General features: G+C 35.7%; 1 pseudogene; it reads right to left on the bottom strand.

Annotated features, from left to right (window-relative positions):
* Positions 1-261,694: 261,694 nt before the first annotated feature.
* LOC107526349 (large ribosomal subunit protein uL11 pseudogene) lies at positions 261,695-263,998 on the bottom strand (annotated as a pseudogene).
* Between the last annotated feature and the right edge of the window lie 24,360 nt (positions 263,999-288,358).

The following is a 288,358-nucleotide window of genomic DNA, read 5'->3' on the forward strand; positions in this document are numbered from 1 at the left end:
CAAATGAACAAAAAGTGTATAAATCTATAAATCTTCATGTTAATTAAGCTAAAGGCTGACTCTGACATCTTCTAGCAAATGAGGGAGGAAACAGAAAATATGGATTAGCAAGTAATTAGTGTTGGTGAAGATTCTTTGACAATTTGAAGCACAGCCTGGGAGGACTGACCAACAATTATATAAACAGAAGCTGGGAAACTATGACCTGAGGCATGGAGAACGGAAAATGAGTTGCTAGCACAGAATACCGAGAAAGGGTCCCTTCTGGATCTGTGCTACATGGACCCATTCGCCCTGATTCAGTTAAGGCCCCATATGCAAGAACACATATGCTGAGCTACATTTGAAGCATTAAGGGATATTTCAAGGTTCTTAAAAATATAATCAGCTCAATATATTGACAGCCATTTTCACTCATAAAAATCTGTAAGAAAAGAATCAAGAGCTATATATAAGAATGCTTATCAAACATTATTCATAATAGCAATTAATATTTATGAAATAAATATCAATGTATGTAGAGTTAAATAAAATAATGTGGATATGATTATCATAGCTCATACCATGGTATTTGGGGACTGTACATATATATTTGTAAAATTAGATTTTCTATGACATATTAGAATAAAATCACAAAAATATTAAGTAACCATTGACAGTAGATAAAATTATTAATAATTTTTATATTCTTGAACTTTGAAAAAAATTTGAAATTTCACATACTTCATGATTATCTATTACTTCTCTATTTGGAATAAAACAATAAACCCTTTAGAAATTGTTGGTCAATTACCCAACTGGTGGATTTAATAATAGGTTTCCTTTTGGTTATTATGGGGTTCATTCTAATCAAGTGTAATGATATTCTAGAATATGTGCATTCAATATATTTTAAGACGTATGTCAATTCAGTGGGTGCTCAGTATCCAGTCTTCAGTTTCTTCACTTACTACATTTGCCCAACAATGTACTTCTGAGTGTATTTTTTGTGCATACTCTATGTACTATATGCTGAGCCACCACTACCACAGGTGAATTTACTGTCTTTTTTGAAAAGCTGAAATGTTAAATTTACAGAACAATCACAAGAAAAACAAATGTAAAGACAAACTTTACAGTACTGTTTTATTTTGGGAGAAAGAATGGACCTTGAGAAGCATACGAGGTTTTAAATAATTAACAAGTTACAATATTGCTGACCTTTCAATTCAACAGAATATAATTCCTACTACTCTACAGTTTTGAAAATCATTCAAAAGTCTGAAAATATTTGTGGGCAACAAATTTCTTCCCTTTGTCTCTCAGGTACATTCTGGAGATATCTTACCATTTCATCTAAAAACAACTATCTCTGCTAACCAAAATTCTCATAAGAGAAGTGGCACTATGTTTAGCTTCCTTCCTACTGTCCTATAAATTTAACATTTCATCTTTTCATAAAATAGTAAACTCACTGGTACTTGTGGTGGTAGTTGTGGTGTGGTGGTGGTGATGGCCTATGTTTATAACAACCCTTTAAAATAAATAAAGGAATTAAAACTTTTTTAAACTTCAACATTTTAAAATAGGAACTTATACTTAGTGACTTTCTTTAAATTCATGTGTAAGCAGAAAATAACTACATTATTTATCCTGTCATACTTAACTATTACTGAACAATCAGTGCCTCATCTATACCTTTCCACACAAATAAACATTACTATCAAACAGCTTTGTTTTATTGCCTCAGCGGAGTTAAGTTTTCTGCCAATCAGTTTTCTTCCTCTTACCATTCAGTGAAAATTTTCTCCCTCCTGTCTACCTACATCCCACCATCCTCACCTCAGGACAGAAAATAATATCTGAACAATTTTACGTTATTTTGCATGGCAGTGCTTGTTCTTTAAATTACCCTGAGCAACAAAAACAACAATAATAAAAGCCCCTAAATAATTGCAAATTACGCACAAGCTGTAATAAGTGCAATTAAACACAATTCACTATGACCATTAGGTCACTATCTTTTCAGTAAGTAACATTCAGGGCAGAGGGATGACTGGAATTCATTTAACATAATCAAGGAAGGCTAACATAAATCACACTTAGAAAATGCCCTCGAATAGAGGCTTCACCGGGGTTAGACAGGGCAAATGCCCTTATGCCCAATACTTGCACAGAGAGAAAGAACTCAAAATGCTTTCCCTGGGAGTGTGGCAAAGACCAAGGCTCTTGCTGGGCATTTTCCATTATTCTGGAATAACTCACTACCAAGCATTACTAGTTGGCAGTATCACAGATATGCATTAGACTAAATTATTTCTCTCCTTCTAGTTCATAAATGAAATCCATTTAGTCAGTAACTCCTGCAAAAGGGAACTGCCACTTTTAAAAATAGCGTGTTATTCACTAGGTTTAATGAAATTTAGTCAGAGGTAAATTAACGGCATGCCTTCCAAAGCCAGGTACTTTAAAAAGGTATCAGGACTTTTACCTGCAAAGAGTAACTATTGCTTATTATGCTTGTTATGTACTATTTAAATTATGTCAAATATATTAATACATTTAATACTCCCAAAAAGTTAAGTGCTATTATTATTGCTTTTTTGTAGACTTAAAAAACTGAAACAGAAAAATTAAAACAATCCAAGGTCACACAGCTCGAAAGTAGCATGAGGAGATTTGGTGTAAAAATTATCAAACTGAGAAAACAAGTCTATGATAAAATAGATTTTTGTCCAACAACATACCTTTATGTTTTAAATTCAATCATAGAACTTAGTAAGAATGATGAGTTGAGGTATTAAATTATTTTTGCCAAATAGCAATTATTAAAATACCAACAGTATAATATTTACTCTCTCCTAGGCACAAAGTGCTTTTTATGATATATCAAGTCTCAAAATCACCCTATGTTATGAGAACTGTTATTATTTCTACAGATAAGACAAGGAAGATTCAGGGACACACAAAATCTGGCCACCCCAACTAAGTGGTTTATGATATTCAAACACACACACACACACACACACACACACACACACACACACAAAGGTCATTAAAAAAAAAAAAGACAAATGTGATAAAGAACATTTAGAAAGAAGAGGTGATGGTCCCCAGAGCTGGAGGTGGGATCTAAGTTGCATGTCACGCTTCCTGTCTGTATTAGTCAGTTTGGGCACCCATAAAAAATATTATAACAAAATACCATGTTGTGCTTACACAACAGAAATTGATTTTCTCACAGTTCTGGAGGCTAGAAGTCCCAGGTCAAGGTAACAGCCAATTCCGTTACTGGTGAAACCTCTTGCTGGCTGTGGACAGTTGCCTTCTTCTGTGTCTTTACATGGCCTTTCTGTGTGCTGTGGAGAGAGGAGAGAGACAGAGAGAGGGGAAGAGAGAGAAAGAGATCTGGTGCCTCTTCTTTTTTTTTTTTTTTTATATATCTTTATTGACTTCAGGGAGAGGAAAGGAGAGGGAGAGAGAGATAGAAACATCAATGATGAGAGAGTCATTGATCGGCTGCAGCCCCGCAACCCGGGCATGTGCCCTGACCGGGAATCGAACCCTGATCGCCTGGATCCTAGGTCGACGCTCAACCGCTGAGCCACGCCCAGCCGGGCTGGCGCCTCTTCTTATAAGGACACCAGCCTTACTAGATTTGCCTCCTCTGCCCCATTATGATCTCATTGAACTTTACCTCTCTAAAGGCCAAATCTCCAAATATAGTCACATTGGGAGTTAGGGCTTCAAACATATGAATTGTTGCTGGTGGCTGGGGGGAGACATAATTCAGGCCAAAGCACTATCCAATCACCTAAGTTATAAGGGTACCGGGACATGTGTGTGATCCTTGTCTGGCAAAGAAAACCTGCAAGCTCCTCTGGAAAAATGGCAATTTTTATAGGCATTGAAGGGCTATGTCGTGGGTAGGTTCACAGAGCAATACAATGGACTATTTCTTTGACTATAGATTTGTTGACTATACGAAAATATTCTTCACAGGGCCAATTCTTATACTATCCATCAGAAGTTACCATTCTAAGAGTCCAAGCAATTATGATTCAGATATGGAAAGATCTATAACTTCTCTACCATATCTTGAGAGTTATAAGAAACATTTTTTAATCATCATGCAAACAGGGTGTAATGTAGCTAAATTTCATTAAGTACATTTATGGATAAATGACTATGTTATGTTGTAGCACTAGAGGAAAACTAAGAACATTCATTGAAAATATTAATGCTATGTCAGCTCTATTTTTAAAGTATTTTCATCTCCTTTTGCTCTTTAAAGCTCATACCATACATCTGAGAAAACAAAACTCTGAAGGCTGAAGTTAATATTATCAACTTAATAATGCAAAAGTAATTATTTCCTGAAAGATAATTATTCTTTATATATTAATTTTAAAAAACTAGTACCTGTTATATGTCAGACACTGCCTGGGATATTGATTTAGATCTTGTCTAATTGATTCAACAAATGTTAACCAACTACAATATAGTAGGCTTATACACTCACATACATATTCTCTCCTGTTATGTACTTGGCTTTTGTTGAATAAAATGATACTTTTGGTTTCCCATATTTGCATCTTAGGGGGGGAAAATCACATTTATTAAGCATGTATTTTGTGCTAGGTGCAAGCGTTTTTTAACATACAGTATTTCAATTTAGCTTGATGAAAAAAAGTTTTATAAAGTTAATTATGGCCCTGACCAGGTAACTCAGTTGGTTAGAGTGTCATTGCAATATGCCAAGGTTGAGGGTCTGATCTCCAGTCAGGACACATATAAGAGTCAACCAATGAATGCATAAATCAGTGGAAAAACAAGTCATTGTCTCTCTCTCTCTCTCTCTCCCTTTCTATTTCTCTCTCCCCCTCTCTCTCTCTCTATACCTATCTATATCTAAAATGAATTTTAAAAGTTAGTTTTATTATTTTATAGATGCAAAAGTTGTGCCTTAAAGAAATCAAATAACTTGCCTTGAAAACTCCTTTAGTAAGGTTTTAAACATAATATTTCTGTTCAGTAGTCCAAGTTCTTTACCACTGTGCATTACAATGGCTGAAGTTTTAAAAATTATAGTAGTGAGCTGAGTCATATTTATAGTTGCTTCTGAGCTGTTATTGTCATTTTGGTTGGGAATGAACCTTTATTTCAAATGTTACTTATCATCAGAAACATAAGAGAAAAATTCAAGGTTTTTCCCCCACCTTGCACAAACAACCATTATAATTATATATGTAAGCATATTACCTTTATGGAATTACAGAAAAAAATTAAGTGAATAGTGGGAAAAATTTATTAATTTGTATTGGTTTATGGACTGTTTGTATGGAGTTCCGACCAACCATTATCTACAGGCTATATATTAGATGGGCAGAGAACCACTGAATTTACATATATATCTGAAAGTATTGCCACAATGCCTTCTTCACAATATGCACTTCATCAGTGTTCAGTGGTGTGAGGGATGGTGATTATGAAGATGACCTGAGAAGCAGCAGTCCTGGCCAGGGGTCTGGTAAGTGTTAGAACATTAGTAGAAGAGCTCCTAGGAATTTACCATACCCTCAAGGAGGTGCTCAACCAGTCAGTCACCTGGTATTGCTCAACATCTTCAATGAAATGTCATTTTTCTGATCAACTTAAACCATGCAGCTAACAAAGGTATCTCTTTGAGTCTAAAACATAGAAGCAAGTGCTGAGATACACATTAACCTGGTCATGATGCCACACACCTATACTCTGCAGATGTCAGTTATTCTGAAAAATGTAATCATAAGAAAGACTATTATTATTATTATTATTATTATTATTATTTATTGGACAAGAAATTAGACTAAATAGTATAGGTAGTATATCCAGAAAAGGAAGTGCAACCCCTGAGGTTAGTGATCCCATGATTACATGGTGCTGAGATTTGGAACAGAACCACGTGCTTTCAACCTTACCGAGGTCCAGCAGGTCAAGTGCTGAGTTGAAACCACTCAAAGTAAAGCTAGCAGGGAACACAAAGAAAGACTCAGCAATAAATTGTGTAGCATGGAAACATACAGAAACCCAGGGAAGGCAGAGTAAGGACCCTAAATACAACATTCTGTGCAACAAAAGGTTGCTGGTTCAATTCCTGGTCAGAGCACGTGGCTGGGTTGCAGGTTCCATCCCCAGGCAGGGCACATATGGAAGGCAGCTAATCGATGTTTCTCGAATATATGTTTCTCTCTCTCTTTCTCTCTCTAAGCATGTACTTGGGTGAGGATTTTTAAAATATATCTAAGATATCTACATTGGTCATACCTAAATACATGACCGCCTTGGTGCCTAGAAGGTAACCAACCTTCAAAACAGTGTGTAGGAGTAAGTCATAGACATGTTTATATAAGTAACTACTCTGAATTTGAATGCCAGTCCATGCCTGCAGGACGGCATCAATTTTGCCAACCATAATTTCTCCCATGCCTAGTAGAGAAAGTGCTATTCAAAAATTTATATATTAAATGACCTAGACTGAGAAAATGACAATCACATGTTCTGTGTGGATGAGTTAGGCATTACACATTCACAAGTACATGCATTTTAACCATAAATCCACAGTAATATAATGTGAGGCCAAAGGTGAATACTGCTATAGGCATTGTAAGAACATTATTAAATTAATGATATAAACCCTCTGAATACATCAACCATGTCACCATGTTTAGAAGCTAATCTAAAACTTATAAATTATGATGGTTTATTTTATGCTTCAACTTGACTGAGCTACGGTGCCCAGTTGTTTGGTCAAACACTGAAAAATACTTTTTTCTAGAAAGTCTAGATCTTTAGGGAAAGTTATTTTTTTAATGTGATTAATATTTACATCAATAGACTTTGAGTAGATTACCCTCTATCATATGAATATGCCTCATCCAATCAATTGAAAGCCTTAAGAGCAAAGACTGAGGTTTCCCAAAGGAGAAGCAATTCTGGAGACTGCAACATAGAATCCTTGCCTGAGATCCCAGTCTGCTGCCAGATTCAAGACTACAACATAAACTCTTGTCTAAATTTTGAGCTTGCCAACAAGCCCTACAGGTTTTGCATTTGCCAGCTCCCACAATCATGTGAGCCAATTCTTTAAAGTAAGTATCTATCTATCATCATCTATCTGTGATCTATCATCTGTCAACTATCTATCTATCTATCTATCTATCTATCTATCTATCTATCTATCTATCTATCTATCTATCTATCTATCATCTATCTATCTATCTATCTATCTATCTATCTATCTAATCTATCTATCTATCATCTATCATCTATCTATCTATCTATCTATCTATCATCTATCTATCATCTATCTATCTATCTATCATCTATCTATCATCTATCTATCTATCTATCATCTATCTATCTATCTATCTATCATCTATCTATCTATCTATCTATCTATCTATCTATCTATCTATCTATCTAATCTATCTATCATCTATCTATCTATCATCTATCTATATCTATCATCTATCTATCTATCTATCATCTATCTCTATCTATCATCTATCTATCTATCATCTATCTATCTATCTATCATCTAATCTATCTATCATCTATCTATCTATCATCTATCTATCTATCTATCTATCTATCTATCTATCTATCATCTATCTATCTATCTATCATCTATCTATATCTATCATCTATCTATCTATCTATCTATCTATCTATCTATCTATCTATCTATCTATCTATCTATCTATCTATCTATCATCTATCATCTATCTATCTATCTATCTATCTATCTATCTATCTATCATCTATCTATCTATCATCTATCTATCTCTATCTATCTATCATCTATCTATCTATCATCTATCTATCTATCTATCTATCTATCTATCTATCTATCTATCTATCTATCTATCTATCATCTATCATCTATCTATCTATCATCTATCTATCTATCTATCTATCTATCTATCTATCTATCTATCTATCTATCATCTATCTATCTATCTATCATCATCTATCATCTATCTATCTATCTATCTATCTATCATCTATCATCTATCTATCATCTATCTATCATCTGTCATCTATCTATTTATCATCTATCATCTATCATCTATCTAATTATTTATCTACCTATCTAATTATCTCCTGGTTGTGTTTCTCTGGAGAATTCTGACAATTTTACATTCTCAGTTAACTTTCATCACCAAAACACATCAGTTTCGATCCTGGACCTACCCATGTAAAGTTGATAATCTTGTTTCTGTATACAAATTAGTAATAATAAGTACTATATTTTCCAATCAATAGAGATAATAAAAATTAGTACTCTAACATCAATAAGATGTTATCAAGATAAATGTGAAAATATTAGAAATTTGTTCTGCAATCTCCAGGGCAAAGTGATTATATATAAATAGAGAGTATCATCACCTTATTAGATCAAGTACATATACATGATCTAATATTTCATATTAAATAAAAATTAAGTATTCCCATAGTATTAGTACATTACAAATTACATTAGTTAAAAAAAAAAAAAAAAAAAAAAGCAAGCTTAGAACCTAAATATCCTGATTTTTTTCATTTGTAATATTTAAATGACTTGATAAAGGAATATGACTTAGTAACTTTATTTGTTCTCTGTGTCTTAAAAAGAACCTTAAAAAGTAGTATAAATAAAAAAGTAAAGGGAAAATGATGTTTGTAAATGTTCATTAAGGCACTTTAGAGTTGAGATGTTACTCACTTAATTTTTAGCAGTAATTGTTCCCCATGTAATTTGGAGATAGAATTTACTCTATTGATTAACTCAGGTCAATATCAGGACATTTTTTATTCTGAAAATGAGTGCTAGTCACCCAATACATTATGTTCTCATCTTTCTAGTCTTCTGTTGAGGACATGGAACTGAACCACTCAAAATTCTTCAAACTTATGAACCTATAATTGCATACATGCCGCATATAAATAACACACACACTCATACACACACCTAACTTAATGAATGCATATAGGAGACTTTTCTTATGTAGAAACAAGTGTATTGTAATAAAAAATTAACATAAAATGTTCCCATTTTTTCTGACAATTGTAGATACACAAAATGGTAAAAAGACATTTGGCATAGCTCTATTAATCTATTAGAAAGTTGAAAAAACAAATATGTAATAAGTGGAATACCTACAAACAAAATATTTTCACTAGTGGTTAGGGTAGAAAAAAGAACAGGCAAATTTTAAGTGCATAATTATAAAAATGTTTAAAGTATCAGAAATGACCTGAGTTTATTTTCCAAAGCAAAGGTGTTGAGAAATACTGGATTTCTATTAGAATGCACAATGAGAATTATTGATAAATCAGCATTGGACTTCATGAAAAACCAACAATTATTTTGGACTGAAATGTCAATAGGAGAGATGTGTTATTTTGAGATTAAATGAATATTAAATAGTTGATGCTAAAGCAAGAAACATACATGAAACCACAAGGGTAAATTAAATGTCTAAAACTATGGGAGTTTGTTGAGTACAGGGCAGGGCCCTAGGGGCAAATTATGCTCAGTAAATGTGAGTTGATAGTAATGTTGGAAATAGTCTGTCCCTTCCAAGATAGAGTCATTTTAGAGATGGGCCAAGTGAAGCCAAGAGTATTAAAGAAGGAAATAACATTTACACCAAACCCATCTTCAAAGTTGTCAATACAGATACTAAAATCACCTAAGATTAATGGGCTATGTGGTTCGAAAGAGAGTTGAGAAAGAAAAATCTATAAATTCATTAAGAAAACTTGTGGTTTCTCAAAGAGGTCTGTAAATTAAAAGTATAGCTAAGGTTGTATGCTAAGAGCAGATAGATACATAGAGAAAAAATTGAGATGTTTTGATTTTATAGCAGAATACATTTTAAAAAGATTGAACCCTAACCTTTACAGCCTAAAATAAATTTTCAGTATGTAAGTTAGGGATATAATAAGACTTATGAAGCCCAAAACAAGGTTTTTAATTGCATAGTAGTCTTATCTAGATAAAAATCTAAGCTATTTTTAGAATGTGGAAATTACAGCTCGGGAGCTTGGTAGTAATTATTCAATCGTTGTAATATGTCATTATATTATATTACAAAGAACTCAATCTACAAAATACAATTCAATATACAAAAATTTTTGTAATTTATGTATTTATGTATTTTGGATTATACTCTAATGTACAAATACATGTAATTATCAAATATAAGTAATTATGCATTTTAAGAAATGGTTTATCTTTCTTTTTTTGTTAATACATTTTAAAATGTCATCTCCTTATCTATAATTTTCTTTAATTAATATATTGGAACACTCTGGCAAGAACACAGAAAATGGGCAATTCTAAACCCCATCATCTTACAATTAAACTAAGGCTCAAATATATAAAATAAATTTACTCAAATTCTCATGAATTTTTAGTTCATAAAGTTTTAGATCACAGATCCACAGAATTTCATTACAGTATAATTTTTTTTAGTTTTAAAAATGCTGTCACTCGAAGTGACAATTCTGCTTGTCTTAAGATCTAGCCCATATACTGACTAGCTGTGTGATAGTGAGTGAGTACTTTACTTCTCCATAGCTGAATTATTTATCTGTAAAATCAAGTGACCACAGCACTTAACCCAGGCGGCTGTTCTAAGTGCTTCAGCAAGCCCTGAGACCATGCTCCATCCATGTTAAATGCTCATTGTCTTCCAGGCCTTATCATCATCATTATCATCATTGTTATTATCATCAACACCTCCTGGCAAATAGCCACACAACAAATATTTGTTAACTCTTGAGAGTTTTTCCTGGTAGAATGACTCCTGTAAAAAGTCTTTGCCCCATTTTAGGGGAAGATCTAATTTAACAGTTCCGATGGTAGTACAGATTACTTTGCATCATGGACTAGAGATAATCCAGGGAGTCTGCATCTGAAGTAAATTTCTGAATGGTTTATCCCACTTGCCTGGTTGAAACACTGGATGTGAGGTCCAGTGGGGAAATAAACGAATGTAAACATAACCAGCAGATATTTTAATGTCACACATTTAAAGAAATAAAAATAAGCTTTTCTAGAAAAATTATTCATGAAGTCAAGAAGTAGCTAGGGATTCTTTCTTCACATTTTGTTCAGTTATACATGGATGTTTTTGGAAAAGCACACTTTTTTTGTATATTTTAAAAATTCTCTTCTTTTCATTCAAGTATTTTTAGATTTATTATCAAAATCACTCTCATTCATTTTATTTTCTTCTGTAATAAAATAGAATATAAATCCGTAATGTATAAAGGGAGAGATAAGTACACAAGATATTAAAAATGCACGATGTATGTTTTAATTGATTCCCTATTTGTTTTCCTATTTTCACTTTTTTATCTATTTTTCTTTTTCTCCCTAATTTCTTTCTCATTCTTTTCTTTTCAAGCTAGAGGTGAAAAGACAGTCTCCAGAGGAAGAGAAAGTGGAGATAGAGGCAAGGCCTCACACCAAACATGTACTTACACATACCTAGAGTCCATTTTTATACTCAACCCAACCCATCCAATCCTGGTCCATTGATTTTGTAGAACTAGCCACAGCACAGTTCCCAGTCGAGTTCAAAGAGTGTGAGTTTAGTCACAAAGAGAAACAAGCACAGCCGCTAGAAAACTCATCGACTCTGCTGGAGTGCCAATGCCAAGGACATGGGAGTCAATAATTCTGGCTGTAGATGGAAATAACAACATAGATTCAACATAGAGCACTGACATTAAAGATACTGGACACAAGCTTTTCCTTAATGAGAGACTCAGTTCCAGGAGGAAAGTCATTGTGGTGGGAAGGACTCCTGTTAAGATTTTGGAGTTCTGGCCTTGGCTCTATTCCTGTTCTGTCACTGACCAGTAATATAAAGTGAGCCCATGAAATTATCATCTCCAACTGCAGCTGCCTCATTTTCCAATGAGAGGTAATGTGATGTTCTCTAACATCTAAGATTCTGGGAGATATTTATGGAAAAAGAAAACTAAGTTGGTGTTTATATCTATAAGTATGTAAGTATGGTAAAAGAGGCCACAAGAGCAACTCGGAATAAAATTTCCTCTACCAACCATGATAGTAAAAAAGATAAAAATAAACATTACTACATTTGAAATAAAAAATTTGGCTAGTCCATGAACACACACACGAACACATGAGAAAACAAAAACAAAATGCCCTGTGGACACAGATTTAATTCTAAATAATTTTAGAAATAAAATCACATTTTCTGCACCTGGGTCCATAATTTTACTGAGGATAATATTTACTTTACATAAAGTCAGACCCACTGTGGTACTAAAAGAAGCAACCAATGACAAAACAATCATCAAATACATTTTAAAAAATATGCTATGAACTTTTTCCACATGCCCTCTAGCGAAGCATACTTCCAATTTTCATAAAAGTAAACAATTACACCAGAATTACAATTATTCTTATCTACTCTAAGATCAATATGGCAAAGTATAAAGAAACTTATCACTGTTTATTGTAGACTCAGAATTTATTGAAAATATTTAAAAATTTTAAATATCACAAGGGAGTTTAGGCTTAAAAGTTTTAAAGATCATAAATTGAACAAAAATCACTGCATTCTAGTCTATGTGGGAGATTTTGCCAGACTTTAGTTCTGGTTCTGAATAATTTTCCTGAAGTATCATATTTTTCTTTCAATAAAAAGACTACTCAAGTGGCATATAATCATAACATTTTAGCCACTTTATAAATAGTACCAGCATATAAATATTTTTTTATTAAATTTTGAATTTGGTTGTCTAGATCACAAAGTTCATACACTTACTAAGGGAACTAATAAATATAACCATTCAAATTCATCATGGCAACAACTGAATGCATTTGTTTCTTCACTAAAATGAAAGTTTCTTAAAATCAAACTATGAAAAAAATGAATTAAATTTTTATTCCTTCTAAAATATTATAATTAATCACAGTTTCAACACAGAGTACAGTGTTTGGAACATTTCAGACATTCAAATAGCAACTAGTACTTGTGGGCTTATAGCTTTTAAGAGTGAATTATGCTGTATATGTTTAGAGAATTCAAAGATTCATTACAAAAATAGCCTCTCAGCTAGCCTGAGGCCCAGCTAACCTATAAGAAAGCAAGAATATTTATTTTCACTAAGTAGTTAGGTATTTGCCTATTAAACATTAAGAAAATTAGAAAACATTTACTATCTTTTTGTTCTACCATCATCAAAGCATCATTTATTCTATCACATAGAATTGGTATATGTCCAAACTAAAAATGAGAGAAGAAAACAAGAACACTGGACCTTCAAGGGAACAAACACATACGAAAATTGTAAATGTAATTTAGGTTATTATTTGTATATAAGCAAAACTTTAAATAAAAGATTTGGTTGTGAATCAAGAAGCTTTTTCTTTGGTTATAATTTCATGGAGTGCCAAATTCTGAGAAAGGGATAACTGACATCCCATAACCTCAAGTCCTAATAGTATTTAGTTAACACATAAAATAAACATTAGGTTTTTGCCATTCCTTAAGTTTTAAATTATATACTCTAAGAACTTTAAATAGTGAATGCCTTAGAGCAATAGTAAATATTGTTTAACCTCAACAAAATATTTCAGACCTCAGCATCTGGTAAGACATAATGATAGACATTTATTATTAATTTTAAAATAATTTTGCTGGTATCATTTTCTTTTCTTCCAGAAAGATTATACAGCTATGTGTATTTAGGTAGATTGCTTGTATCCTTACATTTAGTAATAAAGTGTGTTTTACTTTTCTCTGTGAAACATCAAAGGCACAAATGAATAATCTCTGACTCTTCTAATAACATTCCCATTACTAATAACAGTTGCTAAATAGGTACTATATTCATAGTTTAACATTTACTTAAAAAATATATATATTTGAGCTTGAGAGATGTGGAGGATTAGAGGAAGATTTTTTCATGTGCTTTGGAAAATAAACAAACAAACTTTCCTCCACTAGTTTCAAAAATCTTACATGTTAACAATTGAAGCATGGTTCCTCAATAATCATCTAGAGTTAGAGAAACAGTGGCAGAACTGATGCTATTAGGGAAAATGACTCAATTTGGAGAATGCTGAGTGGATAACACTCCAAGATCTGCTTGATAGATGTGAATTGGATGAAAGTAAAATGTGAAATAGTGTGTCGTCCACTGCCCTCAACTTATCTTGTCCACTTCTGATAATCACAGCTAATTGGAATTCATTGCACCTGTCAAAACACCTCAGCATTAAGATGACAAGTGATGGAAGTAGAAACAGGGACAATGATAGTCGTAGATGAATGCATTGAGAGGAGCTGAGTGGGCTCCAGTATGTCATAAGAGAGGGATCAAGAGGTCCAAACAGAGAGAACTGATAGACATCTAAGTCGTAATTTCCTGCTACTTTTACACAGCAGACAGATTGCAAGGAGTGGAAGTGGCAGGCCACTGTTCTCTTAGAGAACCTGTGAATGCAGAAAACGTAAAGGATTCACTCAGCTGTCTCGAGAGGGGCCAAAGTGAGTTAACAAGGCAACAGGAGAGAGGAACATCACCAGTGTGTATCACTCCGGTAGAGTGTTCCAAGTCTTGGCTGGGATGAATTTCAATGTCTGAGGTCTATACTCCAATTATTGCCTCCAAACTATAATCCAACTGTCATTTCCTTAAGGAGACAATGCCCTTAGAAACAATTAGAAGAGAAAATGTCTTTCATTCAGAAAGAATTTTTTTGGTTTTCTGTTCTCAGGGTAATAACTCTGTCTTTTGTCCATTAAGAGACAAGGGAAATGTAGAACTAGATGAGAGAGAACTTTAGTTCATAATTTCAAAGTCATTTGCATGAACCTTCAGTTCGCCCCCTTTTCCATTTCTCTTTGACAATCAATAGTGTTTAGAATAGTGATTATTCTTAAATTCATATCTGATCATTTTGATAAACAAAATACAATAGTAAACTTTCTGCCCTGGAACTCTTTTACAAATGAAGAAGCATAGAAGAAAGAAAATGTAATCGGTGAGATGGAGATTTTCTACTTAAAAACCAAAGCATGCTTGTAACTGCATCTTCGGGTATATGTGCATCAGCCTCATTTAGCTTTACCTATCTGTCATACAATGCTATTTCTTCAATTCTAAGAGATTTACCCAAATTCACTATGGGTACCACTTCTTCTAAATTAGGTACTGCTATAGAGGGTAGTTCAAGAGTACTTGGCTTAACTTTAGATCGTGTCCTTTTAAATTTATATTCTGATTCAAATTCAGATCAAGCTAACAGACATTTCGTCTGATAGGAGGAAGCTTGGAAAGTACTTAGTTATCGGGGCATTTACATGATATACAGTATGTGGAAGCACTTGATAGTCTTGTTTTTTCCCCATTTTCATGCACAATAACAATATCTGACAAGATTTAGACTGGCACAAGTATATTGTCTGTCAAAGGTGCTTCAGGATTTATTTGGCTCTTAGTCAACTCACATTATTACAAGCTCTTCGATACCCAGAGCACAAAAGCAGCTTAACACTGTTGCTATTAGTGTTCAAGCCACACTGAAAACACTTCATTAAACAGCCTACTACAGTGTAATTGTTTAATAATATTTTGATTAGGTTGTTTAGTAGACAATCCATGCTGTAAAACATTCTCTTGCTGTCAAGTGAATCACTGGTAAAGAGGCTACAGCCAAATACTTAAGTGAGTCTCTTAGAAAAGAAATCAAAGTAAGAAAAAAAAAAAAGAAAGAAACCTAAGTCAGTCTGCTCCTATTATCCACTGTATTAGTCTCCTATGGCTCCTGTAACAAATTACACAGACTCAGCGGCTTAAAACTACACAAATTTATTATCTTACAGTGCTGGAGTTCAGAAGTCGGACACGGATCTCCCTGGGCTGAAATCAGTGTCAGCAGGCTGTGTCCCTTTCTGGAGGCTCTAAAGGAGGATCCATTCACTTGTGTTTTCCAGCTTCCGAGGGCTTCCATATTCTTTGGCTCATGGCTCTCTTCCTTCTTCTCCAAAGCCAGCAATTGTCAGTTAAGCATTTCTCCCATCTCATCACCCTGACACTGACTTCTCACTAGTAAGGACCTTTGGGTCCATCCAAATAATCAAGGATAATCTATTTTAGGGCCATCTATTTGACAACAACCTTAATTCCTCCTTGCATTAACATGCATAACCCCAGGTTCCTGGAATTGGAATATAAAAATCTATTTTTTTTGGGGGGGGGGGGTGTATTCTGCCTACCACACTCATTATGTTCCCTCATGAAAGTTATACAAAACTTTTATTTCACACAGAAACATACTTCTTTGGGTGAGTAGAGTGAGAATATTAAAAGGAATGTTGTATTACATACACACACACACACACACACACACACACAGGTGGGCAAAAGTAGGTTTAGAGTTGTGTGTATGCAAAACAGAAAGTTTATTCTTGTATAATTACTTATGAATTATTGTATTATTTATTTGTATTACAAGTGTAAACCTACTTCTGCCTACCTCTATATATATTCATTCCTTGGTCATCTTCATTTCAGCACAGAATCTAATTTCAAGGGTTAATATCAAAAGTATACATGTTCTGTACTCTTTTATTTAAAAAATCCTAATTAGGTCCTTAATGTGTGGGAGATACGATTCTATGAGCCTTAGTTACAATAGTGAGAAGGACTTCTGGTGCTCAGGAGAAAATACTGCCCCCAATGGGTGGCCTCATTCATTCTCCATACTGTGTGCAAATAAGCTGTAGCTTCAAGAATGAGGACATGGACTTACATCACTCTCATCAGCGCCTTCATGGCAATGATAACATTTGGGCCTTTTGTGATTAGGGGTTTTGTTAACTCTGATTTAGGCAGGCTTCAAAGAGTAGTAATCTTTAGTGTCATACATAATGCTCATTACCTTTCCAAATATTTCTCAAAGGCAAATGCATGTTTACTGAAAAAGTCTGAATAATTCTGTTAAGTTAGTAAAGTTTGATGCCATTTTACTAAATAAACAATGAAAAAGTTTCTTCATTTTTTGAAATGGCAAGTAAAAATATATAAATTTTGAAATCTAATAAAATGTTTTCATTGTAGTATCATAAACTTCATAATAATAAAATGCTTTAAATTTTATGTACAATAACTTCCTAACCTCACCAACTGTGTCCCAAACTCTGGTTTTGAATATTTTCCAAGGTGGAGGAACCCAATATTTCTGAAAACGTGTTCCATCTTCTTTAAGTCCCGAATAGTAAAAACATCTTTTTTATATCAAAGCCAGTTCTTCCACTTTGCAAGGTATTTTAAATCTGTTTGTTGAAGTCCAGCTTTTTTTTTTTTAATAGGTTTAATCTTTATTGTTGAAAGTATTACAGATGCCCCTATTTTTCCCCCCTGTTGGCCCCCTCCACCCTATTCCTGCCCCTACCCCACCCTTCCCCAAGCTATCGTTTGTCCATGGGCTATGCATTTATGGATGCAAATTCTTTGATTAATCTCTTCCCCACCTCCATCCCCCACTTCCCTCTAAAACACATCAGTCTGTTGCATGTTTCAATGTCTCTGGCTCTGTTTTGTTCATCAGTTTATTTTGTTCATTAGGTTCCACATATAAGGGAGATCATGTGATACTTGATCTTTCTCCGACTGGCTTCTTGATAGTTACATAGAACAATTGTACTTTGTGTCACCCCTATAGATATTTTAAAAACCTGAAATCTGTGTGTCCTGTGATAGAATAATCATCTCTAATCCTTGTTATAATTTGGTGTCAGATCCCTTCATTGCCTGGTCACATACATTTAGAGTCCAGTTTATATCAGTATTTCTCTTAGTCTTTTTCCTGGAAGTGAATACTCTGGGTGTACTTTGATCAGATTCTCTGCTGAGATACTAAATTTCCATTGATGTAGACAAAGGTCGTGTTGGTGCTATAAACCATTACAATTCATTTTTATTTTTATAGTATATTTTAATGAAAACTGCTGGTGTTTTAATTTTGTTTTTTACTTCCTTTAGCTTGTTTTAGCAGTGCTGTGGTAGACTTTTTCATCCTCTATTGGTACTATTAGTTTTTCTTATTAATCTGTTTTAATCTTCTATTTTTAATTTGAAAATAAAAACTTTAAATATTGCTTCATTTAACTTCACCGTATTTGATATAGTCCAAGCTGACTGAGAGCTGCTGAGATATTGATTCAACAACTCAAACCTACGCAGTTCCCTTCCTTGGGTCATGTCAGCTGCACAGTTGGTTAGTTGCCCTGGGTATCTTCATTAAAGTCATAGATAAAAGTTGAATGAGATTAGTCCAAAGAATACCAGCAAGGGTGTCTGCACTGCATGGAGCAACACGCTTCAGGCAAAGGCCTTCTCTCTCACCTGACTGGAATATTGGCTATTGCAGTAATTTCTAAACATCAATTTATTTTTTTGCTTAAGGCCTTTAGCACATTTTACATAAAACTGAATGCATAATACTGGTGTGTGGAACAAATGAAAATGGCACTCCTCTGGTTGAAGCTAAGCTTGCATCCCAGACCTCACTGCCCAGTTTCTGCTTTACTGGGGAATCCCTCTGTTGAACTCAAGAGCCTCGGGCCTGAAAACAGCCAGATTAAAATTGTCAGTTTTGTAAAACAACAACAGAAACCTTAGTTTAAGCTCCATTAAACATATGCTGTGAATCAGTCAGCTTCACAATCAGGTCCACTCCTTTTTATAGTTAATTTCCATGTGTCCTTTCAAAATGTCAACTGCTAGTATATACTTAATTGTTACTTGCTGTCAAATTTCACACTGGGAAGTGAAACTATGACATTATCATTGTATATTAAGCAAAATCTCTAACCCTTAGTCTAATTGAGCATTACAACCAGAGAACACAAAATTTAGAATTAGATGATTATTTCAGCCAGAAGAGATTTTAGAAATTGTTGAGTATGATTTTACAGATCTCATTTTACAGATGAGAAAACTATGGCCCAGGGAGATTAGTGAACATTGTTAATGACAAACAGCTAGAAATTAACAGAACAAAATGCTCATTTTGAATCCAGTGATCTTTCTCACGTTTTTCAGACTAACGCTGTGGGGTGTTTTTGTTGTTGTTTTTTAAACTTATCTTTATTGTTGAAAGTATTACAAATGTCCCCTTTTTTTCTCAATTCATCCCCTCCACGCCACGTCTATCCCACCCCCAGGCCTTCCTCATACCAATATCTGTGTCCAAGGGTTATACTTATAAACATATAAGTTCTTTAATTAATTTCTCACCACCCACTCTGTCACCCTCACCTTGCCTCTGAGATCCCTCAGTCTGTTCCATGCTTCTATGTTTCTGGATCTATTTTGTTCATCAGTTTATTTTGTTTAGTACATTCCACATATGAGTGAGATCATGCGGTACTTGTCTTTCTCTGACTGGCTTATTTCTCTAAGCATATACTCTCCAGTTCCCTCCATGCTGTCCCAAAGGATAAAAGATCCTTCTTTTTTACAGCTGCATAGTATTCCATGGTGTAAATGTACCACAGCTTTTTTATCCACTCATCTACTGATGTGCACTTGAGAAGAATGTATATTCTGCAGCTTTGGGATGGAATGTTCTGTAAATATCAACGAAATCCATCTGATCTAGTGTGTCATTTAGGGTCACAGTTTCCTTGATTCTTTTGTCTGCAAGACTTATCCAGTGAACTCCGCGGGGTGTTAAAGTCTCCTAGTATGACTGTATTGCTGTCAATCTCTCTCTTAAAGTATTCTAGAAGTTTTTTTTATAAATTTAGGTGCTTCTATATTGGGTACATATATGTTTATTAGGGTTATAGCTTCTTGTTGGATTGATCCCTTTAGTATTATGTAATGACCTTTCTTATCTCTCATTATGGTCTTCATTTTGAAGTCTATTTTGTCTGATATGAGTATTGCTACCTTACCTTTTTTTTCATTTCAATTTGCATGGAAATTTTTTTTCCATTCCTTTACTCTTATCCTGTGTAAGTCTTTTGTTTTAGGTGGGTCTCTTGTAGACAGCATATATTTGGGTCATGTTTTTTTATCCATTCAGCCACCCTATGTCTTTTTATTAAAGCATTTAATCAATTTATATTTAAGGTTATTATTGAAAGATACGTATCTACTACCATTTTATTTCTGTATGCCTATGTTTTTCATTCTCTTTATTTCTACTTCTAATTATAGCTGTCCCTTTAACATTTCCTGTAATGCTGGTTTTGTAGTGATAAACTCTAGACTTTTTCTGTCTGGGAAGCTCTTTATTTCACCATCTATCTTGTTTGATAATCTTGCTGGATAGAGGAGTTTTGGTTTCAGATCCTTGTTTTGAATTACCTTGAATACTTCATGCCATTCCCTTCTGGCCTAAAGAGTATCTGATGAGAAGTCAGTTGACAGCCTTATGGGGGTTCTTTGGTAGGTAACACATTGCTTTCCTCTAGCTGTCCTTAAGATTCTCCATTTGTCTTGAATCCTTGGCATTTTAATTATATGTCTGGGCATGGGCCTCTTTGGGTTCTTCTTGCTTAGGACTCTGTGACTCCTGAACTTGTGTGCCTTTTTTCTTCACTGGGTTAGGGAAGTTTTCTGCCATTATTTCTTCAAACAAATTCTCTACCCCTTGCTTTTTCTCTTCCCCTTCTGGCTTTCCTATAATGCCAGTATTGTAATGTTTCATGTTGTCCCACAGCTTCCTTAAACTCTCCTCCTGTTTTATAATTTTTTTTTCTTTTTGGATCTCTGATTGAGTGATTTTTTCTACCTTGTCTTCTAATTTGCTGATCCAATCTTCAGCTTCCTCTAATCTATTGTTTATTCCTACCAATGTATTCTTTATTTCTGTTATGTCATTCTTAATTTCTTTCATAGTTTCCATATTCTTTTTCATGATGTTGAGCAGCCTTACAATCAGTATTCTGAACTCTATATCTGATAGATTGCTTATCTTCTTTTCATTTAGCTCTTTTTATAGAGACTTCTCTTGTCCTTTTATTTGGGGCTTGTTTTCTTGTCTCCCCATTTTGGCTGCCTGTTTTTGTATATTAGGTAGATCTTCTAGTATTCTCAGTCTTTTTGGAGGGTCTCTGGTGCAGGCCAAGGTCAGATGCAGTTTCTGACTGGCCCTGAGTACCCTGTTTGAAGCTATCAACAACCTTGGGCTTGAGGTCTCCCCTGTTGGGGCTGGGTGGGTTGGACAAGACCAAGATGCACGCCAAAGTCAGTTTTTCCAAGGCCTGGGTCCAGAAGCAGATCAGGCAAAGACTCAAAGCACACTGCTGTCTACCTCTGCCTGCAGGCTGATCAATCTGATTCTCTTAATGAGCCTCAGGCTATAGAAACACCACAGGGTGGGGAAAATGACTGCTATTAGTCTCTTAACAAGTTTCAGGCTGTAGAAACTCCTCTGGGTAGGGTGAGAGATTTTCCAGCAGGGTAGGGCAATTGCTTCCTCCCCTCCCCAGGCAAAAGTAGCAAAATGTCTGCCTGAGAAAGATGTGCTCTGCAGTATGGGGGAACAACTTGGCACAGGAATACAAAGGGATGCCTTTTGATCTCTGTCTCTGGATCCCATAACCCTAGATTCTCCAGTCCACTCTGCCTTCCCTCTGCTGGAGCCCAAGGTAAGTGGCTACACAGGAAACTTTGTGCTTTGACTCTTTAAGAGGGTGCCTGCATTTCCAGGCTTTCTCTCCCTGGCAGACAGAAACTCAGCTGCTTTTCACAGCCAAATGTTATGTGGGCACCTTTCTCAGTTCTGATGCTCTAAGCTGGGAAGCCCAACCTGGGATTTAGGCCCCAGAGTCCTCAGTGGGAACCCTCTCCCCAAGCTGAGATATCCCCCCAGACCTTCAGCTGCTGCCTGTGGGAGCTCAGCCACCCCTCTCGAACCTCTGCTCTTCCTACCAGTCTCCATGTGGTCTCCACTTTTCTTCCTTGGTTATGAGGGTGCTCTCCAGCTCGTGTCCAGTTGCAGTTGGCTATTTAGGATGGTTTTTCTATGTTTTAGTTGTAATTCCAGTTTCGCCCCCGGAGAGTGTCAATGTAGCTTCCACTCAGTCTGCTGCCATCTTTAATCTCTGTGTCTTTTGTTTGTTTGTTTGTTTTTAAAAGGAGATGTACTAGATACATGAAGAAGGTAAAACCTAAGTACATTTGAGTGCAGCCACTTCTCCCTGTTGCCTTATAAATCATATATGAATGTTAGTTTCCATACTGTCAGGAAATTATAAATTTCAACAATGAATTTTTTAAAGGCTTATTAGAATTTGTGACTGTTTCAACTAATACTGCATTGTCCCTATATAGTTTGAATTTTGATGTAAAATGTTTCTGAGGAAAGTAAGAGAGACAAAAGGAAGAGTTGCTATAAGTTTATAGGAAAATTTACCAGTTTCTTAGGAGGGATCAAGATTTTACCTGTCATTGAGCTGTGCCATGAGCTGAATATTTTTAAAAGATTTAAACTACAAAACCACTTACTGACTTTCATATAATGACATTCATTTACGTATGCACATATTAACATATCTTCATGTGACAAAGGGACAAAAGGCCATTTAAAGGCACAGTTCAGTTAGTAATCTTGAGCCCAAACACATTTTGTGCCAACACCCTTTGTACCTATTGAGCAAAAATTATTAGAGCTCTTAAATGTACCTGTTTAAGTATGTAATGATTAGTTATTGAAATGAAAAAGAGATGGTCTATCTAATAGAATAATATCTTCAATCTTGGGTAACAATAGTTTAATGACAAAAGCAATTTTTTCTATCCTTTAATGTTTCTATCTTGTTTCAAAATGCTGGGCTCTATTATCCAAAGAGGATCTTCTAACCAAAAGAACTGCATTGACTTTCTTGCTTTACCAATATCTTTAGTATGTTCTGCACACTCAGAAGAAGAAAGGTATGTAGGTCAAATGAGGAAAGTCCTGTTACTGAAAACAACCTAAGGTTTAGAATTTTAAGTTAGGAGAGTCTGCTTTGCTTATGAGAAAGGTTTAAATGTAACTTTTTTCTGGGAATTTAAGAGAACAGACTAAGGTATAAGAAACATCACTGCACTCAGAGTCATCATAATTACACTCCTCACTAAAACTTAATTATTCATATCCTAATTGATTTAGGAATATTTTAATGTTGGACGTATTTGTGTAAAAGGGATCTACTAGTTATACATTATTTTTGGAAGATGAACTAATTAATGAACTTGACTTAATATACACACATACATATGTATAACATACAATTCTAAAAGATTTAAAATATTTATTTTTTGAGTATATTGTCTTCTTTTCTCTGACATTATTATCACCAAGTATCATGTCCTATAGGTAAACAAAAACAATCTAATTCTTCTGTTACCATGGATAAATATCTTGCATAAGAAACTTGAAGAATTAAATGATTATTCAAGTCATTGCCTGAATAAAAAAAATTGATGAATGATATAGAAAAATTTTAAACTAACACAGTTCCAGCATCACAAATTAGCCCAAGATCTGCAATCATCCTTATATCCTCATGAGCTAAGCATTAACTGCAACAGCTCCCAATTGGGCGTCTTTAAATGATCCTGGCTCTTATTTACAATAGAATCAAAATGATACAACATTTTTTGTTGTTCCTGTATCTTAAACTAGTATGACAAAATATGCTGCAGTGTCTTTTTGTTTTTGTTTACTTATCAGTTAGCAGTTAATCATTTTTATTTCTTTATTATTATTTTTTAAATATATCTTTATTGATTTCAGAGAGAGGAAAGGAGAGGGGGAGAGAGAGATAGAAACATCAATGATTAGAGAGTCATTGATCAAGCCCACAACCGGGGCATGTGCCCTGACCGGGAATTGAAACCCTATCGCCTGGATCCTAGGTCAATGCTCAACGGCTGAGCCATGCCCGGCCGGGGAGCAGTTAATCATTTTTAAAAATCATCATATCTTATAGTGCTTCACAGAATATATTCAGTCGAAATCTAAATCCAGTTACAATAGTTCATCTAACCAAAATAGACTAAGGGAAAGGTCGTTGAGTTAATATCACTCCAGTGGTAAACACATGAATGACTAATGCATATTTTAATTAGCCGCTCTGAACATTATTTAACACATATAACAAATCACACATAACTCTTAAGATGGGACAAGCTTAATCAAGCTTTGAAAACCTCTCAGAAGATAAGTCCTATAGGCAATTTGGCATGTTCTTATTGGAGAGAAGAACTTTAATTTTTAATGAAATTATTAGAAGTCAGTTTGTCTCTTAGTTCATTAAATTTATATTCTCATCTAAAAATCATATAATACAATACTAAAGAAAAAACAAAACAAAAACAACTATGCTTTTATCATTATTTTGCTCCTGTAGAAGTTGTTTCAAAACATCTATTTTAAAAATTTTTAAGAAACAAATAAAATTTAGCATAATCTAAAACATCACTGCAGCTAGAACTAAAAAATTGGACTGCATATTAAAGAATTTGTAGTATTTTCCAGGAAAAATATTTAAATCGTTAGCCACTGAATAGCTTTTGGCTACAATCATAAAGATTCAGTGTAAATTTCTTTTATACCAATTTCCATTTTCACAACCCAAATATTGCTGGAGGATTGTAGTGATGCAAAGTTAGCAACTAACATAAAAATGGCCATTTCTTGTAACACATTTTGCATTTACTTTTAACATCTGTATCCAAATTAATCTTTTTCCCCTAAAATAGGTGCTCTCAACACTTCTCCATACCCATCCTCCCAATGATACGTGACAATATTAAGCAAAGCTATACCTACTGGGGCTAATTTCAAATTCAATCTACTGAAAGTGAAATTTAATCCTGATTCACCTGCAAAACTAGGGGGTTAAAACAAGAAAGGAAAAAAGTATTTAAAAAGCAGAATTTTAAGTATGCTAGTATCTGTATCAACAATTAAAATGTTTTGTTAATTCAGTGTGCATAGAGACAGAAGAAAAATGGTTCCTAGATCAAATGCTCTTTAAGGATAAATGATTTGAACTTGTAAGAAATGGAAGGAGTAGTTAAAGGAAAGGTTGCCAACAGAGATGGGCTTGCACTTCCCCAAGGGCCCCAAAGAAAAAGAGCTTCAAATAATTCTAGATACCACAGAGGGTCCTTCATTGTCCAGCTCAGAATTCAATTTACTTCTTTGTTTTTCAGTTGGGTTAAGTCAGAAAAAAAAAAGACAAATAGATGTGTCTTCAGGGTTGATATGATACATTTACCTGATCTAAGGGAAATTTCAAAATTGATTTTCACCATGCTTTTGAAGTCAGATACATTTTCCACATTCTAGAATTCATAAAGAGGTTAAGTCATTGAATCCTGTTAAAATTAAACAGGTCAATAGTCTGTTTGAGAGATTAAAACAAATACATTTTTCTTTCCAACCGTGACCTAACTGTGCTTCTTATGTATCCAGTCTTTTGGTTTGAGATCACTGGAAAATTATAAGTTTAAACTTAATGATCTCCATCATCTATTATTTATCATGGATATGTAAAAGATAAGATAAATTGAGCTTACTTTGAAAGTACCAGCAAAGGCATTCTTATGCTCCATTAATTGATTTAATCCAGTCCTTACCAATATTTTTTAAAAGATACCTAAAAATAAATATTCCAAGTTTGTATATAGTAGTTCCCCCTTATCCACAGTAGATACTTTCTAAGAACCCAATAGATACCTGAATTAACAGATAGTACGAAACCTATGTATACGGTTTTTTTTTTTCTTTTCCTGTGCTTACATTCATATAATAAAGTTTAATTATAAATTAGGCACAGTAACAGATAAACAATAATAAATTTATGGCTTTTTTTGACATATCTAAATCACCATCATCACTACTCTTGCACTTTGGGGCCATTATTAAGTAAAATAAGGGTTACTTGAACACCAGCACTGATATACCTCAGCAATCTATCTGATAATCAAGATAGTTACTAAGTGACTAATGAGCAGGTAGTTTAGATGCCTCATGGATAGGCTGGACAAAGGGATAGCTCACATACCAGACAGGATGGAGCAGGTGGCAAGAGATTTCCTCATGCTACTCAGTACCTAGCTGGATTTAAAATTTATGAATTGCTTATTTCTGGAATTTTCCATTAAATAATTTTGGACCCAAGTTGATCACAGGTAACTGAAACCACAGAAAGCAAAGTTATGTATAAGGAGAGACTACTGCATTGTCATTTCAAGACTTTAAATTTTCCTTTCCTTAGATTGAGTCACTTTTGAAGGTATAATTACCTCATGTAGACACCTAGAGCACAACTGATTATGTTAAAATGCTATACTCCACTGCCAAGTTCAGTACGATTTCATTGACCTAAGTTGCCATGATGCTTCTTATTGTCAGAAGCAATTTATGCATGAGAGATAAAAGTCATGGATCAATGAAATGAGTTTTTAAGGAAATAACTATTTAAAAGATACAAATATGTTTTTACTCTTTTAAAAAATTAGAGTTACTAAATGCTAAGTTGATAAAAAATATTTAAATGTATGTGTGTGTGTGTGCTTGTGTGTGTAGCTACATTATCAAATGCCATAGAATGCTATTGACCCATCACTCAGTTTAAGGGAAAAAAAATGCAAAAAAAAACCCCACTACTATTACCTTTTAAAAGGCTCCTGTATCCCTCCCCAAACTGATATCCATACTCCAGCCTCTAAGTATGCACGTTCTTGAGTTTGTGTAAATCATTTCTGTGCTTTTCTTTATAGTTGTACCATCTGTATTTGTATTTCTTAATATATATTTTTCACTTGTGCATAGTTATTTACGCCATGTGAATGGAATCATACTGCTTATAGTATTCAGTGACTGACTTTTTATGTTCAACATTTTGATCTAAAGTTTCATCCAATAGGAGTGGAATTGCTGGATCACATGGTAGTTTTGCTTTTAATTTATTGCAGAACCTCCATAGTATTTTCCATAGCAGGATACTTACTGCTAAATTTCTTGGTTCTCTACTGCTATTTAATTTGTAAATAATCCCATTCCAAACCTCATTTTGAGGGCCTGGCTTTTAGGGTCATTTCTGTTACAAACGATCTCACTCTGAATTTCCCAAATAACAGAGCCTTAGATAAAGCTAGATGTATGAGTAGTTGATATAAAACTATGATTCCAGGGAACAGGAAGAATGGGAGAAGTGAGTGAAGCATAAAATAAAGGATGTATTATCCATTTGGCAATAGCAACAGGCTATGAGACAATTGAAAAGCCTTTTGAAGCACTTCTGGATAATCTCTCAGAGAAGAAAAGAGGAAAGCATTTGTTCATTCATGCCTATCATCTACTGGTGATGAGATTATGAATTCCAAGGTAGTAGAGAAAGGTTTTTATCTCTTTTAAACCTTGTTATATACCCAGTACTGTAGTAGACAATGAATAAATAGTTATGGCATAAATTAATTTCTTCATAATTATAATCCATTATCAACTCAGATATTGTTTCTGCCCCATTCTCCCTTCCCTTTGACCATAGAAATTTAATTAAACATAAGTTAAACCTTTTAATTCTATATTCTGTCTTTTAATAACGCTTTTAAATTTACCACATTTCACCCCCACTACATAAAGAAAAATTTCTTCAGATGTATCTTTTAGTTCACTCATGCACTTGCAGCTATATTATAACTGAATTTTTGTTTTCAATGATATTTTATTAATAAAATCTATGTAATTTTTCCTCAAATCTAATTAGTTATTTTACCTGTTTTTAACTGATATTTTCAATTTGTTTATATCTTTACACTTATCCAATTATATTCTGTATCTACTACTTCTAATACTAGTTGTCATTTCTGAGTCTTCTATTTTTTCTGCAGACTAGACCTTGTGGTACCTTATTTCCTTGTGCATTTGTTATTTCACTATGAGCTTCTATTTCATGTAACACCATCAGTGAAAATAATTTTAGAATTTTTAAGGCATATTTCTGCAAAGAATATTTGCATTTGCTTCTGTTAAGTCCACTGGTAGCATCAGTCAGTAGGAACAACTAGCTCTAAATTAAAAGACTTGTAATTGGAGTCATATAAATACAGGCTACAGTACATATTAGGGTCCTCTCAGTTTGGCATTCATAGGAGAGATCTCTTTTTCATTTCAATTCATTGCAATAATTTTTTTATGCTTTTGGGAAGTAAATTTGTTAGATTTACTCTTATATTGATGGTGATGCCATTTTGGCTCTCAGGCTGGTCTTTTTTTTTTTTTTTTTTTTTTTAAGTATGTCTTTAGTGATTTCAGAGAGAGGAAGGGAGAGGGAGAGAGAGATAAAAACATCTATGATGAGAGAGTCATTGATAGGCTGATTACCGCACACCCCCGGCCAGGGACGGGTCCACAACCCGGGCATGTGCCCTGACCAGGAATCCTAGGTTGATGCTCAACCACTGAGCCACATCCAGCTGGGCTCAGGCTGGTCTTTAATTAGATTTCATAGCTTCAGCCAATTTTGGACTTTGAATTCTATACCCCATTTTCTGTATATGACCAGAAAAAATAAAAGCTCAAGTTCACCTGTTTGACTCTTAACATGAGACCCAGATTCAGTGTTAGCTCACCACTTAGGATACTAGTTTAACTAAATTCATTGGCTTCTCAATGATCCACCTGATAAAAGGTTAATATCCAAAATTTATAAAAAACTTATACAGCTCAACATCAAAAAATAAACAATCCAATTAAAAAATGGGCAAAGGACCTGAATAGACAGTTATCCAAAGAAGACATACAGATGGCCAATAGACATATAAAAAATGCTCAGTGTCACTAATTATCAGAGAAATGTAAATTAAAACCACAAGGAAATATCACTTCACACCTGTCAGAATGGCTACCATCAATAAATCAACAAACAAAAAGTGTCGGTGAGGATGTGGAGAAAAGGGAACCCTCGTGCATTGTTGGTGGGAATGCAGACTGGTTCAGCCACTGGGGAAAGCAGTATGGAGTCACCTCAAAAATTAAAAAAGGAGCTGCCTTATGACCCAGAGATTCCACTTCTGGGAATATATCCAAAGAAACCTGAAACACTAATTTGAAAGAATATATGCACCCCTATGTTCATTACAGTGTTATTAGCTATAGGCAAGACTTAGAAGCAGCCCATGTGTCCATCAGCAGATGAGCCAATAAAAAAGTTGTGGTACATTTACACCATGGAATGCCACTCAGCCATAAAAAACAAGGAAATCTTACCCTTTGCAACAGCATGGATGTAGAGAGTATCATATTAAGTGAAATAAGCCTGTCTGAGAAAGACAAGTAACATATGATTTTACATATATGTGGAATCTAATGAACAAAATAATCTAACAAACAGAATAAAAACAGACTCACAGATACAAAAAACAGACTGACAGCCTTCAGAGGGGAGGGAGGTATGGGAATTGGGTGAAAAAGCTGAAGGGATTAAGGAAAAAAACTCAGACAGACAACAGTATGATGATTACCAGGGGGAAAGAGGGGCCAGAGGAGGTAGAAGAGGGTAGAGGGGAGATAAATGGTGATGGAAGGAGAGTTGACTTGGGATGGTGAACACACAATACAATATACAGATGGTGTATTATAGAATTGTACACCTGAAACCTGTACAATATTATTAACCATTGTCACCACAATAAACTCAATAAAAATAAATAAATATTTTGAAGGTGCTTCTCAATATTCTTTGTTTTCTGGTCAGCTCATTGATACACCTAAAAATAATTAAAATTTTAATCAATAATTTTAGGTATTTCAAAGAAGAGATTTTAGTAATGATGTTTAGTCTGTCTTAAGCTAGGGAAAAAAAAGATTAATATACAACTCTTGCTCAGGTGCATGGCTCAGTGGTTGAGCATTGACCTATGATCCAGGAGATCGCAGTTTGATTCCTGGTCAGGGGGCAGGCAGGAGGCAGCTAGTCAATGACTCTCTCATCCTTGATGTTTCTATCTCCCGTCCTCTCTCCGAAATCAGTAAAAACATATTTTTTAAAAAATATGCAACTCTATATGACCTAAAACTAATGAAAATAAATAATAAAATTATTACAATAAAGTGTTAATTTATTTGTTTTTATTTTATTTGTTCGTTCTTGTAGTCCCAATTGTTAATTTTTTTCTTTAGTTTCCCTTGTCCAAGAAGATATATAAGAAAAAATATTACTAAGAGGAATACCCAAGATTGTACTGCCTATGTTTTCTTCTGGGATTTTTTTGATTTTGAGCCTAACATTTAAGTCTTTAATCCATTTTGAGTTTATTCTTGTGTATGATGTAAGAAAGTGGTCTAATTTAATTTTTTTGCATGTATCATCCAATTTTCCCAACACTGTATACTGAATAGACTATCTTTACCTTATTGTATGTTCTTGCCTCCTTTGTCAAATATTAATTGACTATAAAGGCATGAATTTATTTCTGGCCTCTCTATTCTGTTCCTTTGACCTATATGTCTATTTTTATGCCAGTACCATGCTGTTTTGATTATCATGGTCCTGCAGTATAGTTTGATAAAAGGTAGCATGATTCTTCCAACTTTGTTCTTCTTTCTCAGGATTGCTGTGACTATTCTTTTGTGGTTCCATATAAAATTTTCAAGTATAAATTTATTGAATATATCCTATATACCTGCTCTATATATACCATTTCAATTAATTGCATTGCCAACATTAGAAGACAGGTATTTATGGGGATTCTCAGCTCAGAAAAGTATATAACGAAACGCTGCATATCACACAGACTGGAAATAAAGTCTGCATTTAATAGAAGCTTGACTTCAAAAAAATGGAACTATAGCTGAAGATTTATTTTTAAAAAATAATTTATTCTTTCAAGAATACTCATATATATTCTAGGAAATATAAATTTATTTATAGGCATCAAGGAAGTACATTAAACCAGTTTTAGATGGACAATGAGTGCATTTCACTTTGATGCTGCTGTCCAATTGTCTAAATCACTACTAGAAATTTATGGCCCCAGAAATCCAATCACATATCATTTTGCATTAGTCAACATGACAAGTCTATTATACCCTGGCAAGTAACTCCTCAATCCTTGTTGCCCAAACCAAGTTGTAGTAAACATGTGTTCATCAGTGATACCAATCTATTATATAATTCAAGGAAAAGTAATTACAAAGTGGTGTTGCAAAAAAATAAAAACAAAGTGTAAAACAAATAAAAATAAAATTTATAATCAGTTTTTTAAAAGGTTTTTTTCAAATATCAAAGCAAAATTCTGTATACTTGTCAATAGTTGATATCATCATTTATAAAAATAAATTACCTGACTTCATATAAGTCATTTAATTTATATTCATTACTTATCTTAAATACAATGCCAACAGAAAAGGGAATTTAACAAAATAATAGCCCCTTCATAAAATGCTTTTGAGGTACTATTTTATAAAAGATTTATATGTCCTGCCCAGCCAGCATAGCCCAGTGGTTTAGCATAGACCTGTGACCCAGGAGATCAAGGTTCGATTCCTGGTCAGGGCACATGCCAAGGTTGCAGGCTCGATGTCCAGCAGAAGGCAGCTGATTAATGACTCTCTCTCATCACTGATGTTTCTATCTCTCTCTCCCTCTTCCTTCCTCTCTTTGAAATCAATAAAAACATATTTTTTTTAAAAAGACTTATATGTTCTTAATTCAGAAGTTAAACTTATTTTTAAACATTGTTCTATTAACATTTTCTCTAATTTCTTAGCTTATAGTCAAGTAAAACTTGAAAATATCCACTGAGTCACTGAAGCATAAAGCGGTGACATATTTTGAAAAACAATAAGCAGGTAATATTTAAAAATCAGATACAAAAATCAGTGAATTTTAAGGAAGGAACAAAACACTTTACTGTTCCTTGAATATATTAGTAAAATAATAAATGTTTAATATCACACTTTAAATCACTAAGAATACTTTTTAAATAAAGATTTATAAATGATTAAGTTTAATTTAAATAAAAAATTCACAAGGAATTTTTTTATTGATTTTGGTAAATTAAAACATTATTCATGGCACTGTTGATCTTCTTCAATTATAGTATATGCGAGTTAAATACTTAGATTGAAACTATCAGTCAGTTAATCTGAAAATATTCTCTTTTATTTTATTTATTCAGCATGTCTGCATTTTTTAGAAAAAGCATAACATTTTATCTGACTACTGCTTCCTTCTAGCACTCCAAATGTAATCACTGGCTTATATGCTTCAACCCGCATAAAGTCAATTCTTCAGTAGGATCATCTGACTTTAAATTAGTTAATAACATTCTTTCTTTGATTTTTGAACTTGGGTCTAAAGAAAGTATTAAGTGTATCCTTGTCAATCATAAACAAAAGTTGACTGTTATTTTATTACCAAAAAGAATTTATTCAGGAAAAAGAAAGGACTGCAATCAGGTACGTGCAGACAGGAGGAGCCACTGCTGAAGACAGCAAGCAGCAGCAGGAAGCCCCTTTTCAGAGGGAGAGGGAATTAAAATTGCAGAGGAGGGACTGTTAAAACCACAGAGCTCTTTGTAACCACCGCATTCTTCCCGTAAGGCTTGTGCCACACACAGGGCATGAGAGCTTCTCCCACACGCCCTCTAGATTTCTGCCTAGGGTAGGGCCTTTGTCACAAATTCTGGTGCCCTCTTTCCAGATGGTGGAAATATGATGGAAGATTTGGGCACTTTCAATGGCCATGTTTTCTATCCTGAAGGAAGCCAATTGTTGGTAAGGGGGGAATTTAATAATAGGAGGTCAGCAGATCTTTGATAAATGATGAGTCATAAATTTCCTCCTCCATCTTATGTTTTTTTGTCATTTGTTAGTGTTTGTTTTACATTCTGTAAACTCTTTATTGCGGTGTGAAAATGCTCTGCAATGCTTTTGCATGTGGCTTTTTAATACCATGTCCTATAAAGTAATAATGCCATATAAAACCAAAATAACCTCTTGAAGACTGCTGGAAGCAATGCCAGCAAGAAGCAGAGAGCAGTAAAATCAATATCATGAGACTTTCTATTAAGCATGTTGAATTGTCCACATGCTGTAAACGCCTTTCTTCTCAAGGCCTTAGTAAAAAGAGAATAAATAAAAAAATTTAAAGCTACATATACCTAAAAACAAAGAGAAAATGAGGGAAGATATTGGTAGACAATAGAATTTCACTATCTTTGAAGTAATTAATCAGCAGAGACTATTTCTCATAACATAAGGTTACACAAGTTTCCAGATTGAAAGGTTCCATCAAATGCTAAGTATAATGAATGAAACACACACACAATCACACACCAAAATATACTTTATGATATTTCAAAGCATTAGAACAAAGAGAATGCCCAAAAATATAAACAAAATATCCAAAATTATTCAAAGATTAGGGACTATGGATAAGAGCAGCTTCCCACCAGCAACACTGAATATTAGAAAGCAATAGTGCAACATCTTTCAAAAGCCAAAGGATCATAATTTCATCACAAATCCGATATCAGGCCAACAATCCATCAAATCTGAGCGCTTCTCTCCACAGCTTCCAGTTTCTTACGATTCTTTGTCATTCATGCTATTGCAATTTCTTCCTAATTTGTCTCCCTGCACCCTTTTTGGTTCCTGTCCAGTTTGTCTATCACAAAGGAACTGGAGTGGTTTCTTTTCAGAGTGACATTTTTGACATACAAACCTAAACCTTCCCTGCTGAACATACTCTGATGGCTTTTAGTGTCAAATCGAAAAGATAATTGCCAACACCAACATCAAGGAGCTTACCTCTGTTTTTTTTTCTAGGAGTATTACAGTTTCAGGTCTTACATTCAAGGTTTAACGTATTTTGAGTTGATTTTGTGTATGATGTAAGATAGGGATCCAATGTCAATCTTTTGCATGTGTCATCCACTGTCAAAAAAATCTAAGATGTGGAAAATATTACTATTGTTTCAGATGGAGAGAAAGTAAATAGAAATAGAAAACAAACAAACACGTCTCAGCTACTCAATATAGTCATTGTGGCACTTAATGTGATTACTTGACAGCTGTGGCTTCCAGGTTGCAAAGAATCTTAATATAAAATCAGTATATTTTCTGTAAACAAAGTATATTGGTTGACATAGGCTAAATACTATAACAAAGAACGCCTTAAAGTTTTTTTTCGTACTCATATCTCAGTCCAAATATAGTATCTGGCAACAAGGTTAAAACACAGTGATTCAGAGGCAGGGTTTCCTTCCATATAGAGTGAGTCTGCTATCCAGTAAGGCCTCCTAATCTCCCTGTCAATTTTGCTGTTAGGAGATGTGGGGAAAGAGACCAAACTGGGGACTGTATGAGGACTTTAAGGAGCCCAGTCTAGAAATGCCATATGTCATTTCCACTTACATTTCAGTGGCCAGAAAGTAGTTGTCTGATTTTACCCAATCTTGAGAGAGTCTGGAGCTATCTCCATTTCAAGAGAAGACAACTTTATCTAGCCCGATAGCATAATTTCTACTACTTAAGATAAATAATTTTCACTTTGGTGTGTGTTTCAGTAAAGATCTTCTGTGACTTTAAATTGTCCTCTCCCCTTAAATATACCTTACAGCAAGATAGTTTCTAGAAAAGCAAAATAATTTACTGGTAGGACTGTATTAATTTTTCAGTAACATATAGGCCATTTTGCCTGGCCGGGCGTGGCTCAGTGGTTGAGTGTCGACCTAGGATCCAGGCGATCGGGGTTCGATTCCCGATCAGGGCACATGCTCGTGTTGTGGGCTGCAGCCGATCAATGACTCTCTCATCATTGATGTTTCTATCTCCCTCTCTCTCTCTCCTTTCCTCTCTCTGAAATCAATAAAGATATATTTAAAAAACAAAAAAACAACAACATATAGGCCATTTTGTTTAAATATTTTCTCTCTAAAAAGAGATATCACTTATCTTTTTTGCAAATTTATACAATAGAATGAGCAGAACAGTACATCGGATTTGAAACATGTCTACTTTCCCCAGCCTATCTGGGAAATACTGGAGAATAAATTAAACCCCTTTAAAAACAACATGGATCAAGTTTTTAAATTGTATCAAATAGTATTTTTTACATTTTTAAACAAGTTGAAAAGACTTTATCCATGCACACAAATATAGAAAAAAAATGTATCAAACAACTACTGGCCTCTTTTTTGAAAGGAGATAAGTCACAAATAATAAAATGATTTGGTTAAATAATGATTTGCAGGGCTTGGGGGCTACTATTTACTATGACCAATTATTATTTTTAGCAGAAGTTAATATGCTGGAGGCAGTTTCTTATAACTGTATATAAACCAAACAAAATGAATAATTTTTCTTTTATGCAGAAAATTTCATTTGAAAATTTCATGTACAATGTGGTTATTCTAATTACAAAAATATAGATATATTTTCTAGAATTTAGCATAATCTTCCAAGAGGCCTAAAATATTCAGGTATTTGTTTCAACTCTCAAATTCCTTCGTGTATACAACTGTAGACTCCCTAGAATATCAAACTCTGAAGAATTACATCAACTATACCCACAGAATAATTTATGAAATTACCATCCCTTTTGGGCCGGGTGTATAAGCAGTAAAATGATCTTCCCACTCCTTTTTCCTCTAGGCTGTTTCCTAAGGTGGCAGAATGGCTCTATTATTGTTTTACTATAGCTATTAAAAAAAACAAACCTAGGCCCTTAGGATCTCATTCAAACTTTTGTTTCCATGTACTTTAGATGAAATCAAATATCATGAAATATTTACAGTTTGTACTCAAGCTTTGAAAAAACACTTTGGGAGGGGAATAGGGAAATAAAAACTGAAGATAAGAGCGCATAGAATTGTAACCACCATTCTAAAATGTTTAGGCTCTGCTTGGTAGGAATTGTCAGCATAGCTTAGATACTTGCTTTTGGCAGTTTCTGTTTAATGTCATCCTCTTTTGTAGGACCTGATTGCCAATGGCTGAGTGGAAAATTCCTGGTGCCAGTAGGCATTTCTGCTGTTGTTTCTGTTTGGAGGACAATTTAGGAAAAGAGAGTTGATAATAAACAGAACAAGGCCTCTTGAATTGGAGCTGATACTTGTTATGTTTGTGACTCCCTTCGGAAATGCTGATATTGAAATATTCTATGTAGAGGAAGAAAATGAGAATAGTTTATTTACTCTGTTCTCACGAAATGGTGAGCTCACTACTGCATTTCAGATTCTAAGAGAGTACAAATTGAAATTACTGCAACCAACAAAGTACTTAGACATGATTGAACAATATATATATAATTTATGAGGAGTGAGAGGCCATGTTTACATGCATGAAAGATTTGGGCATATAATGTGTCCTCAAAAGAACCCTGTTAGAGGTTTAAAATCTTGAATGCTCATTATTAGTGATCAAACTAAGTTTCTGTCCAGTTCCCAAACTAAGATTCTGTGCAAGTTTTATTTCAGTACATTATTAATCAGGCTTATACAACAGAAATATAATGTGAGCTACAAATCCTAACCAAACATATAACTTTAAAAATTTTAGTAGCCACATTAAGGAAAGTGAAAATAAAAAGATGAAAATAATTTTAATAATATATATTTCTTAACCTAATAGATCCAAAGAATCATTTCAACATATAATGAATATTTTAAAGTATTAGTGAGATAGTTTATAGTCTTTTTTTAACACCTACTCTTGAAAACTCCATATTTTACCCTGAGAATACATCACAACTCACGTAGCTACATTCCAAGAGTTCAATAACCACATGTGTCTGTTGACTGCTACATTAGCCTAGCTATAAACCTTCTTGAGATCTATAGTTTTGAAAGAAATGAAAATATCCTATTATATCATTTTATAGCCCTATGAATGAATCAGGAACATCTAATCTGGCAGTTTCCTTCACACAGATTTCGGTGCTCTCACAATTTCATCAGTAACATTTTAATATATTTTAGGAGCACACATTATATGCATATCACAACTGATCATTTCTTTTTCTTGTATTATGAATATTTTGTTTAGTACCCTGGGTGTTTATAGGTGTGCATCACTACCCCCAAATGGTGTTTTTGTTTTTTTTTTCTCTTTGGAATATCAACACTTCCAACATGAAAGCTTTGATGCATTCAACATTTAACTAGCTTATATCACAAGTTATGAATGTTGATGGAAAATAACATAAAATATGATCTAATAAAACTAATATTTAAAATTATCTCTGTAGAAGGAGACAGTGGATTTCCTTTTTCTTTACAACTGATATTTACCAAGAATAAGAGGAGGGAGAAGTAAAGAGGGGGGAAGATTAAAAGGAAAAATTAGAAGGGAGGGGGAGGAAGAAGATGGAAAGGAAGACAAAGGAGGAGAAGAGCAGTGACAGCCAGGAGGACAACCATAACAACACTCAACAGCAACAAAAGGGGGAGGAACAGGTGGGGAGGGGCGGGAGCAGGAGCAGCAGGGGACGAGTCAACCATCCAGACCATATGTAACGCGCTTGGCATCCTTCGCTGACACTGGTTCTTTCTGAAGGCGCTCCGTTTCTTTAATTCAGCCAACGGGTGCTGCACATGTAGCATCCTGGAGAAGGCATGGCTCTTGCTGAGAGCAACTGCCGACAAAAGAACAGGTAGCTAGAGCTGAAAAAAGACTTTACATACTTTACACACTGAAAAAAGATTCGTCCATACGGGGGGAAATTCCCTCTGCTGAGTCCTGACAGATGTTACCTGCTTAAATACTTCCAATAAACAAGGATGGGCTACCTCTGAGGCAGCACATTTTATTTGTAGACCCTTGCGTTCAGTTTCAATTGCCCTGGTGAAGCCGCAGTAGATCATTCGGGTGCTCATTGTGCTATTCTGGCCTCTGGAGACAGCATAAATCTGTCTGTCTATAAGAGAATCCTTAAAATATTTGAAAACACTTTTCTTATCGGCGTACTTTTATTTCTTTCTTTCTCATAAATTATAATTTTAGCCACTTTGCCATGCTAATCTTTGAACTTTACATGTGTATTTGGTGAATTCTATTTTTAAATATTTTGCTCAAACTAAATCTAGAAACAGCTTGGTAAATTTATTGGATCATAATTTTTCATGATAAGGGCATTATAAATCTATTAAAGTGGCCTAGGAATGTGCTTACCTTTTTGTTAGCCACATCATAAATTCAGCTCATTCATTACAGATATTTATCGAGAATCTACCATGTACTGGACTAAGTGCTGTGGTTACAAAACTAAATAAAACATAGTCTCTTCCTCAAATAGCTTGTGGTCCAATAAGACATACAGCAACTACTATAGATACCTGTCAGGGTGCTCTAGGTGTAGAGGAGAAGGGTCCAGCCAAGTCTGGAATAATATTGATCATCCATTAATTGATCAACTAAAATCATCATACTTTTTCACCTGTAATGCCACCAAGCTGGATTACTCCCAGTTTATAATTTGAACAAAGAGTTTACTGAATCTACATGAAGAAATTTTCATTTATTCTAATTAAAGTCAACCCTTTTTAAAATTTATTTCCAAGAGAGTTTGGAATGTGAATTTTGTCAGACATCTTTTAACTTTCTCTGCAAAGTAGGTACTACGTGTTTCACCCAAGTCATCGACACAACTCATGAAAAGGATTGGGAAATGGAACACTACTAGCGCCTTCTCTTTAGACAGAAACCAAACTGCTAATTACCACTTATTAAACCGGTTGTTCGCACTTCTGTAAATTCACATCATAGGTCTCTCTTCCAGGTCACCCTTTGCTATCTTATCCACAAAGATGGGCTAGAATCCTGCCTCCAAATATTTCCTAAAATAACATAATACTCATGTCATTCCTCTGTGCACCAAGCAACCATACATAAAACAGGACTGCATTTGGTTTGACATGATTTTTTCAAGTGAATCTTTACCACATTCTTATGAATGACTGGCAGAAATGATGTTGCCTAGCTATGAAGCTCTGAAGGTTAACTCACAGAGGGGACTACATTCTGTTGTCTTTTTTATATAAATTTAAATGTGTAAGTAATCAAGAAATTAATATATAATAGACATAATATGTACCATAAGTATTATGCTAAGTGAAATAAACCAGTCAGAGAAAGACAAGTATCACACGATCTTACTCATATGTGGAATCTAATGAACAAAATAAACCAATGAACAAAATAGATCCAGAGACATAGAAGCATGGAACAGACTGAGGGATCTCAGAGGGAAGGTGGGGAGGGGGGAATGGGTGAGGGGTGGGGAGAGTTAAGCTTATATGCATATATGCATAACCCATAGACACAGAAAATAGTGTAGTGAAGGCCTGGGGGAGGGGGAGGGGATCAATGGAGGAAAAAAGGACCTTTGTAATACTTTCAGCAATAAAAATTAAAAATAATACAATAAGCAATCTATCAAAAATACAATAATATAATACAATAATTTACTTCAGTTCCCAAATAGTGACTCTCAGCTATGGGAATCATATCCATGGTCAAAACAAATATATATATGTTTTAATGTCTAAAGTAGGGTATTAGGAGTAATTTTACTATCAAAAATTGTTATATAATGGTCAGATATATTCAGCATGGTTCAGCTAACACAATATTTTAGGAACATGATAGGTTAAAAGACTTTTCAGAGCTGGTTAGGGAGTTTCACTACAATTTATAGCATTATTTCAAAGAGAAAATGGGTTCTAAGGTCCCAATAATGGATTTTTTAAAATAACTCTTTTAAACACAATCCAATTACAGGTTTAAATTGCCTGTGTGTAGTTTCACAGTTTCATGAGAATCTAAATGTATGTGTAGGTGTGTATTATGAATATTTGCTTGCTTCATATATATTTCTATAAAACACAAAAATCAGTAAACTCTATATACTGATAAATGTAAAATCAAAAAATTTAGTATTTTAACCAAAATTTACACATTTTGGTTTTATTTTAATCTTATCCCCAAAGTGAAATATTATCAACCATAGGCAACTTTACAAATAATAGTTGTGCTTTTTCCTATAATTATTAATAACATCATTTATTTAATATTTCTGTATGCCTGACTCAGTATAAAGTTGTACATACTTTGGGTAAGTATGATTATTCCCATTTTGCAGCTGAGAAACTGTGACTTGGAGAAATAAAACATTTTTCCAAGATTGCATAACTAAAAGGAACAGAGTGAGGATTTGATTGGCCTTGATTTCAAAGCCTTTGCACTTAATCACAATGATACATTATCTTTTAAAAAGAAAAGTTGATGAGACAGGAGGAATTTCATTATAGTGGTTATGATAATTATTTGATTGTTACTATGACATGTAGCTACACTATTAGAAAGGGTGTTTGTCACTTCTTTAGCACTAGGCACTTAGCATCTGATTGCTGGGGTCAAGAGGCATTTCACAGATAGAAGCTATAATCACTTAATGATGGGATCCATAGAGGACAATTATTTTGACCACTTCCCTTAGCCAATGACCGTTGTTCCCTTGCTCAGTTCTTTCTCTTTTTCTAACCCCTCTGACAGGCACTTGCCTGTCACTAATTCCCAGTAGGAGCACTAGTGGCATTGCAGTTTTTCAAGACTGTTCAAGTCTCCTGGATTCTAGGCATGACATATGGTTTCAGTGGGGAGCTACTGATTGCGTGGTGAAGCCTGTTATTTCTTCCACTTTTCACTGCTCAGCTCATGGCGTGCTGGCAGCTGAGCTGCGAGTAGGATTTTAAGGTTCAGCATGAGATCCAGGAGCCCTGAAACAACAACAGTAATAAAAGTGGGCTCTGGTTTTGTGCTGGAGGCAAGTTCTGCTTTCTGTATTCAGAACTTTTTGAAGGGGGCACTGGAAGTCAAAGAGACAGGAAATGAAAATGCTACCCAGACTCCTGCTTACCACAAGGAAAACTCTTGCTCCTTTGAAATTTCATTTTTTTCTAGGTACTGCTGTAAGCAAACTACAATACAGCTTTATTTCCTTTTCTGTGATGTGAAATGCCACCATCCCAGCCAAAGTTTTAAGAAATGCCATGACACACATAAAAACACTCAATTATGTTGCTGAAATAATCCAGGCACATTTTTCTCTCCAAAAACACTCTGCTATATTTTACATGAAAAATTACTACAAATACATGTGTCAAAAGTCCTCCCCAGTGCGAACCCTGGGTCTTGTGACATCGATGGATTAACACTTGTAACCTTCAGTTCTAATTGGAATAAAGTCAATGTCTGCTTTACGAAAAGTGATCTCAAGAAAATCAATGTGCTTTTAACAACAAAGGCCAAATTCTTTATTGTTACATGGACACAAGAAAGTTTATTTAGGTCTCTGTTTTTGTTGGCTGTATGAAATGATGTTACTCATCTGTTCAAGGTACAACACTGGCACTTAGAAACAGCCCAAACAATCAAAAGCAGTAAATTCTTGATGGCTGGGACTATAGCTAATGTAGAAACAATTTCTGACTCCTGAATATATACTACGTAATTGAAAAGGAGACTAGGGCCAGGCTACTAGCATCTTCATTAGCAATGAGCAGTGAGGAGCGAGGAGCATGATCACCTGAGAAGGCCTGGCGTCACCGGACATGAGGTCACGTTATGTCTTTGCTATTTACAGATTATTTGATATGGGACTTGTTTAAATTTTCTAAAGTATAGTTTCTTTACCTCAATACCGGGCTTAAAATTATGTATCTCGTTTTGGGAACTAATTCTCCGTGGGCTTCTCATACTGCTCTCCATCTTTTGAGCAAAAGCACTGGCGGCTGTTGCTCTGGATTCCTTTTCGTGACTGTTTGTACACCATGTAGCTAACAGCACTGGAAGTTAAAAGGTAGTGCTTCTCTGTGGGCAAAAGGGAAGATTTGTTTGCTCTGCAGAATAATAAAGATAATGTCTCCCTCTGGAGCAAAGGTTGGACAGTTTTGCTAGTGACTTCTTAATAATAAAAGTTTGTTGTTTCTGTAATTTGGTTTGTCTTTTTGTTTGTTTTTTCTTTTCTTCCCCCTGTAATGCAAACCAGTGAGTGTGTAGATCTTACCTGGCCCTTGTTGCATTGCCTGTAAAAGACTGGGCTCAAGCAATTGGCACACTGATGTTACTTTGGCAACTGCTATTGTTTTGACTAATATACTGTCCTTTGTCTCTGAGAATGTCGTATTTATGGCCAGTATCCATTAAATATGGAAGGCTAACTTGTTAGCTTGTAAGTAGAAAAAAATCTCAAACCCTTCATAGTTTTTGATAGTCATAAAGTTTCTGTGAAAATTAAAATAAAATTGTTTGGAAAGACTTAATGAAGTGTGTTACAAAATAGGAAGTGTTTTATAAATCTTGGTTATCATTATCACTATCAATATGGTGATAATAGTGATTTCTATTTTGAGTAACCTGTTACTGTGGAAAACAAAGGAAATAACATACATGGATAACTAATCACTTTATAAATATTCTAGAAAAATAGGTTGAGTTGCATTTTAAAATCAAGAAACATTTATTAAACATCTATGATGTAAGTTACTATATAAAGGCAATGTGAGCAATTGACAACCTACGGAATGGTAGAAAATAATTGCAAACCATCTATTTGATAAGTAGTTAATATCCAAAATATATAAGAAAGGCACACAACACAATAGCAAAAAACACTCAATCTGATTTAAAAGTAGATAGAGGATTTTAATAGACATTTCAGTAGAATGGAGTAGACATGCATATGGCCAACAGGTATATGTAAAGATGCTTAACATCACTAATTATCAGGGAAATGCAAATCAAAACTATAATGATATCATCTCACACCTGTTACAATGGGTGTGTATTATCAAATAGATGAGAGACAACTGTTGGTGAGACTGTGGAGAAACAGGAATCCTTGTGCACTGTTAGTGGGAATGTAACTTTGTACAGCCACTATGGAAAACAGTATGGGGGTTCCTTTAAAATTTTTTAAATAGAATTACCATATAATCCAGCAATTTCACTTCTGGGTGTATATCTAAAGGAATCAAAATCACTATCTCAAAGAGATTCCTGTGCCTCCATGTTCATGACAACATTCTTCACAGTAGCTAAGACATAGAAACAACGTAAGTGTCCATCAATCGATAAATGAATAAAAAAAAAGTGGTATATGTATAAGATGAAATATTATTCAACCATAAAGAAGAAGTAAATCCTGCCTTTTGGGACAACACGAATGGACCTTGAGGGCATTATGCTGAGTGAAATAAGTCAGAGAAAGACAAACACTGTATGATCTCATTTATATGTGCAATATAAAGATGCTGAACAAATAGAAATAGAGTAGAAACAGGGTTGGTTGTCAGGAGCTGAAAGATGGGGAAAGTGGGGAGATGTTGATCAAAAGGTATAAATTTCTAAGTATAAGATGAATTAAGTTCTGGAATCTAATATACAACATGTTGACTTAAAAATTTAATTCAAAAAGCATATATATATAATTTTAAAATTCCCTTCCTTCAAGGATCCCATTTTCTGATTTGAGAGACAGACCTAAAATGAAGTAATAATAAAAAATTTATCCAGAATGAAGAGTTGAAATCATAAAACAAATTGTTATTCATTTGTCTAATAAGTAATATATATAGTAACTGTTTTGGAATGTAGAGAAAAGTCCGAATGCTTTCAATTCCCAACATCCCTCCTTATGGTAGATATTTTCTTATATCAGTCATTTCACTCATTATCACAAATTCATTACCTTGATCATGGATATTTTAAAAACTAGATTACAGGGGTGGGGAGGAAGGTGGGTGGGTGGAGGTAGAAAAAGGCATAGAAGGGAAAAATGGTGATGCAAAAAATAAATAAGTAAAAAAAATTAAAAAGAAAAGCTAGGTACTTGATTCAAAGTCTTACAGGGCCTAGGACGGTACCCCCAATTACCATATTATTGATGGTGATTTATGAATTCAATCAAATCTCTCTCAGGGAGCTTTATTGTGATATATATAGAGAGAGTCAGATTATAAAACAGTGCCACAAAATAGAAAAGGTACATAAAAGAAGAAATAGTGAGTCATAAAATCCAGGGATGAGAGGAATGATGTTGAAAAAAAGAGTAAAAAAGAAGCAGAGGTAGGACAACAGTGGAGCTTTAATTAGGGATACCCGCTTCCCGGGGAGCCGAACACTAAAGCCGCTGCATTGTTTTATGAGCTCCTTCCAGGCTAGGAGTTGCTGCTGTTACATCTCCGAAGTCTCAGGTATCAATGAATTCCGGTTCCGAATCTGCAGGTGTTCCTCCCTGTCTCCTTTACGTGCCCATGCACTCTTGTAAAAGTCCTCATTAGTAAAATAGTCTGAATTACCGGTCTAGAGCCATCAGAAAAATCCTAACACGTGGGTACTGAGAATAGCAAAGTCCTCAAAACGACTTCCCAGGCAGGACCTTGACATAAGCCCTCAATAAGCCAAAACATGCAGAGAGGACCTTGAAGAGACCCATTCCTCGGGGGCAGCGCTTCAGAGAGGGGGGAAGAGAGGGCCCTGTGCCAGATGATGGCCAGCCTCCAGAGCAAACCTAAGGATTCTGAATATTATTCACTTCATAGTTGAGCAGGAGAGATGTTCTGTTTGTCACACAGAAAGAAGGAAGAGATCCAAGACTGCTCCTCAATGGGAAAGGGGATGGTGCAAGCACTAACCCCGCACAGGCGCAGGGGCCAAAGGGCTGACACTGACAGCTGCTCTGGCGCTGGAGGCAGAGGAGCGGCCCAGGTCCACCCCCGGCCGCAAGCCTTGTCTCAGGACTTCTCCCCCTCTCCATTTCCCCTTCTCCGAGGCTGACATCTGCTTGTGTCTCCCCTCATCCACTCCCACCCTCAAATGTATGAAAGAAGACACTTCTGATTTCATTTCCCTACTAGTCGTTTATATAATGTTGAACCTTTTCTATTTCTTTCTTTTTAATCGATTTAAATTGAGTTACTTTTTAATTCTATGTGTCCTTGGCTCAAAGCTTCTGCTCTGAAAGTTTCTCCGGTTTCCCCAGGCTTACCTGAGCAATCTTCAATTTGTAAAGCGACCTCCATACTTTCATCATTACTTTGCTTTAAGAATAATTTCCCCCATCTGTCTCATCTGCTAATCTATAAACTGTTTTAGGCTAAAATTGGTTTTTAATCATATATATGTTTCTAGTGCCTGGCACAGTGCCTGCTGTATTATACGTACTAAATAATTTTTGAATAAATGAACTGACTCTTTCTCCTCTAGCATAAAATTTAAGATATTCACATGTAATAGTCTGTATGAGGCTATGTAATTTGCCAGAATCAATAATCATCATTTTTTGTTTCTGTTACATTAAATAAAATTACACTTTCTAGTGCTGTTCCCTCTTGATTTATATCTTCCCACATGTCATTGTCTCACAGCAGCTAGACCAGTGCAAGAGATTTATGTCTCTTCCAAAGGCATAAAAATTAATCTGATTTTTAATTATTTTCCCAATAGCATATACGCTTCAATTTAGTTTCTACTTAAGATCAATATTGATTTAATTTACTTTAGTAGTTTCACCTTTTTAAAAAGAAACCATGTTATAGCCAACCTTGTAAAATTATAGCCTAGTGCTCATTAATATTAATCACAAACATTAAATTTGGTTTTCTCTTTGGGGTTTGGGAAGGTACAGGAATAGTCAGAGAAAACAAGTGCTTTTTCCCTGAATTAAATTGAGATCACTACCTAGTGGACAGTACTAGTCGATTCAACGCACTTCCAATTGCATTACTAACAAACAAGTTCCTTGGGTGCTTGGTCTTGTTCGATGCCTTATATAAATATTTGGAAGGGGTAGAGTGGTTTCAGCACAGGAATAAGTACAACTTGCTATCTTTTTATATGGAGAACCAGCCTGACTCACAGTTTTCAACTTGGCATGTAGAAGATGTAGAAGAATTAGGTCTATTCATGAGGTGGACAAGGCAGTTCCTAGGACTACGGCCGGCAAAGTTGTAGCATTCAAGCCACCATTCCTCTTTTCTGTATCTATGACCAAAGTCCTCTTTTTTCCTCAGCCTAGACTCCCCTCAGAACCCTGCACAAACAATAAGTCCTGGCACTATGACTAGTCACCAGAATTAAAACAAGTATGTAAACCTCTTTACATACCTGCCCTATAGCATCATACATGCAAAATCTCACTCAACAAAGATTAAGTCTCACTGTAACACCAGGGATAGATAATTTGCTGTGATATTTCATTGTAGGTCTATTTTGAAATACATAGTGTCAATTTTAAGAAAATAAGCTTTATTATAATTAACCAGTTATATTCAGTAGCACTATGATGATTTATAGTCTTATTTGTCTCTGACAGACATTATAACTTAACAACTAAATCATAGTAGAAATTGATGTGGCACAATTCCATCAACACAAATCAAAATAAAAAATAGCTCATTGTTTAACATATAATAAAATAATAGTATTATCTTAGGTAATGCATTTGAAAGAATACAACAAAGTGTGCAAGCTAGGTTAGATATGCTATAAAAACATCCTGCATCAGAACACTTAGAAACTCTAAATAAAGCATTACAAAATATTATTGCAAATGGATACTTGTGCTCACAAAACAGAAAGAAAAATCCACAGGAATTAAAAATATAAACTTCACAGCAGAGTAATAAACAGTCTGACAAGTCACAGTGACCTGTGGTGCCTGCTGATATCAGAAATTTAGAGCTTTGACTTTCATGGCTGCTTGGGGTCAAGAGATAAACCCTTGATCCCCATAATTTGAGGAGTTGTGACAGATACTTCTGCATAAAGCCAGGATTCTTTAAAACGATACACCTTAGGAAAAGAGAATATTGAATAAAGTATCATTCATCGGAAAAGGGAAATTTATTTTCTCTATCTGAGAAAGCCTCCTGTGAAAATTTATTACCCCAGGCTTGCTTTCTAACAGATACTAACTTCTAATATATTCTACCATAACATTGGTCTTCAACACCTCAAGGGGAACATTAAATTAAATTAATTGATCTTGGATTGGTAGAGTTTTTGTTTACCATATGAAAGAAACTCAAATTTTTCTTGAAGGGATATACCCTCAAAACAAGCCTTAATATTCCCAAAAATGAACTTGACTGAACTTGAATTCACAATCCAAAATTACAAAATACCTTAGCAAACAAGTCACCGTAAAGAAGAATTTGGAAAAACAATTGAATAAAAGCACATGTCCGCGCCTCATGACTGCAGATATTAGAATTCCTGGATCTTGAATATAAAATCATATATTTAATATGTTTAACAAAAAATACATTTCAAATGAGCAGGACAACAGATACCACTAAAACAAACAAAGTAGGGACATTTCAAAAGAACTAAATATATATGCTATAAATTAAATATATGTGTAGTAAAATTTAGTGGATCAGATAAATATTTAAACTAAAGATAAAGATAATTTGTGCTCTGGAAATGAGACCTGAAGAGATCAACAGGTACAACATAGAAAGACTAAGAGGTAAAAAAAAGGCATTAATAAATGAATAGGATAAAATGAGATGTAACAAAAATCAAATAGGAATTAAAAATAATTGAGTAGAAAAATAAAGGGGCTGTATGTTCAGCTTTCCATAGCTCTGGGTTCTACATTCATGGATTCAACCAATCACAGATCAAAAATGTTTGGGGAGCCCAGCAGGTCGTGGCTCAGCAGTTGAGCATCAACCTAGGATCCAGGTAATCAGGGTTCGATTCCCGGTCAGGGCACATGCCCTGGTTGCGGGCTGCAGCCGATCAATGACTCTCTCATCATTGATGTTTATCTCTCTCTCTCCCTGTCCCTTCCTCTCTCTGAAATCAATAAAGATATATTTAAAAAAAAAAAGTTTGGGGAAAAAAGTTACATTGATGTGCACTATGTGGTTAAGCCTATGATAAATGCATTTTTACTAAACACCTACACACTTTTCTTATTATTATTATTCCCTAAACAATACAATATAACAACTATTTACATAGCATTTACACTTTATTGGGTATTATAAGTAAACTAGAGATAATTTAAAGTATACAGGGAGATGTTCATAGATTATATTCAAATATTACGCTATTTTCTATAAGGGACTTGAAAATCTGTGAATTTTGTTATCTTTTGGGGGAGGAGGAGTCCTGGAACCAATTCCTCAGAGATACCAAGGGACAACTATACACTTAATGTGATAATACCTCAAGCTTTTAACACTTGGTGAAAGATGAATACTTAGAGTCAGGACATATAAAAGTATGAAAGTTAAGAAGAATAGGGAAAAATAGAAACTTATAATGAAACCTATCATAGTAATACTTACTATGGGACACCACAGACAAAAGGAAGAGCTTAAAACTTCTAATAAGAAGAAAAAAGTTCCCTTCGATGACAATGAAAATTATTTTCAAAGTGTTGAGAGGAAATGACCATCAACCAACTATTTTTTATTAACATTAAAGGATAAGTGGCTAAGTATATAATTTCAAAAACAGTTGGTATTTTTATCACCACCATATGATCAATAAAAGCTATTTCAAATAATAGTGGAAGGAATGTCTAAGGGTAGAAAGACATGTTAAGCAAATAAATTGGAGCATCAAAACAACTATCATTAATATGTATAATAAGGATAATATGTACTTTGTGATGTTAAAACATGGATAAAACTACTATTCTGAATTACAGTGTAAGATAAAAATATACCTAATACGAGAGAAGTCCTTTCATGTCTTTGAATCATTCAAGAGGAAGGACATGTCATTGATTTACTTTAAGTCTGATTCAAGTAGGATTTGTGTATTAATATTTTTCAGGTAATTATCCTAGAAAAACAGTGCATGTAATTCTACACCAGTGTATGAGTAAGGTGACTAAAAATTCAGTTTACCTGTAAAGAGGAAGAACAGCAGAAATACAATAGAAAAAGCAGCTCAAATAGAAAATAGAAATGAATTCACACATACCAAGACTGCAATAAATAAAAGGGCTTGAATAAAAGAGACACACCCAAGACAAATGAATATGGGATGGTAGAATGTAAAGTGATGAAAGTAGATTTAAAAGAAAAACTCACAAGAAAAATAATTTTACTATATTATCATATAAATATACTTTAAGGAAAAAAGCATTATTAATTCCAAGGAGGATAAGTATGTAATGATAAAACTTGAGTCAGTAGAAGAAAAGATATTGTAACATTAATTCATGTAATAATAACTGAAATATATATAAATTAAAAATTGACATAATTATAAGATGAAATAGAAAGTTTACCACATAGAATGAAAATTCAACTCTGTCAGGCAATTTATAGGACAACCAGAAAACAATTTTATAAGGCTAAAGAGTTAAATCACACTGAGAGTAAAGTTAATTAATAAATATGTGTGTAACTCCAAATCTAACAATTATTCCATTTTTAAACACAAATGGAGCATTTTTTAAATGACCATATACCCTAGATCTATGCTTTCCAACATGATAGCTACTAGCCATATGTGGCTAATTATACTTAAATCTTAATTAAAACTAAGGAAAAGAAAAAAAATAATTTCTTCAGTCACAATTAGTCACATTTCAAGTGCTAGATATCCACACATAGCTATTGACTACTACATTGGGCAGCAAACATACTGAACATTGACATCACTGCAGACAGTTTTCCTGTACAACATTGCTCTGGGAAAAACTATAAAGACGTTTCTGCAATGCTCACCATAAAAGAAATTACTACAGGTTTAAAGAAATATCAACTTTGAAGGAGCAAACATCCCTTTAAATCCATGCCATTTAAAAAGAAAAAGATCTCTACAGTGTAAAAAGTTATTTCATGGGTTTCAAATAAAACAGAAAAATAAATGGTGAATTACACACTTAAAAATCTGTTAAAAGTGTTTTATTACAATAAAAATAATAATAATTTAAAAAATACTACAGACAACTCAGATACTCAGTGAACTCAGTGGATCTTAAACTAATGCTGATTCCAGCTCTATTGATGGCCACAAATTGTGTTCCTGCTCATAGGCTGAACACACACCTAGGAGATAGCTCATCCAGCTCTTCATCTCGCTCACTCCTGAACTCCTCTTTCGGGTCTCAGGGGAAAATACTTCACTGCATCCCAAGTTACCTGAACAGAGCCTACCATAGAGTAGGGTACAGGAAAATAATGGTTAGACGTAGAAAGGGATAGATGAATGGGTAAACATCTTCTAATTCTAACATTTTATAATTCCATGTTCTATTTTCAGTATCAATGTGTAAGAGGTTATAGGAGTGATGGGAGAAGGTGAGTAAATTTTGAGAGAGAACCAACCTTGGAATTAACTCCTATTGAACTGGAGAAATTTCAGCTGCATACACAATATAACCATGATGTTTTTCAACAGAAATCTACATCCTGTTTTTAAACAAGAAAGATAGTTGCCTATTGAAAACCTCCTTTCCCTATTCACAGAAGAAATCATCAGTGGAAATTTGCTTCCTACCAAGATTAGTTGGGACTCTAATTAATCATAAGTGAGACAAATACCAAAATGTGAATATATTTATAGATATTCAGGTCTAATGCATGAAGTAATGTATAAGAAATGCAGTTGCAGAAATGTAGTTTTTAACAGGGTTTCCAGGACCATCAGAGTTGCATTTCCTTTTGCATCTCTGCTCCATTCCCCATGTCTTGGTTTCCATCACATGGTCACCAAGAAGAGAAATTGCCAGCTTCAGTTATGTGCACTACCCCAACCTTGGTGAATTGCCAATGCCTGCACCAATTAACTGTGCTCAAAAGTGTAGGAGTAATTTACAAAGAAAAATAAGCTCCTCTGCAGCTATGTTGAATGGGAGGATGAGTTTGCCTAGAAACCCTTCAAGACAAAACAGTGCTCAGATAAAAACAATAGTGCCTGATGCACTGCTTTAATAGGTTAGCTGACTATTGTTCTGGGTTCATTAATATAGAAACCAGCTGGGACTGAATAAAACAGTCCATAAGCATCTTGCATTCTTTCTTCACATTGAAAACAATAAAACAAGGCATTATGCAACATGCATTAAAAACCATTTGTTTTTGCAACTTATATTTGAATGTTCCACATGTCCAGTTTCTCTGTTTTTAGCTGCTTCAGCATCTTTGCTTTTGACAGCCATGCTAGGCCACAGAATATTCTCTGTATTTTTACTAGGTTCCTAAAATCCATTTATCCAGCATTAATATCATGAGCCTCAACCTTCAACATTGTCCCAAAACTTCTGCTTTAAATCTCCATAAAGCTATAAGAAAAGGAGATGGAGTTACTTAACTGTAGTAATAAGAGACTACTACCACAACTGGGTTCCTATCAAGTAACTGTGCATAAATAATAAAATAAATACAGATAAGTTGAAAAAATAATAAATTCAATAAATAAAGTATGTGTGGGCCAGCATAATACTGAGGTCATTGTGAAGAACACTTTAACATTGTGGCTCTGGCATGCAAAAAGAATCTGATCTGTCTGAATTTTTTTTTTCCTATTAGGATGAAGTAACACTCAGCAAGTGCTTGTTTACTCACTCGATATGTTTTGCACGAATCCAGTAGAGCAACATTTAAAGAACATTTCTTTCCGGATATAATGTGCCAAGAAATGCTTGCATAGAAACATGTCCCTAGTGACCTGAGGATATTTATTTACTTCAAAAATAAATTAACCACAGCAAGGAATAGGTCCCAAATTATTCAATAAAAAAGAAATTATCCTCACTAAATTCTTCCGATCAGTATACACCTTTTGCTGTTTCCTCATTACAATGCTGTCAATAGTCAGAAAGAAAAGATCAACACAAAACAAACTGCAGGATCTGCAGCTTCCGGGAGATCTTTGCCATGTGAAGACATTGCCTTGCTCATAGCAGATTGGTGTTTCCCTCTAGTGGTTAAAAGGCATTTAACTTCATCAACCAAGTCACCTTTGAGAAACAAAGCAGGAATTGAGAACAAGGCATCACTGAGTGAGGCAGAAATTAGCATCGGTCTTAAATTAAATGATTTGCAAGTAGGATCAAGCTGGCTATTATGGAGAAACTAATTCATAGTTTAAATACCTGATCAATTTCCCTGGGATGAACAAGGACAGAAAGCGTTTTAAACTCTGGGTGAGGAGAGATGCTGATGATGAATAAGGAAATGAGAATCAGAAGGGGAAACAATTAAAATACTTTCTAAAACCAATTCATTTTAATGTGTTCTGAAATTAGTAATGAAGCAAGGTTAGCAATTTTTAATACTATGTTGCAATACTTATCTAAAAATCCCTTATTAAAAAAAATTTCATTTTTGAAAAAAGATAATTCCTGGACTGGCTTCATTCCAGTGATGACTGACTGCATTTCTCCTGTGACCCTGCAGCCTCGCGATGGGCAGTGTTATACCTCACAAGGAGGAAATGCAGTGACACTCTAATCACAGCAGTCGTTTGCCGAAATACATCACCAGGTCTAAAATATTTCATTAGAGGAGGTGAGGTAGTTTATTTGTGACACTAGTTGCATTTAACTCTTTAAAATGCAAGACGATTACATAAAAGACTCTCTCTTTTTCTAAATACCATGAGTGTGTTAGGATATTGACAATCAACTCAACAGCAAAATGCGACACCAGCTCCAAATATGCACACTGGGGGTTTCTTGAGCAATCAAACTTGCTGAAATTAAGGGTCAAAAGATCAACACTGTAACTTTAGGCAACCCAGGGGAAGACAACAATCTTCCACCTTTGTTGTACGCTGTGAACTGGCCATGATCACAGAAAGTGAAAAACAGCTATCAGATCACAGGATCATTTCTGTGCCAGAAAGCACCTGCAGTTATTATGTACAAAAGAAGCTTACAATGCCAGGCTTTCAGAAGCGCATAAAGCTAGCTGTCCTTCCAATTTCTCATAGGGAAATATGTGCATGATATAAAGCAAAGAAAATGCCCATGATGCAGACACACACACCCAAATCCTTCCTCAACTCTACTATTCAGTTTGGTCTACACCATGAATTATTGAATGGGCATGAAAAGAGAAGAGTTAAAAACAGAAGCTTGAAATTATCAGTTCATCACCCATAATGAGGCTATAGATCCTCAAGGAGGAAGGCTGACCAAAAAGAAACAATTATTCTACAACTCCTCTTTGTGTTTAACAAGTTATAAACAATGTGGTCAATAAATTAATCTTGCCTTTCTAAGGCAAATAAACAAATGGAAATAGAACTGCATTCAATTATTGATCATTTACTTCACTTATTTATTCATTGTCCACAATAAACTGTAGTCAAACTACAAGTGGTTCTAGCTTTCTAGAAAAAAAGAATAAAAATGACAGATAGGCAAATATGCCATTTAAATTTATATTTTGTTTATACTTAGTAGAAACTATACAAAACTACAAAAGATTAAGCAGAGGTTTCATGGTATTTTTTTAGAAAACTTAGAAAAGTCTATCAATTGTGAAATCCTAACTATGAAAACTCAAACTACACATTTTTTCATATTTTGGTCAGCTACAATAGATTAGTCACAAAATATGTTAATTCCTGAATCATGTCAGAACAAAACAAAGATGCATATAAGAGCTTAATTAAATCTTATAACAAAGACAATTTGTAAAAGTCTCTAACCAGTAATAGAGCACCTTAACAATCTGAAGTTCTTTGATCTTATTTTGATTTTTTTTCTAATTTTCCATCCAAATGAAGAAAACTGATAATATCTGAAACTTTTTTTCTTACCTCTTTGGCAAAGATAGGTTATAGGATAGGGAGAATTTCGTGTAATGTGTCCTGATATCTATTTAATAAGCTATTTCAGTGATCATTTGGCCTTACTAGATGCAATGACATTAAAAATGAAACTTATTTTTTGGCATGCAAGATGCCTAATTTAGTCACCTCACTTGCATAGAATTTGATACGTATATATAAACACAAGTTACCACTGTGTATGTCATAATTATCCTGGGAGAAATCCTATACTATGCTTGAAAAATCGATCTTTTAATCTAGGAGTTCCCTCTTTTGATTGTCATATTGAGCCAAGCCAGACCTGGAGCTTAAGTTTCTTTTTTTTTCTTTTTTTTTTAAATATATCTTTATTGATTTCAGAGAGAGGAAAGGAAAGGGAGAGAGAGACAGAAACATCAATGATGAGAGAGTCATTGATCAAGCCCGCAACCCGGGCATGTGCCCTGACCGGGAATCTAACCCCAATTCCCTGGATCCTAGGTTGACGCTCAACCGCTGAGCCATGCCTCGCCAGGCGAGCTTAAGTTTCTTGACAGAATCCTGTTCAAATGAAAAAATAAGGAGATCTTGGCAAAATGTTATTTCACTGGAAGACAGAAGATGGCTGATGAGAAAGGAGGAAGCTGTAGGAAAGGGAGTATACAGATGAAAGAAATAGAAGACCAGCAAATGAATGAGAAATGGAAAATGGATGGCAGACTGAAAGCCTAGAATATCTTTCATGAAAAGAAAGGACCAATTGTCAAGAACACATGTTAGAACTATATCATGTGTGTTTTTTCTCCCACAGTATACTAATTTCATTATTAGAATCATGTGGGAGGGCCTTTCTCTCTCTTCACCTTCTATAAACTACTTTACACTCAGTGCTTACTGATAGACAATGACACACAAAGAAACAGGGACATTAGTAATTCCCAGGATGCACACAGGATTCCTGACAGAGGTAATAAGTGCCCTGGCCAGGAGCCAGGATGACAAGCTCCAGACACAAAGCAGTGAGACAACCACACAGACAAATGCAGAGACCAAGCAATTATTTTTGCTAAACAGAAATATCTGTGCCACAGTAGCCAGTTAGCTCACTGTCCCCTGTGCTATGAGGGGCAATTCTCTAAACTGGGGCATTGAAATATGGTCTATCATAAAATGTAAAAATGGGATTAAAGGTTTTAAGTGCTTGGGTATAAAACCAGCAAGAGAAGGCACAAGAGCCATCCTTTCTAATTATAACAAGATGCTGCCTCTTGCCCCCCGCCTTTTTGTGCTGAGACTGGAAGAACTCTAAAGAGTCAGAAAGATTTTTCAGTATGCCAAATGTACCTCTAAATTTCCCCCCAGCACTGTTGGCACTGATTAATTCTTAAAAAGTGCCACTAAATAGCATGATGACTATGAAAGTGAGAAAGCACTTACTCAATTATCTCTGTGACTTTCAATGGAGCTTAGTTTGTGGATTATTGTATTGTTTAATAATACATCTATTTTAAGATATTAGCCAATCTTCCCATCAGTATATATTTTTCTTTCATATATTCTAAAGCACTCTCTCTCTTTCTCCATCACTCTGACATAGCAGCACAGATAAGAAACAGAATGCCATATAGACTAAGCAGATGATAATCCAGCAATGAACTTCCCCCGGGTGACAGCAGGTGGGCACGCTCATGCTTTACTTACACGTTCATTATCAAAACTGAAGAATTAAGTAAATTGGAAAAATTCTTTTGAAAGCTTACAAAGAAAATATATTCCTTATAGTTTACAGGATTTGTTTACAATATCTGCATATTAATTATGTAGTTCTCTTAATTGGCAATGCAGACCTCAACTATTCTAAATGTAATTTAGAGAAATTCATTTCTACAGAATTTTACTGATGAATCCTGAAGACTCCCCCATACATAGTTTCTTCTCTCATAAATTTTATAAGCACTATGGGCGTTGCCTACACACTCAATACAGTATAACCGTATTTTACTACAAGTCTGAGAGAGCAGCATGAAAAGATAAACAGCACTTGCTAGAAAACCTAATTGGGCCAGAGGTCAATCTCCTGACAAAAAGATAAAGGGACATAGAGAATGAATAAAAGCCAGTTGACTATTTTCTAAGTACAGGGATTAATACTACATTCTACCTGCCCCCAACCCCACCTTCTTCCTAAACCATTGCAGAAGGCAGAAATTCCTAATGATTCTACTGACCGCAGGACTCTCATGGTTGGGTGTAAAGCATGCACGACAGGCTACTTTTCGAACGGAGCAGGTTTTCCAAGGTTATGAAGAGATCACAGACTGATGTTACCTGGGAGACAGAACCAGCATTATTAGCTGAGTATGTAAATAACGGTGGCATATCAATTCAAGAAAAACGAAACGGGAAATTCCAGTCTCTTCCAAGATTCTACATGGGCAGTTAACATTCTAGAAAGGTCAAGAGCTCTGAACCCTAAAGTCTCCTGTATCCATGCAGGAAAACGAACGAAGTACACAGTGCCATAAGAGAAGTCAGTAGGTGAGGCTGAGTACCGCCCCTGTGGAGTTCTCAGTGTCTGTATGCTGTCTACATTCTTAACGTTGGATTATGCATGTTATATATTTTCTGTGAATGAAACATCTTAGCATAACTTTCCAGCAGAACTATATGTCCTACCTATAATTCACGTATTTTTCAGAGTGCTGCGAAGTAGCAAGAGTTGAACGTGCCACCCAGCAATATTCCAGGAAACTAATTACCGGGAGAATTCATGAAAGATTGCACAGATTACTGTGCCTCAACAATACTGTAATGAGACTGGTTTCCACAGGCATGCATAAAAACCGCATCTTTCCTGTGTGTATTGATTAATGCACACATTTTAGAAGATTTATGCAAATCTTACCTGGCTCAATTCTTTTCTCTTTACAAAACCTTCCCTACCAATCGAGCTGAACATATATTTCTCTCTTTTTGACTTATTTTGCAAACCACACATTTAGAATCTAGTAGTTATGCAGCTATTGGTAGCTGTCTTGTTATGTGTGTGTATATTACCATTCAAAACTGCCTTTCCAATAATATGGAAAGCATATTATTTATCTATGGTTGCATAACAAATGACCCCAAAACTTAGCAGCTTAAAACATCATTTTTTTATCTCACCCACTTTTTGAGGGTTGAGAGGAAGCAGTGGCTTAGCGGGGCGGCTAGCTCAGTGTGTCTTGTGGGGTTTCAGTCCAGTTATCAGTCTGAGCTCTTGTCATCTGAATATATTGCCTGAACTGTAGGATACTCTTGATTTAGTTCCTCTATGGTCAGAGGCCTCAATTCTTCAGCATGTGGGCCTCTAACATAGGGCTGCTCATCACTTGCTAGAAAAGCTAATTGGGCTAGAGATCAATCTTCTGATGGAAAGATAAAGGGACATAGAGAATAAATAAAAACAAAATGGCTATTTCCAAGTAAAGGGATTAATACTGCCATCTTTCTGGACCATTGCAGAAGGCAGAAATTCCTAATGATTTTCCTGACCATAGGACTCTCAGAGTTTGGGTATAAAGCATGCGAGACAGGCTATGTTTAGAGCTGAGCAGGTTTTCCCAAGCTGTGAAGAGATCACAGACTGAGATGTTACCTGGGAGACAGAACCGACATTATTAACTGAGTATGTAAAGATGGCATTTCAATGTAAGAAAATTCTGGAGAAACTTCAAGAAAGTGTTGGAGGCCTCAATCCTTCAACATATGGGCATAGGGCCTCCCCCAGTACAAGTTGGAAAGAGAGAGCAAGAGGGAGAGAGAGGAAGTGGGAGAGGGAGAGGGGCACACAACCAAGACAAAAGTATCTTTTATAACATAATCTCAGAAATTACATTATTATCATTTCTACCATATTCTGTTGTTCACACAGACCCTATGGGAAAGGACTGCACCGTGGTGTGAATGCGGGAGGCAGGATCACGGGGAAGCATCTTAGCAATCAAGCACCACAAAAGCCCTACTTTGTGTCTTTAACATTTTTCCTTTTGAAGATCCAACATGATCCATTGTTTGGCAAAAGGAATGAACAAATATTTCTTAAATTTATTATTGTTCCCCACATCCTTAAAATATATTATTTAATTACTCTTTTATTCTTCACCAATTGTCACTGTATTTAAACACATTGATAATATAGCATAATAATATCACTCTTTGTTTATTAACAATGAGATGAACAATGTGTTACCTGACCCTCTGCAGTGGTTTCAACAGTAACTATCTCCAAAAGAGAGAACAGACTAGAATTGAAATATTAGGTGCACTTCTACCATAAACAAACACACGTGACTTATTTTTAAACCATTCAGTCACATTTTGGCTTTATTATGAATATTTATTTATTCAAGAAATATTTATTGACCATTTACTACCTGCCAAGGACACAAAACTACAATATGCTTTGATGACTATTATGGAAAGGGAAATAAAGAATCATGTGGAATCATGAATCCGAGAATACTTTTCTCTATAACATTTAGCCAAATTTAAAGATATGAAATGTAAGCTAGAAAACAAGTCTATAAATATACTAGCATATCAAGGAAAAATTAAATTATGTTTCCACAATGTTGTGATAGTGTTGATGGTAGTGACAATGATAACAATCGGATGTGAAATTGAATCTCCTAGTAGAAACATAGATATGAGTTCCCGTGTATACTATTATAAAAGCAGGGAACAACATGAGTATATAGTGTCATTTGGAAGCTATTGGCAGATACTGTTGCTAGCATACCTATCCTCTAACTATTCATTTTATTTTCTTTCTTAAGAGACCCAATATTGTTCAGATTTTTACCTCTTCCTACACTATTCAGTGCCACAAGGACTGTACCGATAAGTCCTACTTAAGTGATTAGTTCGAATCATTATTTTTTCATTTACCTGGAAAATGTCACGGGTGTAGTGGCAACGTTGGCTTTTTTAAAAATTGGAATCAAACGTAGTGTGTGTTACCGGACCCTCTGCAGTGGGTTGAACAGTATCTATCTCCAAAAGAGAGAACAGTATTTATCTCTGTCTGAATCCCTGGAACCTGTAGATGGGACATTATTTGGAAAAAGTTCATGCAGATGTAATCATTAAGTTAAAGATATCAAGATGAGATCTTCCTAGATTATTGGGCCCCAAATCCAGTGACGAGTGTGCTTATAAGAGGCACAAAGAAGAGAACACAGAAAAAGGAGACGGGTGTGAAGTAGGCAGAGATTGAAGATACGAAGCCATGGAAGTTAAGAAACTCATGGAACCACCAGAAGCTGGAAGAGGCAGGATGGATTCTCTCCTGGAGCCTTCAGAGGAGTACACAGCTCTGCCAATAACAAAACACAAATCTGCCAGTTGCAGACGTCTAGCTTCCAGGACGGTGGAGAACAAATCTCTGTGTTCTGAACCACACAGCTTGTGGTACTTGTTACAGCAGCCCTAGGAAATTAATACACCCTCAAAGCTAAATGGTATCGCAACTCTAATTCACATGTTCTTTTTCTCAGTAGGCTTAGCCTGTCCCACAGCCAACACCAGTAAATGCCAACCTGCAGTACTCAGGGTTCTCCAATGGGGTGAGCCAGTTCATCAAGAAACTAATTAAAACTGTTAGCTAAAGGCTACATTAATTTATTCATTACTATATTACCCTTTTCAGATGTCATAATTATAAATGGGACCTTTCTGATGGCTATTTTCATTATACTTAGAGTCAGACTATTGGAGCAGGTCAATGTTTAATAAACTCAGCTCTCATTGCTTAATAACCTTCCATTCTATACATGGACTTAGTTCTGGTGTTGAATATGGGGTAAATTGCAGACGACAAATGAGAGAAATAGTTCAGTAATATTTTTTATTATTGTGAAAAAATTATGACAAGAGTAGAAAATGAAACAATAAGGCAGATGCTGATTGGAAGCTTGCAAAGTAATGTTTCCCAGAATGTTTAAAGAATAAAAGTTCCAGAAAAAGGTCTCTAGGAAAAGTGTTGTCTTGTCAAACAAGATACTATGTAATCCTCTATTTTGGAGCTAAACAGGCACAAGCATTTAAAAATGTTAAATTGTTTAAAAATCAGAGAAAAAAACAAAGAGAGAATCTCAGTGATCATCCCAGTATATATACTAGTTTTGGCTACGGTATCCAGGTAGAACTTTGGAGTAAGGCAGACAAACCTGTTTCTAATACACTATGCACTAACTAAGTAATCTTTACAAAATACTTGGCAGTCTTAGTTTCTTCATAAGTAAATAGGGAAATGACACCCATTAAATTATCTTGTGTTCTTGTTACAATTCACGTAAAATACCGATACCTTATCTGCAATGTTTCTTATAGTCATAAGTTCTCAATAAATGGTTTATTTGGTTATATTATATTTGGCTATTTTTGTGGTTATTAAGGTGGTAACCAACATCCTCACTGTTGCCCATTCCATCCACAGAAATGCAATTATCTGAGAGATTAAAGTTTTGGAATAACAATAATTAGTCCCTGCAGAGATGGCAAAATAGAGGGAGCTATTAGTTCAGCAGGGGAAACTCATAAGAACCTGGAGGAATTTATTAGCATGACTGAAGAAAGCGTCAACCTATCAAACAGGGCATGAGACAGCCTGGGAAGCCTGGAAAGGAGAAACGGAAAGAAAAACTTGTCACTGATAGTAAAGAAGAACCTCAGGCAAGGTTCTCAAGTATTCCGGTGCTTGAGGCAAAGTCAACCAGATGGTAGAAATAACCGTGGAGTCATAGCCACTTGATTTAAAATGCCTTTGTCCTTTGTACAAAAGAGTCCTGAGCTGTAAATGTTTGTATCAAGCTACCAACCTAGCATATCCTGTGCCATTAAATACTGGATTTATCTAATTTTTTGTACCAAGTTGAATTGTATGCCCCCAAAATTCATATTCACCAGCAACCTGTGAATATGATCTCGTATGAAAATTGGGTCTTTTTTTTCTTTATTGTTCAAAATGAAAATTGGGTCTTTAAACACGTAACCAAGTTCACATGAGGGCATGCTGGATTAGTATGGGCCCTCACTTCAATATACTGGTGTCCTTATGATATTATTTGTAATTAACCCAGTTGTTAATTAATTAACAGGAAAAAAGCGAAGGGAATGCAAGATAATATAGGCATGACATTTATGCGAGAAAACTGAAGGACCTTCTGGTCTGTTCCCTAGAGATCCTGGAGGAAGGGACTGAGCAGAGAAAGAATAGACGCATGCCCAGTAAAGCCTAGGTGTCATAGAGGAGGGTGATTACCTGTCATTCACACCTGGGAGCAGGTCATTGGCCAGAATAGGCATGTCCCCTGCAAGGGCACAAAATCTGAGATACATAAGCTCATAAACAAAGGGAGTTCCCTGTCTTGGTCCTCTTGCACTCCTGGCTCTACTGTCGCAGAGGGTGTGCTCTCACACTTCCCATTTGCCCACATGGCCCACTGCCCTGTGGACCCCACACAGTGGACTAACGGACTGTGAGTAGCTTGATGCTGTGCCAAACTCAACTCCTCTCAAATTGTTAAAGGTTTCTAAACACTCATTCTCAACTTCTGTATGTATCTCAGCATAGGTCAGCTATAAACAGTTCACAGACAAACCCCTGTCCTTGGATTTCACATTCAACACCTTCACGTCTTTATTTCTTACTGTGCTCCTCTATTCTGGAGGCTTCCACTAAGACCAGCAGATCTTCTCCCACTGGGGGAAATTCTTATTTTTTCTCTTCCCTTCTTACTCATCATAGCCCTTCACCAATGGATTTTCTCCTGACCTCCACAAATGTCTCAGTCAAGGCTGGAAATGAAGACATGGGGATGAGTCATTAAAATCAAGGTACTAGCAAAACTCTCTGGAAGGTGGAAGAAGGACAGCATCAGGTTCTAATTTTTCTGGGGCACGGCTAGAGTAGGAAGCTGAATGGAAAAACAGTGAAAGAGAAAGACATGAAAAAATAGTTATCATTATTACCACTATCACCAAATTGATTAATAACCAGGTAATAACAATAGCATTTGGATATCAAAGGAAAACAGAATTTCAGAGAAGAGAGATCTGTGGTTATAGGAATCAAAGAAATCCAAAGGAGGAAATCTGAGAACACTTTCCTTTCTATGATTTATCTCTCCGTGCAGTAACTTAGCTTGTACTTGAAAACACTAAAGCTCACATTGAAAAATGAACTGGGGCCCCTGTTTTACAAAGCAGTCACATTTATTTCCTCTTACTAAAACAAGTACACTATAAAATGTGCACAAAAATAAGCAACAAAATAAATTACCTATCTGGTCTCTAAATAAGTGTTTATGAACCTACTATTTTAAAGCCTTCTTTAATTTTTCCCTTAAAAAGGAGAGAGAGGAAAGGCCATGCTAGAAAATCGATATGAAGTTAGAATGTCAGCCTCGGGGGCACAGTGGCAAAGAAAGCAGCTGATTGGAGCCTCCTGGTTAAGTGCACACTGATTATGATTGAATATTTTAAAGAGGAATAGATAAATCGTTTTTAAAGTTGCCTACTCTACCCTACACATTCTAAAAAATGAAGGCCCTAACAGCTTATTGCTAATCCCTTTTTCTGGTGGTGGCTTATAATGGGAACTGAGATTTTTATTTTATTTTTAATTGAATTTATTGGGGTGACATAGGTTAATAAAATTATATAGCTTTCAGGGGTACAATCTATAATACAGCACCTGTATATTGTATTGTGTTCACCACCCCAAATCACGTCTCCTTCCATCACCATTTATCCCCCCTTTACCTTCTTCTACCTCTCCCCACCCCCCCTTTTTTCAATGGTAATCACAATACTGTTATGTGTCTATGAGTTGTTTACTTTTTTTTGCTTAATCTCTTCACCTTTTTCACCCAGCTCCCCAACCACTTTCCCTCTGACAGCTGTCAGTCTGTTCTCTGTATCTATGAGTCTATTTCTATTTTGTTTGTTTATTTTGTTCATTAGATTCCACATATAAGTGAAATCATGATACTTATCTTTCTCTGACTGACTTATTTCACTTAGCATAATACTCTCCAGTCCACCCATGCTGTCTCAAAGGGTAAGATTTCCCTTTTTTTTTTTTTCTTTCTTCCTTTTTACAGCTGAGTAATATTTCGTTGTGTAAATGTCCCACAGCTTTTTTATCCACTCATCTACTGATGGGCACTTGAGCTACTTCCAAAACTTGACTATTGTAAATAATGCTGCAATGAACATAAGGGTGCATATATTCTTCTGAATTAGTGTTTTGAATTTCCAAAATCTTTGCAACAGTTAACAGTGACTACCAATGTCTATGCTAATGCTCTAGCACCTGATATTAAGAATGCAGATATCTATGCTGGAGTGTGGTCTCATGTTACTGCCGAAGTTACCATCATAAATGCTGCTGACCTCTTGTACTTCAGTATGCCGCAGAGATCATTGTGAAACAGCCCTTCAGGTTCACTCACATTTTTATTGTACTGTTTTTACGCTAGGACTCAGCATGAATCCATGGGGGCTGGTCCAATAAATAATCTGAGTTATAGAATGACAGACAGAAATAATGCTATTTTCATAATCATTTATATTGATTTATCCTGGCCCATTGTCCTTAAGCCACACTTCTGTGCCATGACTTTCATTTTCCTTGGATTAAAAGCTTTTCAAAGAGGTTCCAAGTCCATGATATAAAGAGAGCCTAGAATATGAATTCCACCAGGCCTTCAGACTTGTCCAGATAAGACTGAAACCAAGAAGCCACCATGCTCAGATTCTAGTGAATTAAGACTAGAGGCATTTATTGTTGTTGTTGTTTTTAATCAGTGTATAAAACCTCTTCTCTCCCCACCTTCATTTGCTAACAACTACATTTTCCCTCAGGGAAACTGGCCTTCCCCCTTTCCAATTAGTTGTGGTTGGATTGTCAATTATAGTACATCACTCCATCCTGGCCTGAAGAGATGGAATCATGATACTGTTTTGGTCAATCATAGCAAGTATTTCATGTCTTTAGGAAAAGAATGAGTATTGGACTCAAGGTAGGGCAATCAGAGTACTTCTCAGAGGCTGGTTTTTTCAGGAAGAGACCATCTTTCTTGAAGAATAGAATAAAAAGTTGTCATCTTGGGCTCCAAGTGGAAAATACTTGGAGGAGATAATGAAGCCTAGAAGAATTAGATGAGAGATGAATGATGCATGCAAAAGAGAGTGAGTCCTGGTTGTGTCAAGTTTGAAGTTTCTCTTCCTGAGAGACCTGAAGTTACCTGCTCTCTCCAGAAATTCCATCGGTTCTATAACAGGCTCCATTCTTCTTACATTAATTCTCATGTTTTACTTAGCTAGTTTGGGTTGTATGTCTGTCAATTACAATAAAAAATGCTGGCTATCACAAGTACAAGCAACAGTATAAAAATATATTTTCTTGTTGTTAATTTACCTTCAATTCATTTATATTCATAATAAGAAAATGACTTAAAGTAAAAAGAGCTGAATTTGCAGTATATTTAAAGAGTTATCTAATAAGAAATCAATGTTCTATATATAACTTGCAGTTATTGTGATCTAATGAGTTTAACAAATTGTTCAAAGGAAATCTGATTTTCAAAGTTTTTTATGATAGAAAAGATTTATGAAATGTATGCTTTGGTGGGATAAATTGACAATTTTAAACTTGTCTCAGCTTTCTAAATTTCTCTTGTTTGAAAATTTAGATTAAAAAATGAATATGTCTATGATTTTGTCATCCACAAAAGAAAAGGTAATAATACAATATGAAGTAATAAAACTCTTGGAGAGTTGTTTACTATTGAACAATACTGTGTTCTGGATTTAATAAAGTTTTTTATTGGTTTTTAGAGTGAAACATTGACAAAGAAAAGAAATTAAAAATAAACTTTTTTAAATAAGAAAGATCTTTACACGAATTTATAATTATTTAAACAAGTTAAGTAATATAGTGTAACCTGAGATAAGTTTAAAATGAAAAGAAAAATAACTATTTTTCTACTACTTACTGAGTTTTTCTTGGGTATGCATTTTGGGAAGTAGGATCTGGAGGGAGAAGAATACTTGTCCATAATAGAAAAAAAGTTTATCAAGGGGGCTATACAAGGAAAGGGGGTGAAATGTAGTGAAGGAAGGAGGAAGAGTGACACTATTCCTAGGGGGAGACTGGAAGTCATATGTGATACTCCTCACTCCAAATAGTCATAAGCTCTAGTGAAATTCATAAAATATTTGGTATGACTAATTTCTTATGAAAACTCCTAAGGGAGTTAACATGTCTTGAGTGATTTGAAGTAATATAAAGATGGTATAGGGTGTACAAAATAAAGACAGGAGTGAAAAGGAACCACACACATAAAAATAAACACATTTCCAAAAACATATTGCCATTAGAATCAGCATAGATCTTGAATCATGGGTGAGGGTATAGGACTTCCACAAGCCATAGAATTGCAGATGGAGAATTGTTTGAAGCAATTTTGCCCAGATAGATCATATGGGGTAGAGAGACCTCAAGTAACATCTTCTTATAAAGTTAATGGAGGGAATAACGTGCACCTTCTTGCCAATCATGCCACCAACTATGAGAGTATAAGACATGTAACATTCAGAATTCAAGCACTAGATATTTTCTTACTTTTATTCTACCAACCGGACATGGTAAACTTTAAAATCATATAAATTTCCCATGAGCAATCCCTAATCCTTTTTTCAGCAACCTCTTGCATTATGCCAACAGCCAAAAAGAAATCTAATTTTCCTATAGTCAGCCTAAACATTCAAGGACTCTGCTTTTTCTAAATATGCCTTACATACTCCTTTTCTTTCTCAATGACATCACTAAAAATATAATTTCACCGAAGATGTTAATGCTTTGATTTTTAAGAATGCCTTATTATATTTCTTATCTATAAGTTAGACTATTTAATTCACAAATAATGGAGGCAGTAATACCAGATAAATGAGAATTTTAACTGAGGCATTCCAGGGTCCATCGTTGAAGGCAAAGTTAATATCTGATGAGAATATCAGAGGTCTATGCGTGTGTGTGCACATGTGTTTGAGGATACTCTGTGGTTCTCACAAAAAAAATACATGTCATTCTTCTCAATCAGGAAAATTCCAGCATTATGGGACAAGGAAATGCCAAAACATATCAACTCCTGTTGTTCATTCAAATGTAAAAATAATAAAAACAGAATCCCCCACAAGATCATGTTAGCTTCCCTTTTTTCTCCACTGTGAACCTTGCTCAAGCCCCATCAGATGAACTTGAGCACCCCACTCTTCCACCAGCGACATGTGTAATGGCACCTTGAGCAGTTCTGTCCAACACAGCTTTCCAAGTTTGATCCTTTCGCCTTCTTGAAGTGCTCCAGAATCCTTGGACTGGCACATATAGCTTTTAGTCATCCTGTGGACAGGGAGACCTAGACCCCATGCCTAATTATATTTGTCCTTAGAGCAGGCAAGTTTGTGGTACAACAGTAAAGAGAGACTGAGGACTTGGAGGGAGACAGCAGCTCTGAGCCCATAAGCAAATCTTTGTATTTGCTTCTAGTTGTAAATAGCATGTGAGGGACATATGATTCAACCAAAGAAATTTGTTTTCAACTCTTCCAATGCCTTATAAAGCATAGCAAGATCATTATTACTGACACCATCAATTTGGGGGACTCCTATTTTATCAGTCACATTGCTTTCTGTCTGGGCCCATGGGGTTTGACTGATTTAGGCTTGACTTGCACAGTGACAACCTTTTTTTAGGAGTCTATCTTAACCTCTTGCATCTGCTATCATTACAAGAATAATATCTCTTAAGTTTTCACTCAGGAAGAGTGACTTTTATTATATTTCTTTTTATAAAATTCTTTTATCCCTTTGGAAGTCTGGTCTTGCAATATTTGCATGATTTCTTTTTGTTTCCTTGCACTATTTCAATACTGTATCTCTGTCACCATTACCCACTACACTTACATTGGGGCTATCTCTACTCTAGGAAGTTTTCCAAGACAGCAAATCTGATTGAATTAGTTTATCTATATTCCTTTGGGTCTGATTTTGTTGTTGTTTTGTTGTTGTTTTCTGGTGGGTCACCTTTATCAGCATTATAAAACCTATCAGGGTAGTAAGAGCCAAAACATTAGCCAATGCCTAATCTACACTTTCTCATAGAAGTTTCTCTCAGATTTCTCCCTGAGAGTGCCAAAGCTCCCTTACAGCAGCCATGACCCAACTATAAGATGGCACAACTGTTACCATTCTGCTTAACAAACTGTACGTACCCAGCATTCTCACCTCCCAAGCAAAGCAGCTAATATTCTAATAATTTTCTAAGTTTCTGCAAGGGAGGCTATGAATATCCCTTGTTTCACCTGTGTGGTGCATGTCTCTGTAACTGTTTTCTTAAGAGGGTCAAAAACATTAACTCAACCCTTAAACTAATCTTAGTACCATTTGTTACAATGGTGAGTACTTGAGGCTGACTGCCAGATTAGTGAGGAAGTCCTCCCCTACTCCAGACTAGAGAACAGTTAGCAAAACCCAGATAGTGTTTGAGCAGAACATTTATTGCCCATACAATTTTGTCAACATGTCACTGCTGATTCCCATGGATTATGCTCAAATCCCATTAATTAGCCTACAAGGTCCTCATTTTTCCTCTTCCAGAAAGTCATGTATCCGTAAGCATATCACCTATGTTGTCAAAAACCATAAACAAAAATCTGAAAGGTCAGAATTAACCTGCCAAACTTCGTGGATGCTGGCAGATGTCACAAAACTCCAGGGGCAGAGTAAAGGTTGGTTCATTGCAATAGCATTGCCAAAATGTCAGCATTTATAGCATTTTCCTGAGCCCCAATTCTTAGCAGGTGACATGAATTAGGCCAGATGGTACCTGCCTTGTGTTACAGGAGAGGGATCCTGACCTTAGGGAACCTGAATATTTTATACTGGACAGTGAGCATGCCTGCCAAATTTTCCTCCAGATGGGGACAACCATGTCTATCTTCAAGGACTGTAAGCAAACTCATTACTTGCTTCACAGGGACATGCTGACTCTACTCTCCGAGCCTATTCTCTATAAAAATACCCTTTATAACCTATTCTGGAACAAAAGGCAGTCAGTGCCACTGCTTACAAGATGTATACAAGCAAAAGAGGCCCATGGAGAATTGTCTCCCAACATATCACAAGTTAAAGAAGAGAATTTCAGGAACAAATTGATTTACCCACTTAATATTTGCCACCAGAGAGCTATTTCACCATACTCTTTCTGTTAGGATTATTTGGTGTACACTAAATCACATGCACACAAATGTAGAAAGCATTGTGCAAATATATTTTTCATATTTTTTTCAAAAAGAAACTTGAAGCCACTTTTGAAACTAAGGTTTTTCAGAGGTGGATATATAGTATATATTCCAAATCAAATATTAAAAAAGGAAAGGATGAAGAAATTATAAAAATAGTATAATGAAATAACTGCAAGCAAAAATGTAAAAGGATACAGAGACAAGAATGATGGAAGAAAATGAACACTTGATTAAATCAGCACAATAGAGTGAGAACCAGAAGTACATGGAGCAAGAATATGTTTTGGCTTTGCAGCTAAAGTAGATTTGGGCAAAATTAGATTTATTACTCTGAATTGTTCCTGTCTTTCAAAAATAAATATTGAAGATGATTCTATAATGCTGAATGGTATAAAGGAAATAAAACAAATTTTGAAAAAGTAGAGATGGCTCAATTTTAAGTTTAGGAAATAAGAGAGACATTATTAAAACAAAACAAGAAAAACGAAAGGATACATGTAAATATTGTAAGGCAAGTCTTCAGGGGGCAAAAGAATACTTATATAAAAAGAGATTTAAAAAACTAAAAAACTTTCTGTGACTAAAATTAATTCAACAAAGACACTCATATACTTAAAATTTGAGTGAATTTAGACTAATCTGGCAGCTTCAGATTCAGAAAAGTATTAAGGGTCATCAGTCTGGCTGCATTCTAATCTCCATATCTGATTTCTGAGTAATGCAAATTGAGAAAGCGACACAGACAGAAGAAAGAAGCAGAGGTAGAGGAAAGGAGGGGGGGAGAGGAAGGAAGAGAAAAAGAAAACTGTCAGCATAAAGGATTGAAAGTAGGACAAAAGGAAAGAGGAATGAGAAGAGAGACAGGGAGAAAGACAGAGAGAGAGGAGTGAGACCTCATTTAGCGCCCAAAAACGTAACGTATAATGGTGTTTCAGTTAATTGAGTGGGATAAAATAATTCAAGTGTTGGGGTACATTTTTTATGCTCTAGAACACAAATATATGATGTTTGGTTGCTTTTACTATAAAAAAATCAAATCAGCCAGCAACTGTACCAATAGCACAGAAACAAAGGCAAGTTAAAAGCCAGCTGTGATTACAGTAAATGTCCAAATCCACTTACTCCGAGTGCTTTTCCATCCAACCTCAGCACATACTCCTCAGACTGGCACAGCAGGTAGAGGGTTGTCAATATTAGTACTGAATCCTGTTTTCAGGCTTCTTAAAAGATAAATAATTACAAGGTTGGGATCAAATGAATAACTGAAATACATATCAATGTTTTATGGGCTATATTGGATATTTTCAAGAATTGTAGCAAATTTATTTAAATGCATTTATTTATTTTTTAAATTGTTTTATTGTTACCCTCTCTTCTGGGGAGGAAGATTGTAAGATGGGTATTGAATATCAGTTGCTTCCATAAAAATAAATTAGAAAACAGCTTTTTTATCAGTGTTGTTAGAATATTAAAATATTTACTTATAGAGGTTAAGTTTATGTCAATATTTGTCTTCCCTTTATCTATGTTATAAAAACAAACAATGTATTCTGAGAAAGCCTGGGTTAATGTTAATATCAGAATCAGGCTGAAAGTTGGATTGTATTGCATTTGATATTCCCCTTTACCGACTACACCCTTGAATTTTATAGTGCTATACAAATGATATTAAACCGTTTGACATAAAATCCCTTCGATAACTTAGAGTCTGTCAAAATCCAGACATTTTGTGAACCACCTGCTATTCAAAGGAAAATTGTTTGCCGCATTTTGGTGTATTGATTTGTCTTTTCTGTTGTTTCCTGGAGATATTCTACTATTGAACTGAAAGAAATAATCAGCAGTCACTTTGCTCTATTCTCAATAAGAAGTAAGTTTTTAAATATGATTTGAAATGGAAAACTGAAGTAAAATCTGCCATGTCTTTCTTGTTCTGCTCCAGGCATGTTTTTAATTGAAACTATCACCTAAGAAATTACAAACAAAACACCAAATACCCAAGAACTTCAAAGTTGCAGGGGCCTTCATTTTCCATTCTAAAATTAGCAATTTTTATACAATATGTCATGACAAACTTGACCTACACTTGAGTACTGTAGTGCTCCTTATAAAATTTTCTTCCCCACGATTCAATAAACCAAAAGTGATAATTTTAAGGTTGTTTCTTTTGTATCCCACTGGATGTTTCTGACATTTCTCTTTACTAATATTTACACAGCCTAATATAAAAGCGGAAAGGAAGAAGAAATAGAAATGTCTTTTCAAGGGCCACGAAGGGCTTGTCACCTCTGAAATAGATCGGTGGGATACAGGCTGCTCAGTCCCCTCATCTTCCCATCAATCTAGTGAGCACCGTGCAGTGGCCGTTCACCCCCAGGAAAGAAGGAAGTCCCCCACAGATGCTTGTTCAGTGTGTCATCCAGTGCTCCCAGTGTCAGCCGCGAGAGCTTTCATCCTTCAGTGTTTTCTCGGCCTGGCAGAAAAATGGATAATGGATGGTGATGTGGATGACAAAGTGCATGGACTCTGAAACTGATGGAGAGGAGAGAGAATCTGATAAGAAAAGCACTTCTGGGCCTTAGCATTATGAAAAATCTCAAATAAACACACATGCTCGCTTCTCTCGTGCTCATGCCATCTTATCTCTTTGCTTTCACACAGTAGTAAAAAAATGCAGACACACACAGCATGTTAATAATAAGCATTATTATTATTTTTTGTTATTATTGTCATTTCTCCAGTAACTGTTTAAGGTAGATTTATAAACCCTTGCTTTTTAATTTTCAATGTTTTTCAATCTTTTAGATCACTTTGGGAAACTGTGACTATCAACAATAATTCTTAATCTGTACATAAAACCAAACCTGGATCAGGAGTAACTTAAACTTAAATGTGCCAACATTCTGGTAAGTTATCATGACAGGATGGATTACACATTCACCTATTAATGAGAACAGCATAAAATCTTTTAGATGGTGAATTGTGTAATGTGATGAACCCTGGATAAGTAATCAGGAGAAATAGAAAAATGTGAGGGGAGGATGGGGTGTCAAGGAAGCAAAAGGAGCAATATATGTTTAGTTAATGAAGTTAAAAATATTTCCTTCATCTGTCAGTTGTTCTCACTCTTTCTCTGTAATTCTTCCCTGCACCGCTCTTTCCCCCACCTTCTCTTTCTCAATTGTTTTAGGCATTGTTATCTGTGCACCTTTCCCAAATATCACTGACCTGGAGTACGTGTTTAGTATTTTGATTTTTGGAATGAATGATTTGTTTTCTTGCCTCTACCCTGCATTCATCCTATTTTCTTTGATCTCTTACTGAGCACCTGTGATGTACCTGGCCCTGTGCTAAGAGGACAACACACAACAGACACAGTCCTGTGTACATTATAACACACCCTGTGCCCCATCAGGGGTACACTAAAGACTCGCTTTGCTCATATCCTCCTTTGATTTCCATTCAAACAATTCCTATTGTCTTTCTCAATTTTGCCTGGTGAAGTTTGTTAAAGTTTCACTTCTCAGTTTAAACACCATTTTCTCCAAAGGGGACCTCTCAAACCTCTGAAGTAGGTTAGATATTTGCTCCCTTAAAACCTTCTCTGCACCAGCTTTGTCTTATAGTAAGCTATATTTCTGGTACCTAATAATTTTTCCAGGTAATTGGTGTTCAATATATATTTATTGTTTTAATGGAATTCAACAAATATGAATTGAAATATAGTAAAGGTCATTTTTATCATAGCTTTATTTTCATATTTCAAAGAAAGCATTAAACACACTTTAGAGCTAAGAAGCACAAGTACATACTTAAAAAGGAGGTCAAGATCTTGTTAAATACATTATATTAAACCATCATTCATCCCTCCCCCATTTTTGGCTCATCAAATAAGTAACCAAATTGCAGAAATTTAAAAATATATATATATTATAGTATCTTTTTTCACTTTGTTGGAACATACATATAAAAGTAACCCAGTTGCTAAGGCTCAAAATTGTATATGTAACCAAGGGGAGCAAAGTATGTATTGATTTTACTTAACAAGTTGGTAAAGCAGCATTCTCCAACCTGAGAGCTTTGAATTATTGCAAAAGCTTCATAAATCCCATGACACTGAGCTCTGTGTTTAACCCAGGTAACCATCTGGTTTTCCCCAGCCATCCAACACAAAGCAGATTTCAAACTTTGCTAACTCACTCGACAGAATCAAAGGCCAAGCTGGCGACTAGAACCTTGAATAAGAGACACAGCTTCTGTGTTTAATGGTTATAATATTAATGTTACTTAACGGAAAATTTTGTGCCCGGGAGAATATTTCTAATTATTATTCCTGCTTTTTCTGATCCTCAAAACAGTGATGTGTGCTTACTAATTGGAATAGATATTCCATCTCTCTCTCCTTCAAATAATGCTTAGAGTTTATTTATAGTCATTTTTTGTTTTAGATCATGTTTCGAGGCAGAAAGAAGCATAAAGGCAAATAACCCCCTTGTCATTTGTCCAACACGACTGCTAGTATGAAAGGGAAGAAAAAGAAAATACTAATTTAATTTTTTACTCTGTCTTCTGAGATAAAAGATTTATAAAATAAAGCACAAACAATATAATAATATTTCTCCTACAATTAATAACAATAATACAATGTGAGATTAAATCACTTATTTTTTCCAAGTCAAATGAATGATATATGGTGCTCATGTACAGCAACGTAAAGCATCTGTTTTTGGAGCCATAATACTTTTAAAAACTGACTACTTCACTTTTAACCTGAGATATAGCCTTTTAGCTATATATGATAAGCAGGCATTACTGAAAGAAAAAATAATTCTAATTTTCAATAAACGTTTTTTGTATTATACTCATTTCCTATGAATATAAAGAAATATTACTCTGGATATGATTGTAAAGAAAAAAGATTAGTTTTCTTATGTGAATCACTAAAATAACCAAATTATTCTGTAATTGTAATTTCTCTATGCTTTAGTGCTCATAGATTTTAATTAAATCAATGTTCAAGATAATTTTCTAATGCATGGGTTTCTTGGTTTTCAAAAATGTCTAATGAGAACTTCAGTCTAAACAAAATGAAGATATGTGGGTGGTATGTTCGTCTTCAGCTACGGCTTTAATTCCTTTCTCTTGGGGCCTCTTCAGTTTTCATATCCGTCAAAGGAGATTTCAGTAGTCGGCCGCCATGTGCAACTTAAGTATTTTTTAAGCATTGTTTTGTACTTTAGTATAAAGTGTACTTAGTAAGTGAGAAAATGTTATCAACTTGGCCAAAAGTTTTTCTTAAATTATTTTATAAAAGAGCCTTTTACTTAATACAGGTACTTTAAAATTTTGATTAAAATGTTGCATTTTGAAAATAAAGTAAAAAATATATATTTCATATTCTTCTATGTTTTATAAACTTATGACTCACTTCCCCCAAAATAAGATACATGATAATTAAAAGGGTTTACTTCAACAGCATGCCCAAGATCTTTATATATATATATTATATATATGTGTATATGTGTGTGTGTATATATATATATAATATATATATAATATATATGATGAAAAAGAAGAAAAAGAAAGGAAAGAAAGGGAGAAAGAAAGGGAAGAGAAAGAGAAAGAAAGAAGAAAAAAAGAAAGAAAGAAAGAAAGAAAGAAAGAAAGAAAGAAAGAAAGAAAGGAAGGAAGGAAGGAAGGAAGGAAGGAAGGAAGGAAGGAAGGAAGGAAGGAAGGAAGGAAGGAAGGAAGAAAGAAAGAAAGAAAGAAAGAAAGAAAGAAAGAAAGAAAGAAAGAAAGAAAGAAAGAAAGAAAGAAAGAAAGAAAGAAAGAAAAATAAATCTTTATTGATTTCAGAGAGAGGAAGGGAGAGGGGAGAGAGAGAGAAACATCAGTGATGAGCGAGTCATTGATCATCTGCTTCCTGCAGGACCCACACTGGGGATCGAGCCCGCAGCCCCGACATGTGCCCTGACTGGGAACTGAACTCGATCTCCTGGATCCTAGGTCAATGCTCAACCGCTGAGCCACGCCCGGCAGGGCCATACCCCAAAGCTTAATCACTGGAGGGGGTGGAAACGTCATTCAATAGTGATTCAAAAAAATTATTTTTATGTTTCAGGAAGCATTATGTTTCACAACTACAACTTTTGTCATAAGATGACACTTCAAATTAATTTAAGGCAATACACAGAGGGTCACAGATGAAAGGAAATATAATACTGACAGAGGGCTGACATCCTTATGTTTCTGTCCTGCCAAGATCTTTAATCAGAAAAGGATATGGAATGTTATTTACCTCATCATACAAAATCAGGAACAAGCGGAGCTGTAGCATCAGTGCAAAACTTGCACGGAAATGCTACTTGTGCATAACATGTGTACAGCTGACATTATTTCTGTTAACAGAGACTAAGCAAAACCTGTGATCGCCATAGAACTAAAATGTTAAAAACAAAAAAAGTGAGGGCATTGTTTCACTGTTGCTAGTGTTGGCAAAATGAAATGTTACTTCCACAGCATAAAATTGACAGTGTTTTCCTTCTAAAAGTGCAGGCTCTTATTAACATTTTGTGTATAAAATGTGCAAAATTTAAGAGTGCTTTAAAATTTTATATCTATAGATAGGTAAGTTATAAATGATTGCAAATTGCACAAATTGCATAATAGACAATATAGTTCTGGCAACCTTTGTCATTTATTTCTATGTATTGTTGTCAGTCAAGTGGAGGGTCCGCCTGTGGAAATGTGGAGATCCCCTCCCCCTCTGGGTGCCGGTGGTTGCGTTCTTATGATATCTTGAGAAAAGAGAATTTTCTGAGACTCATGGGACAATGAGTGATTTTTATTTGCATGGAGTTATATCCCTGGGTTTGTAAAGTCCTATTTTCCTTAAACCAGTCCTGGAAAAGGAGCAGCTGGGGATCCAGCAGAGCTAAAAGCAAAGCCAGTGTCCAGAGTTTTGGTTCCATGGTGGAGCTGGGTCCGGCACAGCGTCAGACTATCACCAGCCCACTCGTCCATCGTGTATGGAGTCCGCATGGCTGTGGGCCATGTGGGTGAGTGCAGAGGGTGAGAGCTCTGCAAGCCAGGAGTGAGGCACAAACAGCAGGAGAGAGAGAGCAAGAGAGAAGATCCCTTTGGAGCTTAAATATCAAATTTTCCCAAGCTTGCAGTCGCCACGCCTACAAGACTACTCTGACCAATGCCCTATTCCCATGTATAACTAACAGGCAAGCACCCTCTCTATGTCATTTAGACTTCATTGAGTATGTGTCTATTCTATCTTTGTCCAGTCTCTTCCTTCAGGATCTTTGGGGAACAAATCTGGAGAGTGTTAAACTGCAGCTTCCTGGCACAGATGGCTTGGCTATGTTATCTGGCTTTCCCTTTGCTCCTTTCCTATTAATTAATTAATAACTGGGTTAATTATAATGGTATCACTATGACTACCTCAAAAGTGAGTGAAAGATTTATACGTATTTCCTTTGTCTGACTTTTCCATTTCTCTCTCATGTTCTCATCTAGGATTATAATCTTCCCTATTCTGAATGACAAGTGCCAATTAAAAAAAAAATTCAGGTGATTTTTGTTTACTTTTCTAATGGAACGTAGGATAAATTATAATTAATCCTGGAACTAGATTATAGATTTTAGTACAATTTTAAAATGTTTCTAAACAACTTATTTGGACCAAGTCTTCAAAGGTCATTCTGTTTTTACCCAAAGCTGGTCTAGAGTCTTCCAAGTAGAGAAATTTTGTGGTCACTCTGGTCTAGACACTTATCCTTTGTGGCTAAAGCATTCAACATGGGGGGGGGCGGGGGGAGGATACTTTCAAGTCATAGTCACATGAAGACAGTCATTTTCTAAGGATTAAAAGGGAAATGAAAACTTAAAACATTGGTATTTTCTTAGTGGATAGCATATTTAAGAATATGTTGAACATAATAGTCCAATTTAAAGGGAAATGCTATCACTACAGATGTAAGACAGTAGTCTTTTAATCTTAACTACATACTAATCTCAAAGAATACAAAGCAAAGCATTTCCAACTACTAAACCTTAATATTAGAGTCTTTTCTTATTAAGCTATCTTTCCTTTCCTTTGACCCTCTTGCATGCTGAAAAGACCCCCTAAGGAGTTGAGAATCTTTAGGATTATAACGGGCCATTAGAAACAGTCTGAATACATGTACTTTAGTAAATAGATGGAATCGCAAAATGTAACTATCAACATTTATTTTAAATCTCTAAATAAATCACCTTTCTCGTTGTTAGCCAACAGTGAAGAAAAAGAAAAAAGGTTAGATTCTCTACCAACTTTCCTTTCCACTACAAGGCCAATAGATGTAGGTGGGAAGCTATTTTGGCTTTTCAGTTGCCTGATTGCTCTAGATATATCAACTATTCACCTTCATGTTAGTGACTTCATTAAATTCTGATTTAGAAACTAATTTGAAAAAAGCTTGACCTTTGAAATACAAATGGCGAGAAGAGGGCAAAGGAAAGGGGTGTAGAAGATACTGCTGAGCAGATCTAGAATCATATTCATGTTTTAAAAGCTACCTTATGAGCCATTCACCACTCACAATTTAGCTTTTTAATCCAAATTTTAACTTGAAAATAGCCCCTGCTGACTCAAAAGTGTTATAACATTCAGTGGCCAGGTGGGGGAGAAGCGCTGCCTTATCCCTTTGAAGCTTGGCTGCCCAGGATCAATAGGAGCTCACAAGTGGCCACACTTCAAAGAGAAGGCATCAGGTCTCCGTTTCCGTCCAGCTCCTGTAACAGTTCTTTTCACCCCCAGTGGCTTGGAATTGGCTTTCATGTTATACTTGCACTAAAGAAAGTAAATGAAGAGCATTAGAGGCAGGTCTTGATTAAAATAAAAATTTTTAAAGCAACGTCTTGAGAGGACCAGCTACCTTTTAAAAGCACCTATTAACGCAATTGCTGGGTAGAAGGAAAGGTATGCCTGCGGGAGAGATTTTTAAAAGCAACCCACTTACAGGGTTGCATCTGACATTTTAGCAACGAAGCTACATCCCTTCCTTGAGCTACAGTGGTTGTAAGTAAATTTTTATTTAACATTTTGTAGCAGGGTGTCTAATTTGTGGTGCAGTTAGGTTGAAAAAAATACCCAAAGCTGCTGAATCCAGGAGGAAAGGAGTCAGTGATGTTAGTTGAAAAATAGCAATGACCAACTTTTAGCCATTAAAAGTGTTCCTGTACAACCAACACACAAGAAGGTAGTTCTTGAGAACATTTACACGTGGCATTTGTTGAAACATATATTTTCTACTAATTTTTATCCTTATATATAATATATTTAAGTAGATCTTATATATGTCATTGTATATAAACAAGAATCTGATATAATGAATAATGTTTCTCTTGTTATGGATAAATCATGTGAATCACAATTAAAAAAAAATAATAATACAAAAATCATAGGAATTCTTTATAATCCAGAAAAATGTTTTTCCAGCTTGGCCACATGTTGAAATCGTTTGGCATGCTTTAAGGGAAAAAAAGAGATGACTGGACACCACTCAGAGATTTTTCGTTTAATCAGCCTCAAGTAGGCCTGGGCATAAGAATTTGAAAAGCTCCCCAGGTGACACTCACGTGCACTTAGAATGAAACACTCTGACCTTGAACAGAGCCTCTCAAACTCCAGCATGTATATAACCACCTGGGGATCTTGTTAAACTGAATACTATTCTGTTTCACTGGGTTCAGGGTGGGGTATGAGATTGTACATGTGTAACTGGCTCCCAGGTGATGCCAATCTGCTGGTTCCTAACCCATTCTTTGTGAAACAATTCTTTAGTGTTTCACAACTCAGGAAAGGGGAATAGGTTGGAATCATTAAGGTATTTGGGCTGAAACTACCTATATTCTCATAACCTCCAATCTAACTAGACACCCACTACCCCACTTGCCCCCAATTACCTGAACTTCATCTACCACCACTTCTTACCTTTCGGGGTAGACTTGTTGTAGAAGGTCATTAAATCTGGTTTCTGGAATAATCTCTGGAAGGCCATGCAGGAGCTTTAAAATGCAGTCACTAATAGACATTGCATATTGGGATATTTTAAACGAAGAAACTGCTTACCAGGTAAGCAGTTTACTGCTACAAGAGCAGCTCTGCATTGTTAAACTTCTTCTGTTGGTATGTAGATCTTGACGTCAGCAAGAATGCTAAGTGGGACCATTAGTAAGATTGGGCCATATTCATTACATCTATTCAAGGAGAGGACAAGCTGAGTGAAAGAGTTCTCTCCAAGGGGAGAAGCAGCTGTTCACACTGGCAGGGCTCAGGCAGTTCTGTGTGCACTGCAGGGAAGTTTTCACTATGACATGCAGTACATACCTCCCATGGGGCCTGTGTGGGTCCCAGGTTGGTGCCTGCAGGGTGCTCTAGCCCTGCTATGAAAGTTTCAAGTTTCTGACACTGGGCATCAATCTCACCTTTGAACTTATCTCCCCTGACCCACAGATCTTCAAAATAAACCACAGTATTTGAAAAGTCGAAGCCAGAGTTCTATATGGTATCCCTCAAATCTTCTTGTGTTCTAAGACAATGGGATGTTTTAGAAAGGCCATGAGCTTTCCAATATGAAAAACTTGAGTGTGAGAAAGGCTGTCTGTGCTTCCCTTTTGGATGTGCTGTATGAGGTGAAGCATGAAGAACGAACAGGAGAAGACCAAAGAGCTAAGGGAGGGGCTTCACAGGCAAAGACTACAAGAGCAAAGGGCCTTCGCTGACATGAGGCAGCATCTGAACACCAGAAAGCAGCCCAGTGAGGGAAGGGCAAACAGAATGGGGTCAGGGGGGTGCATGGGCCAGATCATACAGAGACTCAAAGGGCATTATAAAAAGTTTAAACTTGGTATCCCGGTTGTGTGAAGCTATTGAAGGGTTTAAAAAGAGCATGATCTAATTTTTGTCTTTAAAAAAATTGTGTTTGTGGCTGCAATGTGGAGACTAGGCTATAGGAAGGCAAGTTGAGAAATAGGAAGGCCAGTCATCAGACTACTGGGGGAGTCTGCATGAAAGATGATGGAGCTTGGATGCTTTCAGAGGCATCACTACACAAAAGTAAGTGCTTAATAAATGGCAGCAATTACTATTATAATTAGTCCAAGGAAGATCTCTATGACCCCTCTACAATGTTCTTCTCAGGACCTTGTTAGGAACCACAGCCACTGCCTTACCTAACTCCTTGTTGTGGTCCTCACATTCCTAAACAGCAAGAAACATTTCTCCAACTAACACCAGATTGTCCAGAACTATGATTTTTCTGAAAAAGCACTTAGTGCATTGCTGAATCTCATTATTTGATACTAACCATAGCATATAAAATATTCTAAAATTAGCAAAAATTGTGAAGTGTTTGGAGTTGGGAATCCTTCCACAATTGACATGCACAACAAAGGGAATAGTGTCTCTTTTTTCCTGAAAAATTGTTATTAAATAGGGAACATATCTTTCAATTAATATATTCTTGAAATTATGAAGAGTATTTTAAAATAATAAATATATGAATAAGAAAAAAACAAAACAAAAAACCTTCATAATCACCACACATTGTTAGTAAATGAGACAGCTTTCTCAACAAGTGAGCAATATTGAACATGACTTATCACTTTGCAACATATAATGAATATAAAAGATAAAAGTTGTGTATTGTAGAATTTCACAATATTGAAATGTATAGCTATAATGAAAGTATGCTAGTCCTATGTAAATATACTTTTCATATAATTTAGGAAGAAAACTTCAGGTTTTGAATTTAAACTATGGTCTCAATAAAGACATCACAGAGGCAGAATGTTGTCCAAATTTGGTAAGACAATAAAGAGAATGAGTGTAACAGAATGTTGAAATAGTGTGATTAACCTCTGGTTTAGAAAGAGACTCTCAGGAGGACTGTATCGTTGCCGAGATTTCTCTTAGTGTAATGCTCATGAACAGGTACTTCTTCTAAACTGCTATCATATCCTTTAGGGATTAAGAGTTAAACTAGTGGGTAGAGCAAATTAAATAGTACATTTTATTCTGCTTTACAGTAAAGAACTAGAATATAGTATAATGAAGCTCTAGGAAAGAACATAGGTAAACTTTGGCCCTGTTTTTAATAAAATCTAAAAGGAAGAGGACTGCCAATACATAATGATTACATAAAAATATTAAACAATTATAAAGGGATGAATGCATCATGTTTTGCCCATTAAATGTTTCTAAATGTTGACCTATAAAAATCATTGAAAAAGATGGACATTTCTACACTGACCTCTGTAATATCAGACATATAGTATTTTTTCCCATTACTTTAGTTATCTCCTGTCACTTTAGCTTAGTTTCTTTGCTGTCTAGTCACTTTTAAACAGTTAAGTGTATATATACATATTTAACCTGAAGTACTTATCACAATTTTTTTTTAATACAAATAGGTACCACTAATTAAATTTCTTGAGTCACTTCTAATATTCAAAGTCACTCTTAAATTAGCTAACTAATATATGTGATATCTGGAGGTAGAGAGCCTCCTTTAACAAAATGATTTAAATTGTATGTGGCAAATGAGAGCAGTTCTTGCTCCATATAGTCAACATTCTTGCTATAAACAGGAATCACAAAAATTACCCCATTAGTGTCAAAGATTGAAAAATTATGTTCCCTCTACATATTTGTATGGAGCACTGAACGTTATTCAGAAATCATGCCTAACTGTAAACTCATTCTTTTCACCTGAGAGGTATTGCACATGATTGACTTTATTTCCCTCCCCAATTCTATAGTTTAATGTAAGCAATCAATTCGTTACATGGTATGTTTCATAAAATATATACAGCTTTTACATTTTCACTCATGTCCCATTATGTCCATGACGTGTTTTAGAATTCACCATATAGAGCAAAAATTAATGACCTTTTCTGCTATTTTCTTTATTCTAGGTTAGAGTATTCCTTTCATTTCCCCTAGAGAAATTCAGGAAATGTAAAATAGAATTCTGATTCCTAGGATAACGGCCGTCCTGGTTTAATTCAGTCAATAAATCAGTGCTTTCCCTACAAAACAATGTGTTTCCTTAGAGAAGATAAATGGGCTCATTCTCTATGCCGAGCTGGGTAGGAACATAATAGAGAACCTTTTGACATGGTGTATGGCTGCTGGTGGAAATTCCAACAGAAGCTTTAAGGGCATGAGAACAGAAAGCAAAAGGGGGATAAGTGAACAGATGAAGGGAGCAAAGTGATAAGCTATCGCAGAAACATGGGGAGCCAAAAGCTGTTTGCAGATAGGATAGGAAACTATATAGTTCAAGACACAACTTGGCTTTCTTTTGTTCCTCTTAACCTTACTCCACTCATTCAGTCAGACAGATCCAGACTTGTACCTATCTCCAAATCCCACTTTTCTCTTTATTTATTATTATTTTTTTAATATCTGTGGGTAAATCACCATCATCTCCTAGCTGGTCATCTTTCCTCCACTCTGGCCCTGAAGTGGCCCTAACAACACTATCCTCAAACCCAAACACAGCCAGTTATATTCACTTACCTGGATCTTTTTATCTCCTCTGTATTAAGTCATTTAATGGTTACTAATGCTGTTAGAATAAAATCTAAATTCTTTACCAATTTTTCAATCCCAGTATAGTCTGTGCCCATATTCCTCTGTTTTCATCCCCCACCCTTCCCAGCCACACCTGGCTTTTCTTCTCTTAAAAACTTGTTTTCCATCCAGGTTTTTTCACTGGCTGTTTCTTCCCTCAGATATGCTTCCTGATTTTGGTGTCCCCTGAATGCTCTTCCTTCAGCTTCTTCTTGCCATTAGAGTTTAACTTAATCTTCACCTTCTGGTAAAGAATTTCCCTGATCTCCTGATTTTAAGTAGCCCTCTTTTTCAACCCAATGCATTACCTTATTTAATTTCCCTGCATAACACTCATTGCAAAATATATATTCTTCCTGACTTCCTGTTTTCTGTTCAAGTATCACCCGCTTCCCTTCATCCATGAGCTGGATTGTAAGCTTCATGAGAACAGGAGCTTTGCCTGGTTTGCACATTGCTCTACCTCCAAGCCTAGAATAACTTATGTAAAGTGCTCAATGACTATTTCCTGAATAAATGAATAGTGCACTCTTACTTCTGGTTTCTACCTCATTAAATTAGGGTTGTCTGTGATCTGCCAGAATTTCCCCTCGTTAACTCTTTTGGAACTTCATTGCTTCATCATTCCTGGATGGGGATGCTGGATGGGCTCGTAGAATATTTATGATTTCTACTTTGACCATTGCTATTTGTATTAATTTATAGCAATTCAAATTTACTAAATATAGAAACATTAAATATATAATATGAACAAAAAACAACTTCAAATTCATGTGTAATTTGAAAAATCTAAACAAATTGAATAAAGATTTACTCCACGTACTTGGGAATCATTGATGTTGGCTAAATAATCTTCTTCTTTGTTAATTTATCACTATAGCTTGTCCCTTATATATCTCTGTATATTTGTTATCCAGTAATAAAAAGTGAAACATTTTGGATTATATTTATATGCATATTTAGTGTCATAACTAGAAATTACCAAAAATATGCCTTATTTACTTTTCTTGTATAAATATTCCACACAAGTACATATTGGATAAGACTGCCTATTTGGAATTCTTGTTTCTAAAAATTAAATTTAGTGGAGAACATTGATTAATAGCATTATATATGTGGTTGGGACAGCTGCTGTCAACAGGATAAGAAACACCAGGTGTTGGGGAAGATGTGGAAGAAATGGGACCCTCCCTCTTACCTTTCCAACACCTTGGGGAAACTGGCCAGAAGCATGCAAAAAATGTGGACTAGACCACCAACTTACAGCATACACAAGAATAAATTCAAACTGGATAAAAGACTGCAATGTAAGTCATGAAACCATAAAAACCTTAGAAGAAAACATAGGCAACAAAATCTCAGACATCTCACTTAGCAGAATTTTGGCAGATACATCACCCAGAGCAAGAGAAACAAATGAGAAAATAATCAAGTGGGACGACATCAACATAAAAAGCTTTGCACAGCAAAGGAAACCATCCACAAAACAAAAAGGGAGCCCACTGTATGGGAGACACATTTGCCAATGAAACATCTAATAAGGGGTTAATTTCCAAAATATATAAAGTACTCATACAACTCAACAAAAGGAAGACAAACAATCCAATTGAAAAATGGACAGAAGACCTGAATAGACACTTCTCCAAAGAGGACATACAGATGGCCAAGAAACATACGAAAAAATGCTCAATGTCATTAATCATCAGAAATATGCAAATTAAAACCACAATGAGGTATCACCCCACACCTGCCAGAATGGCTCCATCAACAAATCAGCAATCAACAAGTGCTGGCGAGGGTGTGAGGAAAGGGGAGCCCTGGTGCACTGCTGGTGGGAATGCAGACTGGGGCAGCCACTGTGGAAAACAGTATGGAGGCTCCTCAAAAAATAAAAAATGGAGCTTCCACTCAACCAGTGATCCTACTGCTAGGCATATATCCTAAGAAGCCTGAAACACCAATCAGAAAAAAATGTATATATGCCTATGTTCATAGCCGTGTTATTTACAATAGTAAGATCTGGAAGCAGCTCAAACGCCCATCCATACATGAATGAATTAAAAAACTGGTACATTTACACAATGGAATACTACAAGGTTGTTAAAAAGAAGGATCCAGTACCCTTTGGGACAGTATGAATGGACCTGGAAAGCGTTATGCTAAATGAAATAAGCCAGGAAGAGAAAGACAAGTATCACATGATCTCACTTATATGTGGAATTTAATGAACAAAAATAAACTGACAAACAAAATAGACCCAGAGACACTGAAGCTTGCAACAGATTGATGAATTTCAGAGGGAAGGGAGAGAGGGGCAGGAAGAGATTAACCGAAGAATTTATATGCTTATATGCATAACCCATGGACACAGACAATAGTGTGGTGAGAGTCTGGGGAGGGAGTGGGAGCGGGGTGGAGGGGGCCAATGGGGGAGAAAAAGAGACATCTCTAATACTTTCAACAATAAAAATAAATTTCAAAAAAGTTTCAACACCTGACTTTAGCAGTCTGACAAACTATTATTTTATCTCCTATAGAGGGTATAGAGATAGACTGACATATAAGTATCTAAAATCTCTCCAAACACCCACCAAATATTTATGTGCTGCTGTCCACACTCTTACCAAACATTGCTACAATCAGTCCTCTAAAAGGGAGATTTTATATATTTCAGGCAAACTTGACACCTGAAAAATTACACACAAGATAAATAAGAGCATGGTTGGTTATATGGCAAATAGTTCCAAACAAAAGAGAACATCAGAATTTTGCCTGGAAGTTTCCCATAGAAATTATTTAGTTTAACAATCTTATTATATAGTTTAAGAACCAGAAAACCAAAAAGAAAAAGTAGATTTGGGAAAAGTAATAGAAGAGTATTCCAAATCTAGGACACTTGATGTTCATTTTCCAGACCCAGGAACTATCCAACGGCTTGGCACGTAATATATACTCAATAAATATTTGTTGAGTTACTGTTAAAGAATTATCTTGTCCTTTTTTTTCCTCTGTTAAAAAATCAAAAGTGCATATCAGATAAAGAAATCCTTGACTGTTTATAGTTTTGCATTATAACATTGACATTTATTTAAAAACTATTTCTGAGTTAAGCATGCTGGGGTTCCAATCCTGATCTGCCAATGTCACATCTTGAACATGCCAAGACTCTGTAATTTTAGGTTAGGTGCCCAGTATTAACAGTTAACAATTTCCTTTTCAAAGGAATGATCATAGGTGTGCTTGAGGCTTGGCTGAACTGACCAACAGGGATATATTATCCTTGAGTTCAGAGTTATAGCTGTTCTCTGCAGAACCTGGCACAGTTTGCATCTCTGCCTTTTTGAATCATGGTCAATGCCTTTGCTCATAAAGAACCAACCCCTTTCTGGTCACTCAATGCCAGAATGCTCCTGCTGCTATTGTCTCTCAGCAGGCCAAAGCTATGTAGCATTCTTTAGCACAGAGGGGTTTGTCGACATTGTCAGCCCTCCATATTTATGAAGCATTGCATTTGTGGGGATAAAACACAGCCAAGTCTATGTCGTTTCCAGCCTGCCTTCCCCATAACTGTCATTTCTTTGGCTTGAAGTGGGTAACGATTCCTTTCCAGGGAGCATATTTAGCTTCTTTCAGAGTGGCATCTGGGAGGGATTTACATTCTCACATGAAACAGAATTCTTATTCTAAAAGTATCAAAAATCAAGAGAATCAAAAGAAATAAAAAAAGGGGAAGAGATGCTAAAAAGTCCAAAAACATATTTGAGCCTTTGAAAACACAGTGGAATTGAAAGCTTTCAGACATTAATGTACATATATGACATTTGCCATATTTGAAGTCAATTAAAAAATACTTGCTTTAGTACATAAATATGTCATCAGTTCAGCTCTGCAAATGTTATGATATTCAGAAGCATACATAGTTTTGCACAACATGGAATTAAGAACTACCTGCAGTGTGATAAAGGGACTGCATAAAACTATAAGAAATGCAATCCAAAAATGTAAATTCAGCAGCCTGGAGCAGGAGCATTACAGATCTTAAAACCTACACCCATTATTAATTTCTGGCAGTAAATTCTACCTAAGTAACTATCACAGAGAAAATCTTTATCTTAAGATAACATTCCAACAATGCTAAATCACAATAAAGCCAGGAACAGATGTAAGGATAAAACACACAACTGATAGTTTTCTTTTGAGGTTAATCAGGAGTAAAACAAGTGGCAGAAAGCTAACAACCATAACTTTATGAATCAAACTCCATTTACCATTGATTCAAAATATTTTTTTTTAATTTTAATAACAGAACACTATTGAGGAGGAATAATTAGCTATTTATTAAGGACACTGTTATTAATACTTAATGGACTATATCATTGGCTTCATAAGAAAATAAAGTATTGCAGATTGAATTTGAAGTCCGGTTATTTAGTGAGATAAAATATGAAGTAAGTTTCTGTTATTCCAAAGAAAAAAATTCCAGCAATTCAAACAGTGTCTTTAAACCTAAATTAAGTAAAAATTAAACTGTTTTAGGGGTGACCTGCTTGTTATATAAGGAGTATTCAGGTACTGTTTTATTGTTCTAGAGTAATTTTTCTTTGAGGTGTTCTACTTTTCATTTTAAACATCAAGGCAGTTTTTATTCACACACACAAAAAAGCTAAAAACATACAGATGATGTAGGACAGTAAGAATGCAAACATTATAAGAGCATTAATCATGTAAACAGTTCAGCAAATATCCGTACCATCGCAGTCCATTTGCTCTTTTTTGTTGTGTTTTATATCACTGTATTATGATGAACTATGGTTCACATCATTCATCAGCAATTGGATTATAGCTGTATTGCAATTTGCTTAATTGGTATCAAAGCAAAAATTATGCTGTACTGGGCAGGTTGTTAAGAGAATGTTACAAAGGGAGAAAATGTCATCTCCAGCAATCTGAACATCACAATATGATGCTACTCCTACCAAGGCAAGTGGATTGGTTTTAAATGTCATGATGAATAATTAGGAACTGGGAGCATGATCTGTGATCATCCAGAAAGTATTCTATTAAAATACTGTATACTTCTGGCTGGCAACTTTGAATTTTTAAATCATATATCAAGAAAAAAATGCTAAAAAAAGAGATAATGTTGTATCATCAAAAGTAGAAAGTTAAGTTTTCCTGTCCTGGGAGCAAAAATGTATTTTTTTTTTTTAACTGAAGCACTAAAAATGAATATACTTATCCCAGGATGAACAAGAGCTGCATTTTTCATCATCGGAATTCAAATTTCTACCCATTCTGAAATGTAAATTGAAAAACTAGTAGCTAATTTACAAATGGCCATATTCTAGTTGGAGTCTTAACCCTTTTGTGCATCAAATAATTGTGAAAAGAATCCTTAAAATTCATTAATTGAGCAAAGTCACAGACTTCCAAAGGTCTGTTCTGTTTTATTTACACACACACACACACCCCTATACCTATAGCTCTCTATTCATGTTCATGTAAATATAGGTATTAAACCCAACTTTCTAAAATCTACTTGAAAATGGAATATCAAATTTGAAAATAAAATAATAAATTTCTCATGCATAAATATAATTATTTATAATAAGCTTTACTTGCCGAATTATATTTCAAAGCCTTATTTTAAAAGCAAACACATTCTTCATCATATACTGATAGCAGAGAAAGAAGATGTAGCAATCAACTTAGTGACAACTGAAAATCAACTTGCATCTAAAAAAGAAAAGGTAATTTATAAAACGATGCTTCTCATGAAAGACCGATAAAATTGTGAGGTGCATTATATACCTCATTACATATGCTTTTACATACACATTCTGCGTTAGTATCTATCTGTGTACAAGTAGACAAATAAAAGCATGTGGAAGCAAGAGTAAACACCCTATTCTTTTCACTAAGTAACAGATGAGTATTGCTAATACGGTTCTATGCTATTCCATCGGACAAGTTCAAAAAGGACATCATAGATTCATTGAACATGTCGGCCAAAAGGGAATTCTGAGGACTTTCAGTACAAACTCATCATGCAGTTTAAAATGTCAATCAAAATATATTTAAATACATTATAGATGAATATTTTCATCATGCCGGTCTTATGATAACGTACATACACATTAAGACAGACATTAGTCATTCTCAATCTTCACTGCATGTTACAATCATCTGTGAATTTTTAAAAAGTACCCATACCTTGGGCTCCCTATCCCCAGAGAGCTTATTTAATTTGGTGAAGTCTGGTCATCATTGTGTTCTAAAACTCACCATCAGGATATTTCTAAAGCACATGCTAATGTGCAGCCAGGGTTGAAAACCACTGACCCGCATGAATCCTATAAGGAGTCACTGTTAGGAGGAGATAACAAAATTCAAATGCAAAATGTCAGAAATAAGCAAAGTCTATTTCCAAGTTAAAACAAATTGTTAATATTGCAAACCAGATTCATACATGTAAATTCATTTAAACAGTTCTTTCGGTGTTTATTTAATGAATCATTATGCATACATATTTTTAAATTTTAAATTAAGGCTATTTTACATTTCTATGACATTGAAGTTGTTAAAAAGCACTTTACAAACATTAATTGTGCTTCACAATATTTCTATAAGCTACATATTATTATTTCTGTTTTACAAATGGGAAAACACAGGCATGAAGAGGCTAAACTAATTGCCCACAGTCATGCAAATAATGAATGTTACAGCTGGGAAAATAAGGGGGGATTGTACTACTTAATTTCCTTATCTAATAAAGTTTTCCATAGGGGCAGAGAAGGGATGAAACCTTGCAAAAAATGTTTTCAATTTTGTGCATTTTCTTTTAGAAGATACACTGTCATTATCTGCAAGCATTTATTATGTAGTTTCTATGGCTAGGGTAGCATGCTAGGCACAGTGAAGGCGAAACAGCACAGGACCAAGAATCTCCATTTCATCATGTACTGAATCAAAAACCTTTATTTTGTAACCGTGCAAAAACTTCGTTTCTTTAATAAGACCTTTTCTCCTTTCTTTTCTTTTGATTCAAACTAGCCTCATCCAGCACGCTGACCCACCTGCCTCCTTCTCCTTTGCAAGTCCACTCCTTTAATCATTAAGCCCTTGGGACAATGAGGTTCTGGTCAGCATCAAAGAACCTTATCAACAAAGTATCATGTCTGTTGACCACAGAGACAGAGTGTCAGTCAAACTAGAGGTAACACTAGAGGCCTCAGTTGTGTTTCAGTTCCAAACCCAGAAAAGCTGAACCACCCCACCAACCACACCCTTGACATCAGGACCAAATGCAATGGTCACCTACCACGGGAAGGAGAGCTTGGCTGCTTTCTAAACAGTTCTATCTGTCTGCATTGTTGAGCTAGCATGAAAACATGGAGTGATCCCTTGCTCTGGATTTTCTGGGGGGAAAAACACCTCAATGTATAAAACACCGGTCATTTGTTTTTCTATTAAAATGTGCCTTATTAACAGTGAGTTAAAAAAATGCAGATCAATAAATAAAGATCACGACCCCAACCCCAACCCTAACCCTAATGCCCTTAGTCCCCAAAAACCACCTCCTAGGAGCCATCAAGGAGCCAGATTTTAGAACACTGGTTCATTTGGGCCTCTGGGATTGGCAACCTTTCCTTAAAAACAAACTTTTACTTTCTTTGCTACAAACATCTGTTGCTGTCTTACTGGGCTTTTATATGCACAGACAAGTGAACCCCTTTAGTTTGGTAACAATTTCATGTACAGGACCAAGAACCTCCTTTCTAAATATAAGACCAAGAAATTATGAGGTGAGCATCTATGAAGAAAATAACCATACAAACATCACATATGCTAAGAGCCAAATCTGTGGTGAAGAAAGAACTATATGGATTCACAGGTAATTTTTGGAAAAGTTTGAAATCAAACTGTTATAAAGATATGAAATAATTCAAAGAAAAAAATACGTACAAAATGTTCGGGAACAATTAGTTCCTTCATTTCCTTTGATGTCAGTATCCTTGGAGGAGAGTGTAGATGATAAAGTTGGGAAATGTGATCAGGGCCAAGTGTGAAAAGACTTGAATAGCAGTCTAAGAAGTTCGGATATTACCCTACAGGCAAAAGACAAAACTATTGATAATTTTTAGTAGAGGGTATCAAGGGCAAATTACTACATAGGAATATTAATCAAAACATAATTTGTAGGAAAGATTCAAATGGGAGAAACTAGAGAAGAAGAGACTAATTAGGACACAAATTGTTGGGTGAGGTGGAGAAAGGCCTGGTCAAGAAGAGCAACTGTGAGAATAGAAAAAATCTGAATTAGTCAGGTCTTGGGATAAAAAAAAACAACATTAAAAGATTTGGTATATAACTGAGGATAGAAGAGATGAATTTAAAGGTAATAAGATTGGTTAGCATATGAATATTCTACATATCACTTAGCTGGGTCTTAAATACATATTGTGATGTAAAGCTCCCTTTTACATGTGGTAGCTCATTTCATATTAGGATGGCCCTAATTACTAGAAAGCTTGTTTCATTTGGCAAAAACTTTCACCTAATGTAACTTTTATTCATTGGTTCCAGTTTTACACTTACATCACTCTAGCTCACAAACACAAATTATTATTATTTTCTCTAAAGGGTCAGATAGTAAATAGTTTAGGCCTTGGAGGGCATATGGTCCCTGTCACAATTACTCAGCTCTGCTGCTGTAGGGAGAAAGTAGCCATAGACAATCCACAACATGAATAAATGTGGCTCTGTTCCAATAAAACTTTGTTTACACAAACAGATGGTAGGCCAGTTTGGGCCCAACGGCTATAGCCCGCTGGCCCTTGCTGCAGCTCACAACTACCTGCAACATATTTTAAGGCACATTTTATCCTTCAAACTTCCTGCGGAATCCTCTTCTCCAGCCTGAACACAGCCAGGTCATTTGACTGTTCTGATATGACAGCATTTTAAATCACACTTCTATGCTTCTCAGCAGTGCACCAGTATATTTGTTAGACTGTGGCCCTCATAATTTAATAAATGCCTCTCAAAATGGTCAAACAATAGAGCGGTGTTATTGATTCCTTTTTTGTGGACACTGTAGTCTGTGAACAAATTCTATGGCTGAATAAACTATTCATGACAGCTATATTTTTATGTTGATTCATGCATCAGGCTAAGACACCTCTTTATACTTTGAGGAAATGGGCTACTGTTGAGGCTGCTATCCCTGCTGTCCAAGACTCTAACTTGCTAACTATGCACTGTAAGGACAAGGTTAGTACAAGCTGATGTGTGCTGGAAATTCTAGAAAAGCAGATGCAACCACTCAATCCCTGATGAACTGTCTCCTTTCCTCCAAAAGCCTAGACCAAGCTATGCCTTCTCTGTTTCAGATTTTAGATTATTCCCAGTTCTGGTGATTTCCTCACTGTCCTGTGAGCTGGGAAGGATCTGCAGAGTAATGATCATGCAGCCTGAACTCAGGTTAATTCGCACTGGACTGTGTTCATACTGGCCACAGGTAGAAGAGACGTTTGCTGAGACAAGAATACCATTCCCAAGCCCTGGAGATGGTGAACTTCCGGGAGATTTAATTCACTGATGTCTGCTATTGCATCTGTATTCTTTGATCAAAGAGTACAGTTAAAAACTATCAATGATTCTTTATTATACATGCTTTTGTAAAACTTGAGCTTTAGCTAAGAGCATCTGAAAAACTGGTTCTGTTGCTTATCACCAGCCACGTTATGAAGTCACCCTTTGTAATTGTCTTAATGAAACTTATCGTTAGGGAAAACTATTTTTCCTTCCTTCCTTCTTCCTCTCTACCTCCTTCCATCCTTCCCTTCTCTCTCTCTGTCTCTGTCTCTCTTTCCCCTCCCTCCTCCCTCCCTCCCTCCCTCCCTTCCTTCCTTCCTTCCTTCCTTCCTTCCTTCCTTCCTTCCTTCCTTCCTTCCTTCCTTCCTTCCTTCCTTCCTTCCTTCCTTCAATTATTTCTCTGTCAGTAGAGTGCAAGCCTCCTAAGAGCAAAGACTTCTTTGGTAATGTAGCTGCAGTGGTCCAGGAACTGTTCAGTGCTATAGGATCAGTGGTGAAGAAGATCTAGGCTTTACCCTCAAGAATCAAGCTTTGATTGAGAAGGCAAGAAAAGTATGAATAAATTATAATACATAATTATTCCTAACATGCTTGACACTATTGTAATGCCCTTATGGTTTTATTTTTTTGCATGAGCTACTATACAATAACTTCTCTGTTTTTTTAATTAATAAACTTAACTCTTCAAGACTATTCTAGTTATCTGATGCTATGTTACAAACATCTTAAAACTTGAATTGAAACAACATGCATTTTGCTCCTGAATCTATAATTTGGACAAGCTTCTGCTTCTGCCCCTTTTGGTATCAGCTGGGATAGCTAAGACTGGAATTAAATGAAGGCCTATACTCACACCCATCTGGGGATTGACTTGGACCTAGGCTGGTGCTGTTGGCCAAAATGCATAAATGTGGCCTCTCTATGTGGCCTCACTTGCCTCATGACACATGACACATGACACAGAGACTAATTTTAAGGAGGAGCATCCCCAGAGGGAACTTAGCAGGAACTGTAGTACCTTTTCTAACCTAGCCTCTTAATCATTTGTGTCAATGGCACCATCTTCCACTTATCAAAAGGAAAAGTCATTAAGGCCAGACACTATTTCAGGGGAGAGGTAACAGTCTCCATTTTTTTAATGGGAAGAGTGTAGACATATTTTAAAGCCACTGTAGTCCTTCTCCTGTGTGTCTTAAATTACTTATATTTATTCAACAAGAAAAATACCTCATGTCTTCAGAAGACCTCCCAAAAGGCCCTAAAGCATTGGACTTAAGCTTGAGTTCCTGGATTTCATCACCCCTCTTAAGTCAAGGTGACTTGAGGCTCTTGTAGTACAGTCACTTGACTACAGTTCCTCAAGTAGTTTCTCTTAATCTGAAGAACTTTAACTCATTAAAAGTTACCTGCTACCCCATACACCTAGCAAATAATGGTGGCACAGGCAAAGAATAACCACTAGAGACACACCCATTTTTTAAAAAGTAGAAGAATTGGACACATATAGCCTCAGTGGCTATAGCAATGTCAAATTCTAGCCAAGCACATGTTGCTAGTCCTGATTTCTAGAAATAGTTATCAAAATGTCTTAGTGCTGCTCTCTGGGCTCTTGGCTCCACCCTTTGAGTCACCCTTTCTTTTACATGAAACATGACTAGTGTCTGTAGCAGATTATTTTCTTTAGTCTTCTTACTGCCCATAATAGTCCCAGAGCCAAAAGGACTCTTTTCACTTTGTAATGTCTCTACCTCCTTTAGTTCAAGCTGATACAATTTTAAAAAAAGAATTCTTAGATAAAGCAACCAAACCCTTCAAAAAATATCCTCAAGATTAGCCCTGCTCTACTTTAGGTTCCCTGGAATGCTACTACAGACAATTCTCTAGAGATTCTTATAGGGCCTTTTGCCTATTTGAAAGGGTCTATATAGTACCCTCTTAAAACCTTCTGTGGTCTTAAGAAAGGTTTTTAGTTACATCCTTGGTTTTATCTTTATACCATCTTTTTTTCTGAGAGTGCCCTAGATTTTACCTTTGCCTAGAAGCTGTTATTTAATTATAGTATCTTTTGCAATCAGTAGAGTCTAGGAATAAAAAAAAAACACACCACATTTTATTTTTGAACCTGGCAAGCCCAGTACCCTTTCTATTTAACTTCCTTCCTTCCTTCCTTCCTTCCTTCCTTCCTTCCTTCCTTCCTTCCTTCCTTCCTTCCTTCCTCCCTTCCTTCCTCCCTCCCTCCCTCCCTCCCTCCCTCCCTCCCTCCCTCCCTCCCTTCCTCCCTCCTTCCCTTTCTTTCTTTCTTTCTTTCTTTCTTTCTTTCTTTCTTTCTTTCTTTCTTTCTTTCTTTCTTTCTTTCTTTCTTTCTTTCTTTCTTTCTTTCTTTCTTTCTTTTTTTTCTCTGTCCTGTCACATTTCACTATTAAACAACTTGAAGAATCTGGGTGGCACCTTAAGCATTTCTGCTTGGAAATCTCCTCAGTTAGATCACCCAGTTCCTTGGGTAATATTTTCCATTTTCCACCTTTTGATATGAGGAGGTTTAAAGAAGTTATAAGCATCTGTTAAAACTACCACAGTATCCAAATGCATAACAAACGTGATGTTAAAGAAAGATTACAGAACCATGATTCTAAATATATTTTAACTCCAACTTTATCATTAACTAGTAACATCTTATTCACATTAAAATTTAGAAAAGCGTTTATAATAAATACAGGCATTTATGATTATATTCAGAAAAATTAGGAATCACTATCAGGCAAATAATTTTAATGAGTGGAAAAACAGAACAAGGTATAGTCTGATACACCTTTTATATCAAAGTCATGATGACTTCTGTCAATATTTCTATTTTATAAAATATTCCCCAAACATCCAATTACAAGTATACCAGGAATAAACACAAAGCTACCCCTTTTAAAATTGTGAGCAATTGACCATTTATGGTTTTCCAGTAACTCTCCAGAGTTCCAGTGTGCCTCAGATGATAGAGATAACAGCTCAATAGTCTTAATGTAAGCTCCACAACAGCTAAATTGGAACCTTTTATGTATAGTAAGATTGAAGTTATGTGAAGTAGCTAAAACTTCAATTATCATTTCACCATCAATCCTGATCCTCAATTCTATTCCAGAGAGATGAAATTATATAATTTTAGCACTAGGAAAAAAGACCATTGTGGTTATCTAGACCAATGACATGTCAGTACTAAAGACACATAAACTAGGAGGCAAGACAATGAAATCATGAAGACCTGTGAAAGAGAAAGTAAAGGGGATTTTCAGGCATTAGACAATGGAAAATGGAAGAATTTTAAGCATAGAAGAATTGAGGATAAAATGAGTGGGCAATATATGAGCATTAAATGATAGAAACAACAGTGTTATGTTTATCAAATATTTAATAGGGTTAAAGTAAATATAAAATTAGCTTTATATAATTTAAAATATTATCAAAGACAAGCCTATAATAATAGTACCTATATAGTTGGTTTAAAAAAAATGTAAGAATCTGTGTCTTGGGTGAAAATCCTTAAAGATTCTTTATATCATGTATGGTCTCAACTTTGCCAAAAAGATAAAGTATTTTAGGATCTGCTAAAAGAAGAGGAATTTTGCTAAAATACATACCAAATTTAACCCAGTAATCACTCCTGGTGAATCTATTGGAAAGACTGACCAAACGCTATTAAAGCTGTTGGATGTAGTGTACCAGCAATGAGAAAGACTAAAAGACTAAAGAATAGATGATCCTCTTAAGAGCCAATCAGGGCCTTTGAGAGGTAATGAAATTGATTTTGAATTTACGTTAATAGGCTAGAGGTTGGGGTATGATCTGTTGCTTGCTATTAGCAGTGTTAACAAAGACAAGAAAAGAGAGTTAAGAATGACTATTTTACTTGTAAAGAATTTAAAAATGATTATTTTTTTCTAAATTAAAACAAAGTATATGTGAAATACATAACAAAAGTGACGTTCTAAAATATATATATGATATTAGGACCAGAAAATAAAAGCATTTGCATGACTATAAAGACAAAGATTCACAAGCAAGTTAAGTCCAAAACTAATTTCTGAAGGGCTATTTTCTGTCCATTATTTATATAGTATAATTTTTCTCAAGGGATATTGGAATACAATTAGACATTAATTTTGGTGTTCTTTATAATATCCAAGCATTAGGGCATTAAAAAAAAGAAAAGAAATAACAAGTGGAGCTAAATACTGTAATAAAGTGTTGAAAACTATCCTATATGTGACTACAATGTTTGTGTATGGTAATATTTTCTGTGTTAATAATTTTAACATAATATGTAAAATTCATGGTTCATTTCTGAATTCCAGTTGCTATAATGTCAGCTGATTAAAGTTTTTTCTAATTCAATTAAAGAAAAACACTAAAAACTTATAAGAAAGCTAACGTAATTTGATGTTACTAATAATCAAACACAAATCATACCAAGTCTTTTCATAACAACAAATAATCTTAATGGAGTAAATATATACTAATTTTTTAAGTCTATATATGTTTGTTATATTGTTAATTCAAAAGTTGTTGAACCTTCAACAGAATATCCAGACATGCACAATAATAATAGAATTCAGTCATGTTGGATATTTTGCCATTGTCATTTATCTTTGATATTTTTGCTAAATTTCACTAATTTAAAAACTGTGGCTTTACATACTTTTACATTTTATTGTTATTATGAAGGTATGTTTGTCAAAATAGTAGGGCAAAAGATATTATATTTAACAATATCTTAGTTTGATTTGCGCTCGTACCCGCGCGCTGCGCGCACACACACACACACACACACACATACACAGCATGTGGGCCTCGGTTCTTCCCTCTGGCTTTGCAAATTTTCAGGTAGAACATTTTATTTTTTCCAATCTGGACTTTTTTTTTGCAGCTCCAGCTCCTAGAGTCCTATATGACATTTCTAAACCTGAGCGTTTCACATATACTTCAAACTTAACATTTCAAATATAAAATTCTTAATATCACCCAAAGTGTACATGTACCCCTTATTTATATCTCGGTATAAAGCACCTCTAGTCACTGGTTATCAATGTCATTTGAAAATCAACCTCAATTTACCAAATCCCTCATTTACATGGATTCTATATTCAATATATATTTTATTTTATTTATTTTCTAAAATATATCTTTATTGACTTCAGAGAGAGGAAAGGAGAGGGAGAGAGAGAGATAGAAATATCAATGATGAGAGAGTCGTCATTGATTGGCTTCCTAGCCTGCAACCCGGGCATGTGCCCTGACCGAGAATCGAACCCCGATCGCCTGGATCCTAGGTCGACGCTCAACTGCTGAGCCATGCCCGGCAGGGCTCAATATATATTTTAAAACTCTATTTCTGCTACCAATACTTAAGACAAACCATGATCATATTTTAAAATATATGTTTTAACTTATAATTCTGTAAATATTAATATGCATCGATATGCATAATATGCATAACATAACAAAAGCTCTTTGGGATCCTCAATATTTAAAACCAAAACATTTGACTGCTTGCATTAGACTGGAAATTCCCTAAGTGTGGACATCATCTGTTTTTCTCACTGCTGTATACCAGCAGTTAGCATAGTGTCTGGCACTAGGTATTTTTTGAATGAATAAATGCACAGTTGATGAATTTGGGATGAGAACCAGCTTGCTAGAAGTGAGATAAAGAGTGACTAAACAGGAAATGTCATCAGCCTGGATAAACAACTTCTTCCAGAGGTTTCTCAGCAAATTAAATGAGATAACCAGGAAGGGTGTTAAAGAAGGAGGCAAGGCCACAGGATTGTTTCAAGATGCAGGATTTGGCCCTGTTTAATCTGCATGTCCTTATGGTCATGTGTGCAAGATTGTGTTCTCGATGAATACTGTTTGGTTCATGTGTCACAAGGGGTGTGTGCTGAGTTTGGGATCCTGTGGTAGTCCATTTCCAGATGCCTCCCCTTCCACACTTTTGATATAAGCTCCTAACATGTGGACTAAAGCATTTTGTAAGTCTGATTGCCTTTGGGATGTCTTCAAAGCACAGAGTGTGCTTCTGGCTCCCTGTGTATCATGGCTACAAAGAAAAGATGTACCAGTTGGACAAGTTGAAATTTCAAGCACCGTTTTATGATAGTCATAAATGAAAGAAATTTTTTCCCCCTCCAGTTTGCAATGGGGAAGCAATGGCAATTACTTATATCACTGCCCTAGAAAACACCAATGAGGAATGGAGCACAGTGTAAGAAGCAAATTCTGCCAAGCAAATGTGTGCAAAGCTGAGAAGGAAGCAATCTGGGTGAGCAGTTTCAAGAGTGCAGTGCCATTCACTCTAGAGTAAACCTGTGTGTTTAAACATGTTTTTCCCTAGATATTTTTTTATCTGAATCTCTCTCTCTCCCTCTCTTAAATCTGATTTTGAATTCCCAGTTTCTATATTTTTATGTGACTTTGTTGCTGCCTTAATTCTCTTTAAAGTCAGTCCTGCCTGGCCATTTAGAGCACATGTGACAACCTCTCTGATGGCTCCCACTTGCCAGTTTAGAATTAGGATTGTTCCTTTTGAAGCAGAGAAAAAGAAAAAAGACTTAAGGATGAAAAGTAAAATCCATGGTATAAATTTAATAAGGACACTGACTGTAAAAGAAATGATGCACATAAAAATGGCTACATGGATATTATTTTAGTGTGATAAGGACTGCAATTTTCCACCTAACAAAATGTATGCCTTTTTCATCAGCATAATTTAATTAACAAGATGTTGTGGGCCAAATGGTGGCTCCCAGGAAGATATGTTCATGCTTTAATCCCACCTGTGAATATTACCTTATATGACAAAAGAGTAAATATTACCTTATATGATAAATGATATGATTATGTAAGGAGTTTATCTTGGATTATCCTGGTGGGCTCTAAATGCAATCACATGCATTCTCATAAAGGGAGTTTTGAGACAGATACACACAGAAGAGACAAGAGGAAACAGCAATGTGACTACAGAGTCAGAGATTGGAGTGATGTGACCACAAGCCAAGGAATGCCTGTAGCTATCAACGGCTGTAGAGGGCAAGGAACAAATTCTCTCCTAGAGCTTCATGAGGGAACATTGTCCTGTCGACATCTTGATATCAGACTTCTGACCTCCACAACTATGAGAGAATACTTTTCTGTTCTTTTAAGCCTCCCAGTTTGTGGTAATTTGTAATGGTTGCCCTAGGAAAGCAATATAGAAGGTAAACATTAGAGTCAGATTGCTTTTGCTTTCTTCAGTTTCAATTTTTATATGTCTGTATGTATGCGTGTATGTATATAATGATGCATCTAATAATTGGTACTCTCTCACTAGGCTAATAGAAAATTAAATTTGAAAAATCCAAAGCCCAAATTATATGGCAGCTAAGAGTAAGGACTGAGCAATGAATATGTGCTACATCTCTCTCCTATAGACACACACATCTGTAGTATGAGATGCTGAAATTAGCAACAAGTGAGCATTTCTAATGTTGAGGGAACTGTTGATTACACTCATGTAGACATTAAAACTCCTTTCACAAACTAAATATCCCTTTGGAGCAGAAGGCACCAGCACTGAATGAATGTATAAGTAGAATGTGATCACAATCATTGTACTGTAAACATCTGTTTGCATTTCCCAGGATCTTGCCATGATTCCTACATTTTGCCTAATTTGTCACTACACCATCTGTTTGAAGATAGATTGATCACTAGTGGTTGGATTATTGGGTAAGTAGTGCTTATGTTTATTATCCCGTGCATAACAATACCTTAAAATTCTATTTAATGTAAATTAATTTTTAGGTGACAGTGGATGTCCTGGAGGCCCCAATTGTTTACAAGCAGTGGGAACCTCAGTAGAACAGGGATGCAGTTGTATAATCAGCTATTTACAAACATCCTCAGAAATGAGATTTCAGATTTGATCTTAAGCCTTTTTAAATATAAGAAGACTCAATGATACCTTTGATAGGACACAACACACAAGACTTGCAACCTTTATCTGACAATGGCAGAGTAAATAAGTTGCTGGCTGAGAAAGTATCCATCTGAACTATGGCAGAACCATGGGCAAACTCAAGGTTCAGGTTTCTCAAGTCCTGAGTTTGCTGACAAGTTACCATTGTCAATAGGAACCAGTCTTGGATCTATAGATTACAGATACAACAGACAAGAATCATGAGTGCTACCTCGATTTGAGCAGTCTTCCAGTCTTTGGAAGTATATATTTTAAATTAAGAAATTTTTTAATGTTTTATCCTTATGCTTAAATATCAAGTTATTTAAATTCAAACATAAAATTTTATTTAATGACCAAACTAGTTTTAATGAGACTAAGACTCCTATGCTATTGTGTAACTTGCTATCATGATCTGCTTAAAGTCTTAAGAATCTGTGCATCCTTTAATCTTATAGTCTGAAAGGCTGTATGTCTTCATGGACATAATTAAAAATTTATTTAAAATAAATTAATTTTCAATAATATCTATTTTAATATGTAAATATGATAACATTTGAAACTAAGATTCTACGTGCTGCTGTACCACATAATTTATTTATGGGGAGATGTTGTTAAAACTGACACACATTAAAACCAAATCAAAAGTATACAGAGACACATTTGAGCATGATACCAAATGATTATACTTAGCTATTGATTTGCCTCAGGTTACAATACCTTCTTGCAACCAGCATTAAATCCCACACCCCTAAATATTCCTCAGAATGTCAAGTGACAGAAATACTTTTCACACATTATAATAAAGCAAAAAGAGATGGTTATGAGCAAACATAGAACACATTCATTTAAAACACTGTTGAACTGAGTAATAGTAGGTGACTTTTTAGCTCCTCACAAAAATTTATAACCAGGCCTTATTTCTTATTCTGCATTCTTTTCCATTAGTAGCAATATCAAAATGACATTTTCCTTGAAAATGCTATGACTAAATTCTATGATTTTAACTGCCTTTCTCTACCACTACCCAACTACCACCAACATAGCCCCTTGAATTCTGTAAGGGTTTGTTCTGATGGCCAGGATTCCCATGACCTCTCAGAACTATGGCCAAACTCATCCAATCCCAGCTCTTCTTATCAGCCCAGCCAAGTACACTCTCTTCTTTCCTCTCCAAAGAGTGTTTTATCTTAGGTCTAAGACTTAGCTAAATCATGATATAAAGATATTCTTGATGAAAAAAAGTGAGATCAAGCCTCTGAGAAATAATAAGGGAAAATCCATTTATTCTCTCCAACCCTGCTCTGCCCCAGGGTGAGAGGGTCTGACACAGAATTGTCTCTCTGTGAACGCCTGGTGAGGCAGAATCTTCATGAGCTCTTTCTCACCAGGAATTGAGGAACAAGGATCAGATATTTGAGATCAGATTGTATCTGTAGACTAACTAAATCGTTCTCAGCCATTCAATGGAGAAGACTACAAATTCCTTTCCAGAAAAGAAAGAGGGGTGTAACTTAAAGGAAGAGGAAGGTAGACATGTACCAGATTTTTGTGTAGAGGATGCCAGTTCCTGAGAAAGAACCCATTAGGTCCATCACAGCACGGTGGCACCAGATTATAGAAGTTGGGACAAAGAAGGACATTTTTTTTGCACCTAAAGGTCACAAGTAGCACCACCTTGTGAAGGAAAAGAAGTGTTTCTTGGGGATGTTTTATTGATTCTCTGGGTAGAGACAAACCCTAAGGAATTAGTCCTCCAGGGCATCCTGGACATTGTCACTTGAGGAAAGTTGCTGCAATGTAAGTTTAGGAGTGAGGTGTCCCCCAGTGTTAAAAGCATTCGGGAGGCAGTATGTCCAGATTTTCATCCCAGTTCCTACAACAGTCTGCTGGATGATGTGGGTAAGTCATTCCTCTTATTGCTTCAGTATCCTTAGTAGTAAATAGGGAGCTGATGATAGTGTCAGAATTTACCTTCTACAGGTGTTGTAAAGGTTCACTGAGATTTTATATGTGCCAAATATTTAGCACAGTGCCTGACACAGATGAAGCACATAATAATTGTTAAATAATAATTTTATTTTTATTATTGTGTTATATTTAAGTATGACAAAAAGTTGGGAGATATTACAGGTTAGTAATTGGATTAAGGCTCTTCATGGTGTTACATGGAATTATTTATTTTGTTGTGAGGTGGAGAGGATTTTAATTCTGTTCTATTCTCCCAATAGTTGGGATGAACTCTGAATGAAGTTAGACCAAGTTTTCTGTCAGTGCCTGTTTATCTGGGACTCATTACTGAACTATTTTGAGAGTCCATTAACTCTTCTGTTAATTAGGTATGTTATGTAAGTGCCAAACACATAGTAGGGATTCAGTGTTTTTTTCTCTCAACTTTGTACTTATAATAAAAATTTAAAAAAGGAACAGCAAGTGACAGAAACCACAACAAGAGACCTTAGAAATAGAAATATGCTTGTGCTAGGACCAATCTACATGCTAAATAACTTCTCTTTAGCCTCTGAGTAAATTGTAGGTCCTGGGGGATCCCCTAGGCTACTTAAGGTTAATCACTGGTGCTTAAAGTTAAGTGTTATCAATCCCTTTGTCAAAGCTTGTTCTGTGGGAGTTTTCCATACATAACAATCAGTTCCAATAACAGCACCAGGCCAGAGAGGATTTCTTATTATAGTCTTCCCCATAACCAGCCATCCAAATACATATATCAAACTGTAAAAATGAACCTCATATCATCACACTTGTCATCTAGGTATATATGTAGTTTTTCAATTATTTTCTTTTACATTGAATTTATTGGGGGTAATATTAGTTAATAAAATTATATAGGTTCCAGGTGTACAATTCTATAATACATCATCTGTATATTGTATTGTGTGTTTAACACCCGGTTGATCACCATTTATCCCCCTTTACTGTCTTCTACCTCCCCCCACTGCCTTTTCCCTCTGGTAATCACCATACTGTTGTGTGTGTCTAAAAATTGTGGGGATTTTGCTCACTTTTTTAACCCATCACCCTGCCCCAGTCCTTCCCCTCTGACAGTTGTCTGTCTATTCTCTCTATGAGTCTGTTTCTATTTTATTTATTCATTTATTTTGTTCATAGATTCCACATATGAGTGAAATCCTATGGTACTTGCTGTCACAAAGGGTAAGATTTCTTTCTTTTTTACAGCCAAGTAGTATTCCGTTGTGTAAATGTACCATAGCTTTTTTATCCACTCATCCACTGATGGGACTTGGGCTGCTTCAAAATCTTGGCTATTGTAAATAACTCTGCAATGTAGTTTTTCAAATTTGAGAGTGCATCAGAATCCTTGGAGAGCTTGTTAAACACAGATTACTGGGCCTCCACCTCAAAGTTTCTGATTCTTCAAGTCCAGGGTGGAGCCAGAGAACATGCATTTCTCACAAGTTTCCAGGTGCTGCTGATGCTACTGGTTCTAGAAAAGCAAACTAAGCCTGGCCGGCGTGGCTCAGCGGTTGAGCTTCGACCTATGATCCAGGAGATCGAGGTTTGATTCCCAGTCGGGGAACATGCCTGGGTTTTGGGCTCGATTCTCAGCAGGGGGCATGTAGGAGGCAGCTGATCAATGACTTTTTCTCATCATTGATGTTTCTATCTCTCTCTCTCTCTCTCTTTCTGTCTCTGAAATCAATAAAAATATATTTTCTAAAAAAACTAAGTTTTTAAACTCTTTGGGACATTTGTAAGGAAGAAAGTCTGATGAGCAAATTTTATTCTGAGAGAATTTAACTTGACTACATTTCACAACCCCTCAAGTCCTCACCAAGCCTTTGCTGGCCGCACACATTCCTACTCACAACCCAGTCTCACCTACAACCCTTTTATCACTTTCTCCTTTTTTTTTTTTTTTCTTTTTACATGTATTTTTATTAAATTCAGAGAGGGAGGAAGGGAGAGGGAGAGATAGAAACATCAATGATGAGAAAAAGTCATTGATCAGCTGCCTCCTACATGCTCCCAGCTGGGGATCGAGCCTGCAACCCAGGCAGGTATCCTGACTGGGAATCAAACCAGGATCTCCTGGATCCTAGGTCGATGCTCAACCACTGAGCCACCCCAGCTGGGCACACTTTCCCCTTTTCCACATCACCTCTGAGGGTGCTTCTTTGCTCATCAAAGAAGATGGAGACTATGAAGCTCAAATCATCTCCAAAGCAGAGAGATCTCCAGCAGCTCTCTTCTGTCCTGGACAACTCATTGTCAGAGAGTTTTGTAGGGGTGGGAAAATGTTCCCTTCTTCCCTTGAAGGTTCTGTTGACAGGCCTAATAATTAAATTGTCATAAGAGAGATTAACAGGAGCAAAACAAATTTAATAACATATGTATGAGAGCTCCACAAAGACATGAGACTCAAAGGCAGTCAGGCAATTTGGGCTTAAATATAGGGTGTCCCCCAAAATGTATATGCACACTTTGAATAATTATAAAAGCAGTGTTTATTAAAATACATTTCATTTTCAAAAATTAGCTGTCAGCTTTTAAACTGTATATATTTTAAGGAGACATCTGTACATACCACCCAGGGCTAAGAAGGTAGGGGCCTGGGGCTCCAAAGTGGAGGAAGGCTATTCGTGGGAAGATAAGAAGAGCAAATGTTTGGTAAACAAATGTTTACCCTGCCACACAGATATCTTCCTGGTATGCAAAGTTGTCTCTGGTAATAGCTCTCTTCCTAGTACAAGCCTGCATCTAAATTCTTTTAGGCAGTTAAGGGGAAAGTATAAAGCTCTTCCTGAGTCTGCTGGGTCTTGATTGCCTTTAGCTCAAAATAATTTACATCCCAAAGTGGCACATTTTGGGGTGGCGTGTTCTGCTCCCGTTCAGTTTTATGAGCCCCTCTGCTTTCCCCTGCACCATTAAATGTTGGTGGCCACAGAGACTCTTACCCATGGGCCTGCAGCTTTAAGTAGGGATGCATTTATTTAGATAGTGAGGAGTGACTAAAGTGGCTTTAAGTTCCTCTTGACTAAACTTGGGACAGGGTTCTTTCTGAGTATAGGCTTCTAAGCTCCCTTTTCTCAGAACATTTACTTTAGAAAATGTACAATTGTTTCTAGACTTGCACCACGATCTTCGTGTCTCCATCCTAGGTAGTGAACAGGGAGGCAGGTTCAATAGCACATTGTGACATTTGGAGACGCAGCACTCGCCTCCTGGTGGCATAAGAAAATTGTAAACTCTTTCTCTGCCCCTTTGAGATGTAAATCTTATACAAACCAAAAATGTTGTTCTCAAGGACCTGGGAGCCATTGAACTGTAATTATTAAGAAAAATTGTGCCCCAGTCCCTCAGTCATTGTGGGAGGGCAGACGCCTAACTTTGATAAAAGACAACTGGCAAACAGACAGCCTAATCGCATTGATCATGCTTCCTCTTAAATTCTCTCAGGGACTTTTTCCATTAGATCACCTCAGAGTTTAATACTCCCCACTTTTTGTTTCAGTGGAGTTGAGTTCAATCTCTTCCTCCTATTTCAATAGTCTTGAATAAAGTCTTCCTTGCCTGTTAATTCCACCTGGTGTCTTTTCCTTTGACAAAAAGAAGACTCTCCCTACTTGACTCAAGTAAGTGCATCCCTGCATCTGACTTGTCTAACGTGCCCGTTTCCTGCTCTCAATCCCCTACCACCTTCCTATACAATTGTTTCTAGACTTTCACCATGATCTTCATGTTTCCGTCCTAGGTAGTGAACAGGGAGGCAGGTTCAATAGCACATTGTGACGTTTGGAGACGCAGCACTCGCCTCCTGGTGGCATAAGAAAATCAAGGCATTTCTCATAAATATAATATACTTTCCTGGCACCTAGTGCTTGGCTCTTGTGACATAAAGACAAATAATGTATGGCCCCTGTGCCTGACTGTCAAACGTATTTCCCTGAGCAGAAGAGATGAATACGGTATCCAAATGCCACATCCAGGTACACAAGCTATTTGTAAGAGACAGGTGACTACTCAGATTTCTCTGATAAACAGAAAGCAAAGGGCACCCTGAGGATGCCCTGAGGATAGTGGCTCAATACCATTTATCCAGAGAGGGAGAGTGACTCAAGATCAAGAGTCAGGCTTCAGTAACAACCAGTCGTTGATTCCACATGGAGTTTTCTACTTATTCCTTAATACTAAAGTGACCTTTTAATTTATTAACCAATCATGACACTTTTGAGTGATAGGCATGCTATACTAAACACACTGGGACAAAATGTATAACCAGGACCATTTTTGGCAAACTGGGATTTTAGGTCACCCTATGTAATGCCAATCATGAGGCTATTTGTAATAATTAGAGATCAGAGGGCAAAAGTTTAGTTTCTATCTTCACCAGTGAACCTAACACACACACACACACACACACATACACACAGAGGCATGAAGAGTATAAAAGTAGGTCTTATTTCAGGATCAAATTGGCATCAGGAGGGCACCTTGTACCAGCACCTCTTGGAGACCCATAGCCTCAGTCCTTCAGCAAACAAAATTCCTCCTGGACCTACTTCCTCCTGTGCCCACCTTTCCCCCTCCCCTTCAATCACAGCCCATCTGACCTATGCTTTTTTAATGCTGAAGGAGGAGTGGAGCCAAGTTAGGAAAAGTAGCCTAGCACCAGGAAAATATATAAAAGAGTGAAGAGAAAAGTCTAAAAGAATGGCCATCTTGCATTGCTGGGTTGTATTTCCTGCTAGCTTATCTGTGAGCATTACTTAAATGGAGTCTGCTTTTCTGAACCTGTGTTAGAAAGAAAAAATCCTTCTTCTATTACCTCTCAGCTTAGAAGGACCCTAACCTGGAGGAGAGAAAAGGTGTTACGAACACTCCCTTTTCACTTGGGTCTGGAATCTCCCTTGACGCTCCAGAAAGGTCAAAGCAGTAGGGTCCCAGCTCTATCTTGTCCCAGGGTTCGCACAAATACAAATTCACTAATTCTGTCTTCACCCATGCCGAATTGTGAATGCAGCTGATTATATGGTGTGGTGGTCTTTTTGATGCCATCTTGCCTAACACAGATCACCAGACGTGGATGGCACTTCAGCCATTTCCCCAGCTCCTGAGAATCAGGACCTCTGTACAAAAGGCCGATGTCCTTTTCTAGAAAGCTAATGGGACCCCCCTCAGTCAGTCATGGCTTCATAAGTCCCAGAAGGCACTAAGCACAGGTGCTAATGTCACTAAATCATGAAAAGGTGCCTGAGTTTAGAGCAGAGTTGGAAGCAGCTCTCAATACTCAGAGCAGCAAGCCAGGTAACCTAAAGGCCACAGAATTATAAACATGTGTTTAGTAGGCATGCAAGCAGTTCAGAAGGAATGCCGGAGGCCCAGATGTTCTGCGTAGTTAACTATATAGGGGCCTGTGCCCAAACCGTGAAGATGACCTGCTGCTTTTAAATGACCAGAGACCAAGCAAAACACATTGCCTGCTAAAAATCCTTGAGCATTTTCCCACTTCTTTTCTTCAGTATAAAGTCCACACCTTACCCCAGCACTCAAGTCCAAAATGTCCTAACTTACCAAACTTTATTCATTCAGTACTCTGGGAATGTTGATCTACTCATAAGTTTTGAAAATATCATTTTTATTGCCCTATGACTTGCCTATATAAATCCATAGTTATTTTTCACTGATCAGAAAGCTTTGCAACAGCTAATGAACTATTCTATTTCTAAACCCAAAATCTGTTTGGGTTTCACATATAGACGGTGCTTGATAAAATTAACTGACTGAATTGATGAATGTTACTGTTTCTTCCTGCCTTGCGTATACTCGATATCTCCTTCCTGAAGCTTGAATGGTCAAGTCTATGCACACTTCTTTGATGAGGACCTCTGTTATAGATTCCATCCCATAAACCATGATCACTACCTCCATGGCTATCTGCCTTCCTGGACCTGGGAGATTTTGAATGGTAGGGAAAATGGTTACTCGGTAATCCAGGCAGGAAGCACATAACTAGTACATAGAAGATTTTCCATCAATATTCATACACAATAGTAATGTGAGTCCATATTGCCTAAAAAAAAATGAAAATATAAACCAAACATAATATAAAGTGGAAGGTACAAACATATTTTAAAAATTCAAAGTATAAATAAATTTTAAATATATAAACAAAACTTATAAGAATAAAAATATTCTAAATAAGAGAGTCATAAATTATAAAAGTATCATTTTGTTATTTTTAAATGAGGAGTCCATCTTTGCCTAAGACTGGCTATAGAAATAAAGGACCATAAATGTAGAGTCAAGGCAAAAGTGAGCAATAATTTAACATAAAATTCCTGAGAGAAAGCCTTCTGTATTAGGAATTGTTGTTAGAATTAAGTAAACACAAGTTCAAATTGTGTCTCCAAAATGCATTAGCTGTATTTAAAGACCATTTACTTATATTTTTTGAGCTTCACTGTCTTTGGCTATAAAATGTAATTAGTACTATTTGCACTGATGGATTATTATAAAAATTAAAAATATAAGGAGTCTACAGAATCTGATATATAGGTGCCCAACAAATTTTAGACCCTGTTTATATATCTGATACTGAAACTAAGACATCTATAAAGATGATGACAGTTTTAATAAAAAATATTAAACAATAAAGAGTGATGAAAATATAAAACTGATGCTAAACAGCCAATGTTGAAAATTACCATATACTAATTAAAGAAACAGTTTTTGTCCCCAAACTGGATTCTAAATAGTTGATTTCTATTCACAATTCACAGATTTATTTTGTTTTTAAAACAAAGCATACCTCTTTCTCCTTATTTTTTTCTTTTGGGAAATAATCATCATCAATATCTACAAGTAAACACTCTAAGTTTTAAATTTACCAGCACATTACAGATCATAGCAAAAGAGCAGTGTTTTAACTTCTATTTTTACACCATTAAAAAGACAACATGAGACTTTTAAGAAAAGCAGACCAGGAGCCCTAAATATTTGGACATCTTGCTTTGTTCATTGGGGACAAGCTTTTCAAGGACTTGCCCCTTTTGCCCTCCTTTGAAACAACTACGTTGGCTGCAGCTCCTTGTTTTGCATTCCTGCCTTTCTGCTGTGCATACCCGCCCTAAAGGAGTGAACATTAGATGCAACATCTCGCCTAGAAAAGGCTGGAAATGTAGCATAGATAATTATCTTTCCCTTAGAGAGAGAGGAATTCTGATCCTTCTTCTAGGTCGCATGTAAATATGACATTTGAGATTTTTTTATAAACAGAAGCAATGATTCCGAAACTATGTAAAAATAAAGCATAAGAAGCAGAAGCTGGTGGTGAGAAACCAAAAGGAATTATTATTGTGATTATTTAGTGAACTGAATTTAGACTAGGATTGACACTCAAGATATACCCATTACCATATTTTCCATGAGCTACATGCCATCCTAAGCAATATCACACTGCTATTCCTTTGCTAATTTTAGCTTGAATAACATAAGTTCCTTTACTGTTCAATTTACTTATTTGATACGACAATTTAAAAGAAAAGTATACCTCTGAACTGAGAAGAAAAATGGTGTACAATATGCCTATTACTGGCAAAAGCAAGGGTCTGTTTCAATCCTCCCTGTCAACTCTGTGGTAGTTGTAACAGTTATTGGTTTCCCAGGTTTTGCATTTTGTTTCTTGTTTAAATCCGTGCTGTTTTTAAAAAAAATTCCATTTATTCTGCAGTGTTTAAAATCTGTGGAAATTAGGGTTCCTGTTAAGAAAAAAAATTGTTTTGAAAAATGCTGACGTTACAAAATATATTAAATACCAGCTGTAATTGATGTGACTATCTTCTGGTGGGTAATTTTAGTACTCTGGTAAACATTTTTATTTTAGGCTAAAAAGAAATGTCCACTTTTCAGATAGGGATTGAATTCCAAAGCAACAAATTATTGAGATATTGATTTAAATGTTCTGTGAGTCTTTGGGTAAAGAAGATTATATTTATTAGAAGCATAACTTTGGAAAAAAAGATGTCACTGTTTTTAATATGTGAACTGAAGGACAATTCAACAACCTTGAACAAGCCAAGCCTCCTTGGTAAATAAGCAGGGCTTGATGAGAGGGAGAAATTTTGCCGGATAGCATTTATCCTGTGGTGTTATAAATATGGTCCTAATAATGTTGTCACTATTTTAAAATCTCAATTTTCAAAACATTATATAAAAAAGAATGTTCTTTCATATAAATTAACATTTAGGTTCAGCTTAAAAGGAACATGCCTACAGTTAAATTTTATTTAGGGAAGAAACGTTTATGGTTTACCTTCTTTAAAAATGTAAAACCAATGACAGAGGTGGCATATTCCTTTAACATCAGCTCGAAACCAAAATTATTTGTTTGGGGAACAGTTCACAAAGTCATAGTAGTTTATATTGAAAACCATATTCAATTATAGTGGGTTTTATAGATACTGTAAAATAGCTCTTTGAAAAAAAATATGTTGTTGAACTTTAGGTCTTAAAAAAGTCCCAAGATCTTAAATTGTACCTTATATTTTATAATATTTAATAGCATTTCCCCTTCTTTGACCCATAAAGGTTGAAATTCCTTTAAATGTGTTCAAGAAGAAAGCATTATGTACTGGAGATTCCCTGAAACATGAATAAAGGTCTTTAAAATGAATGCTTAAGAACAAGCAATTCGATGAAAATGAATGCCTTATAATTGAAAGTCTGTATACAACTCCATGAAATAGAATTTTAAATTCATTTATTTAAAACTTTTAAATAAAAGAAAAATGTCTTCAACATTCTCTCTGAATGAACACAAATGAAAGTAAAACTTCAGTTTATTAAAACAAAATTAGCATTTAAAATATTAATAACAACTATGTTCATAGCCTAATTAGGAGAATATTAAGTAGAGTCAATAAATTCAAAAGACTTGTCTTGTATTTTCTATAGCCATTTTTTATTATCAGAATAATGATACATTTTGTCCATAGACTAAGACTAGATACTATTCATAGAACAAGGCTGGATTCTAAACATATTCTCCTAGGGAGCTTGCACTAGATCTCAACACTTTTTTTATTATAAATAGTGAAAGCAGTGTCTACTGCATGTCTCCAAAGAGAAGGCCAGGATGACATGTTGATCAAGCAAAGCGTAGTTTTTTAACTCACTGCAGCAAGGAGAACACCATCTTCACTAAGGTTTAGTGGTATCTTGGAAGAGGGGTTTGAGGCTTATATTTTAAAGGTTTTGGGTCTTGTCAATGGTTTAAGGCAATTCTTTCGATGTGGGGTTGTATTAGTGGTATTGGTCAAGTTCTTAATTTAATAGTTTAGGATTGGGAGGCAGAGGGAAGCAAGGAGTGCATCTTGGTGAATAAATAGTTATCTTCTACACAAGTGGTTTTGACCAGTTGAGTGATCTATTGTCCTGAGAAGGGAGCTGGTGGGCCCCTTCATTGGTTAGATAAGTGGCTTTTTGTGAAATTACAGAAGGAAACAATGACGTTATACATTGTTTTACACCTTGTCTATCTGGGTAAGAATTTTCTGGAGCAAATTTTGAAGACTTATATGTGGGCTTAGATCTGAGATTTAAATTCTGGGACTCCAGGGTATCAGTTCTCAGTACTTTGGGATGATAAAAAAAAAAAAAATTACTGGATACACATACTAGAAGCAGAACAAAGAAAAAAAAGAGATACTCTCATGAAAATGTAAAAACGACCTTATATTCTGAGGCTATAAAAATATAACAAAGGCAGGTCAGTTGCTAGGTAAGCACATTTCAGACACAATCCCAAAAGCAGTCCACCTGGTAAAAAGTACATGAACCACTTGAACAATCCCCATCAAATGTATACCTCAAATTATTTTTCCTTTCTGAATTTTTGAAGAGAGGCATTTTAATGATGAATAATGCCATTTATATTGGGCATTACATATCTGGTTCTCACTTTGTTAAACTTTATATTTGATGAAAGTAAAATACTTACCTATGAACTCTTAAGACATTCCCAAGTACTCAAATGTGTCCCAGTGGAACATCTGAGCATTACTGCAACGGCAAGATCACACGGGGCCTGCGTCAAAGAATCAGCCGGGTGTCAAAATAAGTAGCCATGCAGCTAGCTTATTTTAAAATCCAGTGTCTGTACATAAGCAATACAAGTACATGACATAAAATAGCATTTGGCCTCCTAACACTGTGTTTCAAGTTATTTTCTTTAGAGTAACCTTTACGTTAAGAAACATGTTGCTATATAAATATATTCTCTCCTCCTTTCTGTCCTTCCTTTCCTCTTCGCTTTCTTCTCTCCTTCCCTTCATTTTCTGAGTTCCCTTCCTGCCCTTCCAGTTATGTCTCCAGCTCTCACTAGCCCTTGTACCAGTGCTGTGGAAGGACTGGAATCAGAACTACGTATATAAACTCACAGCTGTCTTTTAAATAATGTATCTAGAGTTATATTTTACTAAATGTAGTACTGAGTGCAGCACCTGTAATCATCAAATATTGTACCTTTTAGGTGAGTATTTATGACACGTGTCCAAAGGGACCACATGCACTTACTTATGAAATATTACAAACAGTTTTTTTCCATGATTTCTCCTATTTCAGGAGATCTTTGGAATTATTTCAAACTTATCTACCCATTTATCTATGTAAATTATCTCTGCTTCTTGCCATTACAAGGCTCTTTTTGATAACTAATACCATCTAAGTGATAAAGTTCTTATCAAAACCTTCAGGAATAAGGGCAATCTACTATATAAATGTGTACTTTACATCTCTTGAATAAAGTGGTAGCATTATTTTAATGCTTTTCATTTGGGCTTTGTTTTATTTCTGGGTTGAGATAAAAATTAATCAAAAATGAATGCAAAAGGCATATAGAAAAGGGAAAGTTAAAATGTGCAACTGATTTGAGGCCCTTTTCCTAATCATGACTTTATGTATCATTTATAATTCAAATGAAGCAACTTAAACATTGGTCTATTTTTCTTGTTTATTTTAGTGCTATTGCTACTGTTACCAAATGAGAAATTAGCTCTTGTCATCTAAGCTGAGGTTTGCTAGTTACTTGGGGGAGGAGGGTTGTAATAGTTCACTGGATGTTAAATGCTAAATTACGTGTGGCTCAAACACAGCAATAATCACACATCATCTGTAAACAAGGGTTGAGATTCCTATATTAAAGTATATTATTCTGGAAATTCTGCATGCCTTTGTGAAGGGAAGCACTTCACTATGATGAATTAATGTATTTACATGTCATTTTTTAAATTTCAGAAATGAATGCATTAAAGACATTAAATTTATTCAAATAAATACCTCTATATTAGTGTTCCTATTTTTTAAATGAGGAATTCTAGCCATCTATAATGCAGCCACCCAAACATTTTGGTGTGTTTTATATTTTCTATGTTAAGCTTATATATGTGTGTGTGTGGGGGTGTGTGTGTGGGGGGGTGGGTTTGTTTTTACAAATTAGGGTCAGGTATTTTTTTTCCCCTTTCTTTCATTTTTTCTTCCTTCCTTTCTCTCTCTCTCTTTTCTTTCTTTCTTTCTTTCTTTCTTTCTTTCTTTCTTTCTTTCTTTCTTTCTTTCTTTCTTTCTTTCTTTCTTTCTTTCTTTCTTTTTTTCTTTCTTTCTTTCTTCTTCTTCTTTCTCTTCTTTCTTTCTTTCTTTTCTTCTTCCTTTCTTGTTGTTATTTTTAGCCTTGTTCTTGTCTGTCCATAATTTTTTCTCCCTTCATCTGTCCTGTTTTTTGTCTCTGCCCAAACCCTTCATCTACTTCAGGAAATTAGCTTTTAGTGAATAAGTAATTTAGTTATACAGCAAATTGGCTTTTTTCAAGTATGCTCTTTGGCAAGCATAATTCTTTTGTGCTCTTAAGTTCCGCTCATGTCTTCTGGTTCTTAGATAAGGCAATTGGTTTACTACTCTCCCAGGATGATGCTTTGACAATCATGTGGGGCCCTGATATATGGTACGAATCAACAGCACAGTGTCCGAAGCAACCAAGTGATATATAAAATTGTTTAAAAGAGTAGACTAAAAAAGTGGAAGGCATATTGGAGTTTTATGGTCATGTCAACTTGAACAAATTGCAATCAGTTTTGGGTAAAAATAAAGTTAATAGCATATTCCCTTCCTTTCCACTTCACAGATGCCAGGAAATAAAAAGTAAGTGCCTTAGAAAAAGGCACTTTATAAAACACAGGCTATCATTATGTTTTAAAATAAATAAAAATCATATTTTCAAAAATAGAGTAAATGTCTATGTGTGTGTGTGTGTATATATATATATATATATATATATATATATATATATGCATAGCCAAACTTCAAACATCTGTGGTCTACCTATATAATCAAGGAAAGCAATCAGGAAAATGAATATTCCTAGTGGTTCAAGGAAATCACTTTCAAATATGCTATACTTAACAGTATCAAATGAAACACAGGTCAAGATTCAAGAACCATGGGGATGCTTACATCTTTTGTTAGGTGATCATGAATATTACAGGAATGTAATATTATTGAAAGAAGTAAGAATTACAAATATTGAACAGAGTTTCCATTTGACATTCTTAAAATTTATACCATTCAGCTGTTTTTTAAAAGACAACTAGGATCACATTTTTATCTACAAGGCAATAAAATTAAAATATAATAATATAAAATTTATGTTTGAAAATTCTAATCAATTTTAGCAGCTTACTAAAAGTATTCCATTTTGAAAACAAAAAAAAAAAACATATATAATGGGATTTGAAAACTATTTGCTTGAGCGAAAGGAAAAATAAGTATCAAGTTAGCAGGCATTCACTACCTAAAGCAAAACATCTGTAGCAGTGGAATTTCAGGCATGTTGAGAGTGGTCAAAACAAAATATTTCAGGGTGGACATTTTTTCCAGTATTCTCTTCACACCTTGTATGTGATAACCTTATCTTCTTATGGACATGTGATGGTTTGGCCAAAGGCCACAGGTCTTACTTTATTTTTACAGAGTAGTGCCTACCTTTATTGCAACCAACAAGAGCAGGTAAAAGATAATTTTCTCATGGGGAACTGTTCATTTTTGGTTGGAGAAAGACCAGCATATTCCAGAGGCATCACTCTATGACCAGTTTAACATTTTTCTTTGGGATGCTTTAGTTATGTCAGATGGAGCTAGAAATACCAATCTTCCTATGATTTATATTCATTTACCTTCTAAACTAGGTTTCATGATATAAATTCAGGATATACCAGACATTAAAATTACCATTAAATCAATGGACCCATAACCAGATAATATGAGTAATTAAATGAATACTTACTGAGTTTCTGCCACAATCTACACTATGTGTGTGCTTGGTGCTAGGAATGCATTAACGAAGACATCATCCCTGTGTTCCCATTGTTCCAAGACTGGTAAGCACTCTGTTTTATGAACTACATCTGTCTTCCTACCCCAGGGATTAGTGATCCGAACAACATGAGTGGTGAGACCCCGCCTCTTCACTTCTTTTAATACTTACAGTAGCTCAAGGAAGAATCCCATCTGTTCTAACTTGCTCCTCTGGTCTCTATCATTCCACTATAAAGAAGAAAGGGGCAAAAAGAGAAGCCGTTTCCCTAAAACCCTAAAGAAAAGATAGTTTATACCACCTCTTACCTTGACATTGTTTTATGCTCCTAATATTGGGGGAGGAGGGGTTCTCCCAAGCAAGAAGCAGCTTTATTCCCATCATGGAGCTTCATCTTCAAAAGCGAGAAGCCAGTACAGGAAAAGCAGCTGGCCGTAAGGAAGAACACAGTTTGTACATCCTATATTTATTCTATTGTTTTTTATATAATTTTGTTCCTTTCACCAAACTTTGACCACTATTGTCCATGTCTCCAGTTTGCCCCTGGTATACATCAGGTCCCAGCAGAGGGAAATGAGAGCAGAAGGGAAGGAGCAGGCCAGGCAGTGGCCCGTCGCAGGAACCTGGGGCCCCCCTCTGGCTAACGGCGACCCCACGTGGGCCACGGGGTGTAGCCTGCTCTGGAGGCGGCCTGGAAAACCATGCAGTCAGCTTAAGAAAAGGCTCCAGGAAAGTGATGAAGTTATTTTCCTTCCGTTGTATTCTAGACAGCATATTATTCAGGCTGTTGCGGGCACCAAAGGATGAATTAGACTGAATATTCTGTGCTGAACAGAAGTGATAATAGCAAACTGAGTTATACAGCATTCTGACCGGAAGGCACTAAGGCATGCGAGAGGCCAAATCAATTCCAAAGTTAAGCTTAAGAAAAAGCCCTCTGCTCTCAGTTGTGTGTTTGCATGGTGTAGCCTTTGTCTGTTCCAGAGTAAGGCAAAGTGAGGACAGCTACATTAGAACCACCTGCATCTCAGTGAGCTCCATCACGCGACAAATTATTGAATAGTGTGGTTTAGGGGAGGGGTAAAATAACATGACAGGAAGCACGTGGCTGGCTGATGAATTCATTCATAACGATTGCTGCTTTCTTAATATTTGTTGAACAAAGAAATAATCATATTGTTGAGATACTTTAAGTGTCAACTAAATAGTCTACAGCTATGAATCAGTAGTCATTTCGATAAATAAATAAGGTTTTTCTGTTGAGAGTCTCAGTTTTCTTTACTCTGACACAAAATATAACTGATACGAAAACGGATCATCAAGATGTTCTCATTAATTCTAAGTAGTTGTCTACATTTTTGGTTATTACTTTAATTCAAAAAGGATTGGTTATGCTTAGGTGTGTTTGTGTGTTTATGAAAACTGTACTAAACCCTCATTAAAACTAGATCTTCAATTCATTTTACACATAGGCAGCGTTCTGTGTTTTATAATAATGTCAGCCTCAAAATTGGTAATCATTATTCTTAAGAAACAAAATAACAGAAAAACCTAAAGCAAAGTGAAAAGGCACATTTTGTGGGCATCGGCTTCTGAACACTTAAACTTGCTTTCATCTCTAATGGGAACATACTGACAGGACAGAGAAGGTGGTTTTGTGTAGCTGCTTTTGGGTAGCAAATTATAAACACAGGATCTTCAGAAGTCAGAAGAAAAGGCAAAATAAGGAGAGAAAAGTTGATTGGTAATTTTTTTTTTAAATTGTCATTGAATTTATTGGGGTGACATTGGTTAATAAAATTATATAGGTTTCAGGTGTACAGTTCCATAATCCATCATCTGTATATTGTACTGTGTGTTCACCACCCCAAGTCAAGGCTCCTTCTCTCCCCCTTTACCCTCTTCTGTCTCCCCACTTACCTTTCCCTCTGGCAATTACCATACTGTTCTCTGTGTCAATGAGTTGTAAGGCTTTTTGCTTAATTTCTTCACTTTCTCACCCAGCCCCTCAACCCCTCTCACCTCTGACAGTTGTCAGTCTGTTCTCCGTATGTATGTCCGTTTCTCTTTTGCTTGTTAGTTCATTTTGTTCATTTGGTTCCACATATAAGTGAAATCATATGGTATTTGTCTTTCTTTGACTGGAGTATTTCACTTAGCACAGTACTCTCCGGACCCATCCATGCTGTCCAAAGAAGTAAGATTTCCTTCTCTTTTAAGGCTGAGTAGCAGTCCATTGTGTAAATGTACCATAGCTTTTTTAATTCATTCATCTACTGATGGACACTTGGGTTGCATCAATAAATCAACAAACAAGTGTTGCCAAGGTGTGGAGAAAAGGGAACCCTGGTACACTGCTGATAGGAATGCAGAGTGGTGCAGCCACTATGAAAAACAGTATGGAGGTTCCTCAGAAAATTAAAAATGGAATGGCCTTATGACCCAATAATTCCACATCTGGGAATATATGCAAAGAAACCCAAAATACTAATTTAAAGGAATTCATGCACCCTTATGATCATTGCAGCATTATTGACAATAACCAAGATCTGGAAACCCAGTACTCTTGAATGAAATGTAACATTCTTATTAGATCCTTCCTCACACAGCCACACCTTCATCCCTCAACACCCTTATGCTCACACTGCAAGGCATCTACACTGCTAAGCTTCCAGGTCTTTAATTGCACTACGAGACAATTGACAGGATTTGTTTTGTATGTCTATTATTTTTAATAGTTTGTCACTTAAAATGTTCTAAATTTATATTGTGGTTAAATTGGAAGAACCTGATGTACGCATGCTGAGAAAAACTCTTTTCTATAATGGCCACTTTGCTTCAACTTTACATGTAACTTCCACATGAGCCTGTAGCCTATTTGGATCAGCCTCACTGTGGAATTATTAAATTCAAAAGAATCATAGGGTGTGAATCAAAAATAAAAGTAATTCCATTGTCGCTCTGTACTTTCAGAGGACATTTACAGGAGATCCAGTCTATGACCACTAATTCTACCCTCTTTCTTCTTCCCACTGCAGAAAAACCTGCAAGCACAACGCTAATATTCCCTGGCTCCTGCACTGCGTCAGTAAGCCTGACCTCGCTGGGCTCCTTTTAGTTTCCATTTATCCTCTTTAAAGTTGTATGGCCCAGGATTAGATGGAGCAAGCAGTTAGGGTGGGACTAGGGAAAATGACGACCCATCCATTACGGACTTTTCTCCACTGCACATTTATAGTTTAGCCTCTACTAGGCAAGTATCACAACATTTCAGCGGTGCAGTCACAATTATCCCCATAGGAATACATCAAGGAGCAGTTTAAAATTTCAGTGGAGCCTAAGGGGAACTGACTGAAACTTCACCTTGCTAAAAAAATGTGAGCCACAAAGTGGAAGAAGGAGTTGACAAATACAAAACAGGGGCACCCAACTGAAAAGAGGTTACACAGGCGATTCAATCTCTGGCTGAGTTGAGGCCTACCTTAATGCTAAGGGGACTAGCAAGCATTTCTAGTATAAAATGTTTCCCCTCCCTCGGCTTAAGAATATGCTTGCGCATTGCATTGTAGCTGATGTGACAGACAGACTAACTCCGGATCCGTTCCATTCTCCTCTTGTGTGCCTTCCTGTGCTGCAGAAGCTGGGAAAATAAAATCCGCATTTCCTCGGTGCTGTTGCAGCTCCGTCTCAGGATGTGATTTAGGTTCTGCTGATCAGGCACTTTCACGTGAAACTTGAATGTGGAAGAGAGGACAAGTGTGCATATCATCGTGTTATTTTTTAAAGCCTAATCTGGTTGCCTGCTTTGTTCCTAGTCCTAGTTACATTTATTCCTTTGCTCTTATTCTTATTTATACCATCTTTTATTTAGGTATTTTGGAAGTTGCATTAAGAACTCTCTAGAATGACCAATATTGAGGTTACACTTTTATAGAATTTTGAATATTGTTTTGTTCAATAACATTAAATAGCTATCTCCTATAGATTATAAATTATTTTTAAATCTTGGCTAGTCTTAGTCTTAACAAAAGACATTTTGTTTTAATTTGTATCTACTTATTTGTTCTTGGAGATGTTAAATATTTTTATATGTTTTTAAGCCATTTATGGATCTTCATTGGAAAATTGCCATTCATCTCTTTTGCTTATTTATCTATTAGAACTTTGTTTATACTTTTAAGCATATTGTCATTTTTTGGAAGATATTATCTATTACTTTATTTATCACATACATTATTTTTCATTTTTTATTTGTGTTTGTTTTTTTAATGTTTTTATTGATTTTTAGAGAAAGGAAAGGAGAGGGATAGAAGAGATAGAAACATCGATGAGAAAGAAACATTTTCAATCAGCTGCCTCCTGCATGCTCCCTACTGGGAATTGAGCCAGCAACCCAGGCAAGTGCCCTCATTGGGAATGAAACCGGTGACCTCTTGGTTCCTAGTTTGACTCTCAACCATTGAGCAACACTGGCCAGGCAATAGTGTCTCTTTTTTAAACTAGTATTCAAAGGATTTATAGCCAGGGCAATCAAAAGAAGACATATTGTTAAACTCTGCAATGAAAACGCATAGGGTGAAACTGCTCAACACTTAATACATTATTTAGAATAGTTCTTCTTTGAAAGACAGAATGAACACTGAAAATGGTAAATTCAAGCCTTAAAAAAATGAGGAAGAAAGCTTGTAACAATATAGGTAACCATTTTAAATGAACACAATTTAAATTTCCCAAATGTTAAAAGTCTTAAATCAGGTATTACCACATAACAGGTATTAGTATATTTTAAGGAACATGAAGAAAAAAAGAGAAACAACAAATATCTAAAAACGAGAAAATACTGCTCCCAATTGAGAGAAGCAGAAAATACTGTATGTGAAAACTCGACAGTGAGCTCATGCTCCTGGAAAAATCCAAGCCTTGATAACTGATAGATGATTTATAAATATTTAAGAAGGGTTATCTGTAAAAAACATGACAGTTTTAAATTAGCATATTTTCTTTTACACTCAGATAACAAACTAGCAATCAGGAAATTCCACCTTCTTAGGATTAACTGAATATTTGGCAAGTCTCTCATATATCATTGTTTTCAGGAAAAGTAAGTATAGATTTCTGGGAAAATTCATGTCTGCCTGAATAATATTTCTCATAGAGCTTTAATCATTTAGTTGAGAGAAGTTTCTTAAACTGGTGTTCATCAAACTTTTTTGGTTGGAATATAAAAAATAATATAGAAAACAAATTTGAGTATATCTATATTTATTCACATGTAATAATTACTTAGGTGTGAATAAGTATTTACCCACTCAAAAGGTCAACTTTACAAGGATGAGATAAAGATTGAGCAAATGACATTTGATTCATCAACATAAAAATTTGCTCTACCTAAAAAATATATTATTAATAACACTCTGAATGTTTTTAAAAATGTCTTTCTCTTAGCAATACTTTCATTTAATTATTAAGTAACATCCTGAGACACAAAGTACATTTATTATTGTGTTTATCCCCAACAATTGAGGATATTTGAAGTGATCTTGAAAATTTGGAAGCTGACCTTGCCAAATATGCTTAGATTCTCATGGGTGTAATGTGTCTGATTATGAGGTTACACTGGAGGTGAACATCTGTCTGCCATTTTCTTCTTTTTTGCTTATATTTGCAAAACAAAATTATTTTCTTTTTTGTGGTTATTACTTTTTTTTTTAATTGAATCTATTGGGTGACATTGGTTAATAAACTTATATAGATTTCAGGGATACAATTCTGTAATACATCATTTGTATATTTTATTGTGTGCTTACCACCCCAAGGCAAATCTCCTTGCATCAGCACTTACCCCCCACTTACCCTTTCCTCCCTCCCCCCACCCACCTTCCCCTCTGGTAATCACCATGCTATTGCCTATGAGTTTTTGTGGGGGGGTTTGGCCCTACCTCCCTTCCTCTTCCCCTCTGACAGCTGTCCGTCTGCTCTCTATGAGTGTGTTTCTATTTTGTTAAAAGAATGTTATTTTCTTTTGTAATTTCTTAACTGAAATTTTTAAGCTAATTGTACATTTAAATAACCAGGAAATTCACTTAAAACACACAAACTGCAACATGTAGCAATATGCAAAATATGAACATACTCTTAAGATTGTTATCATCAAACCCTCTGTGTTAAACTACTCTCATTCTTTCTTACATCAAAACCCAGTTGGAATATGAGTCCATTAATATTAAAAATATTAGCAAAAATTAATACAGCCTAAGCATATAGATAAAAAATACATAAAAGTCATCTAATATTGTCTATCTCAATGGCTCAAATCATCTTGTGAAATCCCAGGGATGAGAACACCTCACTTTATAGATCATCATTTTTATATTAATGACTTGACTGAGACATATGAAACATGATAATTAAATTTTCAGCTGACACAAAATAGGAGGGATAATTAACATGCTAGATGAGGTCTTAATTAAATCCAAGCACAATATCTCTTAAGAATGGGAATGAAAATGGTAATGGAAGGGTACAAGTGGAATCTGCCAGCGATTGGTGGATCAGTCTTCATGACATTGAAAATGGGTAAAGGAAAGATAAATCTCAGAAAGGAATTTATCGGGGATGTTGGGTGACAGGCCAAATTGGTAAATACCTATAATGGTGGACATTTTTATTGATATTGAGATATTAAGGAGGTGGATATTAAGGTAATGTGGATTGAGAGAAGTCTAGTTCATTTCACTATGAATAGGAGCCATTCACATTGGCTTTGTAAACCTAAGCATGTTTACAAAATGATGGAGGCTTATGATGCAATTAAATTGCCTTGAGATAATCAGGTCTTTTACTCACAGGCATGAAGCTTCTTTCTCTAGATACAACTTTTCCTGATTTCTTCTTAATACTTATATTGAAATAAAAAGAGCTGATGCTGTTTTTGCTGGACAAAAAAAAAGGGGGGGAAATACACAATAGTCTTAAAATATATGAAGAACTGTAGAGCAGAAATGGGATTATGCATTATTTAGAAATGTCTAAGGGGTAGAACTAAAATCAATGAGTTAACATTATGCTTTAAGTAAATATAAGAGGGGAAGTATTTTTTATATATTTATCAAGCTACACAAAAGAAGTAGTGTTCTGTCCTGTAAGGTAGAGATAAGTGTTAAAGCAGAAAGAATGGTCACTCAGTCATACAATTTATATAATAATAATTTACTCCATGGTATTTTGAAAGAATTTACCCATCTTTAAAATATTTTTCTGCTGTAAGATTCTATGATTCTACAAACCATTTTATACTACAGAACAACATTGTTTAGTCTTTGTTTGGCCTTCTGAAAGTTCTCATTAACTTTTAAGTGTTTAAAAGATACACAAAAAGAATTTTCAAATTATATTGCCATATGTGTTAATTAAATATTTTATTTAATAGCATGTGCACAACTCAAAGCAAAATTTTTATTTTGCTGGTTCAAAGACTACATCTTCCCTGCAACCTGAATTGATTTCGCCCTTGTTTTTGTGTGTATGTTTTTTGAGAAAGAAGAACAAAGTCAGAGGGATCACAATACTGGATATTAAATTATACTACAAAGCCACTGTAATCAAAACAGCCTGGTACTGACACAAAACAGGCATATAGATCAATGGAACAGAACAGAGAACCCAGAAATCAACCCATGCTTTTATGACCAATTAATATTTGACAAAGGAGGCAAAAGCATACAATGAAGTAAAAATTGTCTTTTTAATAAATGGTGTTGGGAAGATTGGACAAGTACATGCAAAAAAAATGAAACAAGACCACTAACTCACACCATATAGAAGAATAAATTTAAAATGTATAAAAAACTCAACTGTAAGTCCCCAAACCATAAAAATTCTATTAGGAAACATAGGCAGTAAAATATTAAACATCTTTTAGAGCAATATTTTTGCCAGGAAGTCTCCAAAAGCAAGGGAAACAGGAAAAAATTAAATAAACAAATGAGACTACATCAAACTAAAAAGCTTCTGAACAGCAAAAGAAACTATCAGCAAAGCAAAAAGGCAACCCACCATAGGGGAGAACATATTCGCCAATGGTTTATTTGATAAGGGTTTAATATTCAAAATTTATAAAACTAATACAAATCAACACCAGGAAGACAAAGAATCCAATTAAAAAATGGGCAAAAAATCTGAGTAAACACTTCTCCAAAGAGGACATACAGATGGCCAAGAGACATATGGAAAAATGCTCAAGGTCACTAATCATCAGGGAGATGCAAATTAAAACTACAATGAGGTATCACTTCACACCTGCCAGAATGGGTACTATCAATAAATCAACAAACAACAAGTGCTGGTGCTCTTTTGGTGGGAATGCAGACTGGTGCAGCCACTGTGGAAAACAGTATGGAGTTGCCTCAAAAAATTAAAAATGGAACTGTCTTTTGACCCAGGGATCCCATTTCTAGGCATATGTCCTAAGAATCCTGATACACCAATCAGAAAGAACTTATGCACCCCTATGTTCATAGCAGCATTATTTACAATAACCAAGATCTGGAAACAGCCCAAGTGCCCATCAGTAGATGAGTGGATAAAAAACTTTGCTATATTTACACATTGGAATACTATGAGGCTATAAAAAAGAAGGAGCTCACCCTTTGCAACAGCATGGATGGGCCTGGAGTTCATCATGCTAAGCAAAATAAACCAGTCAGAGAAAGACAAATACCATATGAGCTCATTAATATGTGGAATCGAATTTACAAAATAAACTGACGAACAAAATAGAACCAGAGGAATGGATACATGCAACAGACTGACACATGTCAGAGGGGAGGTGAGTGGGAAGAACTGGATGAAGGAAGGTGAAAAGATTAGCTAAAGAGCATATATGCATAGCCCATGGACACAGAGAATAGTGTGGGAAGGGCTAAGGGAAAGGGAGTGGGGCCTGGTGGAGGTCGGCAAGGGGCAGAGGGACATCTGCAATAGTGTCAACAATAAAAAAATTTAAATTAAAAAAAAATTTCTTTAAAAACAAAACAAAAAAGCCTCTTTAAAAAAAAATATCCTCAGCAATAAGATACAACATTACTATGTTTAAGGTTTCTATTTCAGTGGAAATCTACAAAGTGTACATTAAATTTATAATTGTTTGAGAAGTGACTTAACATTTGTTTTTTTAACAAACTTTTTTCTTCCTGAGAATTAATCACTGGATAATCTAAAGAAGACTTTACCTTGACCAAATTTTTCAGAATCTGCTCTCTTCAATTCATGAAATGACCTTTAAAAAGTAATTTATTACATGTATATAGTTCATTGCCCTCCAGTGAATTCTATTTTCTGCTAAATATGGAGAATGTAGCCTGACCCCTTAAGATAGCATCATTAGAATCGACTAATAAGGACAACACTGAAAATATTGAAGCTTTTGATATATTTCCTTTTATTCACTGTAAATAAGGAACATGTTTTTCAGCAGCATAGTACTGTTCTTATTTTAAGGTGTTGTTCTAGATGTTTGCTTGGTCTCAGGTTTCTTTTTCTTATTGAAATAACCCTATTGAATGCTTGAACCCAAAGCTTTTTTGTTTTGTCAATTTTTTTAATTGGATAAATTCAAATTCAATAATTAAATTTGAGATTCACATTGGCAATTTTTATTTCAATCATAGTAACACCTTTTGTCTTCACTTTTAATTTTTCTTGTCATGAAAAAATAAAGTTTCAGAATCAAATTCATTATTTTTCATGGCAATCATTAATTTGCCAGTCCACAGTACTTTGCTAAATAACTAGCTTTATTATTAATAAGTTTTATCTTAAATAAGAAGTCTATTGACCTTAATGATAAGTTGCTCATTCTTCAGGAAATCAAAGTAAAACTTTAAAAAAAAAAAAGATATAAGAAAGCTGACCAAAACAAAAACAAAAACCAGCAACCTCCCCCCTTCGCAAAATAACCCCCACAACTTGACATTCAGATTAAAATTTTAAAAACTTGAACTCAATTTTACAGTAATACTGTAAATTCTGATTAATATTTTGGAAACTTTTTAAAATGGAAAATATAAAATGAAGTTCTGTATTTATTGTGTCTATAGGGGAAAAAAATCAGTAAATTCAAGGTTAAAAATTATAGCCAGTTCATGCAATGTTTTTGCTCAAGACAGTAAGAGAGACCTCTCTCCTCAAGGTGAGAGAAAAGAATTTCAAGATCTGAAGGACTAGGCTATTGCAAAACAGGGGAATTTTTGCCGTTAAGGGTGCACTGACACTGGAATTTTTAGTAAGCCCTAATCAATCATAACTCTTGAAAGCAGCAATTATAATTTGATATGAAAGTCATACTGTGTGGCATGAACTTGCCAAAAACCAGTGCTGACAGCAGCCCTCTCTAAGGGCACTCATTTTATTCCCCTTTGTTTGAAAAAGAAGCACAAGAATGTGAACTATTCCAAAAATGAGACTTTTGCATATTAAATAATTTGAATGTGTAGGATCAGTATTTTATAAACAAGAATATTTGCAAACTGATTTAATGAACTTTAAAAAGACACAAGATAAGGACAAACATGGACACAGAAAAAATAATTAGCATGGCTCTTTTAAAGACATTCACCTAGACTAATTTTAGCATTAAATATATGGTAATGAATGAAATTTTGAGAATCAGGTATAACAGAATTCACTGATATAGGATCAATTTAAAAGTAGTGGAACTAGGATGGATATACAGAATACTTTTGCACTTTGTATTTCTTGTCATTAATGAAGGAAGATGATCGTACTGTTTACATAAAATTTGGAGAATGGAGATGGTAGAGACATATATTTATATGTGACAATAAATAACCAGCTGGAAAGGAAGAACAGAATTCTAGCAGGCCATCCTTATAAATGAGCAAGTGGCTCAGTAAAATTGTCTGCAAATAGTAAATCTCAAAAACAGAAGATATTTTTCTTTGGACAGTTGTATTAAGGGAACCAATGGTTTGTTTCCTGATTTCCACTGTTGTTTTTTTTAAATATGTCTTTATTGATTTCAGAGAGAGGAAAGGAGAGGGAGAGAGAGAGATAGAAACATCAATGATGAGAGTCATTGATTGAGCCCGCAACCCGGGCATGTGCCCTGACCGGGAATCGAGCCCCGATCGCCTGGATCCCAGGTCGATGCTCAACAGCTGAGCCACGCCCAGCCGGGCTCCACTCTCCTTTTCTCCATCCCCTTTCATTCTGCCTGTTCACACACATAGGTGGGCAGGAGGCAGATAAGATAAATGGGTTTTAAAGGGTTCAGAATATGCCATCCCAAAATATGCCACTTTGGCAAAAGGGTTGTTTTGAGCTGAAGGCAGTTGAGAAACAGCCAACACAAGATGTGCTCTCTGTCCTTCCCCTTTGGACTAAAGACTACATGCTAAAAGCAGGGCATATATTTCCCTTCGTAAAGGTGACATAAATTTCCATTTGTAAAGGTGTCTCCTTCTCCTAGACCAGGAAGGAGAAAACAGCTTTGGGGAACAGTCATACCAATGACTTGAGTCTGCGTGACAACCCTTACTGAACAACCCTTGTCTACCATACATTTGCTATTAAACGTCCCACAATTTATTGACCCTAGAAGCCCAAACTTTCCTTTCCTTATCTAGTCACTTTCCCACAATTTATTGCCCTTTGATAAAATGGTATGAAACCCCCTAATCTAACAGCTTCTTTGGATTTTCACTTCTTTTCTGGGATGCCCCTGCGCACCTAAAAATGTTTATAAAATTTGTGTGTGCCTTAAGTCCGAGTTTACCTGTGAAATTCAAGGGTTTTTCTGCATGAGCTCTAAGAGTCTCTCTAGCTCTAATATGTCTATGATTAATTCACTGAAAGGGTTGACGATTGATTCACTAAAATCAATCAGCATGACTTGAATCTGAATCAGAGGTTAGCAACTGAAACTCCAGTTTTTTGTATTGTGGGGCATCTGAACTACTGGGGCATCTTTCCTGCTTTTCCTTTTCTCCAAAACACAATTGTTGTCTCTCATTTACCACACAAGAGCTTTCATCACACTCACCAAAACTGATTGTTAACGAGATAAATTTTTCACATTCCACAAAATGTGGAAGTTCACTATTTTAAGTGAGACTTACAGAGGGTAAACATGATTGTCAGAACATCTCACAGTAGTAAACCAAATGATTTTTCTCCAAATGCTGATGCAATTAAACGAAATTTTGTGTTAGACGAGAATTATAGAAATAAGCATTCTATTTCTAGACATGTGTTCTATGTTTTAAAAAATCTGTAAGCAAGAGTTCATCAGCTGTTGTTTATCTGGAATAATTAATTATAAAGACTTTTTTTCCAAATAGACACTATGCAAAAACTACAAGGTCTTGCCTATTTTTTGTGACAATATTATTTTCAACATCATAAATATTTTTGTATAGATATCTTCTTTGATTCTAGTAATAAAAATATTAGAGCCTAGTAACGTTTTTCCTTTTATTAGTAAAACCTACACAATTACATAGGGATTGCTTACCCTGGAAATACTAAAATCTGAAAACAAGATTCAAATGGGCTTTTCCTGTTTGAACAGAGAAATCCTTACAACCAAAGAAATAGCCACATAACAGGGTTTTTTCAGCAAAGATCAACTCAGTTCTCTATAATCATACCAATATGTTACAAATTGAGTACTCTTCCTGCCCCAGTGAAACAAACCACAAAATATATAAAGGCCTCTATGCTGATGACATTTTTGTTTAAATTATTTTCTTTTGTAGACCATGTGTGTTCCTTCTCTTGACAGACTACAGATCCCATGAAGGCAATTATGTCTTTAGATTTGTCCTCTTTGGGGTCAGTGGTATAATAGTGAGTTTGCACAGCTAAGTTGGTAAATGGTATATTTATTTAATTGTTTACCACTTGAATTTGAGCCAGCTTTAGCAGAACAAAAGCCTGAGATGAGTGTTCAGTCAGATCCATCATAATTTATGGTTGACTGGATTTGCTGCAGCCAAATCGCCTTGCAGAACCAGAACCCTGCCGCAGGGACCCAGGAATGTCCAGCTCTTGGTATGTGCCTCGGTCGTTTTACTCGGTCCTTACATACGAAGCTTGCCACTCCATGGACCTCTCAGCATTGGTTTCCCACATGTACAATTGAATTATTCTAGTCATCATGTTTTGTATAAACCTCAGAAATGTTATTTAATTATGAAAAATCAAATATTAAGTATATATACCGTTATCTCCGAATTAAGTAATATTTAGAGTGCATATGTGAATAAGGACCGCCTTTTAAAGCAGAGTTTGGGACTGTAGCAAGCATTCTACAATGCTGATTTTTTTTCTTTTTCTTGTTTCTTTTTCTGTTTGTTTTTTCTTCTTTGGCTGATTTATTCATAAAGCTTGTTAGATTTTTCCTCTCTTCCTCAGACTCTTTAAATATATAAACATTTATTGAGCTTCTGTTTGGGGCACAGATCCATGGTAGATGTTAAAGGAACTATAACAATAAACCAACAGTTGATTATCCTGTCATTGTGCCAAGGACAAAAACTGTGTCAAACCTCTTAGTCCCTAGCACGGTGTAGGTGATCTGTAAATATTTTCTTTCAATCTATCTATAATCTGTCTTTCTGCCTATCTATCTATCATCTATCTATCTATCTATCTATCTATCTATCTATCTATCTATCTATCTATCTATCATCTATCTATCATCTATCTATCTATCTATCTATCTATCTATCTATCTATCTATCTATCATCTATCTATCTATCTATCTATCTATCTATCATCTATCTATCATCTATCTATCTATCTATCTATCTATCTATCTATCTATCTATCATCTATCATCATCTATCTATCATCTATCTATCTATCATCTATCTATCTATCTATCATCTATCTATCATCTATCTATCTATCTATCTATCATCTATCTGTCTGTCTATCTATCTATCTATCTATCTATCTATCTATCTATCTATCATCATCTATCATCTATCATCTATCTATCTATCATCTATCTATCTATCTATCTATCATCTATCTATCTATCATCTATCTATCTATCTATCTATCTATCTATCTATCATCTATCTATCTATCTATCTATCTATCTATCTATCTATCTATCTATCTATCATCTATCATCTATCATCATCTATCATCTATCTATCTATCTCTATCTATCATCTATCTATCTATATCTATCATCTATCATCTATCTATATCTATCATCTATCTATCTATCTATATCTATCATCTATCATCTAATCTATCATCTAATCTATCATCTATCCATCTATATCTATCATCTATCATCATCATTTATCTATCATCTATAGTACATAAATAAATCATTGCCGAATGAATGAATTCCCTTAGTACAGATTGCCAGTTTTAAATGGTCATAAACAGAACAATTATTTTCTTGGGATGTAGCTCAACTTTAAGAATGTTAAGCATGATAAACAGCTATAATGACAGTTAACTACAAGATTACTTAAATTAGATTATTTTGATTGCTTGATAAAATTCAATACTTTAAAATGAGTAAAAGTAAAAGGGATTCACAAATAAAGAGGCAGGTGGAATCTTGAGGTTATATAAAAATATCATTAAACTTTAAGATTTTTTTTTTTTAGTCTGATTAGGATTTGAAAACAAGAGGCTTTTGGAGGTGATTTTGTAAACACATGCAAATTTCAGGCCTATAAAATTGTATATTGTTTATAATGGAGCATTTGGATTATTGCCTTATGGTTTATAGAAATTGTCTTACCAATGAAGGATAGTAATGACTGGTTTCTATTAAGACTGTTTTTTAAAAAACTGTCAACACTTTTGAAAAAATAGCTTCCTTGGTCATTTGGCTAGCTCATTTGTGTATTTGATTTATATAGAACCATGCAGCCATATCTTCTTAGCTAATGAGAGCAAACATGTGCCAAAGAAAACTGGATCAGTATGGGAGGCCTACATCGTTTTAGAAAAAGAAAATTGAAACACCATAGTCCAATATCACTCCTCTCCTGCCATTGCCTGATTATCTTTGTGGACCTCATTCTCGAAGCATGTGAAAAGCATAAGCACCTGGCAGTGACATTTTGAAAATGAGAAACCGTTGGAAATTACAGCCTAAACAAGAAGTTGAAATGCTTGTCTTTCCTCTACTAAACTGTTATTTTTCCTGTACAAAGTTTTCCTCCTTGCGGTGCCCACGTACAGGGCGCCAGCCTGAGCCCCTGCATCCCTACGTGTGCTCTGTGGGTCTTTCTGGCTGTGATGGCCCGCAGGCCACTCCCACTTCTCTCCTTTCCTCACCGTCTGTAATCTAGGCCCACACCCTCTTTCAGCAGAATACCTAGAGTTTCATGAACCTTCCTTCCTATAGACACGAATTTCTTATAATCAGTTTTAAGTCTCAGCTAGAGCTATGCTTTCTTCTTCTCACTCGTAACATTTTCCTAAAATGTTTATTGATGTATAACATATTCATGAAAGTGCATAAATCATAACTATGCCTCTCTATATATTTTCACAAAGTGAACACGCCATATATAGAAATAGAACATTAGTAGCTGTTATATTATCAGTCACCCCACAACTACATCTTTAGCCATTCAGGTGCAGTATAGCTATCCAGTTCTGGTTTTAATCTACCTCCTCCTGATGGCTAGTGAGATCAGGGTCCTTTTCTTATGTTTAACACTTTTTTCTCTAAGTATCTCTAACTGTCTCTCCTATTTCATCTTGAGTGGTCTGACTTAAACCAAAAATGAAATTTTAAAGTTATTTTATATATTCTGGATCAGGGAGCTTTATCATTTATATGTTGCAAATATCTTCTCTTACTCTGTTGCTTTTTATTTATTTATTTATTTATTTGCTTAATGATATCTTTTGAGGAAAACAAGGTCTTAATCTAGTTATTTTTTTTCCTGTCTGGCTTACGCTTTCTGTTCTCTGTTAAGGAAAATTTTGCCTACTCGAAATTTAAAAAAACTATATTCTTTTTTATTTTCTACATTACCAATAATGTCATCCAAATGTGACCGTTTTATTCTTCCTTTCAAATTATTATGACTTTTTTTCACTGTCCTTCAGTACTAATAGTGGATATGCTTGCCTCATTGTTCATCTGAGTAAAGTTTTTCAGTATTTTATCACTAAGTGTGAAGTTTGCTAAGAGTCTTTGTTAAAATTTTTTATCATATTAAGGAATTCTCATTACTTTTATAGAGTTTTTTTAAGTAAATAATTGTTCATTGTATCAGATGATACTTATTCATATATTCAAATAAACACGAATAAAAGTGAATTACATTGATTGCTTTGTAAATCTTAATCCAATCTTGAATTCCTGAATTGAAACCCACTGATTCTTTTTCCCTGATTTGTTTTTGAGAAAGATTGGCCTATGAGAAGTGTGGAGCCTCTTCCACAGAGAAGGTTTCCCTTATTCATTAGTAGGCCACCAGAGTGGGGCAGGCCACTTAAATCCATTTAAGAACAGGGGATGCAGCTGCAAAGAAGAAGAATCTCGTACCCTTTGGGACAGTATGGATGAAACTGGAGTATTATGCTAAACGAAGTAAGTCAGGCAGAGAAAGACAAACCACATGATCTCGCTTATATGTGGAATCTGAAGAACTTAATAAACTGATGAACAGAATAGATTCAGTGACATGGAAGCATAGATCAGACTGAGGAATGTCAGAGGGACGGAGGAGGGCGGGTGGGTGGAGGGGGAGAGAGTAACCAAAGAATTTATATGCAGATATGCACAACCCAAGGACATGAACAGTGGTGTTGTGAGGGACTGGAGAGGGGCGTGGGGCAGGTGCAGGGTGGAAGGGGTCAATGGGGAACAAAGGGGGACATCTCTAATATTTTGAACGGTAAAAATAAAAGAACAGAGTTAAGTCAAGTACAGGTTTGAGTTTTTGTATGACTTGGTTTATTTTGGAAGGTCTCCTCTTCCAAGCTGCTGTTCTGTCGTTCTGTAGAGCAGAGCAAACTTTCCCAACAGCAGTTCCAGGAAAGTGACATGATCCTAGAGGAAAAATAGTTGTGTTCATACAGCCTCTCAAAAGATTCACATGTGTAAAATGTAGCATAAAAATGGCAGAGAACTGGATTACCTGAGGATTTCTCTCATTAATAATTGTTTCAAAGAATATTTGTATTTTTAGAAACTGAAATCTTTCCCAGTTTGCAATTATAATCATCACCCCTATGTTTTTATGTAGTAAATAGTAGTAGGAAAACCTTCAAAAATTAGGAGAAGCTTCATGTGCAGGTATTTTGGGGAAACAAGGGTGAGGAAGGTGGGAAGAAACGGTCTTCTCCCTATAGCTTGTCAGTATCCATGGGGCCTATATTCATCAGGGGCCTAGGATTTGCTGCTGGGAAGAAGAAATGTCTGACCTGAGCTCAGAAAGGACCTAGGACTCCACAGTCCTCCAGATTTGGGATTTGCTGTCATGACACAGTGCTCACCAAAGAAGTCATACATTCAAAACGTAGGCTTACATAAATATCCCCTTAGAGGTTCGTGACAACTTTCTTCTGTCAAACTAGGTATAACCAAGATAATTCCGAATGATATGAATTTTGTTAATTTCAATTGCATAGGAAGGAAACTCTATCTAGGTATCATATTATATGTAATATAATTTTTTTTTGTTAGTATCAATCTAGCAATATATGTTTATGTAGGGCCTAACAAATTGTTTGGCATATTTTTGAGACTTTTTTTACCCTTTTATCTTCTGATTTGATAGTACATCTCTGTTTTTACAGGCTAGTTTGTCAGGTTATGAAATTTTCAAAGCTATTTTTCTCTTATTTGCAATAACTACTACTTTAGGACTCTTGCTAGTGGGATCATCACAGAAAGCAGAAAAAGTGTAACTTTGGAATAGGCATCTTCTGAAAGCAGCACGGGATTGCCTCGCTGGGGTTTTATTCATTACTGTAAGAAATCCTGTTAGACAGTATCTCTGACTAGTTTCTACCTGACTACTAGGTAGTCTCCTGCATGGAGGTGTCAGTCACCTACTAAGCACATCTGCTCCCTAGGGAATCTCTCAGCTTTCTGAACTGATGCTTTCAATACCTGTGCACCTTTGCCCTGAGGGCAGCCTCATGTAACTAAATGACAACCAGGTGCCCTTTTTCAGAAATTAGGCAAATATTTCAAAGTTCAAATTTCCAAATAAAAATTTATTTACACCCCAAATTTGTATATCATTATCAATATTCTACCTATGTACCAATGCATGTATGTTTGTGTTTATATCACCTATCTACATAGCTATCATCTATCATCTATCTATCTATCTATCATCTATCTATCTATCTATCTATCTATCTATCTATCTATCTATCTATCTATCATCTATCTATCTATCTATCTATCTATCATCTATCTATCTATCTATCATCTATCTATCTATCATCTATCTATCTATCTATCTATCTATCTATCTATCTATCTATCATCTATCTATCTATCTATCTATCTATCATCTATCATCTATCATCTATCTATCATCTATCTATCTATCATCTATCTATCTATCTATCTATCTATCTATCTATCTATCTATCTATCTATCATCTATCTATCTATCTATCTATCTATCTATCTATCTATCTATCTATATCTATCTATCATCTATCTATCTATCTATCTATCTATCTATCATCTATCTATCTATCTATCTATCTATCTATCTATCTATCTATCTATCTATCTATATCTATCTATCATCTATCTATCTATCTATCTATCTATCTATCTATCTATCTATCTATCTATCTATCTATCTATCATCTATCATCTATCTATCATCTATCTATCTATCTATCATCTATCTATCTATCTATCTATCTATCTATCTATCTAATCTATCTATCATCTATCTATCATCTATCTATCATATATCTATCTATATCTATCTACCTACCTACCTATCATCTATCATCTATCTATCTATCTGTCTATCATCTATCTATTATCTATCTACCTATCTATCATCATCTATCATCTATCTATATCTATCTATCATCTATCTATCTATCTATCTATCTATCTATCTATCTATCTATCATCATCTATCATCTATCATCTATCATCTATTTATATCTATCTATCTATCTATCTATCTATCTATCTATCTATCTATCTATCATCTATCTATCTATCTATCTATCATCTATCTATCTATCATCTATCTATCTATCTATCATCTATCTATCTATCTATCTATCATCTATCTATGATCTGTCATATCTCTTCTCTTTCCTTCCCAATTGTTAGGTAAATTTAATACTTATTACCTATCAAGTGGGTCATTCTTGTAGTTTTCCCAGCTGCTGCTTTCTGCTTTCAGCCTGAATCCATCTACAATTCATCCTTCAAGCTGCTCCCAGAGTGACCTTTTTAAACATGCAAATCTGATCATATTTTAAAATCTTGCAGTGGCTCCCTGTAGTTTTCAGGATAATATTAAAATGCCTTTGTTTAACAGAGAATATTATTTGTTATTTGGAAATTTCCTATTTTATGCTACTTATTATTTTTGGAAGCTCATAAAAATCTTCCCTCCTTCATCCTTCATTAAATAATAACTTTTCGGTATCCCAAAACTCAGTAAAAACTTGCCATGGTCACCTCTTTGAATTTAGAAGTCTTTCCTCAATGTAGTTTATAGAAAACTCTATTAGAACAATTACCACACTTTATTAAAGAGGTGTGTTTTTTTCTTACCCTCAAATTAAGCTTTACTGACTTTGAGGACATTCTTCGGCATTGCAGCCCAGGGAAATAGCTTAATACTTAGCATATAACTGATGCACAATACACTTGTGTTTATATCACCTATCTACATAGCTATCATCTATCTAGCTATCTCTATCTATCTCTATCTATCATCTATCTATCTATCTATCTATCTATCTATCTATCTATCTATATCTATCTATCTATATCTATCTATCTAATCTATCTATCATCATCTATCATCTATCTATATCTATCTATTATCTATCATCTATCATCTATCTATCTATAATCATGATAAAGAAATTAATGTTTGAATCATATTTTTTTTAAATGCAAAAATAATCAACTTACAATTAAAAAATATTGATATAGACAAGAGAAAATGTTTTCAAAACAAAGAGTATTAACAACTTTAGTCTTCCTTCTGTGTTGAAGGGGGATTGGTTCCAGGACCACCCCCCCTGTACTAAAATCTGCAGATACTCAGTCCCCTTATATAAAATGGCAGTGTGTTTGCATATAAACTATGCACTTTCTCCTGTATGGTTTAAGTCATCCCTAGATTACTTATAATACCTAATCTAATGTAAATGCTATGTAAATCATTGTTATACTGTATTGTTTAGGGAATACTGACAAGAAAAAGTATATGTTCAATACAGACACAACCATCCATCGTAGGCCTAACTACATAGTGTACGTCAGCAACAGAGTCATATTTTTGTGTGTGTGGAATCTTTTCAATCAGCGGTTGGTTGAACCCATGGGTGCAGAACCCACAGATATGGAGGGCTGACTGTATAAACTGTAAAGAGATCACAAATCAAAAGGAACGGTTTACCTAATGTGACCACAATGTGACGAGTGATGAACGAAGGATACTTCCTTTGAAAATGCTATATTTAATTGTATAATAAAAATGCATAGGATTATAAAATTTAATGTAAACTTTCTTATTTTAATAATAAATGCCAACTTTTTAAACAGGGATTTGGTAGAGTTGCTTTATAGGGTTCCTTTAAATTTGCCTCTTATGCTAAGTCTGTTAATTGATTCAATACGTTTTGCAAATCAAAAAATGGCCAATGAGAAGTTGAGTTGTCAATTGCCTCTTAATTATAGTGATTCGGAGAAGTCTGGAAGATGACCCTGAGGGCACTTGGAAACACAGATTTTCTTTACTACATTGCTGTGGTTTTGTTAATGTGGCTTGTGGTTATTTAGATAATTAGGAAGAATAGTTTATATAAACAACAGGCTTTCTAAATAAAATGTTTCTTGTAATTCTAAAGGCAAGGATTTATTGCCTTTGTTTTTAAAATCAGAACTGCACATGATAATTAAGTTCTTGTTAATGGTGTCCTAAAATACCAGTAGTAGGGATGAAAGGGTCTTATGTTTAGTCAAGACCAGACAGAAAATAGGAAACCCTGATGCCTTGTTTTAAAATGATTTTCAGAGAATATACTTGTGTGTGTATGTTTACATATATTTATTTGTAAAAGATCAGAGGGATATATATATTTAATGACAATGCATGCACTATTTCCTTGCCTTTGTTTTGTTCTAACTTGATTCTATAAAGCTTATTATTCAAAATAAGATTTGTTCTCTTTTTCTCTACTTAAATTTATTTAATATGCATAGTAAACATCTACATAAAAATGCCATAATTTACTATATATAACTTCTGTTCTCACTTAGGCTGCTTTAAAATATTAGAACTTAAAGTATATTCATTTAAAAACATCAACCTCAACAGCACATATTAAAATATATGTGTACATTTCTCATAGCAGCACTTGTCCTGCCAGTGTCTTCAAATTTAAATATGTCAAAGTTATAATTATAGGAAAATGAAAGCTAATACAAGAATGACTGTAAGAAGTCTATCCTTTTAAACTGCAAATTTCGCTCTTTTACATAGGCCGGTTTAATCTCAAAGATCTTCACAGTGTAGGAACTAATTAATTAGTTAATAATGCATGAAGCCAGGAGGGCTTTATCAGTGCTGTATCCCAGATGGAAATCTAGAACAAATGAGGAAACCTACATTTAATTCGACCCTTTTAAACGTGAAAACTTTAGCTTCTCTTGTTGTGTCACATTTCCATCATTTTATCCACTGTGTCACTGGTTGTTCCCTGCTCCATTCCCACATGACTACAGAATTTTTAGACTCTTTGGGTGAAAAAAGGGGGTGACAACAATTTGACAACAACAAATCGTTTAATGGGCTTGATAAAGCTGATTTTAAAAACAGAAGTCATTCCGCGCTCTGATAGCACCTTATCTTGTATGGGCTGTTAGAGTCCGCTTGCTCAGCTGCCTCCACTGTTAAAACAAATGGAAACCTAGCGGTCTGCGGGAGTTAGTGCCCCCAACCCCACCTCCCCTCCCGGCCTACACACACATTCTGAGAAACAAACAACCAAAATGCTTTGTCCTTCTAGGTCACACTTATTATTCCCAAAGTGTTATAAAAAAGCTAAATAATAACATAATCTTAATCATCAAATACATTCTTTCTTTTACCTCTATTCTTATCAAGCCCTGATGCTAATTTTACAGGTGAAATTTACTTAATGTTATGAAGGGTTAACACTGTTCAATCACTTGTATTTTTATGGCCTCTTTTATAGACAGAGGGAGAAAAAAAAATTTACATATTAAAATCTGTGTAACTTAATTAATAAATGTCTTCTTTGAGTTTAGAGGAAAATTTTAAGTCTCTTCTGTTCTGTTTCTTGTTTGCCAGTAACAAATAAGGCAAAGTGTTACAATGTAAATATCAACTCTGTCTGTATTTAAGGAGTATTTTTTCTTTGAAATATCTAAAATGAAGAAAGGACAAAGTTCCATTCTTAGGAATGGAAGGTGATTTGTAAATTAAGTCTCCTACTTCAAATAATAGAAATAGAATCATAGGTGTTCTTTCTTAAAGGTGCCCAGGTCTTGTCTTATCAGGTGAGTGCTTAGGATTAAGGAGTCACAATTTGAAAGCACCATTAAAATAATCTAATTTAAATCCTACCTATTGCAATAAGAAAAACAGCTAAACTCTTGCAAATGAAGGACACTGATTCAGAGGAGGTATTAGCCCCACTGATCCCATCAGGCCCAAGCTTGGCTACCAGTGGTGGAACAGATTATGACTGCTGTCAGATTCTCCTCTATCTGAGAGTATGAGTTCCAAATATGTAGCCAAGGAAAATGGATAACCAAGGTATAATATCTTAAAATACGATAAATATAAGGTGGGTAAATCCTTATTAAGGAATCAGGAAATCAAAAGGAGAGAAATGGAAGAGCATGTTAATGAAAAAGCATTCTGAAGAATTCTAGAGTTCTTACATTTTCCTTAATCAACAAAAACTAGAATTTATGGGAAGGTCATGATGTTGCTTACGGATCTGTAGAGCATAGAACAAACCCAAATTTCAGGTTGTTTTCTAATACAGTCGAAAAAAGTCTTAGTTTTACATAGAATTTAATGGAATTGGTGAAAAATTAATTGTGCATTTGGAAATTTCCTTTAATTATATGCATTTACAATTTCATTTAAGAATTACTCATTGTAGTTGCCACATTAGCTGCTGGAGATACAAGTGTAAGTATAATGGGTAAGGTTCTTGCTCTTAATGAGCTTCCAATTTGGTGTGGGAATGAGATGAATAAAGAAGCATTTACTATAGCGTGCAGCAAGTACTATTCATTGAGATGGAAGAACAGAGTGCTCATGGGAGCACAAATCAGAGACCATAAACCAGGTTTTAGGGGGCAGTCACAGTGAGGAATTCAATAATATGACATCTAAACTATAATCTGAAAAATGAGTAAAATGTTAACTAGGTGGAGAGGAGAGAGAAGATTGCGTCAGAGCTTTGTATGGGCTGTTGATGGTCAAAGAGGAAGCCAGTTACATTCAATGAAGAAAGTCATGGTGAATGATTGAGGCATGGAATCATGGGATGAGTGGTTAGATGAAACAGGTATGCTATGTATATTTAATTGTAAATTGTTATGTTGTGGTAGTGGAAGAATTATGTGTGTTTGTGTTAATTATAAGCCAGTCTAAGTACACTCCAGGATTTTGACAAGATCCTAAACCAGTGCAAGTGAGGATTACATGTTGAAATATGGGGGAAATGCTAAAGTAATCTCAGCCAGGCCTTGAAAACATCCTTTTATTTGCAATGTAAAGCATATTTCACCATAAGCCTTCCTCTCTCTCTCCTCTCTGTCTTTCTGTCTCTATTTAATACCTCTTAATTTGGTGGAATTTTCAAAATTGTATCAGCTTCAGAGATAGATTGATTTTCCCCCCAACCATCTAATTTACTATAATTCTAGATTTCCTTTGCAAATTTTAACTTACTCTTTGCAAATGTTTCATTTTAGATGCCTTTCCCATCTAAGTGCAAGCATTTGATTTCTAATGTTATTGCCTAGTACTTTACTGATAGTCAGCTCCTCCCACAAGCAACAAAACCACAACCTTCGGGGATATAAATTGTAAACTAATACAGCGAAAGCAACAACAGAAGTATTTTCTGTACATTCAGCATTTGGCATTTGTAGCATTTTCAAGCAAAGTTTATGAAAGAAATGGGACACCATTTGGCAGTAGTTGTTGAAGGAAGACTTGTGTTTAACTGTGCGCTATTGTTTTGCTGTTGTTTTCCTTCAGAAGTTAGTGAATAATAATTTAGCGAAGGCAGCAGTTTATATCTGCAAAAATAAACTAAAGCTGGGTTTTTCTTTTCACCCAACATTACAATCAAATTTTAGTAAGTATGATTTTCCTGAATCAGGCCTTCCCATAGACATGGATGCTGGCTACACCTCATAGAAACAGAAAGACTGCTTTCTGCCAAATACACCGAATAAGTCTCTCAGGAGTAGTTGTACAAATCAGGATTACAACAGGGCATATTTTTATGAAAATTATGAGATGCACCGCTTGAGAATACAAGTTCAACTGTGTGTAAGTCATACCTAGTTTATCCTTGTATTCCAATTGCCTTGTATTTGGCCTAGCATATAATTAACACTCAAACATTATTGTATAAAGTGTCCATAAAGTTCCATACATTAGTTGGGCAATAGAGGTACAAAAAAGGTAAACAAACAAACAAATAAACAAAACAGGTCACTTTGTTTTGGGGAGAACAAAAGGTATGTAATCAAAATCATTGGAATAATCCACATTTTGATCTTGTTCATAAGATATTAAGAGATGTTCTCGGGAATTAAAAAGGGTTGCAGGCTGAAGTAAATCGATTACCGTTATTTTAATTGAAACAATCTCCAAATACAAGAATGCACTAAAGACTCCTGGAAGTCCTACAGTTTGAGGAGTCAAGTCCAGTCTGCCAAACTTGCAAATGAAAACTTTTAAAAAATGAAACACCTATTACTATCTCACACGAGCATTCCACATGTCACCATGAGAGAAGCTGCAGCGTAGCCTGAGGACAATACATTGGGATTGGATGAAAGGACTGGGGTGAGGCTATAAGGAAAGGATATTTGGCATGGCTTTTGAGACATTATGGAGAGTGTGTCAAGAAGAGGAGGTATTTAGATATAATAGAGGCTGAGGGAAAAGTGTGTGCTGAGCATCTACTTCTGCCTGCACTAGAGTGCAGAGATGGGCAAAGATTCTTGATACTAATTCTCAATATAGAATATCCCTGTCAATGGTAATTATTAACATTTTCTCTTTTTGTTATACGTTATTTTATTCAATTCTTACATGTCTATGAAAACTCTGATCTTCCCTTCTTTCCTGCCTTTCTTATATTTTAAGTACTACCACCACCAATAACAATAATAATAATAATAATAATAATAATAATAGCAAAAATGAAAGTAATATATGCCAGGAAGGCTTTGCGTGTTTAAATCCTTTAACTTTCACAACAACATTGCAAGATAGAAACTATCATTATCCTCATTTGGTACCATAGTATTAATGAGGTACTCAATACCTCATTATACTGAGACACAGAGATGTTACTGAGACACCCAAGATCACAAAATGACAGAGCCGGATCCAACTCAGGATGTCTGGCTCCAGCACCAGCATCTGCCTCTTTTAATGTCATTCTTTACCACATGCAGCACCAGCCTGGGTATATGCAGATGTTGGTGAAGATACAAGTCCCTTATGCTAGCAAATTTACAATCTGTGAAGAATATTGACCAAAACAAAAATAAACAAAGAAACTAATCTCAAAATAGAACTCCACCTCTCCCACCCTCCACTGAAAAGTTTTAAGTCAATGAAGCAAGCTGATCGCAGGTGGAGGTGATAGGAGATAACCTGGCAGTACAAGGTCAATTGTATTTTACTTTGTGTGAAAAACTTTCACTTCTAACAGCAAGTTTTATTTTTAGGAGTTTCAGACCACTTTACCTTGATAGTTTATGATAACTGATTCTCTGTAGTTAATGTGATGACAATTTAAAGTGGGATAAAGGAGTTGGAAAAAGATGTAAGAAGTAACCTCAGGAAGTGCTTACATTTTTCTTGGTAAGTCCCTTCCCAATGCTTTCACTCTTTTCTGCAAGACAGATATAGGAAATTGGGGAGTGAAGCCCCAATAACTAGAGGTAAATAACCACTTAAATTGGTCTCCAGATACTTGCCACACTTGCAGCCTATATTATATAGTTTTACCTATTTCCTCTCTTGCCTCCTTTCTCTCAGGTTCTGAAATAGCCCTTCTCTTCCCATCCTCAACAAAACTCCCATCCTAATGGAATGATTAATACAGATTACCCTAAAAAGTAAATCGTCCTTCTAGCTTCCAGTTTCAGTGCTTCTGCATATAATGAAGTCTCCAGTGGCTAGGCCATCTTTGCTGTTTCCCTTATTGGAAGGGATCATTAACTCTCACCTAGCCTCCTAATTATTCCAAAAGTCTGCCCCATCTATTTCCTTTGTTTCCAGGGACCAAAATCATAATAATAATTACTTAATCTCTTTTCCTTCTATGCATTGCTGAGGATAACACAAACTATTGTCAGTAGAGTGGTCTAACTATGGCAGCATTAAGGCAAGGAATGATTGTGATGCACACAACCTTGAGAATTACTGTTTGGAAGCTCCAAATTTGAGTCAAATCCATGCTACAATAAGTTTAATGTTGAAGAATCAGTATTTAACACTGTCCATATGTGCTCCATTTTTATAGTCAGATGTAAAGCACCGTCAGTAAGATAAAAATCTAAGATAATAACAGCAACAACACTTTAAGCAAATACACAAGACCACAGGCCTTAACCAAGAAAGTCAAATTCCTTGAGCAGGACCTCTCATTCACTTTTGCAAACGTATAAAACAGACTATGTGCCAGGCCTGAGAATACATTAAAAATAATTTTTCTCTGGTTAGTTGAAACTATCCACTCTATTCTAAATTCGCTATCATATTAACTGCCCCAGAGAGCACATCCTCAACACATGTAAAAAAACCCTACACTTTAAGGAAGTCCAGGGGAAAAATAAATACGGCACTTACTAAAAAGAAACTTAAAGCTTACTTCAAGAGGGTAATTAATATTAAGTTAGAAATGAAATTTTCCCGGTAAAAGATTGCTCTTTCCTCCCAGTGAGCACTGGGAAACACATCCTGACTTACATTAAATAGGTTCACAAGGAATTAGAAGGAGTTAAGAGAAAAGTAGAGTACACAAGTAAGAAAAGCTTATATTGACCAGGTTTTATAAAGCAGTGGTCAATCTAAGATTAGATTGATAGTATCAGAGTATTTAAATCTGATGATTGCTTTAATCTTTACTGATCAGTTTACTTTCTTCTAATATCAGTCATTCTTCAAATGTTATGATACAAAAGTAAATTTATTTGAAATAAATTTTTAAGGGTTGTAGGAAATACACTTTAAAAAACTGAGTTAAGTGCCGTGGCCGATATGGCTCAGTTGGTTGGAGCATCATGCCCTACACCAAAAGGTGGTGAGTTTGATTCCCAGTCAGAGCACATGCCCAGGTTGCAGGTTCGATCTCTGGTCAGATCATGTGAGGGAGGCAACCAATTGCTGTTTCTTTCTCACGTCAATGTTTCTCTCTCTTTCTTACTCCTTCTCTCTCCCTTCTCAAAAAAAAACAACACCCAAAAAACAAAAAAAAAACTGAGTAGGAACCAGTTCAACATCTATTCCCTGGGAAAATACACAGAATCCAATGATAAACATCTGTTAATCTTCAGAATAATGTCAAAAGACTATGTAAACCAACAGAGTTTGGCACAACATACTGGAAGCATTTTTTTTCATATTATATATTCAAGGTCACCTTATAGAATTAATACCCATTACTCAAAGGACAAACAAATATGACCAAATGTGTAGGTGTTTAGCTACTCTTCAGTATGTGACATTTTACAAAAATAAAGAATGAATATCCATGCAAACCTTCTAAGCCCATTGAGTAATTTAGGTCAAGATAAATGAAGTACATAAATAATTTATATTTTCCACTGAAGTACTTTGCAATGTTATCCAATTTACAGAGCACATAGCATCACATATAAATGTTTGGAATCTCATTAAAACATAATGTGAGTCTACTGATATATCAGTCAGATTCTGAATTCTAGAAAATCTCTCCAATTTTGAACTATAGAAATAGACATTAATGTTATAAGGAAAGCTTTAGTGATATATCAGCTCACCTGCTTCTCTTGGCCCATGAGTTTATACTGTTTACAGGGCCTTTCTACCAATATAATAAAATGAAATAGAATCTCTCAAGGAATTTTTCCTCTAGAGCTTATTATGGTTTAAATTTCATATATAGCTCCTATGCACTGCTTGAGAAAAATGCATTTTGTAACAAGAAAAAAAACAAACTTAGAAATAATTCAATTCAAGGCTGTCATTTTAAAGATGAATAAATTCAGCACTGGACAACTCTCCAACAGAAATCCTTAGAAACATTATGATCTTACTTTCTATGTGTCATTAATAAAGGAGTTTACAACTCATGGGATCTTGTCACTTGGTATCATAAAATCTACATCATCTTGAATATTCTCTAAAATTTCTAGTTCCTCAAAGACTAATTTTCTGGCTCTAGTGACCATTGTGTTTTATGATATACTATAGGGATATGCTGTATTCCACTGTCCTGATTTTAATCGGAGCAAAACTGAAATTAAAATAAAAAAGTGTCAGGCAACAGACATGTAGAATACTCCAAAGAGCCTAAGTCATATGTCTAGGAGACATTTGGTTTCTTACCAAAGACACAGTCTAGGACTCTAATTGTAGTTATTTTCTTTTGAGAAATGGATGGTAAATGACAAGATGATACCTAACCCTCATAACACAAAGTCATGAGATTTATTGATCCACCTCAAAACTGCTGCAGTTTCCGTATATCAGGGCTTTCAAGTAGTAGTGTACTCTCTGTATATCATGCACATTAAGGTTTTATTAAAAATTCAATGAAATATTTATATCTCAGTTATAAATCCCCAATGGATAGATGAATGCAATCAAGACACAGTGATTTTCCAACATGAGTTTTATACATAGAACATTTTGTCATGGCAATGGATGCCTTTTAGTTTTAAAAAGATCACAGTAGTTCAGTGCCCTACTTGTTACATGGGAATGACTTATTAGACCACTATTTTAATTCTTCTTCTTCTGCACCCCTATGCTAGCCCCATTCTTGTCTGAAGAGTAAAATTGATTTACAAGAAAACTCCCATGGGGACAATTTCAAATTTCTCTGGGCAATTTTGAAAAAAATTCAAATTCCCCTAGGTAATTCAGAAATAATTTTATAATAATGCATAATAAATTTCATGCAGATTTTAAAACTATAATCCTTTCTATTAAAATTCCCAGGATAACGTTTCTTACAGTAATTCCATTGTGTAAGTACAAAGACAATTGTCAGCAATTCCAAATGATGTGGATATGTGAAGACAAAAATCTCTCTCTCTCCTGAGTTGCACCAGCAGGGCTGCCACCTCTCTCAGCTCTAGGGGCGGCATTCCCGGAGAACAGCAAGTGAGCGGGAATAGGGTGCTGACGCTCAGGCCAGGGGGCTCTGCTCCTGAAAGAGTCCCATCTGGATGATTCAGCAATATGGTTAAAATTATTTAAATGACTACGTCTTTCTAAAAAGTCTCTTCAGAATTTAAGAGGGTTTTTGTGTGTGCGTCTGCCTTGAGTACCAATAAAATCTGGAATAAAAGTCATTTCCAAACAATGTTTAGAAATTTCCAATACACACCAGCATTTGACCCCAGAAAGCTTTGCTGTATCTCCTTCAGGGACTTTTAGCAATATTCAGTGGTAGAGATACTAGAGCAGGACATAACAAAATCTGAAAGACACAAAGTAAATTCAGTGTGCTTTTCCAAACTATTTGATCTTGAGTTTCTTCATAACACACAAGGTAACAGCATCACCACCAGGACCTGGTGGGAGACAGGCAATCGTATTGCAGCAATTAAACCTGATCTCTTATTCTTGTCCCTCCCTCTGAATATCTCTGTTGAAAATCTCTTTTCTTCTAGAGGTAAAATGTTAATAGTCATCTAACAAAAATTATACCTTGAATTTTATCTTTGGCTAAATAATTTACAGTGCTGTGTAGACATTTTAAGTCAACAAATCATTCATACATAAACAGAGAATTTAAAATATAATCATTAGGATTCTTTATCTTGCACTTGTAGAAAAGGTAATGTCTTTCAAAATAAATAAAATGTTAAGACTTAATATCCCCAATGCTCTCTTCTAGAATATAGTTCAATGTTTCAAGTGCATTTCAGTAAACACTTTTTTTAATATTTTTGCAAAACTTTCACCATATTCCCACATTATTAACCTGCCTTTACACTTTCATAAGATAGAAACTTAGCAACTCTTAAAGAACTAAGTAGACAAATTAGGCCACCGATATAGCAATAACTTGATGTACAAACCTTCTTCAAAAAAAAACATAGAGCTTTAATTGATGATATTCCATGACACTCACAAAGAGTACCTCCTACCCATTGTTTTATTTAATTCTGTTTTTGAATTTTCTTAATTTGTGTTAAGTTTAAGGGAAGTAGAGAACAATGAGGGAGATAATATATAAGGGTCATCAGTATAGATAAACATAGTAAGCACATTTGAAGTGGGGGGGACAAGGAGGTGTTCAACATCCTGGGAAAGAAAATTCAAATCAGACCTTTTTCGTATCACAGTTTTAAAAAGTCAACTTCTAGTAGAAATAGGGAAGTATAAGGAACAACTAGAAAAGAAACATTTTATTGAGACAGTAAAATTCACCTCTCTCAATAGTTTTACCATCTTTTATTCTTTAAACTTTCAAAGAATTGAAGTCTGTTAGAAGCAAGGCCAAATACTGTGTACCAGCCTGTCCCTAGGTTGTTCTACCATCACGATAATGTCATTGCAGAGCAGCAAAGGCCTGACATTGGCCGTTTTTCCCCAAGAGCCACGCTTACCCTCCATAACTGTTGTTGATGTAACTGTCCTTCCTTGTACTTCTCCCATTCCTCTTCAACCTGCATTATAAATTAAACTGATTTCATCTCAAGTCTCGCCTTTTTAAGCAGACTCCTCACAGATTAATTCTAGACACAACACACTACTAGCTGAGACCTTGAAATAAAGCTTGAGAGTGATGGGTGAAATGTATAGGGATACCAGATTTTGCATTTTTCTTTGTTTTTCTATTTTTGTCTTAAAAAGTAATAAATTCTCAAACTTCCTTTATCCAATGCTGGCATTGAACAAGTGTTAGAATTTCTCTGAAACCACGAAATCACAAGTTCTAGAATAACTCAAATGAGAGTTTCTTAAATCTGATTATTTTTGAGGCACTTATTATTTTATGGTTGCATTGCTAGATATCTCTATTACTTTACTAATTATCTCAAGTCTAGCAGAACCTTTTAATCTAAAGAAACGTGTAGTTGCTGTCTCATGAATGATTTTGTGGAGGTCAGTACAAGGGAAGTATATTTGCTGGAAGTATGCTTGACTGTCATTTGTTTAGCTTTAAGGATAATGAGGCTTTAGAATACAAAAGCAACTCCTGCCTTCATTTCTCAGCATTCACTGCTGGCTGAAAACTGGTGGGAAACTTGGCTGTTAGGGCAGCCGGGATTTTCCTGGCCAATTTCCAAAAGTTAGATGAGTTGTTATTAAAAGTAAAGTCGGCCTGGTTTTCATAGACATATAAGTTCTGATTATACACTTAGGACAAGAATTCTATGACCTTTCTGAATATTTTGGCTACTTTTTCAAATTAGCCATCTTAGGTACAAGCTAAATAAAATAACTGGTTTTTCTGAAAGTTTTCTTTCTCTTACGTACATCATAAAAATATACACAGGCTTAAATGTAAATGAAGAAGTCAGCAGTATTAGCTAGATAAGGAAAATAGCTTTCCGTAACCTAAAACATTTCCCTGTGTACTATGTATTTTTTTATACATTTGGTCTGTATTTTTGAACACTTTTAACATGCTAACTCTAAAGCACAGTGACAGAGTTTGCAAAGACGTGTAAAACACAATGCCTGGCCTCAAGTCTTTCACATTTTGTTAAAAGGTAACATGGATTATTTTAAACAATGCTGTAAGATGCAATAAATACCACCTGCACGGTACAAAAAAAAAAACAAAACAAAATAAAAACTATTATTCAAAAGAGGAACAATGATTTTCAGTTGGGAGGGCTAGGGTCATCCAGGCATATTTTGTGAGTGAGCCTTAAAGAGCACAAAGGCTTATAATAGGGAGACATCTCAGTGGGCAGCCTTCCAGGTGAAGAAAGGCGCAGGAGCAAAGGTAAAAAGCAAGGGATGCACATAAAGTAGTGAGTAGTCAGTTCAACCTCCAAAGCCTGACATATGACATTGTTCAGGTTAGCTATTGCTGTCCTGTGTAACAAGTCACCCCAAAACTCAGTAGCTTAAAACACAAATCATTTCATTGTCTGTTAAGGTTCTGTGGGTCAGGAATTGGGGAAGGACTTTTTGCTTGACAGTGCAGGCGTAAAGTCTCCCATGAAGTTGCAGTCAGACAGTAGCTGGAGCTGGAAAGGTGCGGGGCTGAAGCAGCTGAGCGCCAACTGAGCATCTGCCTCTCCTTATGTAGTGTCAGGTCCTCTCCATGCAGTTTCTCTGTATGGGCTATTTTGGGCTTCCTCACAGTATGGTGGCCCCTGGGTGCTCAGATGGCTTACAGGGTGGCTGAAGGCTCCAAGAGCAATCATCCTAGGGGATGATATTTCACATTCATTCTCTGAGGAAATTTATCACATTGTATTGTAAGCATTTTATACATGCCTGGTGAGCATTGTTTAAACCACCCAGACTCCTTATATATTAAGTTTAAATACTTTGAATTATTAATTTCGATATCATTGTAGCCTAAAACGCAATAAGTGTTCAATAAACATTGTAGATTAAACAGTAAGCAGTTGAGACAATGTACATCTTGTAAGACCCATTTGTGAACTTCGATCCCTTTTTGCCAAAGGCTTTCTCACTTATTTTATCTAAGTTTAAAATCTTCATTTTGTAGAGAGATCAGAACATAATAGGTGCTATAATAAACACAGCTAAAAGAAGGGCTGATTTTCAGGCTCTTATATATTTACATCGAGGTTTAATTTCTTGAGATGGTTAAAAAAAATGATATTCACAGAAAATAAGAGTAGATTTTTTCCCCCTGATAGGTTTAAAATACTATGGCTTCCTGGAAATTAGGTTATGATGCACTAAATTCTTAAGCTATGTGAATGTAGTTTTTCTTTTTCCCCACAAACATAGTAATTTGTATGTTTAAGTAGGTCATTTATTACTCTGTAAGCATAAGGACTTACTGAATTTAAAAGTTGTACAATAATTGAATTTCAATATCAATAGTTTTACCTTAAATAAAAATAAAGAGGCAAATATTAGGTTCTAAAAAACTGCAGGAAAATTATTGTGGTGTCTGTAAAATAATCTGTGTAACATAATGGGCCACAGATTAATAACAACTGCGAAACACCATTTTGTAGGGTTTCTAGATCTGTGGATTCCAGAGCTCAACAAATTCAAGGTTTTATTCATATATATAATACATACATAGTGAGAAAAGAAGGTGGTATATGCTTTCTATTGGATTTGCTGGGTGAGGAGAAAATATCTTTAAGTGAGGCTTCATGATATTATGTGTTCTCTGAGTTTCTGAGCTGTGTTGATCAAAATATTATGGTAATCCATTATATAGAAAATATAACAATTAGGAGGTGGCACTTTAAAAACTTTCAGCTGCTCACTCCCGTTAGTTTTCAAAGCATTCCTATGTATTTTTTATTTGTTTCCACACTTGTGTACTCAGCCCCTAGTAGGCTGCTTGCCTGACAAAGGCATTTAATCAATGTATAAATGTTTATGAATGCATAAATCTCAAATTTAACTTTTAAAACTAGACACTTTATTATTTACAGAAGTAAAAATACCAAAATTTCTTAAATGCCCAATAATAAAGAGTGACAAAATAAATTATGGTATATGCATAAGCTAAAATATTATGAAATCATTAAAACTGTATTCTTGAAAATTTTTAACAATGTATAAAATTGTCTGAAAGATAATAATAACTGAAAAATAATTATAGTAGTTCTAACTTTGTTTTAAAGGACTATATACACATGCACATATACACACAAAACACACAAAAATACTTAAATATATGTTGATATATAATAATATCTTTCATATTTGTGTGTATGTATGAACACACATATTTTCCATGTATATATTGACATGCTTTACCTGTATAATTAAAAAATTAAAGTTTAGATCTCCTAATAGTATGCCATGTAATTAATTTTCAGATTTAAGAGCAATACATTGTTACCATTATTTTATCTGCTAGGAAAAAGGAACAGCAATGTAATTATGTCAAAATATAAATCCTCTAAATGAGATATTTGAGCAAGTGCATCTTTTCAACGGCATTCTTAAAGTGGACAGAGCCTTAACTAAAACTGTAGGTAGAATTTCCTTTTAATCATTTGAAAAAACTTAAAACACTTAAAAGAGGTATCAGTTTATGAGGAAAAAAATAATTTACTATACTGAAAAGAAAACAACTTGAAATTTAAAAATAAGCCAAAGTTACCTCATTTTCAGCAGACTGTCAACACAAAGTGCATCTGAATTACTGTTAAACACTTTTCTACAATAGAAGTTACGATGTTTCTTAGTATAAGAGAATTTTCTGTCAGAGTTGAATCTTTTAAATATTCTGCTTATGGGATTCTCATTTAGGCTAATCAAGGACCTAAAGCATTACAACTCCTATTTTCTTAAAAACAGTGAAAAAACAAACCCAGCAACCAGCACAACTTATGGAATGGAGCAATGTAACAAAAGTAAGTATGAAATAAACCAATATTTTATATGACAAAACTGATGTAGGCCAAAGAAATCCTATGGCAAGCCACATCTATAAGTAATAACAGAAAATACAAATAATATGGCACTATGCTTTTATTGAATTGTAGGTCTCTAATGTTATTATGTAAAGAGAACATGGCACTTCTGTTTTTGATAATCAGATGGGCTATTATGCATGGATTGACTTGTGCCCCTGAAAACAATTACACATCTTAGAAACCTAGGTTAAATTTTTATATTTATACCTATAAAAATAAGCATAGCTCTGCTGGCATGGCTCAGTGGTTGAGCACTGACCTATGGTCCAGGAAATCTCAGTTTGATTCCAGGTCAGGGCACATGCCTGGGTTGTGGTCTCAGTCCCCAGTAAGGGGGTGCAAGAAATAACTCATCAATGACTCTCATCATTGATGTTTCTATCTCTCTCTCCCTCTCACTTCCTCATTTTGAAATCAATAAAGACATATTTTAAAAAATAAATAAAAATAAACATAAAGTTAAAAAGACAGACTATAATCTTTATAATTAAAAGTATGAATATTGAAAATAAAATATCACTCTAATACTTGAAAATACCTTTGAAACGTTAGAATGGAAATAATAATAGTAAATTTAAGGGTCATTAGAGGGACCTACCTTTGTCAGTTAAAAGTAATGCAATTATTGAACTATTATTACTGTCTATTGTTAAAGCCCCCAATAATGCTACAATAATTTCATTCTGTCCATCCATTGATATAAAGATTTTTATTACTTTTTAAATAAGAGGTATTTTTTAAAGTAAAATGAAAACTTAGATGATAATTATATACTTTATATATATTATTTTATTATATGAACAGGCATAAAATTTGGGGGTTTTATCAAGAGATCACAAAATAAGTCTCTACATTTTGATATATAAGATTATGAGAATACTTTGTGTTTATCTTCATAATTTTTCATAAACTTATTAAACATCCACCAAAGAGCTATTTTAGTGTAACTTCACATATTCCTCTTAGATCACCAGAATCTACCCCCAAATTTAAGTCATTCTATAGAAAAAGTTACATATTGATCTTTGGAGGATAATGCACACCAACCATTTAATCGGCTGTGCTGACAATGGAAAGGGTATCAATGCCAGCCAAAATACAAGGTTCATGAAGAATTGAAAAAGAACGACACTGCTAAGCTAGTCATCATCTGTTAAGTCTTACCATTTTGTATGAAAAGAGAGGGTGAGGTGGGGGGAAAACCAGGGGTGGTGATGAACCAGGCTCCTAGCTTTGCACAACATCACCAACAATACTGAAATATGTCAAAGTCTGTGTGAAAAATGAAAACCAGTGACAATGAAAGCATTCAGCTTGAAAGATATATTACCTCTTTCTCACGTTACACTTGAGAAACAGTACAAAACATGATTACTAGTCCCAGAGGAAGGAAGGACTCTTTACAAGTGATATTACCATTTCAAAATATCTTTGTATAAAAGCAGAGCTAAATAAAGACTCTGAAACAGCAGAACTTCTGGGACAGAAGCTGGAATTTCTGTGCAGAAATACGTTCCTTGATAGAAGGATGGCAGATGGGAGTGGGAAGGAGTCAGTGTGTACATTGCTGGTTCATGCTTAGTTGGAAAATTGTCAAGGGAATTAAAAAAAAAAAAAGTGAATATAAGGAACGTAGATGTATTATTACCATGACTAGTGTGGGTTTTTATTGAGCATAAAATATAAATCAAATGTTTGTAAGCCACCGCTAGGGGAATGCACTCCCCAGATGAAGTGCTCACTCAGAGCCTTCATTGCTAAATGTCCGAATGTCGGTGGAAGATGAACACACAGTCACCTTGGTGAGGAGCTCCGTTTCCCACCTGTGTTGATTCCTAAGGCCTATAGGAGGTTAAACGGGAAAAGGGTCATACTGCATGTCAAGAGCCACTTCCCATTACTTTTTTCTTCAGCATGAATTCACTTCTCTAAAAGTGAGAACTTCCCTGTGAAGGAAGGAAAGAAGTTCAACTTTTTTAATGAACTGCTTTAGTGTGCTCAGGCCACCATAACAAAACACCACGGACCGAATGGCATTGTTTCATTTTCTGAGTTCTAGAGGCCAGCGGTCCCAGATCAAGGACCAGCGGGCTCCGTTTCTGGTGAGAGCTCTCCTCCTGGGTTACAGAGGGCGGCTTTCTTGCTTTGTCCGCACATGACAGGGGGAGAGAGGGGAAGAAAGAGATTGCTCTCTAGTATTTCTTCTCCTAAGAACCCTAAGGCTATCAGATCAAGACCCTTATGATCTCATTTAACCTTAATTACTTCCTGAAGACCTGGTGCCCAAACGCACTCATATCGGGGGTTAAGACTTCAACGCATGAATTTTGAATTTTTAGCTTTACTAGGTTAGGTCATGTAGATATAACCTAAGTAAAGCTAAAATAAGATAATGGAAATCATCACTGTAAAAACATTTAATTTAACTGCTTCAAAAAATTTTTACTGTATTGGTTTCTCCCTCTTACTAGACATGAAAAGTTTCCAGTTTGAATAGTCACTATGTGAAGATCATTCAGGTGGGAAGGCATGCAAACACGTGTGCTTTAAACTAATTTTCATTGTTATCATCTATTTTTATTTTTATCTTTGTCACATCCTAAACAATTTTATTTTAAATATTTTCTGAAGAAAGAAAACCTAATACATTTCATAGCTACGATACCAGACTAAGCTTTGTGGAAAGCCATCCAGTACCCACTTTCAGCAAGATGTCCAAACCATGACCACACCCATGAAATAGTTTATTGTGTCTTTTATTTATCTTAGTAGGACTAAGAGAGATTACGTCTATTTTCCCCTAAATTCAAAGCTCATAGTTTAGTGAAGAAACTGCCATTTAAAAATTATTATTTTAAGAAAATTGGTGATATAAGGATGAGATATAACTACTTTTCAAATTCCAGGTAAGCATCGTTTTCTCTTTAAAAATATCTCCTGTGTACCTAATGCTTCTTACAATTTCCAAAATGCAACTGTAAAGATAACATGCATACAGGTAACTTTATTGTTTGCTGAAAAAATATTTATAATAATTTACCCTCTTGGCATAAGTTACAGGGGAATGCATTTAATTTGATATGAATCTTTTTTTCCCTGTCACTCCAGCCACAAGCAGGTTTTGACATAGAGCCTCTCCCAAACATCTAGATGTCTCTATGGCCCTCTTTCTGACATGCTGGTGCCAAGTGGATGTCAGAAGAGTAATGGCTGTTGTCCATAAGTCTTCCTCAAGAGATGTGCTTCCTGACAGAAAACATGGTAAGACGACCATGGGAGGAATCATTCACAGGATAGTGTTTCATTAATTCCAGCACACAATTTTGTCTCTAATATAAAAATTCAGCCATTAGACTTCTACCTAGCAGTGCTGACTTCATTATATTCAAAATACAAGCTTTACAACTACTTTTAAAATTTCTTTGGCAGTAGCTACTAAAGCTGAACCTGTGCTAACCCTATGACCCTGAAAAAGGCAAGTACTAGAATGTCCATAGCAGCATAGTGCTCAATAGGATCAAACTGGCAGCTTCCAAAATGTTCTTTGGTTCTGGCTGGGTAGCTTAGTTGGTTAGAGCCTCCTCTCAATACACCAGAGCCCCAGGTTTGGGGTTCAATCCCCAGTCAAGGCACATAAGTAAGTGGAACAACAAATGGATGTTTTTCCCTCTCATTTCCTTTCTCTCTCTCTCTCTCTCTCTCTCAAATCAATTAAAAAATTTTTTAAATGTTCTTCATTTTTGCCCATTATCAGTAGAATAGATCATTACACTGAGCATATCCACAGAATAGAATATTGTAAAATGACAATGAATAAATTACAAATATGTTTTTAAAATAGGAATGCATCTCACAGGTGGAAAACAGAAGCTCGAACCAAGAATTCAAACTGTATAATTCCATTTATGTAAAGTTAAAAAAATGACAAGGCAATCTATAGTGTTAGAAGCCAGGAGAGCGAGGTGAAGTTAGAGACTAGAAGGCACATGAGGGGGCTGCTGGGTGCTGGGAATGCTTTGTGACCTCGGTGCTAGTTAAGCTGTTGCCTTCAGCTTGGAATAATTCAATGCACTGCAGACATATGACTTGTGCACTTTTCTACATATTTGCTATGATTCAATAAAAAGTAAAAACAAAACAGCTTAAATGTACAATCCCCTCAAGGGTGAGTATGAGTAGGGGTAGTTAAGGTAGCCGAAATGATATAATCTCAGTTTAAAGTGGGTGAACAGTGAAGTTTTTAAACATCTGGCTTGTATTTTTTATAGATGCAAATTTTTTAAATATGAAAATTTTAGAACCAGTGATTGGGCCTCTGATATAGAGTTAGCATTATGTAACTAAATCATGCCTTCTAAGTTGATAGTTTTATCTGTCAGTCTTTTATCTTTCTGAGAGTACTGGAGCAATGTTCTCTACTTAATGACTAATTTTCTCTTTTTGATTTCTGCCTTATGCTTATTCACCCTCCCACTTCTGTTTCTTTCAGCATAGCTTCAGATTTCAGAAATTGATTTCCTTCATTTTGGCTTCTTTAAAATTACTCTAAAATAAACTCCTAGATAGAAAACAAAATATATAGCATATGGCATGAATTCAAAAATTCTAAACAAACATCAAAACCAATGATCACCAGCCTATTCCACTTGCACAATCTAAACAACAGATGCCCTCATCCATCTCCTTTAGCCACATTCTATCAAACTTATGTCTGTAAACCACAACACAATGCATAAACACTCTAAAAATGAAGGTGATATAAACAATACTCAAATTAAATTAAAGCATTATAAACAGGAGCCAGTGTTGTCTGTCAAATAATTCAGGGTGAAAATTTTGGCTAATATAAGCTCCATATGAAACCATCTCAGAGAAGCCCATCTGGCTTCTCTGAGCCTCAATGATTAAGGATGAAAGTACAGTGGTGCCTCGGTTTTCAAAAGTCTCCGTTGGTGAACATTTCGGTTTATGATCGCCGTAAACCCAGCAGTAAATGCTTCGGTTTTCGAACCCGCCTCGGGAGTCGAACATGCCCCACGGCTTCCGCTGAGGGCAAGGTCCTGAGGCCCAGTTGAAGGCTGTGGATCCCTCAGTTTCCAAAAGTTTCAGAACTTGGAAGGTTCCAGAAGGGATCACATTAAAAAACCCAGGGACCACTGTAGTGGATACGGATGCAAGTCCTAGAAAAAGCTCCTTGGAAAATTTTAGTTAATTCTTTTTTCATGGTGCCTTGAAAGTTCATGGCAGTGCTAGATAGAGAGAGAGCATAAAAGAAATTTCCTGGATATATTTTAGACCAGTTTTCTGTTTCATAGACAATAGAAACTGGACTAGGGTATGAATTTAGGTCAGTCTTTAAGTCCATGTTATTTTTCTTTCTTCTTTATCTCTGTATCCCTACATCCCAGCATAGTGCATATAGCAAAAAGTAGGCAACACACGCATGCATAACTTGAAGAATGAATGGAGTCAGAGGGATTCAAGAGTGAATAATTCTCTCTGGGCCTAATGAGCAGAACTGTGAATGGCCTCTAAGAGTTAGAGACATGTGGGTGCGCATTAACAGATACTTAATGAGCAGTTTAATTACCATGCTTTTGAGTCTGGCCTATATTACAATGCATTATTGTGAGGCTATAAATTATTTATATGGCTTAAACATATGCATCTGCTTTCATCTTCTCTTTTTTTCCTAAGTATTAACTAGCATCTTGACAAAAAAACACACAATCGTGTGTATTTCCTCAAGATAAGGGAGAAAATGTATCTCAAATGGAAAAATCAATGTGTTAAATCTATATTTTTCATGTTATAAAGTATTTTCACTTTGAGAATTACCAGGATTAATTGCCCTCATTTGTTCTCCATGTGGCAGTAGTCAGGCCTTCCAGTAGATGTATTCCCCCTGCTCCCAATGAGTGTACAATAATTTCTTAAAGCTCCTTTTGGAAACATTCCCAGATGTAAGTAAATATGTTGAAAATAATAGAACTGAGAAAATAATGTTTTTCAAAGGGAAATTTCATAAAGGTAACTTTTAGATGGAAACTAATTTTTGTTGAATTAAAGAGGAATGTGTTACCAGGGGCCTGTGAAATACCAGAACAATGGTAAGGAGTGAATGAGTACATGGCTCATCGAGACTGCTGCAGGAACTTCAAACAGTACTTTGAAGATGGAAGTGGGTATAATTCCACAAAGTTCTTAAAAATAAACACACTTGGGTCCTTTGTATGGGCCTGAGCAGCATTACCCTTAGTAAAAACATAGGTGAACTGGGATCCATCAACCTAGAGCCACAATTGAAAGAAAACCAATTTTGTTAATGGATACCGGTTCCCAGAAAGATTGCATGAGATTATAATTAACTACTTAAGAAAGACAGGCAGGATGTTAGTAACTGTGGTAGGTTCAATTCTAAAGTTGTGACAGAAGCAATAAGCAGTCAAAATAGCAAATGACTCTATGACATTTTTTTTTAATTTGGGGGTAATGGTTTTCTTGAGTGCTGAAAGTCAAAGAAAAACATGAAGATAAAGTCTACATCTGTTACAGCAAACTCTTTGTGTGTGAAGCACAGAAAAAAATAGTCAAAATGTATCCAGGAAATTTCTTTTATGCATGCTTAACGGCTACTTCACTTTCCTGTGTTTGAATGTACCATGCTAAGAAAGACCAAAGAAGTAATCTCAGTTTGAGCCACTTAGCTTCAGATTGTCCCACAATCATGAATTAAACACCTCTGTATATTCAATAATTGTGACAAGAGATGATGAATGCACCAGAATAGGAAAACAACTAAGAGTACATGGCTACTCAGAGTTTTCCAACCATGACAGGTATATGTGCACACAAATATATAAACCTATTCATTCTCTCATCCAACATCCATCTGTTGAGTACCTACTACGTAAGGCACTATGAAAAATATCTAAAGTTATAATAATAAAGATGACTGGACTGAATGATCTCAGTACATAATGTTAGAGTAGGACCATAGAGCAGGAAATCATGTATACATTTCAATATCAGACAAAAACCCTGAGCCTTTTTTAAGAGAAAACACACACATTTGCATAGATATCCATATAGTTCCACATGTAATTTTGGGGGTTCACATGCCTTTAAAGCCTACACATGTATGCAGGGACTCATGGATCACAGATTACCACAGCTGCCTTGCTGGTCCTCCCATATCTAATTAGCTACCATGATCCCTCATTACATAGCTGCCTGGCATATTGAAGAAATTGTTTACTATCACACTGTACTAGTTATACGGCTGCATAAAGCTTAACTGTTCTAAAATGTAACAGCTAAAAACACAACAGTTCAATATGTCACGTAGTTTCTGAGGGTCAGTGGTCCTTGCACAAGGTCCTCATGGGGTTGCAGGTAAGGTGTCGGCTGGTGCTGCAGTCATCTGGAGGTTTGACTGGGTCAGGAATATCTGTTTCCAAGCTCACTCACATGGCTGATGGCAAGAGGTCTCAGTATCTTGCTGATTATTGGCTGCCATCCTCAGTCCCTCATCACATGGACACCTTTTATAAGACTGCTCAGACACTGTGGCCAGCTTCTCCTAAGAGAAGGAGTGAGGAGGAAGACATTTCTTACTAGCCTCAAAAATGAAATAATCTGTGTGAGTCTACACACACCAACGCTGATACAGTGTGGTAGGGGATTTCACAAGGGCATGAATACCGGGTGGCGAGGATCATTGGGGAACATCTTGGGAACTGGCTACCACAAATTCAAACTAGAATAATGAAAATAATAGTGAAGCCATCAAGGTACTTGGAGGATAGTCCAGTTTTTGAAATTGGTTAAAAGAAAGATACTGAGCAAGCCAATTACCTTTCATATGTAAAATGAAAGGTTTTGGTTAATAAACTCTCAGATCTCTTGTAGCTTGAATATTGTGTGATTAGATAAACTTTCCATTTTAATTTAAATGTCTAGCAGTTATATTGATATTAGGAAGGAAATTCAAAGATTCAGTCAAAGCCAGAGTCAATCAATGAATGCTCCCAATTTATGCTCAGAAAGATACATTCATTTCACCATATTACAAAAAGTAATAATTATTGATGATATTGCTAGTCACAAGTGTATTGTTTCCACTCTGAGTTTTCTTTTCTACCTGGTGATTATTAGTAAAATTACAAAAGAACAAATTGTCAATAATGTCTTTCAAAAAGCTTACTGTTGTTGAACTTTGTTAGTAAAACCTCGCGTGTATTATGTCATCTTCAGCTGATAGACAACTCCTAACACAAGCCGTACAATGTTTTCTGAAATCCATTTCAAGTTGGGTATGTTGTTATCATAAAGCAATAGTTCATGAACAACTGCCTCAAGGACTTTTGAGGAGGATTGCAAGTTATTGAAGTGGAAAAGGCTTTCAGGAGATCAAAATATATCCTAATATCAACCCTGAGGTCCCTTGTTGCATAGTCAAGCATGGCTGCATAAAATAGATTGAATAAAACTGGAACCATCAGATAGCCCTGCTTCCCGGGATTAGTGATGGATGGCTCTGGCCAGATGCCGTCAACACTAACTTGACCAGTCATTTCATCATGAAAGTTTCAAGCTGTTGGTAAACTTCTCTGGCAAACCAACTTATATTGTAGTTGTCAGCCAGAGATTCTCAGCTGTCAGCAAAAGTTGTGGTGGATTAATAATTACAATGTTGACAGCTGAAAGGATGCAAGTCTTCATTTTTAAGATGGTATCACTGAAACTAAGTGACAAAGCCTTAACAATCGTAATGTGAGCTATCCTTGATTTTTTCAAAAATCAGTAAAATACACTCATCATTCAATGTGATTCAACAAATATTTAATGAGGAGACTTTAGTAGCTAAAACAGCAGGATCTTTGCCCTCGGGTAGCTTACCATTTAACCTAGGAAGGGAAATAGAATGTAAAAATTTGCAAGGTTAATAAACAGAAACTACCATAATCAGTTTTCACTATTCTTGTAATGAAAGACTCATAATTAAAAACTTGACAACCAGCTTCAACCTCATGCATTCATTCTCTCTCTCCTTCCTCTCCTCCTCGCCCTCCCCCTCCTTTCCCAGTCCCACCCATCCCTTCTTGCTCTTTCCTTCCTGGACCATGTATCTTCGCTGCATTTATGGAACCTGTGACCCTGAATGGACCACTCCAATAGACATCCCTGCCCTCTAGTTTTCATCTGGGTTTGGCCAATGGGAAGCCACACCAGGCGTAGAAAAAAGGAAGCAGATTGTGCTCAGGGTATTCTTCACCCCCCACCCCCCCGCAATTTCTTACTTCGCTGGGTCATCCCCAGTTGGCAGAGTCCCTTGACCAATGAGTCACAAAGTTTCTTTCTTTACCCCCTTTATGCCAGCATGGTAACAGCCCAGAGCAGAGTACTGCACTAGACCTGTGGTTTCGCTTTTGAACAGTTCTTTAGTGTCAGCCCCCTCTTGCGTTGTCCTAATTGCAGTGCTCTGTTTGTTGCAGGGATGCAGAACATTCCAGCTTCAACTATGAAAATCCTCACCGCTTGGTCGTCTCTTCCCTTTGTATTAGCTTTACCTCTAGGTCATTTGTCTTTTCTCTTCTTTAGGGCAAATCGTATCTAATGTCAGAGATAAAGGAAAACAAACAAACCAAACAAAAAACTAAGCTCTGCAAGCAAGCATTCTCAGGACACTCCCCTTTGGCTCACTGGCTGGTGGTTCCTTTGAATTTTTGCTTCTGCCTCTTTGTTTTTGCTTTGGTGAGGACTGGCAGAGCTAGTGCGAGGGAAGAGGCAAAGGACAGTACAGAGTAAGCAAGAGAAGAACTCGAGATGTAACCCTTCCATAAGACATGAATTCCTATCACAGTGGTAGCATTTCTATACTCAGACCTGGGCAGAGGAGGGCAAGTGAAGGAGCTGTGACAGGCAGGTAAGTCCTATGAACGCACCAGGAGAGGAAAGCTCTTTTCCACAGTTGAAACTGAAAAATTAGGGTGTATTTACCTTTAATAAGACAATTAATCACTGGATTCATTTTGGGAGAAAACTAAAAAATAATTGAAATAATTATTTAAAATAATTCATAACTTTTCTGCTTTAATTTCCTTTTTGTAGAACATTACTGTATAGTAGGGAACATTACATCATTAAAATGCTGAATGATAAATTTTTATAAGAAGAAATATTTTTAATTTTATTAACCCCTCCCCCCTACACACCCACATACATATGAAAGATAATGTAATTTCATATAAGGCCATTACTCACTGTGCAAATGTCATTAGTTCCCACTAAATAAAACTATATGTGCATTTTACGTGTATGTGTAATTTCACATCTACAATGGATCTCTTTGCAGAGACTGAAACAGTCAAAACCTTTTAGTATATAAGTTACAGGGTCACTGTGAACTAACCAGTAATCACATTCCCTTATAAAAATAGAAACAGGTTCTTGCCATCCAAGATGCAGAAGCCAGTTGAACAAACCAGGACTTTATTAGAGAAAAAATGTAATACCATTCAGTTTTGTTATTATTCTATTAAAACAATGAATGCCTTTAACAAAACAGTCAAGTAGTAGAGTATATTGGATTCTATATAGCCACAAATTTGTTACTGCTCCCCTCATGAAGAAGTGGAGACTTGCAGCTAAGTATCAGAATTTTCTGTTCTAATGCACTTCCCTTTACTTTTCTATTTTATGCACATTTTTCCCTCACTTTCAAAATACCAATATACAGGGAAAAATAGAAGAAAGTAAATGTTAACCAAATAACTTAAGGGCAAATTCCTCCAGCAAAGGTCAATGGCAGATATTACCAATGAAGTTTAATAAAAGGGTTGACTACATAAAAAATAAAAAGAAAAGAAAAAAGTGAAGTCAATTTCCCCATTCTTTAAATCTGGGCTGGTCTTTTTACTTGCTTTCACCAATAAAATGCAGCAAAGGTGATTCTGGGTGAATACCAAGACTTGTCTTCAAGAAAGCCTGCAGTTTTCTGTTTTTGCCTTTTTGGAAAACTGCCGCCTGTGAACAAAGTTAGAGAGCAAGCACCTGGAGACAGAAGCTTAGCCATCTCGACCGTTTCGGCCTAGACCCCAGGCACGAGAGTGAGGTCATTCGGGACTAGCCCGTCCCGAAGTAGCCCTCCAATTACAGACAGAGGAGTGAACCTGGACACCACAGAGCATAAAGATAATCCATCCCAGCTGAACCTTGCCTAAACTGCTAACCACAGAATTGTAAGCAAATAAATGGTTGTTGTTTGAAGTCACCAAGCGTCAGGGTGCTTTGTTATATAGCGATAGACAACTAATACAGATAGAAAGGCATAAAACAATAGGTAAAAGCTCTCTTTCCACTGATTCTTCCTTCCTCATTTCCCAGAAATTATCATTGTTAACACTTTTTATTGTTCACCCTTCCTGACATTTTATGTGCCTGGGTCAATTGTTAGATAGAAGATGAGTGAATAGATAGGTAGGTAAGTGGATAGATGGATAAATAATAGAGATAGATAGGTGATAGATAGATGATAGATAGATGATAGATATAGATAGGTGATAGATAGATAGATATAGATGATAGATTTCACAACTGTCATTCAATAAGATACTCTTATGTAACTTTTGCTTTAAGTAAAAACATATCTTAGACAGTTTTTATACCAATACATAAATGCATTCCTCAATCTTTTCAATAACTATTTAATATTAATGTTACTATACAATACTTTAACATCTCCTTATTAGTAGATTATTAGTAGTGGGGTGGTTTACATTTTTTCCTCAATACAAAATATTACTACAAATAATATTACCACAGCCTTTTTTTTAACTTGCGCATACATGAAGGAAAAGAGACTATAGGTATAATTGCTGGGTAGAAGATATTTATCTTTTAAACTTAAAATAGAAAGTTTCAAATTGTGATTCTAAAAATTAGTATCCATTTAGTTTATTTTCCCCTGAAATTTGGGGGTGTTTTTATCTATTGTTGACCAAATGTACGGAGAAACATATACTTGTTCCTACCATCTCTGTATTTCAAACCATGCTATTATTGTGGAGATGACTTTCAGTGATACTTGAGTATGACATCAACTTTTAGAAGATTGTATGTTTACTTTTTGTGTATTTGGAGCAACCAGTTACCTAGTGCACATGATCCATTTAAAACTGTATTTAGAGTGAATGTAATTCACCTAAGTACCCTGAAATCTGCTGATGGCCAGGGAAAAGTTCAGTGCTCTGCCAAATCCATTCAGCCTAAAGTCAATCAGCCTGCAGTCATTTTCATTGACTTCTAACGAGATAATACATTATGGAAAATTACCAAAAAAAAAAAAAAAAAAAAAGAATGTGGAAATTTGTAGGAATGTCTGAGTCAAATCAATAAAGAAAAAGGCTGAGTTTAGTAGAAAATTATGAAACTTGACACAAACAATAGTCTTAAACATTTCTTGGGGGGAAAAGAACCCTATTCACATCTACACTAAAATATAGCATATAAAACAGAAAACACAGTAAACCTTCTGAGATTTAAACTGCAGGTGTGTGGGTTCCTGCTGCTTCCCCTCCAGATGTGTTATCCATCAAAGAGCTACCCGATTAACCTTGGTGGATAAGTTGGCTCTGTGAGACAGGGAGCAGTCATTTCCTTGGCTATCCAGGGTTGCCTGGCATTCAGGCTAATGGGCGCTGTCAGTGGCCAGGCCTGAAATGCCCCTCACTAGGCACCACTCCTCGCATAGTCCGTGACTCAGCAGGTCACCAGCCTCAGAAGGCAGCTGCAGAGGGGAGATGACTCTCTCAGGCTGCAGCTGCTCACCCCCTGTCCTGCTTCCACCCCCATTCACTTCCTACAGCTGCAGAAGGGTTCAACATAATTTTTGTCCAGGTGGATTTGTGGGCTACCTGCAGCTAGGGAACAATACCAACATTTAGTTAAATTTATATTACTGGGTCAAAAATTTAATTTCAAATATAATGCTTTTACTTGTCTTTCAGTTATTCTGCTATATTTTCCTGCCTTGGTACATGATCCAGGCTTGTGAGAAACCATGACTGCCTCGTTCAGTGGTACATTATACACAGCACCGAGATATACAGGCAAAACAAATAAATAGCAAACAAACTTTCTTCTTTGGTAAAGGTTTTGTTTAATTCCCATAACTAAGAGTTGGATTTTACATAATTTGGAGAACACTTGAGTTATATCAATAAATGAAAATTTAAGTTCATCTGAAATCTAAAAGAATAAAAATATATATATAGACATACCTTGTTTTATTGTGCTTCATAGATATTGCATTTTTTACAAACTGAAGGCAAGACCCTCCACCAGCAAAAAGATTAGGACTTGCTTTATTGTAGTGGTCTGGAACTTGAACCTGCAATATCTCACTGTATGACTTTAACTTCATCTTCTTTTAGACATTGTTTCATCAGAGTCAAGAAAATAGCTAAAATTGTTCATTCTTTTTTTTTCAAAACAAACATATCCTAAAATGTGTCAAGGAGTCAGGCTTAGATGAAACACCAAATATGTAGTAAGAGATTTAATGCTCATATTTATCAGTATGAGGAAATATAAAGTCCTAAGTATTTAAGTTTAGCCTAAATATCGTTTAAGTGAAAAGGTGTGTTTTTTTAAGTAATTTAAACAAAGATAGTAAGTGCTTAATAAACAAAAGCAATGTAGTAAACAGTAGGTTAAGCATATTTATTATACCGTATTTTTAAAAAATTATGAGTTCCATATTCTTATCACCATGTTAATTTGAGGAGATTCTAGTACAAAGAGATAAAGTAACATACCCAAGGTCGAAGAGCTAGTAAGTGTCAGTACCAGAATTTAATGCAAGCAATTGATTACTTTACAAATGGAGACTTGTTGCAGACCAAAACCCAACAATACATGTAATACTTTATAGCAAATGCAGTCAACGTCCAGGCTCTTATCTAGTTTTCTCTTCAAATCCTCTTGGGTGAAGTTCAGAGCTGTTATCTTTGCCATTATGCAAATGAAATTGATGAGTTTCAGAAGATTGGTTTTCTCAAGGTTATACAGTTAGTATATTGAGGTGTATTTGGCACTCAAATCTAGTTTTCTTGAGATGAGTTTTCCTAACCAACCCAAACACCATCTAAGGGGCACTGGATAGAAAGTAGATAAGCACTAAAATGCTACGAAGGAGATAAAAAGATCGGGGCATTGTGATCAATCCACATGTAAATGTACTTCTAAATGGTGAATTAAGAATATATATTACAATAAGAAGTTTATTTTGTATGATTTTATTCCCAGCACCAAGAATATGACCTAACATATAATAGATTCTTTAATACTGGTTGAAGGAGTGAATAAATAAATTTAAAAATCTATTACAAGGCATCATTATGCTAAGATCTTTTTCTTGTTATTTTTTATTTAAGCCACAAAGAAATGGTCTACCTATGAACTGAAATTTTAAATATGTAAAGTTTAGTCCATTTTTGTTCAAAGTTGAGGAAAAAAGTTTTTGAAATAATCTAAAATTTGTATGTCCATGTAGTATGCTTTCTTATTGTGAGAAAGAAATAGAATAACTCAGTGCCAGACACATTAGAGGGTGTTAATAATTATGCTGTTCTAAATTATCAGTAATCAACTTAAACATTAATTTGTTTTCAAAATTAATCCATACATCAGTTCTGATCAAATCTCAGAAATAAATATATCAGCCCTAGCCTGTTTGGCCTAGTGGTTAGAGCGTTGGCTCATGGACTGATGGGTCTCAGGTTCAATTCTGGCAAAGGGCACGTACCTCAGTTGCAGGCTTGATCCTTGGCCTGGTCAGGGTGGGTGTAAGAGGCAACCAACTGATGTGTCTCTCACATCGATGTTTCTCTCTTCCTTTCCACTCTCTCTGAAAAGCAATGGAAAAAATATCCTTGAGTGAGAATTGAAAAAACCAAAGAAGAAAAAGGAAAGGAAAAGGGGAAGAGACGAGGGGAGGGGAGGGGAGGGGAGGGGAGGGGAGGGGAGGGGAGGGGAGGGGAGGGGAGGGGAGGGGAGGGGAGGGGAGGGGAGGGGAGGGGAGGGGAGGGGAGGGGAGGGGAGGGGAGGGGAGGGGGTGTAAGGAAGAAAGGAAGGAAGAAAGAGTGCATATTACAACAGTGATTTTCGCAGTTTTCAATAGGTAAGGTTGTACAATATATCTTCTGTGAAAGACGATTCTCAGGGCAAGCACAAAATAAGCTTGAAAATATCTTGAAAGTGAGTCAGAGCAAAAAGTGAGAAACCTTCAGAGATGCACTTTGGAAAGTTATTAAGAAGCAATAAAAGTGAGACAGTGGAGTAGATTTTCATGAATTCCTGCTGCTGAAATTACTAGAACTGTCTTAGACCTAGAACTTTCATCTACTTCTGGTACCTCTAAGGCCACATGCCAATATATTTTTCAATCTAGAATTTTAATTAGCTCCTCTCTTACTGTCACATTTATCTCTATAATAAATTATCACCAACTTGAGCTGTCTGGAGTGGTTTCTTTTCCTTATAGCCAGTGGAAGCCCAGCGAAAGTATTTACTCTGGTTTCATTCATAAGTACTTTTTGATTACCTGGAATGTGCGGTGCACTATGATATGGAATATATATATATATAACTTATATATATATATAATTGTACAAAAGTTTGCCTGTCAAGAAGCTTGCTGTCTAATGGAGAAAAAAGCCTTATAGAAATATTGTGAACTTAATATTATACAAATCTTAAAACATCCAGAAGGAAAGGTCAATAGTCACAATAAAAGGTTTCTTATTTTTCCTGTATTATATTCTATTGATCAAGAGTGTTCATATACAAGGTGAGGCAAGAGTAGGTTTACAGTTGTGAGTACATAAAACAGTTTATTCTTGTATTATTAATTAATTATTGTATTATTTTCCATACAAATTGTAAACCTACATTTGCCCCACCCTGTATGATAGCTAAAAGTCGTGCTTGATCACAAACACTAAGCTAAGTAAAGGGTATAGGATGCCTGGCCGGGCATGGCTCAGCGGTTGAGCATCGACCTAGGATGCAGGTGATTGGAGTTCGATTCCCGGTCAGGGCACAGGCCCGGGTTGCGGGCTGCAGCCGATCAGTGACTCTCTCATCATTGATGTTTCTATCTCTCTCTCTTCCTCTCTCTGAAATCAATAAAGCTATATTTAAAAAAAAAAAAAAAAGAGTATAGGAAAAGTTTTGAAGAAGAAACACTTGGTTTTCTTTTCATATCCAGTAGCTAAAATATAATAGGAAATTGTCTAGAAAGCCTGACAGCATGATTTTATTTTCCAGAAAATAAATATGATCACTGTCCCAATGCAATTAATGGCAAACATATCTAAGTTTTACATACCAAAATTGTTACCTTTAAGTATTATATCATAGTTTGCAAATTGTATTTCTTTAAAAAATCAGGGTTCACAAACATCTCTTTCACAAAACTAGAAAAAAAACTTTTGTTAAACATGGCAGTTGTTCAGAGCTTGATCTGGTCTACCTGAGGACATGGAAGGATTATCTGAAGTCATCATAGTCATGAGTAATTATGAGTGAAGACTATCCTGATTGCACTGACAGGACAAGGAGAAGCAGGTTAAGAGGACAGCAGATGGGATTCAGATTAATATATTAGAATGACATTTCAACTCTAACTGAAATATGCTTTTTTGGCAAGAAAAAAAAATCCCTTTCCCCAGAAATTTCTGAGGACAATGAAGGCTACAGAACAGTGCTTCTCAGAAACAGAAGAGGGGATTAAGGTTTTCCATTTGAATTAACTTCTGTTTCTGATTTTAAATGTATATTTTTAATAAAAGCCACTCATGTACTTGAGCAAATAATAGCACACTTTGCAGCAATGAATTAAATATATGTGCAAGGATGCCTATAGATACATCTTCACAACTACTTACCTAGCTTTTCACAATAGCTTTACAATTATTTCTTGAAAGTACAGTGTTTGTTTTAGATGTTTACTAGTCCATTCATAAAATATTCATTGAATGCCAGTTATGTGCTATATACACTGAGGTGGGCGCTGTAAAGGCACAAAGGTAATCTGTACTACATCACAAGAAAAGGTATCAACTAAACTCACTGCCCAGAGATATTGTCTTTATGCATCATATCTGGCAGTGGCCGGGGGACCAATTTTATTAAAGTAGCATGTCTTTTTTCCCCTCATTGTTGTTTTTAAATTATGACATTCAAACAAACAGTCCTATATATGGAAACAAAAGAAAAAAAAACCCATACCTTCTTTACTGTACAAAATCTCAGTATGTTTTAGAATGAGGACCCCCTACAAGCAAAACAAATTGACTCACACTAAGTTATAATATCGAATAATGCCTTTATTTTTATACAATCAACATGTCTTTAATTTTAGAGTCAAGCTATGGAAATGACTAATTAAAATATTATTAAATTGGATGTATAATGGAATGGTATATAGATCTAAATGGGCTTTTAATAATCTTGAAATTTTGTTTTATTTTCTTGAGCAATAAAAAGTGAAAAATGTGAATGCAATTAAGTGTACTCACACACTGTACAGTGCAGAGAGTTGGGATTAGATAGGTTATGAAAGCAATCTAACTTTATATAAATAAAAACAATAGAGATGATGTGTTCTTTAAAAAGAATGAATCAGACAGATAATCACAATTTAGTATTCAGAAATGTAAGCCATAAAAAGAATCCAATGGATGAAATAGACTTCCCACTGAGCATCATATTTTGTATTATCTTGTACAGAAGATGAAATTTACAGAAGAAACATTTTACCTTTAATGAACTCTAATTTTGATAATCGAGTTGCCAATTAACAGAGTAATTGCAAGGGTAGATTAATGTCGCCATTCTCATTCAGTTGTCTTACAGACACTCTGTGCGTGTAGTAGAGATTCAGAGCACATTTTTTCTTTAGCATTTCCTCAACCCGGACTTTACCTTAGCATAATTGACAAATTTGGAGGGCACATTTTACTACAAGAGCCTGAGGACCTGATCCTATCATTAAAAGCACCCCAGGAAGGAAAATTCAAATGCAAATTTTAACTGACCTTTTCGGAAACAACCCGTATTATTTTGCATCAGTAGCCACTAGAGATTTGTCTGGCTATATATGGATTTCCACATCTGTCAGCTATAAGTGCACTTCATCTGTCTGCTAAATCAGAGAGCCAGAAATAGATGACAGTGATGAAGCCTTTGAGCTTCTCATAAATTAGCCACATCATGAGGTAAAGTTAGTTTCTCCACTGGGCTTTCAATCGGAAGGTTTACTCCTAAGAAACTTAGAGAAAAGAATACATTGGAAAGGCAAATGGAGTCTTACTACTTCTTTTCTGTCATTTTCTTTTTCTTCTTGGAATGGAGTGCTGACCAAACAGCCTGTTTGTGCGCAGGCCCTGCTGGGAGAATGGAGCATAAAATACCCTTGTCTATGGCTACCTAAGCTCTGCTACCAGGACACAACAGCAGCAAGAGTTATAAGGAACTTCACCTGGGCCCAGGTTCCCCTACAGATCCCTGTTGCTAGCCCCTTACTGCTTCCTTCCTCTGTATACTTATTTAAGGAAATAAAATCTTACTCACCCTGGGACAAGGGTCCCTGGAGATACACACAGTAGCTGCTGGTGTGGAAAATGCATTGATTTCTTCCCCTTACTCCTTTCCATCTCCACGCTTCATTAAAGAGTCCGTACAATGAGACAGGGAAGTGCAGCCACCTGGATAAGGGAGCACACTTCTGCCTAACATTTGGCTTACGGGTTTGACCAGTACATTTCACAAAATACCTTCTAAACTAAGGTTAAAGAAAAATAAGACATCTCTGAGTTACTCTGTATCATCTGGGTATTACTTTCCATAGTGTGGTCACATGGAAAGAAAGAGGTGATAAAAAGAAATATGAGTAGAGAAATGTCTTTTAATAGAAAGTTCAAGAAAAAATGTTCTGCACTTAGCCTGGTAACTAGAGTCTTCTCTCCCTCTTTAGGACTGTATTATTAAGGCAGAAGCTCTATTATTAAACACAGAGGAGAGCAAAGTAAGTTTAAAACCTGGATCCCTACCTTTGTGTTCTCTGCTGCCTAGCTGCAGGAACTGACCCAGCGGTAAAATGTGTCTCTTACATCATCTGACACTTAGACTTGCTCAGTGTTGAATATTACTTGGCCAATTATAGACAGAGTTCCTTAGCTAAAGACCCAATATTTTGTCTTATATGCACAAAACTGAACAACTGCAGTACATAAAGAGCTTAATCTTCACTCTTTCAAAGGTGTTCAACTTATTCTTAATTGCCTTGATTTTGTGGTGGGTTTACGGAGTTTCAAGGAGAAATACAGGCATGTAGCACAAAACCAGCTCATTTGAATTCATTATATGGGTGTTAACACTGCACTTCTTGGCAAGCCAAGGGATCCTTGATACATGCCAAATGTCGTTCTCTAGCCAGAAACTCTTAAAGTAATATCATTAACTCCTTCTACATTAAGGTTAATAATTAAGCAGGGCTTCCAAACTCATGCTAATGTGTTTAATATGATTAATCAAACCAGTTAAATATGAACTACCACTCAGTACCCACTGCCCTTACAAAGTTAATATCTATGTTAATAATATTTCTACCTTTAATTTGGCTGTGATATAATCTAGTATTATTATTTCCTGCCTTATTAATAAAAATCTTCAAATGCCCACTTTTTAGGCTGGCTGGAATTTAACTTGGGTAAAATAGAAGAAAAGGGGAAGAAAAACCATTTGATGCTAACACCAATTACTCTGTGAAATACACCTATTTTTACTTCTCAAGAGATGTTTCTATTAACACCCCCTTTTATTTCTCTAATATTTTCCCTCAAAAACAGATTTAAAGATTCTAAGAAAATTCAAGATATACTCCAGTTTCTCAGGGAAGTATGCCTTCACCTAGGAGGGCTGATTGTTCTGAAATAATTAGGAAGGACCTGGCAATTATATTTACTTAGGTTACATGAGTGAGAGAAGCATGGATATACACCAAAGCCTGTGTTACATTTACAATTAAATAAATATAAGTTTTATGAATTTATTTTATATTTAATAAACAATATTTCCAAAACTACTGTTACCAAGTAGAAAGAATCAGGCAGTAGAGAGAGTCTGTTGTCCCAGATCATAAATGGAAAATGAAGGCAGCTCTGTGATCTTCGGCAAATCATTTAAACTATATATTCCTCAACATTATATCCATTTTGGAATATTAATGTAGAAATTGAATGAAAAAATTCCTATGGTACTTAGCACACTATAGTCAATTAACGTTGAACAAGTACATAAAAAAGAGACAAAAGCCTATGAATAATTATTTGCCAGGTCGTTAATTACTTCTCTTATTTCTTCTTTTTCTAATTATTTCTTTTCTTCTTATCTAAATATGTTCTCAGCTCAAGGCCTTCACATGTGGCCCCGTTGCCTTCAGTGTGCGCTGTTATTGATACTATTGGCATCTGCTTTTGATTCTGACTCACTCTAACAGCCCAATGCCAACAAGCAGTTCCTAACAGCCTTTCTCACAAACTGAGACTCACATTTTTAAATGGTGTTTCTATAGGAGGGTACAACACAGCATCTCCTAATTTTCCATGAAAAACAAAGAAAAAAAACTCACACAAACATAACCAAAAAACTTTGAGACCTCAGGAAAGAAAATAAAATCCATATCTTTTATTCCATGCCACCTTTTATGCTATGAAGAGCATAACAGTCTCCAGGTCCGTCCTTGCTGTCGCAAAGGGTAAGAGTTCCCTCTTTTTACAGCTGCATAGAACACCTTGGGCTGTCACACCTGGGTGAGGCAGGGTGACACTGGCATCCAGAGGGTAGAGACGAGGGGTCATGCTATAAACACCCTACAACGTACAGGATAGCCTCCCACAACAAAGATGTCAAATACTCATGAAAATCTGTATTTTCAGTTCATCAGCATTGAGTTATTTATAATAACTTTATGATCTCTGCAATGTGTGTGAGATTTATTGTCATAATTCCTTTTTCACTGCTAATAAGGCTTATCTGTATTTTTAATTGTTTTAATCAGAAAACAAAATGAATTAGTAAAGAAACAATAAAACCGAAAAATTAACAAGTGATTAAGGTTAATAGAGAAGTCTAGAAGCTAGAAAAATAATCTGTGTTAGAAAGTCTCTGTGTTAAAAAGAATTTAGACCATTGAATCCCCAATACATATTAAATTATTTTAGTTAAAATAGAAGTTCACCACAGCAAGAAAAAAGGAAAAAAGATACAACCTCATACCATGATTCCAAAAGTGTTAACAAAAGTAAGAAACCAAAATCCTAGTAGTTGAGGCTTAGCAGAGTGCAGTAGGCGTTGGTGTGTAAGAGACACAGGAGTGACAAGGCCCAAGAGAATCCCAGCAAACTTCTACTTACTCTCCCTTCCCCTCCGCGCCCACCCTACAAAGCCGCAGCAGTGGACTTAAAGCTATTCCTGCCCCCAAAACAAGGTCTTAGTACTCTTCTTAGGTGATGGGTGTCAAAGAAAATTCATAAATATTTCTACAACACATAAAGCAATTAGCCTATTGATTAAAACAAGGAATTGAAAAAAAACCATGACACTAATATTTCATAAACATACAATATAGTATATAAATATTTTACAAAGTATAATACAAATAACAGAAAAATAAACCTATGTAACTTTCATGGTTAAAAGGTCTAATAATATGAATTCAGTGAAGCAGGGAGATTGGAAAGCAACAAATTTTGATGAAAAATTAGAATGAAACATTGTGATTATAAAACTAATTAATAATTGAATACAGCAAGACCTTGAGTAGGCACAGTTAAAAAATAAATTATATGCATAGGTAAAAGTTTTGCGGCAATAGCAATGAACATAGAAAAAAGGTGCAATTATTTAAACAGTGACAGAGGATTGTTGACACACATATCCATACGTATATTGTTTATGTAATATATTGACATTTGGGTATACATATACGTGTGTGTGAATAAGTGTGAAGACAGATATAATGAAAAATCAACAGGAAACGACATTTTGAGGAGAAAATATATTTAGAGGCATAATAGAGTGACAATTCCCTTAAAGAGAGAAATAATGAAATGTGCCACATTAAAAAATACAGAGAATAACTTACATTGAAACAGAAAAGGAAAATGCAAAATGATTAATAAGGATACATATCATAGTGTTTTTTTTCCAATTCAAAAATAAAGAAAATTGTTTAGAGATTTGGTAGAAAGTAAAAAGATCAGCTACAAGAAGAGACAAATAGAGTTAGTGTCATATTTTGGCACAGCAATTTTGTATGCCAAAGAAAATTGAACAATGTCTCCCAGTTTTGAGAAGACAATTTGATCCATGAGTATTATGCTTAGTCAAATTGTGATTCGAGGTATGAATCAACAGACAGACATTCTAAAGATGAAATAACTCAGGGAAATACCACCCAGGGGTCCCCATTGAGAAACCACTTGGCGAGTAAGTCAGTTGAATGAAAACATATAACTCAGGAAAGAAGAAACCATAGTTTAAACTGAGTGTGAAACTAAGATTCATTTTAAATATGGAACTTAAATAAAACAACAGGTGCTGTGTTTGCAGGACAAAATCTAGATGTGATACATTTTGAAAAATCATTATAGATCTGGATTACGGAAGGAGAGAAAAAAGAAAATACCCAAGAACTAGAGATCAATTTTTAGGAGGTCAATTAATATTGAAAAGGATACATACACAGAAAATAACAACAGAAGGACCTTAATGCATTATCTTTTTAATATATTTTTTTAACTTCACCAAAGATAAATATTTTAGAGAGTAATATATTTTCTTGGTAAAGCTATCTAGTTTCTTTCAGTTTCACATCTGCATTCTCCCCTCAAAAAAAAAAAAAAAAAATTAAATGTAATGTGATATTTTTATTAAAATCCACATACAGCATGCTTCCATTTGATGTTACTAATTTGGTTTTCATGTCTGCCTGTCTATACTTCAGTATGTAAGTTTGTAGAGATAAGTGGCTGAAACGATGTTTACTAAACATTAGTAGTTATTATTTGTGGTAGAGTAGTAGTGTCTGTTATTTACTTTTTAATACTTTCTTTTATTGTCAAATTTTTAATAAGAAGAATTTGACACTTTACAGAAACAATACCCTTAGGATAATATAACAAATATTTGGTCACAAAGAAAGAATAATATTAAATTGCTAGCGGTATTAAAAAATATTTAAAAAAACACAATAGAATTTTACTGTAGGACAATCAGAGAGAGATATATCATTTTATCAGATGGAAAGGTTTAACCACATAAAAAGTTAATGTTTCACAGGTAACTCAAGTAATTAATTAAATGTAATCTCAGTTTAATCTGATTGGAATTGGTGAGTGTAGCCAATAAATAAATATATAAAAAAGGAGACTATAAAAAGAAAAGATTTGGTATTATTTTTAAGAAAAATAAGCAAAAAATTATAAAGAAACAATGTTCAGGAAAGTATAGTACTGATGTAGTAATAATTAGACCAGGGGAATAGTACTTACATTTACTTAGAATTTTTTAAATATAATTTTCCTAATCAGTTAGAAACACTGATTTCATGTTTAGATATGTGAGGCCTTTGAAAAATAACCAAGTTTTTTACAGTATACGGGTAAGATAACTTCAATACAGATTGAAGAATTAAAATTTTTTAATAAAGCCATTAGAACTAAAAGAAACTTGTTTGGTTTGGTATGTTTCCACTGAATGAAAGGCCATTCCCAAACAAGAGCAATCATAAAAAAAAAAAAAATGTACATATTTTGTTTTTTAAAAAAATAGCAATTTGGTTTCTACCTGGATGGCTTTGAGATCCTCCCTCAGTTTTAAACATACCAAAAATGAATAATGTTGTTAGTACATGAATGATATATAACCTTATTCAAAGAGTGAGGATTGCATTTCTAGAATAGGCTAGAAACACATAGTGTTACATGGAGGCTCTCGCCAAGAGCATCAAAGACTCCAGGATCATTAGTAGGAAGCACATCCATCAAATTTATCAGTCAAAACATAAATCGAATTCTGATGAAATGTAAAGCATAAAATAATATCAAAATCATTCTTTAAAATTATAAGATAATCATTTATGAGATGATTAAAAAGAGGCAAAATAGTTAAATACAGGTAGATAGTTAAATACAAAATAAATATGTATTAAAAGGTGACCATAAAAAGAAACAGTTGGAATAACTAGACCTAAAAGAACAAAAAATGTAATTATTAAAATTATTATAATTTGAATATATAAGATATTTTCCAAACTAAATAAAGCTGCAGAGAATTAATGAACTAGAAAGATATGCCTAAAGATTTTATGGTCAAACGTAGCACTAGCAAATAATGAGTAGATATATGAAAAAGACATCGAGATACAGAATAGAGATGTAAAGGTCTAACACAAAACAGACTGTAGGAAAGTAATATTTGAAGCGATAATAAGATTTTCTATAATAGATGAGAGATAATATTATCATATGGGCTCCCTCATTCAGTTCAGCATGTACCAAAGATGTATTTGTATTCCAAAGACAAGAGTCATCTTTAGGATAGTCTTCTCATTGGTCTAATAAAATAAAAATGACAAAGAACACTATAAGTCATCCAAGGAAGACAAAGTAGCTAGTAAACCTATACAAATTATGCCCAGCATCACTAGTAATCAAAGAAATGAAAATTAATATATAAGTGAGCCAATTTTACTCTGAGAAATTTCATTGATACTTTAGGAATGAATCTCTACCTCTGGTGGAGAGTTAAGATCAAGACAGTAAGAAGATTTACCATCAATAAGCATTTTCTCTTTCCCCTATTTTCCTTTTATCATAATTAAAACCAGAAAAGTGGGTGTGTTTCCTGAGAAAGAGTACTTATTGTGATATCAGCAAGAGGTCTAGGACTAAATTTTGTGGAACACCTATAGTTAGGGGAAGGACAGAGACTAGAAGAAAACAAACAATTTATTGACAAAATAGAGGAGAAAAAAAATGAAAATGTAATAAAATTTCTAGAAAAAATGTAATGATTAATATTCATACTCTCAGATAACAGTGAAGATGAATATTGAGGAAATGTCATTAAATGTGATAAATTTCTAGTTGGAAACTTTAAAGAGCAGTTTTTTGGACATAAAATCATACTCAAAAAATATACAATTAGTTAATGAAGGAGAAATAAATGTAGTAATTTCATTTATTTAAGACATTTGACCAGGCTGAGCTGCTTGGGAACAGAGGTTATTTTATCACCTAAAAATTCTCAGTTCCTAGGCATTTTCCGGCATATAGCAAACCCTCAATAATACTTTATGAATGAAAAAATGAGATTGTCTCTACTCTTTCCTTTTCCCTAAACTTATTTTTCAACCTCCTCAATAGGTCTTTCTGCCCAGCCAGCCCTCTGGACAAAGCTTTTGCTAAGGGCTCCAGTGACTTATAGATCATTAAATCCAATGTACTTTTCTATCTTTATTTTCACCTTTCAGCATCTTGCAAAGTTTTGAACACTCGTTACTTGCAGCAACCTGCCTTCTTGGTTTTCAAGATACAATGCTCTCTTGGCTTTCTTCCTCTGAGCCTTCTCCTGTTTCCTTCACACGCCCAAGGTCCTCTTCTAAACTGTTAAATTTGGATTCCTCAAGACCTTAGGTTGAAACACAACTGATTCAGAATTTATGTCTACAGTGCAAACCTTTTCTCTGAGCTCCAGCCTCATAAGTCAACTCTTTATTTGATATATCTTTTTGCATTATTTAAAGGAGCTTCAGAAACATATTTAAACCTTGAGGTTTATTTCAACACAAAATGCTTCCCTTCCAGAGGTCCTTATCCCACTAAACATAACAGTGCAGTTGAAGAAGACAACAACTGGAAGCACTGTGGTCCTTCCTCTCTATCACTGCCCACATAAATCTATTCTTACACCCTCTCATTTTACCTACTAAATACCTCTTTATTACTTTATCAACTCTCCCAATTCTATCTGGGTCCAAGGTAATATCATCTCTCAACTTCTTGTTCAGTATAGAGCCTCCTAATTGTTCTGCCTTTATCCCATCTGCCACACTCTCCAATCCATTCTTCATATTGTAATCACAGTGATTTTTTTTCTCTCAAAATACAAATTTAGTCACCTTACCTACATATAATAATTCAATGGTTTCCTTTAATCTTATGTTAAAATTTTAACAAAATATCTCAGTAGGTTTTTAAGAGACCTAAATGAACAGACCCCTGTTTACCTTTGTGGCCTCTCTCACTTAGTCTTGTCTGCTTTCTGTCCATTCTTTACATTCTCCATACTCTGCCACATATGTCCATGTATGGAAGAGGCCTTCCTGATAAGTGTTTTTTTCTTGTTTCTTGTTTTTTATCCTTTCTTCAATCATTGATGTCACATCTTCCTTCAGCTTTCACCTCAACTTTCATTTCTCATTTTACAGGTGTTCATAGTATCAAACTCTTGATTGAGATGAGCACGTGCCATTGTAATATGGCATTGGCTTATGTAGTTAGTTAATTAATCTGGTTGTTCAATTAGACTGTAACCTCTATGAGGACAGAAACATTTATTTGCTTATGACTGTATCTCTAGTACCTGGAACAAACTATATGCTCAGTAAGTATTCATTAAATGAACATGAAATCTGCTAAATGAAATAAAAGTTTACTTAAACAAATAACCAGACATGTGAAGGATCAATCAATACATGAAAAACATACACAAGTTAGAAGTAAGACAAAGAGGTTACATAAAAAGGAAATGTGAAGATGCCAGAGTAAGGAAAGGGAGGGAGGTCTGGATGAACCACAGAAGGAAAGCACAATGCCTGGCACACTGTATTAACAAAATGCCGTTTTGGAAATTGAATGACTGTTAGCATTGGAGACTAGAAACAATATATTTTTCTTTAGGGATAAAAATCAAAGAATAATTATAAAAACACTTTCTAGTTTGAAGTTCAATGAATTCCCTTAGTACGATTTTTGTCCTTGGCAGTAAGAAGCCCTTTGCCGTCTGGGTTGCAGAGCCATGCCTCTGCTTCAGGAGAAAACAGCTGTCCTTGCAGCTACTTGTCTTGTAAATCGCTAGCATCCTATCAAATGTTCCAAAAGGAATGCTATAAATTAACTTTCTTGTTCTAGGCTCTTAGCAACATCTTCCACTTTCCTGAAGTAAGCATTTCATCTCATTTAGCTTATTCCAGCTTCTCTCTACTCTTACTCCCTAGCGTCTGCTACATCAAGCCAGTTTGCAGTTCTGACCCCCCAACCTGATTATTGGGGACCCCCATTCCCCCATTTATAGAGTGTCACCCTCCACTACATCCACCCATCCCATAAGCATATTATTCTTCCTCTCAAGCTTTAGCAAACCCTGGAGCTGATCTGCACCTTGATTATAGTACAATTTCTTTAGTCTCATCCAGACTTGACATGTCCCTTAATCTAAAAGGACTTTGGGAAAGGAAATTTTTATCTCCTTCAAGTCCACACGCTCTTGGCTGGCCTCAAGACAAATGACTAGAGCTAGGTCAGGATATACATGCTGCCCTTCTTGATGTTAAGTGACTTGTAGAAACAGAGCACACCCTCTAGCTATTTTGCAGTCAGCATTTCTTAAGGTTAAGTCACATTAAAAATTCAAATTCTCCCATGTTAACATAAATTTAAAAAAAAAAAATATGTAATTTTTAAAAAAGAATAGTTGAAAAACACGTTTTTCTTCATGTCAATACAATTTCCCGATTTTTTTCTTCTTGGAATAATCTAACATACAGGTCTCTGGAAATAAAATGCCTTGAGACAGAAAATAGCCACAAGTTTTAATACTGATAGCCAGTCACCAAGAACAGTGAAGAGAGAAGAAAGGTTTCACCCTATCAATGATCCTAAATATAGAGACTGTAGCCTGAAATGCCATTGAAATTCTTACAGCCCATAGAAAGAGATATTCATATTATAAAACTTTCCTAATGGGATCCCCATAAATGCAGAATTGAGATTTCACCTCTGTTCATCAGATCAGAATGAATTTTTAGCTTTCTGGTAATATATGATTTTTATTTCCTCCAAAAATAGTTTATGTTAACAATTTTAAAAATCTCTTACATTTAGACTGACTGTACCTCCTGTTTTGCCCAGGATGATGCCAGTTTAAGATTCTTGTTTCTGTAAAATTATTAATGATGCCTTCTATTCTCAGAGGTTCCATGATAAATGGTAAGGTCACCTAACAAGACTTTGATGACTAGTACTAATTGTTCCAAAGTAACTTGCAGAAATAGTGCTCCATGAACCATATGTTTAAAAGTGTAATATTTACCAATCTGAAGGCATACAATGTGTTTGTCTATTCAAAGAGCACTTTTTCAAAGGAAAAAAAAAAAAAAACACAACAAAAAAACTCTCAGCAGAGGCTCTGGATATGAATATTTAGATTCCATGATTAGATTCCTTTGAAAATGTCACATTGGTTATTACCATTGCACTGTGCAAATTGCATTCATCTCCCTAGTGGCCATGAAACAAGAGGAACAATAGTTTATCAGCCACTTCACAAATAGATGTAGTACCCAGCTAACAATTTCCTAGGGAATCTTCTCACATACTTAGTGTGGAAAGGACTGACACATGTCAAACCTTGTCACCTCTCTTGTGTTTGAGTACAAAGTGTAGCTAACTAAATCTTTGGTTTTTTTCTGGGGACAAATAAATATTACAGTGGTGGGTTAATGGAGAGACATTTACTTTGCAGTTTGCAAATGCAACTATATCTGTAGCAAATCCTATGACGATGGCATTCAAATCATATGTTAATGGCTTGAAACATCTGCAATACTGCAACTAGTTCCAAAAACCCTGCTTAGTTTTAAGCACTGATAGGAAACAGCATGTAAGCTCCAGGGAAAACTGCCCTTTGACAAATATTACCTCCCCCTCTTACCAGTTCACTCTCTCCCTACTTCAAGATACCCATATTGCACACAAGTATTGTTAGAAAGGAAATTCTAATTCTTCCCAGAGTTTGCCAACCCGTCATAAATCTAATTTGGCCCGGCCGGGCGTGGCTCAGCAGTTAAGTGTAGACTTAGGATCCAGGCGATGGAGGTTCGATTCCGGATGAGGGCACATGCCCGGGTTGCGGGCTTGATCTCCAGTTGGGGGTGTGCAGGAGGCAGCGATCAATGACTCTCTCACCCTTGATGTTTCTATCTCTCTCTCCCTCTCCATTCCTCTCTCTGAAATCAATAAAGATATATTTTTTTAAAAAAATCTAAGTTGTACAGGCTACCCTCTAAAGCTAATGTATATATAATAATAATAATTATATATATATACACATATATATAATTTTAACATGAGAAAGGTTTAGAATAATCCCCAAAATTAAAAACAAACAAAAACCATCTAATAGTCTTTTGTGATTGATTTATCACTGCATGAGTTATGTTCTCAAATCAAGTTATTCTCTCATAGAAAATTAACTATACCTAAATAGATTGGTATAGGCAGAGAAGTCACACTTAGATAAGCATAAAGAATTGTGAAAACTATGAATAGCGTATTCTACACTTATTTGTTTTATTCTTAACTGAATTGCCTATAAACTAGAAGATGACATGTTTACAGATGTATAATCTAGCGCTTTGGGCAATATAAAATATAAAGAACAAGAGAAGAAAATAACAACAACAAGATAGGCAATGAGGCCATAAAAAGAATCATTTGGACATTTTAAATAATGTCATGGTGCCAGGCCTACCCAAATGATTTCCAGGGAATTTAAAGAATCTGTGAATAAACTGCTCATGGAATGGAGACATGCCAGAGGACGGGTTTTGTGCCCTGGTTTTGCAATGGCAGCAAAGGATCAATTCTGGAAAATTTCAAAAAGGTGTTTGATTAAAGCTTCTGGCAAGATTCTACACTGAACCATTTCACATGTACATAATTAGAAAAACAAAAGCATTAATGTCAAGGATGGCCTGAAGTTTTCTCTCTTTCATGATTTCTAAACTAACTTGAAGTCCCACAAAATAAAATTCGGTTGCTGAGCAACTTTATACTTTTATTTATTTATTTATTGTATTTCCCTTACCTTCTTGTGATATGGAGCTGTTTCTGGGGAAGGTGGTGGGAAAGGGTGGAAAGAGGCAGTAATATGCCAAGGCCAGAACCATAATATTTTATATATGTGATTTTCAGCTTGTCTCTCCCACGGGGTGCATCTCTTGCAAAATAAATGAAAGGCATTGTTTCTATTACTGCATAAAAAAAAATCTCAGGGCCCTCCTCCCTGAGTGTCAGTTTTCTCAGTGGCCAACCACAGCTTGGATCTTAGCTACCCAATAAATTTCTAATATGCTTTCTTCTCATTACCTAAGACCAGCTGTGTGCTTACCAGCAATCCAAATTGGCCCTTCGGATAAAGATTTTCCATTCTCCTTTTGGTACCAGAGGTTTTCAAGTACATGCTAATGGCTTCTTTGTTTGCCCTGCCCCAAAATTCCAGCTTCTCAATTGTGTACCATGCTTCAGAGGACTTGGAAAATGCATTCACCTTGGTGGTGGTGGTTGTGGTGGCTGGGTGCTAGAATTTCCAAAGAAGCCTTCCAATCTCCCCTTCTCTTATGTTGCCCAGTTATTCCTGTCCTTCCTGCTTTTGAAGCAATTAAAAGTCAGGCTCTGATAAGAATATTGGTGAACTAAATGCTTAGTTAGAAAAACAAAATATTTTTAGTGGGATTCTTATCCCTTCTCCCAACTCCAATTAGTGCAGTGGTGCATATTGGTTTCACGAATAATTTTTCCTAAGTACACAGCTAATAAATACTAAAGCTAAGATTCAGGTCTACAATCGTATGGTTTCAAATCTAAACATTTACATCATGCTGCATCATCTCTCATTAATTTAAAAGTGATGGAAGTGCTTTGATACAAACATGCATATAAGATTACACATTGTCGCTCATTTAGTTTGATGAAATATGCAATTGGTTCATAATGTATTTAACTATATTCCTTCTTTTCTTCCCTTTATATTTTGTTTATCAAAATGCATGAATCATATTTGTTCTTTTCTAAGCATATTGAAAATATAAATATAATAGTCTTTCAGAGTCTATAAAGTTTTTGGAAAAAGCATAAAACTGAATATTGATTTTATTTACTTTTCTAGCTCTTTATCTTCTAATAGGAAGTTGGACTGCTGGTGAATAAACATAAGTGAATTTTTTTTTTAACCCTCACCTGAGGATATTTTTTCCAATGCATTTAAGAGACAGTGGAAAAGAGGGAGAGAGAGAGAGAGAGAGAGAGAGAGAGAGAGAAACATTGATGTGAGAGAGACACATTGATTGGTTGTCTCCTGCACCCACCCCAACCAGTCAGGGATCAAGCTTGCAACTGAAGTACGTGCCCTTGGCCTGAATCAAACCCAGGACCCTTCAGTCTGTGGGCCAATGCTCTAGCCACTGAGCCAAACTGGCTAGGGCTGAGTGAATTCTTTTATATTAGATATACTCATTTATAACCCATCCATAATATTTTAAGCCATAATATTCTTGTTGAACAGAGAAAATAGAGTTGGGACAGTTCCCAAAGGGGGAACAGGGATGACATGGTAGTTGGGGTGGGGTGATGGGAGAGAGGGACAGTTAATGACCTCATAGCCCATTTTTCCAAAATTTGAAACTTCTTTTTGGAGCTCATTCTAATGAAGAAATAACCATCCCATTCTGTTGATATGGCCAATGAAAAGTGAGAGGAAGTGGCATGTGACACTATCCTGCAAAAGCTTTAAAAGCCATTGGTTAATCCACTATTCCATTTGCTCTTATCCAAAATAAGGGATGCTCTGGGCTCTGGACTGAAAAGCTTTACTGACTCATGATGGACAAGTAGCATGAGTAAGAAATAAATGATTGTTGTGAAGCCGCTGAGATTTGGGGTGTCATTTATTACCACAGCCGGATTCAGCTAAGCTTATTACACAAAAAATGATACCCAAAAGTGAAATACTGGGCCCTCTCTCTCTCTCTCTCTCTCTCTCTCTATATATATATATATATATATATGTGTGTGTGTGTGTGTGTGTGTGTGTAGGCTTTGAAGTGTCAGAGAGGGGTGGTGAGGAAATTATTAATGAAGGCTGGAAAGATGGTGACATGTTAGCCGTGGTAAAACAATTAGTAAGACTATCATCTGCTATATCTTAGAAAGCAGACGATATATCGAATGTATACTTTGGCTTTGGTTGTAGAAGTGGGAAAATAGGATATTAATAGCTTGAGTGGGTTGCATTGACAAGTGGGTTGCATTACAAAATGAAATGAGTTCAGGAAAGACTTGAACAGATTGCAAGCACATTTGGAAGACAATTGAGAAAGTCCTGAAATTCCAGGAAATGTGGGGCAGAAGATATAACTGGTTGTCATTTCCAAAAAGTAAAAGATATAACCAAGAAGGGCTTTGAAAACCATGGCTGATTGAAACTCAGTCTCGCCGTAAATAAGGAGCAAATGAAGGTGTTCTGGTAACTCGGAAGGAAGGAAGGAAGGAAGGAAGGAAGGAAGGAAGGAAGGAAGGAAGGAAGGAAGGAAGGAAGGAAGGAAGGAAGGAAGGAAGGAAGGAAGGAAGGAAGGAAGGAAGGAAGGAAGGAAGGAAGGAAGGAAGAAGGGAGGGAGGGAGGGAGGGAGGGAGGAATTCATGAGCACCTAACCCAGCAAATCCTTTGAATTAGTAAAAATGACTCAAGTAAGAAACTAAACGTATAGCTACCCTAAAAAAAAGTGGTAGGCTCACATCACTAGCAAAATATTTTGAGAGAGAGAGAGAGAGACTTGTTTTTTTAAATATGTGGGGCTTGGCTATTTACATGCAGAGCTAATTGTAAGCAAACACATAGAGAAAAAGCTGACTCGGGTCCTTAAGAGAACCGCATGGTCGGAAGAGCCGCCGGACTAAGAGACACAGTAACCGGTTAACGCACAGAATGACCTTCACATTCTCAACCTTGCCCCGGCGGAAAGCGGGCTAAGAAATCTGCTCAGCCCCCAAGGGAGACATGTTTTCTAATTTTCATTCAGATGTCACTACGAAGGCAAATTAAAAAGAAAAGAATCTCCAGTGAGCAAAAACCCAAAGCCATGGAAACAGCTGGTGGAGAGCTGCTGCCAGCGAGCAGAGCCCCAGCCTGGCCTGCAGGGCCTCCTGCCCCACTTTGGAGTTGAGGACCATGGCGCTCCCTCTAGAGGCCATCGCGTGTAACTGCAAGTCCTGGTTTGCCTGGGATAAACTTGGTTTGCACCAAGGTGTGTAATGATTAATAACGTCCCCTTTGACTCGGAAAAGTGCCCAGGTTTAGATAACAACTTGCATACTGTCCCTATTCTGAGTTGGGCCCACCTGCTTAAACCTTTTCACCCTCAAGTTCAAAATAAAGAAATAAAATTTACTCCTATTAGGATCTAGAGTGCCCAACAAAGGCAGAAGTGCAATTACAGAATTTTTTCCCCCCGATAAGTTATGATGGTTATTTAATCTGGTCTATTAAAAAATAAAAACAGACACAACTTCCTCAACTGCACAACAAAGCAAAGGAGGTCAATACCGATAATAAATTACGAGTGCCAAATTGCTCTCCATTTTTCAGACCTAAAAACCCCGAAAAGGTTCCATACAAGACAAAAAGATATGTGGGAATTTATCCACCTCAGGGAGACTCCCGCACTGAGCTCCATTGTGATGTCTCTGCATTAGCGGTCTTTATTGCTAGAGCAAATGAAAGTGTAATCTGAGGGGAGTGAAAAACTTGGAAAATCCCGCACTGTTAGTAAATTAGGTCTTTTCACAAAGGAAGATCCTGGCAAGCTCACATAAATCGATGTGACTCTAAGAAACAACACTGAAAGGTAAGTAAGTGCACTTTCAGGGTTATGTCTTTGATCTCTTTCTTTCTCAGCTATTTGACTCATGTGGTGAAGAACATTTCCCTTGATTTTTTTTCTTTCATCATCTACAAGTTACTGAGCCTGATGGACTTAACTCAGCAGAGTTTTAATTACAAAGCAACAGAGTTGCTGCACAGAATGGCAACACTGCGCTGCTGAACCAACCGGCCGAGATGTGGCTGGAATCCTGTATTCCCTTTGCTTTATAAAGATGAGAAGCTGACCAGATGCCCTAACAGCAGGGCTTCTTTCTGATCAAAGGTAATTAAACCTTACAAACAAACGCAGTGATTTGAGCTCTTATAGAATCAGAACAGTTAATAGTCGGAAATACACCGGCACAATGATAGACATAAAAACTGAATGAGTCTCTCGTGGAATTTTCAAATATTTCTCTATCTTCTCATGATTTCCCCAAGTAAATAATTAGTTGCCCTGCTCATTTCCTTGTCCAAATGATATAATAGCTCAAAATTAGAAAAACATTATGTACTTGCTAACTTATGTGAGGAAAACAGGCCCCTGAGATTCAAACTGCTCATACCTATTTAGGATGACCTACTTCCCCAGTTTGCCCAAGGATTGTCCAGATTTTCACACTGAAAGTCCTGTGGCCCGGGGATACTTGGTGGGGGTGGGGGGTAGGGGGCATTCTTTAAGTCAGAACTTTATGAACAACACAGGTAATCTAATCTGAGCAATTTAAAATGCAGAATGAAATCAGAAACGTATATAGTGATACAATTCATTTAAGCATAAATATATGCTTAAGTATATCTAACAAAACTGGACTCTTAAATAAAGTCATTCACTTCAAAACCCAGGATGAGCCACTATTGCTTAGAATGGTTTTTTCACTTTTGTTCCACGAGCACTCCTTCACTTCCTTCCAAGTTCTGCTGTTGTGTCTGCGTCTCGCACTACTTTCATCTCAGATGGCCTGTGCTTTTCTCTTTCTGTTTACGAGGCGCATTGGCTCCCCGCCTGTCTGTCTCCTCTCAGAGTCTCCTCTTCTATGATTCTGCTCACTATAGGGAAGGGATCTATGTTTTATATTTTGAGAAGCAACTAACTTCCTGAGTGGCATCCAAATTGAAAACTGATTTTCCCCATTGGCCAGAATCATGGAAACCATTGTAAGTTCCATGGAACTTGTGCAATAGCTTTAAACAGACTTTTGACCACAACAATTTTAGAAGGATCTCTTCGTAATGGTTCCCACTCAGCATCATGTGTGACACATGTGCTAGCCTTTAAATGTATGTTGTTTAAAATGCGCTTGTATACATACTGATTTCCTGTGTTTTCTTTTTAAACCAGCTTTTGCAGTAAATTTTTAGTTAAATTTTATAATTTTTAATCACTATCTCTAAAAGTAGCTTTGCCTTTTTCTCTCTAAGGAAAAAAATTGACCATTTTATACAACAAAAGCCCCATGTTTTATTACTAATCGAGTTTGCACAGCATTTCATTTTTTTAATCTTGAACTGGCTTCATCAGAATAAAGCTCTCCACCAGACACTTAGTCCCTCATTATCAATATAAGTTAATTATTTGGGTATTCTAGAATTAATGGGTATTTAAAACTAATTGTAGGTAAAGATTACATCTAACCTTTTTTGTTTGTGCTATGTCTCGCTGATTTGTCAGGATGAATATTTGTACCATATTACAAGATTTTAGTTGTGTTTTAAACTATATTTGCATAAGAAAAGTAACTCACTGATAGTAGTTTAAGCTGGAAAATGGGATACATATAAAAAAAAAAAATTTAATAGTGAAATTTGGTGTTAGGTATAAAAGTTTCAAAATAAATTCAACGCTCCATGTAGCTAATAGTCATCTAAAGAAAAACCATAAAAAAACAAAAAAAAACAACCAAATATGCAACAACAGCAAAAAGTAGTAAGTTCTCTACTTAACTCTATATGTAGCATTATTTTATAAGAATATATTAAGGTTGGGGAATAGACTGAGTCGTTTTTTCTGTGTAGTTTGGAAAGAGTTTGCCAAATCTAGAAAATCTTTCTTTAAAGCAAACAAACGTTATTGCAAATGTTCTACACACCAAAGAGAACACAGACTTGGATCTGTACCAACAATCTGTATGTTCAACCCACACACAGACCAACATGTTTCGGTTTTGTGTTCCTAAGGAGATACTGATCGACTTGAGAAAAAAAAAAGGTAAAAAGACAGCAATATTGTTTCCCAGATTAAATTACCGTATTGAAGTCTTATGATTTCTTTTGTTTATGCCTGAAGATTTCTAAACCTCCTCAGGAGAGCAGTCAATAGAGCGTAGGGCAAATGGCTGGAGCTCCCTTTGCCAGTCTAAAGGAATTACAAAAACAGAGAAGACGTCAATACAAAGTGGTAGCTATGGAGGAAATGACCTGCAGGGCACTAATTCTTTTTATTATGGCAAAATAATAAAATTATAATAACATGAGATCTACCCTCTTAACAAATTTTTAAGTGTTCAGTACAGTATTGTTAAGTATCAGCATAATGCTGTAGATCTCTAGAACATTTTCCTCTTGTGTAACTGAACCTTGGTACCCAGTTAACAGCACCTAACTTTACCACTAAGATTTCAGAAGGCCTTTCAAACCTTGCTGCTCAAAATGTAATCCCCACACCAGCAGTTCAAGCACCACCCTGGACATTACGAAAGGCAGGATCTCTGCCCCACCCTCAGACCTGCTGAATCGGAATCCCCTGGCTTGTGAACAAGATCCCCCCCCCACGCGCCCCCATTTGAAGGTACATTATAGTTTGAAAACCTGGTCTTTAAAACACCACTTTACTTTATGCCTCTCAGGCAAAAACATTAGAGAGAGTAAATATATTCCCTTTGCCGTGGAATAACACGATGAAACTTGTGAAAACAGTGTTTAATTCTTTAAATTTGTGGTTTGGGGTTACCATTCTCATTGATGAGTCATTCTGAAGTCAAAACGTAAGCGTTGCCTTTAAAAGAGGAGTCATTCTTGCTTTCAGAAGACCTCCGAATTGCTGCCTCCTAAGGAGCCTGCTCTTTTGTGGAGATAATCCTGTTTCTATGGATTTACCTGCGGAGCATTCAGCCAGTGTTCCAAAATGTACCGGTACCATTCAGTGTGGCCATGCCGTTCTGCTTCTTCATTTTCATTATTTTTGTCGCTTTTTGCTCCATTGCTGTATACGTTGTATGTCCTGTAATACTAAACAATCCAGTGTGCAATTCTAAAAGCATCATTCACAACAAATAACTGCCTTGGTCCTATTTGAGAAAAATGCCATCAATGTGCTCTTTAATTCCTTCAAAGAGCTACAAGACAGGAAACACCCCAGAAAATCATTTTCTCTGGGAATCATTTATATACAGATTTAGGGAGCTTTCTGGCAGAGACAACTAGTTAGAATATGAATGTCGCCAGGCCATTCTCTGAAGAGAACAAGTGGAAAGCCTGACAAGACGAACGCATTCTCTTCTTAACTTTGCACCCAGCCTCCGTGGTTTCTCAGTTCCTCTCACACTACTTGGGTCTGTGACTGTAGACAAAATATAACAGAACTGGGTCTGAAATCTGAAAAAGAAAAGTATAACTTAGAACAAACATTCTCCCCACTTATCTTTTTTATTCTTTCCGAAATCTATTTTTTAGTATTCTATCTTCTAAGTGATATCAGGCAATAAAATGAGGAAATTCTGGAAACTTATGATACTTTTCTTATTAGTCTATCATATTCACAGCACAATTATCTTTATTACTAGACATTTTGTTAATCATTTTTTATTAAAAAAATAAACTATTCCCTATAATTACTACTTAAAGAAGGACTCCAGATTTTAACCACATTTCCTAATCTGGAAATTGAACATACAAATCAGTGATAGGAGTCTGTTTCTGCCTCCATTTAATAGGGGGAGGGGGAGCCAGGAAAGCTGGTGGTTTCTGAGGACCGACAGCAGCGGCAGGACCCACGTCGTGGATAAACCATTTGGATTTGTGAGAATGTGATCGAGAATTACATTTCTCATTACCTGGCTAGGTTTAGCTTATCGCCAGGCCAGCCCATTTTCTAATCCTTTTAGAGAGTTAAATTGCTGGAACCTTTGCAAGGTAGCCTCATGAACTTCATACTTCTAGCAATATGGAATCACTTGTAGCGTTGAGAAGATCAGAGACTGGCAATAATTGCATCTGCCTCGGACAAGTTTCTCCTGATGTTAAAATAAGCAGAAAATGTAAAATATAAGTGTCCAAGTAATCATAATAATTTAATAAGCAAAACAAGTTGCATCATTGATTTGAAATCATTGGAACTGTAATGCAGTTCAAACTGTTAACATTTAGACATTTTATCTAATCCCTCTAAGTTACTGACATGTTCACATGCAACTTCATGTGGAAGACTTCTGTAAAAAATATTCTAGAATTAGAGAAGTGACTTCTCTCTCTGTCCCATTTCAGGTGTGAGTACTCAGTCTGCAAGAATCACGCATAAGCTTTCATCCCTTACAATGTTAAAAAAAAAGGCTATTGCATGTAATATCCACAGTGGGGGCTTTCTTGTGTTTTTAATAAAAGAATTAAACTTTGCAGGAAAGTGAAAGAAAAAGTTGTTCTTTAAAAAATATATGTATCACAGTATAGGTAAAACCTGTGGGGATTCAACAGAACTTGAAAGACTACTTTTAAGTATTCTTGATCTAAATGATCTAAGGGGATTGTGAGAATTAATGAATAGTGGGTTGCAGACTAGGTCAACACAGAACTTCTCTACCCTATTACCCTGAAAAGTTTTTATTGTAGAAGCACATTCTTATCTCACTATCTGAGGTTTATTCAGTTGGATATTTGCATTTCAAATGGTCATTTAAATATGAAATAGTTTATGGAAATCTAATGAAATTACAGAAATAAAGGCATTCATTTTTTCAAAATATGCCAAAATTCTTTCTATTAAAGAAATCAACTTGAAATTTGAAATGTAAATTATATAATTTCAACACTTTCAGTCTCTGTTTTGTGTAAAGCATGTTAGGCACTGGATGGAGGGCGGCAAAGTTTAAGGCTTGGCCATTGCTGTTTCTCTTATTAATGTCACCTAATCAGCCAAAAAAAAGAACAGGAATTATTTTCATGAAAATCACAAACAAGGAATCATAATAAACCTATCATACTAAACGTATCTCAATCATTGTGAAATAAAAAGAACTAGTAGTATCATGAGCCCACATTTTTTCCCCATTGCTTTTTAGAGAGGGGACGGGAGAGAGAGACATCAATGTAATAGAGACTCATTGATCACTTGTCTCCGGCTTGCACCCCCGTGGGGGAGGGATGGAGTCTGCAACCGAGGGAGGTGCCCTTGGCAGGCATCGAACCCTGGGACCCTTCAGTCTAAGGGCTGACACTCTATCCACTGAGCCAAACCAGCTAGGGCGAGGCCACATATTTTGGAGAAATAGGATGAAATTATGCAGCACACAAAGATGCAATATTTTCAACAAGAAAAGCAAGCCAGTCTTGACTCTTCAATTAGTCAGCAAATTTTCTTTGTAAAGGACCAAACTGCACATATTTTTGGCTTTGTGGGTCATTCAGTTTCTGTTATAACTACTCAACAATATCATTGGAATGCAAAAGCAACCATAGGTAAATATTAATGGATGTAGCTGTGTTCCAATAAAACCGTATTTACAAAAATAGGCAATGGGGCTGGAGTTAGCCCACTGGCAGTAGCGAGCAGACCCTCTCTACACAATATTTAAATTACCTCTAGAAAAGTAAATTCCTGCATGATAGTGTCTGTTGGTTGTGTTGTTTATATACGTGATAAACAAACCACCTCAAAGGGTGGCTCTAAAAACTAGAACTTTGTCATGTGTGCATTTTGTGCTGAGTTGAGCATTAAAATTATTCAGTGTGTATTGAACTAGGGCCATTTAATGGCTTAATATGGGAAGATAAAACACCAGAGGATATATTTCTTGTGACAATTTTATATAGCCTTCAGGGGATAAACTAGATAAGTTGCAGCATTTTCCCCATTTCCATTTTCTATATTTTCTGTACTTTTATGATTTATTCAAGATGAATTAATGAAACAGTTTTTTACTTAGATCTCATGTATTGAAATTTAACGTGCTACAACCACTAGTCAGAATAAACCATTTCTTTAAAATGACAACAAAAATTGATTTTACATTTTCTTAAAAGAGATGTATTATAAACGCATACATACAAAAAAATCAAACTAAAGGTACTATAACCCACTGCAAATACCAACAGGTTCCTTAAATTAAAAGATTATATTTGGCATCTCTAATTTAATTGAGAGTTTACCGCATAGAGTACATTTTTTTACTCCCTAGGTAACTGTAAGATTAAAATATTGTAGTTTTTATTTAAAGATGAATGATCAGGAAGGGTGAAAGGAAAACTGTGTAAAATGCTTGTAATAAAGAACTCAATATCTATCCTCTAAGTATAGTAATAAAATTGTGTTTTGCATTGCAAATGATATCCTCTGTGTTTCTTACTAGCTAGTTTTCAAATACTGAAAAGGCAACATTCTACTCTGAATCTTTAACATCTGATTAGCAAAAAATGTAATTTTATGTTGACAACTGTAAAGGTTTAGTGCACATAAATTTTACAAATAAATAATACAAACCTGTGATACATATATCAAGGGTAATTTATAAACAAATGAGATCTAAGTCTACTTAAATTTATTTCTTTTGGCACCTTATAATTTATAGATGTAAGCAGCTTTATAAGAGAATGAAATTAATTGAAGCCCCTCATTGAAAGATCCCAGAGCTTCTAAAATAAGTAAGAAAGTTTTTAAACTAATTCTTCTAAGTCAGATGTTGAACTTAAAAGTTTAGCAATGTGCATTAAAAAAAAGCATTTACAGGTTCTATGCCTCTACAAATGTTCATGACTAATTTAGCCTTTGCAATCCTATATGACAAAAGTCTTCCTTGAATATTGTTCTGCTATGAATCTTACACAATGAGGATTCTGGGCTTTGTTCCAATTAGAGCTGAATCACTAATATTCTTAACATTCAAACTGCCTAAAAATCAGAAACTGGGTCATATTGACTTATTTGAGATCATGCTAGGATTTAACATTGTTCAGGCTCCTGACTTTTCCAAGATGAAACAAAGTAATAACATCTTTTTATTTGATTCAGGGCTATCTCATAGACCTATTTCATACTTGCATTTACAAAACCAGCATGACCTGAGCTGATGTAAGTAAAGAATATAGGTAAAAAGGCAAACAAAACAATATTGTGTTTTAGAATTCTTATTAAGAACAATTTTACGGCCCTGGCTGGATCGCACAGTTGATTGGAGTGTCATCTCATGCACCAAAAGGTTGAGGGTTCGATTCCCTGTTAGGGCACATGCCTAGGTTGCAGGCTCCATCTCCCGGTCGGGCGCATATGGGAGGCAACCGATAGATGATTCTTTTCACATCTATGTCTTGCTCTCTCCCCTGTCCCCTCTATCTAAAATCGATAAATATATCCTTGGGTGGAGATTATAAATAATAAAAAAGGGGGGAAAAGAACTATTTTTTTCCAGAAGGTATTCCCAGATAGTCTCTAATTAGAGACAGTTTGCTACATGGCTCTTTTTTTTATTGATTGAATTGCCCTCAAATATCTGTGACCATCTCAGGGAACACCAATTTTGAATAGTATATTTACATTCTTTTTACTTAATTTAGATTCTATAATAGTGATCATTTTGTTTCAGACTAGAAGTAAGCTGACTAGATTATTTTGTAATTAAACCTTATTGAAATGTGTATTTATTTCAAATGTGTCTTCAGGATTGACTTTAATCCTGAATAAAAAGAGTAGAATATTTTAAAGAGTTATAGCATTTTCACATTTTTCTCATGATTTCCTTTTCCATGGCATATTTGCCTCTGAGTTTTCATGTGTTATGAAACCATCCAGTGGACACTTAAAGTGAATATAGGTAGAAAAGCTGAGTGTGTCATGTGCTGCTGTGAACAGTTTTAGGCTGAATTCTTTAAAATAGATTCTATGGTGTCAAAATGCACAGTTTGTGATGAATGTGTTTTTACCAGGCAGAATTTTGTGACTTTTGGATCCTCCCTTGCCACATAGAACTAACTACCAACTTCATGAGTTAAAACTTGAAGTAAATTATTGAAATTTTACAGTTAATTATATTCAACAATGTCTAGAGTTTGAATCCAATTCCACAGTCATCTTTGATTCTTAGACACATTTCTAAATGCAGATCTGTTTCTTCAGTTGACTGAATGGAGAAACGAGCTGGATCAATTTTGGCAATCTCTGTTACAGTCTCAAAGTTCAATGTTTTTAAAATTAAGTATTATCAATTCAGTTTCTGGTTATTTGTTACTTCTTCACATAAGGCAGGTAGGTATGCTTCATTTTTAGGGTTTTATGATAGAATTTTCTTGCCAATGACCTCCAAATAAATCGCAATGCACTTTTTATTAAGTAACTCCTAATAAAACTAATTATTCCTTAAGAAACCAATTATTCTCTGTTGTATGGGGCCAGACCAGTAGTGAAATATCATAACAGAAGAAAATTATATAAGAAATAGCAAGAATAGACACTGGGCTCGGTAGGCATGTATTTTGAGATATGACAAAAACCCTTGCTTATCTTGATATTTGAATACTTAGTTTCAATTTAAATATGTTATAAATAGTTTCAGTATTAAAGATAATTTAGTGGATAAAATAATCATTGAAATACTGACATATTATATGCAATAATGGGGGAAAACTATTATATGTAGAATGGTTCATCCTTATTTTAAAAAATGAACTAATTCTACTCTTACCTAATAAACTTCAGCTTGCAGAGTATTTTTGGAGAGGGACAGTAGAAGTCTTGTTTTAAACTTATTCATTTACTTGTATCTCCATTAACATTGCATACTAACTTACAAGAACACTCTGGCAGCTTATTTTGGTTAAACTTAAGAAAACTCTCTTCCTAGTTCATATGCATACTTTTTTTATTATTATTATATCCATAGCATTGATTGGTGTGCTTCTTCAAATGAATTGTCCAGAACAGATATATCACAATTATGTGAAAATCATTCAGAATGGAAAACAATCATTAAAGATATCTGTAAAGAAAAAAATGCCTATTACAAAGCCAGAGAAAAGTAGTATCCAGAGCATAAGACCAATACAAATGTTTTCTTTTCAATGGTTGTTAAATTTGATGTGTGTTTCTACATAAACAAGAAAGTAATTTGTTTTATAATAGCAAAAGGCTACTTTAACTACAACTTTTAAATTATTTAAGAATTTTCCCACTTTTTCAAACTGGTAAATTTTATTAAATTAGACTAAATGTGAGTATGATTTAGCCAGTGGGAAATATAATCATAAGGATGAAAAGAAAGCATGTGTTATATCATGGTTTCAATAGTTACCAAGGGTTCATAATTATTATCCATCATCTTATGAGAGTATCAGTAGCTTCATGATGTAGAGCACCCGTGCTATGGGTTTTATTTCATATGCTTCACCAAATATGACTTCTCTCTAAGCAAATTATTGTATTTTAAACCTAGTTGAAGAAATATAATTTTCTTGAAATATAACATATAAAATGTTCAGCTTTTTATAACAAAATTGAGAATCATAAAATTTGTTTATGAATGAATGATTAGAGAGAGGATAATCCCAATGATACTATAGTTGGAAACTACTTCAACAGCCACGCTGGTCTGCCACCCGCCTCGTGAGATAGATGCCCTAAAGATGCAGGCCAAGAATGTGAGGGCGGCATGCTCCACAGGAAAACTGGCAAGCATTGGATTCACTCATATTGGAACTAAAAGCGGCATCTGGAAATGACTTAGAAGTAAGTTAGTTGTGCTTTTGATATGAGAGATGCTTTAATTCAAACTGAGTTAAAGTTGAAATAATTTAAATGGACAGAGAGAACACAGTCGTTTTGTTATTAAGCCACTTCTTACTGATGATGACATTGTGTTAGGATGTAAATTCAGAGTATAGAGGCAGCATTGTTTTAATAGAGAGTTTCCAATATGTTTACCATTTGTCACATGTAACACATCTGCTACAGTCAAACTACGGCAAATTGATGCTTCCCACTTCATTAGAGACCAGGGTATGGGGAGGCAATCCCTGCATTGCCATAAATAGCAACAGCATTGTATTTCATGGCTTCTAATCACCAAACAAGGGAAATATTTTAAGGATAACTCCTCAGTCTCCCTGTCCCTATACATGTTCAAAACATGAGCCGTTTACAAATCCTGATAGACGCCAATGGATTAGGTTTTCCTGTATGGCATTGTCACTTTATAAGTCAAATACTAGCAATTTCACTTAGTTCAAATTTAAGATGAATCATATTAAATTCTAAATGGGATCCTCATGTTAAGAATTACTACTCAGGGATCATAGCTGAGAACAAGCAGCACGAGGAACAACACATTCCAAGTTCTGAGGCAGACCAGTCGTTGCTGAGAAGGCAGCCAAGCCAAGGGACTAGCACTGCGCCAGCTCACTGGGCTCCTGGGCAGCACAGGAGGATGACTGCAGAGGAGACTGAAGAGCAAAATCACATTTTCAGTCAATTCAGTGTTTTTGAAAAGAGAATATTTTCTCTCCTCACATCCTTGCTGAATAAGGGAAAAGTGGTGCATGTCTTCCCCACAATAGAGTGAGGTGTAGAGCCCATAAAATAAGGAATTGCTCATCAAATTAGGGAGTAATTATGGCAAATGTTATTTACCTTTTGTTACCTGATTAGATATTACTAAGGTTGCTACTGGAAGAGTGCTATGGACTAAACTGTGCCTCCCCCCAAATATATATGTTGAAGCTTTAACTCACAATGTGATGAGATTTGGAGATGGTGCCTTTGGGAGGTGGTTTAGATGAGGTCATGAAGGTGGGGTTCTTGGGATGGAATTAGTGTCCTTATAAGAAGAGACACAAAAGAGCTTGGTCCCTCTCTCTCTCTCCCTACCTTGCAAAAACACAAAGGGAAGGTGGCCTTCTGGAATCCAAGATGAGAGTTCCCATGAGAACCTAACCAAACCAGCACCAGCCTCCAGAACTGTGAGAAAATACATTTTTATTGTTTGAGTCTACTGTATTTGTTATGGCAGCCCAAGCAGACTAATACACAGAACTTCAAAACAGATGATGAAATGGGGGGAGACAAAAGGAGGTCCAGAACGACCACCTCAATTTTTCAGTTTCCAAACATTATGGAGATAGATCCCATCTTTGCCCATTGTATGTGAATTTGGGAATAATGGAAAGTGGGTAAGATTAGAGGCTACAGTCTTGCATGGATTTATAGTCCTATGAGGCCCCAAGTATTATGTTCCCAGGTCAGCTTCAGTCAATACATGTAGCCAAAGGATAACCAGTGGTGTAGAAAGCCCTTTGTCAAAAAAAATCTACCATGTAACCACTACCCTGTTCAAAAACATTTCCATGACTCCAAATGTCCTCTTGTGCCCTTAGCAGTCAATCCCGCCCCCCCACCCCATCTTGGAAATCAATGATTTAGTTTCTGTCACTACAGATTAGTATTGCTTGTTCTAGAAGTTCACATAATGGAACCACACAGTATGTACTCTTTTCATCACTCAGCATGATGTTTTTGAGATTCATCCATATTGTTGCCATGTATCAGGAATTTCATAATGTAAACAATAATATAAACAGAACTACTTAAAATGGAGTCAGAGCTGCCATGCTAGAGAAATTGTCTTGCATGTCTTACTCCTCAAATCTTTGGAATGTTAAAACAGGGCAAAAATAATCTTTGAACTAGGCCTAAAGCAATCATATGCCTTGCAAAAGAAGTATTTGCAAAAATTACAAGAAAGCAGATATTATGACTACTGGACTGATGACTACCAGACTGGAAATGAAAAACACTGTTTAGAATTAACATTACTACATTATGTTATCTGTACCAATATAAATGCCTTCCTTCTAGTGATGTAATTGCTCACCTTTCCTTTCTCATGAACACCCATTGCCTTTGTCTCCTAATTGGAACATTATTTGGGCTTCTGCCTGAATCAGTGATTCCCAAATAGCTATTCTTATTGATCTCAAATAAATGCTGGTTTGCCACTGGAAAAAAAAAAAAAAAGGTATATTGGAGCAAAAAAAATAATCAAATAGCAGTGATTCCAGATGACGCTAACACAGGGAAGGAGGTATGTCTCAGAGCAAGAGAAAGCCCACACCCAAGCTGCTGAAGCCACAAGTTTGGTAGGATTCAAATATTAGATTGATGGTCTTAAAGCAACAGGAATAAGTTTTATAATGGAATTATTCTGTTTTAGTAAACAAACAAAAAAATGAAAAGTTAAGGAGTCAGACTGATGTAGTCATTATTAATGGAGTCTGTTACTCAGAGTGAGAGGAAGTAGCCACAAGCAGTTGGTGGAAATTATTGGGAAAAGTAAAATTGCTCCATGCTAGTAGACCCACAATCTGCAGCTCTTTCTAAAGCATTTTTATTAATGTTTTGGAGCATAATTACACACCAGTATTATGGGTATTTATAGAAGCATTCAATGTTTGTCATTCTTTTAATGTGTAATGCTCTGAATTACCATAAAATTGCTTCTCAGGAGATTTATGTTAGACAAATGAAAACATCTTTGAATTTTTTGCAACAAAAGGTATCACTGAGTCAGTTTCTGTAACCAACAAGCAATAATTGAGTACTGACTTTGAGCTAATATTTCAAAGAAGAAAAACCATATAATCCCATATAAACCATGACATCAGTAAACTCAAGGTCTAGTAGGACAGATCAGTACTGATTCAAACAATGCATTTTAATAATTAAAGATTTAAAATATACACTTATTTTCTTTTCTGATTAAATGCATTTTTGTTACCATCTTCTTAATATCATACAAAAGAATGCATTATTATTTAAATTGCTTATGTAAGCATGGCAGTGATAACACTTATATTCCAGAAGAGAAATTATATTCCAATTAATTGACTGTCTTAGAAAACCAACGCTTTGCACACATATAACAAATTTTGATTTAACATCTCACTGCAAATAGATTCTAAGTGAAATTACAAGAATCATTAGGCACAGAACCCATGATCAAGATCATATTTACTCTCACTTCTATTTGCTCTATTTTTCCTGTTTCACTACAAATAGTTTGTAAATAATTGATAACAAGTCAAAAATTTTAAGTGACAATTTGTGACACTTATTTATGAAGTTTATGCACTTAAATTAGATCTAATAATTTCCTAAATGAGTTTTATTGTCTACATACAAAATTATTTGTGGAAGTGTCCCCAAATTTCCAAAGGTTAGGCTTTTAAAATCGCAAACATTTGGTAAGTGATTTTCCTCTGTTTTACCTAAGTCAGTTAACTTCATTAACACCAAACCAGTCAACTGAGCAAAAGGTTATAGGTGTTTTTGTTTGCTCATTTCTTGGTTCTTCTGTATCCTATAAACCTAACAAACCAGCATATTTCACCAATACTTTCAAGCCTTCCTAATTTTTTTCCTTCTGTTTCCCTTCATATTCCTATTTCTTGCGTTATTGTTTACTGAGGAGCTTCTTCCTGCCTCCAGTCTTTACAAGCTACATGCCATCCTGTATAAATCTGCTAGGCCAACTACCTGTGTTAAATAATGCATAGAGTAAATCTGATGTATTTATGTTGCTTATAAGAAAAAATTCCCTATCTTTATAATGGCATTGTAGGTACTTTATGGTCATTGACAATCTCATTTCCATATTATTACTAATCCCTTTACCTTATATTCTAACCACACTCACTCCTCAAATATAGCATGAATGTTGTGGTAACAAACAGCCCCTTAACCTCAGTGACTTAAAACAACAAGGGTTTATCTCATAATCATCACCAATTGAGTGAGGACTCTGCTTTATGTCCTTCTCATTCAGGGGTGCAGGCTGACAGCACCTGCAGAAAACAGCTGGGAGAAGAGAACATAGAACATGTCTTACTGGCCCTGTGTACTTCCACTCAGAAGTGATACATATAAGCTATGTTCCGATGCTATTGGCAAAGCAAGTCATATGATCACACCTATGAAGGAAAGCCAAAGTATGTGCAAAGTCACATCTTCATGACTCTGCTTATTCTAACTGTCCTTCTCCCCTTCCCGCCCCCAAATGTTAGTGGTTTTTGTATAACAAAATCCTTTTCATTTCTATGGGTGATCCCCCTTTATACTTCTAATGGTATTATAATAATCGCATTGCTAATAATAACAGCACAAAAAGCACCATTTTTTGAGCACCCACTATGTGACAAGCATTGTGCTAGGTACTTCATAATCCAGACAAAAACCTCACCATTAGGTATATGTCTTTTTGGCAGAGAAATAAGCTGAGGACCATGAAGACTAAAGGGCTTAGCTGTATCTACGCATCTGATAAATGGACAATTCAAGATTTGAATCAGTCTGTCTGGCTACAGAGACGAGTTGCTGCGCAACATTCTACAATTTCTAACTTTGTCTGTTTGTTTGTTATTCATCTCTTCTGTATCCTATAAATCTAACAAAAGGAGTAGAACAGTCCTTTAAATAAAGGTTTGGTTCTTCTATATAGGAAAAAGATTCTGTGAAGCCTGGATTCATATTTATTGCAGAAATCTTGTTAGACTTCGCTTGCCATTATACTATGGCTGAATCGACTGGCAAATCAAGGAATGCCCCTCCTCTGGACTCCAGTTGGCCAGTCCTAAAAATGCAAAGAAACAGTGGTAGTTCAAAAGGATTCTGAAACCTCTATGGTGTACCATTTTAGAGTCAAATGCACAATACAACTGTGCCTCTATGAGACAAGTTGGCTGCAATATTTGAAATATATCTAGTTTCACTGTGTTTTAGCAGCCCATTTACATGTTATGAACTCTGACTACATTAATTATAGCTGCCACTTTCTATAAATAAATATCAGTAGCAAATAAAACTAGTATTCAATATTGTTTTGTACTTCTCCTGGCATGTCTGTCAGCAAATGGGGTAGAGTCTTTAATAGTGATTTTAAACTGAGCTTGTATAATTGGCATGAAAGCAATGAAGTTACATCATAATTTTAAAAGCAATATAGCTACCATATGTTTGCATTATAATATAACTGTTGATTTTGTTTGAGATTACACATGCACCAGGCATTCTTAGAGTAATTTCAATTTATTTAGAAAAACTTCTACATGCAATCTATTGGAATGATGCTCAATGAATTTTTTTTAATTGCTTAATTAAAAAAATATATATATCTACGTTCGATTCCACAAATAATGATCAAGAAAAGCTAAGTCCCTTAACTTTTTCCAGTGAAATTATAGATCATCAAAGAGAAAATTCATAGTGTTTAATATAGTGAATTAACCAAAACATAAAATATTTATATTTTTCTATCGTGGCTATTTGTATGATAAGTCAATTTTAAAGTTACATCAATTTAAAATATCAATAGAACATTTTTTTGGATATTTTTCAAGACATCAAGAGTGATGGAAAAGAGCCAGATCAAGATTGGCTATAAAGACCAAATTAAAATAAGTGGAATTAAGAGTTGACACGACAATGCCAAAAATACAACAGTCCTATGGATTAAAATTTGGACAAGTTAGTTTGCCTTTTTGTCCTGGGATCTTTTTAAATAGTTACCAAACATTTAAAAGGATCATAGCAAATATTATGGCATAAAAAGGAAGTGGGATTTTTCCGGTCAATTACTTGATATTTAATTTTTTAAGATAGCATTCTCAAAGACTCAGAATACATAGCCATATACATAAAATATATTCAGCAGAGCTTATTAAATATCCAATAATTCAGAAGATAGTTCATTACCTTGCTGACTCACAGTTTGCTCTGTAGGAGTCATTTATCAAAGACCCAGAGTTAATCATGGGCCATCTACTAGTGTGGTGTCAGAGGCATACCTCCTAGACTAAGCTGGTCTGTTCAAAAATGTTTGAAATGACTTAACTAGGGGACAAAAATCTTTAAATTCACTAATAAAGATAAGGCTTAACATGCTAATATTCATGGCTGAGACAATACCTTAGATAAGTTTGTAATAAGGTCCACATGATGACTCTTAGTATTTTACCCCAAGAGTCAGTTTTCATAGTTGAAAAGAACAATGGTAGATTCAAAATGAGGCCAGGGGTTCCTTGGACTCTCTTCAGCTCTACTGTGATATATTTCTGACTAACCTGGGGTGGAAGATAGAGAATGTCAAAATAAAGTACTGTGTAAAGAAACATCAGGGAAGTAAAAAGGAAGGTGGGCATTGAAATCTAAAAATAAATAGGTACATAAAATGTTATCTACCTACTTGACTTTAATTATCACCTCCATTTGGGTCACTCCCAAATTTAGGCATCATTTATTATTGCTTACCTATATTCTAGTTCTACTGGATATATCTACTATCACTCAATAGACTTTAAAGGGCATTTTAGTCCTAAAATTTAATGAACACATAGTATTTTTCCAGTTCTTAAAAACTACCTTGATCCCAAGAGAAAAACATTCACTCTCTCATTTCAAATTCAGAATTCATACAATTTATCCCCTCAATTCCTTAAATACAAGGTCTTACATTTATTTCTCTAAAACTTAGTTTTCCATTCTTCTCCATATTTACATCTATCATGTCATCCAGTCTTGATTTCACAAATCCAAACCAGTTGATCGTCTCCCATTTGCTCTTCTTATCTTCAGTATCCTGAAGTTACACATGTTAAAACTACTCACTTAGGCAAACTTCCTTAAAACATTCTTATTACTGGATCAACTCCATGCCCAAGAATGCGTGATAGCTTAACATTGTCCATTATCTTCCATAAATATTGTTTTTACCTACTCCCTAATATGCAGATTACCTCCTACTATGTGCTGTAGATAATGTACTTTATATATAGGGTGTCCCCAAAAATGTATACACACACTTCGAATGATTATAAAGGCAGTGTTTATTAAAATGCATTTCATTTTCAAACTTGAGCTATCAGCTGTTAAAGTGTGTATACATTTATTGGGGACACTCTGTATAATACACTTTACATACATAAACCCTGTTCCATTCATTTTCCTATAAAAATTACTTTCTCTAACCCATTTAGCTATGAAAAAATTTATAATCTTTAAAGATCCGGCTTGTTTTTTCTTCTTCCATGATATCTCTTTCACTTAGATTTTCCCTTTGAAGGCCTGTTCCATTTGCTGTCAGTACTTGCCCACTGTAAGCTAACTCTTTTTCTAATGGCTTCAAATGCCAGTTTCCTTTTGTTTTCTTTGAGGACAAGGGTGATAGCCACATTATTTTTTTTTTGTATAGTGTACAAACACATAATCAATTATGGCTACATATCAGGTCTGATATTTATCATCTTATATGCTGATTTCCACTGAGTTTAGGGCTAATTTACCAGACTAGGTAGAAATAAGTTGTCAAGTAGCTTAATAGCTTTTTGACTTCCATAAAAATGTTAAATCCCAACAGGTAGTCATATTTTGTCATTTACTTAGTATTTATACCCTCACTTCCACCCCTTTTCTCCCAAAAATAGGAGACCTAGCTGACCACTAAACTCTCTCCCAATCCTGATATTTTATGATTCTGAAACTAGAGAAGTCATATGAGGAAGCAAAATTGAGGTCAAATCAGCTCATATAGGCTAAGGTGACCCATATAGAACAATTCTGAGGAAGCTTGCAAAACAAACAAAAATTATAAATAAATACATATGATATGTAAGTATATATAATCTGAAATAAAAATAAATTATGTTGGCAAGACTGATAACAAGAATGATTATAATGAACTAGATTTATGAGACCATGTGAGCATTAGCCTAGTTATTAAAAACTGAAAGAAAATATTTGGTGAAAGCATTTAAACATGTGATAACAAAATTAAAGGTAGAGAAAGCATAGTTACTATTATCTCACATTTGTGTTCTGTCAGAATTGCATGTGCTCTAATCAACACTATTGCTTTTGAAGTAAAGCAGAGTATATTTTAGTAGGGGTTCAATTTAGTTATAGAATGTAAATGACAAGTCATGTAACTTATTCAAGTTTGGGTTACTTTAATCTAGAGAAAATTGTAAGAACATTTTCCTAAGAATCTTTGAGGGGATGGCGATAACTGGTAAGACACCAGTTATAGTTCTTAGGGCCAGAATCTGAAGAAGGCATGTGCTTTGAAAAATCATATCTGGCAGCTGCTCTAATTCTGCAACCAGAGAGCTGGCTGAAGAACAAAACAGCATCTTTCTCTAAGGTCAGGGGGTTTTAGGAAATCAGTCCCTACCTCGCTGCCCCCATCCTGCACCTATACAAGTAAACTGGCCTGTAGAGATTCCTGGACAATACAATGCCAGTGAAGAGAAAATCAGTCTGTTCTTTTTCTTCCTGTTAGACAAAATTAGAATGGCTGCTTTCTCCCTTTTACACTTTAACCATGCCTGGACCATGCCTTGCTTTTCTTTCTCTCCTACCCCATTCTTTCTCTGCTGACTCCTCTTATTTCAAAAAAACAAAAACAAAAACAAAACAAATAGTAGAAACATGTTTAAGTAAAAATGCAAATAGTGGAGACTTAAAAAAAGAGAAAAGATTTATGTAAAGTTTTCTCTGTAAATTTTAAATCTGTGGGAGTGTTAAAATCTTTTAAAGAAACACTTATTTTCCTATGTAAAATTGATTCAAACTCATTTGGGGCCAACAGGAGGTGAAAGCAAACCACATCCGTGTGTGTGTTTCCATCCTATACATGACTCCTGAAGGCAATGTTGAGATGATTAACATGGGAAATTCATAAGAGTGGTTTTAGAGATGAACATCCAATGTAGGAATTCCTGGTTAGTGATCAAAGCACTTAAAAACCCCAACATTACTAAATAAAATAGTCTACAGAACACACTAACAGAGGGCATTGTTACAAATAGAGTGTTATTAATATTTAAGGCTTTCTGATATTTTTTATAATATGATTTTTGGAAGATTACTTGCAAGTAGGAAGAAACTCACACCCAACTCTGAATGAGCAAGTCTCCAGGACAGTTTGGTTAAAACAAGCATCTATTTCAGAGAGAAATGGATCCATGCATATGGACAAGGGATTATTTTCTTGTGTGTCTTGATTCACCTTCCCCCAGTGATAAGTGTTAAGAAGAGCCTCTTAACTAGATTGTAGGCTAGGAGTGAGCCTCGGGTTCTGACTGATACATTCATACACGTAATTATTTACATAGTTCATTAAAAGGCCATTTATGGAGGAAATGGTTTTCTACTGCAAATGAATTCTTAGAAAAAAAAGACACAATGAACAGCCCGATTTTAAAAATTAAACTTGAAACTAAATTTTAAATGTTTAATAAACATATAAAATATCTAGCTTTCTCTGGTGCCATCTCTCTTTTCTTGCCTCTCTCCTTAGGGTGACAGGTCTGCTCTGGTTGGAGCAGGGACAATCCTATTACTTTTTTCCACCTTAGAAGGAGGGTAGGATTGACTAGGTAGGGGGATATCTCAGTGGGAAAGAAAGCGATAGCCTTTCTTCCTTAGGTAGATTTGAACCAAAGCACGGAGCTTTATTGAGTATTTCGTTATCTTGCTGTGCCCTGTTCTTCCTGGTAAGGTAGCAGTCATGAGAAAGATTACTATCAGAAACAAAAAGAGTCTTTACTCTACAGCATGTACTTCCTAGACATCATTTCATTTCATGTATATAGTAATCCTAAAAGGTGGGCATGATTATGCTCCTTAATAGATGAAGAAGCTGAGCTTTAGAGAGTTTGAGTTCTACACAAATTCACCCCCTGTTACACTGGCAAGGCTAGAGTCAAAACCACGTGTCCTAATCCCATGCCTGGAATTCCTACCTACTCTGCTCTGCTATCCCACGCAACTAGAATTTATTATTTCCTGATGAGACACAAAGGGAAAGGAACTCTATGCTCTGACAGTAATAAAAACAAAAGGGTTTAAACATGTGAAGATTTTAGTCTGTCCTCAGATTAATATCATCCAGGTCTCCCAAGATTTTCCACCACAACATATTTAGAATTTGATTTTAAAATTTCCCTCAGAGCTTCTAATGTCTTTGGAAAGTTGTACATTTTAATTTAAAAGACGTTTAAGTCAAGCCTTTTTTTTTTTTTTTTTTACCAAATTCTCCATGTTAACAAACAGGTAATAACAAAGTATTTGGAATTTGTAGACCAGAGGACATGCCATTATATTTATAAAGCCTAGTTTTACTTTATAAACACATGAAGAACACTAAAATGAGAATAATTTTAAAGGATGTATACCGTCCCTTGTCACGTGGGCACTTATTACCAGAATTTATTGAACTAGACATTACAAATTGTTAGGTGTTATCCTCAAATTCAAAGAGCCATCGGGGCTTCTCAGAGAAGTTTGGATTTGAATAGGTTCTAAAATGAAGACAACTTGATTGAGAGTAGATGGGAGTCAGTTGCCACAAATGCCTAGTGTGTTGTTTACGATCATTAATAATGTCTGCTGATTTTCAAAGCATGTTAAGAGGCTTTGTGTAGAAACAGCCATGTGGTGATGAGTTAGAGTAGATATTAATGCATTCTGATATTAAATTATACTTCACAGTGTGTCTCTAGATTTGCATCTAATCCAACAATATAACACTTGCTAAGCAAAAGTACTTTAATGTCTTTCCTACACAAGTAAATGGCAGGCTAAGTGTACATGATTCTCAACAGGAAAATTCAAGTATATTTTGCTGCTGCTGAAAAAATATTAAATTAAGAAAATCAAATTTAATATATCAATGTTCCAGCACTAACGGGTAGTGAAAACAAAATTCTGAAATAAGAAATCCTCACTGTTTTCAAGAATATAAACTTGCACAATTTAAGAGAGTCAAAATATCATGTCATCTTTCTTTCTTTTTTTTCTTTTTTAAGTGAGCTGCACTAACTTATCAAACAATTGGACTTTTACCTATGGACAAAAGATGTGGAAAGAAAGATGTTTCTGCCTTGAAGGACAAGAATTTCATTATTTGAGCATTTACTAGGTATAAGATAAAAGAATAAGTATTTAACAGACATTATCTAATTAAAACCTCTCAACAGCCTTTTGGACAATGTTATTTAGTTAGTATTTTACTGAAGACAAATGTTAACAGAGAGTTTCAACAGGTAACCCAATGCTGTACAGCTAGTAAATTGCAGAGCCAAGAGTCAAGGTTCTGCCCCCACAACTTCAAGGCAAATCAGTGCCCATATCTAGATGCTATACTTAACTTGTGCCATAAAATTTTGTTCACTCTGTCTAGCACTTTTTATGTAATACATATTTTATAATTAATAATATTCCAAGGTAAAATTTTAAATGATTCTGTTCTGTGATTCAAAAGAAAGTTGCAATAACCAAAATACAGTGGACTCTTAATTTAGGAAATTCCCTTTATTATTTTACTATTATTATTTAACAAATAATTTGGTGAAAATAAGACAAGGATAGGAGCAGGAGTAAAGACAGAAATATAGCTTGTTTTCATATTTTCTTATATAAATATATGTATATATGTATACATACACATATTTTAAAACTGAGGTTAATAGATAACTAATCTATACATTTTAATAATTACTTTATGGTTGAAAAGCTGTATGTTAAAAGAAACTTATATCAACATTATCTTTCAATTGCTAAAACAATCAGCTTAAGTTCAGTTCTTCTATTGAACATCATACAGATTGCCTTGAAAATGATTTGAAAATGAATTTTCTACCTCTAGCTATTGGTTTTGCAAAATATTTAGCTGTCCTAGATATGTAAGGACATTTTAAATTAGATAAATAATTTATTCCCTGGCAAATGGATAAAACTCAATTTACTAAAAACAAACAAACAAAAAAATCCAACTCATGGGAACAATCTCTGTACTAAGATTGCTAATTTCTTCCTCCCTTCCTTCCTTCCTTCCTTCCTTTCTTCCTTCCTTCCTTCCTTCCTTCCTTCCTTCCTTCCTTCCTTCCTTCCTTCCTGAATACAAAGTGTCTTTATTATCTAAATATTAATTATTAGGAGTTCCACTAAAATATTGTGATATAGAAAAACAAAAGTCACCATATAATGAAAATATTCTCTAATATGCAGTCAAATATCTCTTCCCATGCTAATTTGCTTCTTTAATACCTTAGTTTCATAGGAAATCAAATACAATCAGTTTGTGGTAAGTGTTGATTAAAAGACAATAGAAATAGAATTCACATGAATGTTTTATTGCAATTTCCCTCATAGGCTATGTAACACTGATGTCTGGACTATTAAGTATTCAACGTATCTATACCATGTAGAGAATGCCATAAATGTTTTTCTCACCAATTTCTTACATAAAGCTGGAAACTCAAGCTTAAGTCAGGAGGTTGATTTCTTCTACACAAGAACAGTATGATCCTTTCCACGCCTCTGCCAAAGGCAATTCCGGCTGTATTTCATTACCGAATGTACAGTTCTTTCAACTCCTATTCACAGTCTCAGAGGGGAAAAATTAATGTGCTTTGTGTCAAAATACAGTATCTTTTCTTTCTGATTAAGACTTTATTTTTTAGACAAGTTTTTAGAGCACAGCAAAACTTAGAGTAAGGTGCAGAGATTTCCTATAACCTTCCCCATTATAAACCTCTCTTACCAGTGTGGTTCCAATTGATAAATCTACACTGGCACTTCATAATCACCCAAAGACCATAGTTTACACTATTTTTCACTTTAAAAAAAAAATATATATATATATATATATCTTTTATTGGTTTCAGAGAGAGGAAGGGAGAGGGAGAGAGAGATAGAAACATCAATGATGAGAGAGTCATTGATTGGCTGCCTTCTGGGCATCCCCTGCTGGGGATCGAGCCAGGCATGTGCACTGACAAGGAATCAAACTGCCATTTCCTGGATCCTAGGTTGACACTCAACTGCTGAGCCATGCCTGGCCAGGCTATTTTTCACTCTTGATGTTGTATACTGTATGGGTTTGGAAAATGTATAATGACATATTTTCATCATTATGGTATTATAAATCTTTTCACTACCCTAAAATCTTCTGTGCTCCACCTATACATCTCTCCCTACCCACCAACCTTTGGCAACCACTGATCTTTTTACTGTATCCACAGTTTTGTTTTTTTATTAATGTTATATAGTTGGAATCATACAGCATGTAGTCTTTTCAAATTAGCTTCTTTCACTTAGTAATATGCATTTAAGTTTTCTTCATGTTTCTTCATTGCTTGATAGCTCGTTTCTTTTTAGCACTGTATACTATTCCATTGTCTGGATGTACCATAGATTATTTATGTATTCACCCACTGAAAGACATCTTGATTGTTTCCAAGTTTTATCAGTTATGAATAAAGATGCTATAAGCATCTGTCTCTAGTTTTTTAAGTGGAGATAAGTTTTTAACTCACCTGGGTAAACACCAAGGAGTATGATTACTGGGTCATACTATAAGAGTGTGTTTAATTTTGTAAGAAACTGACAAACCATCTTCCAAAGTGACTGTACCATTTTGCATTTCCACAGGCAATGAATGAGAGTTCCTGTTACTGCACATCCTTTCCCAAGTTTGGTATTGTCAGTGTTCCATGTTTTGACCATTCTGATAAGTACGTACTGCTATCTCATTGTCATTTTAATTTGCATTTCCCATATATTATGTGGAGCACCTTTTCGTAAGCATATTTGCCATCTTTATATCTTCTTTTCTGAGGTGTCTGTTAAAGTTTGTTTTCAGAGTTTTTTTTGTATATTTTGGTAACAATCTTATTTTAAGATGTAGTGATTTTATTTATTTATTTTTTGCAAATTTTTTTTCCAGTCTGTGCCTTGTCTTTTCATTCTGTTGACACTGTCTTTTGCAAAAAAGATGTTTATTGTGCCTTAGGTGTTGCATCTAAAAAGTCATCTTTATACCCAAGACCGTGTAGGTTTTCTTCTAGGGATTTTTAGTTTTGCATTTTACATTCAAGTCGGTGACCCATTTTGAGTTAATTTTTGTGAAGAGTGTACAGTTTGTCTCTAGATTAATTTTTTTATTGACTTTACCTTTATTGTTGGGACCATTACAGATGTTCCCCTTTTAACCCCACTGATCTCCTCCACCCCACATCCATCCCACCCCCAGGGCCTCCCCACACCAATGTCCATGTCCATGGGCCATGCCCATAAGCATACAAGTTTCCTGATTAATCTCTCCTCACCCACATCCCGCCCCCTCCCCTCCTTCCCTCTGAGAGCCCTCAGTTTGTTCCAAGCTTCTATGTCTCTGGATCCACTTTGTTCATCAGTTTATTTTGCTTATTATATTCCACATATAAGTGAGATCATGTGGTACTTGTCTTTCTCTGACTGGCTCATTTCACTTAGCATAATGCTCTCTAGTTCCCTCCATGCTGTGCCAAAGGCCAAAAGGTCCTTCCTCTTCATAGCCGCATAGATTAATTTTTTAATGTGATGTCTAGTTGTTCCAATACCATTTGTTGAAAAGACTATCTTCTCTCCATTGTATTGTTTTTGCTCCTTTGTCAAAGTAGTCAATTTCTGGGCTCTCTATACTGTTCCATTGATTTATTTGTCTATTTCTTTCCCAGTACCACACTGCCTTGATTACTGTAGCTTTATAATGAACCTCTATGTTAGGCAGTATTAAGCCTCAACTTTGTTATTCTCCTTCAATGTTGTGTTGACTCTTCTGGGTCATTAGCTTTTCATATAAACTTTAGAATGAGTTTATTGATATCCACCAAATAATTTGCTGGATATTTTAGTAGGGATTGCATTGAACCTAAAGATCAAGTTGAAATGAAATGACATCTTGACAATATTGAGTTTTACTATCCACAAACCTAGAGTATCTCTCTATTTCCTTAGTTATTCTTTGATTTCATTCATCAGTTTTATAATTTCCTTATATAATCACATACATATTTTGTTAAATTTATACCTAAGTATTTCATATTTGGGATGCTAATGTAAATGATATTTTGTTTTTAATTATAAATTCTACTTGTTTATTGTTAGTATATAGAAAAGCAATTGGCTTTTGTATATTAGCCTTGCATTCTGCAACCTTGCTATAATCACCTATTAGTTCCTATACTTTTTCTGTCAATTCTTTTGGATTTTCTATATGGATGATCATGTCATCTGTGAACAAAGACAATTTTAGTTCTTCCTTCCCAATTTCTTTAAATTTTATTTCCTTTTCTTGTCTTTTTCCATTAATTAAGACTTAGTATGCTGTTGAAAGGGAGTGATAAAGAAAGAACACAGCCACATTGTACCTAATTTTAGTGGAAAAACTTCAAGTTTCTCATATTAAGCATGATATTTATTATCTGTAGGTTTTTATAGATAATCTTTATCAAGTTGAGATACTTTCCCTTATTTCTAGTTTACTGAGGGCTTTTATCATGAACAGGCATAGAATTTTGCCAAATGCTTTTACTGTATCTATTGATAAGATCATGTAATTTTTCTTTATTAGCCTTTTAATATGATGGATTACATTAACTGATTTTTGAATGTTGAACCAGCCTTGCATACCTAGGATAACTAATAGCACTGTAACATAGTGAGGCTTTAGAATATAATAACAATTTAGGGTATGATCCTTGGAGCCACATCATCTGGATTTGCTTATATATAAAAGGAAGACAACCACAGGAGTTTGTGGAGATGAATGGGTTCATACTGTTGAAGTGTGCTGGATATGCATGGAAAATAGTAAGTGCTCAGTAAGTGTAGATTATCCTTTTGTATGCTGCACATGGTACAGATTAGGGGAAAGGAGGAAAAAACCAATAATACCCATACCTGGTGCTTTGTAGCATGGAGATGCTCCAGATTAAGCTCCAGGCAGAAATATTTCTTTTTGCTACTAAGAATTGACATAATGATAGGGAGATGCTACCAGTTGCTATAGGGAGAAAGCTGGTTCCAAAGAGGGCCCAAACTGCTGAGAGCCAACAAGAACTCATCTGGTGTTCTTGTGGTACGACGTAAAGCAGGTAGCCATCAGTTTGTGGGACATATATAAAGAAAACATTTTACATACACATAACAGATAACAATTCAAATCTAAAACTTTATAAATGAGCAAGTGCATGACTAAACTTTCTGTAGCTAATAATAGAGGCCTAAAATAAAAGGGGAAGTGCTAGTACATTGGTAGTATACATAGAACTGTGGCCCCCAAAGACGTCCATATCCTAATCCCTGAAACCTGTGAATATGTTGCATTACACGGAAAAAATAACTTTGAAGACATAATTAATTAAGGGTATTGATATAGGGAGGTTTTCTTGAATTATCGATGTGAACCTGATGTAATTAATCTCAAAGGTCTTCATAAGAAAAGGAAAAAAGGTCAGATTCAGAGAAGGGGACGTGCTCATAGAAAAGAGAGGGAGAGAAAGAGAGACTTAAAGATGCTTTGAAGATGGAGAAAATAGTCATGAGCCATGACAAAACATATTCTTGCCTATAGTCTCCACAAGAAACACAGTCCTGACACACTGGTTGGAGTTCTTCTGGCCTTTAGATCCATAAAATAATACATTTGTGTGTTTTAATCCACTGAATTTTTGATCATTTGTTACAGCTGCAGTAGAACAAGAAACTGACATAATTGGCCATACAGGAAAAGTAGCTTGTATCTACACACACACACACACTCACATGCAAGCACTCTGTTAGACTAGGACTCTTGTGTCACTGAATAATGCCAGTTACCAAATCTTTTGTAGGAAATAGTTAAGATAGTATTAACTATATACTCTTTGTACAGTGTTCTAATTGCATAGAATATAATGAAAAACTCTTTCATTTCAACAATGTTCTGTTCTATTGACTTTCACCAAGTCACTAGTTTGAAAAACCAACAAACAACAATAAAAACTATAGTGTGTATGTGCAATTCCTGAACAGTGAGTCATGTTTCTAGTTTTCAAGTGTATATTGGACTTTAAGGTCTATGAAGCTAGAATTCATGCTTTCTTACTCTTTCTACCCCTATAAGATAGAACGGATTATAGCACCAAATGAGGTCATTTAAGGTTTGTTGTGCTCAATTGAACAGGTAATATGAACTAACTAAACAGTGTTTCTTGCATAATTTTGTGTTCGGTCATTCTGAGCATGACATATGTTCTCTTATGTGTGATGCCTATATAAATGCGTGTGCACTTTATCAGCAGGCTTTTGTGTTTCTTCTTGTTCTGTAGGACTAGAGGATTTCTTGCTTTATGACAATATTTCACATTCAGTTGATGTCTGACCAGAAGTATGAGAACTCTGTTCATGAGTTATCAGAAAGAAAAACAAGTCCTGTTCACCAGAATCTTGCTCACACAGCATCCAGCACAATGTAGTGATCTCAGTGTGTGTTATAAATTGAATGAGATGTTATGACGATGATGGTGATGATGATGATACAATAAAATTATTCCTCTTGCTTTATACTATAGTGTCTATGAACAAAAAGTAAAAGCTTAAATGTGCATTTACAAGTGAAAAAAATCTCATGTGTTCAAAAAAGGATTGATTAAATCTATTAATATTCAGCTAATATATATTCTAACCCACACCAAACCCATAAACACAAATGCCCAAGTTATTAAAGACACATGGTGCTAAACTGTGTGCATGATTACTCTCTGGTAATCTAGCTGCCCAAGTAGCTCTAAAATGGAATGTAACAAATGAGATTAGCACCCTCATCTGAGTGCTAAATATCTCATTGCAATACACAGCAGCCAAGGAAACCTCAAGGTCTGCTACTTCTGGGAACTGAGTGGGGGTAGACTAAATCCAAAACATTTACAGATTTAGTGCATCACTTCTCTGGTCCAACTCTCATTTTCTTCATTAAAATCCCAATTCTGGTCATTCTATTCTGTCTTCAGCAATAAGCAAGTAATTAATCAAACTCCAAAGAATAGTTAAAAGAATTCCCTTTACAAACCTGTATCTGTAGGGTAATTTTAGATCTCTATCCTGCCATTTTTCATAGGCCCCATGAACTCACATATGTGCAGGGACAGTCTAACTGCCATTATGAAGAAGCTGGAACAGGTTTCTGAAAGGATTCCAAGACATTCTGCCCTCCCAGACCTCTTCTAGCTCTGTTGCTCTCCTTGAAATTCTGTTATGTTCCTCCTTATATTCTTTCCTCCTATCTTTTTGAATGCAGCATGATAAAACATTCTCTAAATGTCATAGCCTCTTCTAGGCCACAATACGCTGGAGCAAAAATTCTAAGGAAGGAAAGAACTGAGGCTGCTGTTGCTATTTTTTCTTTTCATTTAAATCCATTTTCCAATAAGGTATTATCCAAATAGCTTGAATACAAATCTATAAGCCATTAAAAGTAGTGAAAAAAGTGAGGATAAAACTTGTTTTCAAAAGAGACCAAAATAAAGCACAACACAAATAAGAGAAGGCAGAGAGATAGTCAAACATAAAAAATTATATCTTACCATTGTAATATGAATTGACAATTTTTTTAAATAGCATATATGTGGGAGAGGTAAGGAGAGAGAGAAAGAGAGACTGAAAGAAAGAATAGTTTTAGTCTAAACACTGGATGTGATTTGGTTGATGAAAGTTACCTACAGATCTTCAGTAGGAGGCTGTTGGAATGAATTAACCTATATGGCAGGAAGCAGGCAGATGGCTCTGATCATTTGAGCCCCCACCCTACGCCCTGCTCACACATTTATGTGCCAGGAGATGTTTAGTCTTCCTTTATTTCTTCATCTAATTAACCTATCTAATTTGGAGCACAGTGAAAATTAAATTATTTCACCAAATCTTTTATGTACAAAAGCCAAAGCACATTTTTATGCATCACTCCCTAAAAGCTAAAAAAATAAACCTTTGCTACTATTTCTGTGTTAAAATGACCACCAAGCATATTTAGAGGAGAAGACATTCTTAAAATTCAGCGAAAAAATGTTTCCACCTTGAAGAAGAGTACTTATTTCCTAACACACTTGTATAGGCATGTGTAACACATCAGTGTCCCTTTAGTCACAGGTGATATGGTCCAAGACCCCAAGTGGATCTGAAACCACAGATAGTACCAAACCCTACATATACTGGTTTTCCCCCTATATATACTAACCTATGATAAAGTTTAATTTTAAATTAGGCACAGTGAGAAGTTATCAACAAGAGCTAAGAACAATTATAACACTGTAATGAAAGTTATGTGAATGTTCTCTTTCCACATATCATATTGTATGTGCTCACCCTTGTTGTGAAGATTCAAGATAATAAAATGAGTAACCCTGCATGGGTGAGGGTTAGTTGAATACAAGCACTGCAATACAACAGAAGGGGTGGGGGTGGTATTGTATATAATTTACATATATTGGATACATTTTAATGTTATATAAGAAAGTAAATGCTAGGCCAATCCTCAGCCCACATCCCTCTTCATCATACTCCACAAGCATATGTTCCAGCATCAGAGGGAACATGTTGCCACTCTGAAAATGAATCTAATGTTTAAATTTTCTAGTTTTCATAAAGCATAGCCCCTACACACCCGACTGCTTCTTTCAGCAGTTCAGAAAAAAACAACAACAGTGATTGATTCCCCAACAGGAATCACGAGGGACAAGGTGGCTCCCAGCATAGCTCAGGCTGGCCGTCCTGTCCCCCTGAGACTCAGTGGACCCAGCTAACAAGGCTCCTGTACAAATTCCCTTCCTAGACTTGCCCATGTGTCCCCATGTTCCCAAAGAACAATACTACAGAATCACTGGGAAAGATGCATATATTACAATGCAGTAGTAAAGCCATTTAACCCCATCATTATATCAAGTTTTAGTTATATCTGTTTAGCTTATTGAACTCATTTCAATAAATATACAATGAGTGAGCCAGTGACGCACAAGTGGGGAGTCGACTGGACTGTCGGTGGGCTGCAGCCGCTCGTTGGTCCACGCTGCAGTCTAAGTTGGAACAGTTGTCCAGAAAGCTCCTCTGATGTTGCCAACAAAGGAACAGCAGGAGATGGTGGTTAAGGGAATATTTCTCCAAGATGTTTTGCTAGCGTTTCTCTGGCGCTCTTCAGTTTTACTCTTTTCCCCTCTGTTTATCAGGAACAAATATTCTGTGGATATGACAAAATGAAATTTGTTCTAGTCTTCAGGTATTTCTGAAAAACTTGCTTAAAGGCCTGATAAAAAGATGCATGGAACTGTGTTTTGTATGCCGGCGCAATCAGCTGGAGAATATCTTCGCTACGAGGGCTCTTCTCCAGGACAGCTGAAAGGCCATACGAATCCTACCATAAGACAAGCAATAGAAAAGCTGTTATAAATGGAAAGCATCATTGTGTGATGGTGTGAATATTCTGTAAACATCTGTGCTGGGCAGGCTGTAATGGTAAAATACAAGGCTGAAATGCCATTAAACTTGTCTACAAAACTCAAGTACAACTTCAATCCAGTAATTTATAGTTTCACCTCTTTGAAAATTGGATCTGCCTAATATTCATAATGGCAATCTTTCCCTCCATTTAAATCAGGGTTTCTCAACTTCAGCATTAGGGACATTTTGGGCTGGATAATTCTTGGTTGACAGGGACTGTCCTGTGCCTTGTAGAATGTTTAGCAGCATCCCCTTTTTTCTCCCATTGATCCCCTCCACTCTGCACCCCTTCCCCCAGGCCTTCACCCCACTATTGTCTGTGTCCATGGGTTATGCATATATGCATATAAGTTCTTAGGTTAATTTCTCCCCACCCACCCACGTCCACCTTCCCTCTGAGATTCATCAGTCTGTTCCATGCTTCTATGCCTCTGGATTTATTTTGTTCATTGGTTTATTTTGTACATTAGATTCTACATACACATTGGCATTTTTTGAGGAATATAGCCTTCACCCTTCTTCTTAGAATGTTTTTCATTTGAGATTTGTCTGAAGTTTCTTCACTATTAGATTCAGATTCACCACTGGCTGGAGTGCTGGCTTAGTGAGGGTGTCCTTCTCAGGGCATACACGGGAAGCACACGGTGCCCTTCTGCTTTTTGTTGATGATGGTCTTTTTATACAAAATTGTGAACTTTTTATACAAAATTGTTACTGGTTTTCCTCTTACAATTACTAAACAGTCTCTAGGAAGACACCTCATGACAATACAAACATCCTTCTCTTCAAAATGTCTCTCTAGATTTAGGATGCATCTATCTTTTCCTTAACCAACCCAGCACTTTTCCACATTTACCAATGAGCCCTTGGCACTTTACAGTAAATAAAGCTGTCCCTTCTCTCTCACTTATTTGTCTACTTACTTTTGGTTTAAAATTATGGAAGATTATTTTTTTAGAGATCACTCACAATTTATTACTATCATTCATCATTTGGGTCACAAATTGTTCTATATTTGGCCAGGAGGAGGTTTTTCAAGTTGGCCTAGTGTCTTTGTGACATGCTCCATCACTTTTTTGAGCACATCTGCATCTTGTACCCAGCCTTATCTTGTACCCATCTTGCCCCAGCTTAGAAGCCCTGTTTCCGCGGGCGATGCGTGATGGAGAGCAGGATGTGGGGCAGGAGATACAATCGTTACTGCTGCGGTGCTGTTGTTTCTAAACCTAGCTGCTATCTAGAGCTATGCACATATGTATACAACTGCATATATACATATATAATATATGCTACATTACCTACATAAATGTCACATAAATATATACATTAGAAATATGTACACATATTTTAGAAATCATGAGTCCACACCAATACCTTCAGTTCCATTCCACCCCCCAGAAGATTCTTTGTTGCCATTCTCATTCTTATTTAAATGGCCCTTCTTTTATGGTGAGAAATCTGGCTCCCAACAATATCAACAATATCAACATATTCACTTATGTGCTAAATCCTATAATACTATAATAATCCTATAATAATATAATATAACCTTATAATAGCTTCAGAGGTGCTTTGTCCAAACCATGAAAAAAAGTGCAGGGTTTATTTGTAGTTTTTCCCAGAAACACACCACTAAAGATTGAAATATATTCATAAACTACTTGAATTAGATTTTTCCCTTTCCCTTCAGTGCAGTTAAGATTTACTTGTGTTTTCCCGGCCAGTGTTGCTCAGTGGACTGAGCATCGTGCCATGCACCAGGAGGTTGCGGTTTGATTCCTAGTCAGGGCCCATGCCCCTTTTGTGGGTTCAAGCTCCAGTAAGGGGCAGACAGGAGGCAACTGATCTATGTTTCAATCTCTCTCTAAAAAAATCAATAAAGACAATTTTTTTAAAGAAGGTTTATTTGTGTTTGCTTAAGGCTTTTTTTCAGTTTTAATTTTTCTCCACTAACAGAAAAAAAGATCTAGTATAAAATTACTTTATTATAAATAACCTTTTACAATATAAAGAAATACGCTGTTTTATTTTAAAACCATTGGTTCTCCTTTGTTCAAACATAGAAAAATAAAATAACCTCTCATATTAAAATTATACTTTAGATTTCAGACATGAGAAATTATTTTCATTCTTGCTGTTTTCAACTGCATGAATTGGGATATGAGATTGACTAAATACTCAATTAAATAGTGTCTTATGAGGCCATTTCTCTCTGAATGGAAGTATTTTGTACAAAGAGCACTTTTGACCAGTACACATGGGGATCTGACCCAAGAATGTCTGCTGACAGGCTCCGAGTCTCATTGGCCCCAAAGGTTCTCCAAATTCAGGAACTATTAATAGTGTAAAGTTAATTAAATTGATGGTATATTATAAACACAACTGGTGTGATTGCTGGGTCTTTGTGGGATGTCATATAGTGTAGTATATTATAAAAAGTTACATATTCGGCATTTGACAGCCTTGAATTAAATTTATTTTTATCTTCTCATCTTTAAGAAATACACATTTCTTAATCTATACAATTAGGATTATTGTAAATAGAAAAACAATGTGTATCTTTCTCTTATATTCTTATTAATGTGTATACATTTTTATTAGACATTTGTTGGTGCTGACTCCTTTTTCATCAGCATCTTTACAATAATCTTAATCACTCTTGGCTAAATTTGTAGTCCACACACAAAATCATATGCTTTTAGGCCAAAACTTGATAAATCTTTTTCCATATATAAGTAGTTACCTCCACAATATTTTGGAATTGTGCATTATAAACAGACCTTGAATTATCACTACAATATTTAATTTCTAGAAATCACATAATTAAGACTAAGGAAATCTCACCTACTTCCCTCCTTGGTCCTTCCAGGTCCCACGATGATTAATTGTGGGGACATGATTTTCCTTCAGGACCAATTTCAAGATCCATCACGAAAGATGTGGCCTACTCCCCAGATGCTGTCTAAGATTAATACAACACATCTCAAAATGGTGTTGTTTTCTTTTCTGGCACTCACCTGATAAGCCCTGAGTGGTGCAGACTGACTGGCAACATTATTCCAGCTCCTGCCTATCCTATCACACACAAAGCAGAGCCCACGGGAGTCCAGAATCCCAAGGCGGAGACCTCACATGCAAACAGAAGCATCTGGACACCATAATGTGAAACTGAGCACCACATATACACAGCAGACCATTTCCAGCTAACTTGGAGCTTAAATAACAAACTCAGATGCAGTCGGCCCCCGCAGCCACATTCAGGGACATTGCTTTCCTCATAAGGGGCAGAGAGAGTTTAGAGTCTCTGAAGTTTAAAAGTGCTACTCCATTCCTCCTACTCCACTCCTCATCTTTAAGAGCCTTCCTAAACTTTGTGTTACACTAGGTTTGCTGCTTCACAGTAAAGCATTTTTTCCCCACTCAGTGTTCAATCTTTGGTCTTCATAGTCTTTTTGCTGTGGTGGTGGTGGTGGTTGTTAACACACATCTATATGCTTAAGGCTGCTTACTGTGAATAATGTCGTTCTCTGGGCCTGAAGACTTTCCTTGGCCATGAGAACATGTTCAGCTTCCACACAGGGCAAGTCTAAAGTGCCAAAGAATTAGTAGTCCCAAAATCTGCCCATGACCAACAATGGACAAGGTATTAGTAATATGTACCTTAACTTCTACTTCCTTGGGTAATTCTGTTTCTCAGATTTCGTCACTGGGATTGTGCTCCAGTTGCCCTCCGTGGCTATTGGCTCCCTCATGCACCCTCTATTTTCTTTCCCCTCTTCCATGTCTCATGTCGTACTCTTTTACTGGTGCTTTCTCAGACTTGACACTTCAAAACCTTATCGCAAGGTCTGCTTCTAGGAGAAACCTAACCCAGACAACTCTCTTTTCACAGGCTTTTCTAAAGGCTGAGATAAAAAGAAGCTCTATCCTCACTAGCAGACCTGGTTTAAACTTCCAATCTTTTTGACAACAGATGACAAAAAGTTAAAATTATACTCTAATAATAATTAATCTTCAGGCATTGGGAAGTCTAATTCCAAATATAAGAAAGGAAAACCATTCTATATCTTCAGAAGCACCCAAGTTACCTAATGAGATTGATAACTTATTTTCCATCATCTGCATTTGGGAAGATCTTCGGGGGGAAAAAGCAGGTATTTTCTCTACAGCTACATGAATGAAACAATTTTGTCAGCTTTGGAGAAAGAGCTCTGTCCCAAAGGTAAATCCCAACCTCCACTTCCAGAGGCAAGAAATTGCTGAAGCTTTTAAAGTAACAGTCCTGCAGTATCATACTTTCCTTTGAACATTACTGTTTTAGGTGTTTCCAGACAGGGATTCAAACTTAGGCATCTTTATTCATCGAGCATTTTACAGAGGCTGGTATATTTAAGAAATATTTGTTTATCTCAAATTCAGTTGAAATGGCTCCTCTAGGAAGTCTGTGGTTATAGTTTGTTACAATAGCCAGTTCAACTCTGAGGTCCTTAGGTAAAATAACAGCTGAATTTTTTCAATTAATTTTGAAGCCAGTCAACAATTAATTAATTAATAGAGTTCAGATAAGACAGATTTAAAATCAAATATAAAGATTAATAATCCGGTTGAACAGAGCAATGATTTGTGAAACCATGTAAATAAGGATTATATATAGTTTCAAAAATCAGATTCTATGTGCAAAGATGGTTTTACCAGATCTTATTTTAGTTGAATTAGTTGGCTAGTAGAATTAAATATGTAGTACTAAAAGTGATTTCAATATATAAAAATGTACTAAAGAGTTTTGTTTAAATACAATTAATGCATATTTGCAAATACTTGTTAAATGTATTATTCCTTTATTTATAAAAACTGAAATAAATGTGTTATAAACTCATAATATGGCATATATAACAATATAGAGATAAATGATGATAGATCTCACACTAGTCTATTTAGGGGAAAGAAATCTTGTGATATGGCAAGTGTCTGAATATATTGTAAATATTCATGATAATGAGGTTTCTGTTTACAGATTATTAGTGTGTGACACAACCTAATTATATCTGTTTTGCTGTAGCTACTCTACCAGAAACACATACTTTATTCTTTATACCCAAACTTTCACAACATTTAGATACTTTAATTCCATTACTTTTCCTGGTTTATTAATTTTATCGGATAGAAAAGTGTATGGTTGTATAGCTACATTTTGTTGCTCTGTTACTATGGTTATAATCTAGAATATTTTATTTCACTTGCCATTACAAATATCATTAATGTTAATGAATACTTTTAAGAAAACATTGAAATTATAGACATTATGTTCCTATGAAAGCCAAAGAGCTACCTAGGTACAAGTCTATTCAGCTCTTTAAAAGACTCATCATCTCAAACATTATCAATAGTGTATTCAAAGAATATACACCTTTAAGAAAATAAGCATAAAGGAGAGGATATTATTCCTTGAAAAATATAAATCAGGATCAAATTAGAGTGAATTCATAGGAAATGTGTCAACACTGTAAGACTGTTAAATTGAAACACATTTAAATTGGAATTCTGTAAGGATTAGAACAGACTTTCTAATGGAAAAGAAAAATATGAATCAGTAGTAAACTCGAGGAAAGATAAGAAGTATTGGAATGAAAATATAAGATATTGGAATGAAAATATCTTTATATGCAAGATTACTTGTTTGGTAGGAAGTTAAGAAAGGGGTAGAGCATGTTGTGAAGACATTCAGAGTTGTGCTGTTGATAAAGACATTAAAATACAAGTGTCCCTTCCTTTTCCTCTGCTCTCCCAGCACTGTGCTCGTAGGTCTTGTGCAGTTCTGATCATTATTATTTGCTCTAGAGAAGAGCCCTTGACTGCTTGTGGCAGGGCTGCAATTCTTTTTCCCAGGACTGAAAGTCCATGCTCTCATAATGCTCAAAGTGCACTCTAACTTTAGACTATCACAAAATGGTGCACAGTTATCCTATTAGCCTAAGAAAAAACTCACCTGAAATTAAGTTTGAAAAGAAAAGAATTCTATATTTGCAAACTGTAACGTACTAAAACTCACTAAAAACACTGTCTTAAAGTAGCTGCTCGTTTTTTCTTCTTTTAATTTCAGTCTAATTACAAAACCACTTCCTGCTATGCTCTTTTCTTTTTATTTCTTGAGATCTATTCAGTGGCACAAGTGGGGAAGAGGTGGGAAGAGAGAAAAATATATATTGCCATGTGTTGAGCCAAATCTTATAATTTGTATTGATAGCATAGCACTTAGCAAGTCTATGTGGTTCCACCTCTGTATTTGCCATCGAAATGGGCCAGGGGCCTAAGAACGATTCCTGCTTGGTTTCTATTAAATTTCATTGTTCATTAACAACAAAAACAAACAAACAAAAACCCCACATTTTTCATTTTTGTTCCTTATCACTTTCATTTTCTTGTCACGGCCAAGAATTTTTTTATATTTTATTACTGATTCGAGGACATGCAACTAAAGCACTTACAATGACTATAGCTTTCTGGCAATCCAGCTCCCCTTCAAAGGGAGGAAATACAGATTTATTTACAAAATATATTTGAGGTCTTGACCTCATTTAAAGTTACAGAATAAAATAAATATGAATTAATAGTGATTTTAATTATTATTCCATCATCTGTCTTCAAGAGAACACAAGAAGAGGGCAAGTTTGGAAAGTTTGATGTATCCAATAGATATTTTTGTTCTCTGATGTGTTAAAGAGAAAACCACAAGCCTAAAATGGTTGAAGCCCAAACCTAAATTTGATACCCGATCTAATTGATATTTTAACTTCACCCAGAAACAGTATCCTAACTAGTCTGGAATTTTCTGGTCAACATCAATGAGGTAATCTGTCATTTGAGCCCTCTCCATGTACCTCCCCACCCATAGAAAGAAGAGGCAACCTGCAAGATAAAAACCCTTGCCATTTCCTTTCTGAAAAAGGTGTCCTGCTCTAAAAATAATTCTTTTTTCTTTTGTTAATATCTCCCTTGTCCCACCCTTTTTCCTATAAAACCTTCTATTTTGTACAACCCCTCAGCACTCCCTTCTAGTTGCTAGATGGGATGCTGCTCAATTAACGCATTTCTTAATAAAGCCAACTAGATCTTTAAATGTACTTGGTTAAATTTTGTTCTTTATTAGATTCTATTTGTATTTCACACTGGATTATTTAGCACTGGTGACTTAATACAAAAAATAGCTTTATAGGTTTTGACAGGGTTTCCCATTCTCAGTACTAAAAGCCACATCAATCATTCCATTAGTAAAAAGAGAGGATTATATTTTAGAACATCCAATTTGTTTTGAAGACACAGTAAAGAGAATTAAGTGTATTGTTAAGTATTCTTTCTTCGACGTGTTGTACGTGTAAATTGTTGACACGTGGAGAGAAGAGATGCACATTGCAGATCATTCTGTTGGATGAAGCACTGCTGAAGTATCACTTTCTAACAATTAAGAAATTAGTACTAACAATTACGTGTCATTTCTTCTGTAGAGCTCACAGCATGATTAGTTTATGCCTAATTAAGGGCCTAAATCAGCAAAGACTGTCTGGCTTCAGCCTGAGGGGGAATTCCTGTAGGCTACTTCCTAAGCTTTCTCTACTTAAACTGTAATTCAATTTTAAGTGATGATCCAAAGACCTTTTCGCTTATTTCACAACTTTATCATTTGAAACAAATCTTTTATTTCCATCTCCAGTCATTTTTTCATGCTGCCCTTCTTTAGCTTGCTAAAATAAAAAAGAGAGAGAAGAGAAAGACAACGTAAAGTTGAAGAAGCGATCCACTAAGTTTGTGTAGTCTTTCTTTTCTTTTGCAACAGCTCTCATTCTCAAGTAGCCACGAGCCGCATAGCGCTGTTTCAGGTGAGGGGCCGGATATCTGACGGTGGCCTGCAGATGTATAGCGGGCAAACCATCGGCTTTGTGTAAGCACGCCCTGTGATGCTCACGCGAGGACAAATGGTCTTTTTCTGAACATATCTCTCAGACTGTATCCCTGTCGTTTGGAGGTACATGACTCATTTTAAATTCCTCAGAAAATCTTTTAAAACTGAGAACTGCAACTGAGAATCAAAGCCATATTCTTTCATCCAATAATAAAAAGAAAGTAAACATTTATTTTGATAATATTTAATGTTTTATTGATTCCATAATTTGATAAAGATTTTTGAAACCCCTTATTTAAAAATAACAATGTAAGGAAATGATTGAACACAAGATTATCAGAAAAATAACATTAATAAATGACATATATACAGTATATGTACACACTACATGTGTGTGTATGTATGTGTATATGTGTATATGTATGTGTATATAAACACATATATACATGTTTATATATACACACACTGTATTTATGCATGTATATAAGGCATTTGCACATAACATATGGAATTTATTATGCTTTATATTCTTACATGCATTATATTATAATATTATCTCTGTTTTACAGCTGAAAGAACTGGAAACTGAAGCATAGAGTGTTTATTAACTTTCATGCAGTCGTATGGCTAGTAAAATGGCTGAGGCACAAAGTAAAGAAAACAGGACATACTAATATAAAATAAAGGCCAAAAGAGTGCAAATAAAATTCCTAATTTACTGTTGCCTTTATGATTAGTTACACCATTTCAAACCTAATTTAACCCTTAAGGAACTTCTTATTAAAAAATATAAAACAAATGGCTCTTACAGTTTATCAAAAACAAGAAAACAGTTTTTAATGCAATTTTCATTTTTCTTTTAACATTTCTTTGCATGACAGGTTTAGAAAGTATGACCAAAGGGAAGCTGCTTTCCCTAAAAGAGAGAAATGAAAAATTCATGATATCAATATAGGAAAAGAAAGAAACCAAGAAACCTCGATCTAGTGGATATATAAACAGCAGTGTCTGTACATTAGAAACTACCTACAAGAAATTTTCCATGTTTAACTAAAACTAGTTTTATCTTCCTCCAATTTCCAGAGTGGAAAGCAACAACTTCCAAGGAATAAAAACAGAAGAAAACTAGAAGAGCAAATCAAAAAGAAGCAAATTATATTTTTTTAATTAGAAAGCAGGCTTGGAAGAGGAAAAATGTCTTTTATACACCACATATTAATCCAAGAGGCTCCCCTTCCCTTGAAATGTATTTATTTGTTTTGCCAGAGCATGTCTGGGCTAAACGCTCCTCCACCCATGTGGGTAACTAAGCAATAAAGCACTTTGTTTCTTTTTCTCTGAGAAAGTAGAAAACAAAATGAGCCAGGTTAAAATCTCTTCCAGCCACACAATTTACCTTCAAACAGCTTTTCAGAAGCCATTGAAAGGACAGGCTGCTTCTGCTGGAGGTGGGTCATAGAAACACACCATTATTGATGACAGCTGATGAATTGTTTTAACTTTGCTTGGTATTTCAGATATATTTATTATTGGGGGAACATTGTTAGAAATAGTTGTAACATTTTGGAAATTGATGTGTTAAAACTTATAAATGTATCTGTACATATATATTGTATAAATATTTATATATAAGTATTTATACACACATACATACACACATATAGTAGGGTTTTGTCACCAGCAGTGCTTTGATCTTGGGACCACTGGCAAGCCAAATAGTACACAGTACAAAACATGCCCATATGAAACCATCAACAAATATTCAAATAATTAAAGTAAAAAGTCAGAATGGATCTGAGAAAATCAGGAATTTGACCTGAAACAACTTCTTACTGTTAAATTTTATTTCTACCCCCTTGAAGAGGAATTTTACCTGGAGAACATAAAGCCTGGATTAGTTTTTATAGGCATCACCACCATACTTGCAGAAAATACAAGCAGCAAAAGCTTATTGCAACATATATTTTATCAGCCTCAAACTATTCCCTGCCATGGAAGAAATAAGTTCTCCTTTCCAACTTCATATATGTAATAGATCAACATAATAGAATATTTGTTCTATTATCATTTTAAACTTTGTTTGATAATAATACTCATGAAAATGCTGATTTCCCAGTATTTATTTTAAAGGAGTTATAGGGCAATTTCCAGTTTATATTGATAACCATAAAATAAATGAATTCTTATATCTGAGAAACAGACTAAAAAGTATCATATATCAGATTATTTCATACTTACAAGTTATATGATTAGAAAATATTTCTACAAAGTTTTGCCACTTTTATATCTTCTTCAGAAAACATCCCGTATTTTTAAACCAGTTCGACAAAGCTTATCTTTGTTCTTCACAAGGGCTGTAATTTTAAGCCCCTTTGTTTTCCCTTTCACAGTGCCGGTGTTTCCATCAAGTTCGGAAGAAGAAGGGTGGAGGTGGGGGGAACAATGGCTTGTTTATTTTACCCAAAGCCTTTCACCTATTAAAAAGTCCCATAGAATTGACTCTGAGGATTAGGTTGTAGCAAAGTTCCAATGGACTTATTTTTTTAAATCAGAAGTTTTGCAATACAAATGATCACTAAAACTACTATATATATTTGTGTTTTAACTGAAATACATACTTTGGGTCACCATACTAAGAAAAGAGAGAGAGAGAGAGAGAGGAAGAAGAAAGAAAAAAGAAAAGAAGAAAGAAAAGGAAGGAAGGAAGGAAGGAAGGAAGGAAGGAAGGAAGGAAGGAAGGAAGGAAGGAAGGAAGGAAGGAAGGAAGGAAGGGAGGGAGGGAGGGAGGGAGGGAGGGAGGGAGGGAGGGAGGGAGGGAGGGAGGGAGGGGGGAGGGAGGGAGGGAGGGAGGAGGGAGGGAGGAACACTTATATTGGGAATATGGGATTAAAATGCACTGTAAAGAACTACCTTTGTTGGCATTTTTAATGTTATTTTTGTCCTACCTTCTTGCAGCCTGATTCAGAAAGCAGTTTATAATGAGGCATTGACCATTGCAGGCAGCCAAATAGAAGGCCTTTTAATGACAAGTTTCTCCTATATTATAGTATTCAATATTCATTTGATTTAAGAGCATTATCCAACAAACACAACTACTTTATAATGGCTGAATCAATTATTTATGTTGGACCAAAATATTCATCAATTAATAATAAAGAATACTGTGCTCTTTCAGAAACAAAATGAACAATCAGTAAACACACTCACACACACACACATACAGACATAAACCATCAAGACCTGGTCCTTCTCGTCTCTCTCTGACAGTGGGCAACTTCTACGATATTAAACAGAAATATTAATTCTTAATGAGGAGAATGATATGTTTGTGAAATGTAAAAATAAGGGAAATAGTCCCTGGCCTGAGCTACTCATCTGGTTATGCTATTGGAAAAAATGGTTGCCTCTTCCAATATTATCCTAAGTAATATTATAGTTGTCCAAATAATGAATAATCACTCTTCTGAATCTGCTTGTTAATAATTTATAGAGCAACAAATGTTAATAAAAACAGGACACAAAGTTTTCCATAGTCACTGCCAATTGTTAGAATTTGAGAGAAATATTTGCGTAATTTTTTTATTTTATGAACTATATATCTTTAGGAAAAAATGACTTGGAAAACCTAGATAAAACATGAAATTCCACAAAATACACAATAATATAAATTAATTGACTACCATTAAAGAAGTGAGTTGTGACTGCCCTAAGGGCCATGTTCTAGGACCGAGAGCTCCACCATACATGTAAAAGTGAGCAGAAAAGTAACACAAGCATTTGCTTGTCTGACTTTGGCCCTGAGGGTAGACAAAATTGAGTTGAATACAGGTAGAATGACCTTTACTTGAGTCATATATTGAAGCTCTGTGAGATCAAGAAACTTATTGTTTTACATGTATTGCTTCCCCAGTACCTAGCAGTGTCTAGCCCATGGTCAGTGGACTCAGGGCTCTCTATGGTCAATTATAAGGTCCCTGAATTAAAAATAACACCCCCCATAACACATTAGAATGAGTGGACTAAGAGTGCCAACCTTGACAAAAAGGAGGTTTGAGAGGAGAATCTCACAGAGAGTCTCAGAGCCTCACTAAATGCCTCCTAGTTCTAGAATGTAGCAATTTTCAATGTCAACCTGATAATACAGTTCAATGTCTCCTATTTAGAAATGGCTAGATATGTGTGTAGGTAATGAAAATAAATGCTACCTTTTAAATCATAGGGTCACACAATAATTCCCAACACATCTTTGTGTCTTTTTTCAGAAAGTCCTGAGGTATTATTGTTCATGGTGTAAGTAGTTTTGTCCAAGGGGAAAATATCAACCTTTGTGTCTTTGGACAGTTTATTTAACTTATCTGAACTTCAATTCCTCATCAGTAAAATGTACAAATATGGAGTTTGTTGTTTGTGGTATGAGAATTAAATGAATTAATAAACATAAGGCCACATTTGAGAACAATGACTACCTACAATATATTAAGTGTTAGGTATCTATTAGCTAGAGTTTGAGACATGATACTGATACTAGTACTCTACCGGTAGCTCAAGAGTGGGCAAATAGGTTTAAGATTCCTTTAAAATTCTATGACAGTTGGTGAAGCCATGAGAATAAATGAGTTATATAAGAAAAACAACACAATGAGAGAAGCACACAAGTCAACTTTAAATTCTCAGATATATGCACATTTATTAAGAAATAAAAATCTGTATGGAGAAATAAGAGTGTGGTAATAGATGGAATACTGGAGATGAAGTTGGATAGACTCTGAATCCAAATTTTAGCTCCTATTTTCTAGAATAATGCTGGCCTGTTATTTATTATCTCTGATCCTCACTTTCCTAAGCCATAAACTGGGATTAATATCAAAATGTCAGACTTGCTGAGAAGATAAAATTACATTAATTACTTAGAGCATGTAACACAAAAATATTAGTTATTAATATATGGTAGTTATTATATTCAGTTAGTAGGCAAAGAAAGAGCCAAAATAGATAGGAAGGAAGCAAGGAGGGAGGGAAGGAGGGAAGGAACAATACCTCAGGACTTTCTGAAAAAAGACACAAAGATTTGTAGGGAATTATTGTGTGACCATTTGAGATATCTAGTTTCCAGGACACAAAATAGCTTCTTTGCTAGCTGTAAAAAATGTTCTTGGAAATAAACAAAATTTTTGTTTCAATGAATTTTATGTTTCTAAATTTTATTTATATATAGTTTAATTCTAAATGTTATATAAAGGTAAAATTGAAGTTCAATAAGCATATTTAATATTTATTAGATGTACAGTAGTGAAAGTTCCAGATAGTGGCTGTTCTGGCGATTTGGTCCCAGCGTGATGACGAAGACAAATGGAGATCGAGCCTCAGTCAACTCATCAGGACACATAGTAGGAATGGAAGAACAAAAGAAAACTCAATAAAAACCTTTGTCATTGAAAGCTACTGGGGCAAAATCTAGGTAGCCCGAATGATGTATAACCCAAGAGAAAAACAGAGAGGGGAACCAAAAAATTCACATAAGTCTAAGTGAAATATAGATGAAATATGTACAGATAAAAGAGCTTTTTTCTCACCAGTAATAAAAAAGTTCAATCGGTAATTGTGCATGTGTGTGTGTTATGCATATATTATAAAATAGGAATCGACGGGAGGCTGGTAAGGATGATGGGCTAATGATACAACTTTTTGATTAATAATCAAGAGCCTTAAAGAAATACTCAGGGCTGCCTTCCTCTTTTTATACATCAGGACTTCTTGCTAATGCTGTTCATTACTGTGAGGAAGAAAATGTCACACAGACTTTTTGTGCTTCACTATTCTCAAGAACTAGATGACGGTTTAATGTATTTTTGTATGTGCCTATTGTGACTATTATACAGACATTAAAAGGATGTGTTTGAAGATGAGAAGGTAGAAATGTAGATTTTTTTATATAAATCATAAATATATGTGTACTTTCCTAGACTTTGTGAGCCCTAAGTGTGTAGACCAAATGTGTGTGTGTGTGTGTGTGTGTGTGTGTGTGTGTATTTTGTGGCAATAGTTTGTGACTGTGGGTGTTATGTGTCAACGCAAAATCGGTGAGAGATGGGAGAAGCCTCTCCCCCATCCGCTGCGGGGTGGGAAGGAACATCTGCCGTGAAAGGACTCAGCAAAATGCTATGCCCTGTGCAATGGGACCCGCCCCTGCCAGGCCATCGGTCTTCAGTTATGTCATAAAAATTCTTAAGGAGAGTTTTCCGCACAGTACCTAGAAAAATCTATTATAAACATATGCTCCTTAGGTTTAGGATTTGGGATTATGTTTTAGAAAGTACTGAATTTGTGTCAGAATTGGAGGTAATCTGAACAGCCAAGAAGTTAACGGAAATGACTTAGGAAAATGGCAGGATGTGAGAATTTCTAAATATCAACAGTAGTATCTCCAGGTGGTATAATTTTAGGGAATTATGTTTCTTCCTTATTCTCTATTACAGGTTCCAGATACTCTACAGTCTGTATTCTGTAGGCTGTACGCTTACACTAGTTTATTATCAGAAAATGAATGTAACTTTTTATAGCAAGTTTTTAAAGTCATCTCTATTGAGAAGTTCTTAGCGCACTCTAAAAGTTTTTACTGTATATATTTACCATTATGTTAAACCACCACAAAAAGACTCATGCCATAAATTCTTCTTTGAATTTAGTATTAGTAAAGTGCTAGACTTACTTAATGAATGAATTAATTATATTACGGTAAAGAAACATCATCTTGTGTCCCTCCTTTGAAATATTTTTATTTTGTTACCAAAAAACTCGGAGCTATCTTATGCTTATCAGCAGCAAATTCCTTTTTCCTGGGTTTTGTATTCATCTCTTATTTAAATCATGCTTTAGCCCGGCCGGGCGTGGCTCAGCGGTTGAGCCGTCGACCTCGGATCCAGGTGATCGGGGTTCGATTCCTGGTCCGGGCACATGCCCGGGTTGCGGGCTCGATCAATGACTTTCTTATCATTGATGTTTCTGTCTCTCTCTCTCTCTGTCTCCTCTCCTCTCTCTGAAATCAATAAAGATATATTTAAAAATAAAATAAATAAATAAATCACGCTTTAACATTCTTTATTCTTACTTTGGTAGTTCTGTTGCACATTTACCGTGTTTAAGCCGCCTCTGCTTATTTGGAACGTGTCTGCTCCTGCCACGCTCCTCTTCACATTGTGGTAACTGAGAACACAGCCCGAGGAATGGAGCGCACCCCCAGGCCTGTACATACATCGTTTTCTCTGCCTAAGGTCTGCTCTCCTTTATGGCAGGACTGGTGCAATCCTTCTGATCCTCCGAGGTTCAAACTGATTATTAGCTCCTCTAGGTCCAGCAACAATTTGTATGTTTCTTCCATGGAAGCTGTTATATTAAATCGTAATGATTTTTTACTCTTTCACCAGGCGTTGAGTTTCTTGGTGACTGTAGTTTCCATACTCATTTTCTCAGCATCACTGCATCCCACCAACTGTGGATGCTCAATAAATGCTTAAATCAATAATGTTAAAATATGAGACAAATATGTAAAACTAATGAGCTCAATCAATAACTCAAGCAAGTGCATTCAACATCTATTTCAGGAATTTATTTGCAATTTTTTTTGAAATTGCAGATAGTTGTCAAAACCATGTTGCCTTTTTAAAAAATCTGGTTTCTATTTATGTTGTTTGATAGCCATGTTATGTTCCATTTATTATTTGTCCATTTGCCAAATGTTTAATAAAGTCTACTTTGTGCCTAGTATTGAGCTAGAAACAAGGCAATCAAAGGAAAATAACACAGGCATGATCAGTGCCCACATGAAGTTTCACTAGAGCCGCAAAGGCAGATATTAAACAATTTATTGCAAAGTCTCTATTTTTATTCGTGAATATAAAAAATGCCAGTGGAAAATGTAGCATGCTGTACATTTCTGCTACCCTTTTGATCATATGCAACTCAATTAATATATTTCAAATCTTAAATTTATTTTGACGGAAAGTTTCTTTTCTTTCCCACATCTTTCCACAAGCCTATATAGCCTATTGACTAAGCCAAGTCAGTAAATTTATTAATATGTACCAGATTAACCACGATTAAAGCATATTGCTAACCATATAGATCTAAGTGATTCTGCATATTATGCCTATTTTTAAATGTATTAATTATCCAGTAAACCATAACAGCTTCTTTAAAGTCCCTTCAGTCTATCAATACATATGCTCATATTAGAACTAATTTTGTCAACAGATTATTTATCCACTAGCCTAAAAGAGTGCAAGTGCAGCTGTTACTCTCTAATTGTGGACTCCTGTGTTTTTGTATATATACTTTTTAATAAAAAGGTTTTTGACCCAAAATATGGCAATGGCTTTTTTTATAATTAAGAAAGGGAAATATTGACATAATTCTTCTATGGGTAGTGTGAAGACCTACAATATGTTAACTAACAACAACAATAAGCAATCTGCTTTCTGTTTCAGTGGGGGGAAAAACTCTCTAGAGAAATAAAAGACTTAGCTGATGGAAACTAATCTTTTAGGGGGTAAAGTTTTTATGATAAGTATAAAAAATCAGATTTATGCAAGAAAATGTAAACCTTAAGTTATACACAATTCTTACTTAGAAGTTTATAAATGAACAACTGCAAACAAACTTGAGAAATACTCATAACTTCATTGAAAGTCATTTGGTGTTATGGAAAATTGAATTTGCACTATCAGTCAATTTTTTTATTCTAAAATTTCTATTGCAATTAACACTAATTAAACATTCTGCATCCCAATCAAGGAATTTGTGGTCCAATACCTCTACATGTACATGAGAATTTTTTAGTACATTGTTCATATCACTTCACAGCATTTATTAGTAATAATATAGTGATAATAAAATTGACCATCAGTAGGGGAGCAGAGCATACACCAGACTGATCTCAGTTTTAGTACGCCATGGCATCATGTGAAAATCATTCAGCCATTCATTAACTGTCTCCATTCATTAACTATCTCCATTACCACTCCAGGCTGCATTCTGGTTGGTTTTTCCAAGATACAAACACTATTCTGTCTCTTCCCTATTCAAAATCCATTACTTTCTAATATCCTCAGGACAGATTACCACAATGTTTACCTCTTGCCTTTTTCCTGCCTACGTTTACTTTCTAAAATGTTCTCACTTCTTCCAAACTTTACCTATTTTTTTAAAAATATATATTTTTTATTGATTTCAGAGAGAGGAAGGGAGAGGGAGACAGAGATAGAAACATCAATGATGAGAGAGAGTCTTTGATCGGCTGCCTCCTGCACACCCCCTGCTGGGAATCAAGCCCGAAACCCAGGCATGTGCCCTGACCAGAATTGAACCTCGGTCTCCTGGATCATAGGTCAACACTCAACCTCTGAGCCACGCTTGCTGCGCCCAAACTTTATCTATTAACATGTCGGCTCAAACATTCCTTTCTGTGTATCCTGCAACTGATACCTTTAGGTCCAGTTTTTTGCCTATATCACAAGGCAACTTTTCTTCATTACAACTATCACATTTGTGTTTTTTATTTTGCTTTTACTCTCTAGCCCCCTGATTAGATTCACGAGGGTAAGAATAGAGTCTGGCTTTGCTTAGGATTATATCCTGTTTCCTAGCAATATTCGTGGCATATAGTTATTGCTCATCAACCCATTTGAATGAGAGTGGAACCAGGAATTAAAATCCTTGTTTTCAATTTCTACTTGACTGCTTATAGCAGTGTGAACTTGGGTTAGTGTATGTGTGTCTTAGCCTGAGACCACAGAAGGAACATTTCTATAAAGTCACATCCACAGCCGCATGGATCATTGTGCCTCAGTGGTACATTCCCCACATTTATTGGTCAGTCTAAAGGTCACAGATTTTCTTGCCATAATTAGAATAAAGGGCTTTATTCAAACAGTATAGTCTGTAGTCATATGAAGTCCATCAAAGCCCAGTTTGGAACCATAGCAAGGCAAATATCCCAGGAAACCAAAGTCACTGAGTAATGCAACCAAGGTAAAGCAGAGAGTTGTTCTAGAAGAAATAAAGAAAAAGAATAAGAGAAATAGAGATAAGGGAGCATGTAGCTGGGGAGAGACAGACAAGGAAAGAGGGGCGGAGGTCCAAATGGGCAGAGTATGTAATTAATTATCTAGTGACTTTCCAACTTCCTAAATCCTGCTCTATTCCCAGCTCCATTTTTCCCTGATATTTTCTTGTGTCCTTGTAAAAACTCTCATTTCTGTCTGAAGTAGACTGAGTTTCCATTCATTTTAACCAACATTTCTGATTATGACATTGAGTTTCTTAAACTATCTGACTCTCTACATTGTCTCATTTCTAAAAGGGATTAATTATAGGTCTGTTACCTATCTCATAATGCTACTGTTAGAATAAAATGAAATAATACATGTGAAAGCACAGGCATTTATACAGTTTTAATTGATTTCTTCATATAGCCATTCAATAAACATTAATTATATGCCAACAATAGGCCAGATATGAAGCTTGTTCAGAAAGTCAGTGATGAGTATGTCTCTGATACCCGTGAGAAACTCATCTAATAAAAAGCACTAAACACAATTATTTGTTATTGTGATTTGAAACTATCAAAAATATTTTGCTTCCTACTTTTTCTGTAGCTTCTAAAACTTCTTCTGTCATTTACTATCTAGTCAGTCAAGGACAAGATATGAATTACTTCATTAAAATCTATTTTCTCCACACTATAAAGCTGATTGTCATTGCTATGTAGAATTTTGTATGTAACTTAATGTAATAAATTGTTAATTACTCAAAAATGTCTAATTAATCACTATTGCAAGGAGCTGGTTATTTTTTCAACACAAAGCACATATGGCAAATATTATCTTTACACAGAAACAATATAGACTTAATCTTTCAGAAAGGATTATAAGCATACTCCCCATCTGAGTATTCTAATATAGCACACACTTTGAGATTCAATTCAGTGTTGCTAAAATTCTGCTACAATGGCCCTAGTATTCTGCAAGATTATTACAAGCATTATGTGAAAATGTTTTGAGATAAATAAACTAGACTTTGTTCTCTCCTCTCTCACATCTATTTCCTGATATATGTATACATATACTCAGAATATTATATTACCAGAAAAAATTTTGAAAAGTGTTAGTCTAGAAGGCATCCTGTACTTGGTTTTCATTTACTCTTACCACTATGGGCTGCCAGCAATCAGAAATGGTAGGGTAATCATTCCACCAATTTTTAAGCCCTGTACTAGGGACTGGGGCAGAAGTGCTGGCAAACAAAACAGACATTGCTCTTGCCCTGTTCCTCAAAAGGCAAAGAAACAGATAGTAAATGAGAAATATAAATATATAATAACAAAGTGTGACAAGAACTATAAATAGAAACAACAGAGAATGCCATGTGAGAACTTTTCTGTGGGGAGGGCCTGGAGTCTGCCTGAGAAGGGAAATAGGGAATTGCTGTCATAGGAAGCAATACTTCAGCTGAGACCTGACAAATGAGCTTAAGCCCATATCACAGATTGCATTCTCTGGAAAGCAGACTTGGAGACAGAGATTAGCCTCCAGAAAGTCAACATCTATACAAGGGAAGGGAGGGTGCTGGATTAGCAGAGTGAGAAATTGGGCTTATATTGTATCAATAAATGCTTTTGCTGTCCCCATAAAAACCTCTGAATTTGGAGTGGCCCTGTGGAGTTTTCCACTATTGGGAATGAAAGGGAAGATCAGTTATGTGGTTAACGAAAATGTCTATTGGATTTAGTGACATGAAAGTCATTTAGATGTTCAGAAGAGAAATGGGAAGTAGGACTGCCAAGTAGAGTGCTAAGGCCCATTTGAGATTAGAGAGATTAGAGATCATGAAATGATGCCTGGATGTATTGTTTTTCTCTAGTAGTGCTAACTAGGCTCATGCAAGATAGATGTTGAAAAGATACAGAGCTGGGATATTTTGCCAAGTATAACAGAGGGGAGTGGGGATAAGGGTGCATTTTACATGGATTAATTATAATGATAAACTGTGGAATTTAAGAGTAATGAGGAGAGAATTAAAGGCAGGAGGAGCCTGAAAAAGAGAAAGAAAATAGTGTTAATTGATTAAAAGACTGAAAAATGAGGTCTAAGAATTTAATAATCAGCACTTAAATAGAAGAGATAGGAGCATGTGGTTGGAGAGCCAAATATTTAGAAAGATGATATCCCCACTTGCTGAATATAATCCTGGTTTAAGCCTGCTGTTCCAACAGATGATGGGTGAAATGATTAATAGCATGTCCTTTCATTCTCAAAATTTTCCCAGTTTGAATATAAGTTATATGACTACTCTAAAGATATTTAAATACATGAATTTTAAGGTAGAGTATATTCTGGTGTTGACAATCTGTTATAGATAGTTAGGCAGACATGAGCAGAGCAAGGACAATGGGCCAGGTACAGAAACTCACAAGGACAGAAAGCTGTGGATGTCCAACAAGGGGCAAAACTGGGAAAACAACAACCTCACCCTCAGGGTAGCCTTTCCTCCCCTAGCATATCACTGGTCATGTGGTTTGGACTCCCTGACTTTTCTTCCCTAAAGATAACATCTAGGCCTCAAATGTATTTCAGCTCCAGGCCCAGAAAAGCAGCAAAACCACACAAGTGACCCGGTGGCTGCCACAGGATCAGCTGCATTAACTAATGGCCCCCTGCCCTGGCTCCAGTCAATCCGTGGAGATCACGACCTCGAAAGAGCACACCTGGAAGGCTGCTGAATATTCTACTGAGACCTTCCCCTGAGACCTTCCCTAAGATTGCGCTGCAGTAGAGAGCTAAATAAGCTCAGGATGATGGGCCGAGTGAAAGCTCTCCCCGATGGCAGCATGCAGGCGCCATTCCCTCCTCCTCCTTCCCTCTAAGGGACCCCACGAGACTCACAGTCAGAGAGCAATGGGCAGGGGCAGCTCCTCCCAGACTTACCCCTGAGCCTGTCTCCAAGGCCCCCTCCTCTCTCTGACTTTGTGAGACAAGGCAGCCCAGCCCAGGCTCTCCTGCTGCTGCTCCCGTGCCCTTCCTTGTTTCACTGTCCTAAGTATATTTTTGCTGTGGCAAATAAATTCTTACTTACTTTGCTACACTTTGTCTCTTGATTGAAGTCTTTCCTTCAAGAAGACAAGACTGAGGTCTGGCCATCTCCCTGGTAACAGTATCACGAGGTATATTGCAAATGCCTGCTTTCCTAAAATATCCCGTCTTATATGTAGATATCCGCTAACTAGTATGTGCATTTTATACAGAATAGTGTGAGCTTATACCATTGTGTTAAGCCTTGCCATTGCACACTCACAGTATTTTTTATGAAATGTAAATATTTAGTGAAATGCTAAGGCATTTAGTAATCACAAGCTAATGCTAATTGATTTGTCATTTAACTATCTTTCACTGTGTCAGCAGAGACCTAGGGAATCTTGAGGTCGTTGAAATAATAATACAAAAGGAGAGTTGAAAATCGGTAATGAAATGAACCAAGGAGATATAGCGTGGACCATGATGGTTGCAAGGGTTATATTGAATACACACTTGACTGAATTCACACTGCCCTGTTGAATCCTTTTGAATGATGAATCCATATAGGGCCAGTTTTTGAGCCTCATTCCAAACATGGTCCCCTTTTCTTACTCTTGCCTTACTGCCGAGGGGTTAGGAAGTCCTGTCCTGATATCTGACCTTTTATCCCCTTTCAAAGCGTGTAGATTTATTTACCTCTTTAAAGTTTGCCAAAACAAAAGTAACTGTCTGCCCTCCTTGCCCTAAAATAAGAGATTTATTAGGTTTATTGAAAAGGATAACTTGTAGCAGAGATAAAATATGTGATTAATTGCAGACTAAGTGATTCCAAGTGTTGTCCTATTAGCCATTTGGCTTCCATAAACAGTCAGTAATTGTTTTCTGCCACAGTTGTCCTGGCCCTGCCACCGCTCCATGTCATTTCTGGGAAGGGCAATCAGAGGACTCAGCGGCCAGGTCACGTGCAGGTCTAATTCCTGATTTTGATAAGTCCCAATGGGGTCTCTTTGGGGCCTCACATCAAAATTATTTTGCCATTCCTCTTCTACTCTCACCACTGCCATTTGCTTCTCTAGGTATGAACAAGTCATTCCTCAAATAAGTAATATGTGAGAATTGGAGCCAAAAAGACCATTATTTTCTGCATTTTGGTAATATAAGGAGTCTATTCTCAGTTTCTTCCACCTAAGCAGTGGCTTCTCAGGTAAGCATGAAGATATAAGGGGGTGCTAGGAAGCTCTGATTGCACAATTTATCCAAGGAACACAAGGTCCAGGAGAACAATAAATCATTGTTCCCATAATCTCCTCAGAGTAAAATGAGGGCATCCTTCTGTTCACAAAGGCAGAGTTACTTGGTAAAGGTCAGGAAGATGTAGCTCAATGAGTGACTTGAAAAAAAGAAGTTAGAGTGTGTGTTTGACAAGTATTTTTAAAAAGCCTCTTGGACTACTTCAGTGTGTGCTTCACTGACTCTCCTTGTCTAGAAGGAAGGACATATCAAGGACATCCCTTTTTAAAGAGAAGTAATGTTAAGGACACAGGGAGAGGCACCTGTTAGCCCAACGTCCTTAAAAACAATTCTTTCATATGGGATGTAGTTTTGGTTTGAATGGTCTAAAGCATACATAGTAATGGCTTCTCTTTACTGTGCTTTATAGATATATAACTTTTTACACAAATTGAATATGTGTGGCAACCCTGTGCTGAACAAGTCTATTGACATCATTTTTCCAACACCACTTCTCTCTCTGACTTCTCAGGGAGCCAAAGCAGCCCAGCCTGCCTCTCCTGTTATGTTTTCTATGCCCTTCCTCGTTTCATTGTCCTAAGTATATTTTTGTTGTGGCCAATACATTCTTTCTTACTTTGCTACACTTTGTCTCTTGCTTGAAATCTTTCTTTCAAGAAGAAAAGAACTGAGGTCTCATCATCTCCCCAGTAACAATACTGGATAGCTGATCACATACTATTACAGGAATAATGTCAGAGATCTTTGTATCTGCTGACTTTATAATTGAATTTGTGTGTTTTCCTTTCAATAGAGAGCAATTAAAGAAATTAAAAGAAAACTCACTGATAATGATGGAAGGGATGTTTTTATACCTACAGTACAGTACTATAGAATTAAGATAATTGAAAATCATTTCTAAGAAGCCATAATTCCTTTATCTTGAGGAGAATCTTTTTGTTGACCCTTGGGGTATGTAGAAATCTATGGAATTCTAGGAGGTTGAATTGCAGTCTTGGAAAATAGCTAAATTGTTATAATACTTAAGTAGCTCTACACTCATGAAAGGCCCAAAGCAGTTGCCGTATTGTTGTCCATCTCTCTCTGCATGAGTAAGCTTTACATATTTCTACCAGAAGACAAAACTTATTAAATGTTTATCTTGTTATCTTCAAGCTTCTTAATCTTTAATCTCATCTAGAGTCAAGTCTTTAAATCCGGTTTTGTAGTTACAAGGATTCTGGGGATAGAACTGAAGATTATAAGGTGGAAAAATAAATTATACCTAAAAGAAAAACCTCATAAGAATTGAAACTCTGCAATTAAAAAATAAAGAAGGTAGCAACTGCAGACTACCAAGAAAAGGTAATGAGATTCAATCTTTAGCATACTCAGAAGTAAAACAGCCTTGAGAATAAAGGCATAGATTATGGTACCAGATTTGCATTTCTTGGCTCCTCTTAGATGCCAACTAGTTGTGTGACATCACTCATTTTATGTAACCTCCATGAAATAAAGTTTTTATTTCCTATAAATAAGGGTAAATAAGACTTTACCTCAAAATATTTATGGGAAAAAAATTTTAAAAAATATATCTTTATTGATCTCAAAGAGAGGAAGGGAGAGGGAGAGATAGAAACATCAGTGATGAAAGAGTCATTGATCAGCTGTCTCCTGCACGCCCCCTACTGGAGATTGAGCCCACAACCCAGGCATGTGCCCTGACTGGAAATAGAACTGCATCTCCTGGATCATAAAGGTCGATGCTCAACCACTGAGCCACACCAGCAGGGCTGGACATTTTTAATGACACCTGGTTTCTACTTATGATAAGCAATAGAGGCCATAAATGTAAGGACTCCCCCACCCCTTAAGCTTCACCAAGTGAAATATGTGTCATAATGTATCAAAACAGATAAAAATTTTAAAACTTGTCTTTGATTCAAAATCAAAATGTTTTGTGCTTTTTGTGAGCTGACAAACCTAAATCAAAATTAACTGTACACACTTAGCATAGACATTTAAGCTTAAATTATGTATGCTGGATTGTATTATTAAAAGGAAACATTTTTAATGGTATAAAGCATTTAGAGGTATTCCATAATACATTATAAACTGCATTTTTCATGCAAACCATTAGTCTGCATATGATGAGCAAATGCATTTTCAAGAAAGAATGAAACATGTGAAGTTTAAATTTTAATCTAACCCCCAGTCTCCCAACAAACTTGTTTATGGAACAAATGGGAGAGATCTCAGCTTGCCTGTGTCATGCTGGTTTTGCCTGATTGTGTTCTATTTCCTTTATAATAATCTTAGAAAAGTTTACTTTGTATAATCATTTTTCTTTTTTTTCAGGAAATGTTCTGGTATAATCATTTTACACAGTTATGTGCTTGTGAACTGATCTTGTGTCAGACTAGTAAAGACAATTGTCTTTTATTTATTCTAGAAAAGAGACAGGAAATGTATAAACTGTCTCAGGCTACCACTCTTAGCTTTCCTCTGACTTAAAAAAAAAAAAAATCACATCCATGAGATAGAATTCATGGAATCTTAACCTTCATGGAGCAAGAAGAAATTTATTTATTTAGGCACTAAGATTTTTTGTGACTTTTTTTGCTTCTATCAAAAGAGGCTGTACACTCTCTGTGGTAACATATGCAAATAAAAAATTTTTTAATTGAGAAAATAACAACACAGGTAGTGCAAGAAGTCTCAGCGGCAACCGTAGCACGTGTTAATTTCATTGGTAATAAGATTCAGAAGTCGGCATGGTTTAGGGGTTCAGTATTCCAGCTTTGGACTCAGACGAACCTGGGTTTGAATCCTGGTTCTTCAAGCACCACATTTGTGACCACAAACAATTTATTTAACCTTTTGAAGCCTCGGGTGTCTCATCTGGGAAAAAAAAAAAAAGGTGTCCACATGAAGAATTGCGATAATTGGTGAGATGCAGAAAGCTTAGCATGCTGTTCTGAACGTGATCAGAACTCGGGAAGCATGAGCTGATATTCACACTATGTATGTGTGGTGGAAAAGGCAACTGGGGGAGGGGGGAGGGGACTAAAACATTCCATTAAGTTATTTGCTTTTTAGCCTTCTTTTGAAAAACTAAGCCTAAGGAATCAACTTCCTAATAACATCTCTTTTTCATATATTGGAAAGAAAGCCATTAAATGAAATATATAATCAGAGGAATTCATTCAACTTTTTTTGCAGCAAATAATTTTGCCATTTTGAAAAAACTGATTACTAGGTAGTATTCTTCTCTTTTTCATAGCTATATTTCTAAACTTGGCATTGATCCACGTCATAGACTTAGCAGAAGAAAGCATTTATTAATGTCAAACCTAAGAAACAGGTTTCCTACCCTAGCTTTGTTGCTGAATATACCTGCAGGATTGGTAGCGTCTTCAATCTGACTTACATGATGTTGATGGTTTAGAGCCCCAGTAGTAATACTCCCTATTCTTCACCTGGGCTCAAAGCAAATTGAGAAATAGGGCGAGAAAATAAGGAAAATGGGTAAAAACATCCTTCATTGCTAGTGAAGCTGAGATTAGAGGATGGGACACACTTGCAGCATCGCTGAGCCTCCTAATGCTGAACATCCTTTACGGTCGCTTCCCAAGTCCTGGTCCCTGAAGCTCCTCGCCCCCTTCGCTGCTTGCTCCGAGGGCCCTCGGTGTGGGGTGTGGCGTAGCAGAGCAAGTGCTCTGTGGGCAGCTCACTCCCAAAGAAAGGGAAGAGAGGAAGGGCCTGGCCACTCTCTCTCTTTACCAGCTGCATCTACTAGGTCTCTCCTCCTCCCAGGGAGGACACCAGGAGTGTTATGCTAATACATGTTTCTAATAAGGATCTGTTAGAAAGGGGAATTTAATGAACCCCTCACTCGGATTCCCTAATTTAATCCATTGATTAAGCTATTGTCCTATTTAGCTATCTCCCAGGGAGGGCTTATTAAATTGGGGGATCTAATGGAGACCAATAGGCTATCAGACAGGCTTACTGGTACCTTCCTGGGTCCATGCCAACCACTTCTTTTCTGGGTGTTCTCTTAAGGAACATATAATAGAAAATGAAGATTTTGCCCCCAAAGAGCTTCAAATCATTTTAAACACTACATTAAAATCAACTGCAAGACTGCTCTGTACCTAAGGCTAAAGTACATTGTTCTATTTCTTACCCCAATTATGCCTTTTCACATTTTCCATGATATTTCTTTGGAGATTCTGCAATATGAAATATAATATCATAGATATGTTCCAATAATTACATGAATAAGCACATTCTAATAATATAATGTCAGAAACAGAAAGAAACCTCACAGTTGAATAAAATACTTCTCCTTCTCACTTTCTAAGAGAGATCAAGTTTAAAAACCACTTTTAAGGCCAAGTTCAAAGACAAAAGAAAATTCAAATACAAAATCAAATATTTTTCTCTCATGAACTAAAAGTACAAGATATTACCCCCAACACAGACACAGACACACACACAGACACACACACAGACACAGACACACACAGAGACACACACACACACACACGCACTTTATTATTGCCCTATTTCAACCACAGGGATTTTTGATGCTTAGGTAGACTTGAAGTTTCTTTGGCCAACTGTATACCACGTATTCTGTGGGAATAAATGTACTTCCTTAAAAGGTTTGAGAAGATGAGTTATCTCAATGCCAAATCTCTAATAGGTCATGTGTTTTAGAGACTCCAATAAGTTCATGGAATTTGTAAAATGTTCATAGAATTGTCCTCAAAAAGAAGCCATTTCCCAGCCTCCACAGTGATTATCCAAGATGCAATTATATTCCTAGAGGACAGTACATATGTTCCCAAAGATGTAGCAAAGACTCAGAAATGTTTAAGTGAAGTAGGACAGGTATAAATCTTCCTGGTTATAGAGCCTCACGAGGATGCCAGTCTTTGCTAATTGCCTCTGAAATTATTTAACTGAGAGAATTCTCTGAGCAAGATGTTAATTTTTGCACTATCATTATTCCACTGTCTGGAGAAAATTCCATCTAAGTATGCTTCCTCTCTCTGAAAGTGATATTTGAGATATTGAAGATATCTTGCAAGGCTTATAAATTTGCAATGATGACAAGTCCTCTCTAAGGAACCTTTCTTTCTTCATAATTATGTTGAAAAACCCTTGATTTCCATTTCCTCTTTATACTGCTTACCTATGCCTGATACTAATCATTTCATTCTAGAACTTCATCTGTTCTCTGCTTCAAACATAAAACTTAGCATCTTTGTGGTTTAAGCTTAATAAATTCTGGCCCTGGCCAGGTAGCTGAGTTAGTTGGAGTGTTGTCCCTATACACCAAGTTTGGGGATTCGTTCTCCAGTCAGGGCACATACAAGAAACAACAAATGAATGCATAAATAACAATTCGATGTTTCTCTCTCTACTCACTCCCCTTCCTCTCTCTCTCTAAAAATGAATAAATTTTTAAAAATTAATTAATTCTGTACTATCTATCAATGCATGAAGACCTGTAGATAAAGGGGTTCTTTCTACTGCAGATCTTTCCCCTGCAATTTATGGGGCTCCTGAAGCATGTTTGGGTCTGCAAAAGTCCCTGAAGAGCTTCAGCACATGTCTTAGGAGGCCAGCATTCATAAAGCTCGGGATAAAGCCATAGAAAGCCATGATAAAGTCCTCATCATGGAATTAGATATTTTGCTGTGACCACTGTTGCTCAGCACAAACTTCCTGAGTCACAATACTCTGCCTACCTCTTGCAGGAAAGTGAGGAGCAGAGGGTAAGACACCATGCATGTTCCATTAGTGGATGTTCCTCTTCATGGAAGTAATTATCAGAATCAGGAAAGAATCAGTCCCTTACCCTTCCTGATAATGTATCCTTTTTTTAAAAAAAAAGGTAGACTTACAGAAATTACTTTAGTTGTAAATTGCCCAATAGGGTACACTTATATACTCAAACACTTCATTCAGAAGTAAAATTAGTTAATAAGCATTATTATCATTAAAAATAAATTTATATTAAAAGTCAGTACTAGAATTGTGAGTTTAAAAACCAAGCTAAATTTTAAGTGTACAGAACTAAACAATCATTTTTTAAAAAATTTAACTCATTAATTTAAGTGTTTTGTTAACTTTTATTTTAACTTGCATATTTGAACTTAATGATAATAGACTTTTAATACATACAATTAATATTTAAATCATGCAACAGTCTTACAATGGACATAATCCTACCAGTGATAAATTAGTAATAATTCTAAAGGCTAATCCTATAGTGGAAGCTTTTATAGATGGTTAAAATTAACAAATGATAAAAAGCTTATCATTTTAAATTATTTTATTTTATTTATAATTTTATTTTTTATAATTACAGTTTGCATTCAATATTATTTTGTATTAGTTTCAGGTGTTCAGCATAGTGGTTAAACAATCATATACAAAGTGCTCCCCCTGATATGTCCAGTACTAACCTGGCACCATACATAGTTATTATAAAATTTTAACTATATTTCCTATGTTGTACTTTACATCTCCATGACTATTTTGTAAATGTACATAAATTTATATAAATTATTTTAAATTATAAGTTATATGAGAGTCATTTGTATAAAGAAATCCACATTCTGCAGTACCAATAATAAAATATCACTATAGACAAAATGTGACAAATGTTACCCTCATTCCTTGAAATTTTGGTGAATTGCGTAGGAGTTTGGTTGCCGTATTTACCTTTTACCCAGTGCTGGCCTTGCCTATCTTACTTCTTTGAAGCTGAACATTAAGGGTCCTTGAGACTTCAGCTTGGGTACCTATTAAGGATTTAAGCACATCTAATTTTTCTTCTTCTGCCAAGGTGCCACTTTTTTTCTTTTTAAATCAAAACCACTTTATCCCACAACTCAAAAATGTAGCGGAGGGGGTAGCTTACTACAAGTTGAAGAGTGTGTTATTGTGGTTATCACCATCATTAACACTCATTAGGGCTTTTCATCTTCAAAGTGCCCTCTCCGCATTAGAAAGCCCTCCTTCTCACCTCCCGCCCACCTTTCCTCTCTTTCTCAAAGGGGCTGTGATGGATCTTCAACTTCACATGACCTCTGAATTTTTAGAAAGTGCAGTCATTGATGACGACTAGCCTTCTGAGGTCAGCCTTATCTGGTGGTGAGGAGGAACATGTGCCTTGAGGGTCAAAATTAATAAGAAATAAAATGCCTTCCAAGTGGAACTCAAGCACTCCTTTGAAACACATCCTGCTTCGCTCCCCTCCCTCGACACCCACCCCCCACTCCATGTCTCAGAGGAACGCAAACGTGCCACGGGCTCCAACACGTGGGGCTGGACACAAAGACAAGGGCGCTGCTGTGCCCGGGCCCAAACTTTTCACTGCCAGGCGCTAACTTCGAGACAGTGAACGCCTCTAGGACTAGAAAGAAAAGAATTCAGCCAGGCATTCCACAGGGTGTACAATAGGTTGATACCAAAAGGTATGATTTGTGACGATAAGGTGCTTAAAAGAAATGAGGCATAAACTCAACGTGCAGGACTGTCTGCTGGTCTTCATCAGTGTCTTCCTCAAAAAGATGATCCCTGAAGGGGAATTAATTACCAGTGGCCCCCGGGAGAAGATCAGCCTCGGGCACATACTCTACTCAGCTAACCAGCTGAACATGGAGAAGCCAAAAACAGGCTTTCCTGACACACAAGTGGATTTTGTTTTGGTCACAATTACAGATTCTCCCTGTTAAGCGCATAAGCGGGGATAACAACCTTGTCAGCAAAGTAAAGCCTCCTTCCAGGGGACAATTGAGAAAGCCTCCTTCCAGGGGACAATTGAGAGGTTTTGTAGTTGGGATGCTTTTCACATAAATGATGGCTCCAGAGTTAGCCTGAAAGGGTTCTGCTATTTACAGATGTGACCAGGCTTTTTAAACTATTTGGAACCATAACTCTGATTGCAAGGGCCTAAAGAAAAGAAAATTCCCGAGGTTCCATCTGAAGTTATCAGTTCTTGCATTTTCTTTGCCTTTTTCCCTTAATTCTGAGGGGATGGCTCTGTAGCAATGAAAGAATGTGGTTCTCCTTTTTGAAAAAGAGGGGTGGGCCTGTGTTGTTTCTTTTTTAACTATTTTAATCTGGGATAGGTTGGTAAGGGATGTAAAGTGTTTGCCTTGGGCAAAAAACACACAAAACTCACATTGTTTGTAAAACTCTTCAGCAGTGAATTAATGTTTAGCAAATGGCAGTCCTAACAACAGTTAACTTTTGATAAAGCATTGCAGTGCTTCAAAGAACACTCACATTTACAGATTTTTGTATCCTTTGTTTTGTTTCCAGTGTCCTTTCAAAAAAAAAAAAAAATTTTTTTTCCATCCAAGAGAAAGTATTCAGCCTTTGTTAAAGTCACGTTGATAAAAACCTATTGCGAGTTAATCAGTTCCACATTTCTAATTGTTTTCTCAAAGAAGCTAAGGATTATTAATTTGGTGAAAGTTGTACATGTTTGGCACTGGAGTTTCTGGGGAATACTTTGGTAAAATTTGTTGGAACCATGTGTTATAAACTATGCTCTACACTCTACATTGATAGAATAACAGGACCCAATGTTTTTAAGCCTAATTGCTCTGCAGGGATCAAAGACATGCTACTTACTCATCTTACACTAGGCTTTGGGATCACAAAGAGAAGTAGCTTGATTCCCAAAAAAGCTGTTAGGAGGCAAAATGGAGTGTAATAACCCATTTTTGAGCCAGGAAAAATGGGGAACATAGACTCCTAGCCATTTTTATACAATGGCTGATATAGGAAATATGTGATCAGTATGGGAAAATGATTGTAACACGTAGTTAACTTGGCAATTATGATCAGTGGGTTTATAAGGACACATTGGAAAAAATTTTTTTAATATCTTTCAAATCACATGTATTAGCTGAGTTTTAGATTAACCTTCCCAAACTTAATCCTTAAAGAAAAAAAATGGGAGTTCATCTGGATTAGAGTTTTGCACAGACCTAGACTTCTAAAATCACTCATTTACTCCTTTGCTTGTATAAAGAGAAGAGTAAAAAAACCACCTAATTAACAAAATGATGTGTAAACAGTTCTTGAGATTTTGAGAGAAGTAGAATAATGTTTCCTAAAACTTAACAAATGAGGTAATAGAATTTCTTAATAACTAACGAGAGCTTGTACCCACGATCTCTATATATTTGATAAAGACTCCCAGAACTTACCACTAAAGTCTCTCAAATAACTCCTCCTGCTCCTTTAATACATGTCCTGTTGGAGTCATCATTTTCAACCCAAAAATGAAAAATTCACATGGCGTATTTAGTTCAAGAAAATCTACATTAAAATAATAGCTGACATTTATTGAGCAGTTGATAAATTGTCACACTGACTTAAGACCTTCACATTCATAATTTCCTTCTAAATTTGGAACAGGTCTCAGAAGTAGAATTATAATTATCCTCACGTTACAGATGAGGAAACCAAGTCACAGAGGGTTTAAGTGACTTGCTCACTATTTGCCAAGACAGCAGACTTCAGAGTCCTTGCTCTGTAACCCATGACTGTAATCCCCAGTTTTATAAAATCAGAGGAGCCATTTATTTTATTTGTGTTAATTATGAATCACATGTGGGTCTAATTTCACCTAAATATTTTTTTCTTTCACTTTGACCTTCCTCCTTGACTCTGCCTTTACAGTGTTGAAGCATCATTTAATATCTTGATACCCTCATGGAATACAAAATACTTTCTCACTCAAATCATACAGTGTATGTGAAAATTATACTGATTAGTCACTGTAAAAATGACTCCATTCAAAAGTCTTCACATAATACAACATACAGATGATGTATTGTAGAATTGTATACCTGAAACCTATATAATTTTATAAACCAATGTCACCCCAATAAATACAATTAAAAAAATCAAGAATCTCTAACATTGCAGGTAATAGATATTTTTTAGAAAAGCCTCCTTTAACAAGAGATTGTTCTTATCTTTTTATTCAAAACACGCAACTTTCATGATTCTCTTTCTTTTTCTTTCTTTCCTCTATCCACTAAATTTATTTGCCAGCTCCCCATTACCAAAAACAGTTGTTGTTTTTCATTTTATAATAATATAGAACTGGACTGAACTGACCTATAGACCAATTAACTAAAATAATCACTTAGGAAATAATTAATATTAACAGAATCTGACTAAAAATAAAAGCTTAACATACTAAAACAAATGTTTGTCTACTACACACATCTACACATAAACATGTTGGCAATCATAGCCTAATTTAAAAGTAAAGCTGGTTCCAACAGACTATTACCATATCTTTAACAGGGTTTTAAGTTTTTGATTTATATTTGAAATAAGACCCATTTCTGTTAAAAATTTAGAATCTTAATTAATTCCAACTGGCAACGTGACCCCATATCCTTAGACTGCCTTGGTTGTGTTTCACTATCCTGTGGGTAATTTTCCATTTCTGTTCATGCCCCTAATATATTTAGTGAACCAACTTAACATCTGTTAAACTGTAAATATTCAAAATGGGCTTTTCTTTTTGCTTCTTAGACTAGCATCAGGCAGGCTTGAAAGTTTAACAAAATACTTGATATGACTATTATGAGGATGACAATGACAATGTAGGTTTGAGATTTTAAATCTGAGTTTCTTTTATGAATTTAAAGCAGTAAATGCAGAACAGAATGTAAAACACACACACACACAAAACCGAAAAAGCAAAAACATTCTCAACACTATCCCTTTTGCCTTTCCAATTTAGTAATTATTTTTTTACAGAGTGTTCTAATTATAGATGTAGTCCTCTATTTTCAAATGCCCTCTCCCCCAGTGTTTGTTTTTTGTTTTTAACTTAAAATCACTGGCTCTTTCCATGGGTTACAGATGGAGGGCATATTTTGCAAGCCTCCTTTGGGTAGGAACCACTTCACCACTAGGGTATGACCATTGGAACTACCCCTATTCAAGTCCTGAGACCTCTAAAACAATACCTACCCAAGCATCCCCGTCGTTTCCAATAGGCGGCATGCATTTGGGAGGCATTCTTGATTTTAAAAGGCTCTGCCTCTTAACATCTTTCTTCTTAAGATCCTTTGCATTTTTCTTTTCAAAAGGGCTTCAACGTGGGGACCTGGTAAAGAAGGATTAATGTAGTTTAACCAAGTGAGAAAATAATTGAATCATTACCTCACTATTCAGATTCAAATATCATCCTTCCAAGCTGCATTCACTATTTACACTTCTGCTCTGCTCCTCTGCCGGACTCTTTTCTTCTGCCTGATTGGTACCACTTCTTAGTCTTAGTTCTAACCCTGGAAAGGTCATGTGAAAACACACATGGAGCATGTCAGAGGAAGTCGTAGCTGCCAGGGTGAAGGCTCAGAAGACATTTGCTCCAGAAGTTTGAAATCTAACATTTCAGTTTCTTTGAATATTTTAGAACCACATTAATTTACTTAAATTGACACAAAAACATAACTGGCTATCACCTCTTTTAAAAATTAGTATTTGACAGGTTTTAGTTGTTTTGCATGTTGTATTGAACCACCTTACTCCTACTTAAAACAGAATTTGAATTCAAAGCTACAATTCAATCTCTCTGAAATTTTGCATTTTACAGTAGTTTCTCCACATAAGAACACTCCCACACATTTAATATCACTTTTTAAAAACTGTGGAGAGTAATTTAACATGTGTATATAGTGTGGACAGGCGATCATCTCATGCATAGAGACATCGGGTGGGGGAGGGGTGCTTCCTTTGCAGGAGGGTGCTTAACAAGTGGCCACTAATGAGACCTTCCCAGTAGTTACTTTCTGCATTTCCCCTCTCAAATTTTATTGGACCCCTGGCAAATTTTAATCTGAGATACTAACCCAGTGACAGTAACATCTTAAGTGGTATGTTTGATATGTTATACAAAATCATTACATTTCCGTTTGTCTGATCTACTACAGGCTCAATGATTTCTTCTAGACAGACGCATGTTGATTTATATTGACGACACAATACAACATGTAGTTGACTAGAAATAATTTATTAACCAAGAGAACAATCCATGGACTTTTACAAATAAGCAATTTTCTCCTGAAGCACTGGTAGACTCCAGCCCATTTTAGTTCATTCATCTTCACAATAGCAGTCATAAAACAAACATTATGAGCAATTACTCAGATTTGTTTTAATCCCCTAAATAGAAATAGTTAGTCCTGAACTTAGGTTTAAAACAAAACTCACTCTCAGTAATGTTCAATCATTGGAAGAAAAAGAAAAATCAGTGCTTTCTTAAATAAATCCTCCCAGATAAAAATTAAGTCCTAATTAAACGCAATTCCATTTGTGGAAGCACCTAATGCAGTGCCTTGCACATGGTAGGAGCCCGTTTGGTGATAATTACAGTTATTAGCAGCATTGGAACGAGACCAAAGGCTCCAGGACTCCCAGGCCCTTTCCCCATATCCTGTTCCCCTGTAAACCTCCAGCACCTCACCCCACGCAGTTTATCATCCTCGTACTAGGCGCACTCTAACTGCAGTTTGCAAGAGCGGGAGACAGATAAACAAATCAGGAAGGCTCTTGTGCACTATTATCACGGTCTAGACTTCCCTGAAAAGGCCCTGGTTTCAAATTATTTAGCATTTCAACCGCAAATAGGGACGTCACACAGGCCAAATTTATACCCGAATATCAGCACCAAAATAACAACTTAAAAAGTTAAAATATTTTGTATTTAATGAAGTAAAGCTCTGAATGAACCTACTCAGATTTTGATAATGATTCATCTCAAAGATAATAAAATAGATTGCCTTTTTGGCATGTTGGGGCAAAGGCCAACTAGTGCAGACCTTCAGTGATTCTCTTCTAGGTAACACCTCGAACTCGGTGAGAAGAGAGGCAAGAATCAAATGAAAACACAAGGATAAAACTCAAGGATAAAATGGGAGTTTTCTCTACATTTTTTATTTTTTAAAATATATCTTTATTGATTTCAGAGAGAGGAAGGGAGAGGGAGAGAGGGAGATAGAAATGTCAATGATGAGAGAGTCACTGCTGGGGATGGAGCCCGCAACCTGGGCATGTGCCCTGACCAGGAATCGACCCACGATCTCCTGGATCCCAGGTCGATGCCCAACCGCTGAGCCACACCAGGCTGGGCTCCACAGTTTTTAAAACAACACAGTATTTTTTATTTTCTATTTTTTTTACTAAACCTCCTTTTGTAATTTGGCACCCTTCACTGAACAAAAACAAACCAAAGCAACTTCGCCATAGCTGCGAACTCTGGGAGGAGGCTCGCCCCGCTTCCCACATGGCCTCGGGCTGCTGCCTGGCGCTGAAACAAGGCCAGGAGGCCGGGCCACGGAGGGGCCCCAAGAAAGGGCTCCAGGTTGTTTGGAAAGTTTTACAAGTTTCTTCTCTCCACAGTCTGAGATGATTCCCTCTGAGGGTGGGCATCCGAAGCCTATGCCACGTGAAGAAAAGGACAACAACTGCTCCCTGCACTTCCTCAGGCTTGGGTGTCTCACTTAAACGAGAGGACACAGTCTGGATTTACCTCCTCCCCACCCTCCTAGCCCAGGCAGATGTCTCAGGCACTCTATTTTAAGGATTCAAAGGCCATAATATTACTAATAACTCCACGTACTTGTTTGCATTTCCCATGTTACCTATAAATGTCTAAAGCAATGACTTGCAGCCCCCTTTAATCTCGTGACAGCTTTATTATCACTGGTTGGCTGAACTTCAAGAAAAGTTATGACAGTGGCGAAGTTCTGCGAACTGCAGCACATATTTTGGTAATTGGGTAAAGGCGGGAGAGCTGCATTTAGAACGCAGAGCTGAAATTATTTGCTAAACATTTAAGTTGCCGAGGTATATCACATTCCTCCCAGGACAGCTTTTGAAGGATGATTTACACAGCATTTCTTTTACCGTTTTATCTCTCCCCACCCCCCCAAGTTAGGCTGTTTGGGCAGCAGCTCTTCCTTGAAAATGGATCTTCTCAGCACCAGGTGTTAGGCCTGTGGGGTCAGACCTGACCTGGGTTCGGCAACCTCAGTACTTGAGTTCTGGCTAGGAAAGAATTCAGAGCCAAGACTCAAACTATAAGAAATCATGTATTTGGTAAATCACAGAAGTAGAAAATATAATTCCTAGAAGAAATGGACTTAGGTAACAAGTTATAGAGGTCAAGGAAGGGCCCTTGGAGCTCAGGAAATGAGGAAGCTAATGGTAATGTGCCTGGGGGAAGGGGAAGGGAAGAAGGAAGGGGGGAGGGAGGAAGGGGGAGGGAAAGATGCCCCCATGCTCCCAGGAGGGAAAGCTCACTGGCTCCTCCATCCTAAGGGTTTTAAGGGTGGAGATTTTAGGAGAGGTCCCAGCAGCTTTCCAGGTGTGTCCTTTCAGAATCGTGGTCTCCACTGATTGATTGGTGGGTGCTAGGGCAGGGAGTCAGCTGGTCCTGAAGTCAGCCTTGGTGTCACTTGTCTGGTTTTGCCCCTTTTCTGGGCCTGGAGCTGAAATATATCTGAGGCCTAGATACTATCTCTAGGGAGGAAAGGTCAGGTAGTCTAAACCACATGGCCAGTGATAAGCTAAGGGAGGAAAGGTCACCTTGGGAGTGAGATCCCACCCTTCAATTGTCCTTTGCTAGGCACCTGGGGCTTTCCACCCTGATGACCTCCTCCATCTGGCCCATCATCCTTACCCTGCTCATGTCTGTCTAACTATGTAGCACATCCTGATGGAAAGGCTGTATTTGCAATGTGAGATGGTGGAAGGAGGGTGTGGTTTGAGAGGCTGAGTTTTCTTATTTTCTTCTGTTTTGAACTCAGCTTTCTCAAATGGCTGCATCTCTTGCATGAATGCTTTAGCATTGAACATGGAAGCTGATTTTTTTTCCTGGTTCTGGAATCAAGCCAAGGTTTTCCAGTCTTAGAAAGAAGTAATATAAACTGCTTAAAATACATTCAATCCCACCCAAACCAAATCATTTGTCCTTTCTTCAAAATTTAGTTATCAGTAAAGTCCATGCTAGCAATAACCTAATAAAGATGCTGGTTTTTATAATTTGTTAAAAGGTCATATATTTCACCCTAGACAGTTTTGCTCAGTGGTTAGAGTGTCAGCCAGCCCGCAGACTGAAGGGTCTCAGGTTTGATTCCATCCAAGGGCATGTACCTCAGTTGCATGCTTGATCCTGGGCCCCAGTTGAGGCATGTGTGGGAGGCAACCAATTGATGTGTCTCTATCACATGGATATCTCTCTTCCTTACACTCTCTCTAAAAAGCAATGGAAAAAATATCTGCAGATGAGGACTGAAAAAAAAAAAAGGTGACATATTTCAACAATTTCTTAAAGGGATTTTTTTGTCCCTATAGCATAGCAATGGGTTTCAATGAAAAACCCCTTCATTCAGTTTCCTTTATAATCAAATTCATAGACAGGAAGAGAGTGTAAAATCACTGACTAAAAATAATGTAGATTTTGCATAAATTTAGTCTAATCAACACCCAAGTTTAATTCCTAAAATTGGCTTGCCCCAACTCATAGTTAAGAAAATCTATTTGTCAACTTCTAAAACCTTTAATTTTTGTTTTAATCTGATATTAAAACTATCTTCATTAATTCCATAGATTTCTCAAAAGTTAACCTGGGTATCACTTAACAAATTAATAGAAATTCTTTAAATTTCCACAGGAAGGTATGTGCTTATTGTAAGTGAAAGAGAAACTACCAATTCTATTTCTAATATTCCCTCTGCTGCAAGGTACTATGTTTCACTCTGGAAGAAATACAGAGCAGAATCCTCTCATTCTCACCTCTTTTGTTCTCTCCTCTCCTCTTCTCTGCCAAACCATATCTTTTGAATCTTGAGTCAAAATAGATTTCAAGAAACAAAATACATACAAGATAAAGCATATTTAAATACACACACTCCAAATACATAGAGATTAAGACAAAGAAAAGAGCTAGAAATGAGAATCTCATAAAATGTATGCCATTATCCAAAACAATTGCCAAAAGTTGGCTGCAAACTCACCTTAAGCAGGATAAGAAGAGTTTCATTGGTTATATGGATGATTGGATCCTCAATGTTTATCAGAAAGAGCAAATCCAAAGACTAGGAAAGCATAGGCATCTCTCATTATAAATTGAGCAAAAAATTTCTTTCAAGGATACTGTGGGGGAAGAAGAAATTTTACTCTACTCTTCTGTTACCAGCATGACAACAAGACCTCGGTTCTTGTCTTCTTAAAGAAAAGATTTCAATCAAGAGACAAAGTGTAGCAAAGCAAATAAGAATTGATTCGCCACAGCAAAAATATACTTAGGACAGTGAAACAAGGAAGGGCATAGAAGACGTAACAGGAGAACCAAAGCTGGGCTGCTTTGGTCACTGAGAAGTCTGGGAAAAATGGGGCCTTGGGTTCAGGGGGTAAGCCCTGGTTGAGCTGCTGTTCCCCATTGCTCCCCTGGTTGCAAGTCTTGTGGGGTCCCTTAGAGGGAAGAAGGTGAAAGGGAATGTCACTGGCATGCTTCCCTGGGGGAGAGCTCACCCTGGGTCATTTATCCTGAGTCTACTTATCTCTCTTGCAGGTGGAAATCTTAGAAGAGGTCTCATGGGAGGGTCTCAATAGAATATTCATCAGCTTTCCAGGTGTGCTCTTTCAGGGTTATGGTCTCCACTGATTGGAGCCAGGGCAGGGGTCATTATTCAACGCAGCTGGTCCTGAGGCAGCCGTGCCATCACTTGTGTGGTTTTGCTGCTTTTCTGGGCCTGGAGCTGAAAGACAACTGAGGCCTAGATGTTATCTTTAGTGAATAAACTCTCAGAGGGTCCAAATCATATGACCAGCAATATGCTAGGGGAGGAAAGGTTACCCTGGAGGTGAGGTTGTTGTTTTCCCAGTTTTGCCCCTTGCTGGGCATCCAGGGCTTTCTGCCCTGTTGAGTTTCTGTACCTGGCCCATCATCCTTGCTCTGCTTATGTCTGTCTATCTGCCTATAACACTTCTAGGTTATTTCATCTGATCTAATAATTAACTGACATGAGACAAATTAATAAGAGAAAACCAAATATAATTGCATATATATATACAGGAACCCCACATACATGAAAGGTTCAGAGACAGAAAGGTAAAATGAGGTATACAAAATATCCTGAGCTAAGGAATGAGGCAAGATGTCCTGAGGCTCAGAGAAGAAGAGGATAATTTTCCAGGAAGATAAGAAGAGCAGATGTTCAGTAATTGTAAGTTTGATCTGCCCTATAGATATGTGATAACTCATTATGGGCAAGGTCCATATTTAAATTCTTTAAGGGAGAGGTAAAATTTCTTGTGAGCCTGCTGGGTCTCTATTGCCTCTAGCTCAAAATAATCTACATGCCAAAGTAGCACATCTTGGGCAGGCCTGTTCTGACCCCTTCATTACTTACAAGAAAGACACTTCATAAGAATATGCAACAAGCAGTGTCATTTACTACATAGTAAGCAACACTAGGAACTTCATAGGTTTATTTATCATACCTGTCTTCTCTTTAGTCCCATGCCTTTCTACCAAGACCCAGTCCAGTAAATGTCATTTTACAAGTAGGCTAGCATGCTTTCAGATGGCCTGGCTTACTTCAGGAGTATATTATTTACTATCTAAAACAATAAATGCACTATATATATTTCAAATGATCTCACACTAATATTTCTTTCAGTGAGCTATGTTAGACACTGGCAAGCGCTGAATGCAAGATTATACTTCAGATAGGAGTCTAGACTACAGCTAGTCTAGACTACAGCTAGTCTGTGTTTTACTAGGTACAGATTCTCATGGTTTAATAATCAGAACTCCAAGAGATTTGAACCTATCTTTGTTGCATTCTAAAAAGATAACTTCTAAAAAGTTAAGAATGTTTCCATTACCCATATTCAAGTTTATCATTTACAAGATTATCAATACCTACAGTGAAAAAGAGAGAAGGGGGGGAAGGGGCTAAAAACATGACATGCTTTTCATAAAAACAAAGATCAGGAGAAAATTTGATACCTATGTAACTTTCACTCAACTCTTACATCAATATAAAAAAATTGAATAAAAATTTTATAATATTTGTTTCAAATAGTATTTGTTTTATAAAATATATGCATGGAAAACTGTAAGTTTGCTTCTTTGTTCTAAAATATCTTAGAAATAATTTTCTACCCACAGTATTTATTTAAATAAAGTGAGTTCTGTCAGCTATTTTTATTTTGTATTATTTGGCTTTCAAAATAAATATTCACATGATTTAAATGCAAAAAATATTAATCTAAAATTTATATCAAAAGTAAATATGATACAAGCTATACACAGATAAATATTTGGTTTTTCTGAAAACCATTTATCTAAATCAGGGGTTGGGAATGCCCGATCCATGGGCCATATACAGCCCTTGAAATCATTTCCTCTGGCACTGCCAAGGCCTCACCAAAGAGAAGCAGTTCCAGCCATCACATTAAGGGTGAGTTAATTAAATGTTTGAACAAATACAGCAGGCTAATTTTTAAGTTGATAATTTTGTATGGCCCTCGAATGATGTTATAAATATCCAAATGGCTGAAAAAAGGGTTCCTTTCCCCTGAATTCTAAAGCTTAATGTGGCATTTATTTTGTTATTAAAACGCATTATGTTGTAGGTGGAGAGAAGGGCACCGGTGTTAAACTGTAAGGTCAGGCTGAACCTGGGTTCAGCAACCTCCGTACTTGAGTTCTGGCTAGGAAATAATGCAGAGCCAAGGCCTAAAATACAAGAGAACATTTACTTGGTAATTCACAGAGGTAAAAATATTAATTCCTAGAAGTAATGGACTTAGGAACAAGTTATAGAGGTCAAGAAAGGGCCCTTGGAGCTCAGCAGTGAGTAAGCTAATGGTAATGTGCCCAGAGGTAGGTGAAGGAGAGAGGGGAGGGGGAAGGAAAAGGAGTGGTCCTGCTCCCAGGAGGGAGAGCACACTGGGTGGAGATTTTAGGGGAGATCCCAGGGGAAGATCTTAATAGAATATTCAGAAGGTTTCCAGATGTGTCCTTTCAGTGTCTAGGTCTCCAATGATTGACTGACTGATCAGTGCAAGGGCAGGGGGTCATTATCCAATGCAACTGGTCCTGAGGTCAGCCATGGGATTGCTGGTCTGGTTTTATTGCTTTTCTGGGCCTAGAGTGGAAAAACAACTGAATTCTAGATGTTATCTCTAAGGAGGAAAGGTCAGTGGGTCCAAACGGCATGACTAGTGATATGCTAGAGGAAGAAAGATCACCCTGGATGCAAGGTCCCACCCTACAATTGTCCTTTGATAGGCACCCAGAGTTCACTGACTTGGTGACCTTCTGTACCTGGCCTATTGTCCTTGTTCTGCTCATGTCTGTCTAATTGCGTATCACAACTAGATGTCCAATATTTTAAAATTAGAAGTCAGAACTAATACAAAAGCCCTCCTTGGAAGTTACAGGGTCCTGGAAACTTGTAAGTGTGGTAGGTTATTTAAGTGCTCAATATAACTTTGAAAAAAGAGAACTTGCCTATAAAGTGTTGCTTCTTTAGTCCTTCAAAAAAAGGAGAAAATTTTGCAGGAAAAAAAAATCAAACACAAAAGATTAATGTGGACCTGTGAATTTGTACAAGAAAAAAAAAGTTTAAAAATGGACATCATTTATTCTATATCACTCAAGTCACTTGGAGCAAGTAAAGGTTGGCAACATTATTTTAATTTCACATCAGAAACTATTTATTTTTAAAATGCTGTGATCCATTTTATGAAAAAGACTATTTTGTTACATGTAATATTATTAGTTTTTAATGGGGTACCTAGAAATTTAGTTCTGTGACTCCCAACCTTTGCTATAGTAACACACAATTAAAAGTCAACTTTTCTACTGCATTCAACTAAGTAATATATCTCAATCTCCCAGCCATGCATAACCTCTTAAAGGATCTTCTGAAATCATACCACATTTACTTTTCTGCATTTTTGGAGTGAGTACTAAGTGAGTAAACTGTCAAACACTGGAGGATAAGGTTTTTTCACAGTGGTATAAGAGGAAAATGGTATATAGCAAAATTATTGAGTATCACATAAACTAAGTTTCATTTAGATTGTATCCTTCAAATGCTAAATGCAAGGGATGTGAAAAAGAACAAACCCGGCACTGAATTGAAACCCAGGCCTTTCAATTTAGTAGAAAGATATTCAAAAAGCATTTTTAGTGAAGTAGATAAAAATAGAAGTTTGACAACCAACATTGGGTGTGTATGCTCTAGTCACTGAGTATTACTGTGGTATAATAAGAAATATTATTGGTCTTTCTCCCCAGTTCTTGATACCCTTGGAATTTCCTTAGTGATAGGGATATCTTTTGTTATTCAGAAGAGACCTCTTTTGAGCAACTGGAGTTTATGCTATTGAGGTGACTTAGGTTGAAGCCCCTAGATAGCCTCCAGGGGAGGCTATTCATCAAAAAGACGGAGCGAGCCCTAGCCAGTTTTGCTCAGTGGTTAGACCGTTGTGTGTCATCATGTGTCCCCCCACCCCCGCCAACTGAACGGCCCAGGAGTTTGATTCTGGCCAAGAGCGTGTACCTCAGTTGCAGGCTCTGTCCCCCTGGTCGGGTGCGTGCAACCAATGGACGTGTCTCTCTCATGTCACTGTTTCTCTCTCTCTCCCCCTTCCACTCTCTCCAAAAAGCAATGGAAAAAATATTCTCTGGTGAGGATTAAAAAAAACAAACCACAAATGATTAGTGGGTTGGAACTTTCAGCCCCGCCCATCAGCCTGGAAAAGGGGAGGGGATTGGGAGTGGAGATTAAGCTGTATAAAAACCCTTGAACAATGAGATTTGATGAGCATTCTGGTTACTGAATGCAACCACACTCCTGTGCTTAATGCACCTCAGTTCCACAGGGACAGAAGCTCCTGTGCTTGGGGGACCATTCTAGACCTTGCCTTGTCTACCTCTTCATCTGGCTTTTTTTTTTCTTTTTTGGTATCCTTCATAATATTTTTTATAATAAACTGGTAAACATAAGTAAATGGTTCTCTAAGCTTTGTGCGCCATTCTAGCAAATTATGGAACCTGATTAGGAAGTCTTAGGAAACTGATTTATAGCCAGTCAGTCAAAAATGCAAATGACAATCTGGGCAATCTTGTGGGACTCCCGGTATCTGGTATGTGATGCCATCTTCAGGTATTATAAGACACCCAGTTGGACTGCTGAGAACTGGAGAATTGTTTCGTGGTGTTGGAAAACACTCCAGACTTACCATAGCATTGTTTCTTACTCAGCATTCTGAATTTGTACAGAATTGGGCAACTCTCTGTTTCACGGCCGCCTCCCTGGTTTCAAAAATAGGATGTTAATTAGCCTAAACCAGCGATTTTCAACCTTTTTCATCCCATGGAACACATAAACTAATTACTAAAATTCTGTGGCACACCAAAAAATGAAATAGTTTGGACAATCTGACCAAACAATGGGTATAATTTTGATTGATTTACAAAAAATAATAATAATAGTAATTACTTACCCTTTTGCTCCAAAGTGACTTTTTAAAAAATGTGATGCCTATACTCATATATAAGGATTTCTGATACCAAAAATTAAAAAATCAGACACAACCTTATTATGAGACATGACTGATAAGATGCAACTTTAACCATATATTTATGAGCATTCACACCTGACAGCTATTGATGTGTTGGCTGTTCTCATTTTTTTATTTGACAATCTAAGGGAAAAGAGGTCAGTGCCTCTTTCTAATAATTAGGTATTGAATTTTTTTTTGTTTTAAAAAAGTTATCTAGTTCAAGTTCTTTATGGTCATTTGATTTAAAAACAAGCTGACCTAAAATCTTCTTGATATTTAATCATTTCTTCCATTTTACAAAAGAGGCAAAATATAAAAGTATTCACTGATGATAAGTAGTGCAGTTTCGCTTTTCCTCTCTTCAGTTTAAAAATCAGCACTCAGAAATGGCACTGCATTCTTAGAAGGTATCTATTCTCCTGAAGGTATGGGTGAAACAGCAGCCAGACCATCTATGGAACTGGCAGTGTTGCTCACGTAGGTTGCTTCTGTAAAACAAGAGGACATAAACGTAGTTATACTGGAGTCCAGAGAAGTCTTTCGTTTATTGGTTTATTCCTTCTGTATTAGTCCTGGAGCTAGTGACTAGCAGACACATAATTGCAGTTGGCATATGCCAAGATATCACTGGCAAAGGGGCTGAGAGCGAGCATCTCTCTCTTCCTGCCAGGAGCAACCGTGTTGGCAGGTTACCACATCGAGGGTTGCCTGCCTCTTCTGTCCACTCTTGTGACAAAGAGATCCGTGTCATCTGTCAGTCTGACACCTTTCACAAACACAAAATCCACATGAAAATCAGAGATGAGAAGGATCCTCACTAGAAAGAGATGGTGTATAACAGTCATCTGGGGAGATGAGACTTCTAGAAGATACAGTGCATAGCACAATGTGGACAATTGAAGTGACATGGTTGTTGAAAATGCCCATTATTAATGCTGAAGTGACTTATGATACATTATTATTATTATTATTATTATTATTATTATTATTATTATTTGTTAATCCTCACCTGAAGATATTTTTTTCAAAGCTTTTCAGAGAGACTGGAAAGGAGGGAAGGAGAGACAGAGGAGAGAGAGAGAAAAATCGATGTGAGAGACACATCAATTGGTTGCTTCCCACCCACATGCACTCCAACCAGGGCTGGGGATTGAACCTCCAACCTAGCTACTGAAGTTATCAGATATGGACTCTGATTAATATGTTTTTAAAAATAGATGACAGATATAAAAATTAAGAATCAAATGGAAACTCTAGAACTAAAAATGTAATTACAGAAATGTAAAAACTTAGTAAATGGGTTTAATAGCAGGAGATAGGATTAGTGAACTCTAAAATAGGTCAGTGGAAAACATCAGGCTTACTCAGAGAGCAGAAATGATGGAAAATATGCCAAAAAAAAAAGGGAAGAGACATATAAGTCTCAATAAAATGTTCCAATAAGAAATATGATTGGAGTCCTGGAAGAGGAAGAGAAAGACAACAGGCAGTAATCACATTTGAATAGTCACTGGCTGAGAATTTTCCAAAACTGTCAAAAGGTATCAGACCTCAGAGTCAAGAAGCCCTACAACACTGACTAGGATAAATAGAGAGAAAATCACATTAGGTACATCACAGTGAGACTTTGGAAAAACAAAGACCAAAGGATAATCTTAAAAGCATGGAGGCTCAGGGTTGGGGGGCAAGTGTAGACTTGCTACACTTGCTACAAGAAGAAAAAGATATAACTTGGCAAATTGTGAGGCTGGATGAAATTAGGCCTCAAAAGAGTCTGTGAAGCTCATAACCTCCTTGGAAAGGCTGCTGCAGATTAACATACAACACATGCAACCCTCAAACTAATCCATACAGGGAAATGGTCAGTTAGAAGTAACAAATTATAGAAATTACATAGTGCACATAATAGTTCTCTGTTAACTATGGGGACAATATCTACCAGGAGAAAAGTGCAATAATAAATGGAAATATAGAAGCAATTTTCAAAACCTTTTCATTAGGCTTTAAAAAGGCCATAATTTTGGCTTATGCTATCAATGAATAATGTTGGGAATTTATTTTTGAGAGTTGTAAGAGTAGAAGAGATATTGTAATATGACCTTATTTCATATTTAAAGAAAGACCATAGATGGGTCAGATCAGCTTTATAAAAAAATATCATAACTTACATCCTTTACAAACTGCAAAATTTTTACCAAGTTTACTTCTTCCATTCATATTTGTTCACATCATTCTCCAACAATAAATATATGTGTCTATTTGCTGGGGTGAATAAATAAACAGAAACAAAAACAGATCAAAGCAGAAAGTTTTCTCTGAATATCATGGAGAAACACCAAAGTGCATGGCCATATATGTGTATGTCTATCACTACACTGTAAGTATATCACTTCCATCACTGCCTCATGTGCTCCATTCTCAGGTGAATTTACTGTTCTGGTGGCCTGAACCCTTCTGACTTAACAATCTTGAATACCTCTCTTCCAGCCACGTATTCATGTTCCCCCATTTATTTTGCAGGTATTTGTTGAGCACCCACAGTGTGGGAGGCACTACTTCAGATAGGGTATCTACATGGAAGAGACAAGGTAATTAAGTAAAACACATGGATTGTTAGCTATTGATTAGTGCTGTGGAGAAAAATTAGGTAAGAAAGAGGTCAGAAATTGATGGGATGATGCACCTGTAGACAGGATAGCCCAGAAAGACATGGTTAAGAAGGTAAAGTTAAAGACTTGCTAAAAGTAAAGGAGCAGAGAAATTGGGGGCAAGCATTTCAGTCAGATCATCCAGAAAATGCAAAGGCCATGGGGTAGGAGCAGGGCTGATATTTAAGAACAAGGAGGCCCATGGGACTGGAGCAGAGGGAGCTTAGGGGGGTTATAGGAGATGCCATCAGAAAGATGCCTGGGAGCAAGTTCCTAAAGGGCCTTTTTAGGTCATTAAAGAACTTTGGCTTTTACTTTGAATGAGATGGGTGCCACTGGAAAGATGTGTGTACAGTGGTTATATGACTGAAGGTGGATATGAAAGGATCATCTGGCTGCTGTGTAGAGGACATGGAGTGAGGGGGTCAGGGGTGGGAGCAGGGAGACCAGTTAAAGGTTATTAAAATAACCCAGACACGGGACAATGGCACCTTAGCTTAAAGTACTACTGGTTAAATTCTGGCTAGAGTTGACCCAAAGAGGCAAAATATATTTTCTTTTTTGGGTGCCAAATGATCTTTAATTGAAATATTTTCCTTTGTAGTTCTTAACTAGCCAGGCCTGGCACCATCAACATTGCAGCTTACAGACCGGGCAGTCCCCAGGATCTCTTTAATGGTTCCAGAGAGTTCTCTAGCTAAAGATTGGTGCCGCATCTGTCGGGCAATGTTGACAATCTCATCAAAAGTGATATTTCCACTGTGCGTAATGTTCTTTTTTTGTTTTTGTTTTTGCTTTTTTCTGTGTCTCTTAGCAGTTCTTTGAGGGCTTTGAGCATCAGGGCAGAGGCAGAAGGCACTACACCAATCTGGACCTATCTGTTCTGAATGGTCAGTTTCACTGTAATCCTCAGACCCTTCCAATCATTGGTTGCTTTGGCAATGTCATCACCAACCTTTTTCAGAGACAGACCCAGAAGTTCAATCTTAAGGTCCAGGGCAGACATGGCACCAACTTCCCCACCGGTGCAACTCAGGTGTATGACTTGGATTTTGTTGGGGTCAAACTTCAGCATCATGGTGTAGGTGGCTGGTGTGAGATGAACACTGATTTGGACAACCAAAAAATGTTGCACCTAAGCCTCCTCTGAGTCAAAAGCTGAAAAAGCCAGAACCAAAAGATTTTGCTGATGGATCAGCTATGTGGAAAGAAAGAAACTAAGGATGGCCATAAGGTTTTGGGGCTAAATCAGCAATTTTCAACCAGTGTGCCACAAAAAATTTTAAAACATGCAGTACCTGACTATTTAGTCAGGGGCACTGACCTCTTTTCCCTTAGGTTGTCAAATAAAAAAATGACAACAGCCAACACAATAGCTGTCTGGTGTGAATGAATAAAAATTATACCTATTTTTTCATCAGATCAGCAAAAAATATATTTTTTGGTGTGCTGCAGAATTTTAGTAATTAATTTATGTGTGCCACCAGATGAAAAAGGTTGAAAATCACTGGAGATTGTGGGAATGGCAGATTTAGGTGATCTGTTTTGGACACGTTAGGTTTAGATGCTAGATATCTAAATAGTGAATATTATTCTGCATGTCCTATGGCAAAATATAGTTCAGCAGAAAAAGTAATTTATAAGTAAATACCCCTTGTAATTTTTCACAGCTAGTTATTTAGATTTACAATGTGATATTGGGAGATACCCTCATGTATTTGGCTACTCAGCACGCTGTTTTCTCCACCTTCTCACGATGTGAAACTGTCTTTCTGCACCAGAAACAAGGTACATGTGATCCAACCTTGATTAGTCATGAACCTTATGCTCTTTGATAACATGGTGGGCTCCAATCAAACTCCTTCCTGCTATTGATATGTTGGCACTGATATATTGAGTTTAAGAGAAATACTCTTTCTCTAAGTTTCCAAATTTAGTATTATGTAAATCTGTGGTTGCCAATCACTGTCTTCCCTGACTGCAGGTCGTTCTATGGTAGAAGACCATGAGGACAATACCGGAGGGGCTACTGAGAGGAAGAGGGCTGCTTTGAATCCTGTACCAGCCTCTACTAACACAAGCTTCCCCTGGGACTTCACAGTTACTTTAGTCAGTAAATAAATATGTTTTCTCTTCCTGTTCCCCCTCCACTTCCTTCTTCCCCTTCTCCTTCTTTGGTGAGAACTATTTTGAATGGACTTCTCTCATACTAACCAATACAAATAGAATTTCTTCAAGAGTAAAAAGTCTTTAGAGAGTCATTCATTTTCAAATATGAAAGCAGAAGCATATCAGTCTAATGACATAACTTTTGCTGCTTTTTTGCAGAATTTCTTTGAGAAACAACTAAGATTGTGCATTATTAAAAAAAAAAAGCATCATTTTTGAAATTAAAATTTAATAATAATTAATTCAGATTCTTCTTAGAGCCAATTTTCAGCCATTTATATAAGTGGAAGATAAAACTACTGAAGATAAAATAATGTTTTTTCAAAAATTCCTGATCTACATTAAAATCAACTACTTTCATTCACTATCCTAAGTATCTTTTTATAGAAATTCCAAGCTATATGTGAGTTAGATGTTCATAATTTTACCAAACTTCTGGAGTCATTCTTTCTTTGCAGAAAAGACCAAATCTAAAATAAAGTGTCTGTAGAAGCAAGACATGCCCAGGGTTTATTGAACCCACCAATTCTATAATTTGCCTTGAATGATAAAGAATTTTTTATAATAACAATCAAGAGCCCAGAAAACATTCCAAGACAAACTGAGTTAAAATTAAATCAATAATAGATTCTTAGCTAAACTCTGGATTGCTATTATTATTTTTAATCTCCACTGTACTCTAGTTTATAATTATGTATTATTTACTGTATCAGCTGGTGGACAGCTTACCTTCTAAACCCAACCATTAAGCACATAGTTGAAATTCTTTTTATATCTGTGTTGGTTATTTTATAAATGTAACAATGGCTTTGAGATTGGTCCAAAAAGCTGCAAATTTTTGTTTCACGCTCTTTATAAAACTACCAAAAAATACATTTATGTCTATGAGTAAATTCAGTATTCAAATTTTAAAAAGTCAAACATATAATAAGAGATTTCCTTAAAAATGTCATCTATCTTTTGCTGGGGGGAAATAAAAACACCAAATTTTTTAGTTCTAAAAATAAACTTGCCTCACCTCCAAAGAGAACTGTTGCCAGACAATAGTAAATTAAACATAAAAACTTTTAGATAATATCTGGCAGAGATATCACCTCTAAAGGAGTGTGACTGCTTGCCAGGGTTCCTCCCAGCCATCAGAATGAAGATCATTCACAGAGTTTCTACTAAAGATGCTTAACACAAATATGAAAAAACAAGATACCTTTTTACCTTAGGATTTCATGACTCAGAGGCACTAGCATTTTCTTCTAATTTAGTTTTATTTAATTCTTGAGTGGATCTGTAAGTCTAAGGATTAAAATGCCAAAAAGAAAATGAGAGGAGGCCTCAGATAGTGTGAGCTGTAATCTAAACAAGAAGCGAGGCCCTGTGCATTATCCTCATGTGAATGGAGATTCCTTGGATAATGCCTATAGATTGGGTAGGAAAAAAAGCTTTGCACACAGCCACCCATTGTTCGGTCTTTGTTAGAACTCAGATAAGTAGAAACTTCGCTTTTCAGGGCCACTCTGTGAGGACTGGAGAGAGGAATGCCATTGGATCCCAACAGCGTGTAATGTCTTCATTTTCCAGGACTCCTCTGGGAGAGGCCTGGCAGGCAGGGGCAGTCTCCACAGAGAAAGGCAACTCCTGAACTAAGTCACTTCCCTGGTAATGAGCACTGTGGCGCTTCTGTTATGATAATGTGCTTTTTATTGTCAGGACAGAGCTAATAGAGCTGTGATGACATCACAGGTTCTCTAATGAGAGAAAAAAAAAAAAATGGGAGAAGGGAAAAAAAGTCCCCAGAGACCATGAAATTCCCCAGAGGGTCACAACTAATATTAGCAAAAGTGCAATGGACAGATATGTGCCATATCGCATTAGGGCAAGCATGAAGAAATCACGAGAGCCTTTAAGCCATTATCAACTTCAACCCATCTGGCCCATCTTCCAGAAGGGTAGGAAATAAGAAATAAACAGATGAAGATAATTAATAGTACAAGTTTACTGAGTTGGCTACTTGTCAGGGTTTAGCAGTTTCCTTAGGCGTAGGATTCTGGCATGCTTCATCCTTTATATGACTATCTGTGTATATGCAAATATTTTTAGTTTTAGAAATATGATCACATTGTAATTTAAAATATATTCTAAGGATGCACTTCTAAAAGCCCCAAGAGTGTGCCAAACAGCTCTCTAGATTTTACAGCTCTCTAGATTTCCACTACTCAGCAAAAATTACCGGTCTTAGAAAAAGCCAAGTTCATTGTCTTGTAAAATACTGCGGGTATTTATATCACAGCGTGATAAATCTCAGAGAGAAAAGAAAGTGGGTATGAGATTTTTAGATCTATTACACCATTTAACTCAAAGAATGTTTATATGACCCACTGCACAAAGTTTAAATACATGAGGCGGCTTTGATTGTTAACTCCTTGAACTTACTGGCGGAGCAAAGTGAGACAAGACATTTCTAAACAGTGTGTGCTCTGGTGTTGTTATCAGCTATAAGGCACTTTCTGTCTTGTCAGCTGCCTCAGACATCTGCTCAGCTCCATAAAACCTGCACACAAGCGTGGGGTTTGTTTGTTTGTTTGTTTGTTTGTAGTTGAAGAGTATTAGTTGATTATAAGTTAGGTCTGTTACTCAAAGTTACAGAAGACAGGAGAATTTCAGTGATAAAGTCAGTTCTCTAGAAAAAAAAAAAAATGTTTGCTTAACTCATTACTCTGTTTCCTAGATATATTTTCATCTAAAAAAAGTATATGTTAAATCATATACTTATAAAGATTTGAGCAATAAAGAAAAGAAAATGGTTCATCCTAGTTCCCCACATAATATAACTACTAGGTCATTTCAGAGTATTTTTCCAGGTGTTTATATAAAAACTTGTACATAGTTTAAAGACATAGTAACATGAAATGTTGCACTCCGTCATTGTCCATTAATGTTATTTTATATGTTGCTTTATTCCTTTATAAAGCACCATTTTAAATCACTGCATCATATGAAGATAAGGAAATTCACTTGTTATCCTGCCGTTGATTATTTAAGATGCGAAGTATTTCTGTGGGGCCTGGTTGTAAAGTTAATCCTACGCTTGCTTCTGTTTTCAGGTGTTCTTTCCCACCTTACATAACCCAGGCAACTTTGTCTTCATCTTAATGGGAAAAAGAAGAAAACAAAAAGACTTAGTTTATATATTAGTATTTGGACAAATTGCTGTGCTTATTTTTGACTAAGCTTTAAAATTTGTACATGATAAAATAAGCCCAAGATACATGTTATTATTCCAATGCTGAGATTGCGGTCCAGCTTTGTCCTGGGGCCCACAAAGACACTCACTGAGTGTGTTCATTCTATCAGCATGATTCCTGCCAGGCACAGGAATTGACTCTGGGTGGGAGGAAGAGAGCAGGATTATGATAACCAGTGTCTTCCTCCCAAGCTTAGCAGGAGGAAGACTGATCAAGCTGTATTTCCAGGGCAATTGCAAACATAAAGTCTCTAAATTTAGACTGGATACACAGGTAGACTCTTAAGGATATAAGGATAAGCTAACATTTACCTTTTGGCCTCTTTCAAACCCTCCTTTCAAACTTTCTACTTCATGCTCTTTATTGGCCACTTTCCATTTGTTGAGTCCTTGGCCCATTATTAATATTCTTGGGGAATTGAAGGCTTGGCAGAGGTGAGTTTTGACTTAGTCATGATCCTATTGCTCCCAAGTCTGCCTCAAACTCCCTCTCCACTGAGACAGGTCTAAACTGAGCATCCTGATGCTCTTGCTATTTGTTCAGAAGTGAGTAGTCACCAAGGACTTCGGCAGTTGGGCCAGATATTGCTGTGGTGCCACCCTGGAGGCTGACAGCAAAGTCACATCTTCATCTGTCAGAATCTAGGCATGGAAACATAATAGACCCCAGACTTATGCAAATATATCTAAATATAATATGATATATATTTATACTGACTATATATAAACATATATATTATAAATATCTATATAATACCTAATATATATGTATATATGTATTTAGTATAAATCTGTACCATGCAATGTTTGGACATGCATGTGTGTGTGTGTGTGTGCATTTATTATTTCAAACCAAATCAACTAGGTGTCCTTTTTTATTTCATTTTGTTTGCTAAAGAGGGCAACCCTAACCTGGAATGCTGTAAATTCTTTGAAGTAACAAACATTATTTTGGGTTTTCTTTGAAGAAAACATGCTAGCTTTCTGTCAGTAAGAATAAACCAAGTTGAGCCAGTTTTTTGTGCTTTGTTTGTTTGTTTGTTTTCCCTTAAACTTTCGTCTATTTCATTTGCAGCGATAGGGGCTATGAGAGACCAGGGCCATAGTTCAACCCTTTAATTTCACTTACTATTCTTTCATCACTAAAAATAATTTTCAGCCAATAACAAATATCAAAATAGAAAAATAAACTATCTGTATAATCTAGTTAATTATTACTTTGTACTTGGTAAAATTAAATTTATTTTATAATATCTTTTGCCAACTGATTAAATACCTGCAATGTGGAGTAACCAATAAAAATGTTTATCTCACAGGCTCCCCCTAATTCAGCCTAGACTTTCCAGCAAATGGTGGCCAGGCCTAAGCTCTGCCTACTCCCTACCCCTCCTCTCTTAAGTTGATGCTTCAAGAGTATGTGCTTACACTCAACATGAGCATGAGTGGGGCTAAAAAAATGTCCCCACTGGATAGATTCCTCTGTTTTTCTGGTGGGTGTAGGGAAGAGGAGGTGGGGAAGCTGCTAGTACACCTGCTTCCTCACATCACCTCAACTTACTTTTTCCCCCCTACTTGATGCAGGACCAGAACTGCAACTACAAGGGCTGGAAACAGGGATCATTCCTAAGCAAGAAAGTGCAACTGTGTTTTAATTCTTTTGTCAGAATTGCTAAAGGCCTGATGGGGCAGGATATGCTTCCACTCCTTCTGGCAAAATTGGGGCTAACAGTTAATGCAGCTCTATCGCCTGGTGGTAACGATAGCCCACTAGTTTTGAACCTGTGTGACTTTACCCTACACTAATGGGCATGGACTGAGGGGGAAGCACTTCCTAGGCTAGCACTGCTGCCAGCGATTGAGGCCAATACAGTGGCTGAACCTAATGTCCTCTTCAAAGCTAGAAGAGATTGAATATAAAGGGGGAAAGGAGGAAATAGTAGGTAAGGGTAAAATAATGAATAAATGAGTTATATAATAAGGGACATTCAATATCATATTAACACCTGAAAAGAAGCTTAGAGCAAGAGATGATATTGTCTCTTAGCTTAATTATATTAGATTCCTGAAAGGATGAAGCCATCTACTTCCCTAGACCAATCCTGCATTTGGAACCTGACAAGACTGAATGGAAGCCTATGAACCAGCCTTGGCTCATCCTGGGAGACATTTTTCATACGATATGATGTTGGACTGAAATGATTATTAATGGTTGCATGGAATTCTAGTAATGTGTCCATATCTTTGAGTTATGTATCATTTTGTTATAAAGGGTCATGGCCAGAGACCAGGGGGTGGGCTATGAGATAATAGAAAATATATATTGGTCTCTGTTTCTGGTTCCTGGCACAGAGCTCCTAAGCCCCTAGTAATTTCTTAAGTGATAAGACAACTAGGAAAATCTCTTGTTCTTATATTGGCCTTTGATCTCTGTTCCTAACACAGACCTCCTGAAACCCTAGATATTGTCAGAATTGAGTTGAACTGTAGGGCACCTTGCTGGTATCATAGGCGATTGCTTGGTGTGGGGGAAAAACTCCACATATTTGGCAACCAGAAGTGAAGTGTTTTTTGTGAGTCTTAAAGGAGACTAACAGGGAAGAAACACACAGTAGAGAAGAACAGTGGAAAGCTGAGTTTTTAATTTTTAGATGCTGTCCAGAATAAGAGTTAAGTAAATATTTGTTGAATTGAACAGAATGTACTTAGGACCAGATAGATGATGCTCGCATCATTCCCACTCCTACTCAAGCAGAAGACTGGCAGCACAAAACATGAAACTGCCTCTCTACATTTTCAATCATTTTTCTTCATAAGAACAAAATAATCTCTAATTAAAGTGAAATTTATTTATATTCATGTAGAAATAATATGCAATCCCTTCCTCCAAAAAAGACTAGTTCTGTATGATTGCAGTGGCATCTAATCAGTTATAATTTGTATGGTTTCTTCCCCCCCCCCCCAGAAAACTAACTACATTTACATTATCAGCATGATATATATAAAAATATGTGTTAATGTGAATTCAATCTGAATAATGTCAAGTGTTATAAGTTTTATGGAGCAGATTCACCAGGTGGGAATGCTGTGTTTTTTTTCCCCTTGGAAAGTTTTAAAAAACATTTTGGGAACTTAAGAGCTAGTGATAAGCTTAATTAAAGTGAAACAGGGGGAAAATATATTTCAAAGAGTTATTTTAAGATACCTACATTTCAGTAAGTCATTATATCAAATAATTATGTTTACTGCAGGAATTTTCAAACTCTCTAAGTTCACTTGGTATCATGATTATTTGTCTTGTTTTCCTTTGTCTGTTCCAGGATTTAAGTTCCTTTTGTTGGACTTACTTTCTCTCCCATTTTGAGTGTTTTGATCAAATGCTTCTAATCAAGATTCTACTCCTAGAATAATGTGAGGCAGACATCACTAATTGTCCCCAGTACTCATTCTTCTTTCCTCCCTTTTGGCAATAGCATCTCCTGGACACATGTTTGTGCCCATTGAAACCACAATTCTCAGTCCTTTTACACAGAGATGTACTTAGAGAAGTATTACTCCATCCCTCACTTCCACTCATTTTTACTCCCAGTTGCCTTCCACCGTGTTTTCAACCCCCATCCCTTCTACCAAATTTTAACCACCCTTTATAAGTAGCCAGTGTCATGAGTTTTTGTTTAATTATTCCTCTCTTTTAAAAATGTATATATATGTATATGTGTGTATATATATATATATATATACACACATACACACACACAATTATGCATTCATTAACATATATATGTTACATATTGCCAAATTTCCATCCAGAAGGTTGTACCAATTTTCGTTCCACCAGTAGACTTCAAGAGTGTCTATTTTCCCATAGCCCAGGCAAAAGAATGTGCTGTCAGGTTCTTAATATTTTGTCAATCTGATAGGGGAGAAATTTATCACAGGGTAGTTGTATTTTCATAAACAAAGACTATTTTAATATCTTTTTTGTGATTTATTCATATTTTATATCAATTTTTTAGAATTTTTAATGTGATATTCATATTATCCCCAATATTTGCACATATGATGCAAATATTTTCTCTCTATTATTTGTGTTTCAGTTTGCCTTTGCTTATTTAGTTTGTTTTTTGTTTTGTTTGTTTTTTTATTTGTTTTTACAATGCAGAAGTGGGTGTTTTGTAGTTAAAGATATCAATATTTTATTGTATTTGACTTTTTAGTTATAGATAGAAAGGTTTTCTTTGTACCCAGGTTATAAAGGATGTCAACCTTTCTATTAATGCTTGGATGGTTTAAAAAATTTTTTTATATTTAAATATCTGAACAATTTGCAGTGTATTTATTTACACTGCATTTACAGTGTATTTATTTACTTATTTTGGGGTTTGCATTTAATTTAATATTTTTTTTCCAAAAGCTGTTCTGTTGTCCCAGACTGTTTATCCAAGAGTTCATTTTTTCCTTCAGTGGTTTTAGAGGGCACCTTAATCACTGCAAAATTTCAATCACTTCAAAATTTCTCTATGTACTTGGCTTTATTTTTGTACTTTTTTTCTATTCTACTAAACTATCTTTCCATTTACATATCTCTGTGGACATTATTTCAACAGTGGACACTTTGCAGTGTGTTCTAATATCTACTAGAACCAGTCTGCCCTGATAGCTTTCTCTTTTTACTCTTTTCCTAACAATCCTTGAATATTTATCTTTCATATGAACTTAGTATCAACTAGGCCAGTTCCATAAGAATCTAGTTTTCTTTTTTTAATTAAAGTAGTGTTAAATTAATAAATTAACTTAAGGGGGTGTGACATCTTTTTGATGCTGAATCATCCAGTGCAAAACAGAGGTTGTCTTTCAAGTAAATTTTTTTTACAATTTTTTATTTACTTATCACTTTTAAAGAGAGAGGGAGAGAAAGAGAAAGAGAGAAACATTAATTTTGTCATTCCACTTATTTATGCATTCACTAGTTGATTCTTATTCGTGTCCAGACCAGGGATCCAACCCACAACCTTGGTGTATGGGGATGACTCTCTAACCAGCTGAGCTGCCTAGCCAGGACCTCAAGTTAACTTTTGACTCTTTGAAGAGTGTACTAATTATTTTCTCCTGTATTAATATCTCCAAAAATGGCCTGGCCCTTTCATTTTGCTTTCATCAGAAACATCATCTTATCAAAACTAACTTACTGACTCCCAAGGAGCTGTTAAGTCTGTTCCTTATAGTCAGAGCTCTGATTTACCAAGGACTCTTTTTAGTATTTCCACACTTCAGGCTGACTTTCTTTTGGAGGTGATGTTATTCAATGTCTTCTCCTCTCTCCCACACAACGTTCACATATCACTTCAGCAATCGTAAAGGTTTACAACAGGAGCTGAAGAATTACTTCTACTGGAATTTTTTTTAACTTAAGTAATTTGAAGTTTTTAGTGTTTTTTGCCTTCTTGTTATACTGAAGGCATTTCTGTGATTTTATTTATTCTTTTATTGTACTCTATAGTTTATCAGTAAGATACATGAAAGATTTGGATTTTTGGTTACTGACATACCTTATCTACTCACAAGAAAAATCGCTTTTAATTTCCAAGTTAGACAGGACTAACATTCAGCACTTTCAAAAGGATGTATATTACAAAATCCCCCCATCATTAAATAATTCAATCCAGCTTAAATTTGCTCCTCCGGACTAATTTAGAATCTTCTTTTCATCAGTCAATGGTTTGCATCATAATGTTTCTTCTCTCTAAGAGGGGAAGGCAATTCTGGTAACCAACATTTGATGTGCAATTTTGAGTTTAAATGAGTTAACTCCAAGTTCCAAGTGTAAATATTTATTTCTATTCTCCAAAGTCATGTTTTTAATTTGCGTTCTGTGAAGTCTTAGTGGTTCTGTGGAGAGAGAAGAGTGGATATATGGGCGGACTACCACATTGCTTCATCAAAACAGATCAACTTTAATGCATCTTTATTTTGAGTTTGTTATGAGTTATCTTAAGACTATAAAGTCCAAAGCTAAAAAAGAAAAGAAAAAAGAAAATTAAAAAATACATACCTCTAAATGAATTTATTTCTTTTCTGAAGGTCCTTCTAAATATGCATTGCTTTAAGTTTACATGCATTTCTTAGTAAAGCAGCTCCAATACCACTTGGAAATGGTTCAGTGGAAATAGAATATATGGATAAAGATTATATTAATTACCATGTCACTTTTCTGCCTCTATTTATTCAATTAAATGTTATTGTTAGAGTTGTATATTGCTGAAAAAGATACAAATCCAAAACTTAGTAACTTAAACCAACAACATAGTTATCTCTTGCAGTTCTGTGGGCTGCCTAGGTCTACCTAGGAGGCTCTCTTCTGTTCTACTTGGGACCCTCTGGGATTGCATTCAGATGTCAGATGAGAAGGAAGTCATCTGGGCATTTGTCTGGGGTGCTGCAATGGCTGGCCTCAACATAGTCTCAGGGACTCTCTCCATGTTCTTTTTATACAGTGTCTCAAGCAGGGTAGCCAGACCCCTTATGTTGTGCCTCTTGGGGCTCTCAAAAGTACAAAAGTGAAAGCTGTCAGGCTTTGACCTAGAGCATGACCTAGAATTGACACAGTGTTTCTTCTCCATATCTATTGGTTAAAGCTAATTACAAACCCAGCTTACATTCAAGTGGTGGGTCAATACAAGGGCATAAATACCAGGAGGTAAAGTTTATTGTGGTCTATCTTTGCTGAGCTCAATACCCTGTATTACACGCAGAAGTTCAAAACCAGAAATAGGTTATTTCTCTTCAGTTCTGCTATTTGCACAAAACAAAGCACTCTTTGAATGATTTCCTACTTCTTTACATGTGTTCTGGTTTACCATGTGCTTCCCTGCTCTGACTTCTTACTTTTCAGTTTAGAGTTGTTTAGATTGCCAGGACCAATGGCCAAACCAGAAACATTTTTACTAGGCAAGCGTTGTTTTCTGCAAAATGTCTTTTAATGCAGAGGATGCATCCCAAAAGTGTGCCTTACTTGTGACTTTCTTTTTTTCTAGTATAAATAGAAATTACATAAAAGAGTCAAAAGGCTTGACAGCTGGGAATCTGTGTGTTTGTTATTGCAGCATTTGCTTTGTACGTAGTATGTGATAAAACATGCTTGTATTGGGATGAATTCTACAGTAAAATCCTTGTGTTCCATGTTTCAGCTAAGTCCAGTGAGAAACTTGGCCTAGACAGGATTTCTTCTTTCTTAATCATTTCATTCGTCCTAAACAGTGGGACAAAAGCTCTATTTAGGTTATGAGCTCCCTGGTCTAGGGTAACTTGGTGTGGAAGCCCTGGAAATAGATCCTCCCTCCAGCTTGGAAGTTTATAAAATAACGTCTCCAGAAGAATACACCCCACTCTTTGTTCTCAGCAAGCCCTATCAGAATTATTCTAGTACTGAATACACTAGGACTTCCACCACCACATTCTGTGTCTGAGCACACTCTGTTCAATTTCATATTCTAATGATTAGGTAATGTACCAAAAACTGCAAAAGAATAATTAGTTCAGGTTTTCGTTGACAACTTTTCCAAACCGTATTCTTTTAATCAACCATGATATTAAAGAGATACTTCTTGAACAGTTAATTTTACATTTCATTTTCAATCTCAAAATCTTGCCTGCAGATTAAGAAGTTAGGGGTGTGTAGTAGCTAGATTTTATCTGGTGGCTAAATCTGTAGTATATATACTATTAATTTTTGATGTGTGCTTGTGGCTCCTTTAAACAGTGGGAGGGCCTACCAGTTAGTGAACTAGTAAATTTTCTCCTGAACTTATCTCAGTAGGATTTTTCTCTACTGAGCATTTCACAGCAGCCTATCATCCGTTGTGTGGGCAGGTGTCTATTTCAGCAATTAGATACTGGTGGTATTTAACAATATCAAAAGTAATTTGAAGTTAATGCTAACTTCGACTATAAGCTACATGTGAGTTTTCCTCCTAAGGACATTTTTTCTACGAGTATAAACAAGAACAAGCAGTTATCTTTCAACTAGAAGAAAGGATGCAGCTCCCTGGCCCACTTCTCTCCCGAGTCAGCGGCGGTAGGCCCGTTCCTCTGCCCAGGCCTGGGTGAGCCTCCTCAGGCCTTTTTTAAGCAAAGGCAAAAACATAAGCAGCTGAGAGTTAAAAATCACATCGACAAGCGGATGTGTGTGACAAGCTTCACCACCGAGAACACATTCATTTATAACTTTGAGGTTTCGTTTACGTAGCTGTGTAAACTAACCAGTGGTAATTAGGTCAGATACTTTAACTGGGTAACAACTAAAATTTGTTTCTCAGGAGGAAAACTGCAAAACAAGTCTGAAGATCAGGGTTAGATCTGGTTCTGTAGGTGCACGCACACACACACACACAAATGCACACGCACATGCACCCACACACGCATCCACACACATGCACACATGCACACGCACACACGTAGTTTCTCTACCATTTTAACTTTATTCACCTTAAACCTGACTCCTCTGAAGTTCGGCGGGCTTCGCCTGCTGCCTGCCGAGCTGACTTGACCTTGGACGCTCCCCGGGAGCCCTGTCGCGCTCTTGCCCGGCCGCCTGCCCGCCTCAGCTGGCCCTGGAAGAGGGAATGCCCCTTTGTGTCAGCGAGACCCCGCTTCTCGCCAGCCTTTCTCTATGACCCTTTCCCCTGTCGGCTCAACTCTATTTCTTTGTAGCAGTCATTTTAAAAGGAAGATGAAGAAAAAGAAAACACACAAAGAAGAAATGACAATTATTACTAATCCACATTAACTACCCTCTTAGAATGCTCCAGGTACGTCCATCATACTGATTTATTCTGTATTACTTTGTGTTGTGTTACATCACTGCAGGCTAGTGATGGTCAAAAAACAAGAAAGTGCATATGTAACTACAATTAAAAGGGAAAATAGGTTAGTGCCATGCTCATAAGAAGATAGGCAATTCTTACATAGTACTTTCTATATGCTAAGCATAGTGCTTTCTATATGCTAAGCTTTACTTTCATTAAGTTAATTCTCAAAACACCTCTCTGAAGAAGATTCATTTACTTTCCACCTTTACAAGTGAGCAAACTGAAGTGCAGAAAGGTTAAGTACTTTGGCCAAGGTCATACAAGAAGAGCTGAGAGCTGAACCTGTGTCTAGGGAGACATCATTATTAGGAAAGAAAGTGAAGTGAAACTAGAATTTGTTTAAGGACATCAGATACCTTGCTGGGTACTTGACACATATTATCCCATTTACAACTCACGGGAACTATATTCTAGAGGTATTAATTGACTCATGTAGACATGAAGAAACAGATTCATAAACTTAAAAAAAAAAAACTTGACTAAATACAACAACTATTAGAATGCAGAACCATGTTTAAAACTTGGATCTATTTTATTCAGCAATTTCTTTCTACTGCACCTTGTAATATTGATGGTTTTTTGAGCAGGGTACTAAAATGAGCTATACTCAGCATACCAAATATGGATGAGTGTATTGGGTGGAGGGACCTTAAAGACAGAGAGAATATTATTCTGTGGTACACAGATGCAGACCAGCAGATGATACATCATAAGCAGTATCCTTGGTGTATTTTTCCTGGTAGGTGGCGTACCAGATGGTTCGAGTAAGGAGTAGCCTGAAGAAACATGAAATTTTTTTAGGAAGACAAGCGTAGAAGACTAACCATGTGGTGTGTGTTTTTTGATTAAATTTATTGGAGTGACAATGGTTAATATGAACATATAGGTTTCAGGTGTGGGTTTCTATGTTATAAGATCTGTATATTGCACTGTGTGCCCAACACCCAAAGTCATATCTTCTCCCGTCACCATATATAAGGACCTCCTTTAGAATGATGTGGTATTGAGCATGCTAAAAATGGCATAACTTCCAGAGCTGAAAGCTAATTGGATGTAGAATGTAAAAGAAAATAAATCATCTAGTTCAAGGCTCAGTTTTCTGAGTGGGTTACTGGGTAGAGAAGCAGGTTTGGGGCAAAAGATGATGAGTTCAGGCTTCTGTATGTATTATTTTGAGGCACACATGGAGCAGAGATATCCCCAAATAGTTGGATGTATAGGTATGGCTCTGGAGATTAAAATTTTGGAATTACCATCATAGAGGGGATAGCTGAAGTTATGGCACCAGATGAGTGTGCTCAGAAAAGTCATGCAAAGTAGAATGATCCTCTGCTTTAAGTGCAACAAAGTAGTTTCAGTGAAGTCAAAGAGATAGAAGGCAGATCTTAATAGGTTTAACATTGCCCAGGCAAGGAGAAAACGGATATTTGCAGGAGATTAATTAGGCCAGGGATTGAGGATCAGGTTAAAAGCCAGGATAAGGATCAGAATTCTGTTGTCATTATTGTTGTTTTTCAGTGGTCATGGTGATGGTTTTTGTTTTGCTTCATGTTGCCATTTGAGGTAAAAACAAAAACACACCAAAAAAAACCACCCTGAAATTATTTATGATGTAGCAAGTAGCAAATACAGAGCGAAATGCTGAAAACTGGAAAGATAGGAGCTAACTCATGAAACAGAGAAAACTATTGGGTGACTGAGTCAAAATTCAGGTTGAGGTATTAGCTTTTAAAGGAAAATTAAAGATTTCTTCATCTGAAACTGGAAGAAAGTGAAGGAACAAAATGGATTTTGAAGAAATGATAGTTATGGAAGTAAGAAATTGATTTAGTTGGCCCTTATTTTTCTTAGAAGAATTGTAGGTAAATTTATCTTCTGAGAAGAGCTAGAGAATGAATTATTATATAATAGAACATTAACTATATTCAATATAAGCAGCAAGAATTAGGAAGCCACAGCTCCATGGCATAGGTACTCTATCATAGGGGAGTGCAGCTTCCAGCAATGTGCACCTTTTAATTAAAGGATTAGAAAACCTCTTGAAGTCAGAGGTACTCCAAATTCCCTACCACCTGACAACTCAGTTTTATTTTGTTGTGCAGGAAATTTCAAATACTTTAAGACTGAAACTGAAAATAATTTTTGGTCAATGAATTAAGAGTTGGAAAGCTCTCTATATATGATTTGGGCCACCTTCTCTTTATGGGGTAACTTCATATTAGAATCTTAGCTAATTTTAAGAAATTAGATATAACCCTATCATACCCAAATCACATTTCTCTCAGAATTTTTACTCCTTTTGACAGATTCTAGTACCTACTATTAGAATTCCAGGTCTGCCTGTCCGGCATGGCTCAGTGGTTGAGTGTTGACCTATGAACCAGGAGGTCATAGTTCAGTGATTCCGGGTTGGTCAGGACACATGCCCTGATTCCCAGTAGGGGGTGTGCAGGAGGCAGCTTATCAATGACTCTCCCTCATCCTTGATGTTTCTAGCTCTTCCTCTCCCTACTGTCTCTAAAATCAATAAAAACACATTTAAAAAAAAATTCCTGGTTTAAGACAGTTTATTACACCCTTTTCTGTAAAATGTATTCTAGAATGAGATTCACTTGAAAACTGAGATAGAAATTTGAAATGGTTCTGAGTTATTAACAAATAATGAGCAGCATCTATGATTCATTAAATGGAATTTTTCACCCAACACAATCCTGACATTTGTGTAAGTCTTTCTTTGGCTTTGTAACTAATGAAATAGTCATATCACCTTTGGTGCTTAAAAATCCCTGAGTAGCTCTCTATAATATCTTTGAATATTTAAGAGATGGGTACATGACACAGTTATTTCTGGGCAGAGCTGACCCAGCCAGTATGGAAGAAGGTTTGATAAATTATTTCTTGAAGGACAAGATTTTTTAAAATTATATGTTTTTATTTATATCAGAAAGGAAGGGAGAGAGAGAGAGAGATGGAAACATCAATGATGAGAGAGAGTCATGCATGCCCCCTGTCTCATGCATGCTCCCCACTGGGTATCAAGATTGCGACCCAGGCATGTACCCTCACCGGAATCCAACCTAGATCTCCTGGTTCATTGGATCAGCACTCAACCACTGAGTCACGCTGGCCAGGCTCGAAGGACTAGTTTTTAAACATAAATTTCTAGGACCTTTCTGATTTTCATCATAGAAGCCAATGTCTATGCTTGTATTAGTTTGTGAGAACTTGGATTTCTACATCATCAATATGTAATGGAATTGTATTTTGTTGTGTTTTTATTTAATTTGCTAGATAATTTAAGGCAAACATTAAATTTGACTGTCATTGTTACTAAATTGACAATTATTGTACTTATTTGACTGGTTATTTTGACATCGGACATAAGCAAAATCTCCCTAGGGAGTCCAAGATAATTTATGCTGACATTATACTTTTCATGCATCGAGCCAAATCTTATTTAACTAGCTATTTTACATCTAGTGACAGCAATAGACATTATCAACTCATTAAAATTCAATATTGAGCCACGCACAAAATCGTCTCATCCCTTATCTTTAAAATAACCATAGCTATTGTATACAAACAAATAAGCACACATATATATACACTAGCATTACATATACTTTCATAATGACTTTTCTAAGTAACTAAATCACATAAAAGCCAAAAAAAGTTTCTTTTCTGGTATTTAAAAAAAATTTATCTTTATTGTTGAAAGTATTACAGATGCCCTCATTTTTTCTCTGTTGACCCCTCCTATTCCACACCAACACCCCTGCCCCAGGCCTTCATTTTTCTGGTATTATTTAGAAAGTGTACACAAAGATGGCATTTCTTACAAGAATGGAGACAAATTGGTTTTATGCTCTTTTAGAGTATATTCTGGAATAAAAAATGACTGGGTCAAATTTGGTCACTGAGCATATACATTCTAAAGCCTGATAATTTTTATCATCTGGCTAGTGATAGAAGCATTTTTTATTACAGTTTAGAATTAGAATATATATATATATACACACATATATATGCTATATTTTATATTCTTTTTTTCCATCTGCTACAGATTTCATTACAGCATTCTTACAAATAGTAGCCATTACTTTAGTCATAAAGTCTCAATCTCTTCAAAACATACACTGAGAAAGACAATTTAACAATGGGCATCTTGTTTTCATTGTTTAAGATTACTTTAAAGCAAATCATTTCCTTGTCAGTCCGTTTGCCCAGCACCTAAGTTATATCTGCAAATAGCTTCCACGATAACCATTTGTTTACATGTCCACTTGAAGTAAAATGTGGAACATTTTCCAGTTGCATATAAGGAGACCCCAAAGTAGAAGACAGAAGTTTTTCTGTTATCAACTGTCTGACTCCTATCTCCCCCCTTATAAAAGACCTTTTAAGTAAGCCTATTTTTGTCCGTAATCAAATACTCAAGAAGTGGTCCTTCAGTAATGTACATGTACTTCCTTCCCTTGTTAGAATTCTCTCTCTAAGCCAAGATCCTCTGTTGACCTTTAGCTCAACAACCTTCTATAAACTGTAACTCCCTTTCTGCTGTTTTGGATTGATAGTAATCTCTCTGCATATGTATTCAAGTATACAGTGACGTGGTTGCCAGTATTTCAAATGCCAGCGGAAATGCAATCCACTGCTACAAGGAAGCACTTATGAATCCACAAAGACTAAATGGCTGCCGTTGGGAATAAGTACTTGTTATATAAAAGGTTTGGCAAACATACATGCTTAGAGGAGTTAGTCTAATGAATTTCATCAGCACTTACCAGATGTGATATCTAGAAATTTGTCAGGTGTTTGCACAAGTATATATTGCCCAGAAAAAACTTAGGAATAAATGAGATTGAATTCCCAAATTAATTAAAATTTTATTTTGGTAAATAGGACTGGTTTAGAAAAATCTAAAAACATTTATTCATGCCCAGCCAGCATGGCTCAGTGGTTGAACCAAGAGATCAGGGTTCATTTCCTGGTCAGGGAACATGCCCAGGTTGTGGGCTCGATCGCCAGCAAGGGGCTTGCAGGAGGCAGCTGATCAATGACTCTCTCATCATTGATGTTTCTATCTCTCTTTCCCTCTCCTTCTTCTCTCTGAAATCACTAAAAACATACTTTTAAAAAATAAAAAATAATAGCATTTATTCATGCTCACCAATGTACATTTTTGCCAATTCATCGATGCTTTAACAAAGATCACAATTTATTTGTAAAACATGTTATATTGGAAGTTTTCAATATGCTTAAAACACACAGTATTAAATATAAAATGAAGAAGAAGACATACGAAGGATCATACCCATGAGCTATTTGCTAACAAACATTATTATATTTTTTTATTTTAGAAGTTTTAGGTTAACTTTTTTATTGTCTTTTGAACTTCTCTTTTTAAAAAAGGTCAGAGACTGCTTAAAATTAATATGTTCTTCCTCAGTTCAAATGCTAAACTGGTTTCTTGGAGTCAGTCTAACAATATATCCAATAATTAGAAGAGGAAAGGGAAAGTAGACAGTCATTTTAGGTGTTAACACCAGAGAAATTTCATCATCCAACAAAGAAAAGAAAAGACTGTCTAGAAAAGACTTAGGTTGAATTACGTGTTGCCAACAGTTCAAAGAAATCAAAGTAGGATTAGTATTAATGACAAAACAAACATGTTGCATTGTCTTAAGCATAAATGAGGTACAGAATATCTGTATTCACTGAAGATCAAAGAATAATTTTCAATGGAAGTACAGCATACTTTCCAAAAAACATGAGAAACCTAAAAGGAGACAGAGTCCAAATTTCATTTTTTCTTCATGTGATTCTTTAATAAAGATGGATTGAAATACTTTTTGAAGGTGTCATATTTATGTGTTGAAATGTGTAATCTTATTATTATAGACTTTGCAGCAGTAAAGTATCCTTTTTAGTGTGTGTTCTGACTTGTTTGTAGAAAGAAATATTTAAACTATCAGAGTAGAGTTATAGGAAAACAATAAAGGCTTGCAGACACTGTTGTAGCTTGAATTTTTACCCCATCTCCAAAGTGGGCAGCTGGAGATAAGGGTGTTTTTCAGAACACCTTCAATCTAAGAAAGCCAAGACAGAAACATCCTTAAGAAGATGCCTTTGGCCTATACCAGAAGGAGAATGGTTAGATATGGAGTAGGATGCTTAATCTTGAGACCTTATATTTTGGAACCTCTTTTCATTTTATATCACCACATTCTCACTTGTCAGTGAAAATGCACTTTCCCAAATGTGCCATGGTCCTTCAACCCAAGGGACCATCTATCAAGTTTGTTTTCACTATTTGACAAGCCCTGTTTCTTCTCTACTCCTCTTTTTGTTTTCTTCACACTTATTTCATTATTTATTATCTCACTACAGAGACTTTCTTGACCTTAAGCCTTCCCCAGACTGGGTTACATGCTTCTCTATCTTATATCCTACTTACTAAACAATATTACCATTATGTGCTTGCTTAAATTCTCAAATTCTTTTGGTGTTATAAGTAGAGTAAAAGTTTGATGAATGTCATAAGACAAAACTTCCCTGGAAGTTTTCAATCCTGGTCCACAAGTGGATTTTTTCCACCTAATCATCTCAGTTTGGTAATGGGTCTTTTAGACTCACCAAGAAGTAGAGACTGGGCATAGTCACATGTTGAATATTTTGGTTCCTTTCAAGACTCCCATTGACAAGAAAAGTCCACAAATAGTAGTCACCATCCAATAAGGTGATAACAGGTATGGTAGAAACAATGATATGTGTGACTTTCTTTTTACATTGTCTTGTTGCCTATGATTCCGTCCAATGTTTTAATGCATATGTTAATAGAGGTGGAGGTGAAGACTGAAGCTCAGAAGGCAGTTGTGTTCTCTTGTGAGAAAAATCAATATTAAAATTAGCTGAGTTTTACTTCAAAAGCTCCCATTCAGTATTCTTGTAAACCTAAATAGAAAGAGAATTTTGTAAAACAAATTAAAAATGATTTTCCTAAATACAATACTGTGTTATTAAATATATAGAAAACCTAAAAAATGTTGGTATAATATTTTCCCTAGTTCTTCACTCAAAAGAGCACTGTAGAGCCCGGTCAGGCGTGGCTCAGCGGTTGAGCAGTGGCTTATGATCCAGGAGATGGCAGTTCAATTCCTGATCAGGACATATGCCTGGGTTGTGGGCTTGGTCCTCAGTAGGGGAGGGGGTGCAGGAGGCAGCCGATTAATGATTCTCTCATTATTGATGTTTCTATCTCTCGCTCCTTTTCCCTTCCTATCTCTGAAATCAATATGTATATGTATATATATATATATTTTAAAATTTTTATATATATATATTAAATATATATATTAAAATTTTAATATATATATATTAAAAAAAGAGCACTGTGGATGTTGGAGAGTGAGTGAGTTCATGGAGATGAGCATGAGACAAAGAAGCACCTTGTAGAACATGGCAAGTAGTTTTAATTATATTCAAAATACAATGGAAAACTATTGGAGATCTCTAAGTAGAGAAAGATACAATCTTATTTGAATCTTAAAATGAATATTTTAGCTGCTTCAAATAGCATAAGAAGAAGTGGAGGGAACAATTTGGAGGTTATTATAGTACAGGAGAAAGCTGTGACTAGGATGAGTGAAATGGTAATAAAGATAGATGGGGTGGTAGATGAACTTAAGACCTCTGATGAATTAGAATAATTAATGTGGAGGATTAAGGAAGAAAAAGAATCAAGGTTTCTAGCTTAAAACACTAAATAAATACTGATGCCATTTTCTGGTAAGGGGAAGACTGAGTAGAAACAAATTTGAGAGAGAAAATCATTTACTGGACATGTCACATTTGAAATGTGTATAAGAAATCTAAATGATGTCAGGTAGGACCTGACATGTGAATTGCATTGGAGATATATAGGAGAAACACCAGCTCTTTTTAAGTATCATCTAAGGCCATGAGAACGGGGTAATATCACAAAGAGATAGAAAAGTCCTAGAAGCAAATACCAAGGTTCTTCAAAACCTATCTCAAATCCAAACACTTCCCCATCTAATCTTTGCTACAACAGTCATTGCTCACTTTGCTTATTTCAGGTCACTATCATCTCCCATCTATTTTCATTCTTGCCTCTTAAAGTCTATTTTGTAACCTAGGAGTAAGATGATCCTGGGGAAAGTTAAGTCAGATGTACTCTAAACTCTCCTCACATCAAAAAACATGATATTTACTTCCACCAGCGAGAATCTACCTGATCTGACCCACATTTAGATCTTGGACTTAATCTCCTTCTACTCTCCCCTTCAACCAGTCAGCCAGAGGGCTCAGACCCACCGTTGTTTATATCCACCAGGAGTCCATTGCCTTAGCACCTTTGAGCTTGCTGTCCTTTCTGCAACATTGCTCCCCTGGACATGTGTGTGCCTCAACTTTTTTATCTTAGTTTCCACTCATATATTACCTCAGTGATTTCTGCAAAACCCAAGGCCCATCTTTATTGGCATGTGATCTATTACATGTTCTGGGCTTCAATATTTTTTAAAATATATATATATTTAATATATCTTTATTGATTTTAGAGAGATGAAGGGAGAGGGAGAGAGAGAGAGAAATATCAATGATGAGAAAGTCGTCATTGATCGGTTGCCTCCTGCACGCCTACTGGGGATCGAGCCCACAACCCAGGCATGTGCCCTGACCCGGAATCGAACCTCGATCCTCCGGGATCTTAGGTCGATGCTCAGCCACTGAGCCACGCCCGGCCGGGTGGGATTCAATCTTAATAGGGCCCATTGCTTAGTTTGATGCATTGCTGTTCCTGTCTTAAAATTCTTAAAAATATTTAAACAAAAGGCCTTGACTTTTTATTCTGCACTGGGCCCCAGAAATTATGTAGCCGGTTCTGGAACCCTGAGCTCTCATCCTCTCCATACTTCTTACCCTGATTTATTTTTTCTCCACAGTATACATAAATTTTTAACCCACCGTATTTTATTATTTGATTATTGTCTCCTTCCATCAAAACTTCATAAGAGCAGGAGATCAACAATTTTTCATTGTTGTGTCTTCAGTGCCGCTATGACTGGCACACTATAGATGCTCAGGAATGATTTTTGAATAAAAGAATAAATAAATGATTGATGTCAGGAATTATGATAGAGAAGCGAGAACAAGGGAAGGAAACTGATGGAATAGTCAGAAGGGGGAGAAACATCAAGAGCGCTTTCAATGAAAATGTAGAGAATAGTGTTCCCAAAGGAAGGATAGTCAAATGTGGTGGAAACTACTGAAGGGCCAAACCATAATGAGGCCAACACAGTATTTGCTACTGATCTTGAAAAGAGTGATCTACCTAAGCATAGTGGTGGGGATCAAAGACACGTGGGAATAAGCTGGAGAGAGCACATAGAATATAAGAATTGTTTTTTAATAAATTAGAAAAATCTTTACGGTGTTGATTTATTTATCATGTACATCCCATGGATCCATCTATCCAAACAGAGAGCACAATTGTAGTCATGTAAAACTGACTTCCACAAAACTTATTTTTATCCTAAGCCTATAAAACACCAATTAATACAGCACTCTTTCTAGACTTTACCTCAATCTCTGTTATTTTTAAACACTTTTGGGGGAAGAGATGAAAAAGTATAAACATTTTCTCTGTTTTCAAGAGCTTTCAACATAATTATGAAATACAACAAACATCAAGTCAAAAACCTGAATTTAAATAACATTTCGAGGCAACACAGAAGAAATACCACAAATGTTATAAACAACAAATGATTTGTTACCAACCATAATTACAGTTGAGGATGCAGAGGAGAAAAAGATTGGTGTGGTTAATCAAAATTTTAAAATAAAGGTAGGTTTTTAAAGTAATTCAAAAGAATGAATATCATATTTGTAGACAGAAAATGTTAAAAAATATTCTACATCTTTGGAGGAACTGAGATTAGGAAAAATTAGACCAGAAAGTTTAAGATTGATTGAGAGAGCCAGATTTTGAACAAAGTTAGTTTGGAATGGAGAGTTTAGGAAGATGAGAAATTGAATAGATTGGTAATTTACATGTGACTGTAGGAACAACATGATGTAATAAAAATAATATTTGCTTTGGAGCCACAGAGATGTATATTTGTATCCTGTTGCTGCTCCCATAAAGTGAGTAATTTCAGACTGTGTAGAAACTCAGTATCTTCAAGCTAGAACACATTAAATATGGCATAATGCTATTTAATTTATAGGTTTGATGTAAGGATTAAATTCACTAACATAAGCAATTTAATGCACATGATATATAATTGGTTTCCAATACATAATAGTTAATTCCTACACATATCCAGCATCATGTTACAGATATTTTAAATGTTTAAGATTTGCTGTTTATTATCTAGGTAGAGGGGAATAATTAAAGATTTCTAAATAGGCAGGCGTTAAGTTCAAACAGGGCATTTTAAAAGATTAGTCTGCTTTTATTCTGCAGAAATTTAGAACAGAGCCTGGCCAGAAGCTTTATGGGAAGGTAGACATAGATTAATAAAGATGACTTCACTCTGAACTTATGTCATAGTTCTATTCAATATATTAATGATACTCTAATCTTTACATATGCCTAAACTATTAGCCCCAGCAAGTATTTTCCTTCTTTAATACTTAATAATGATTGAAAGGGCATCTCTTACATGTACAACATGATGAATTTTTACCAAATGTACAGTCCTGATAATTTTTACCAAATGTACAGTGCATACTACCTAGATCTAGACATAGAACATTTATCAGCCACACGGATATCTTCTTAGTGTTTTCCCTCAGCATTAACCTTCACTTCTCCGAAAGGTAACCACTATTCAGTAATAATCATCCTAAATATTTTGCTTAGTTTTGAATTTTATCTAAATAAAATCACACAGCATTCACCCGTTTGTGCAGGGCCTTCTTTACTTTATAGCTGTAAGAGTCACCTACATTGATGCATGTAGCAATAGTGATACCATTTTAAGTTATTAATAATAGGAAAGGAGCAAAAGAGAGGCCAGGCCTTATGAGCATGGCCATTTGGGCAGCTTCACCAGGAAGCTGCAACTTTACACTCCCCAAGGAATCATGGGTCCAGTTCATTCCCTACAGATTACAGGAGGAAGGAACTAGGCAAAGAGGAAATGGGTACATGCACAGTGAGTGGGAATGAAGCAGGGAAGGCTCCTGTCAATCAAACCTGGGAACAGAGATTATTGACTAGAGGAGGCAAGATCAATACAAACCCTTGAAAGTTTGAGAATACAAAATATCTTAAGCAAAGGAATTCTCGCTCTCTTGGCTCTTGGCTCTCTGGTTCCTTCGGGTTTGCTCCTATCCGTGTTCCATCTATAGCTAAGCTAGCCTGAAGCGAGACTGGACACTGCCCCAACGTGGAGCAAAAACTGGGCAAGGGCTTTAATCCTAGCTCTGCTGAAGTCACAGCTATGCTAATTCCCTGGCTGGTCAGAGGGAAATGGGACCTTGGAAACTCAGGTATTTAATTCCACAGAAATAAAGTTTTCTACAATATCTCATCCTCCTGTGTGAGTCTCAGAAAATTATTTTTCTAGTGACATCATAAAAAGCCCATTCCTACCATCAACCAGTAGGGATGAGGAGAGCTCCCCACCAATAACAGAAGCTCATTCTTTTTCTTTGCTGTTTAATATCCCATTGTATGAATATATCATAATGTTTTATAACTGAGGTATAGGTGCTTCCAATTTTTGGCCATTATGAATAACATTACTGTAAACATTCTTGCACATCTGATTTGGTGTACAAATGTATACACTTCTATTGGCTATATATTAAAATTGAATTACCTGAATCATACATAGTATGTGTTAAGGAGTATCAGCTAAAACAATTCAGATAATTTATAGATAAAGCCTCTAGAAAATAAAAAGGGAACATATTTTTATAACCTTATGGGAAGCAAATATTTCCTTAATTTTTTAAAATAAACCACTAACTACAAAGGAAAAGATTGAAATGTTGATCTTCACTAAAATTAAGAATTTTATTTATCAAAACTCACATTAAAGAGAGTGAAAAGCAAGACATAATGGGTGAACATGCTTTGAATTAATTTATCCAACAAAAGACTCATATCCAGAATATCTAAAGAACTCATTAACACTTCAAAACACACACACACACACACAACCAGACAATCCAACTTAAAAAAGTAAAAGACCAAAAGGGAAAAAAAAAAAAAATCAAACAAGCTCCTCACAATAGGAGCTATCGAAATTGCTGAGAAACATATGAAAAGGCACTTCACTTTATTAGTAATCAAGAAAATTCAAATTAAATCCATTATAAAATATGACTACTAACACACCAAAATATCTAGAATGAAAAAGGTTGACAATATCCTGCACTGGTAAGGGTATAAAGTAACAGACTCACATGCTCTGCTGATAGGATCGTAAGTTGATACAACTATTTCATTCCTTTTTTTTAATATCATGTGGGTCATGCAAAACATATCTTCATGCTGAATCTAGCTAGGACTGCTGATTTTCAATCTCTGAGAACTTCTTCATGTAACAGATATGGACCCTGAGGCACAAAGAAGTTAATTGAAGTTTAATTCAAGGTCAAATAGCTAGAACGCATGTCTCCTCCTGCTCAATTGCTGTTTTTTTCTGCCACACAGTGTGGCTTTCTCTAAATGACTAGACAGGAAATGAAGAGTAAAGTATAATGCTTTGAAATTTAACATATTTCTCATTGTGCAAGTAAAATCCATTTCATGCAATCTTAAATGAATAAAAGGAATTTAAATCAAATGTATTTCAATTCTGCTAAGGAAGTTTTAGGATTAAAATAATAATAATAGTAAGCCCAGAACCACCTATTAGAGATTAGAATTTAGAAGGTTCAAACACAAAAGCCTTTCATAAAAAGATATCTGGGTATTAGTCACCATTGTTTTCATACATTTGAAAGAACTTAATAACCCACTTAAT

This window comes from Miniopterus natalensis, chromosome 5 (assembly GCF_054644295.1).
Source record: "Miniopterus natalensis isolate mMinNat1 chromosome 5, mMinNat1.hap1, whole genome shotgun sequence".
NCBI classification, from domain to species: Eukaryota; Metazoa; Chordata; class Mammalia; order Chiroptera; family Miniopteridae; genus Miniopterus; species Miniopterus natalensis.